At 38.8% G+C, this 288,358-nt stretch overlaps 8 protein-coding genes across 15 annotated transcripts in view; 5 read left to right on the plus strand and 3 right to left on the minus strand.

The window, feature by feature from the left end:
• Positions 1-19,639: 19,639 nt before the first annotated feature.
• chfr (checkpoint with forkhead and ring finger domains, E3 ubiquitin protein ligase) lies at positions 19,640-38,195 on the plus strand. The gene is made up of 18 exons (XM_088335577.1): positions 19,640-19,774; positions 20,178-20,302; positions 20,779-20,878; positions 21,743-21,852; positions 21,943-22,002; positions 22,144-22,338; positions 22,474-22,554; positions 23,762-23,903; positions 23,966-24,120; positions 25,549-25,711; positions 25,826-26,037; positions 26,120-26,224; positions 28,428-28,511; positions 28,645-28,715; positions 28,878-28,965; positions 29,038-29,145; positions 29,275-29,347; positions 35,210-38,195. Exons 2-18 carry the CDS (start codon positions 20,194-20,196, stop codon positions 35,250-35,252), a joined length of 1,899 nt encoding a protein of 632 aa, XP_088191703.1. The 5' UTR covers positions 19,640-19,774; positions 20,178-20,193; the 3' UTR covers positions 35,253-38,195.
• A 2,263-nt stretch (positions 38,196-40,458) lies between these two features.
• On the minus strand, positions 40,459-96,342 carry LOC148365139 (uncharacterized). Of its 2 annotated transcripts, none has more exons than XM_088335026.1 (7): positions 96,180-96,342; positions 68,534-69,462; positions 60,682-60,733; positions 57,047-57,167; positions 54,358-54,500; positions 43,772-44,008; positions 40,459-42,615 (listed from the first exon to the last, which is right to left on the minus strand). In XM_088335026.1, the coding sequence occupies exons 1-7, from the start codon at positions 96,210-96,212 to the stop codon at positions 41,944-41,946; spliced, it is 2,187 nt and encodes a 728-aa protein (XP_088191152.1). In that variant the 5' UTR covers positions 96,213-96,342; the 3' UTR covers positions 40,459-41,943. The 2 variants fall into 2 exon arrangements, with proteins under 2 accessions (XP_088191152.1, XP_088191151.1); XM_088335025.1 differs by having other exon boundaries at positions 96,033-96,180.
• Positions 96,343-97,375: 1,033 nt separating this feature from the next.
• On the plus strand, positions 97,376-116,862 carry golga3 (golgin A3). Of its 3 annotated transcripts, XM_088335579.1 has the most exons (25): positions 97,376-97,526; positions 99,468-99,645; positions 101,803-102,081; positions 102,364-102,476; positions 102,703-103,044; positions 103,105-103,415; positions 103,540-103,648; positions 104,696-105,002; positions 105,125-105,327; positions 105,404-105,541; positions 106,036-106,197; positions 106,367-106,735; positions 106,860-106,937; positions 107,441-107,704; positions 107,840-107,934; positions 108,232-108,448; positions 108,790-108,933; positions 109,050-109,247; positions 109,399-109,515; positions 109,618-109,757; positions 110,176-110,308; positions 110,461-110,583; positions 110,722-110,874; positions 112,955-113,121; positions 115,503-116,862. In XM_088335579.1, exons 2-25 carry the CDS (start codon positions 99,582-99,584, stop codon positions 115,693-115,695), a joined length of 4,419 nt encoding a protein of 1,472 aa, XP_088191705.1. In that variant the 5' UTR covers positions 97,376-97,526; positions 99,468-99,581; the 3' UTR covers positions 115,696-116,862. The 3 variants fall into 3 exon arrangements, with proteins under 3 accessions (XP_088191705.1, XP_088191704.1, XP_088191706.1); XM_088335578.1 differs by having other exon boundaries at positions 102,703-103,415; XM_088335580.1 differs by having other exon boundaries at positions 101,803-101,958; positions 102,703-103,415.
• A 6,116-nt stretch (positions 116,863-122,978) lies between these two features.
• Positions 122,979-151,189, plus strand: ankle2 (ankyrin repeat and LEM domain containing 2). Of its 4 annotated transcripts, none has more exons than XM_088335582.1 (13): positions 122,979-123,046; positions 124,650-125,086; positions 125,901-126,104; positions 126,237-126,421; positions 126,627-126,815; positions 126,909-127,031; positions 132,416-132,479; positions 132,606-132,781; positions 134,066-134,172; positions 134,259-134,446; positions 135,717-136,509; positions 138,466-138,597; positions 147,100-151,189. In XM_088335582.1, the coding sequence occupies exons 2-13, from the start codon at positions 124,657-124,659 to the stop codon at positions 147,296-147,298; spliced, it is 2,790 nt and encodes a 929-aa protein (XP_088191708.1). In that variant the 5' UTR covers positions 122,979-123,046; positions 124,650-124,656; the 3' UTR covers positions 147,299-151,189. The 4 variants fall into 4 exon arrangements, with proteins under 4 accessions (XP_088191708.1, XP_088191709.1, XP_088191707.1 ...); XM_088335583.1 differs by having other exon boundaries at positions 124,656-125,086; XM_088335581.1 differs by lacking the exon at positions 122,979-123,046 and adding an exon at positions 123,538-123,683.
• A 4,351-nt stretch (positions 151,190-155,540) lies between these two features.
• pgam5 (PGAM family member 5, serine/threonine protein phosphatase, mitochondrial) lies at positions 155,541-168,066 on the minus strand. 2 transcript variants are annotated; one of them, XM_088335588.1, is made up of 6 exons: positions 167,554-168,066; positions 164,436-164,605; positions 162,125-162,250; positions 161,051-161,139; positions 158,332-158,462; positions 155,541-156,215 (listed from the first exon to the last, which is right to left on the minus strand). In XM_088335588.1, the coding sequence occupies exons 1-6, from the start codon at positions 167,781-167,783 to the stop codon at positions 156,065-156,067; spliced, it is 897 nt and encodes a 298-aa protein (XP_088191714.1). In that variant the 5' UTR covers positions 167,784-168,066; the 3' UTR covers positions 155,541-156,064. The 2 variants fall into 2 exon arrangements, with proteins under 2 accessions (XP_088191714.1, XP_088191713.1); XM_088335587.1 differs by having other exon boundaries at positions 158,332-158,465.
• A 5,747-nt stretch (positions 168,067-173,813) lies between these two features.
• zdhhc8b (zDHHC palmitoyltransferase 8b) lies at positions 173,814-265,847 on the plus strand. The gene is made up of 11 exons (XM_088335586.1): positions 173,814-174,107; positions 243,162-243,283; positions 245,342-245,499; positions 247,498-247,670; positions 247,761-247,863; positions 247,936-248,027; positions 249,576-249,708; positions 251,376-251,481; positions 255,119-255,225; positions 255,289-256,319; positions 260,512-265,847. The coding sequence occupies exons 1-11, from the start codon at positions 174,004-174,006 to the stop codon at positions 260,642-260,644; spliced, it is 2,262 nt and encodes a 753-aa protein (XP_088191712.1). The 5' UTR covers positions 173,814-174,003; the 3' UTR covers positions 260,645-265,847.
• ranbp1 (RAN binding protein 1) lies at positions 264,884-273,498 on the minus strand. The gene is made up of 6 exons (XM_088335589.1): positions 273,370-273,498; positions 270,273-270,406; positions 270,040-270,197; positions 269,773-269,901; positions 269,604-269,672; positions 264,884-265,807 (listed from the first exon to the last, which is right to left on the minus strand). The coding sequence occupies exons 1-6, from the start codon at positions 273,382-273,384 to the stop codon at positions 265,674-265,676; spliced, it is 639 nt and encodes a 212-aa protein (XP_088191715.1). The 5' UTR covers positions 273,385-273,498; the 3' UTR covers positions 264,884-265,673.
• Positions 273,499-276,933: 3,435 nt separating this feature from the next.
• trmt2a (tRNA methyltransferase 2A) overlaps positions 276,934-288,358 on the plus strand; it is a 13,856-nt gene continuing 2,431 nt past the window's right edge. Inside the window, exons 1-8 of the mRNA XM_088335590.1 lie at positions 276,934-276,992; positions 279,028-279,636; positions 279,725-279,833; positions 281,756-281,937; positions 282,034-282,148; positions 285,373-285,488; positions 285,557-285,668; positions 285,755-285,877. Coding sequence (XP_088191716.1) covers positions 279,032-279,636; positions 279,725-279,833; positions 281,756-281,937; positions 282,034-282,148; positions 285,373-285,488; positions 285,557-285,668; positions 285,755-285,877 — 1,362 coding nt within the window. The 5' untranslated portion in view covers positions 276,934-276,992; positions 279,028-279,031. The remainder of the gene's footprint in view (positions 276,993-279,027; positions 279,637-279,724; positions 279,834-281,755; positions 281,938-282,033; positions 282,149-285,372; positions 285,489-285,556; positions 285,669-285,754; positions 285,878-288,358) is intronic.

Consider the following 288,358-nt stretch of genomic DNA (forward strand, 5'->3'; position numbering starts at 1 on the left):
ATTTTGTATGAAAGCGGCTTTTGAGTGTTTGTGTTTCGGGTAACCAGTATCGACTGGCAGCCCGGCCGCGTATTGACCCGCAGTCTGGGCTCATTAAAAGGAACAAAGCCTCGGAGGCGGCCCATTGGCCAACGGGAGCTTGCTAGTCCTCATTTGCCTTTCTAATGAGGCCCCGAGATGCTACCGAGGGAGCCCTCGGGCGCCCCCGTCTTTTTATTGACGAAACCTCGGCTGTTCGCCTTCTGTCCGGAGACGGCCAATTCATCCGGATAATGCCCCGACGACTCTGTGTGCCGAGAGCGCCTACCGCCCCATCCCGAGGTATCAGCGTATAATGACGGCGTGGGATCAAACTGGGGCCGGGTCATTAGGGAGTGTTATTGAAAATCTATGCCACCTCTGTGTTCCGCACACTTCAGCTGAGTTTTTTGCAACAAAGCCAGGATTGGACCGTATCGGAGACACTTAAATGGCTATTGCTTTCAATTGAAGCGCACAGAAATCGAGCCACGTATCGTTTAGACGGGGAGCATCTGTCGGCGGCCGGCTTCACTTTAGTTCTATGTGCTCCAGGTCCTAATCATCTAGTCAGCTACAGGCACTTAACCCTGCACTGGCGGCTGCTTACTGGGTTTTTTTTTAACCGTAACCGTTATTTACCACAGGCGGACAATAAAAGACACACCTTCCATTCGGGTAGACTCGATCACGATGATGCGCTCTATCCTTTTTTACAGCGCGGAACAGAACGGCCCCTCCGGAGATGAAAAGCTCCATCAATTTCATTCATCGTCTGGCAAGGTCAATTTATTTCTGCGCACAGTCCATCATCAGATGGGAATCAATTCACACGTTGCCGAAGATGTCCAGACCCGGGCGGGTTATCGCGCTGTCGCCAGCCATCAGTTCTACTATCGCTCTGTAGTTCCTTTCTCTTCATGAAGAATATTCGTAACATAAGACTGATTCCTTATTTTGAAATAGAAACCGTTACGTTTTTATGCGTTTCTCTTATTAGGATATTGATATGTGTGTCTGAAGCAAGTACTTTGGTAATACTATAATAAGAAAGATATTAATACAAAACATAAACCTTTCATTGATGGTTTGTGTATCAGACAGATCAGGTCAACTGCGGGAGAACACAGGACAGGTATGTTGTGCAAAGAAATATATTGGAGGAATAAATAAAAAGGAACAAAGATAGAAACCCCCCAAAAACAAAAATGCTTAGAAACGTACGTTGAACAAACCAAGTGCGCACAAATCTTTGTCAACAACTTTAAAAATGGCCAGTTCTCAGAGTTGTAGTTCATGAACAATCAAGTGCAATTTCCTTTGCTTTATGGGTTTTAGTGGATACTGTACGTAGCGCAATTAATCTGAGACAGAGGTTGATGGTAGCAATGCTTGATAGTTTGGGAGAATAAGACCTCTTACTTAACCAGGGATTGAAGGGCCGTTGACAGAAAGATGTTCCTAGGCTCTTTGCCTAACACAGGGGTGGCAAAGCCTCTCCTCAAGAACTGCATGCCCTGCATGTTTCTGAAGTTTCTCTGCTCCCACACAGCTTGCTAACAAGCTGAAAATTTGCGTCATAAGCAGGACATGCAGCTCTTGAGGCCACCCCTGGCCTAACTCCTCAGCTCAGCATCATGGTTAAGGATGGGCAGATGGGCCAGTCCATTCGGTCATCAGGCATTTAAAACAGGTTCCTAAGTAACACGATACCGCAGCCGACACTCCTAGCCGTTCCACACAACTAAGGATGCTATCAGAGCTTATGTAGTGCCCAGGGGACTCGTGTTTGACTGATTACTATTTGCTATTGTCATGTGGCACACTTGGTGACTATTTAGTTGTTTGGGAAAAACACTTTTGGGCTTGGAATACCCACTGTCAGGTATTTTAACCTTTGTCACATGTCAATGCGAGTGTTGGGACTGACACATTACTAAGGAACGCGTTCCTGGAACACGAATACCTTTCTCAGAACCGAGTACAGACGCTGCCTTACTCACTAACGAGATAGGTTCCGGACGATCGTCGTAAGCTGAATTTGTTCATAAGTGTCTTCAGTGCTATATTTTGTATGGAATGTATGTTTAACAACAGCATCAAGCTTCCATATTCCACTTTCATTTCAAATAAAACGGCTCACCTCTTCTTTACACTTTACACCAACCATATTGAATGGATGCATGAGATCTCATCAGCTGCACCACTTATCCTAAGTAGGGTCGCGGGGGTGCTGGAGTCCGTCCCAGCAATCATCGGGCATTGGGCTGGGGACACCCTGAACTGGTTGCCAGCCAGTCGCAGGGCACACGGGGACGGACAACTCACTCGCTCATTCACACCTAGGGACAATTCGGACCGGCCAATTCACCTGAAATGCATGTTTTTGGAATGTGGGAAGTGCCCGGAGGAAACCCACGCAAGCACGGGGAGAACATACAAACTCCGCACAGTAAGGCCGGGAGCTGGATTTGAACCCAGGCAGGAGGTTCCCACGACCTCACCACTGCGCCGCTGTGCTGCCCCTGATGCATGAGATACTAACCAATAAAAATTTCAAAGTTCTTAGCGCGCTGGAGATACATTATATTATGTTTACACACTAACTCTGAAGAGGAAGCCCTATTTCTCCTTCGGGGTGGATGCTTGGTGACTTCTCACAGTTACGGTAGCTCCATCTCAAACACAGAGTACAAGAACGCTGTTTTTATTTTCATAGAGACATTCTTGCTACCGTATATACACACACATCCAAGCACATACCATTCATGCATAAAATAAAAATAACGAAAAATGGGGCAAGTATTTTCAGACTACTAGCTACAATTTGCATTTTTGGATAAATAAACATGCAGACTACATCATTCTCTTTTTGTTGTAATTGGATGTGCATTTGGAGGGATTTAAGCATTGCCATTTACAAGAAATTCCTTAGTGTTTAATGTTTGGCCTTGTTTCAAAATGGAAAGCTTCTTTAGTTAATTTGCTAAACAAAAGTGTGTCTCTTGCCTCCAGATGGGAGTGATTAGCAGGACTCAAAGAGGTCTTCATTTACTGCAATGTTTAAATACCGGAGTTGAGAAATCAGCTGTTGTTGTTTTTTTTAAATATTTTTTTAATAAAAATGTGCACCCTGGAACAGGAGTGGTGAATGTTTCTTAATTTTCCTCATGATGAAGTTTGTTGATTTCTTCCTTGCCCTCCGGTAGGTTTCAGATCAGGGGGTGTTGTAATGGTGACCTGTGCAGCCCTTTGAGAGTTTTTGTCACTAAATAAATGAACATGAAGATCCTTAATAGTTGAGCAAAATTTGTTTGACCCAAATTATTTTGTAAAGGAACTTTCTAAATTTAAATTGGTGGTAAATTATAGATAAAAGCCCACCACTGGTAACTTCTACTCCAGTGGTAGTTAAACAAGCACAAACAAATGCCGCTGAGACAATCATTTACCTGCCACTGGAGTAAAAGCACCTGTTGATAAAAACCACCTAGCAGAAGATGACAATAGTAAAAGGCAGGGTTTTTTTTAAGACTTCTGTCCACCATTACCTCAAATATTAATATAAATGGTAAAACATTGTCCTATTGTTCCGCTAATCCTCCGTATTTATCTGTCAGAAACCTCACGGCTTTGGGTTTAGGATTGAATTTTCATGGTCTCAAATAGCTTCAAAAAGCTCTTGGCACAAAGCTCAGACTCTGACAACAGCAGAACAGGCCTAAGGAGCTTTTGTGGTGCACAATGGAAGCTAATAACACAATGCCAAGCTAATAAGATGGGCAGCAAATGAATGGTTCGCACCAAGGCTGTTTTCCCAAAAGATAAAGCTTCATCAAACTGCCGCTATTGCACATTTTTCCCATATGATGGCGGCTTTAAGAATGTGATTGATAATATTAGGTAGTATAGTGCAGTTTTAGCCAAGCTGTATTTGCATTGATATGAGTTGATGTTCAATGGTAAAAAGGTAAAGCAGACTCTTAGTACTCCAATGAACAAAATAACAAATATTTCCAGCAGAATGCTGAAATTTAGAATATGCAGTCAAAAAGGTTTTTAGATTTAGAAATGTCTTTATTGTCATTGATATCAATGTTAAAAAACATTGTATGCAACGAGTTTAGACAAGGGTAAAACATTTAATACCAAGACAAAAAAAAGATAAAAGACTATAAGGGTAAATAGGCACAAAAAAAAGAAATTACAAAGCAGTATTTTTTTTTAAAATGGCCAAAGTTATGATAATAATAATAATGATGAACAATCGTGCATTGTAACAATAGTGCAATGAAAAAGGGAATGACGATAAAATGACAATCTAGAACTATAACTTTGTTGGCAATTGTTATAACAATGATGTGTCGATTAGTTGTTGCAACTCTAGATCACATTGGGCTGAAAGTGACCGACCACTTTCTGTTATTATTTACAATAATTTTATAAAACAAACTGTACACGTGTAAGTTTATGTGTCTTGGGGAGGGTAAAAGTTTCTAGAAATGCATTACTACGAGCACTTATGTGTTAGCACATACAGTATGAGCCTCTTGGGCTAGTTCAATTGAATTTTGCTAAAAGGGTTGATTATTGAAAGGAAAAGATTATGTTACCCAAGTTAATGGTCTATCTAAAAATATCACATTATAGTGTACATTTGCACTTTTTTGCATTAGATGTAAGAATTATGTTGTCAAAAAATTATAGTATTGTTTGATTAGCGTTTTTCTTATTGTATTAGATGCTTAACTACTTATATCAGAAATTATGAGAAGTAGTCCCTAAAATGATGGGATCTATCTGCCATGGTAGGTAGCAGATGATTTTGATTGTTAAAACTATTCATTTTAAGTAAAATCAGAAAAATAGTACTTAAAATTGTTTTGTTTTGTTTGCTTTTTAAGGCTTTATTTTTTCTTATTATATTTCCAAACCAGGCAGCACGGCGGCGCAGTGGTTAGCGCATGTGCGGCACAGTTCATGTCTTGGGAACCTCCTGCGTGGGTTCAAATCCAGCTCCAGACTTCCTGTGCGGAGCTTGTATGTTCTCCCCGTGCTTGCGTGGGTTTCTTCCGGGCACTCCGGTTTCCTCCCACATTCCAAAAACATGCATTGCAGGTGAATTGGCCGTTCCAAATTGTCCCTAGGTGCGAATGAGCAAGTGAGTTGTCTGTCCCCGTGTGCCCTGCGATTGGCTGTCAACCAGTTCAGGGTGTCCCCTGCCCACTGCCCGATGATTGCTGGGATGGGCTCCAGCACCCCCGCGACCCTACAGAGGATAAGCGGTTGCAGATAATGAGATAATAAGATATTTCCAAACCAAGAAAAACAATGTCGTAAAATACTATAAAAATAGTGACATATGACAAATAATACTTTTTAAAAAATAAAAGTTTTATGCCAACATTTTATGTAAGTGTAGAAAGCAATATTAATGTGCGAAATTTACGACAATACTTAAATCTATGCATTTTTGCGGACTTTGGATGGTAAATGGTAAATGGTCTGCATTTATATAGTGCTTTTCAAGTCAATGAAGACTTCCCAAAGCGCTTTACAATGTGCTTCACACTAACCCATTCACACACACTCACACACACACTCTCACACACACTCACACACACTCACACACACCAATAGCGGCCGTGCAGCCATGCAAGGCGCCAACCTGCTTATTGGGGGCATTAGGGATTCAGTGTCTTGCCCAAGGACACTTCGACATACAGTGGGACCTCGCTACTTCGCGGTTCCACGTTCGCGGGTTCAGAGCTTCGCGGGTCTAAAAAATAATACAGGTCACACAAAACAAAGACAAACAGACTCAGAGACAGTTTATTCCCCAGAGCCATTACCACCCTAAACAGACAACGCACAAAAAACGGAAAAACTCTTGCAAAAACACTACCTCATACCAACGTAAAATGGTACTCATGTCTATGTTTCTTGCACATTAACCTGCACTATGTTTACTGCTCACCTTGCACAATTTTGACTATTTCTATTTTTTTATATATTTTTTTTGCACTATGATGACTATTTTCTGCACCAAATGCATATGTTGACAATTTTTTGCACTATGACTATTTTTGCACCAAATGCACATTGCGCAAACCCTTACGATACCAAACTGTATGTAACATCCTACATGCTGACATTTCTTGTGGAAATATTGTGTAAATTAGTACTATAACCATATCCTCCTTGTTTTATAACCTTATCTTCTCTGGTCCTTTGTCTTCTTGGCTTTTTTACCTCACTGTGAATGTGTGAAACTGGAGTGTCATGCCCAATTTTGTTGTCACAATATGTTAACCCATTTTGTTACAATGACAATAAAGGTATATTCTACTCTATTCTACTCTATTCTAAGGACAATTTGGACCAGCCAATTAATCTGACATGCATGTTTTTGGAATGTGGGAAAACTGCAAACACGGGGAGAACATGACCTCAGAACTGTGCCACTGACGCTCTAACCACTCAGCTGCCATGCCGCCTTTTGAACTATATATATATATATATATATATATATATATATATATATATATATATATCCCCGCGACCCTACTGAGGATAAGCGGTGCAGCTGATGAGATGAGATGTGTATGTATATATATATATATATATATATATGTATATATATATATATATATATATATATATATATATTCAGTGGGCCGGATCCCAAAGTCTAACGGGCTATATGCTGCCTCATGATGTAGCTCTGTTGTGGGCAAAGAGCTGGACAGCCTAACAACAGTAGCTGAGAGACGGGCACTGAAAAAGCTGCGGTCAATCATGGACAATCCATCGCATCCACTACACAGCATTATCTCCAGACAGAAGAGCAGTTTCAGCGACAGACTGCTGTCACTGTCTTGTACTACGGACAGACTGAAGAGATCTTTTCTTCCTCATGCCATGAGGCTCTTTAACTCTACCCGGCAGAGTAAAAGCCCACAGTAAACCACACCACCTACATTGCATATTACCGAATCTTATTGCAATATGTATTCTGTGTAGCACTATTTAGTTATTCTATATAACACGCTACAGTAGGCATTTGCACGTCACACTGGGTATTTGTATATTGTATTCTTTTTGCTTTATTATTGTATTGTTCTCAGCTCAGGGATGCTGCTGGAAATGTGAATTTCCCTTCAGGGATGAATAAAGTATCTATCTATCTATCTATCTATCTATCTAGTTTGATGACAATATTAAACAGTTTAGCAACCTCCTCTGGGCTGGAGGACTGCTTGAGTTGAAGTCAGTGTCAATGGCAGGGCTCCACAGTGCCTGATGAAAGCCAGTCTGAAGCACTAAACATTATCTCAACTGGGGACCAGTTTAATGAGTACAAAATCATGAGTGTTGGCAGTAGCTCCCTCACAACTCTGTGATAGGACAACCGAAAAAGGCCAGAAGTGAGTGTGCAACGATGACACCGCCTTTTTTGGGACATCACAGAAGCTAACAGAAATTAGACTGTCTGGCAGTTAAGAATTGAATTTGGGATTGTGATTTTCAAACCCTGGCAAGTGGGGACAAAGTATTGCGACTGTCTTATGTCTTTGTTGTACCTCTGGTCTAGGACTAACGGTCTACACCAAGGAACCAAGCATAAATACTAATTGTGTTAGGGGGATCTGCGCCTGCTTATTTCTGATTTTGAACACTCATCTATTGTTTGTTTTTTAGAGGAACTTATCAGGCAATCAAACTGGCAACTCTAACTCAATGCCAAAATGTCCATTTGTCACATTATCCTATCAGTTAAAAAAATGTACAGGATGGCAAGCCTTGAGAAAATCACAGAAAACTGTCCCAAATTCCTATTTTGTAAAAACCATTCAAAGAGTATCTCAAAAGTCAATTTGTTTATTGCCAGGTTAAAAAAACGTGATATTTGTTGTTGTTGTTGTTGTACTGGGAAAATGTGCAAATTATTTGTAAGGGCTTTGTTTTTCTTGACTTTTTTGATTTATTCTAATAACAAAAAATATCGTACAAATGAGCAAAATTTTCTTATATAACAAATGGCATATCTGCATCCAATATGTGTCCATATTGAATTTGGTCATCTATATATTAAATTTATATTTTTACAAGAATATGCTCTTGTGTCTTCTTTAATTTTTGTCCCCCCAAATGTCTGTGCACGACACTGAAAGCTCATCACAATTCTGTTTTTTTGCATATTCATCACTCACAAAGGTTTCAGGTTAGCTAACCAATTTTAATATCACACAGAGATAACTCAAGGAAATACAAAATGCTGTTTTGAAATGTTGATTCCATTTATTAAGAATCAAAAAAAGATTTAGGCCTATGTGAAAAGTAAAGCAGTTAAGCATGGTGGTGTTAGTATGATGGTCTGGGGCTGCTTTGATGCCTCAAGACTAGGACAACTTGCTGTGTTTGACGGAATGATGAATTCTGGCTTTTACCAGAAGATCCTAAAGAAGAACGTCCTGCCATCAGTTCGTGCCCTTAAACTCAAGCGCTCTTGGATCATGCAGCAGGACAACAATCTGAAACACACCAGGAAGTCTACCTCTGGATGGCTAAAAAAAAAAATGAAGGTTCTGGGGTAGCCAAGTCAAAGTCCAGATTTAAATCCAATTGAGCTGCTGTAGTGTGTGTCCATAAACAGGCAGTCCGTGATAGATAACCCACAAATATGTCAAATTTGAAACAATTTAGCAAAAAAAGAGTGGGCCAAAAAATCTTACACCGCATTTTAAGGGACTCGTTACCAATTATTTTGAACGTTTGATTTCTGTTCTCTCTACCAAAGGTGGCCCAACTCGCTAGAAGGTTCAGGGTGCAATAACTTTTTCACATAGGTCCAGATATGTTTTGAGTTTTGTGTGACTTGATGAATAGAATCAACATTTCAAAATTGCATTTTGTATTTCTTTGGGTTGTCACTGTGTGATATTAAAAAGGGTATAAAGATCTCAAAACTTTGTGAGTAATAGATATGCAAAAAACAAAGAAATAAGGAAGGGGCAAATACTTTTTCACGGCACTATATAATCTATATCGTTACTTCGCTATCGGGATGGGTATTGTATTTATATGATAAGAAGTCGTGCATGCTGCAGGTCAGTAGGATCATATCCACATTCCATTCCAGGCTCGGACTAGCTCGCAAGCTTCTTTGGAAACTCTGTGTGACAGCAAACATGCTTTGAAAGGCTTATCTCCTATCGCATGCTCGAAGATAACAATCCCCGTCTTATCTTGTTGTGTTTGTTAATGTCACAGCTTTAGGGGGCTTGTTCTACCACTTGCCGTGGGAGCTCACCGAGCGCATTGTTTGCAGATTAGTCGACACCCGCCTCGGGAGAATCTGAGTTTGTTCAAAATTCTCGTCTCGGAGCCGGGTTGCATGCGTTGGTGAATTGTTAGCTTGAAGTTGGTATGCAACGTTGAACACGAGAAGGTTTTCTGTAATTCATTTCTGATGATCCTTTTCCAGAATTTAAAAACAAAAACATAACCTGAGGCAAATTATGTTTTGCTGCGGGTTTGTTTGTTGCGCTCTTTAGCGCAGAACTTTAATCAGTTTTTCAAATCCTGTTCAATAATCATCTGGTTGAGTCACCTGAAACCAGACAGGGTTCCGCAGACTTTAGCCATCTGGCTGTCTAACGCAACCCTTTGCCCTGCTATTGATTGAGGGTGTTGAAGGTTAGCTATTTAACACATCAGAACAACAAGCACGGTTATCAAGTCCTTCTCGGGGTTGGCTGGAGAATGTCTCTTATCGCGTCCCCCTGCCTGTCAGTTGAAGCCGTAGGGCACATGTGCAATTTCCCTATTGTGCTTTTTGTTTTCACCCTTACTAGGATAGAAGATCTTGGCCAAGGGCTGTTTATCTAATGGTATTTTCAACTAAAATACATAAAAACTGTGGCTATTCAGAGGGCAGTTTTCTTCCACTGCGTGTTCTCATCGGCTATAAAAACACTGGAATGAAACAGTTCCTTCGAGGTGTTTAATACAAAAAAAAAACAAATAAAAGCAATTAAAACAAACTATTCTGCCGTGCAACGATTTCACAAATGCACTTTCAAAATGGCTGACAATCATTTATACTGTTTACCAGGGGGGGCGGATCAGGTAGGCTATGACAAAAACGAAACAGAAGCCTGTGGAAAATTCCTAAAATCCCAGCTCCACACGTGCACATGGTGAATATGGACAGTTCTCGCCTGAATTTTATTTTTCACTCAAAGGCCTGGAGCTGAGTGTAGCAGTGGCATCTGACCTGAAAAGCAGGTGAGACAATAGTTTGAAGCCTTACCTGGTACCTTGTCAAATTTGATCACAATCTGCAAAACTAAAAATGGTATTTTACACATTTTTTCTAAATGTAGGTCTGGGCGTTTCCAAAAGTGGCCATTTGGAGACAAAAAGTTAACATCCCTCAAAACTTTGCAAACGTGTATTTTACATTGTGAAACAGTTGTAAATGTTATCTTTCCAGAAGTCAATCCATGATTGTGAGCATGATTATCACCTGTAAAAATAGATGACGCACACTCGTTTTTGGCTCTGATTTCAATACAGGCCGTAAAATTGCGGTGGAAATCTCGTGGGCTTACTAATGTGCCAATCCACATTTAAATCTGTCACTTTTGACTAAAGATTTTGAGACCGAAGTAGATAGATAGATAGATAGATAGATACTTTGTTCATCCCCGAAGGGAAATTCACATTTCCAGCAGCATCCCTGAGCTGAGAACAATCGAGAACAAAACAATGCTAGGTCATGACGATGTTTTTTATACAGGTTTTCATAGTGTCACAGGCTAAAGACCGTGAAAAAAAGATTGCAATTGGCCAAGATATTATGAATCAAATTATGACTCACAACACGTGGTAAGCTTTCTCTCCTGGCTTTGATGTCTTTGATCTTCGGCAAAACCAACATAAAATGCGACAGAAACAAAATGAAAATAGATCCAAACAGCTTGCCACCATCATTTTTGCCGTTCCATGTATTCCGTTACTCCCCAAGCCTGCACAAAATTGTGTAATTTTATTCATATTTAGTTTATTTTGTCTTCTATTAGCATATTTGGTATTGGAGTAATCCAAAAGTAATTGAAAGTAATCCAGTTAAAGTAACCCTACCCAACCCTGCCAATCTGTTTATATTTAAAGGGTAGTTATAGAGTAAAACAAACGGATAACAACAAGGATCGTCAAACGATGCACGAAAGCTTTTAGGCGGATTTCTTTTTACCTGTGGCATTATTGTGTGCTTTTGCGTGAGCTATCCCGTCTTTAGTGTTTAGGCATCTTGTTTCAGACTGACTGTGATGTTTTTGTGATGATTATATTTTGAAATTCTTTAATGAATCCCAAGAGTTTAAGCTTTCCAATGATATATGGCATGATGTATTCCAGTGACTGGTGACGTCGTCAAGACATGACTTTGTTTATCAACAGTTTGATAAACAAAATAAAATAACAAGTCCAAGAACAAAAACAATGTCAAGATAACATGTCCGAAAAGGAATAGGAAAAAGCAAATGCTCATTTAATCCTACCGATTTGACTTCCTTAATAATTGTGTCTTACAGCTAGATCTCCAGTGTATTTACATATACACCTCAGGAATATACATATCAACATCGGTTGTAACTCCATCATTATCATCATCTTTATTATTACCATCACCAGGACTACTTTTCACCATTGCCATGGGCAGGGGACACCCTGAACTGGTTGCCAGTCAGTTGCAGGGCACACAGGGACAGACAATTCGCTCGCTCATTCACACCTGGGGACAATATGGACCTGCCAATTGACCTGACATGTATGTTTTTGGAATGTGGGAGGAAGCCGAAGCTGTTTCAAAAATGTTGAAAATGGAAAGATGGAGGGGATAACATGAACATTTTTGGTCATCTTCTGATTTGCTGTGAGACAGATAGGACACAAACATTCTTCACATTTTCCAAAGTTTCAAACACATTTAGAATTAATATTAAATGACTAAATTTTATAATGGAAACCTATTTTCGTCTTGAATTTGGACAAGATGGGTGGCTAGAATGAGATGGCAAGTTAAAAAAACGCAACAACAATCAAAAATCTGGATAATCAGAAGGTGCATCGAATAATGATGTGATATAATTGAAATGAGAAAAAGGACATAATGAATGAGCTTACACATTTCAATATTAGACGATCAGTACTACAGACCAGTGTTTCAGAGGTAATCTTATTCAACATATTGATAATTGAGCAGCAGAAGATAGCTAAAAGTTTTGCATACTTAGAGCAGTGATTAACAGCAATGCTTTTGAGAAGGAAATATTTTGATTTGGGACAAAATTTGTACCCAGTAGAGGTCAAAGAAAGCAACGGTGACAAACAGCACTAGTAAAAGTGCTGGAATGAGACCATTCATTGAACGACATTGCGCGATTTTGGGAATTGGATTTACTTTTAACCAAAGATGCAATGAAACCAAATAAGTTGTGTATGTAAAAAGCTACACCATGGGCCTATAGCCCAAAATACCCCCAAAAAGGGCCAGTTATAAAGAAGTAACGTAAAAAGACAAAAAAAAAAGGTTGTTGTTTTTTCTTTAAATTAGCAAAACAGTTTTCCATCTGCTCTTTTTAAATATTAATTGTTGTCATTTACTGGAACAAGTTTAAAATTATAGTAATATCAGAAAATGAGTAAAATTATCTGTAAATAATCTGGGTAAATAGTAGTGCGTAAACATGATGCTTAATGCATTGATATTTATTGTATTGCTCTGTTGCTGTGCCGCTTTGTAGATTATTTTCCTTACTTTAAGTATCATTCATTTTTTTTCACTAAAAGAAAACATATAATACTGTATAGTACACCTGTTTTGTTCCAATAGCAGATAAAATATTATTTTTCTTATTTTACTAGAAAAGCAAGTTATACAACAGTTGAAGAGTAAAAAACACTTGAACTAATATAAAAATAATACCTAATGAGCAAAATGGTCTGCTGAAGAAACAGGATTCTTCTTTTATTTTATTGTAAGCTCAAACAGTATCTTTAAACAAAAGAAGTTACCAAAACTATTTACCTGTATTAAACCTTGAGCCAAATCCCTCACAAAGCACGATTCCTGTTAAAGACATTTTGATGAAAATAACGTTATATTTTCAACTTGGGCAACTTCATAGCGTGGCAACTTTAAAAGCTTTAAGGGACATTGTGTATTGTAGTAGTTTGTATTTGTCCTTGTGCTTTGTAGGACATGTTTTTAGTTGCACGACACAATGCTGAGACATCTGGGGGTTAACTAGTACTTGTCCATTTAACCCTGGAAAACCCACGGCTCATCATTTTCCAAAGAATAATAAGGTTGTTGGGTTCTCTAGATTTAAAGAAAAAAAATGTATTATTAACAAGCAAAATAGCCCAGGGTTGCGACGACGATTGAAAATTAAATTCGGCTGCTTAGATTGGTCGGTGGTCGAGAGCTGCAGTATCCAATCTGCCCACCAGATGGTGTTAGAGAACCCAATGAAATCAGACGACACGAAAAAATGTTTATCCGTTCTGTTGGTATTGATTGGGGGTGCCTTGACACAAAACCTAGCAAAAGACACTCGCAGAGGCCTAAATTACAACTTTTGCGAAAATCGGTTTAGCCATTTTGGTGTCTATAAGTCACATTCAAACGCACACACCTACAAATTGAGATTTGGTAGTTTAGATAGACTCCTACTTTCTGCAGATGGCTCTAAACTCGAAATAAGTTGAGCTTGAAAATGAAAACACTTGAAAAAGCAGTTATGGTTGAACCTCTTTTTCACTAAAACATTTACGCCAAGATGGAAAACCTTTCCTTTGTTTTTCTAGCATTACCTTCAAAAGACAATGGTATCAAAAACAACCGTGTTCCCATTGACCGAAAATGTAATAAAATATAACGTGCAAAACGCCGAAAGGACTTGGTAAAATGTGACCCCCATATACACCACTTATTGTAGCAATAAATTTATCCTGCCGCCATAAAAAAGCAATCTCTCCACTCCTCTGTCCTCTCTGTTATATGAAACGTCTTACGGACAAAAATAAAGCCTCTGCACTCAATATCATTAAATCCTACACTCTCACCTGATTACATTCCTATTCATACCTCTATTATTCCCTCGTTATTGTTACTTCTGGTGAAACGGGGCAGATAATGTGCATTCAATCAGTGGCTTCGTAACCTGCTCCTTCCCATCTCTGACTCTTTGTTGCCATGCGATGTTTTTAAATGAAAAGTATGAGTGCGCTATAATTATAATTCCGGGGGTATTATGAAATCAAATATCACAATGGATGTCATTTGATTTGCTTGTAATCTCTTTCGCCCAAGCTAATAGGCATTTTCAAAGGGCAAGCTCAGGGGGGTTTCAACGGCCCTTGTAGAAATTGAATAGCTGCTCTGCTCTCTTGCACTGCGTGTTCTTTTGTCTTTGAAAATGCAGGCAAAAAGCTTGACAGACTGGGAGACATGTGAGATTTGTCAGCCTCTGATCTCCATACCTCTGACAAATGAACGCCTTTGGCAGGAATGCGAGTGGAACCGCATATCTGCCTTGCAATGGAATTCTCATGAGACGATTCCAGTGTTGGGAATAACGCGGTTATAAATTCTCCTCAGTAACGGGGTGATCTAACTAATTATTTTTTCCACTGTCACAATGCTTTTATTATTACTGACGGTCAAAAGCGGTGCATTCCATACGTTTTTGTGCATGTTTACATACATTTTCGGGAGTGCGCTTATATTTTTTGTGTGTATTTAGAATTAGAATTGTATTCATTGTCATAGATATCAACGTTCAGAAATATTGTATGCCATAGGATTAGACATGGCACTCCAGGGTAAAACATGGAATATAGATACTTTGAAGAAAAAAGATATAAAAGACCATCAGAGTGCATCGTAACAATAGTGCATATATATATATATATATATATATATATATATATATATATATATATATACTGGACTGTCTCAGAAAATTAGAATATTGTGATAAAGTTCTTTATTTTCTGTAATGCAATTAAAAAAACAAAAATGTCATACATTCTGGATTCATTACACATCAACTGAACTATTTCAAGCCTTTTATTATTTGAATATTGCTGATTTTGGCTTACAGCTGAAAAAAACTCAAAAATCCTATCTCAAAATATTAGAATATCATGAAAAAGTATACAAGTAGGCTATTCAACTAATCACCTGAATCATCTAATTAACTCGAAACACCTTGCGAGGGTTTCCTGAGCCTTAAAAACACTCAGCTTGGTTCAGTAAACTAAATCACAAGTATGGGGAAGACTGCTGATCTGTCTGCTGTCCAGAGGACCATCATTGATACCCTCCATCAGGAGGGTAAGACACAAAAATAAATTTCTCAAAGAGCAGGCTGTTCACAGAGTGCAGTTTCAAAGCACATCCACAAAAAGTCTGTTGGAAGGGAAAAATGTGGCCGGAAACGCTGCACAACCAAGAGAGATGACCGCAGCCTTAACAAAATTGTGAAGAAGAGCCGCTTCCAGAATTTGGGGGAGCTTCAAAGACAGTGGGCTGAAGCTGGAGTCCAGGTATCAAAAGCCACAGTTCACAGACGTGTCCGGGAAATGGGCTACAATAGCCGTATTCCCATGGTCAAGCCACTTCTGAACTCAAGACAACGGAAGAAGCGTCTGACTTGGGCTATGGAGAAGAAGCACTAGACAGTTGCAGAGTGGTCCAAAGTCCTCTTTTCAGACGAAAGCAAGTTTTGCATTTAATTGGAAGTCAAGGCGCCAGAGTCTGGAGAAAGGCTGGAGAGGAGCAAAATCCAAGTTGCTTGAAATCCAGTGTGAATTTCCCACAGTCAGCAATGGTTTGGGGAGCCATGTCAGCTGCTGGTGTTGGTCCACTGTGTTTCATCAAGTCCAGAGTAAATGCAACTGTGTACCAAGAGATTTTAGAGCACGACATGCTTCCATCTGCTGAAAAGCTCTATGGAGATGAGAATTTCATTTTCCAGCATGATCTGGCACCTGCCCACAGTGCCAAAACCACCAGTAACTGGTGCACTGACCATGGCATCACTGTCCTTGATTGGCCTGCTAATTCCCCTGACCTGAACCCCATTGAGAATGTGTGGGGTATAGTTAAGAAGAAGATGAAAGACACCAGACCTACAAATGCAAATGAGCTGAAGGCCGCTATCGAAGCATCCTGGGCATCAATAACACCTCAGCAATGCCACAGGCTGATTGCCTCCATGCCACGCTGGATTAATGCAGTAATCCGTGCAAAAGGATTCCCAACCAAGTACTGAGTGCATCAATGGACATTTTCAAATGTTTGATTTAGTTTTGCTGTTATAAAATTATTTTTTTACTTGGTCTGAGGAAGTATTCTAATATTTTGAGATAGGATTTTTGAGTTTTTTTCAGCTGTAAGCCAAAATCAGCAATATTCAAATAATAAAAGGCTTGAAATAGTTCAGTTGATGTGTAATGAATCCAGAATGTATGACATTTTTGTTTTTTTAATTGCATTACAGAAAATAAAGAACTTTATCACAATATTCTAATTTTCTGAGACAGTCCAGTATATATATATATATATATATATATATATATATATATATATATATACATATATCATCTCATCTCATCTCATTAGCTGCACCGCTTATCCTCAGTAGGGTCGCGGGGGTGCTGGAGCCCATCCCAGCTATCATCGGGCAGTGGGCAGGGGACACCTGAACTGGTTGCCAGCCAATCGCAGGGCACACAGGGACAGACAACTCACTCGCTCATTCACACCTAGGGACAATTTGGACCGGCCAATTCACCTAAAATGCATGTCTTTGGAGTGTGAGAGTAATCCCACACAAACACAGGGAGAAAATGCAAACTTCGCACAGGAGGGCTGGTAGCTGGATTTGAACCCATAGATAGATAGATAGATAGATAGATAGATAGATAGATAGATAGATAGATAGATAGATAGATAGATAGATAGATAGATAGATAGATAGATAGATAGATAGATAGATAGATAGATAGATAGATAGATAGATAGATAGATAGATAGATAGATAGATAGATAGATAGATAGATAGATAGATAGATAGATAGATAGATAGATAGATAGATAGATAGATACTTTATCCATCCCCGTCGGAAATTGTTCCACGGACAGACTGAGATCACTTCTTCATGCCACGAGGCTCTTTAACTTCATCCGGGGGAGTAAAAGACCACATTAAACCCCACCCCCATATTCCACATTTGCATATTACCCTACTTTTATTACAGCAGGTATTTCATGCAGCACCATTTAAATACTCTATATCAACACGGTATATTGGGTATTTATGTATTCAAGTCAGTTAAGTCAAGTCATGCTTATTTGTATAGCCCTCAATAACAAGAGTCTCAAAGGGCTCAAAGACTATTGGAAACTATTATTACAGACTATTATGACACATTCTATTTCTTTTATTTTATTTTCAACACAAGGATACTGTTGAAAGTGTGAATTTCCCTACGGGGTTGAATCAAGTATCTATCTATCTATATATCTATCTGTCTATCCATCTATCTATCTATCTATCTATCTATCTCATGTCATGTTTCTCAGGATAGCCTTTTAATCATTATATCCGTCCGTCCGTCCGTCCGTCCGTCCGTCCGTCCGTCCGTCCGTCCGTCCGTCCGTCCGTCCGTCCGTCCGTCCGTCCGTCCGTCCGTCCGTCCGTCCGTCCGTCCGTCCGTCCGTCCGTCCGTCCGTCCGTCCGTCCGTCCGTCCGTCCGTCCGTCCGTCCGTCTGCCTTTCCGCTCGCCCGCCTGCCTGTCTGTCTTTCTGTCTTTCTGTCGTACACTTCTCAATTTATTCAATAAATTGATGTTCTTTGGTTTAAACAGGGTTAAGAAACACTAATGTAGGCTTCCCACTAAGCAGGAAATGTATGTATTGATTACAATCTCATTCGTAATTCCAATCTTTTAGGGGAAAAAAGCACACAAAGAGCCAGATTGCCGTCCTTCGTAAAATCAGGATTAATAGACAGAACAAGTGCGTCTCCTTGTGGATTATTTGGCCCAGTGCATCATGTTGAAAACGCTACTCCATCTGCTTGCGAGCCCCTCCTGATACGTTAACCTTGTGATAACAAGCTAATGCCTGATTAATGTTGCAGTAATTAGACACAGCTTTTCACACTCATTTAAGAAGACATCCTCCAGCAATTAGGACGAACTAGAGAAAGATCATTTCGGAGCAAGCAGCCCAATGATCTTCCATTCCCACTCGGCGCCAATAAGGTTTATTTTCTCATTATTCCTTCTAACGACCTGTTTGATGTTCCGTTGCCCGCCATCTTTGATCCAATTAGGAATTGTGATTGGCGGCAGCTCGGTTGGGGGATTTAAGAAGCTGCATTCAATTTGCGGAGGTGACCTTATCAGAGGATGGATAATGGTTTCAATGTGCAACTCTGAATGCCAAGCACTAAAGAAAAGAATTTCCCTTAAGAGTACATTCTGCGTGAATGGCATATCCAAGTGTGGGAGAGTTTATCGAGAGCATGTGCATGCCTATTAGACAAATGATGAGTGAAACCTGTTCGCTGACCTCTTACCGCAAGGATCAGTACAAAAATAGTGCAAACAGTCTGGGGGATTCTGACTTGGCTCTGCTTTAAAGGGACAGTGTGTATTATGTTGCACTTCCTATCAGTAAAATAAAAAAAGGATTCCTTATCAAAGCTATTAATTAAAATAATTTAGGGGTGGACGAACCACGGCCCGTGGGCCACATGCGGCCTGTCAGGCTTTTTGATTTAGCCCGCCGAACGAAAAATGTCAAAGTGTATTGACGGTATACAATAGGATATGAAGGACTACTAATTTTTAAAATCTCGTGTTTATCAGGTGCCAGCTTTGTCCCCATCGTCGTGTTGTGTGTCTGTCTACTACTAAAATACTTCTACAGAAATACTTCATAAATTCTATCGAATTACTACAATCCTAAAATCAAATACCTACCTCTGTCCACTCCACGCCCGGTATTGCAGTACCTCCGGGAACGGTGCATTTGCACTGATCGCTGCTTGGCTCTGTGGCTAGGACCTTGACTCAGCCTCTTGGCTGAGAGCAAGTGTCTCGGCCCCTTGGCTTTGTAGCGTATTATGATATGACCGATAATTGATAAAGAATATAGAACAATAAACCTTACAAAATTCCCTCCCCCCACCTACCTACCTACCTACCTGCCTACCTACCTACCTACTTGTTGATTTACTTAGTTACTTACTCACTTGTTTTTTTACTTATTTTCTCACTTGTTTATTTACTCACTCACTCACTCACCTACTTACTTCTTACTTACTTACTTACTTACTTACTTACTTACTTACTTACTTACTTACTTACTTACTTACTTACTTACTTACTTACTTACTTACTTACTTGTTTATCCACGTACTTACTCACTTGTTTACTTACTCATTTATTTAGCTTGTTTGTCTCGAGGCAACTTCGTGTTGTTGTTTACATATTGTAGGACTTAACTACAACTACAACTCCCAAGATGCACTCCCTTGTCTTTGGCTGAGCCTCATAGCGGCAACTAATGTCAACACTGCTCGGTAGAAAGCGGCGCTTGTTCCTCGTTGGAATATGACAAGTTAAAATAGTCAACAGGACTCTCGGACTACAAAATCATCTTCTGATGGTAAAGTAACTGTTTATGGAAATGTATCGTTTTTCCTTTATAGTACGTTATAAACGCGATTGTTTGAGACGTTGCGAGTAGCTGCTAACGTTAGCAGAGCCCATACTTTCATCGGGTGAACGGAAATTATGTGATCTAGCTGTTTCTTTTTTACTTGTTTTTGTTACGTATACAAACAGATTCTTTCGTTAAGGGATCACTTTCTGTTAAGAATGTCACGCAACAAGTTTTTGGGGTGGGGGTTACAGTGACGTCAGAAAAAACTTTGCTTGGTTTTAATACTGTAGAGTTGCGATCAAAGTTCTTCAATTTGGCGATCACGTTGAAATATTTTTAGGAGTATTTCATGTCCGATCATTGAATTTGTCTGCACTGGACATAATCTATCCAATCCCTTCTATAGTTCCAAATATCGGGAGATGGACAGTCATAGAAGGGGCACACCATGGGGGAAGCTGGTCAAAGTGGATTCCAGTCAAACTGAAGTCCTCCTTTTCAACAGGATTTGCACAATTGGCCGGAAAAAGGGTAAGCACATTCGGGTATAAACATTCTGATGCAACTAACAACAGTATTTTGAGTGTTTTCCTTTTATCTGGCATTTTTAATACTGCACATAAAACAACAGTTGTCTGCAAAGCAGACATCGCTGTCAGTGTCTGGGGCCTTAAAATTCTCCCCCCTGCAAAGCACAAAGCTTTCAGTCCTGTAATAGACAGCCTCTTGTGATCATAACAAAAGGCCTCCATTGAGAACATGTGTGCAGAATTTTAAGTAGGTATTTTTTGTATGGGCTTGTATTTCATTGCTTTGTTGTTAAAGTGCATGTGGGGGTCTGCACAATTTTCTTTAGAAAACTGTCTAGCCGTAATTAGTCCGCATTAGTTTGAAAACTAACTTTTTTTTTTTTGCGGTTGTAGTCTTCTGTATGACATCCAGACTGTTACGGGTGCCCATTTGTAGTTTATATTTATTCAAATAATATTTTGGTGTCATTCTGCCAGGTTGTGATTTGGCCTTTCCAGCCAATAAACTGGTTTCAGGGGAGCACTGCAAGATTGTGCAAGATGAAAACTCAGGACAGGTGTGGCTTGAAGACATGAGGTATATTGACTACTCAACCATTAATTCTAATGTACAATTTTAAAAATCATCTTCTCATGCCTGTGCATTATTTCCACTGGTTTCCTCCCATGTTTTCAGAACAAATATTTCAAATGAACTGAAAAATCTTTTTTTTTTCCTCAAGGTAAAATGGTTGCTTGTCCATTAATAGCAATAATAAATATGAGTGATAAGGAAATTCCATTGACAGTGTCTCTAAAATCTTAGCATTGTCATTTGGGAATATGAAAATACAGAGCTGAATTTGATCATATTATGCCTGAATAATTTGGCGATCCATACATTGAAAACACAAGTAGTGTTTAAATCATTGGTCACAGTCAAAATGTTGAAAACAAGCAAGAATTCCTAGTAGATCATTGGGTGATATCCGGCTCACTATGAAGGCAAACCAGACTCTAGAATAGTAAAACACAAATCCAAGAGTCAGCTGTAAACTAACAACTTTACTCAACCACAATACATTCTTGTATTAATGGAAAATCTTTCAGCAACATTAAAAAAGGACAACCTTACAATTTGAAGCTTCTGGAAAGTTATTGTGGCTAGTCACACACAAGCAATAGTCACAATGGATCACTTGGTGAATCTTAGATTATCGTAAATGCCATTTTTATCAAATATTTCCTCCTTAAAAGTGTATATTTATATGGAAACAAATATTTAGGAAGTAGTGTGTTTGTGAATTGCAAATTAAATTTAAATGCTCTTTATAACAGGATAAAACTATGAGGATTAAATTATCATTATCATCAAAATTCTATGTAAAAGATTAGCTAAACTAACTTAACGGTCTATTTTCTAACAAAACATAATACATATTCTTGCTTGGCATCCTTTTAGCACTAATGGGACAGTGATCAACATGGCCAAACTGGTCAGAAAACAAACCCACATGCTCCAAAACGGTGATGTCATCTACTTTGTGTACAGAAAAAATGAGCCTGAACAAAGTAAGCTCATGTTCCCCTTTTTCTTTTTGCACTCCTTTTTTGTTTTTTGTTTTTTTTAAATAATCCCAAATTGAAAATGTGTTCCCACAGATATTGCTTATGTCTACCACGCAATGGATACCAAGCAAGATGTTCTGCAAGCACTCGACTGTAAGAAGTCAAACATTCTGCATCATATTTCCTTTTTGACAAGACTTGAAGTATTACGTGATATAAGTCATATGAATAGTGACAACATACTCAGTGAAACATGTTAAGAATCTAACATTACCTTACAATCCAATGGGACAGCCCACAGTCTTTCTGCTGTGATGCCCTCTGAGATGTTGCTGTCTGTGGAGCCCGTCATACTCAGAAAAACACCACGGGATTTCCATCAAGAAGAACCACAGCCATCCACCTCTGCTTCCCACCTTTGTTTCCAGCAAACTTTTCCTGATCCAACTTCACCCAGGCCTCCATCAAGCAGAGCATGCCATAAATACTGTGGGTTATTATGAAAATGTAGAAATAAAACCTTTGGCATTATCACTTCATTTTCAAAACAATGCAGGTTCATCTTAACTCGAAAGGCCAATGCATAGCTGAAGAGTTTTTTTGTGTGTGTTTCTTCTTTAACAGGCGGCCAATCCAGTGATGGGCTTTGTGCACCTGAAAACACACTCAACACATTGGAGCCAGAATGCAAGAAAAGAAAAACTGGTGAGTTAGTTGATGGCCTTTGCGCTCACACATACACTCACACATACTGTGTATATTTATACATGTACTATGATCTAAACGTTTCAGAAAGCGGGCCAAATTTGGTAAGCTGAAAATATGTTTTGGCCGACTATTTTGCCACAGAATGCGCAGGGCAAGGTGGCCAAAGGGCTAGTGCCGTCTTCTGGTGAAAGTGTGATTATTTTTATTTATTATCTTTGCAAAAATTCCTTTTATACTGCGCTCAACACTACTGACAGGCCGCCTATTATTGATTTTATGACAGAGGCTGCGGGCCAGTAAAAATTTGGTCACGAACCATTAATTGCCCCCTGGCCGGACTTCGGACATGCCTGCTATAATCCCTTGTTTATCGCAGGTAATGGGGATCGGAATCCCCCGCTATATGGAAAAAAAATGCCAAGTAGTCCCCCCTCTCCTTTTTAACATGCATTCTGCCAGCCCCCGCTCGCAGCAGTAGTCGACCCAGGATAATGGATGGCAGCCGCACAGGTGCTCTTCATTTTAGGTAGAAAGAATGGGGAAAAAGAATCATACACATGACATAAATTTGCCCAGCGACCCTACTGAGGATAAGCGTTGCAGCTAATGAGATGAGATGAGACACAAATTTGCCCTCTCAGCTCCCACTCTTAACTTGTACAACTGGAGATAATGGATCACGGCCAAAACTGTGCAGTTCATTGTAGACAGGCCACACTGACACGCTTAGGCTTGCCGAACCGAAAAGAAGAATGCTCACTACTGGCCCCTACACTCAACAATAGTTGACCTGGGATTATTGATCATGGCCACAACCATGCATATTATTTTAGGCGGGCCAGAACGGCATTTTCCCCGATAAAAGTGCCTAGTACAAGCTGGCAGTAATATGGGATTGGGCATAATGGTTTGCTATTTCATGAGTGCAGTTTATTTTAGGTGTAAATACATTAACTGGTGGACAGAACAGCAAAAAACGATGCCAGGCCTGAAAAATGTGTGCTCTGCCAGTCCTAGCATGCAATAATATGCAATCAAGGATAATGGATCACGGAATATTTTTCATCCTGCAAATCACTGAGGCTAAAAATTAGAAAGCGTAGTGGCAAGGGTTATATATTACAGTAATATATATATATATATATATAAATTGTCAACCTTATAATTGTGGCCATGACAAAAATGTTCACTTTTTTGTTTAAAGAAAAGGCAACAGAGACAGCCCTACCAACCTCAACTGGAAATCTTGTGGGCCAATCAGTAGCTACAGAAGAGACTAAGACCGATAAAATGGAGGAATCCCTGACGTGTATTATTTGCCAGGAGCTTCTTTATGACTGTGTCAGGTATGTAGCCCAACTAAGTTGAGGTTAACTGCTGCAAATGTACAAATGCGTTCCTATGTTAGCCTGCAGCCCTGCATGCACACGTTCTGTGCTGCTTGCTATTCGGGGTGGATGGAGCGCTCTTCTCTCTGCCCAACATGCCGCTGCCCTGTGGAAAGGATCCGAAAGAATCACATCATCAACAATCTGGTGGAAGCCTACCTCATGCAAAACCCAGGTTAGCTGAAAGACTCCTCGGGTTTTAAACCTTGTTATTTTTGAATAGGGGTGAAAAAATATATAACAGAATTAGTCAGATGATTGAGTTTCCAAATAACAATCCCAAATATAAATACGTATCTTATGGTAAAAGAATGTAGCTCATTACTATATTTTGAACACCCTTTAAAACCCAGTGTGTAATATTTAACGACAAGATGGAACTTCTCTAATGTGAACGAAAACCAGTGCCACAGCAAGCAACTAGGCGCCAGACAAACCTTGAGGCAACCTAAGTAGTGATTCCACTATGTAAAAAAAATACAGCAACAAAGATTTTTAAGAAAAAAAAATGATCAAAACTGCCAAACCTGCTCTTCAGACAAAAGCCAATCCTTCAGCTCATTTTATTTCACTGTGTGATTTCTGATGTCTTGATAAAATCTATCAAATATAATGATGACAGAGCCTGTGTCCCATATCTATAGAAATGTAAAGAAATGGGTTGAGGCTCATTTTGACCTTCATTTTTGTCCTAAATATTGTTTTCAAAACAAGGTGCTAGCAAAGGTCTTTTGTAAAAATGCCACAAAATACTACAAACAAGGATTCCAACATATTTACCTTCTGTGTAGACGGCGCTGGCGAAGGTGGAGAAGGATTGTGGGCACTTAGTTTATAGATCCGCCCATTCCCACCACCCAATCAAATTTCTCTGGGTAGTCTGCTAGTTTTTAAGAGTTTTTAGAGTTGGTTTTGTGAGTTTTCATCATAAAGTGTTTCAACACTGAACACATATTGTTTGATGAGCTTCCATGTATAGGATTTTCCTTAATGATGTACAGCCAAAACTACGTCTGTAGGTGTGACACCTTGACTGTAAACTGTAGTTGAGAGTGTGCTCTATCTATACTGAACCAAACCATAAGTTCAGTCAGTGATGTCTCACATGTGCTTCATAGGGTCGGCTGTTGATTTGGACTGTGTACTTCATATTACTCTTAGGGATCATTTCTATAGTAAAAGCCGTACCGCAGAACGGTGCATTCGCAATGATCGCAGCAAGGCTTTAGGGCTAGGACCTTAGCTTGTCCTTTTGGCTGAGAGTAAGTGTACCGGCTCCTAGGCTTTGTAGCGTATTATGAACTGACCGATAACGGATAATGGATAATGAGTAACGAAGATAGAACAATAACCCTTAAAACCCCCCCCGCATGCAAAAATACAGTAAATAATTGTGCAAGTTCTATTTTATAACCGAGCCAGATGAACTCATGAAAAGAGCCATTTTTTGATGTAACTTGTATGTTTTTTCCTTCTTAAGTATGCATTTTTGGGCTGGTGCGACTTGTACTCCGGAGCGCCTTATAGTCCAGAAAATACGGGTACCTACAGTTTTGATTTAAGAGCTCCCTTTGATTAAACTTTGATGTCATCTGTTTGGCAGAAAAGTGCCGCAGTGCAGAGGACCTGAAAAGCATGGACAGCCGCAACAAGATTACTCAGGACATTTTGCAGCCCAAAGTTGAGCGCTGTTATTCTGATGAGGAGGGCAGCTCAGATTACTTGTTTGAATTCTCTGATAATGACAGTGACGCCTCTGACGTAAGGTACAACTTTTTGGAATTGACCCCATTTTTTATTTTTTATTTGTGAATTAACTATTTTGTAGATAAAATTACAATGTCTTCATTAAATACAATCATTTTGTGTTTGTTTTCCAGTCAGCCTCTAGTGATGTGCAGACAGTGCCCCGGCTACAGGAAAGAGGTCGCCCAGATGATGTTTGCTCCAAGCTCCAACTATTGGTTTCCAAGGCTGCCAGTCCCACCTCACATGTCGCCACCTCTTTCACCGTCAATCATGAATGCTGCAGAAGAAACCTCTCCAAAATTGTTCGGGGAAGAGCCCTCAACATCATCAGACAACACATCAGGTTTGTTAGTGGGTCATAAAACTATTATGATGAAGCTGATTTGCCTTTCATATAACCCTTTTTTTCCTGTGCCCGCTTTCAGCTTCTCAGGAGTACAGATGTCAACCTCTCGGTTGTCATTTGATTTGTACCTGCTGCCTTAAGCCGATGCCAGACAGACGCGCCGAGCTGAACAGCCACCAGCAGTGTATGTAGAATTTAGTGTGTAAGCACATAGTCAAGTCAAGTCATGTTTATTTGTATAGCCCTTAATCACAAAGAGTCTCAAAGGGCTGCACAGACCACAGATTATTGCAAACCACAGATTATTATTACACCATCCCCTGATCTAAAACCTACTTGAGGGCAAGGAAAAACTCAAAAACCTCAACATGAGGAAAATGAAGAAACCTTGAAGGGACCGCACAGAACCTAATGAATAATGTTCTATTAACATTAATTGATTGAGATTTTATAAGGTTACAATAAATTTTAAATAAACAACTTTATGAAACAATTGAGAAAACAAAAAGAAAATAAGGGCTGACGGGAAAAAGTCTGAGCTTTTCTGGGTACCGTCTCCTTGACCGTGTAACCATAATGATTCATTCAGGAAACAACTTTTTTTTTAAACGGAGCATTACGTGGAAAAAAATGGATCACATCTTATCATTATTGTTAAATATATTCATATCAGATTCAACTTAACACAGGTACATGATGTATTTTTTAAATTGATTTGTCTTTATTGTCATTGATAACATTGTCGTGAAATTGTTTACAATGCAATTAAATATGGCACTCCAGGGTAAACATATAATAAAGACGTAAAAGAGAAAATCAAGATAAACTAATGTCAGGATAAATCAGGTTGTGGGATTAATACTAAAACAAATTCATCTTTAAAGTTGGTGTCCATAACTTGAACTTATTCTCCTTGCCGACACCATCTTGTATGGCGCGTGCACGTATGTGTCTCTCTTAGAAACGCTCGAATAAACTCATCCTTTTTCATCTTTTTGGAGGTTTTGGTTGGAATTTGGATCGTATATTAAACTGTCTTTTTTTACTTTCACCATTTCCATTTCCATCAGAGGTCTAAATATAATGGAAGCTAGAGCTAGACCTCTTGTTGGTGATAGAAAGGAGTGGAGAGGTGTTGTGAAAGGATAGTGGGATTGTGGACGCGTTCTTAAGGATGGGCTGGGCACCCGTATGATGCGGCAGGGGTAAACCAGTGAAAGCTGTCGGGCCCTGCTGTTGAACAAAAGAGTGTGTTGTGTCACCCTGACCCGAGTGACATGGCCGCTTTCTGGTGTCCCATTTCATCTGGAGGGACGAAAGCATGACCAACTTGGGTGCCGAGGTGCCTAACTTGTTTGGGTGTTTGGGCAATGGGTAGGCCATGGTCCAAACATTTTTGTGTGTTTTTTTTTTTTTTGCTATTTATTTCCCTTTTATTTTCTTTGTTATTGTATGTGTGTGTCTTGCTGTCGGTCACCCTTCTTGAGGGATATGACCAAGGTATATAGATAGATAGATAGATTTCCATCCATCTGAATAAAGAAAATCTCAAGCATGCTCGTCAAATGACTTTTTGAGCTATAATCTTGCCCGATATGGAAGAGAAAATCCAAGTCACAGGAATTTCCTGACGCTAACACTAGAGGTCCGACTGCTCGCCAGCATCAACTCGTCTCAGTTAGCATGTGTGTTTCCCTCCATACAGACCTGCTCCCGCTCCTTTGTGTTGTTATTTTATCATGCTCTCTCTGCTCTCTAACTTCTCCCTCACCTCACTCATCCGCCACCATGCATACACCTCCATTAGCAACTGACAATTTCCTTATAATAAACTCAAATTTCATTTATTTAATACTAGATTTATCTTGTTACTGTATTTGTTTAGGTTCAATTATTATTTGAATGTGTGATCAGCACTATGTGTTAGCTATTTAGGGTTATTATCAGAGATTTTTGGAGGCCAGTAACAAATTAATTTGTCTTAAGTTATTTCTTATGGAGAAAATTTGTTGGAGATGGGAGAAAGTCCAAATACAAGCTTGACCCGGAAACAAACGAATCTCATATGCAGAAGGGGCCATTGTAACCTGGAAAAAGTGAAAACTTTTTGTTTCAATGAAGCCAATCGACCTACTACAGAACTGCATGCATTACATTCCTTTAATTCAAAAACAGTTACCGGTAATTGTTGCGTTTTTAAATGACAAGAAAATGTTCCTAAATGCAGTCAATATTTTTTTCACAATTTTTTTTTTTTTACATTCATGGGTGGGGTATGTTTTTTCCCACAAATCCCACACTGCTTTTTATTCTGCAATCCAGTACAGTTTTGTATTAGATGCCTTGTTTTGCAAAGCTTACAAGTGTAATATGTTGTGTGTCTGCAGGTTTGCGGTGCCAGCTTCCTTTTTGTCACATTTATTGGGGTTGCCAGAAGATCGGATGTCAAGGCTGCCTGGCTCGATTCACTGGTACCGATCTGTATTGTACATAATGTGTTCATTTCAATGAGATAGAGGTGTATTGTAAATGCAAGTGGGTAGAAAGCGGGCAGAATCAATGCGAAGTTAAAATTTTGTGTGAGGTATTAAATTATTTTTACAGATCTCAATCTGTCTGACAAATGTCTGGACGGGGCACTGAACAACAACAACTATGAATCCGAAATCTTAAAGGTGACATGTGTAGTTTTCATGATCCTTGGACTTTACTGTTTTATTAAAAATATATTTCAGTGTTTCTCCACGTTTGAGAGTTGAATTAAATATTGTGGAAAGGAACCTTTTCACGCCCCTCTATGGATAGATCTTTATACTTGCACTTTTATTCTTGCACAGAACTATTTGTCATCCAGAGGCAAAACATGGCAGGATCTGTTGAAGGAGGCTATGCACGACTTGCAGCAAGGGAAATATTGCCTGCCAGGTCAGACCTCAATCACAGCCTGTGAGTGAGTAATTGTCAATGAAGGTGACCCACAAACTACTTTCCCCTTAGATCATAATATCTCAACAAATGCAATCCTGTGCATGTGCTGCGGCCTGATGCTCTTCAAGGAGTTGGCGTACAAGTACAGAGAGAATATCCCGGCATCCGAACTACCAGGTCAGATGAGCTCCAGGCCCTGTTGGCTTTATTTTTCTGAAAATGCTCACATACTTTTAGAGGAAACTTGACTGATATTTTCACAATGCAAGACGAGTCATACTTGAAACTGGGTGTCGCCCCTTCCAGCTGCTGTGTCGGCTCGGCCCGATTGCTACTGGGGACGGAACTGTCGTACGCAAGTGAAAGCACATCACGCCATGTAAGTCATTTGCCTCAAACTGGTTCTGTGACATTTTTGTTTACCACTTAATGAGTCCAAAAATTGATCCCTGAGGCAGAACACAGGAAAAGGATACAAAAGTCCATTTGTTCCCCCCCCCCCCCCCCCAGCAAATCGCAACTAAAAATACTGCTTTTGATTTTGTTTTGAAAACCTCAAAGTTTTCTATAAACTTTTTTTTAAATTAGTATTGCAGCAATAATGTGTTTTATTAAAACAAAAACAAAAATCTGCTTTCAATAATTGAAAGTTTCTTGTTCATCTTTGGGTATTTGAAAACACTTTGTAAAGGGAAATTGTGTATTGTATAGCACCTCTTAGTGGTCAAAAACTTCATTTATTTTTTTATCATCTATCTCCTTATCGCGCAATCTTTAGTCACAGTACCAGAGACAAATGTAAATTTCAGTTTGCGTTTCACAATGCTAAGAATAGAATTTATTGTCATTGAAGTATGTGAAACACTCCAAAAAAATGAAAAAGCGTCTCTTGTACTGTGACTGAAGATAGTGAAGTCAAGTAACATTTATTTATATAGGCCTTAATCACAAAAATGTCTCAAAGGACTGCACAGGATTACAATTACACAATTACCTGATCTCAAACCAACATGCGGGCAAGGAACAACTCAAAAACTCAGCGTGAGGAAAAAGAGAAACCTTGAGAAAGGACCTCACAAGTGGTAATCCCCTTCCAGGATGACCAGGGTGAATCACAATTAGCATTACTATACACAAGCATAGTAAACACTAGGTAACATGTTGAAAATTTGTCCGGAAAGTGCATGACATCAGCGACGCCCCCAGCCTGTAAACTAGTCTAGAAAGTCTATGACGGCCACGACGCAGTTTCCCATCTCTGCTATGAGGTGGGCATCAATCATAAGCTTTGGAATAGAAGTGTGTCTTAAGCCTCGGTTTAAAAACTATAGCGATATATTAGTAATATTTAAAACTGATGGTCCTAAGATCCCAAACAGATCCTTCACCTGTGAAGCTGGAAACGGATCAAGCAGGCAAGTAGTTTGTTTGGCCCTACTGACCATCTGCGTTAGACTATCAAGGGACAAATCATTGAAACTGGAGAATGTTTCTGAACAACCGCCGACACGGTCCTTACCTAACACCTCCACATCTTTGAGATAGGAGGAGGTTACAGAGCGTTCTTTTAAAATTTCATTCCTGATTAGCTGAATCTTTTTATTTAAAAATTCCATAATGTCGTTAGCAGAATAAGTACAACTATTTGGGTTAAGTTGTTGTCTGGTAAGTTTCGCTACTGTGTCAAACAAAAATTTCGGATTATTCTTATGTTTAACAATAATCTTGGAGAAAAACGATGCTTTAGCTGAGGCAAGAGCTACTTTATATTTCAGCAAGCTGTCACACCAGGCCAGTCAGAAGACCTCCAGCTTAGTAGTGCGCCATTTTCGTTCAAGTTTTCTGCAACCTTGTTTGAGTGACCTGGTTTCTTCAGTAAAGCAAGGTGTATGCTTCTTAGGTCAAAATTTATGCCTTAGGGGCGCCACAGAAACAAGAACATTAACCAAAGCAGTATTGAAGTTGTTTGTAAGTGAGTCAACAGACCCAGTGTACGAAGGGAAGGCTGCAGTTACCGTAGGTAATAGTTCTTTTAAAGCTAATACCGTTGTAGGGCGGATATTGCGACTGCTAAAGCCTAAATTTTCCTTATCACAGTAAACATTAAACAGCACCTCACACTTAACAAGATAATGATCAGAGATGGCATTAGGATACGGTAACACTGTAACATTTGAGGCTACTACGCCACGGGTCAGAACGAGATCTAGAGTGTTCCCATCTTTATGAGTGGGCACAACTATTTGATTGAAACCAAATGTATCAATCAGTGACTTAAAAGCATTTGCAAGTGAATTTGATGGGGAGTTAATGTGAACATTGAAATCACCAATAATTACAACATTGTCCGCATAAGTTACTAAGTCTGTTAACAGTTCTGAAAATTCATCCAAAAAATTTGAGTATGGTCCAGGTGGGCAACTACATAAATTGGTGTTGATATTAAGGACCTCATAACAAGTGCTTCAAACGTTTTAAAAACAGTAGGGGTACCAGGAGTAAATTTCAACTTGCCTTCCGATATAAGAGCAACTCCTCCACCTTTTTTTCATGGTCGTGCCAAGTGCGAACTCACAAAGTAAGTGGGAACAAAGTTAGGGGGAGAAGCCTCATTTAACACTACAAACTCATTTAGTTTTAACCAGGTCTCTCAAAGGCCAATAAGGTTAAGATTGTGTTCATTAATAAGGTCATTGACAATTAAAGCTTTGGAGGCTAGTGATCTAATATTCAGAAGGCCAAACTTCAGCACTGTGGACTGAGCTGAAACCTTTCCAGAGTTTTGAACCTTAATGGCAACCTTAGTGGTAACCTCCACAGGATTATACTGCCGGTCCCGGGTCTTGTGCCTTGCATGACGGCGGATGCGGTCCGAATTCCATACCACAGGAATATTGTTGACAGGTGGAGTCGCAGGATGACTATTCGTAGAAAATAATGTTGTTTCTCCCTCCTCACCTATCAAGGGAGAAACAGAGGTAAGAAGCACAGAAGAAAATGCTATAGAAGAGTACAGATCAGGGTGTGTGGTGCAGTCAATGGAACGCTCTAAACTACATAAACTATGTGAATTGCATGAATCTAGCATAGCGCTAGTCAGCTCTAGCGTCACAGACTCTACACCCGTGGTTACAGGTTTACTAATCACCTGTGACCCGGCCTGCACTAGTGTACCCTGTCTTGGAAGGCTTTAACAGTAATCTATATTTTTAGAAAGAGTGAGACCACCTTCCCAGTTAGGGTGAAGGCCGTCTCTCCTCGGCAGGTCAGGTCGGCCCCAGAAAGAAGGCCAGTTATCCACAAACCTAAATCCCTGCTGACTACAAAAACTTGCCAGCCACCGTTTTAGCGAGACTAGTCTGCTAAACTTCTCATCATTGCCTCTCGCAGGCAAGGGGCCAGAGACAATTACTCGATGCCGACACATCTTGCTGGCGAGATTACAGGTCCTAGCAATATTTTTCTTTGTAATCTCAGATTGCCCCATTTAAGTATCATTAGAGCCGACGTGAATGACTATATCGGTGTAGCTAGCCCTGTCCTGGTTTCTAGATTTGCATGTCAGCTCCCTCTAATTAGCCTCAATGTCGGGTGCTCTGGCCCCAGAAATACACATAACCGTGGCTGGGGTGCTAAGCTTTATGTTACGGGTGATAGAGTCACCTATAACTAGGGTGCGGGAGCCAGTAGACCGGGGTGGAGTGGGACTAGCTAGGGGGCTGAACTTGTTATGTGTCTGAATTGGCTCACCGCGATTAGCATGCCGTTTAGGGCTAGTGTTAACTGGACTAGCAGGTTCGCTACAACCAGCTAGCAGTGGTGTCCACGGCACCTAACATTTTCCTTTTAAACTGCACTAGCTGACAGACACGTCCCTCTAGAAGGGCTACTTGCCTACGGAAGCGGGAGCAACCTTTACAACAACCCATACTCACTTGTGAGCAGTCGGATGCCGAAACAGCGTCTTAGCAGCCGTGGGAGGGATTGCCTTTCACCAGCGATCTGCACTTACCTTGCGCCAATCGTCTGAGATACTTACCTGAAACTTTTCAACTGTTCGAGATAAAAAATCTCAGTCCAGAATTCTGCTATAGTAGGAATCGGAATCAATCTCGTAGTCATTACGACGTGACCAACACAAAAATTCCCGCCACTCGATAACCTGGAACCGGAAAGAGCCAGTGTGATTATAGAGACAAGTGTTAATTTCGTTGTGCATATCACATGTTACAATGTCAATAAATTGTATTATATTATTTATTTTAATAAAATACTCTCACACATGTACAACTTTACTCTCACACAGACAGTTATAACCATGCAAAAACCCGACTACGCTCTCACAGGTACAATTATATGCTTATACACACTACTCTGTCCTCTCACTCATACCACTATACTCTTGTACAGACATTACTATACAATTACAATTTATTGCTATTGTAACATGTGAAACGCACAAAAAAATAACATTAGTCTCTGGCACCATGACAAATAAGAGTGTGATAATGAGATAAAATTTACAGTAAATTTGCAAGTCATCTTTTCTATAGACTGGTGGTCCAGTGCTCTAACAACTACTGTATTTTCTCGACTATAAGGCGCACGTAAAAGTCTCTGATTTTCTTAGCTGAGGACACGATGAGGCTGTAAAGAGTGAAGTGTGCGCGTCACAACTAGAGGGTGGGCATATAAGCCTATTATTCACACTGCAGAGATTAATGCTCGATTCCAATTTTCGCGTAGAATACGGTGTTTTTGTGAGATCGTTCACATATGTCCCTTGTGTGAATGCAACAGGAGGACATGTGACGTCACACGCAATGCGTCCATTGTTTGCGGAAGAACTCCCGGATACTTAAGCTGTAGCGCACTGTGCTACTGAAGGCTGAATGGAGTTGTCCCCCCAGATATTAGTTAAATCCAAAACCTCACTTTCCCTCCATTGAATGCTTTCCGTGTTTTTGGCCGCCATGGAGTGTTGATTTCTATGCTATGTGAAAGAACATTGAAATAGAGCAGCCCTCAGAGAATTGAAGGTTAATGAATCAAACTTCGACAAGTTTTTTTAGCGTGATTAACTTTGTAATCAATACTTAAATAAACCATAACCAAACTCAGTTTTGCTACCGCGCTGTATTTCTAGATACACACACTGATGCTTGTCTGAGTTGTTGTAAGGTGGCGTCAGGATGAGGCACCCGAGGCACCTATCGGGCCGTGCACCCTATCTTGCGGTGTGCCCTGTGTAGTTTTAAATACAGAATAGATGTAGCTACCGAGACTATGCTTTTTAACACAGTGCGCCCTATGATCGTGAAAATACCGTAAGCTGATCTTGGACTTGTTAAGACTTTGGACGGCAAAAAAGAAAGTTTAGATTCCATGGACTTTTTTTGCTGTGAAGAACCCACCGAATGTTATTTGGTTGTCATTTAGTTCATAAATAGTGTTGTTAGGTATGTATGACTTTTGTTTTGTGTTGAATCCAGAAGGGTTATTTGATTGTGGCTTTCTGGAAAACAATACTTTTGGGCAATCCTCCAATCGTCACACTTTTTACTGTTGCAAACAGACCCTGGCCCCTCAATAAAGAATGGAAAAGTCGCATGACCTTCACAGCATTTACGTTACCAGCCTCAAGCACCCTCAAATTCAACCCAAGTACCTCCAGAAATTATAGCGGATTTTTAAAATTATATTTTCCTTAATAAAGGACAGGATAAGCTTAAATATGATGAAAAAAACACAACATAAAAATCAAACAGGTAAAAAAACAAAATAATAACAATGCAGCGTCGGAAATACTCCAATGCCTTGAAATGGTTCAGTCCCTTTGATTCCTAGCACCGCTTTTGCCCCCTCCCTGCTCTTTTTTCGCCCGGCTAGTGTCAGCTTGTGGCATAGCGGCAGTTTACGGGGGCTTGGTGTATTTCGGTGAGATTGTTTTATTGCTTTAAATAAAATGAAAAAAAAAACAGCCAGGCACTCTGGGCACCCTAAATATCTGAACCTAAAATCATCCCTGCTTCACAGGAATGGTTTTGGAGACCCCTGCTTTTGGCTAAGGAAAACGTCAATTGATTCTCCTGCCCTACTGCTTATTATTAATCTGGTTTACCGCTAGAGGTCGCACTTGTATTAAACTGTGTCTTTTAGTCCCGTAGCCCGAACAATGACCTTGCTGTGCTCACTTTTGTCCAACATATCGTGTGACGTCCACTTTTTATTTCGACTGCAGGAAATTCAACCACATCTGCGAGCAGACCCGCTTCAAGAGCTAAGCAAGTAAACAACGCCTGTCTCACCTGAGACTTACTCCCATTATGCACACACAGAATAATCATGTTAAATGAATGCCACAAGTATCAATCTGAAATGCGCTCTTACCAGACAGTAGAGGTAGTCACTTTGGTGTGGGAAAAAACGGGTTTATTTGAAATGTGTCAGTTTGTGGCTGGTACTTTTTCGAGTCAATTAGGTCCCAAACTACCAGCTTTGCTTATATTAAGTGTGTGATGTCTTGATATCAACCTGGATAGTTTATTATACTACTTAGTGTCTTAGGAAGTGCTCGACTTAGAAATGAAGTGCTTCCCTTGTGCACAGGGATGTTCAATATGCTTAGTTAGATTATTCAAGTAAATTTGATTTCTCTGCTTCCGTGTTTAGCTGCTTCCCCCGCACTCGGGGATGCCGTGTAATAAAATGGCAAAGCTGCAAGCGGCCACAAGCTGTGCGGCCTCTAAGGCCCACCTTAGGCTGCACTTGATTACTTTTACTGGGCTTTTTTTGCTCAGCGTGCAGTTTTTTTTCTCTGCTTTGTCTATTATGCAAGTTATTTCTTTTAGGTGTTATGCATTGTTTTTCCAATGTTTTACAGAAAAAAAATGGTTTAGTCTAGAATTATATTTGTTTCTCAGGTTCTTGACACTGCTGTAAAAGAATATTTCTTGTTTAGTACATTTGTGGCAAATTATGCAAAAATGCAGGATCTTGTAGCAGTTTGCTAGTTATTGCCTTGTTAGTTTTTGGCTTAAGATTTTCAAAAAAGTGTCAATCATGTTTGGCACAAAATTTGTTAGTGTGAACTCCAAGCTGAATTATGAAGAAAGGGTAAATAGTTATATAATTCTAGCATTTGTGTTAACAATTAATTTAGTTCAGTTCATATGATGTTACTGAAATACAGTTGGACATGACAGGCCATTTGAGAAGTAAATCATACTAGCTCTATCCTATAGCACCATACTGTCACACATGAACCACTAAACTCTCATACGACAGTCATACCCATGCAAAAAATCACTTTACTCTCTCATTCTTATTGTTATACTATCATACATACTACTGTCCTCTGTCATACACTACACTCTCATACACACGCAATCTTACTCACATTACTATACTCTCATACACACACTGATCTTTCACTCATAATACTATACTTTCATACACACACTACTCTCTTTCCCATAATACTATACTTTCATATCCAAACTATTTACTCTCACTATTCACTATATACACATACATACATTACTATATTCCCACATACTACTATACCGGGAGCAATTCCAGTTTAGTCGAAGTGTCCAACATATACACACAGATCAGTGTGTATTACCTTGGTTACCAAAACCAACCAAAGTGAAAGAACACTTAGGTGAGATGATCATTACTCTAGAAGTGAAAAAATGCTTAAGCAGTAGCAATTTGTATGGTTTGTGAAAAATTACTGTCTGCGTATGGGAGAGGGTAAAATAGTGTGTGAGAGACTATAGTAGCATTTGTTGGTGTATTGTAGTATGTGTGTGACTCTATAGTAGTATGTGTGTGAAAGTAGTATGTGGGAGAGTGTATAGTAGTGATTGTTCACTGGTATGACTTTCTTTATGAGAGTATAGTCGTGCAGGTGTGAGATTTCGATGTTAGATGTGAGAGCAAGTATGAGTTACTTCTCAAATGGCCTCTTAGAGTTTGATGTGTAAATGATGACAACCGTTTGACATCTGCACTTTTGATTTTCATTCACAAATCTATTTTGAATTGTATCTCGTGTTGAAGACATGCTTGGTGCTTAAAACTGTGAGCTAAACCAGTGGTCGGCAACTACTGGGCCATGGACTGGAAACGGGCCGTGGGTCGTTTGGTGCCAGGCCGCACAGAAATTGCCTTCTTCTTAAACCATATTTGTAAATAAACACGACCTAACAAAGCTCAAAGTTTGGGTGGGCATTATACCGTGGGTTCATGATAATAAATCACTTATATAAACCAGTCAACGCTGACCTCAAACCCGGATCGTGGTGGTGAGGGTGCCAAGTCCTAACCACTACGCTTCTAGGATGACAAACGAAAAGGCAATAGATTTTACCTCATCCCACTGTTTCTACTCATGGTGCCATGTTGTGCAATCTTGTAATAAAGCATTAAGGGAAAGAATTCAGCCAAAACAGTGTATAACGTGTTAGGCTATCGTGAGTAAAAATAGAGTGATGATGTAATAAAATGCAATGCCTTTTCGTCCGTCACATATACCCCTAGTGGTCCGGTACTTTGACGGTGGATTTGGTCCTATTATAATTATTATTATTATCATCAATACTACTGGTACTATTAGTAAGGGCGGGTCCACAAGAATATAGAAAGTCCATGGTACAGAAAAGGTTCTCAACCACTGAGCCAAATAATACGTATAGAGCGTAGCTTCTAGTTTTCCAATTACTGTAGTTGAGCCTAAAGTGCTAGTACTTTCCCATTTTCTTTACTCAGACACAGGATTTAAATGAGTCAAAGCGTTAAGATTTGTTTGTTTTACAACCTCGGTCATGGAGCATTCCGTTGCAGATCAGAACAGTCCAGTCGATCCCCTGACAGAGGGACTGAGTTTTAATTATTTCCCAGCGGAGATCTGGCCACTCTAAGCCAACCACAGTACCAAGCCGCACCAATCAGGAAATGGTTTTAAAGAGGCTTTGAGTCGTACTTTGCATTCTCCCTCTCCAAGATGGGGGTTATATTGAAAATAAACGTAAATGTTTACTCACTGGGCAGAAAGTTTTTGAGCAAGCTGGAAAATTGTGCACTGTTCCTCTTAGGATCCCCCAGGTGTGTCTCAAGGCACATTCATATTTAGCACCATTCCCTTATGTCGTACTGTATCGGGAAGGTTCGATTTTGTTTGTCCTTTTAAAGTACTATTAAAACATCATCAAGGAAACTGACCTGCTTTTGTCATTTTTGTTACCATATTATGGAGCTTATACAATACACGAGTGGAAATTGCCTGATTTTGTTTTTGCAAATAAAGCATGCCAATGTTGCATTTTTCTTCTTCTTCTTTGACTTTTTTTCTTTTTTATCAGTAGTAAGTACGTAAATTTCTCATGTAGTAGCACAAGAATATTTATTCATTCATTATCTGCACCGCTTATCTTCTGTAGGGTCGCGGGGGTGCTGGAGCCCATCGCAGCTGTCTTAGGGCAGTGGGCAGGGGACACCCTGAACTGGTTGCCAGCCAGTCGCAGGGCACACAGAGGCAGACAAACATTCACTTGCTCATTCACACCCAGGGACAATTTTGACCGGCAAATATACCTGAAATGGCTGTTTTTGGAATGTGGGAAGAAACCGGAGTGCCCGGAGGAAACCCACGCAAGCATGGGGAGAACATGCAAACTCCACACAGAAAGGTTTGCTCTCATGACCTCAGAACTGTGCAGCGCACGCGCTAACCACTGTGACGCCGTGCTGCCCGCACAAGGATTTATATTTAATTATTTTGTCTGAGGAAGCTTTTAAAGCAGGGTTGTCAAACTTAGTTTGGCTCAAAGGCCAGATACAGTCTTTTTGTTCTCAGGCAGGCCTGATCAATAAAAGGATGCCAACTTCAAATTTTTGGCATTGTTTTTTTAATACGCTTTATCATTTGGCCTACTTTAGTAGCCCACCCTCCATATCATAATCACGAATGACAAGGGATCTTTTCTAAGCATAGTACATTTATTCCTAAACAATGGGAAACTGATTTTAATGGTTGGCATTGAATGCGTTAACTGCTTCATTTTAACAGTAGAGTGAATGCAATTTTACACAAACTCCACACTGCTCTCTAGAGGTCAGAGAGCATTTGGCTTGCATTTAATTTAGTCATAACTTGGTTGGAGCCAGGGTTAGGGTTTTAGTCAGAATCTAGAGAAATAGTGGTAGCTCAACTGGTAAGATTCCTGATTATTAGCCATAGGGTTGTGGGTTCTACTTCCTGGCAAGCCAGTATTAATTTTGGGTTTAGCGTTTTAGTTGGAACTAGGGTTTGGATTTCAGTTGGAGTTCATGTTTTTGCTGGTACGAGGTTTGGAGCCATTGGTTTGTCTGTTATTATTTGCTCCCCAGTCAAGGTAACAGATAGAGGTTTGGGCTTAGTTTTGGAGCTATGGTAGGTGGGTTAGTGTTGTGGTTAGGGCTTTGGTTGGACTTAGGGTCTTGGCTGAAGCTACGTTTTGGCTTGAGCTATGTTTAGGGTTTTTGTTGGAGCAGTGGTTAGGGTCTTGGTGTGAGCTTGGATTTGGGTTTTAAGCATTTCAGCACAAAATGGTTATTGTTCAAACCCCAGTCAAACCAATATACATTCTAAGGAATCGAGGCCTAATATTTGAGCCATGATTAGTGGCATTAGGGTTGGAGTTTTGGCTGGAACTGAGTGTTACGCACTGGTAGCTCAATTGGAAAGACTCTTGTATTTATCCGAGGGTCGTAGATTGTTCCCCAGTCAAAGCAGCTCAAATTATAGAGTTTTGGTTGGAGACCAGTTCAAGCATTGAGCACAAGTACTGTAGCTGACTTAGGAAGAGTTGTGAATTAAATCCCAAATTAAGGCAGTACAAATTCTAGGATTGGGGCTTTAGTTGGACCTTGGGTTAAAGTTTTGCTTTGGGGTAAGGGTTTTGTTTGGAGCTCAGGTTATTCTTTTATATAGTCACCGCCACTGGTAGCTCAACTGGAATGTTTTGCCTGATTTCTGCACACAGGGTGGTGGGTTTAATCCCCAGTCAAGCAGGACAAATCTAGGTTTACTGGGTTCGTGTTTGGACCTAGGGTTTTGTTTGGAATTAGGGCTGGCGTTTTAGTTGGAAGTAGAAACAGCACAGGTATTTTAACTGCTAAAATTTGTTTTTTCTTGGAGCTACTTAAGTCATAATTGTAGCTCCAACCAAAACCCGAAACACTAACCCACTAACAAAGGGGCTCCAACCCTAGTTACAGCAAAAACCCTAACCCTAACTCCAACTATTTTCTAGAAAAACAAGTTAAAATTTAGTAAAACTCGAAAAACAAAAATATAGTAACATTAAAAACATTTTATCAAAATTATGAACCAAAATGGATAATCTGCATTACTTCTTGAGTCATAATGATTACAAATGATAAAAACATACTCTCAATTTAGGCAACACGAAAAGAGTTTAAAAAATAAAACAGTTTTGAAAGTTTGTGTGCCAGGAGTATTTTTAATGAGAGAAAAAAAGCGTTTGCTCAAGAGTTCAAAACACACTATTGTAAGGTGTTATGTCTACCCAAGAAACTCATGCTATTTCAACACATATCACAAAACGCCACATTTGAATGACAGCCTTTATTAAAACTTCACAATAATTGGTGTCTACTCTTTATACTGTGGGTTCTAAATTCCTCTACTGTTGCACATTATATATTGAACAGTATTTAGATTTCCCTTTTATAATCCAGCAAAAGTATACACTAGGTTTTCAAGCAATATACGTAAAACCTTTGTTGTCCAAAGATCTTTCTGTTTCACAAAGTAAAAAAACACACTCAATAAGTGACTGGCAGCTATTGGAAAAGAAGTAAAAAGATGCCTTATTTTTTGCTTATACAGTATTTATGCGCGTATATACGCATTTTTCACCCCACCCCCCCCAAAAAGAACCCATCAAAATTTTAGATGCGCGCTACACCTAGGTTTCACTGTTGTATATCAACTATAATTGAGCAATGATTGATTAGTTGACAAATATCACTCATTTCACTTGGATCCAACGGCAATCAAACCCAAAGCGTGGCGTTGAAAGCGCTGAATCCTAACCACTAGTCCACTAGGATTGTACAGTGCCGTGTAAAAGTATTTACGGATTTCAACATTTTCAGATTATCAAACCAATTTTAATATCACAATGAGACAACTCGAGGCATTACACAATGCAGTTTTGAAATGTTGATTCCATTTATTAAAGCATACAAAAAATATAGGCCTATCTCTCCCTATTTGAAAAAGTAATTGGATTGATCATCTGAAACTTTTGTGAGTGATAAATATGCAAAAATAGCAGAAATCATGAAGGGGGAAAAAACTTTTTCACGGCACTATATAGATGACAAAGGAAATGCATTACATCTTATGTCATCATCATACTATTTTTACTTGCAGTGCTATGTTGTACAACATTGTAATAAATCATTATGTTCAGCAAAAACAATGTAGTACAAACGTGGTACCGAGAGTAAAAGTAGTGTAATAATGAGATAAAATCAAATGCCATATCCCATGTCTTCTAGATCCGTAGTGGTCTTGTGATTAAACGGTGGATTGGGGCTTATTACTATTGTTATTACCAATATTTTTTAAAAAAAAGTTACTAGCCTGGGTCGTGAGAATATAATTAGACATTAAACTAGTCCGTGTTACAGAATAGTTTGTGGACCACTGCCTTATACAACAATCCTCTGGATTGACCTTTACTTTTAAAAGTGCTCCTTAAAGTTGATTTATGAGAAATACATTGCTTTTTTTTTTAATTACATTTTTTTAAATTCATCATGTATAGAGCAGCATTGAGAAAACAATAATATATTCCAGAATGTAGAAATTAGTTAGCAAAAAATGATTCCAGGCACATACTGTATACATCAAAAGGATGCTGTTAAGAGTTCAGCAGTCTTATCAGCATTTCCTGGTCACACGTGATTGATCACACTGCACAATACAGCAGGCTGACTCTGTGGCAGCTGGCAGTCATTGATGCAGTTGGACTTAGGCGGACTGGCGGGTGTGCTTGGAGGGAACAGGCAACCCCCCCCTGATCCCTGATTCCCCCGCCACTCCAATCTGACCTTCTGATTTTGAGGGTTCAGGCTGGAGCAAACCACTGCAGGACTTTTGCTGATGTACGTTCCCCGGACTAGACCGTTCTGGATCAGAGCGCCGGCAGTTTGGTCCAGGTGCTCAGCTGAGACCAAAGGCTGCCTGTCTTCTTCCTCGGAGATGGCGAAAACGGGTGCGTTCATGTGATCGTCTTCAATTGGGAAGTCCTGTCTCTTTGTGAGTGGGTTGCTCTCAAAATTGCCCTGGATGGATGGAGAGGAGACAGAGGTGGACTCGGTAGGGGGTCTCTGGATGGTCTTGGAAGCGTCCGGCGTCCTAGAGAGAAGACCGAAGCAAGGTCCTGTGAAGCGGGAGCGCCGCAGGTTTGTGGCTGAGTTGAGACGGCGCTGCCTGTGGGCGGCCTGGGCAAGCGGGTAGGAAGCATTGCTGATGGAAGTGTCGGAGGCTGCATTCGTGTCCGGCTTGGCCGCCAGGTCCATATCGGAGAAATCGTTTGTCTTGTCGGAACACAATCTGGGAGGTGCCTGCAATGATAAGCAGCAATTGATGCGAGCACCCCTCACACGAAAGTTTTGGTATAAGAGTTTTATTTGCAACAAAAATCTAGCTAGCTATACAAGGCAAATCCAGTTCACGACCAGTCATAGGCTACCACAAAAGATTACTCGAGACTGCTCACTGCCAGCTCGTCCAGTTTGTGCAAGCGAACTACTGCAGGCAGAAAATATTTTTCACGTGTATGTTCCTTTAAGGTTACAGTAACTTCGATTTTAGGTGTACGTATCATCAACAGTCTTTCGGTACGATATTTGTCGACTTCTGCCAATTACTCCCATTATTCATGGTTGCAAAACGTCCTTATTAAGCAACAATAAACCTTACAAACACAATGTGACACCTATTTGCTTACATCAAGACAGACTAGCTACAGCACAGCGACAATATTAGTAGGAATCTACTATGACAGGGGTAGGGAACCTATGGCTCGGGAGCCATATACGGCTCTTTTCATGAGTACATATGTCTCCGAAATAAAATGTAACTATTGCACATCTCTCTGTGGCGTTCCAAAGTCAAGTGATTTCATCCCGATTTTGGTCCATATAAAGCCGAAGCAACTTAATGCAGAAGTTTGATAAGAAACCATTTGAACTGATAAATAAAAACGCTGGCAAGCGACTTGGGTGAGCAGATCCCTGCACACAGCACAGGGCACTTCCTTCTCTCTCTCTCTCGCTCAGTGCAGTCTACACCGAAATTGAATATGACGATATGCTTATCGTTTGCAGTAATTTGTGACATTTTTACAATAGAACTTTGCATGCACATTGTTTTGAAACAGTTATTAAGGACAAAATTCATGGAAAAAAATTGCCTCAACACTCCAAGACAAATTGTAAATGGCATATTTACATTAAACGTATAAAATACGGGGAATATGTTGACAGTTATTGGATCTCTTCTTTTTTCTTTACAGTTTTGTCGATTTTCTTTGCAGTCTATTGTTGAATACGTTTTTTTTCCTTACCTCAAAAGATGTTGCCTCTTGTCTGGCCACAGTTATAATCACTAATTTGTTTTTTTAGTCCTTCTTACCCTGGCTAAATAAATGTTGAATAAATACTTCAAAACAAATAAACGTGTCAGAGCATTGTGTGAAAAAACGGTTTTGGCACTGACGCTGTCTACGAGCTTGGTGAAGGGACTGTTGGAGTTCCAGCTGCACCACTTCTTATGCAGTTGCGGAAGCGGGGAAAGGAATTCCTGGAAGGTGCGCACACTCCACGCTCTGGAGCGGGTGCAGGCCCCTCTTGCATCACTGCTGGGGCCGCCGAGTGAGGGGCCACATTCGGTTGCTGGCCAGTCGCCAACAGAAGTTGGGCCCGTGTCACTGTGCCTCAGGAATCGCTCCCTCTGCTAAGACAACAAAATGTACTGTCATCTACATAAACACATGTTGATTCTGTTTTTTTTCATTTTGTAAAAGTCACAATGAAAGTCTGAAAAAAATCTAAAGTTGACCAATTTTTTTAGATTATTACCAGTTTTATGTAACTTATTTATGTTACTTAGTATTAACCTTTGCCTGAAAATGTACCAGATATTTGGGAAACTCCTAACATTCCTGATGGCAGCCCAATCATTGAAATGTCTCAGTTTGATCATGTTGTTGTCATCTTATTTTGTTTGTTGAATTTTATCATAGTTTGACTTGGTTTAATTTCATTGTCATTATTTGATGATAATGTGGTGGTTGTTTGATTTTGTCGTTTTGTTTCATTGTTGTAGTTGTTTCATTTAATTAATCAATTGTGTTGTTATTTGACTGCTTTGTTATTGTTCGATTTTGTTGTTAGATTCATAGTTTGTTTTTGTTAGATTTCGTTGTTTGATTTATATTTTGTGAATTGATTTCATCGTTGGCAGCACGGCAGCGCAGTGGTTAGAGCTGGTCTCCAGTTCTGAGGTCATGAGATCAAACCTCATGTGTGGAGTTTGCATGTTCTCCCTGTGCTTGCATGGGTTTCCTCCGGACACTCTGTTTTCCTCCCATATTCCAAAAACATGCATGTTAGGTTAATTGGCTGGTCCAAATTGTCCCTAGGTGTGAATAAGCGAGTTTGTTGTCTATGTGTGCCCTGCGACGGGCTGGCAACCAGTTCAGGGTGCCCCCTGCCCACTGCCCGAAGATAGCTGGTATGGGCTCCAGCACCCACGCGACCCTACTGAGGATAAGGTGCAGATAATGGATGGATGGATGGATTTCATCGTTAGAATTTTTGTTGTCGTTTGATTTATTAATTTATTTCATCTGGTTCGATTTAATTCTTTGGTTTGATTTTGTTGTCATTTTTTAAATTTTGTTGTTGTTTGATTTTGTTGTTTTATGGTTGCTTTTTATTTCTTCCATTTTCATTGTTGTTTGATTTGTTTTTGTTTGATTTCATTGTTGTTTGATTTTGTTTTCCAATTTCATTGTTGTTTTATTTAATCGTTTGATTTGCTAATAATAGTTCTTTGGTTGCTGTTGTTTAGTTTTATCATTGATGTGGTTCTATATAGCAAAGATTTACAACATTAATAATAAAGTAACATGGAGTATACATTTCCATAGACTGCAGTAACTCATGGTGAACATTTGAGGACAAATGATATTCAAATTTTAAGATAATGTAAGACCATATAGTATTAATATAGCATACCTATCTGTGAGACCTGAACAAAGGTTTTACATTTCAATAGCTGTTTTTGTGAACAAATGTCAATAATGAGTACAACAACAGACTTTGATTATAAGATGCAATTTGAATAGAGGTATTTTAAAATGTATATTTAAAGATGATCTCTTAAGAGCCAGCGGAATATTTGCTACATATCAGCAGTTGCGTGGGCAGCATAGCACCCGAGGGGCGACAGAGCAATTCCGACGGCAATAACCGCTGAACACAAATAGCGCAAAAACCGGAGGTGGCATTATGCTAAAGCACTCAACTGCAGATACAATGGTCAATGAGCTACACTGTCCAAAGGCCTGTTATTGAAACAAGCACGCATCTCCGCCACCGAGGTGGAACGCGAGAGATCAGAGAGTAGTGACTGCATTGATCTTATTTGAAAGCGTGGAGCAATTGCCAGTTCAGGCATCACCGAGCTGACCCACTTGCTCCTCGTCGCACCTACACTTCTTACCACGGGCTGTTTTGTGAGTTTTGAATGAACGGATTATTGAGGAGAAAGTGTACTGGCTCGGGCTTGCTTGGCGTGCTTTGTCAACAAGCCAGCCAACACTGTGTGTTTGGCTCTGGGGCTCATTCAGTATTTATTAAGACTACTAAAACAATCAAAAGAAAAGAGGTTGTTTGGATTAGGTTTTTAGGGGTAATACACTTTTTTTGCAATTACTGTAAGGTATGTTCTGCAGTTACAGCTCACAAAAACTGTTCATGGGGGTATTATAGTAAAAATTTGACTGTTGAATTATCTCGAATTCCCGACTACAGAATGCACCTGATTAAAAGGCAATATATTCGTCAGTTTTCCAAATGTGCTCAACATACCATATTAAGCAATTAAAATTTTGTTTCACACTCTCCCATGCACAAACAATGACAAAAATAAAGTCCAGGTGAAACGGGACACAAGAAAGCTTTCACTGGTTTACACCTGCCGCGTCATACAGGTGCCCTGTCCATCCCTTAGAACGCGTCCAAACACCCCACTATCCTTTTACAACACCTCTCCACTCATTCCTATCACCAACAAGAGCTTTACCTTCCACTACATTTAGACCTCTTTCCTGCAGTGCACTTATAACACCATCCATCCACGTCAATCGCGGCCTTCTTCTTGGTCTCCTTCCATTTTATTCTGCTTTGAAGATCCTCTTTAACATTCGCTCCTCATCCATCCTCTCCATGTGTACAAACCAACCGAGTACTCTCTTATCCACACGCTTGCTCAGTTCCACTACTTCTCACAATTTCATTTCTCAATCTATCCAATCGTGTCACCCACCCTAACATACTCCTCAAACACTTCATCTCAAAAACATTTAATTTCCTTCTCAAATCTGTGTTCAGGCTCTAAGTCTGCCCCATACAACACAGTCGGCACAATCACACTCTCATACAGGTCTCCTCTTAACATCCAACAGACTAATTACTCCTCTAAAAAGGCTTCAAATGTATCAAGGCGTCACCACTGTGTTTTGCATTTAGAGTGCATGTGTTGTAGAAAAGAGAAGCTTGCCCATTTCATCTTTGCCACCCAAAAAAAAAAAAAAAAGAATACGCCGCACTGTATTTAAAGTAGCAGTGTTTAAAATATATCGAAAAAAAGAAGCGGCTTGTGATCAGGAATTTATAGTAGTTTTTAAAAAATACACTCATCAGAAACATGTCAAGTCAAGTCACATTTATTTATATAGCCTTTAATCACAAAAATGTCTCAAAGGATTGCACGGGATTACAATTACACACTTACCTGATTTTAAACCAACAAGCGGGCAAGGAACAACTCAAAACCTCAGCGTGAGGAAAAAGAGAAACCTTGAGAAGGGACCTCACTAGTGGTAATCCCCCTTTCAGGATGACCAGGGTGAATTACATTTAGCATTACAGTACACAAACATAGTAAACACTAGGTAACATGTAGAAAATTTGTCCGGAAAGCGCATGACAGAAACATTGTGAGCATTGTTTTGCGACAGGCTGAAAAATGATCACTGTAGACCAGGGGTCAGCAACCTTTTGGGTGTGGAGTGCCACTTTCAAATTTCCTTGTACATCAGTGTGCCACACCAAGATTAATGACTCGCGCAATATTTTTTTTTTATATCCAACAGAGCTGTCATTTTACCTGGCAAAATCTGACTCCCCTGCTAAAATGGACCCTGTTTGAGATACAGACTTGTGACTTCTAGAGTAACCTTCTATGACATAAATATGTCAGCACAGTGATTTTGAAGAGTTTCAGACGTTTCTCATAATATTACTATTATTATTTCAGGTAAAAATGCTCATTTAAAAAAAAAAAAATCATTATTACTTTGCCGTGCGATCGCATGCCACTGGTTAACCCCTCGCGTGCCAGCACTGGCACGCGTGTCATAGGTTGCCGACACTTGCTGTAGACTATTGTTTTTTTTTTACACATAACACGAATGGAACATTAGAAATGATTCATCAGTCATTAAAATCCCTATTCTGTGATTAAATGACGAGTGATGGCCTGTCAGACAGTAGTCACCAAATGGGATGGAGTGATTACAGAGGAGTTAAATCAAATTTAAATTACAATGGTCTTTTTTGTCATTGATAACAATGTAGTGAACATTGTTTCCAACCTCCAGGATAAAAACATAGAAAAGACTCGAAAGATTAAAAGGATAAATAAGCAAACATATTTACAAGGTAGTGTTTAGAGACTGGCTTAAGTTGTAAGTGCCTCGTAACAATAGTGCGATTAATATTAGTGCAGTAACATTTAGCAGCGACATTTCAAAACAAATCAATAAATATAGAAAATACCCCTTTTCTATTTATAGATAAGACATATTTTTCACAGTTTTGTGTTCTTGTTTAGGGTGGTGATTGCTGTTGGAAAGAAATGATGGACCTGTGGACTAACACCACAAATTTGTCTCGTATGCACGCTGAAACTATACTTAAAAAAAAAAAACTTTCTTTTAATAAATTAAGCAGCATTTTTCTTCTTATCCCCTGGATTGAACTTGTTTATAATAGTTTTTTTGTAGTTAGATTGTAGGTATTGCTTCCTTAAGATATTTTCACTTGTTTTTTGGTAAAATAAAGTTTCTTAAAATGTGCAAAATATATTTCCAACTGATTCAGCCAGTTTTATGGATTATTGTTTTTGTTTTATTAGTTATCATGAGAAGTATTCTTTTGTAAAATTTGAAAAATGACATAAATGATCAACATTTCTGAATTATTTCCCAACAGCATCTTTTGTCTATCGATCATGATTATTTATCATTTGTTTTTTTAGTTCTTGTTAACAGGACTTTTTATAATGTACAGGGTTTTTATGAACTCCAAGAGAACCTCAGAACTGGTAAAGACGTTAGTTTTTTCTTCTTCCTCTTTTTACCTGTGACTAGGAAATTCATTAGTAATGTTTGGTTAAAACAAAAGTTTGATGTTACCACATGACCCAATCAGCTTTAACTATTGAAAAATACTAAAATGTTTTATTGTGCGGTAATTTTAGTATTATTATTCTTATTTTGCATAAAAATAGTTTAAAATAGTAATAAAAATGAGCAAAATATCTCAGTTTTGCATAAGCAAGATACATTTATTTCAAAATATTGGAAATGTAGACAGTCCTAAAAAATTATCTACCAAAAGAACCTTGCGGTGTAATAGTCTAAATCGGCGTTCACCAACATGGTGCCCGCAAGACAGCTGAGGTACCCGCAAACATGTTCTAAAAAAGCTCACCAGTGCTTGGTTATTGTGATTTTCTAGTAAAATGATATTTTTAGCAGGCAACTGAGTCTATTTAACCCTACTTCTAACAATGAACCTGGTAACAACATAGTAATAACATGGTAGGTTTTTTTTTTTAGAAATGCCTATCAAACAGGGTGCCCTTTGCACTAATTAGTAACAAAAAACAGCTTTCAATTTGAGAAAGGTTGGAGACTCGAGGTCTAAACATTAAGATATATGGGCTGCGTCTGCATATAATGCATTTCCACCTTGTAAATATTTTTGTCTATCAATCTAATTATTTTTTTTCCCCCTTTTAAGTCCTTATTACCTTAATTCACTGACTACAAGCCGCAACTTTTTTCACGCAATTTCAACCCTGCTGTTTATGCATAGATGCGGCTAATGTATGCATTATTTTAAACAGCCGCCCTGCGTCAAGCAGAAAGGTTAAGAATGACCCAGTTGGTGTCGAGGAAGACGCAAGTCACAACCGCCAATAAACAACTCTATGGAGAAGACGTTTAACGTACTTTGTACATGAATGAATTTAGCATAAACCGACCCTTATTATGGAAAATGAAAATGTGTTTTTTGGTATTACTTGTGTTGCAGTTAGTAACTTACCATTGTGTGTTTTATAACCTTGCTGCGTGATATATATATATATTCCCCCCCCCCCCCCCCAAAAAAAATCTATTGCTGTTGCTTATAGTCAAGTGCAGCTTATAGTCCGGAAATTATGGTAAGCATTTATCTGAGAGTGCCACGTCTAATCTTCTTTTTAATAACAATAGAGACAATTCTAATACAAATACATTTTGACGCAAAACTGTGATAATACAACAAACCCCTTTAATGCTAAAATACTTTTGGAAGAAATTCATCGTTACGGAGATGCCCATTCAATGACTTGAGCTCCAGTTTCCCAGGCTAATTACAATTGACAGGCTGGACGTGCGCATGCAACATTATCCTTCTTGATCGGTCAGCTGCCATTATTCCGGGGAGGGCCAAGGTTTTAGGGGTTGCAGCCATCAGAGGGGAGAACAAGTCCAGAATAATCCTTCCCACAGAGTCACTAACAGCTAGCTTTGTCTAGACAAGAATTAGCCAGGGTTTAAATAAAGTGTTCCTCTGGTCACCAAAGCGCCTCGAATACAATGAGGACTTTTTGGTTCGATGTGCGAGGAGAAAAATTTGCGTCAGGCAAGCGCTGGGAGAAAAATCCAACTGCCGTATTTTCTGGACTTTTGGGTGCACCTGAAAACCCCAAATTGGCCAGAAACTTGAAAGAGAGGCATTGAACTCTGTGAATTTATAGGTGTGCGTTACTACAAAGGTTCACGGTATAATACCGTTTTTGATCATTATTGCTGGCCCAGGTTACAATGAATTGCGTGCACCGGGATTCGAACCCGGGTCGTGGCGGTGAGGGTGCTGACACTTTACTCTTTGAACACCAGTTGTACAGATTACCTATGAAAAGGTATTGGAGCTTATCTTATCAAATTTTTATTTGCGGTACCAGAAACACTGATTTGCATAGTGCATTTTGTTATGCATTTTGATTGGGTAAACAGTATCCCTGCTTCTTCACCTGTGCAGCAATAAAGTTGTGGAAGACAGAAACAGAAAACAAAGTCTTTCAACAAAATACTACACAAGCCGTTTTACCTATGTATACATATTAAACGGCAACAATATAGATGCAGAATGAATGCAGAGCAAAATGCGCGACAAAAATTTAGTCTTTCTAGCACTATGAGTAAAAATAGTGTGATAATGCCTTGCTCTCATGCCTTTTCATATGTCATCTTTACCAATGGTGGTCTGGTAGGGTAACGTGTCATGGCCCTCACTGTTGTGACCCTTGTTCGATTTCTGTTGCAAAATACGTTTTGAGATTTAAATTAACTATACTTATCGACTAATCAATAATTGTACTATTATTTGTTGTAAGTGTATAAAGAGCTCAGCAAACATGGTAACACTTATTGTAGTCTCAAATTATTGCGCCTGATTGTCCGGTGTCTCTTAAATATGATAAATATATGACAAAAGATTATTTTTTGGGAGTGCACCTCATAATCTGGTGCACCTTATAGTGCAGAAAAGACAGTAAACCTATATGGATTGGAAAAGCCAAATATATGTAAGATATTTATCAAATAATAGTTGAAGGGCGTTAAGAAAGGAATTTATTCCCGCCATCCACAAGCAGTGCAACATTATCATATGTACAGGGGAGTCCGCATCAAGGACTTACACAGCCAGACCACACACTGTGTGCCAAAGATGCGAGCAATACACACAAACACACACCCACTCACACAATTGGCACTGGGAATTGGGCTTGTAGATAATACTCCATTAGCCCAGGATGAAGAAAAGCTAGCCAGTCTTTCAATAAAAACATTTTAGGCCAACACTTATTCAAGGAGAATATAAAAGCTATTAAAAAAACAATACAGCACTTTTTCTCCATCACTTTATGACAATGTCTTCATATTGACGCGTGTTTTGGTGTCTACTAGCATATGTCGGCACATCTAAGATGGTAAGAACTGGGTCAATACAGAGCAATGAAGACAAAGACACCACTAATGTTTGCCTCATATAGTTGGTTTGCAATTAGGGAAGGGAGAGCTACTTTGAGCTACACGTTGAAGACCCTTTCACTACAACATACAGCAATATCTTGTGATCAAATAATAAACGTCTTTTCAAGTGTAGTTTTTGTAGTTTTTTTGCCTTTGTGTAATCGTATAGTGGCGCCTCTAAACGAGAACCTCTAAACATGCAAATAAAACTTGTTTACTAAAATTTTCAACAAAAATCTTGCTCGCTATACCAAGGAAAATCCAGTACATAAGCAGTCCCGGAGGCTACCACAAGAAACCGCACAAGAACGCTCACCGCTCGTGACTGCTTATAACAAGCATAAGCTCATCCAGTTTGCGCATGCAAACTACTACAGGCAAAAAAATGTGCTGTGAAAATGCTTTGAGTGTATGTTAATTTAAGGTTAGAGTAACTTTAATTTTAAGAGTGCATTAGGTGCTTATGTATCATCAACCGTCTCTCGATCTCATACCCGTCAACCCCTGCCAATTGCGGCCATATGAACGATAGCAAATCCTCCTGATCAAGCAATAATAAACCTTACAAAAAACCTGGCAACTATTTACTCACAGCAAGACTGACGGTGTAGAATACCGCGACAATATTAGCAATCTACGATCTGACTTAGTCGTCTGCTACGAGTGACTAGAGCGATTAGAGCCAAAATGGCAAGACAAGGGAAGACAATGATACCACTAATGTGTTCCTCTTATAGGTGGTTTGCATAAGGAGTGCCAAAAACGTATTTTTATGTCATTTCATTTTGGGGTGGGCCTTGGAAATTGAGTCTACTAGAAATGGCTGGCAGGGAATGAGTTAAATAACCCAATAGCATTTTTGTCATTCGACACATTTGCCTCACAGTCCAACAGTGAAGTGCATGGTAAGCAGGTGAGGTGCGTAGGCTCAACTGTCGTTATGGAAAATGTCTTCAATTGTTAAGGGTCTTTTTCACATTACATCACAGTTTGGGGATTTTCGCAGCATATTCTCATTACTAATGTCATGAATACGATTACTGTATTTTCCAGACTATACGTTTTTTCTTAGTTCAACTTTTACTCGGGTGAAACTTACATGTGAAATTATTAACACCACATTATATCTTTGAGTTTTAAATTTCTATTACCGGTACATGCGGAAGGTTTCTGGTTCGAGACCGGGTGGAAGAATTTGTGGGCCTGGAAAGATATTATTATTAAGATAAATTATCTTACTAGAATGGTTGGAAAAATGGATTGGTCTCTCAGGAACCGTCCCTTATGGTTCAGATCCTACCTCTCAGATAGGACGCACTGTGTTAAATATGGTGAAATGACATCTGAGCCCTTTAGTGTTACCTGTGGTGTTCCGCAGTGTCCAGTACTTGGCTCCCTTCTTTTTAGCATTTACATGCTTCCGTTAGGTGATATTATTTGCAAGTATAATATCAGTATCCATTGCTATGCAGATGACACTAGACTATATCTTCTGATGGAGGAATCTGCCACACTAAACTGTGTATATTTGGAGGCCTGCCTCACTGAGATAAAAGAATGGATGTCACTGAACTTCTTGCGCTTTAACTCTGAAAAGATCGAAATGTTAAGTTATTGGTCCATCTAAATGCCGTGACTTGTTCTCAAAACTGCTCTGAACATTGACAAATGTAATATCACCCAGAGTAACTAAGTAAAAAGTTTAAGTGTCATATTTGACCCCAATCTGTCCTTTCAAACACACGTTAAGAATATTACTAGAACAGCTTTTTTCCAACTTCGCAACATTGCTAAAATTTGCTCTACGCTGTCTCAGTCCGATGCGGGGATTATAATTCATGCGTTTGTTACCTCCAGTCTCGATTACTGTAATGCACTACTCTCCAATCTCCTGAAGTCCAAAATCAAGAGCCTTCAGCAAGGAAAAAATGCTGCAGCGAGGCTTTTAACTAAGACAAGAAAGTTTGATCACATTACCCCGATTTTAGCATTGGCTCCCTGTTAGCCTAAGATGTGATTTTGTTGGTTCTGTTGGTAGTATACAAAATCATGCATGGACTTGCTCCCTCATATCTTTCAGATTTAATTTCCCCCTATCTTCCGGTCCGGAGCCTTCGCTCTGAAAATGCTGGTATGCTAGTGATCCCAAGAGCCAAGAAGAGATCCCCAGAGCGTTTTCCATTCGGGCCCTGGTGCTGTGGAATGCTCTTCCCCCTGAGATTCGATCTGCAACCTCAGTGGAAAAGTTTAAATCTAAGCTGAAAGCACACTTCTATTCTATAGCATATAAATAACTTATATTTTTTGTTGACAATATCTGTGTATTATTTGTTAATGCAACATCCATTGCAGCCTGGTCACCCTGGAAGGGGGGTTACCTCATGTGCGGTCCCTTCTCAAGATTTCTTCATTTTCCTCATGTTGAGGTTTATGAGTTTTTCCTTGCCCTCATGTAGTTTTTAGATCAGGGGATGGTGTAATAATAGTCTGTGGTTTGCAATAATCTGTGGTCTGTGCAGCCCTTTGAGACTCTTTGTGATTAAGGGCTATACAAATAAACATGACTTGACTTGAAAAGGATGGGCACCACCAGGCTGTACTTGCCAAAGTTAAACCACAAAAACTGGTGCCCCTAAGACCCTAGTGGTTAAAGGATCCAAACGCATGTTATTTTCACACAAAACTTTGCTACAAAAGCTGGTCTTACTGTGTGCGGTGAGAAGGCTGGCCCATTTGGGCTTGGGGCTGACGATATGATGAATACTTCATCCGGACCAAAATCAAACTCTGCCAATCCGCAGGAGGAAATGTCCAATGCTGCATTCTGGGAAGCATCACTACTAGCACTCACTGTGGAAAGAGTGCAAACAAATATGGTAAACCTTGATGCAGCATCTATGAGGGATATGCATTCTCAACATGGTTCAGTACACTACAGACTGTGTATTCAGTGTTCCAAAAGATAAACATGTCTTCCCACAAATATTCACCAATTACCATTGCTATCATTATTTATACCATAACCCTAAGTAAATGATGCCCCCTTTAAATGCAAAAAATACTATAGACCACTGATGGACCCTAAATAATTGCATCTTCTTTCATTTAATGTTCATGTTGAAGATTTTATTTCAAGGGAATTGGTCTTTTGTACCTATTGAAAACGGAAGATTACTGTTAGAGCCAGAAGAAAAACATAGAAATATTATCTGATCAAAGTGGTTCGCAACCTGTTCGGTACCATGGACCGGTTTTAAATGTCCGACAATATTCTCTCGGCCTGGCCCGTTAGCAACATTAGTACTAAAAACATTAGTAATAATAAGTCAAAATCAACTGCCTATTCACTGGACCACTAGGGATCTAGATGACGAAGGAAAATGCCTTAAAATTGATAGCATCATCAATTCTATTTAATCTATTTTTACTGGACTGAACTCTTCCCATAATGCTTCATTACGGCATTGTACAACATGGCACAGTTAGGAAAAATAAGTGTGATGATGAGATAAAATTGAATGCCTTTTCCTATGTCATCTACAATCATAAGGGTCTAGTGCAGTACTTCTCAACTGTCCCCACCATTGCACCCTAATTACAAGCTGTGACCCAAATCAAGATAAAAAACTCCACTTCTCAAATGTATTGAATGAAAGGCAGTTTAAACCAGATATAGGAGAATAACTTCCCTTTTTTTTTTTTAAACATAATGAAAAGCGAATCCAAAGCAATGCTCAATTAGCTGCATTTGAATGAAATCCAAAATGCTTGAAGCGTAATAAGAAAGCATGAAATTAAAAAATGCAACACTTTTGTCGGGGCAATTTGCTGTCCACGTAAAAGTGAACTGCACTTGTCTAGCCGCAATCCATTATCCCGAATCGCATATTGCTGAGAGTGAGGCCTAAAAGAGAAAATTTGTGTTATGTGTGGCAGCTTATTTTTCCAATCTCCCGCCTAAAATGTACAGCACACGTGCTGCCGTGGTCCATTATCTCCAGTTGACTATTGCTGCAAGTGGAGGCATGCTAAAATGGGGGTAGGGAAGGCTACTCGGTGGATTTTCTGATATTACAGGGGGTTCTGGTCTCCATTAACCACGATAAACTGATTGGGTTTCAGAGTTTCGCAATGCTCAAAATGTGTAAACCAACTTTACCGGTCTTTATCTGTTGTGTAAGTAGCGCATGTCCACATGAATTTGCGGGGCATTATCACCATCTCCTGTTAAGGAATATATTTGACCCATAGTTATTTTTGTTTTCCCAACATTTTTTTTTGCCAAGGAAAAAGCCTGCAACCCACTTCAAACAGGCTGGTGACCTATTTCTGGCTCCAGACCCAACAGTTGAGAGACTGCCCAAGACTATATCCGGATTTTGAAGAATTTTCAACATTAGCTCAGTCGGGCCCTCGACTTGTAGCGAAAAAGTGTTATTTGGCCCTCCGTCCATTTGACTTTGACACCTCTGCTCTTGAAGTACCTTTAAAAAAGCAGTTTGTGGCAGTGTCTTTCAACCAGTGTGCCGGGGCACATTAGACTTTGTCTAGTGTGCCGCAGAAAATTTCCCGATATCATTACGTAAAAAAAGCATGGCATTGTTTAGTATATTTCCTTTTATTCCAGTGGTCAGCCAAAAACCTTTAACATTCATCCACCCAGCAGCAGTTTCCTATTGTTTTACCTTTCATATATTAATTATGAGGTAGACAGGGAAATGCTGTTAATAACTTACTTTGTTGTCTGTTCAAGATTGTCCTCCGATGGAAATAATACAATTAATCAGTGTAAAAATATTGCTTTTAATTGTACTCATTTGGATTGATAATTTCTTGTTTAAAAAAAAACAAAGTTAATGTAGTAAAATTAAAATCATTTTACTGGCAGACCTTTTTGCTCATTTTAAGTATTATTTTTATCTTATTTTTTAGAAAAAAAAAATATGGGGTAAAACTTATAAAATTGATAAATATAGTAAAATCCAAAATTACTCTAAAATTATTAACCGAAATAAATTACCTGGATTACCTCCAGATCCTCGGTGAGCAGAAACAATGATAAAAATGTTACACTGTCAATTTAGGCGATATGATCATTTAAGCTTACAAAATAAAATAAAAATGAATTAATATCCTAACATTTTCGACAGAGAGTGTGCCTCAAGATTTTTTTTGATTAAAAAAAGTGTGCCTCGGCTCAAAAAAGGTTGAGAAACACTGCTTTATGGTATTAGTACCCCTATTTGAGCAAAGTGCAATGAATCCAGAACCATTCCACTGATGCAGCCATATATGCAATAAAGTATTCTAAAGGGTTTCAAGAGTCTGGAATCCATTTTAATGTGTTTTTTTTTGGGATGTAATTTAAATTTGTCAAGTATGCCTGGTCTTCTCACCTTTACGCGGTGGGCTGTATTTGTCATCGTGATCCCCAATGACCTCTCGAATGGCTTGACTCTCATCCATTGGTTGCAGCTCACTTACCTCAGCCATAGGGTTTTGTACTGCCTCTGCGACCTACGGCGCCACATGACATGGTTAAAATCGCTCGGATTATGATAGCGTGTTAGTTTATAATGCGAAATATTCATGAGGAAAAAATTGAAACTTCATAAGTAGCCATTTAGATTTTACATAGCTTGTTTGAGTAGGGATGAGGGAGGCAACTTTTCCCCCATTTAAAGAAGAAGTCAGCATAAATACATTTTCCTCACAATCACATTTATTCTATGGCTACTTGAAATACATGTTTTGGTTATTATTGGGTGATTCAATGTTTGCAGCAACATTTTTGTCTCAGGTTTTTTTTTTATTACACTAAACACACTAATAACACTAATACGTTTAACACTAAGAAATACATAGTGGTCAAGCTCAGAGATAGATAGATAGATACAATTATAGCTTGTTTTCAGTGTCTGAATGTTTTTCTTCCTGCCATTTCCTAACAAACATGGAATCATTTTACCAGCAAAGCTTATTTTTTAAAATGTTTTGTTTATAAATGCATACATCTATACTACAGTGGTTTGCCAACCTATTTGCCCCCCTTGAACTGTGTGACCTTTTGCCACATTTCAGACTTCAAACTTAAAGATATAAAACTGTAATTTCTTGTGAAGCATCAAAAATAAGTGGGACACAATCATGAAGTGGAAAACACTTTCTTGGATATTTGAAACTTTTCTAACAAATAAAAAAAAGTGGGTGTGCAAAATTATTCAGCCCCATTGAGTTAATACTTTGTAACGCCACCTTTTGCTGCAATTACAGCTGCAAGTCGCATGGGGTATGTCTATCAGTTTTGCACATCGAGAAACTGATATTTATGCCCATTCTTCCTTGCAAAACAGCTCGAGCTGTGAGTTTGTATGTGAACAGTAGTTTTCAGTTCTTTCCACAGATTCTCAAATGGATTGAGGTCTGGACTTTGACTTGGCCATTCTAACACCTTGATATATATTTGTTGAACCATTGTAGCTTTTACTCTATGTTTTGTTTGAAGACAAATCTCCGTCCCAGTCTCAGGTCTTTTGCGGACTCAATCAGGTTTTCTTCCAGAATGGTCCTGTATTTGGCCCCATCCATCTTCCCATCAATTTTAACCATCTTCCCTGTCACTGCTGAAGAAAAGCAGGCCCAAACCATGATACTGCCACCACCATGTTTGACTGTGGGGATGGTGTGTTGAGGGTGATGAGCTGTGCTGCTTTTACGTCAAACATAACGTCTTGCATTTTGCCAAAAAGTTCGATTTTGGTCTCATCTGACCAAAGCACCTTCTTCCACATGTTTGGTGTGTCTCCCAGGTGGCTTGTGGCAAACTTTAAACGACACGTTTTATGGATATCTTTAAAAAATGGCTTCCTTCTTGCCACTCTTCCATAAAGGCCAGATTTGTGCAGCATATGACTGATTGTTGTCCTATGGACAGATTCTCCCACCTCAGCTGTAGATCTCTGCAGTTCAGCCAGAGTGATCATGGGCCTCTTGGCTGCACCTGTTCAGTTTTCTCATTGTATGAGCTGAAGGTTTAGGGGGAGGGCCCGATCTTGGTAGATTTGCAGTGGTCTGATACTCCTTCCATTTCAATATTATTGCTTGCACAGTGCTCCTTGTGATGTTTAAAGCTTGAGAAATCTTTTTGTATCCAAATCCATCTTTAAACTTCTCCACAACGATATCTCGGACCTGCCTGGTGTGTTCCTCGTTCTTCTCGATGCTTTTTGCGCTTTAAACAGACCTCTGAGACTATCACAGTGCAGGTGCATTTATACAGAGACTTGATTACACACAGGTGGATTTCATTTATCATCGTTAGTCATTTAGATCAACATTGAATCATTCAGAGATTCTCACTGAACTTCTGGAGTTTGCAGGGGCTGAATAATTGTGCACACCCACTTTTTTGTTTTTTGTTAAAAAAGTTTAAAATATCCAATAAAGTGTGTTCCACTTCATGATTGTGTCCCACTTATTGTTGATGGTTCACAAGAAAGTACAGTTTTATATCTTTATGTTTTAAGTCTGAAATGTGGCAAAAGGTCACAAAGTTCAAGAGGGCCAAATAGTTTCGCAAGCCACTATTAGAAATAACAATCAGAATATCGATTATTATTATTATTAGCAATCCCCCATAAGCATCCTCAATAAACATTTTCCATTATTCACCATGACTGGGTAGAACTTTAAAAGTTTCTCATACAAGTACAAAACATTTGAAATTAAAGAAAAATTAAGGAGAATAAAAGTGGAAGTTTGCCTCTTTTTCCACAGTTGAAGTCTTGCCAAATCAAATGATGTCATTTCCTGTAAATGGCTTTCATGGAATTGAGCCCATTCTACCAGGCTGAAAAATCACTACTGGGACATGCAGAATTTGATCAAAATACCACGTAAAAATATGAATTCATTTCATTTATTTGCATCATGAAATTAAGACTAGTGTAGTTTATCAAATCATTAGAGAAAAAAATAATGGTTTTATAGCCTACACCTCTGGAGGTAGTTGATTACAATGCACCTTGCAGACAATAAAATTGAGCACGTGTGTCACCAAAAATGTATCTAAAATACAAAATAATATTGCAAATGAATTTTATCAAAGGTAAAACACTTAAAGCGAATAATCTAAATACCGTTTAAATACGTTTAGCAGATTTTAGAAAAGAAATCAAGGTAAGAGAAAGATGAAGTCATGAAATGTTGCTACTAACAGATAATCACCCAATTGCATCAGTGGAATATGAATTAAGCAGCAAAATTGACCACATAAATTTACATTTTAACCTCTCTCGGGGGAAGGGTTCGGTCAGGTTACTTTAACTTGATTACTTTCAATTACTTTAGGATTACTCCAATACCAAATATGCTAATAAAAGACAAAAGAAACTAAATATGAATAACATGATGACTTACAACACGTGGTAAGCTTTCTCTCCTGGCTTTGATCTCTTTGATCTCTGACAAAACTAACATAAAATGCGACAGAAACAAAATGAAAATAAATCCAAACAGCTTGCCGACATCATTTTTGCCGTTCGATGTATTCCGTTACTCCCCAAGCCTGCACAAAATGTAGTAATTTTATTCATATTTAGTTTTTTTGTCTTTTATTAGCATATTTGGTATTGGAGTAATCCAAAAGTAATTGAAAGTAATCAAGTTAAAGTAATCCTACCCAGCCCTGCGGTGGCCATTGTGACACTTGATTTTGAGAAGGAATGTAAGTATGACATCACATATTTAAGAATCCAAGCGATTCTTCCACAGTTCAAGTACAGATTGGTCTTGAACTGTGGGCGATTGAGATTTTGTTTTTTTTTAGTCTCAAAATGGCCGCCAATGATGAATAAAAGGTGGGAATTGCTTCTTTAATCATATTTTACAAACACAATCTTAGTTTGAATGCTGTGTTTAGGCTTAAGATTTTTAGGATATAACTTAGGTTGACTTCTGCTTGGTGATGACCATATATGGCTTTGTTTTGGTTGAGCACAACAAAAGTGTGAAAGTGTAGTCCTGTTTTCACCTCTGTGCTGGTAGATGCAGAGGAGCGCTGTCTTTTTTGGCACATTTTTGGTCTGTAAATACAAATATTTTCAGTCATTATTAAGTGTCTCAAAAGGACTATGTGTACTATTTGGCAACTGTTATTTGGTAACAAGGATTTAATTTCATTGATAAAATAACAACAACATTGTAATTCAAATCATAAAAACAAATAGATGAACTATCGAATAAAAACACATATTTTTTTAAATTACGGTAGGTCGAGAAAGTTGTAATTGTTTTACATAACACACACACACAGCCATATGGAGCTAACATAATCCTTTCCATCTTGCTACTACCGGTACCTAAAAACCTCAAAAAGGCTTGGCATAAAAGTAACAAATAAAATTGCGCGCTCTGGTCACTTTGAGTTTCGGCAGTTAGTGCTTTTTCACACTTGTTTTTAGGTGCACTACACCAGGGGCAGAGGTGGGTAGAGTAGACAAACAACAAACAAGTAAAAGTACTGTCACTTCAGAATAATAGGACCACAGGCAGAAGTAAAAAGTAGTTATCCAAATAATTACTTGTGTAATTGTAAAAAAGTACTTGGTGAAAAAAAATCTACTCATGTACTGAATTATTGGAGCAACATCTTTTTTATTGATATTTTTAAAAACAACCAGCCTATCAGATTATCAAATCATCGAAGTCCTTTCACAATAAATTACAAGTGTGTAATTGTAAGTCTGTGTGGCCTACTCAGACAGTTTGCTTGTATGTCTGTCTGTCTTTCAGGCTACAGCTATATACACTGCACATACAGTACAGTAAAAATAAAATGTTCCTAACCCTGCTCGTAAGTGTCACCTTGAGGTTTCCGACAAAATAAATGTGCCTTAGCAGAGCCAGACAGACTGACAGACGCTTACTTATGTGGATAGGTTTTAAGTAACAGATTTAATGTAGCCTAATGAAGCAGTGTGAGAGTGCAGTTTATTTTCACAAATCTAAGTAAAAGAAAAAAAGGATAGTGATATAAAAAAATACTCCTAGAAGGACAAAATGTCCCAACACTTTCTCAAGTAAATGTAACTCGTTACTACCCACCTCTGACCAGGGGTCACCAACCTCTTTGAAGGTGAGAGCTACTTTTCACTACACATTACATTGGAGATTCTTGTGCTACACCATACAGCGATATCTAGATGTCAAATAATATGTACCGACCCCTAATGTCTCGTTTTTGTACTTTCTTTTTCTTCATTAGTTACTACAGGGGTACCTTTCTCTAGGAGCGCCTTTAATCATGTTAATTTCAGTATATGAGTTTTATTTGTGACAATACTCTTGCTTGCTATACGAAGGAAAATCCAATTAAATGAAATGATCTGCATTTATATAGCGCTTTTCAAGTCAATGACTTCCCAAAGCGCTTTACATTGTGCTTCACATTTCCCAATAGCAGCCATGATCTGTGCAGCCATGTAAGGCGCTAACCTGCTTATTGGGGGTATTGGGGTTTCAGTGTCTTACCCAAGGACACTTCAGCATGTAACACGGACAAGCCGGGATTCGAACTGGGATCCATTAATCCTAAAACGATCGCTCTACCTCCTGAGCTACTGCCCCCCAATTCCCCAAAGGCTACCACTAGAGACCACACAGCGTCCGTGATTGCTAGCCACCAGCATCAGCTCATCCAGTTTGCCCATGCAAACTACTACAGGCAAAACTATTGTGCTGTAGACAAAATTTGTGTATATGTTCATTTATGTCTCTCGATTTCATACCTGTCAACCTCTGCCAATTGTGCACCATATTGATTGACAATTCTCCTTATAAATAATAAACCTTACAAACATCTCACAGCAAGTTATATAGAACACTGTGACAATATTAGCAATCTACGGTGACAGGTACGCGATCTGCGTGACTCTTCCTTGCATCCCCCTTTTCCTCCGCAACATGTGCACACATTTGTTACAGCGCTCATAATAAAATCACACTTTATTTAGTTAATATAATCTTATTTGATTGGTAAGTTTCATTACTATTTGATCATGTTTCTAGTGATTAGGAAGATGTGTTTTATAGGTATTTGAGGTTTACTTGGATGTTTTTCGGAGTATGGGAGCGGACCGATTACCGTAAATTCCGGACTATAAGCCGCTACTTTTTCCCTAAACTTTCAACCCTGCGGCTTATTCAGTGATGCGGCCAATTTATGTAATTTTTCTAACGGCTGCCAGCGGCCCTCGAGTACAAAAGGTAAGATTTAGAACGGTGGAATATATGCGCCGAGAAAGACTTCTTAGTTTGTGCACAATTTTAATTAGCGCAGACATATCCTCATCATGCAAATTGCAAAAAGAAAGGCACATGACGCAACTTTCAAGCTAAACGCAATCGAGCAGTCCGATAAAGAAGGAAACAGAGCTACTGTACGTCTTGAGAGCGTTTTACCTTACAAGGGAGCGTGGGACGACGTCTTTATGACAACGTCTCTTTCCCATACTGAAGGAAGACGACACTTATGAGGAGGAAGATGAGGACGGATTACCGTGGTCTCTACATGTAAGGTATGTTTTTTTTAACAGACACGTTTACTGTGTCGCGAGCGTGTTGCTAGTAGCGTTTTGCTACCCTTCACAGGCACGGTTTGGGATAAAAGTTATAATATTATTATTAAAGCTTTGAAAACTCTCTCAGTGTACCGTCTTTCTTTATAAATATGTGTAACCATGTATAATATGTATTTGCAACTGTATATTATTGTAATGTATTTATTTTAGAAACTTATTCTGATGTTTTGCACGAGCAAATGAGAAAGAAGGGGCAGGGCAAACGTGGGCTGACGGGAAGTGGAGTAAAGGTGAGACGTGTTTGTGGACGCGGCCGACATTAGTGGATATATATTTTTCCCACCCTTACCTTTGGAAATATACACTTTTTTCCTTGGATTACTTTCAGCGGGCACCCGGACTCTGCAGATCTGCATCAAACCTTAAGTACCGGTATCATTTTCCGTTCATTTTGCCGGCTGAGATTTTTGGACTGTGTCGGGTATGGGTTAATTTTGTGTCTGTGTTGAAATTTTTCAATGTGGGCGCATGCGGCTAATACACAGGTGCGGCTTGTGTATGTACAAAATCAGTTTTCCTCCCGAAATGTGGTGGGTGCGGCTTATGATCAGGTGCGCTCTATAGTCTGGAATTTACGGTAGTTTTCTAGTATTTCATATCGGGAAAATTTGAGCAACAAGCAAGATCCCTAAACGAATTAAGTTCGTATAAAGACGTACCGCTGTATGACCAAGGTTTCTGTCAGAGTGTCTAACATCGCCTGACATTTTAATAAGCCATGCTGTTTACCTATTTTATTACACTAACACATTCTTATTGTTGTATTATTTGATGACATTTTCAACAGAATGCTCATCTATTCAACCCATTTTCAGTTGTGTTTCTCTCGCTTCCACAGCTCAAAATGAGCCAATGAAGCATGCTGAAATATTTGAACAAGTACCCACTTATTAAAAATTGCTCCTTACAGCTGAATGAGTCCATTAGCAAACAGCGGCCAAGTGAGAGGAACGCCTGCTGCGACTCTCTCCCACCTTTGGCTGTTTTTTTTTCCAGAAGGGACTTTGGGAGTTCATCTCAGATCCTTTCAAACATATGCTGCGTTCCGCCCATGTGTGCGAAATCGTTTCACATAATAAAAATCACCTCGGCAGGAAAAAGCCACCACTGAGGCTGCAAATGGGGTTATCGTCTCCTAATTATGCATTTCCTGACTTTCAAGTAACTGAGTAATTACACTTTCGTGTTGTTCAACATGTGCTTTAGATTTAATGAATACTTTAAACCTGAATAGATCAAAAACTAATGCCTTAATTTACTAAAGGTACATGAGTTCAAAACAACAAATATGAAACAAAGGTGTAGAAGTGCTAGCATCGCTTAACTAATGAAATCTACCAAACTTTAAAAGAATTGCAAACAACATTTTGTGTCACCAAAGTGAAGGTCAGGATATTCTATTACCATATTTATTCAAGTATAAGGTGGACATTTATAAACGAGGTCTGGGGTGACACGCTTGGATGTATTACTATAGAATATTATGGTATTTGCACAATGATTTATTTAGTCAAAGATATTTTGACCACAATCGCATAAACATCGAATGCAACCACATTTCTCAACCCACAAGACATCTATGGTTGGGATAAGATTTTAAGTCCGAGCCAGATCTCACCATTATCCTACGGTCTATATTTAGTAACAACAATCTGCGCGGTCAATGTAGAGTAAAACTGCACGGGTGGCGCGACGATTAAATGGTACCACGGTGATCCAGTTACGCAGGTCTGAGTTTCACTGCCACCGCTATTCACCGCACCGCCGTTGCACCCCACATTTTTGTGTATACGAGCTGTAATAATAAAAATGAAGCAGAGAACCATTGCGTACAGCGTATGGTCTAGTGAACTGTATTGAACTCCCGCATGTGCGATAGGATGTTACAGACCACAACACTGTCACTGGGGGATACAAGTGCCCAAACACCTAGCTGCCTCGCCTCAACGTTTGGGATTCGCATTATACACGTGCTTTTCTTGAGGAAATATGGTATGTTGTATGTGAGGCAACTTGTCGAAACATATTTTGTGTTTATAAATAATGAGCTAAGCAGCATCTGAGAACCGCCAATTGAAACTTACTGTTAAGTGAAGAAGACATCAGTTGTCAGCTGAGACCAATAAAAGTTCTGCTTCAGAAAGCAGGTAAGCAGTGATTGGTTGTTACCTGAGCCCTAGCTTCCCCAAGAGAAGGATAAAGAAATGATTTGTTTTTAATTCATATTCTGCAACCTTAATATTGGTTTAGAATAGTGTGGGCCCTTATCACACTATTTGAGAGATATCTTTCAGGTAGACATTAAAAAGACTCTTTTTCTAATTCTGATTCTGATTTGAGCAGTTTTAAAAAGGAGGCTTGCCATTTTACCTTACTTTCGAGTTTGCAGTTTGGTGCATTACAACAATTTCTGCTGGCTTATCCCTGAGCAGTTTGTCAAACTGTCCCAGGTTTATACAGTGGTACCTCTTCATACAAGCTTAATTAGTTCCAGGACCGTGCTCGTAGCCCAAATTGCTCGAGTAACGAGCACATTTTCCCAAAATGAAATCGTTAAAGGCTAATGAGTTGGTTCCCGTTTGCACAAAAGCATCCAAGTTAGCCCTAAATAACTATAAAAATGGAGACTGTTGATGATACCTAAGCCTCCTAAAATAATTGTTACTCTAACTTTACACAAAACATTTTTAAAGCACTTATTTTTTGCATGCGCAAACTCGAATGAGCTGAGGCTGGCAGTGAGTGGTTATGAGCAGTCTCTAGTGGTAGCCTATGGGAATACTCTGCACTGGGATTTTTCGTTGTATGATTTTTGTTGCAAATAAAACTCGTAGATCAAAATTCTTGTGTTTAGAGGTATTTTTGGATGCAATTTTATGTTCAATGGCAAATATGGCCAATTGCTGGGAACTGTATTTAATCGTGTAAATAAGGCTTACTCATGCTGCCTTCTTTAATCTGTGAAAATTAAGCAATTTATATTCTGTACTCTTTATTTGTTTCCCATTTCAAATTTGATCAATTCTATTAAATTCTAGAAATAAAACCATCAGGGGTGCCAAAAGCACACAAAAAAATCTTCAAATCCTCAATTTAGTAAAGGAAACACAGTTTATCTTCCACTTTTGGGGTCTCAAGATGCACACGGGAAGTTTAAGTTATTTTTTCAAAATGCTGAGTCTGAACCATGCTGGTCCTAGCAAAGGAGGGCAAAACATCTATCTTGTTTGAGGAGGTAGAATTACAAATCACCCAACTCTCTAGCAATGTACAAGCTAGGAAATTATACCCTTTTGACTGTTTGACAATGCTACGTACACCAAACTGAGCGTTTTCATCATTGTTACGTTTTTACTCACTTCCCCAGCCATTCATTTTCAAGCAGCCTCTGTTTTGTGTGCAAAAAACGAGGCCAGGTGCATGTCTTCAAAGACTCAAGAAATGTAAATAAATGTTATGGATTCAACCATTTTTAAATAACAATGTTGGAATGCAGCTTTAGCTAGGGAGGTTTAATTCCACATTTTTTGGAAACCGTTACCCATACCGATACCCAAATATTGATATTTTAAATAGTAGCACATTGAATTACTTTCCCTCTAAAAAAATCAAATAATTTTGAAGGGACAGTGTGTATTTTTGTTTAAACAATATTGATTTAAATAATAATATGTCCACTTTCATATAAGCGTGCATTTTTTTTAAAGTACTCATGGTTTGAAAAATTTGCATTTATTTTATATCACTTAGAAGAAGCTGACATCTTGCAACTGCAAAACCCCAAAATCCTCACAGGAGAACAAAAATAGGGCAATTTGGTCTCTCTGAGTCTCCGTAGTTTCCTTTTCCGTTTTGCACTCATTTTGAGCTGCACTACACAATACATTGACATCTAGTGGTAAAATCATCTAAACTGTCCCTGTTCTGCCTTTGAGAAACATGAAGTGGTCTGGAGCGGCCTTTTTTAGTTAACATGTTAATCGTTTGTTGCTATAAGAAAGAAAAAGAAAAATGCAGAACTTCTACAGAAGACAGACGCCAACTTACAAATGCTCTTTTATGTTGTTGTTGTTGCGCTTTGGGCGAGAACTGTCCGTAAGTATGAAACTCGATTACTTGATAGAAGAGAATTGTTTATGCTTACAATTAGTACGAAATTACGTACACTTGTTTAAATTATTGTAGGCATGTCTAAGCTTACAATATTTTTGTGTTGTTAGAAACTGATTCTTGTTGTACTTTGTTGTCAGTTTTACAGCGATTTTAGAAAGGTAATGGTTGAGCCCATTGTCTGAATGAACAGGAGCTTTAGAAAAAGAAAAAAAAAAGTTTGAGACATTGTTCACTAGCCGTCTAGCTGGCAAAAAAGGTGAAACTTTGAAGAGAGGAGGGTACAGTCCCTCTAAGGAAATATCTTTAAATCATTTTCTTCCATAATCAATTTGTTTATTGGCAATCTACAGATATTTGAGATTACTGAATGCCTGCTTGGAAGCCAGCTGATACTTGTATTGGCTACCATCGCGAGTGCCAAAACCCTGAAAGTCAAGTAACGTTACTCGCCCATCCGCAGTTTGTGGCTTCATTTTTCCTAATGGTGGTATCACACTATCACTAGCGATACCATAGTATCAATACTCAAGATGGTGGCCAATACTAGCATCTGCTGCCCGTTACAGTAATCACTGGATCGCAATTTACTTATCGCTGTTTTGCTCCTTAGCAAATTTTCATTATGCATTGTTGTGCAGCAGACAACACACAGCGAATTGCATCATGGGAGTTGAGGGCTGTGCGTGTGGGTGTGTGTGTGATCATGACAGTGATTGGCTGGTGCATGCTGTCACTCCAAAAGCCAGTAGGCACACATTAAATGTGTCCACCCACGCAAAACAAATTTGTTGTACCATTGTATAATGACAATAAAGACCATTCGTTCATCTGCAATTCTGTGTTCCATGTTTTTATTTTTAGATCTTTAGTTATTATTTTGTAACGGTCATATTATATGTTACTGATATCTAAAAAAATTAAATGTTTTTACTATCATGGCCGTTGTATGGAATTACTGAAGCTGTGCAGTCATTTGAGACTCAGTGATTTATAAATGTTGGTCAGAGATGTTCGGGACCAAGGCAAGTTAACTGTCACTAATGCAAAACTATACAAACCGGCATCTCTGGACAGAATAAAGTCAACAAAAATTGAAAGATGTTTTCTAAATGTGCATCAAACATATATTACCTGAATATGATGCAGACAACACCGGTAAGTATCAAAGCGAAGAAGGCAGCTCCACTCACAGCAGCTAGTAGTGAATCTACCTTGGAAGATGAAGAAACAAAGCTCCTCCTTTCTCCGCCTGGCTTTGTCAGATTGTTATAATGGAAAAGAAGTGCAAAACCACGTCCCCAGTGAGTGGTCGTGATGAGCTCCATGATGACCTCGACCATTTCCTGACTCGAACCAAACACCAACTGGCTGCTTGGGGGTCGGTTCGACCCGCAGAACCTCGAAGAAAATGTGATGAGGTCCGAGATGTAGAGTACATCATGGGGACAGGCGTCGAGGCCCGACTGGAGTGTTTCAGGGCTCACTGGTGTGATATCAGTAGATTTTTCAGTTGTGGCAGTCATCATGCTTGGGTTAAAGTTAGGGTCAAAGTCAACACTAAGGCGAGATAGGGAGGCCTTGTTGCTACCTTTATCCGCATTTAAAACAGCTCCAGGAAGGCCAACAGAAGCCGTAGGTAACAACACAAAGCCAGAAGGGTGATCTAAAGATCTTTTGGCAGAGTTTGACGCTCTTGATGATGTTCCATGGATCACCAATGGCTCCACCTCACTGTCTGGAGAAGATATCTGGACTTTTGGGGCAATTAATTGATTTAAGTAAGAAGAAGGCTCATCGATTGCCAAACCGTTGGCACCATAAGTCAACTCATCTTCTCTATCATCCTCCTCATAACTAGAAATGGCTTGGTGCTGCTCAGAGGACTCGTGGCTTTCAAACACGTCAAAGTCAAATATTTCAAGGATAATCTGATAATCCACTGGTACAAAGAACTGCCAAACACAGTGGGTCCCCGAAGAGTAATTGTAAGGGAAGCCAGGGGAGAGTATAAGTCCTTGTACATCCACCACATCCACCTTGGCACCGCAGTCGTAGTAAACCTGCAAAATTATTGAAAAAAGTAAACACACATTTTAATGTTAGCCAGCTCTATTTTTGATAAAGGTACGTTGGCTTATCAGCAAATATTGCACTAAAGATAACCGTTTGGATTAAAAAGAAATATTTATCGATTCCAAAAGTTTGACCTAGAAGGTCCTGCTTATCTTCCACATGCATAAGAAGATTCAGATTCAGATCTACTTTATTGTCATTCTAGTACACGTGTATACAGAACGAAATGTCGATACATCTGACCCGCACAGTTTCCTTGAATGTACAGATATAAATAAAATGTTGTATTGAGTTGTAGTATTGAGTGCTAATAATATACTTAATAATTATGGCTATGTATAGTATTTTACAGTAGCGCAAATAGTGCAAGAGGAGTAGCCAACCAGATGTGCAAGATGGGCAATCAGGTAAACAAGTCAGGTAAACAGAACAATAACACTGTAACAATAACACTGTAAGTACGATAGTGCAGAGAAACAGATGTGCAAGGAGTGGCTAGCTATACAGAACTGCCAGTAGTGCAAAAAGTCAAACAGAACCCACAGATGTACAGAAAGACTGACATAGCCTTAAAAACTACCATGCATTTGAAATGGATCGGAATCGACACTTTAAATTCCCAGTATTGCCCACCCTTAGTCTGTTAGTGTGTTAGCTTCAGTATTTTCCTACACATAGCAGTATCTGATTGGCTCTGGGTCTTGCATGGCTAACCAATCCGTAGCAATCCAATCTGGGCCTTTTAGTACATTTTGGTCAATTTTAGACATCCTTAATTGAAGCTAAAAAAATGTTTGTAGATTTGAAAGAAGGTGCAGTTTTGCCATTTCAGTGGAAAAAAAAGTGTTGGTTTTCCGTTTTTCAAAAATTCAACGTCAACCTTGTGAATTAACTGTAACTGAATATTGGCTTCCTAAACCACCAATAATATATAGTCGACCTTGTAAAAATGATATAGTTGAGCAATAACTAAAACCTGCCACTATTCCTTTTTAAGCTACCTTCCTATATCTAACTAGCATTTCTGATAAAAATGTCTATGGAAGTTTGGATGATTGACAAGGAAACTGTATTGAGTTTGCTTTAACTATTATCTTGTTTCGTAATGACGTCCACCTAAAACCTTTTCTTCCTCACAGTGTATTTAATGTTGTAAGATATGAAAATTTTCTAAACAGTCTGTATGGTTGGATGATTTTCCCTAAAAGTAGTGAACTTACACACTTAAAGCTTAATAATGTAAACCATTTTTTTCCCGATGGTATTTTTGAAAAAACGGTACTCAAACGACTATGTCCGGACAAACCAGTGTTCGACCCAAAAATGTGAGAACATTTTAATCGGGTATTCGAACGAAAATCAGAACTCAAGAACAACCAAACACAGCTGAACACGTAGCCAAGTGGGATGAGCTACTATTGCCCCATTGGGTAGCATGATTTCCAGAGATGGTGTAAGAAAATTTTCGAGATTATTTATCATTTTTTTTTTTTGCCAATAATAATGAGTCCCTAGAAAGTTGGTGTTAAGGGAAAGGAAAAAAATGAAAACTACGATTGAGTTGAAGGAGAAAAATGAGAATTACAAGAACAGTGTCATAGTGTCTGTCATTGGACCGCAATTCAAAATTTCTGTGAATGGTTTAATATGTTCATGTTTAATCTTCACTATATGTACACGTTTAAATATATTATTATTTTTTGGTATACGTTAATCAATATTTTGGGTATTTATGGTTATAAGTTAAAAATAGAAGATAATTGTCTTTATGTCATTGACAAGAACATAGTGAACAATTTTGGAACAAGATTAGGCTTGGCACTCAAAAATAAACTAGATAAACATAACACATAATAAATACTTTAAAGAGACAAATGAGAGAGTCAGGGGGATAGGCAATAATATTTGGAGGGTGGTGCTTAAGACTGGCCCAAAGTGCAATTTTATTTTGTAGTAACAATGCAATGAAAAATAGTGTATTGTAGCAACAATGTAATGAAAAGTAGTGCAATGACTTAAGTCAACGATACGTTATGAATACCCATTTTTCTATAGAATACCAATTTCACAATACAACTGGCAATATATACGGTTTTCACAGTTGTTTTGTTGTATAGTTTTTGCTTGTTTAGGACGGTGGGGATGACCCTGGGTATAAACCAACCCTGAGCCAATTGGTATTTTGAAATGCATAGAAACGTATAAAAATAAGATTCGGACAAGAAAAAAAAAATATCTTAAACAATTTGGTGGTCGTACACGGATCCCCAACAGATTTTGGTCGAGTACAGAGTGTCAGAACCACAACAGATGGTAGACCCAAACGTGTAACGTTTCACACAGAGGTTTATTGGACAATCGGGGAAGTCAGGTGCGGGAAAACAAACGCCAGCGATCCGGTGCTTGCTGGGCAGGAGGAGCAAGGAGCTCACGGGATTGGAGCGTGGTCGGAATGCAGAAACAAGTAGAGTTCCCAGGGTGGGTCAAGTAGCCGGGGCGGGAATCGGAGCGTGGTCAGTGGACAAAAACGGGACATTAACCGGAGCGGGAGATCAGAGCGTTGTCGAAGGAAGGGAAAAGTCAGGGAGCCGGAGACAAACGGAAAATCAGGGACAGACGAGCAGGATACGGATGGGGACGGGACAGATGGGAGCCGGAGTCAAAGTGCTTGCCTTGCGTATGCGGAGGTTCGCTGACGGACTGACAAGAAGTGACTGGAGTACTGAGTTTAAATAGGAGGGGAATCAATCAGGCAACGAGCAGCAGCTGGCACCAAACGAGCGGGGATGGGCAATGAGTAATCAGTACACAAAAGGTATCACGGCATGTACGTAAATACAACAAAGATAAAATCTCAAAACACTTTTGTGGGTCTTGGAAATTTAAATAAACGGGCACATTCAATTTAATTATTTTGTCTTCATAGGTACATTATGATACCATAATGTACCAATGCAAACATAATAATTTGGTGAAATTTTAACGTTTTTCCGCAAAAATGCTACCTCTGGTCATTGTTTGGCAAGCTCTCGTGTGACACCACATGACCGCATTCACTGGAAAGATGAAATCATCTAACTTGAAGCGGTGATACAAGATTCCAGGTAAAAAAATCAGGACTTTTTGTACCAATTCTGGGCACTTGTGGAGCACACAGAAAATCTTAACATTTAAAAATGCCAAATGTGATGAAATAAAGATGAACAAATAAAAGACTAGCATGGCTGTGCACCACCATTAGAGCATCAACCCGCGTTAGAGGTAAAATCTTAGGCCCGGACCCGGACCAGACACGAAATTCGGGCTGGGTTTCAGGCATAAAAAGTCAATCAATCAATCAGTCGGGGCGGGATTCTCCTTTGCTGTTCTTTTATTTTTGTCCGTTGAGGATCAGGACAGCATGCACTTACTTTTATTCAAGTAATTATTTGGATGACTACTTTTTACGTCTGAAGTAGCTGTACTTTTACTTGAGTAACACACTTCGGCACTGCACCTCAGCGCCACGCATACTTCTGCGCCAAAGTGCACACTTGATTTGAGGGAACGGGCCTGAGGTGAACCAGAAGCTGCACCTCGGTGCTGCATTTCGGCGCCGTACGTACTTTAGCAGAAGAAGGCACTCCGGTGCAGAAGTACCTACAGTACAGTTATGCAGCTTCGGGTTTACTCCAGGCCCAGTCCCTCAAATCAATTTAAGGAGTTGGGTTCGGGCTTTTATGCCTCCAGACTAGCCAAGGTCGAGCCAGACTTTTTAGGCCAGATCAATAAACAATTTTTGGGTGGCATTTCCCTTTTTTGGCACGGTCAATGGCAGATGGGAATGGAAAACCAAAGAGTAAGACTGTGTAGATGGAGACTAAAACCATGAAGTTCGGGTACATACAGTTGAAATATGTAATTGTCTAAATTTAAGTGTGAAGCACATTGTAAAGCACTTTGGGAGGTCTTCATTGACTTGAAAAGTGCTGTATAAATGCAGACCATTTACCATCCTTGCTTTGCTCACAGGTGATAATCAGAAATGAGTAGTAATGAGATACATTTACTCCGTTACATTTACTTGAGTCCGTTTTTGGACATTTTGTACTTCTGGGAGTATTTTAAATCACTGTACTTTTCACTTTTACTTGGGTAGATTCGTGGAAAAAGAAATGGTACTCTTACTCTGCTACATTAGCCTACAGTGAACCAGTCACAAAGCAACTTAAATCCCCTTTACGTAACTACAGACATTTCTCAGAGTCCTTTGCATCCTTTCAAGTAGCAAAATCCCCGCCCCTTTTAAAGGGGCAGCGTCACCTACCAAGCAGGTGGCTGTATTAAAGCAAACCGACGGGTGTGATCGACAATGGTGACCAAAGATAAAAAGAAAAAAAATAACTGCAAATCAAATTTAAACTGTATAAATGTGAATCTATTTTTAAATCAAATGTAATGTATTGTTGATTGGATGGATTTTGATGATCTGATTCAATAAAATTTGGAAAAAAAATAAAAATAAATAAGAGTAGTATTATAGTAGTATTTTCACTCAATTATTATATTATGGCTACTTTTTACTTCTACTTGAGTCACATTATTCAGAAGTAACAGTACTTTTACTTGAGTACATTTTGCATGCACCCTGGACATTTTAAAATCTGCAATTCACCTTTGAGTTATGTTGTCTACATCCTCCTCTTAAGTTAAGGCATGTTTCTCCAAAATTGGCCACATTTTTTTACTTGTCAATGTTGGCAATTGAAACAAGCATGGCATATGTCAAATAATACCCTTGATTGTTGGCTAATAGTTTCCTAATATAAAGCAGCTTGCAACTGAACTATTCAACTCTGCTGTGCTGCCTTTATATCAAGGCCCGTGTTTTTGCTCTAAGGGTTCCTTGGGTGACCAGAGGGAGGGTACTTTTTCGAACACGCTGGCTGTAATTCTTTACAGGTGGTTGGGAATCGAGGGGGACCTGGGGCCTAAGCACGGGCAGATGTGTGGCTGGGCCCCGGGGGAAAAAAACTATCAGACCTTTGTAGGAGATCTTGTGTTTATGAGTTTTTGTGGTGGCCTCGCTTTAGGTCCGTGGGAATGACCCAGATTGGTAAACTCTATGCCAGTCAGGTAACAAGTAATTTAGGCTGGATTCAAAGCATGAAAGACCAATTTGAGAAGATAAAGTGTGTTGGGGATGTGAAAAGAGAAGCATGTAAACACAATACTAACGTAATAACGTTATGATTCTAAAAATGCAAATAAAAGAGTCATTCATCCATCTATTCATTTTCTCAACTGTGTATCCTCACTAGGGGTGACAGTGGGGGGCGGAGTACAATCCAAATTGGTTGCCAGCCAATAGTAGACCACACACAGATGATTTTAATTCATTCCAAATTAATTACATAAATTACTATGGCAAAAGACCCGGTATATGAACATCTTTCACATTGACATATCCACTTCACTAGAGTGAATACACATACGTACAGTGCATCCGTAAAGTATTCACAGCGCTTCACTTTTTCCACATTTTGTTATGTTACAGCCTCATTCCAAATTGTATTAATTTAATCTCTTATCTCAAAATTCTACACAAAATACTCCATTATGACAATGTGAAAAAGTTTTTTTTTTCCTTTTTTTGAATTTATTAAAAATAAAAAACTAAGAAATCACATTTACATAAGTATTTACAGCCTTTGCTTAATACTTTGTTGATCCACCTTTGACAGCAAATACAGCCTCAATTATTTTTGAATATGATCCCACAAGTTTAGCACACCTATCTTTCGGCAGTTTTGCCCATTCTTCTTTGCAATAAGTCTCAAGCTCAATCAGGTTGGATGAGAGACGTTTGTGCACAGCCATTTTCAGATCCCTCCAGAGATGTTCGATCGGATTCAAGTCTGGACTCTGGCTGGACCACTCCAGGACATTCACGGAGTGGTTCTGAAGCCAATCTTTTGAGATCTTGGCTGTGTGCTTTGGGATTTTGTCCTGCTGAAAAATGAACCTTCGCCCCAGCCTGAGGTCAAGAGCGCTCTGGAGCAGGTTTTCATCCAGGATATCTCTATATATTGTTGCATTCATTTTTCCTTCTATCCTGACTAGTCTGCCAGTTCCTGCTGCTGAAAAACATCCCCACAGCATGATGCTGCCACCACCATGCTTCACTGTAGGGATGGTATTGGCCTGGTGATGAGCGGTGCCTGGTTTCCTCCAAACATGGCGCCTGGCATTCACACCAAAGAGTTCAATATTTGTCACATCAGACCAGAGAATTTTGTTTCCCATGGTCTGAGAGTCATTCAGGTGCTTTTTGGCAAATTCCAGACGGGCTTTCATGTTCCTTTTACTAAGGAGTGGCTTTCGTCTGGCCACTCTACCATACAGGCCTGATTGGTGGATTGCTGCAGAGATGGTTGTCCTTCTGGAAGGCTCTCCTCTCTCCACAGAGGAACGCTGGAGCTCTGACAGAGTGACCATCGGGTTCTTGGTCCCTCCCTGACTAAGGCCCTTCTTCCCCAATCGCTCAGTTTAGAAGGCCGGCCAGCTCTAGGAAGAGTCCTGATGGTTCCAAATGTCTTCCATTAATAAATAATGGAGGCCACTGTGTTCATTGGGACCTTCAAAGCAGCAGAAATTTTTCTGTATCCTTCCCCAGATTTGTGCCTCAAGACAATCCTGTCTCGCAGGTCTACAGACAGTTCTTTTGACTTCATGCTTGGTGTTTGTGCTCTGACATGCACACTCAACTGTGGGACCTTATATAGACAGGTGTGTGCCTTTCCAAATCATGCCCAATCAACTGAATTTACTGCAGGTGGACTCCAATTAAGCTGTAGAAAGATCTTAAGGATGATCATTGGAAAAAAGATGCACCTGAGCTCAATTTTGAGCTTCATGGCAAAGGCTGTGAATACTTATGTAAATGTGATTTCTTAGATTTCTATTTTTAATAAATTCAAAAAAAGTAAAAAAAAAAAACGTTTTCACATTGTCATAATGGAGTATTTTGTGTAGAATTTTGAGATAAGAGATTAAATTAATACAATTTGGAATGAGGCTGTAACATAACAAAATGTGGAAAAAGTGAAGCGCTGTGAATACTTTCCGGATGCACTGTAGATGCATCAAACAACCCTTAATGTATACATTTGTATGTCCAGTCAATTAATTCTACTGTGGAAAGTTTATGTCAACCTTGGCCAATGTTCGGTAAACACGATTACTATCGAGGACACTACTGAAAGTTTGGTAAAAAGTGAGAAGCAACTTGAATGAATTCAAAACACGAAATGTATTTCTTTATAATTGTACATTCGTCTTCCACTAGAAGAGGGGTGAGCAAACCTAAATGTAGAAAGAATCATATTGGACGAAGAAAAAAAAATGTGTGGGGCCACAAAAAAATAAAAGCCTTATTTAGCCTTTTAATGAATGCAACACATCCTGTATGTATCTATATTATGACTCAGTTGGATGCAGCACATCCCGTAGAGAATGATGCACCACGTGACTACTCTGTAGTAAGATACCACCTCATGTTTAACTTCTTTACATTATTAAAGTATATTTCATTAATTTAAGAAAAATAAAGCAATGCAATAACAATATTCAATTTTTGACGTCATTTTTGAAAATTCAAGAAAAAAAATGGAACGTGCACAAAAAGTGTGCTATAGAATGCATTCATAAAAATAAGCAGCAACCCTTTGAAAAGCTAAATAAAATAAAATTGATATAATTTAAGATTGATTTCTGTGCAAATGTCACAAGTCTGCATGGGTAAAAAGCACCAGCATTCTCTTCTCTCTTTTGATACCAAATCAACACACCCATGATTGGGCCTGAGCAACAAAACACAGATAATACCCATAAATGTCATTCAAATCAAATTGTGATGCTGTCCCCTTAAAAAGGGAGGAGTTTGCGCTACACTTTGCTCTAAATTGGAGCAGGTCACACAAGAGAGAGTAAAAAGGAGCGAAGGAGATAGCCGCTAAAGTAGTGGAAATGTAATATTTATTCTGCACATTTTTGAAGCATTGGAAAACGTTAGGTTTTTGTGTCATATTTGTCCTCTTACAGAAACCATATTGAAAGAAAAATGTATTTCTTTCCCGATCTATTTCAATTTGTCAACATTTTTTGAAAAGCACCAGGGAGCAACTCAGCAGCGCTAAAGGGCTGCATACGGCTCCTGAGCCGCCAGTTGCCGAACTGGGCACAAGCAGATCCATCCATCCATTATCTGCACCGCTTATCCTAAGTAGGGTCACGGGGGTGCTGGAGCCCATCCCAGCCATCCTCGGGCAGTGGGCAGGGGACACCCTGAACTGGTTGCCAGCCAGTCGCAGGGCACACAGGGACTTACAATTCACCCGCTCATTCACACCTAGGGACAATTTGGACCAGCCAATTCACCTAACATGCATGTTTTTTGGAATGTGGGAGGAAACCGGAGTGCCCGGAGGAAACCAATGCAAGCACGGGAAGAACAAGCAAACTCCACACAGGAAGGTTTGATCCCATGAACTCAGAACTGTGCAGTGGACGTGCTAACCACTCTGCTGCCGTGCTGCACCGCCAGATAATTTTTGCCAATGATTATTTTTGCCAATGATTATTTTACTAAATTTGAACTTGTTATCCTTGTAAAAGAAAGAAAATACACATGTAAACCACATTTTTCAGGCTAAAAGGCCCACCTAAAACCACAAAACTAAGATCAAATTAAAAAATGCACTCTATAGCCTGGTGCACCTTATAGACCAGAAAATAGGAAACAAAAAATTTGAAAATGCATATTTACAACGAATTGCTCATACATACAGTTACCATTTATTTTAGAATTAAATCTTTTTTTTAAATTTAAAATACAAATTTTGGCATTTCTTTTGAAACAACCCTGGCTCTTACAGTAGTTTTAATTGCATAAGCCTCACTGTCCGGTGCGCCTTAAATAAGACAAAACATCTCAAAAATTAAATAATATATATTTTATTGTATATTATATAAAAATATGAAATTTTGGTTGGTGCACTTTACAATCTAATGCGCCTTACGGTCTGGAAAATACACTACAGTACTTAGATAATTTTGCCTACTTTCGGCATATTCGTGACATTTTACAGAGAATCATTTTTTAAATGTACCGTATTTTCCGCACTATAAGGCGCACCTAAAAGCCTTTCTTTTTTTCAAAAGCTGACCATGCGCCTTATAATACAGTGCGCCTTATTTATGGAACAAAATTAATTCGCAAAGTCTTGCAACTAACTTGCCGCCGCCGACTCGATTTTCCCCCGAACGCCAAGTAGTCCGAGGTGTATGCTGGGATTTATTTACCGGCGTTTCATTAGCTAACCAATGTGTCAATCATCATTTGAATGGATCACTATTGGCTAAAGTTATTCGGAGGTCAAGGGGAGGATCCTTTTTAGCATTTAAAGGCTGGCATTGGCTTGAACGTCAAAACAAAGCCTGCAATTGGCCCAAAAAGACGTGTCAATCATCAGTTGAATCGATCACTATTGGCTAAAGTTATTCGGAGGTCAAGGGGCGAATCCTTTTTAGCATTTAAAGGCTTGCATTGGCTTGAACGGCAAAACAAAGCCTGCAATTGGCCGAAAAAGATGAATGCGTATAGCACGAGGCTGACGGCATACAGAAAGCATTTTTTTCTATTCTGTATTTGTAAGTATTTTATTCTCTTGGATTTACTACCCTCACATATAAGAGGACATTGGCTGCACATTATTATGAACACAACGACTTCGGTGAGCTACTCCGGGTTTTATATTGTCCCTGTATCTTGTTTCAGACTGAACTCGATGTTTCTGTGATATGCGGTGCAGATAATGGATGGAATGGAGTGTCTATTTTTAAATTAAACTTAATTCCAAGTGTTTATTGTCATATGCACAGTAAAGTTGCGAGCAAAAAAGAAAATAGAAACTGAGGACTAGTTGGCATTTCTTGAATCCCAAGACTTTAACCTTCCGAATGATGGAACGATGCATTTGAGTGACATCGTACGGACACCGCATCCGCACGTGTTCTCGACACGTATTTGCGTCTTTGCAAGCTTTGGGAATGTTAAGGGGGTAATAAGTTGGACCGAACTATCTGACTGTTTTGTCCACGTTCCCATTGTAGCGCCTTATAATCGGTGCGTCTTATGTATGTCAAAAATAGGACCAAAAACTATTTTTTCGGGGTGCGCCCTATAACCCGGTGCGCCTTATAGTGCGGAAAATACGGTAAATCAAAATAAGAAAAAAATATGCAAAATTTCTACAAGTGGAACACTTAGATTTACTTAAATATCTTTTATTTTAGCAGTTTTACTCTTATTTATTTTCTTATAAAATGTTCTAACCTTCTCTAAAGTTTAGTTTGTAATTTTTGTTTACCCTAACATCATTCACCCTAATGTTCATTTGATTTATACTGTACTTCCAAATATTTGAATTTTCAAAAATCTCAGAATATTGTGAACCTTTTAAATACAATTAGATGCAGAGTGAGGCATGCAATTCTCTTGCCTCATGGCAGAGGGCAAGAGTGAGACCAAGGATTCTGAGTTGGAGCACAGCTCAGACCCAAACAATATAGTTAGTGATAGTGTCATTTATAAGTTAAGGTAAGACAAAAAACCCTTTTTTTCTATGCTCAATTCATAATTAGCTCTCTTGCTCTGCCAATCAAATAATGAATAAGATGTAGGTACATTCATTTGTAAATCCGATTGCGAACCTTAACGCACGTCACTGATATAATCCATCGAAGGGATGCACAAAAAATAAACCACACATCTTTCAAGTAAACCTAACAATTCTACAGAAAATAAAGTTTCACAACAACACTGCAGGTTCAAGTGGGGAAAATGTGTCATATCTGCTTGGTCCCTTAATTGAAGATTTTTTCAAGTTGATAACTTTTGTAATTGACATTTGGAGGAAATTGCATTAGAGCATGACATGCTGCACTTGTACTGCCCACTCGCTGGCACTCCAGCATGGAGTTTGGTAACTGACCGTAGGCTGAGTTGAACTCGAAAAGAAGAGGGCATTTGCTGATCAAATGAACAAATCTTGCTTACCACGCTTAATTACTTAGCTTTAAGACACATGAAACGATAATTGACATTTATATATTTACTGTATTTGAACTCAAAGTTTGGGTGAGCATTGTGGGTGGGCGAAACAATTCAAATATCGATATTATAGATACTAAGCAACTACTTGAATCGGACGGATTATTATTGCCCGAGGATCAATTCTTCACTTCTCCACAAATTTCTTTTAAGATCAGATTCTCCGCGCAGATATTACAATGTGGTGACAACAAAATCTCATTGTGTTTATTTTTTCCGAGCTGTTCCTCTTTTCTTTTTGTTCTCTATTTACTTTTTTCCTACATTTCTTTCTTTTCTTTTTTTCTGGCTCTTTTCGAAATGTTTCCTTCTTTTTTTCTCTTCCTTTTGTTTCTTTTTTTTCTCAGCTTTTCACTACTTTTTCATTTTGGTATTTTTTTCTTTTTTGTTCTATTCCCCCCTTCCTTCAAGTCATTTTGTGCATAATTTTACATCATATTTGGTCATGATTGGGATTAATGAAGCAAAAACAACCTGGAGAGCTGTTTAGGACCCGAAAGAGCCGGTTCCTTTTAGTGATCCGAGCCGAAGAAGCCGGTTCTTGACAAACTCTACTAACTTTACTCAACTTTGTTCTACTGTGACTCGACTTCAAAATACCGCATTTAGGACACAACGTATTTTTACCTTCATGCACTGTGGCTTTGACTTGATTCGCTTCTTAATTAGCAATTTTGAGCCCTCATTTTTGTGCGCTGGCTAGATTTTCTTGTGCGCTGAGAATGTGCGAGTAGTGCGCAATTGCGCACGCGGCAGCTTAGAGGAAACACTGCTGGGGTGCCATATCAGATGTCATTGGAAACAATCTTTCCTGAGTTGCTTGAAATGACAATAATGACAATTCCAATTCTACTGAATTTATTTTCCAATATTGTACAATAGGAGGTATTTTAGTCGTTTTATTGACATTGTTAAACAGTATTTGTGTTTTCATTTATTGCTTTTTTTCAGTTTGACTCAGCTTTTGTTCTGCAACAAGTGTGAATAGAGATATTTAAATAGATTTTTATATCGTGAAAATTTGCATTGTTGTTATTTGATAATACAATTTTAGTTTTTAAACGTTTTGCTGTGTTTAGTTATAATTATAAACCAACTTGGATCGGTAAACTCGATCCGTATCGATCAATACTACCCTGTATTTACTTGGATTGGATGGATACCAAAAATTGCCAGGAATGCCCATTTCTTAAAATTTCATTTCAGCAAAAGACACCATTTTGTTTGTGAGATGAACCAATGCATCATAAAAATATATGCTGTCCTTACCGTTTATAGAATACTGTGATCAACCATGTGTATGCACTTTTAAATCCAAGACAGAGTCTTTTATGCTTGGGAATTTGCATTGTTATTGAATCAGTAGCAAATTTATGCAGTCATGCCAAAAAAAAGTCAGTTGGTTGCATTGAACTATAAGCCGATTGGGGGCTCGGAGTCTTGCTGCGAGATTGCACAATGCAATGAACCAATGAGCAATATTCCAGGAAGACCACGGTATAGTAATTCTATTCCAAAGCAACACTAAACAATGACTAAAATTCTCTATTCCCACCTCTAGCACATGCTGCTTCACTAAATATAACTTTTAAAAAATGTTGAAGTGAAAAAAGAGAATGCATTGTCTCTCATCACTGTGATCATGCTGTTGGCAGGTCCCTCTGTACTGGGATGTGCTTGGTAGACTACACAGGAAGGGGCCCCAGAGTTCCAGTGTCCAATAGAAATGGGACATTCTTATAATGCCAAACATCTTAGTTGTGTTACATCACAGGTCACTCCACTGGTGGGCCGCTAATTATTCAAAGATGCCTTTTTCACATGGCACAACAATTGGCCGCGGCACCGGTTTTGGTTAGCGGTCATTTTTTAATGAAGTCATGCTAATCAGCCCAGAGCAAGCGGAAAGTTTACATGAGAAAACGACAGGTCATTGTGCCCCAGTTGTGCCACTGAGAGGCTCCCCTGGACAGAAGCAGAGGAAATGAATACAATTATCATAGATGATTTGTTTTGCTGGGTAAACGATGAGACGGAAATGGAAGACGGCTGAACTTCACTGATAGAATTGCATTTACCTTATTTTCCAGACTATAATGTGCACCTAAAAACCCAAATTGGACAGAAATTTAACCCAAAAAAAAGGGAAGCGAGGAACTTCGACACAAACTCTTTGCAAATTCCCTTTTGTTGCTTTGGACAATAACTGTACCTAAGTATGAAGCATATTGTGATCACTTGAATGAAGATATTTGTTTATAGTAGCATTTTGTACAAAATTACATACTCTTGTTTGAATTGTGGTTGAATGATCCTGCATACGGTACTGTTCTGCAATTGAGAAACATAGAGTGGTCTTTAAATGCTCTCTTGTGGTTAAGATATTGTTTGTTGCTGAAACTGCTGTTCTGTTGAAGTGTCCTACCATTGACAGATTTATTATCTAATGTATTACTGTGCGCTAGAGGTAAGATCGGGCCTAAAAAAATCCAGCCCTATTCGACCCAGCCTGCGGGTATAAAAGCCCGAACCCAACCGATTAACTTGATTTGAGAAATTAAGCCCGAATGTTACCCAATGCTGCACTTGGGCGCTTGCATATTTCGGCACCAAAGTGCACACTTTGGCCAAAATGCACAGTTCGGCGCCAAAGTGCGCCAAACAGCATGCATGCTGTGCAGATCCTCTTCCAAGAAAAACAAAACAAAACAAAAAACAATCAGCGAGTGTGAAGCCAGGCCCGATCTATTGCGTGACATTTTATACCTGATTCCGAATCGAAGCCTGGTTCAGCCCCAAGCCAAATATATAACCTCTACTGTGTGCTTCTAGCATGTTTTGTCATAAAGGTAAAACGTTATTAATAGTTCATTGACAGAATGTATTTACACATAGATATAAGCATGTAAGACATTCTGAGTACCGTATTTTCCGCACTATAGGGCGCACCGGGTTATAGGGCGCACCCCCAAAAAATAGTTTTTGGTCCTATATCTTCCATAGATAAGGCGCACTGGATTATAAGGCGCTACAATGGGAACGTCGACAAAACAGTCAGATGATTCAGTCAAACGTATTACCCCCTTAACATTCCCAAAGCTTGCAAAGAAGCAAATACGTGTCGTAGACACGTATGGATGCGGTGTCCGTACAATGTCACTCAAATGCATCATTTCAAATATCATTCAGAAGGTTAAAGTGTTGGGATTCAAGAAACATTTCTTAGTTTCTATTTTCTTTTTCGCTCGCAACTTTACTGTGCATATGACAAACACTTGGAATTGAGTTTAATTCACTCAACTCATCACAGCAACATCAAGATCAATCTAAAACAAGATACCGGGAAAATATAATGCCGCATAGCTCACCTAAGTTCTCACGTTCAATAATGATACGCAATCATGGTCTTCTTACAACCGCGAGTGAAGTAAATCCAGACTAATAAAACATGTTTCTTTATGGCGTACTTTAGTAAGCTTGCTAAGCTTGCTACGCCATTGCTAAACTCGGCCAATTGCAGGGTTTGTTTTGGCCATCTAGCCAATCCAAGGCTCCGAATAACTTCAGCCAATAGCGATCGATTTAATGGATGATTGACACATCTTTTTCGGCCATTTGCAGGGTTTGTTTTGGCCCTCTAGCCAATCCGAGGCTCCGAATAACTTCACCCAATAGCGATCGATTTAATGGATGATTGACACATCTTTTTCGGCCAATTGCAGGGTTTGTTTTGGCGCACTAGCCAATCCGAGGCTCCGAATAACTTCAGCCAATAGTGATCGATTTAACGGATGATTGACACATCTTTTTCGGCCAATTGCAGGGTTTGTTTCGGCCCTCTAGCCTATCCGAGGCTCCGAATAACTTTAGCCAATAGTGATCGATTCAAATGATGATTGACACATTGGTTAGCCAATGAAACGTCGGTATATAAATCCCAGCATACACCGCGGACTACTCCACGTTCAGGGGAAAATCGAGTCGGCGGCTGTTGTGTAAGTTGCGAGACCTTGTGAATTTAATGTTGATCCATATATAAGGCGCACTGTATTATAAGGCGCATGGTCAGCTTTTGAAAAAAATTAAGACTTTTAGGTGCGCCTTATAGTGCGGAAAATACGGTATTCAAATAACCGAAGAGCATACGTAGGAATAGGCAGGTAGGATGTACTGATGACTGAATTAACCTTACACGCATGCACACTGGGCATTGGTAGGACGTCTCGATGAGTATAAAGGAATTTCAGAATTTGTGTTCTGTAATATAATTTATTCAAATTTAAATACATTTATTTTTTTATGCAACCCTTGCTTTTACTGTATTTTTAAATTTATGCATCTTATGCTCAAGAGTACCTTATACATGAAAAACATATATTTAAGTATTAAGTATTTTTAAGGGGGTTTGCGTTACAGTGCAAAAAATACTCTACAATTTTATTTTGCATCAGTGGAAATTGCCCAGAGTATATTATTATTGGTATTATTAAAACAAGTTATGAAGATTTGTATTAAAGCTTAAAATTATAAAATACTGTTAGTAAAATCTTACAGATCCCCCATTAAAAACACTATAGCTATACAGTAAAGGACTTGTGACATAATAGGATTAAGGCACACGTCTGCAATTGGACAGTCTACTGTTTGGCTGCAAAAAGGATTTTTTTTTTTTTTTTTTTTTCATAAAACCACCCAGGCTGACGACACCGCTGTGAAAACTTTGCAACATGAGCCGGTTTCTGATGAAGCACACACACTCATCTAGTTCATAAACAAGCTGGCGGGCCTCTCAAAAGGGGGCAAAAATCCTCACCAGGCCTGTTTAGCCGAGGAGAAAAGTGGCAGCGCTTCACGGGCTAGCGCTTCTGCAGCCTGTCATCACACATAAACCAATTTCAATATTCTTTAGTCATGAACAAGTTCACTTCAAAATAAATGAAATGAAATGAACTGCATTTATATAGCGCTTTTCAAGTCAATGACTTCCCAAAGCGCTTTACAATGTGCTCCACATTTAACAATAGCGGCCTTGCAGCCATGTAAGGCGCTAACCTGCTTATTGGGGGCATTAGGGGTTCAGTGTCTTACCCAAGGACACTTCGACAGGTAACACGGACGAGCCGGGATACCTTGATCCCAAGACGAGCACTCTACCTCCTGAGCCACTGCCGCTTGCTAAGCAAGCAAGAGAATTGGGGAGAACTCTCATGTTGAAAATAAACACAAAAAAAAAACATTTGAGGTGTCATTAAATAGTGATTTTTCTCTATAAAGTATGTGTTAAAAATGCCTAACTGAGTTCAAAGAGCCCTAGTGCAGTGTTTTTCAACCTTTTTTGCGCCATGGCATGTTTTTAACTAAAATGTTGTAAAATGACAACAAACAGTATGTTTAATTACAATATAATTTATAATACCCCCAGTTTTTACAGCACAGACACTTGACAATGACATAATATTTGCAGAGTATGATTTATAAATGTTTTATAGGATTTTAAATTTTAAAAAGTGACATTGGATAATTTCTCACGGCACACCGTCACTCCCCTAATGCTTTATTTTCCACTGTGCCTATCTGCTTTTATCTTTTAGCAGAGCTTTTCCGGGCTGAACACATTAGGTAGGAGAAATGGGGCAGGGGGAGTGCTGGAGAGTGATGTAATGCTCTCCTCCACAGGTTTTTATTTTAAATTCTACTTTTTATGGTGGCATGAAACTGGTGAAAGGAAGAAAAGGCCTGCTTCAAGTAAAGCCCAAACACTAACCCAACCCCCAAAAAAAGATTTAAAAATACTTTTTTGGAGTGCATCTATGAAATGCACGTACTTGCATGCACATCATGAACGAGCTGACAGAGGCTGCAATAATGACAAAATCCACGAGATGGCGACAAAGATTAACAAATTTAGAAATCCAGTACAGCCCCTTTAAGTATTATTTTTCTCATTTCTCTATATAGTTTTTTATTTTATACATTCCACTCACTGTTTAGCTCCATACTGCAAAAATCTTATTTCGAAAATTCAAAAAAGAATACAAAGAAATTACGATAAAAGTATAAAAAAAAACATTATCAAACTTACCTGCTAACTTAATAGTTTGTACAGTGCATATCAGAGGGGTCATTTTGAACCTTGCCTACCTTCCAGTTTTATCATAATACCGCCAAAATCATATTACTGATGACAAAAATATTAGAAATAATAATGAGTGATATAATAAGTAACATAATGAATTTAGCAATAATAAAAGCAACAATAACTCGGTTTGTGTATTTTAACAGGAATACAACATTATTTAATGGGTAGATAATTTGATTGATTTTATGAATTACCGTATTTACCGCACTATAAGGCGCACCTAAAAGCCTTTATTTTTTTCAAAAGCTGACCATGCGCCTTATAATACAGTGCGCCTTATTTATGGATCAATATTAATTCGCAAAGTCTTGCAACTAACTTGCAGCCGCCAACTAGATTTTCCCCCGAACGCCAAGTAGTCCGCGGTGTATGCTGGGATTTATTTACCAGCGTTTCATTGGCTAACCAATGTGTCAATCATCATTTGAATCGATCACTATTGGCTAAAGTTATTCGGAAGTCAAGGGGCGGATCCTTTTTATCATTTACAGGCTGGCATTGGCTTAAACGGCAAAACAAAGCCTGCAATTGGCCAAAAAAGATGTGTCAATCATCAGTTGAATCGATCACTATTGGCTAAAGTTATTCGGAGGTCAAGAGGCGGATCCTTTTTATCATTTACAGGCTGGCATTGGCTTAAACGGCAAAACAAAGCCTGCAGTTGGCCGAAAAAGATGAATGTGTATAGGACGTGGTTTGACGGCATACAGAAAGCATTTTTTACTATACTGTATTTGTAAATATTTTATTCTCCTGGATTTACTACACTCACGGATATAAGAGGACCACGTCTGCACATTATTATGAACACAACGACTTCGGTGAGCTACTCCGGCTATATATCTTGTTTCAGACTGAACTCGATGTTTCTGTGATAAGCGGTGCAGATAATGGATGGAATGGAGTGTCTATTTTTGAATTAAACTCAATTCCAAGTGTTTATTGTCATACGCACAGTAAAGTTGCGAGCGAAAAAGAAAATAGAAACTAAGGAATAGTTGGCATTTCTTGAATCCCTAGACTTTAACCTTTAATTTGAAACGATGCATTTGAGTGACATCGTACGGACATCGCATCCGCACGTGCTCTCGACACGTATTTGCAAGCTTTGGGAATATTAAGGGGGTAATAAGTTTGACTGAATTATCTGACTGTTTTGTCCACGTTCCAATTATAGCGCCTTATAATCCGGTGCGTCTTATGTATGTCAAAAATAGGACCAAAAACTATTTTTTCGGTTTCTACATATACATACATACATATATATACACATACATACATACATATACACACACACACACACACACACACACACACACACACATACATACATATATATATATATATACATTATCTGTACCGCTTATCCTCAGTAGGGTCGCGGGGGTGCTGGAGCCCATTATATAAATTTTTTTTTTTTTTTCAATTATTTGCATTATTTTATTCTATGCATTTTGTGTGCGTAAATGCATTTGGTGTTTCAGATTGTTGGGTGGGTAAAAGGGGGGTTGGGGTACTTATTTCCATACTGTACATTGAATGTTTTTCTGATGCACTTTGGAGTTGCAATTCGTCTGAAACGAAATATACAACAACAAAAGATTTATTGTATTTCACATTAAACAATTCCGCTTACTTTTTTAAAAAACATTTTTTTGAAAGGAAAATAAGGGAAGTGGAATTTCTTTATTGCAATGTATTCTTATGAGACGGCATTTAGAAATACTAGCCTATACGCATTTTACAGTAATTTGAGCAGATATTAAAGATTGTGAATCCATCCATCCATTATCTGCACCGCTTATCCTCAGTAGGGCCGCGGGGGTGCTAGAGCCCATCCCAGCTATCTTCTGGCAGTGGGCCGTGAACTGGTTTCCAGTCAGTCGCAGGGCACACAGAGACAGACGACTCACTCGCTCATTCGCACCTAGGGACAATTTAGACCGGCCAACCTAACATGCATGTTTTTGGAATGTGGGAGGAAACCGGAGTGCCCGGAGTAAACCCACGCAATCACGGGGAGAACATGAAAACTCCACACAGGAGGTTCGATCTAATGACCTTAGAACGGTGCCGCACACGTGCTAACCACTGCTCCACCGTGCTGCCATAAAGATTGTGAAAAGACCAATAATTGTTGCATGAAGCGTTTTTATGACATGAATCTCAACTACAAGACTGTCAAAGCTTCGCATGGTGGGCACCTGTCAATTGGTACACTTCAAGTTCAGAGCATACAAAAAATTGAAGCTGTAGCTTCGCAAGGGTTGCACTTGTTGGTGCCAACTTAGCACCGTGGGCCATTGGGAACCATGATGGACTCGCAGTATGAAAGTAAGTATTCATGCTTGATCAGCATTTTGTTTACAACTGTAATGGATTTTAATCTTTTAAATTGTGGATTGGAAATGATTACAATTGTGGTTCTTCCACACATGTGTGTATGAGCCAATGGGCTAGACCAGGGGCCTCAAAGTCAATTGAGTTGGGGGCCGCTGAAGCTTCGATCTGGGTGAGGTTGGGCCAAATGCAGTTTTCCACAAAAACAGCGCTGATCAAAACATTACGCTGTTCTTAAAGGGACAGTGTCTTATATTTTTCCACCATGTGTCGCTGTAATATGTAGTGCAGCCAAAAATCCAAGGAAGACAATAAACTACAGAGACTGAAAGTGAGCAAAAAGCAACCTTTTTCTTCCAATGTTTACCCGAAAAAAGACAAAAAGTATGGTAAAATATTTTTTAAAGGAATAAAAAATAGGGAGGAAGAAATAATAAAAGGCAAAAAATGAAAACGGGAATAAAAACAAAAATGGGAAAAATGTCTTTTCATTAATATTTTGTTTTTTTCTGTAGTTTTACTTTTTGTCTTATTTCATTTTTCTCTTTTTTGTTTGTTTCATTTCTTTTTTCTTTTCTATTTTTTCTTATTTCTCTTCTTTTCAACAGTAATAGGGTGGGTTTTGGTCACTTTGAATACCGTATTTTGTCCTCTTCCGTTGTGCTTTTAGTACTCAATTTCAGAGCCACAACGGCATACAGCAACATCTAGTGGAAGAATAATACACACTGTCCCTTTACCTTTCATATTAAGGCTAGGGCTTCAAATCATCTTCCTGGGGGCCACAGTTGGCCCCCAGGCAGCGAAGTTTGAGAAGCCTGGGCTAGACTCTCCCCTCAATCTATTGGGGTAAACTCATTATCGTATTTTCTGTAGACTACAAGGATTTCCTATTGCTTTGGTGACTGTTAAAACAAGCCCTGCAAGTAAGTATAGTTATCAAGACACTCACTAAGCAGTTTTAGGAAATTATTTCCAGATGTCTGACCTAATGTATCTACAGAATGATAATCACTCTTCCAATAACAGCTCCAATAAAAAGCTTTACTCAAAAGGAAAGGGTCATACTGTTATTATAGGCTCCCTATAAGTCGTTTGAAGACAATGGGCCTCATTTACTCTAGCTGCGGAGAACCAATGATTAATAGATATTACTTCAAGTTTTCCTTACTCGGAAAACACATTTTTAAATGAGTTAAATTTTTGTTTTGTTGCATTTCCTTTGTTTCTCATAAAACACGAAGAATGAAACTAAAAACGATTTTAATACACGACTAGTCACCGACTATTGGAACGATTAGTTGAATGATCTGATAACTTCAAATTTTCTTAAATTTAGCATGAAATTCATTTAGTCATGAGAAAATGTAAAAATGAATACTTTATTGAACATACTCCAGATTAAGACAAAAATGGAATAAGCCTGTCTGATCTAAAACCAATTAAGCACAGTGCTCGGTCAGTAGAGACATAAACCCATCAATAAATCTCAGTCCATTTTTTTAGAGACAGGCGAATAAAAAACATTTAAATCAAGTAAACAGTTTCTTATCCTGGGAAACCAAGAAGAGTCATATTAGCAACAGTAGAGCAACAAATAAAACAATTTGGACGTCCATTTTGTGAAGAGCATTCAGTGGTCAACCGCAAAGTGTGTCACAAAAGTACTTAAAGGGACAGTGTGCAATATTAAATGCTTTCTAGTGGTACAAAATAATTCAGTTAAAAAAAAAAAGATTTTAAAACTAAGCAAAAATACACAAACTGTCATGCCAATGTTATATTGTGACACTACTGATGATGCGTCCATACTCCAACTAAGCCATCCACCATTCCACCAATAACCACCAATACAACACTTTCAATATCTGCCAGCACAAGGAATCTACATCCATCCTGTTTTCAGTAAATTGACTGATTTTTTTTTTTTTTTTTAATTATAGGTCAAGAAATGTTTATTTCTTTTACACAGTGAAATCCACACTTAGGTCGCCACCATAATTCTCCAGCAGGATGATGCGACGCTGTGCTCTGCAGCACTGGCCATTGTTCGCACCAAGACAACACAGTGGCATCTATGGGTCAAATATTACACATTGGGGCTTTAACGATTCTCAAAAGTTTGAAATCATACGGTTTTAACAAGTGACAGTTCAGACTGCACGCATATAATCTCAAATACATTAGTCCAGCATAAAGCTCAATCTTTCTTTTATGGCAAAATATACGCATATAAAATGTACAATGCATGTCGTCATAACCGTCTTAGCTTAAACGTTCCTCAATTTTGCCGCGAGAAGTCAGACTCCATATTCTATCGCTATGATACGCAAGGTTTGCGTTGCAAACTTTGTAAACGGTCTTTTTATTGACCGTATCCAGGCTAAGATCCCCCCCAAATTTTTTGTTTCGGTTCACATAGTTAATGTTGCCACCGCCATTTCGGTATGTTTATGTTAGGCTCCAGACATAGACGCTATTGGTTACTGTGCATGTGTGACTCTTAGCAGCAATTATATTATTGTAGAGATTCCTCAGAATGTTGCAAAAACATGTTTAGTGACAATAGTCGACAATATCTGTTCTTAATTTTTATCGAGAACGTTGACGTTTTATTGCACCCATATAAAACACTCTAAATAGCCCAGACTTTTGTGATTTAGGGCTATACAAATACATGTTACTTAACTAGAGGGGGTCAAATTATAGAAGAAAAATCCTTCAAATATTTATGAAACTTGTCATCCACATTTCACTCCATCTCTTATTTACTTGCAATGGTTGTCACGGCTTTCTTTTGAACAATTGTGTTTGTTTAAAATGTCCATGCCTTCGACGCTATTTTTAATAATCAGATTGTTTTTTATTACTTAATGAATATTACATTATGTGGTGTTCAGTGAAAGAAATCCAGGGAAGGTGTGTTCATGGTAATGAAGAAAAATGCCACCGGTTACAAAGCTCTGGCTCATTGATGCGTCTTTGATCGTTTTTAAACAATAGCGCACTGTGGCAAAGAGGAATCAATCAGGACCTGAATACACTTGGTAGTAGCATCCACTCAAGATGGCTTTGGCCTTGTCAGTAGATTTGCTGACAAGAGAAACACTAAATAACATTGAACTTGTTTTATTCAAACAGATTTATATGATGCACTCACAATGACCTGGTAGAAAAAAAGGCTGCCACGAAATTCCGACTATTGTCTACATGACACAAGCTATCAACTCAGTGTCCTATAGCCCTTGCAAGACCACTTCATCATGTACTACAACTATAAATCAGATTCATGTTTAACTGGAAGAGTGTCAGTTAATGCAGGGATAAATATCTTGGTCAAATCAAGCATCCTGAACGGGAAAACGATTCAATCACTGTATACGTTCCAATAAAATAATAATAATAATAATAATAATAATTTCCTTGTATTGTCATTCTGTGTAACAATGTACACAGAACGAAATGTCGATTGCACCTGACCCATGACAATAGCTACTGTTTCTTTCCAGTGGGGATAGAATAAATCCAGAGCTTGTTTACGCTGTTCCAAAAATCAACTTAATACAAAAGGGGGGCAGAGGACAAAGCCATCATTTAGCATGTCCCCTCAGGCAGATAATTACAAAGATAGTGAGCACCCTATGCATACAGGAACTAAAAGTGCTGCTGAGCCACCATTGTCCATCAGCGGAAAGGACGACTCTTGACAGATGGAAGCCCACCGAGAACCTCTGCCAAGGCTTATCCTTTGCCATGTTGGCAGTGGTAAACATGGAAACATTCAAATCTCAAACAATGAAAACAAAATGGAATAAATGATGGCCTCCCGTTTAATCCAAACATGAGATGATCTAAAAACACAAAAACCCATTTGATTTAATCGCATCACCAATTAGGGAATATGCTTTTAGAAAAAAAGTGCAATCTCACAGTAAAAACAAGAGTGAATGCTAGCTTTTTTGGCCAAATACAGTTAATCTATAGCTTTAAATGTAATTCCAAATTCTTAAATATGCAAAATGTGAGGAAACAGCACATAGTTTTAGCATGAAATCTATACCCATTTCATCAGTATACTCCAATAATTCTCTGAGATAATGTATTTTGAAGGCATCCTGTCCCGCCTTATACAAAGCTGTAGTGTCATCAAAGGAACACGTGTATGCTTGAAAGATAGCAGCCATATTGTTTTACGTGTTAATTAGTCAAACTGGTTACAAATTTTCACAAAAAGTCTCAGAGTGCAGCACGGCGCACCATTACACCATCACCGGATCTGAAACCTCCATGAGGGCAAGGAAAAACTCAAAAACCTCAGTACGATGAAAATGAAGAAACCTTGAACACAGAGGTAATCTCCCTTCCAGATGTCCAGGGGAAATAACAGACAATACACAGATACATCAACAACATAAAATATATGTAAGAATCAATATTGTGAAAAGTCTGAGCCACTTCAAAATCAATGTGTTGACATAGGGATAGTAATCCCTTTTTGGTAAAGTTTTGGTAGTTTTTGTGGAGAAGGCCTAGCGTTGATACGCAGGTGGATGCAATAATGGTATGGCTCATGGTGTCAAGTCTTTTTGAAACAAATTTAACAAAATTCATGAAGAACAGGCAAGTGTGGAAAGGCCTTTTAAAAGTGGTCGTATTCTGCTCTGCTCATTTGTTTATATCCTTATAAACCGTATTCATTAAATTCTTGTCCGATTCCTAGAACAGCACAGAAAATCGAATCTCTCGCGACAATAATGGGTGTTTATCGCGAGCAGTTTGTGGAAACTTGATGCCTACACTGTCACAAAAAAAAAATGTTGTGAATTGCAAGAATGCAGTACAATAAGGTATAAACAATACAACTAGACAAGGTTTATTTTCAAATAATCGCACTAAAACGCTACACAAAAGGATACGTAGTTATTTACAATCCAAAAATCATTTCATGTCCATTCTTTCCACAGACTTAAATTAGGAGAACAAAAGTAAGTATTAGCTTTTACGAGACTGACATACTGTAGTTATAAGCATCCTTGAAATATGTCATTATAGTGAAGGCCCGCAGGCAACTTCGGGCCCGGAGAAGGTTTTGTTCGGCCCCTGAGATTATCTTGATTCATTATTCTGTCATACACCAAGAATCAACGTGTATTTGTTTTTACTTTAAGTTACTTGTACTTGCACTTTAATTTTATTGTAGATTAGTTAATGATGGAAAATTGCTATAATTTTTCTTTGAAGCGATTTAGCCCACTTTTGTTAGAATAAAAAATATTGGCTACTGAAAGTGCCTGAAAAATATCGTTTTTATTATATTTTTATTGAATGTTCATGTAATGGGGATTTTTATATCAAGGAAATGTGTCTTTGTGCCTGTTTGAAATTAAAGATTACTGACAGGGCCATCAGAAAATATTGCTCTATTTATCGGATCATATCGGAACACATTTGTTAGCTTTTAGGAAGCTGCTTTTAGATTCACTAAACTATGTGAGTAATTTTAAAAATGATCTTATCAAATGTTGACCAGTCTGATCCGGATTTTTTTATTTAGCTCCTTCCACCCATTTGAATTTGACGCCCCTGCTGTAACTAGTAGTACTAAAAACCTTACGCTAGGCTAGAAAAATATGCGACAAAATCTGAGACAAAAGACTCAAAGTGTTGAAGGACTTTAGCGAATCATCTAAATGTTTTAGGTGAATCATTCCCAGCAAGTACAAGCACGCCAGGCTTTCAAGGTTCAATATTGAAGCTAATTGTCTCCAAAAATGTGCAAAATTACAAATATGATAAAGAATGAGCTGTAGTAATGAATAGCCTACCAACAGCACTTAATACAGAAATAAAAGAGAATGTGTGTTTCAGTACTGTACGCCGTTTTGTAAAGCGAAGGTTATTTTGCTCGTAGATTATTTCAATTTACGCATGAAGTCAAGTCATGTTTATTTGTATAGCCCTTAATCTACGCATGAAAAAAACAAATGTTACAAAATTGGAGCTGGAGTTTTTAGTGGGCTGCCATTGGCAACTACTACATATATATATATATATATATATATAACATATTTTGTCAAAGCCCGTTTTTTTTTCACAAAATAGTCACCCAAAAACAACAAACTTGACTTTGGTAGCTGATAATAATTAGCACTAAACAAAATACATTATCAATTTGTACCATTGGTGTCATTTTGATCACTTTAGACATATAAATGGCGTCAATCTGGAGCATGGCGTTTATCTTTCCTGTCTTGATCGAATAACAACAAAGGACGCATGTGAGACATATTTCTAAGGCTCAGATAGGAGAAAATTCGAACTTGCGCAAGCAGAAAATTTGACATGACTGAAATTAACTTGCACTTTACTGACAACTGTATAAGTGACGTGACCGTGCCTTTTTGTTTGTTTGTTTGTTTGTTTGTAATTGCAAAACTGCACACTGGTAATCATCTCACTCTGTTGTTTTCATTTTAGCTAAATGAATTCCATTAGAGAAAAGATTTAAGAATAACCACATGCCACTGAGTGGATACACCACATACTTATTGAAAGGGTGACATTCTACCACATTTTTGCAAGATGTACTTGTATGACACGGTGATTACAAGCCAAACTTTTAAATAATCAAACAATATACTCGTACCTTCTGAAGAGTTAACACTTAAGTTAATTCAAGAGCACAACACACCTCAAACACACACACGAGTGAGCCACATTGTCTCAGTTCAACGTGAACTTCATGACCGCTTGCACGCAGCACAATGCTGCACATTTGAAATGCGCTCGCAGGGCTACTAGTCTTGTGTTAATTGTTACTACTAGTTACTTGTCAATTAGCAGGAAAATGTATTATAATTAATTTAACATTTAAATACCACTTAGACAAAAAGAGCTGAAACTTCACAACGCTGTACTGTACTTACTTTTTGTGCAGCGCATCCCATAAGGAAGAGGAGATAAGCCATCATTAAAACATGCACCCCAAGCGACGAAAGAGTCATTTTTATACTGCAAATTGTTTCTAATTAAGGCGAGTGAACCGTGTCCTATTTCTCCTTACTCTCATTCACCTGAAGTGTCGGGGGTGCGTTTCCATCGTCCATGACGTAACAGGGCCAGACCCCCCCTTCTCTTAGTAACTATAATATGGCTGTCCACGAAATCGCTGATACAAAAAAAGTTCAAATGTATTGTTCTTTACGCATCTTACAAACAATTTGTTTCCCTTTTCTTTTTAAAGCAAATTAACACATCAGGTATTTCTCCACCTGTAGCCAATTGACTTATGAGCTGCATTACTTTCTTCTTAAATTGTATTGAACGTGATGCAAAAACAATAAAATGATTCATTACCTAACAAAAAATGTTAACCAAAAATAATAGATGTATTGTAGTCACGGCGTGTTCTTTTGCACGAGCATGAAAAAAGAAACCAGGAGTGACTCTCTTTGCAAAACACGTAAAAAAATAGCTTAAGGATTATGGAAATATAATCAGATAATGATAAAGAATCATATTCATGTATTGTTTTATTGTTTTATTACTTGCATGTTGTTTTGAGACACTCTCGCTAGGCGGTGCTACCGTACTCAAACTGTACTGGGATTGTTTCAAACGCACTCAAAGATCATTGCGGTATTCTTGGCAGTCTGTCTTGCTCTCAATAAATAGGTGCTGGGTTGTGTTTAAAAAGTGTATAAACGCTTAATAAGGGGAATTGCAAGTGGAGTAATTGGCTTAGGTTAAAGGGTATGGGATATAGGTTACGTTCACCTAAAAAAGCACTACGGTTGTTTTAAAACGTATTTGCCATTTCATGTGAATCAAAGCCATTTCTCATTTTTCTTGTTTCCACGCAATTGATTTATAATTCTTTTAATTTGTCATTATTTTTTTCCCATTGACTTATGTGTCTGTTAGTTAGTTAGTTAGTTAGTTAGTTAGTTAGTTAGTTAGTTAGTTAGTTAGTTAGTTAGTTAGTTAGTTAGTTAGTTAGTTAGTTCCCCTAGCTAACCAACTAACTTTTTTAATGCATTGCATAACACATTGGTCAATCAGGCTTGGGTTACCTGCTATAAGTTGATTGTTTGGAATGTTTTAACGTATTAGTTTTAAGAATACTATTTACTTTATTTTTAAAAACCGTTTGGGGAGCCTCTTTATTATGAAAATGAATTTTGCCTGTAATTGACTTCCCAACAGACATCAGGTGGCAGAGAGAGAGCGTTACCACGACTATTACTTATTTTATTTATCATTTATGGAAGATATATTCAAATGTATTTATTTTCTGTTGATCATTTTTAGAACGCATTTATGCCAATGAGTGTTTTTGTTGCACGTGTTTGAGTTTCCAGTCGGGTGTATTTATGGGACGGTAAGCAAACAGCCACGTAGTAAAAGGAAAAGCTGGTTTGGTGAGCGTTCATTATTATTTTCAACCATTTATTGGAATTGTCATTTAATAGTTAGCCTGTCGACGTTTACTCCATACTTTAGGAGACGCGTTTGATGCTACATATAGGTGAAGATTTAAAAATCTAAGCTAAACACGGCCTCTGACTATTTTAGCATCCGAGTTAGCAACTAGGATGTTAGCTTGACAGGTCTCTCGTCGCAAACATTAGCTAGTTTTTGTGTATTGTCAAGCAACATAAAGTAATAAGGTTTCCAATTTCGCCCTGCGTCTTTATTTGTATTCTGCATAATCACATGCAGTTCACTTCCACGTGTCTTTTGTTTACAGCTTCAGATGTATAGCGTGAAACGCCCAAGTCTTTCAAAATGATGCAGTTTGAAAGTCTTCGATATGACTAGAATTTCTCATTTACAGAGTGTTGACAGTTTGTTTAACATTGATAAAAACAAAAACATACAAAAAAACTCTCAATTACATCAACTCCAAAGCAAGCGTTGAACATTGTGCTTTACTGCTGTCAAAATTCCTGACAGTCGAATGAATCGCTGGTTGGGCAATCAGTGGCAATGCCACAATTACATTTCAATTGCTTTAATCCATTACACAATGTATATAACTTTGAACTTCTTTTAAAACGTTTGTTGGCTTTGTTCTATGTAAAATAAAAGACGATAAAGCATTTCGCTGGTCCTTCACACTTGCGTTTTGAAGATTTAACCTTATGTTTTTAGCATTATTACTATTATTATATTATTATATTTACAACGTTTTAGGGTCGTAGTTTTTAGGAGTCATAATAGACAATAATTTAAGCTGGCAAACACACATCAGACACATACAAACTAAGGTATCTAAAAGCTTTTCAATAATTGACAAAGCCAAATTCCTTTTAAACTATAATGCATTGTATTTATTATATTGTTTTCGAGTTCTGCCGTACTTAACATATTGTGCAGAAGTCTGGGGCAATAATTACAAAAGTTCACTACTGCCCCTTTTTATCCTCCAAAAACGTGCAATTAGAACCATACACAAGGTAGGATATCGGGATCATACTCATATTTTATTCCTGCAGTCCAAATTATTAAAATCGGATGATTTAGTAAAATTTTTCACTTCACAACTGCTATTTAAGGTCAACAAAAACATAGTGCCAAAAAACATCCAACAATTGTTCGCTCGGAATGAGGGAAATTATAACTTAAGGGGCTGTAGTAAATTCAAAATCCCAAAGGTGAGAACTACCAGGAAACGTATGTGTGTGTCTGTGCGTGGAGTCAAACTTTGGAACAATTTACAAGATGAGCTCAAACATTGCCCAACAAAATAAACATTCACGTACCAAAAAAACATTACTGGCAGAATAGAGATGAAGAAAATGGCGTACGAGTGATACTAGGGATTGGAAATACTGCGTTTACAACTATAATTAACCTTGTTGTTATTGTTACTATTATTATTTCATAACTGTTATTATTGCTATTGTTGTTAATATTGGTGTCACAATGATATTTCATGACTAGTAGCATTATAACGTTAATAGAGGGGTACTATGATGATTATTCTATAAAATGTGACTATTGTTATTATTATAATTATGGATATCTGACCTATGTATTATGTATATATGTGAGATAGTGTTATATTTAGACACAAGAGAGGAGCTATCTATAAAATGTAATAAATAGGGAAGATGAAGGGGTAGGGAAAATAAGGTCTGCTTCTTACTACCCTTTTCGAACATGCTATGTTAACATTATTTTAGTTGTTGAGTCATTGTTTTTGTCCTGTTTTTATTTTAAAATGTTCAAAAATATAGTTTTCATTCATTCATTCATTCAACTCAATTCACTTATTGGCACTTGTGAAAAAGCAATCTGTGGTATTCAAAAATATTTGTTTTCCAACTGTTGTTAATTGTCATAATTTTTCTTTTCAGAACTGCTTATTCCGGAAATTTTTGGAAAGCACTTGCTTTGAGGCAATGTCTTCCCAATGAGGACGCAGATAGATTGTCAATACGAGATTGTCAACAAAATGTAATACTGTTCAAATGGAGGTCCATGCCAATCAAGATCACAGCAGCAATCGAAACGCAACAAAGGTTTATCACAATGGTCAGTGGTTTTGTGAAAGACTACAATTTGTTTTGTTTTTTTGGTTTGAACAAATTTATTGACACTAAAAACAGAAAACAATCATGACAATCTCAACAGCAATTAAGCACATTCACAATATTATATTCCAATATTACGCTTTAAACACCAAACACAAAGTGAGGTTTGAACAAACCTTCTCGAAAATCAAACATATTCACAATTTCATTATATAACATCTTTGTTAGTGTCAATAGATCCGTCCAGGCCAAAGTCGATTGTCCTCGGTCTGAACAAATCCACTGACACCAACAGCAGCAAAACACAGCCATCAAGCATATTCACATTTTTTTTATATTTGACAATATGACGTGACGATATGACGTTTTAACATTTTTTCCTGACATTTTCAACATCAATGAAACAATTTCAGAGTTATTTTCTTTTAACAGTAGTTAACCAGCGTGTAAAAGGCAATACTATTGTGCAAGGGCATAGCTCTGCCATCCCACCCTCCCAAGCAGCATTCTTCCAGTCCTCTGTGTGGGTCCTTTCCATTCTGCGTGGGTCCTCTCCCTTCTGGGTTCCACTTTGTGCTTTTATATTACATGACATAGACAGAAGAACAATGGTAGAGTCGACATCTGGATACTTGGACATTTGCTGTGGAGTACCACAGGGTTCAGTCCTGGGTCCAAAGCTTTTCAATTTACAGTATATATTTAGGATATATTTAATGTCTCCAAATAATTAAAATTGGTCATATTTTCAGATAACACTAACAATTTCTATTCCAACGATAATTATATGAATCTATTAACAAATATTAATAGTGAATTAATTACCCTAAAAACATGGTTTGATATAAATACATTATCTTTAAATTTGTATAAAACTAAAGTGATAGTCTTTGGAAATCACAAGGCAAATCTAGACCTGGTGATGAAAATGGATGGAGTTGCCATATCCATTGTATCCGAAATTAAAAATTTAGGAATTACAATGGACTGTCAATTAAATTGGAAAACACACATCAGACACATACAAACGAAGGTATCTAAAAGTATTTCAGTTACTAATAAAGCCAAATTCTTTCTGAACTGTAATGCACTGTATTTATTATATTGTTCTTTAGTCTTGCCATACTTAACGTACTGTGCAGAAATATCTATTTTCTCTCAGATACTTGTATGCTGGACAACACACACCACATAGCAGTCAGTTTCACCATGAGCACCCAAGAGAGCTATGTTATCATAATAGATACTCTAAGTATACATATGCTGAAAATTTATGGAAATAGCAATGATGCTAATGATGATGGTAAATAAAGTGATGGAAGTAGTGATGATGATGATAATGAGGAGACTGTGTCTCCACAGAGCCAATGTAAATATGTATATCCATGAGTTATTTTTTACATATAAATACACAATAAAGCTAATTTTTAGTGAAGTAAAAGGGGTAGGATTTAATAAGCATATGCTTCTTCCTACTCTTTCCAACATGTACAATAACATTGTGTGTTTCATTTGATTTTTTTTTATTTTTTTGATTTGTTGTTTTGTTTTTGCTTTTGCTATGTTGTTTGAAATAACTGTCATTCATTCAAGAAAAATTAAACAACTTAAGTTTCTGTCATCATTGTCAGGAACTAAATACATTGGAGACAATAATGCTACTGAGAAAAAAATATGTTGTGTCATACGTATTATTATTTATTTGTTTCTTATGTTGGGCTAGTTTCTTATTATTTCCCCATTATGCAGCTTATTAAGTGTTGATTTGCATACCTTGGAGTTTAGAATACTAATAGCCAACTTGTAAATGTTTTTGACAACTAATCAGATGGCTTTACTTTTACATTTAAAACGTAAGCATCCATCCTAAGATAGCCAGTTGCATGACACATATTCATCTTTCATAGTCGGAATTTGGCACACGTACTGTATTGTGGGCTTAAATTACAAGGTTCTGTTGTCAGCTACAACACGTCTGTCAATAAAATGAGTACTGCTGCAGAGGTTTAAGACTTCCTGACAGAAGGGGGACCTGGCTGCACAGTGCTGTCATAGTTGCTCATCCTGTTTCCCAACAAACATACATTCTATTAGCATTTTAAACCACAACACAAACTATGACTCACAGTTTAAATTCTTTGTTACTCGTTCATTTCAGGTGCCATCAGCTCCGATGTGATGCCAAATGGATATGAAATGTCAGGGGGGAATGCTGCCCCTGCGATCCCTAATATGAATGGGTCCCCATCTTCAACAGTCCCACCACAGAGCAACAGCTCACCAGCCAACCCCCAATTTCAAGAGGCTTCCCCAGGTGTGACTGCTTATACACCCATGGTGCTTGAGCCTGAGCAGGCTGCTGCTGAGGTCACTGGTCACACTGGTGATACATTGCAGTCACTCAGACTGAGTATGCCTATGCAGGAAACAGATCTGTGTAAGCATACAAGTTGTATGAATGTCATTTTTGTTTTTAAACTGGCTGTTATTCAATTAAGTCAAATCCTTGATTCTGTTGTTGTTAACTAGGTAGATGGACTCGGACGTTCATCTTCGGTTTAAATACAAAGCTGTGATACAAATCTATGATAGTACATAATTAATTTTATAAGGATTTAAAATAGTTTGCTTCTTTTCATGATTCAATTTGATTGATTCATGAATGTTATATTAGATGGCTGTAAATGTTTCTTTTTGGTTGAATACCCTTGCTCTTTAGCCAACCAGAATCCGTCATTGGAGATGGAAAACGAGGAGAAGATTCGTCTTGAGGCTCGCCGGCGCCTGGAAGAGCAGCTGAAACAGTATAGAGTACAAAGACAAAAGGAAAGGGTTAGTGAAAAGTCACAAAACATTTTACATAGTTTAAACATGGTCACAGTTATCACTTTATTTTGTCGTGTGTTGGTTTATTTAGGAAAAAAACTTTTACGATTGCATTTATAATTTCAAACTGAGGGTCAATTTCTGAAGTATTGCCCTTTATGCTTTGACTAGATTTACTTCATGGTGTGAGTTGTAATATTTGTGGAGTAACCACCTCATTTCTTCGTTATAGTCTCAGCGGAGCACCCCGAAAAACAGACCATTTAGTACCCTGGATCCGGAGTTAATGTTGCACCCTGAAGCTCTTCCCAGGGCCAATACAGAGGCTATGACCAAGGAGTATTCCTTCATGAGGACAAGCGTACCCCGAGGTCCTAAATTGGGGAGCTTAGGAATCCCCCCTACAAAGGAGAAAAAATCCAGATCCTCACGCTCAAGCAAGATTCACTCCTTGGCTGACTACAAATCTTCAGAGAATGATGGTGGAGGCGAGGCAGGAAGTGGAATAAATACGGCGTACAACACCATGGGCTCCATCCAGTCCACAGTCAGCTCAGTATCTACTGTATCCCAGGTCAGTATGATGTTACAATCGGCCATTGGGCAAGAAATACAATCTGATGTGTTACTCCAGGTTGGGGAAAATGTCCCAGATGGCGATAGAGATGAACCAAGTGCAAAGCCTGGAAATGATGGCAATGACAGTGACAGCTCATCCTACAGCAATGTATCTACCAAGGGGGCCTACACTATGCTCTCTGCTGTCATGGGAAGGCAGCAGGGTACCTACACTGTTGAGGGACGGGAGATAGCATCTGAGGCCATGGGTCAATATCCGTCATTGCATGAAGTCTTGCAGGCTGCCAGCGATGAGCAGCAACTTCTAGAGTTGGAGCAAGAAGGTTCTATTGAAACACGCAGCCGGAGGGACAGTTTCTCCAGCAGGTATTTTTCATGTCAGCGGTTTTGCATGGTTTAATTTTACTATGTATGTAGAAATGGTCAAATTCACAAACGTCTGTCTACATTTTGGGCTGTCTGATAATTATGTTCATTTTTGCATTTTCAGTGTCTCTTTAGAGAGTTCAGTGATGGGCCATGATGACATGCTGCAGGTTATGAAAGAAAAAATGAGACTTGAAGGCCAACTGGAATCTTTGTCATCTGAAGCCAACCAGGTCAGTGTGAAACATTAACAGTGTGAGCACTGACCAATGTGTCACGAGAAACTTGTCTGTAGTACTCCATTCCAACTCGTGCACCAGGTTTCTAGAAAATATCACCAGTTTTGTGCAGACATTATCGAAAAATTCAGATCATAAGCTGCAACATTTTTCCCAAACTTACAACCCTATGGTTTATGCAATGATGCAGCTAATTTATGCACTTTTATGTAATGGGCACCGGGGGCGCCCGAGCAAAATAAATGTGTTGTGGAAGACGGAATTTTTATGTAACTTTGTGATTTGTGTATGAATAAAACTAGCACGAAAAGACCCTCATCATGAAAAAGGTGTCAATCAAAAGGGCAGGGCTAACCACCATAACGGGAATAATATACGAGTCTGTTTATTTGTAAAAGGAAATAATGTGACAAAACAAACGAATTACCAGAAGCAACGTCCAACAAAGCAGAATAGTTTGAGGCGGATTTCAATTTATGTGTTGGCATTATCCTGTGTTTTGGGGTAAATATTTTACATTATTGGATTCCATGGATTGTCCTTGATATAAAAAAAGCAATTCTTGCGGACATTAAAAGACGACGAAGACGGCCATGGGGAGTTATGCCAGCTTTATAGTTTTTGGGTATCATGTTTCGGACTGATCATGATGTTTCTCTGAAGGGTATATTTCAAAATGGTTCTCATATATTGAATCCCAAGAGTTTAAGCTTTCCAATAATATGTCGCTGGACATATTTCAGTGGCAGGTGACGTTGTACAGACACGTATGTTTATCAAAACTCTGGCAAGCTGGTGGAACGTTTAGGGGTTAAGGTACCGTGTATTATTAAAACTTTTTCTGTGTACCGTCTTTCTTTGTAAATGTTTCAATGTGGGGACATGCGGCTTAGTCAGGTGTGGCTTATGTATGTACAAAATGTTTTTTCCTTTAAAAATTTACTGTGTGCGCCTCATATTCAGGTGGGCTATATAGTCCGAATTTTTAATTACCTGGATAAAATTCAATGCAAATTCCTATAATCCTGTATTGTCCGATAGGCTCTAAAGGACAAGACGGAGCTTCAAGCTCAGCTTGCAACCGTCAATGCTCAGATGCAAGCTCAAAAGGCAGAGGTTCAGTTTAGCCAGGAAAAGCAAAATGTGCTAACAACAGAAGTCAGTACCTTGCGGCAGAGTTGTAGCCAACTGGAAAAAGCAATGGTGGAGCTCCAGGGTAACCTGGAAAGCAAAAATGCCAATCTGGCATCTCTATGCAATGACCTGAATGTGGCTGAAGACCAATACAACAGGCTGATGGGCAAGGTAAAAGAAATGCAAAAGACTCTTACATCAAGGGACAATACCGGTAAGACTTCATTATCTTAAAATCCATCCTGATTTTTAATTTCCAATTAAAATTGCTCCTTTTTAGATTAATTTTGTCACTTTATATCCTGTGTTACCAACAAAAAAACATTTATTTTGCAGTCCAAGAAATGCGACAACAAATGGGTGGCCTTCAGGGTCAGTTACGTCAAGTGCAGCTGGAGCGCAACACCCTCCAGAGTCGACTAAAAACCTCCCAGGCAGAGATTGACTCACTCCAGCAGGTCAGGCAGTGGTACCAGGAACAGCTAGGCCTGGCTCAGGAGGCCCGCTTGAGACTGCAAAGTGAAATGGCTAACATGCAGGTAAAATGCTTTTGTCCAAATGAACCGTGTACCAAGATGTCAGAGAGCAGGATGTAAAATGTTTTTTCTTTTCTAGGCTGGAAGAATGACACAGACTGGTGTTCTTGAACATCTAAAGTTGGAGAATGTGACCCTGTCCCACCAACTCACTGAGACCCAACATCGCTCGATAAAGGAAAAAGAGCGTATTGCTGTTCAGCTGCAGAACATTGAGGTACATTGGATTTTGTTTGAATGTCAGAACATGGCAAATCTGAAAAGAACAGGATGTAGTAATGAAAATTAAAAAATGACAACATATATACATTTAATGACAGGTTTTAGTGCTATTGGAAAATTTCTAATTACAGCAAATTTTCCACCATGATTGTGGCCATGATTTTTTATGATCTAAGAATTCAACATGGAGCACATGAGTATAAGTTGCAAGTCCATGCAAACTATGAGAAAAAGAGTCTAACCTACAAGCCGAAAAAAATACATATAAACATACTTTGGTGAGTTTGACATTGTTAGACCTTTCTTTGGTTAAATGTATGATTATATGTACCTGCCCAGCAATTAGCTGGTTACCAGATGAATCTGTTAGCCCCCTACTGCCTGAAAACTGTCGGGTTAGGCTCAAGCACCCTAACATCCTTCATAAGTATAAGCGTTTAAGTAAATGGATTGATGGGTGATATAAAGCTTATGTTCTCTTTATTGTAGGTGGACATGATGACTCAAGATGCTGCTTATAAGCAGATCCAGGATGCAAAGACTATGGTGGAAGATGACCTGCAGCACAAGCTGGAAGAGTTTGAGGAAGAACGCGAGCACTTAATAAAATTGGCCAATACTGCCACAAACTTGGAAATGGAGTTGGAAAAGGTAGTGCTTTCGTATATCAATTTTATGTATTTTCGATATTTCAAGAGTTTTTGTTTTATTCTTCCATTTGCTAGTCTGATAGTATAAATATAGATTTTAACTTATTCATACTTATGCAAAAACTGCTTCCGCATTGCCGCCTTGTTTTTTTTTTTTGTGTGTTGTACAGGTAAAGTTGAACCTGTCTCAGAAGGATATCCAGCTGCAGTCTTTTCAGAAAGAACATCTGGAGCTAATGCACCAGCTGACCACCACTCAGGAGAACTTGCATACCAAAGAACAGTCAATCAACCAGCTCGAGGCTCAGTACCAAGAGTTAGAAGCCCAACTAGCCGAGCTGCAGGCAGAGAATAAAAGCAAAGATGACAACCTCCAGTACCTTCAGAATGAGAAAATTGTTTTGGAGGTAGCATTGCAGACGGCCCGAGCTGACAAGAGCCAACTTGATGAAAACGCTGAACGGCTCGGAGAGGATGTCTTGTTGGCCTCAGATGTTTTGGATAATCTCCAACAAGAAGTTCAGGTCAAAACTAATCAGGTGTGAAACAAATGACAACTGTAACCGCAGTTGAATTTAGTATGCACTTAATTATGTTCTTAAATGATTGATTTAAAGTCAAATTTCAGCAAGTCATTTTAAGGGCTGCTGTTTTTCATTGTAGATTGAAAAGTTACAGCAAGAAAATGGTTCTTTCAAAAAGCAAGTTCAGAAACTGAAGGAACAGTACCAACAACAAAAGGTAATACACATGATCATAACCACAATGCTACATTAATTAAATTAATGCTACATAAATTAAGTTATTTTCCCAAGTGAATTGTGGGAAAAATGTTATTACAAGGACAAAAAGTAACTTTGTCAAGAGTGTGTACTCTGTTGTAATGTTCATCTTTCAATTTTTTTATCGCTGGCCAAATTGAACCTTGCACTTGATTCCTTGCGAGTTTGGAGTATTTTCCCTGAAGTTTATTGAAACTGTTGCGGAAAGCTTTTTTAGGGTGTGTGGGAGGATGTCTTAATTGTGAAGCTGGGTGACTGTCACAGCAAGAAGGATGGAAGTGCCTCGCTCAGTTAAGAAAAAAAAATGTTCAGTTTTGCAATTAAAAGGGAGTGTTTAAGGGACAGTAATTCAAAGGATACTTTTTGTCCAGACTTGTCCCCTAATAGATGACTTTTTGTAGCAATCACTATTATTTGTTAAGGTAAGTAGGACTTGTAAACAAAATAAAATTTCCTGCACAGGTGATGGTGGAAGCCTACCGTCGGGATGCTCTCTCCAAAGATCAGTTGATCAGTGAGCTCAAGTCAACTAAAAAGCGTCTTTTGGAAGAGGTGAAGGATCTTAAACAAGAGCTTCTGGACATTCATGGGGAGAAGCAAAAGGCTGATTTGGAGCAGGCTCGACTGCAAAAAGAAGTAATAAGAGTCCAAGAACAAATGACTAACATGGAAAGTCATCTGCAAGATATCCAGAGAGAACGAGACCAGCTCGAAACACAGGTCCAGGTAATTAGGAGTTACTACCCTGTTAATTTAAATTCATTTGAGTGGGTGCTCCCCGCGACCCTACTGAGTATAAGCGGTGCAGATAATGAATGAATGAATGAGTTAGTGCTGTATTTACGTTTTTTTTCTTGAAAGTCTTTGCAGCTTGATCAGAATCAGCTTGTGACTGTGACACAAGAGAATGAAAGTCTAAGGGGACAAGTGGAGAAAATGGAAAAAGAAGCTAAAAAGTGAGTCATGAGGCTTCATCGGTCAAATAATAAATAAATAATTTTTGCCACATTAATTTAGACAATGCTTGGTTTTAGTTGATAGTTTTATTTTAATTTTTGGACTGCAAGAGAAAAACACCACTATGATGCAAGACATGTAATACTTTGTTTACCTTACAACTGTGCTTATTATAACTCTTAACCAGAGACCTGACTTGCGACATCACAAAGACCTTTAGATACATTACTGAGCACTGTCTTTAGTTGCATACACTTGACTTTCTCCTTTTCATGCATTTTCTTTATTTGTAATAGAGCAATTTCAGAGCAGAAGGTGCGCATGAAGCGTCTTGGGACAGATTTGACCAGTGCTCAGAAGGAGATGAAGGCGAAACACAAGGCATATGAGAATGCAGTGGGTATCTTAAGCAGGAGGCTACAAGAAGCCCTGACTGACAAGGAAACAGCTGAGGCAGAGCTGATCAAGCTTAAAGCTCAGGTGTCAGAGGGAGGAAACAACCACATCCTGCAAGTATGAACCTGCCAGATATTACTGCCAGATATTACTGCAATATTTATTAGTTTATGTATATGACCACGGACCTGCTCTGTAGCCCAGTGCTATTGATTACAGTGATAAAATACATAAAGCCTTTACAGTTATCAGCAAATTAACCATTACCACTAATGGGATAATCCAATTTATGTGCTATACACTCATGCCATCTCTCCTACTTTTATCATTTGTCGAGATATTTTGCTTGGACTGGCTATTAGGGATGAAAAATTAAACTTAAGAACCAGCAGTTCTTGTAAAAACCAGCATTCTCTATTCAATATCATTAACAGTTTATTTTCTTTTTTGTCACCAAGGAGAAGATTGAATCCCTTCAGACTGCTTTGCAGGTTGTGACAAAAAGCAAGGCAATGCTCGAGAAAGAGCTTGAGGAAGTCATTACCCTTACTTCTAACGAGTTAGAGGAGTACCAGGAGAAGGTCATGGAGTTAGAAGATGAGGTGTGTCCAAATTTTGGGATTTGTAATACTTATTTTGAAGAGTGCTTTATAATTTCTGTGCTATTCCGATTTGTCCTTTTTTATTGGCCTAATGAAAACTTTTTTTTTTTTCAAAGCTTCAAGAGTCACGATGCTTCAAGAAACGAATCCGAAAACTAGAAGATGCGAATAAGAAGCTAGCGCTCGAATTGGAACACGAAAAGGGAAAATTGACAGGACTAACCCAGTCCCATAGTACGCTACGGGAGCATGCTAATATCCTGGAGTGTGCATTAGCTAAGCGAGAGGCTGATCTCGTACAGCTCAATTTACAGGTAAGGCATGCCTTTTCAACCAATTAGTGTTGTGAAGTTGGAGCGTTTTATTGGCATTGTTAAGAATATAGTCACCTGATAGAGGTTAGACAGATGTGAGGGATCATCTATTTAATAGTTAACTTGCTCCTATGTGTTTCTACCTATTCAGGTTCAAGCAGTTCTCAAACGCAAAGAAGAAGAGGACCAACAAATGAAGCAGGTCGTACAGACTCTTCAGTTAGCTCTAGAAAAAGAGAAAAGTCAAGTCAAAGAACTTCAAGAACAGGTACAATAATCTCCACTCACTGTTCCTTTGTGAGTTTGTAGTTTGGCCTTCATTTCCCTTTCGGTATCTTTTTGGGTCTAATTATTGAATTTGCCTTTTAAGATGGCAACAGTAAAAGCTGAAGCCGCACACAATAGGAGACACTACAGGGCTGCCATGTTGGAACTGACAGAGATCAAGAAAGATCTGCAGGCAAAAGAAGACTTGGTCAAAACCCTGCAACGTGAAGCCCACAAGTTACAGTATGCATAGCACTTTGTTTTGCAAATTTCAACTGATATTACTTATTTTGTTTATCCTGAAAAACACCATATAAAGTAGTGACCAAAACTGAATGTATTAGTAGCCCATTGAAAACAAGGAAAATCATTCTGTTTACTTAAATTTATGAGCAGCTAATATATTGTTCCCAATTTTGGTGGCTTTATTAGCAGGAATTGAACAATTCGCTTAAAACTATGCTAAACTGTCAAACAAGTTATTAGTCTACAAATTTGCTAATCTTTGTAAGGCTAATGGGCTTAGAAAATACCTTTATATATCCTTTTAATTAGCATTAAGTGTTGCAAGTAGAAATTTGCTTTTCTAAATTTCCAAAGGGAACAGAAACTTTCAAGTGTTTGAGACCTTTTGCAACATTCCTTTTTACATTGCCCACAGATCTCAGGATGAGAAACATGCTCAGGAGATCTCCAGTTTCCAACAGGAGCTTTCTGAAGCCCATTCCCAACTCCAGGTCCTCCAAAAACAATTAGATGAAGAGCTTTCGAAGAAACCTCTCACAAACCAAGAGGTAAAACATTTTTTTTTAATTTACCTTCATACCGTTGAAAATTTTCAAAACGATGTAAACATTTATTTGGATTTGATTTTTTTAAAAATGCCGCATTGTTTTTTTGTTTTTGTTTTTTAAATCATGCTCCAAAAAATATATAATCTTCTCAGGTTGAGGACCTGAAGTGGGAGGTGGAACAAAGGCAGAGGGAGATAGAAACTCAGAAGCAACAGTTGGAAATGATGGAGGAGTGCCAGCGCAGGGAGTTGGACAACCTGGAGATAGCTTTGCAGGCAAGTTTTTATTTCAGTGATATTGTCATTTGAGGAACACTAAAACAATGGCACCAGAATGTGTTTGGAAAGAACACAAGGATCATCAACACTATATATTTTTCAAATGGCATTTATTTTAAGCCTGTCTTGTCACAGAACATAAAAATTGAGTTGGAGACGGTCCAAGAGGAGCTCAGCAGTACAAGGAAGGACAAATTTATGCTACAGGTGAAAGTGGGTGAGCTAAAGAACAGTATGAAGACCCTCTTGCTACAGAACCAACAACTCAAACAGAACCGTCTAAGGAAGGTAATGCAGCCTTTATGTTGAACGGGTGTTATTGTGATCAAAGCTTTTATTAGAACAGAAATTTAAGTCCTAATGGATTAACTTCTAAGTATTTTTTGTGATTCTGATATAGATACAGTGCCCCCTCAACATACGAGATTAATTCATTTTTTGTATTGAGCTTGTACTTAAAATTTCTCGAATCTAGAAAAATATTACACATAAGAATTGACTGAAAACCAAATACCGTATTTTAGAATAGAATAGAATCCAGCTCAGTAGCCTAGATGGTAAGGCGCCCGCTTTGAGACTGGGAGGTCGGTGGTTCGCGCCCCGGCCGAGTCATTCCTAAGACTTAAAAAGTGGTCGGCGGCGCCCTCTGTTGGCTGCGGCTGCATCGGCTCGCTACAACGGGTCAGGTGCAATCGACATTTCGTTCTGTGTACATTGTTACACAGAATGACAATACAAGGAAATTATTATTATTATTATTATATTGGCTGCGGCTGCATCGGCTCGCTACAACGGGTCAGGTGTATCGACATTTCGTTCTGTGTACATTGTTACAATGAATGACTATACAAAGGAAATTATAATAATTATTATTATTAATATACCTTTATTGTCATTGTTAGAAAATGGGTTGAACTTATTGTGACAACGAAATTGGGCGTGGCACTCCAGTCTCACATTTAACAGTGAGGATAAAAGAAAACAAAGAAGATAAAGGAACAAAGAAGATAAGGTTATAATTTACACAATATTTACACAAGAAATGTGGGCATTTAGGATGTTACATTTGGTTTTAGGATCGTATTAGTGCAATATGCGTTAAGTGCAAAAATTAGTCAACATTGTGCATTCTGGGTTTTTTTTTCGAATTATATTTTTGTTTGCCCATCTGGCGCTCTGGTTTATTAGACGCGAGTCTCATGCGACCGTCTTTAATACAGCAACAAGTGTGCTTATCAACAAGAAAAAAGCACCAGAAAAGAAACTGAGTTTGGTTGCGGTTTATCAAGTATTTATCACAAAGTAAAACCACATAATACAATAAAATTGTAAAAGAAATTCTCGACACAACACCGGTGTACACCGATCCCTAGCCGTTAAAGCTCCTTTGTTAGCTCCCTTGGGATGATAGCAAAAACAGAGTTCATTTGCTTCACTATATTTTTGACATCAGCTGTCAGATTGGCACGCATAGTCACAAATAAAGAGCATAGGTGCGGCATGACAATAAAAACCACCTAGTCTTCTGACATAAACATCCCTCGGCCATTCTATCATCATGCTTTTGTCCATCCAGCCTTTTTCGTTTGCTTGTTTGTCCATAATTCAAACGTTTTAGCCACGGCGCCCACGGTTCAAAGTTTTTAGCGGCGATGCTCACACTGCTGTGCCCGGTCACGTCCGGCACGAGGTGTGATAGGGCGCAACTCACATTTAGAATGAAATTAGACTTTTGTGTGTGCCTTATGGGCGTGTAAATACGATAATCTGTTCCCTGGCCTCCCAAAATCATTTAAGTTAACCCTGAATAGCTACAAAACACATCATCCTGATCACACTCATCCAAATATTAATTGAACATAAAAATACAGTAATAACATAAATACGTTTATGTTAAAAAAAATAAGTATATAATGAGGAATTACCATGGAGGATGTTGCAGTTGTTAACTGAGGTTTATGCATAGTGTGGAAGAAATGAGTGAGTACGAGAGACCTTTGATGATACATGAGCACTTTCTGTATACGCAGACAAAAGAGCACGGGATCAGGTCTGTATGGTGGAAAACCAACATGCTAACTGGGACGAGCTGATGCGGTCTCGAGTAGTCTCTATTATATATATATATATATATATATATATATATAATTTATGGAAATTCTCGTAACTTGGATTTTCCCCTGTATGTCAGAAAAGATTATTACTCAAAAGACTCGTGTCTCAGATTTCTCATAACTAGAGTAGCTCGTATATAGAGGGGCCACTGTAGTACTATTCAAAACCAGTAAAATCAATACACGCGACAATCAACGCATTCTGTTTTTAGCATTTCACACGATTAACCAAGTCTCTGCTCATTTGGCAACAGCAAAGAATGGAATTGAAGAGTGAAGGTACTTCATCCAATCCAGTAACTCCAGTAAAGATTCCTGACTGCCCGGTGCCCGCCTCACTTCTCGATGAGTTACTCAAACCTTCAAGTTCGGTCAACAAGGAGCCGCTCAACAACTTGCACAACTGTTTGAGACAACTCAAGTAAGATGCTATGGTCTGCTCTAAAATATTTGGTGACTGGGCCAGGTTATGTGGCCAGGATTGCTTCAACCTAGTGAAACCTAACATCCTCGAATGTGAGCTTCTGGAACCTATGGCTAGCGAGAGAGTGATTGTTCTTATTATGAGTACATATAATAATAATAATAATCATACTAAAAATTTTACTTCGACACCCAAAGTTGCCGTTCACAGAATACCAAACAAAAATAAAACAAGCAAGTAATAAATGGCAAATAAAAACAGTAGAGTTAATAAGGAGGCGGTATGTGAGGCTGATGATCATGAAAAGGCGAGTCTGAAAAGGTGGGTTTTGAGTCCGGATATGGAGATAAAATTATACTCGTACAAATCTCATCTATAGCATTTCAATTGCGGAGTCAAGTCAAGTGCGTGCATAGCCGACGTAGCGCTAATGGAACGAGTGGTCCAGTATATAAAGACCATACTCCCCACTACAGTTTACAGTCAAGGTGTCACATCTACAGACCCTGTTTTGGCTGTATGTCTCTAAGGAATCTTTTTATATGGAAGCTCACCTTATGATGAAAATTCACCAAACAAACAAACACTCAGAAACGCCAGCCAAGCTCACAGAGCAATGGGGTGGCCGCAGCTACGCACAAGGCACACTTCTCTGCCCAGCGCCATCTGCACCGTATGTAAATATGTCGATATCCTCATTTGCTGTATTTTGGTTCATTTTTACTTAATAACTCTGCTTGCACCTTGTTTTAAAATCATTATTTATGAAAAAAATATGGTCAGAATTAGCCTAAAGAATCTCAAGTATTTGCATGAGGAAGACTAAGTTTAAAGAAGTCTACGTATTTGTTGATATGAACACAGGCCCTTTTCATTTTTATTATTCCATAAATTTGATCAAATCATCTAACATCACAGAGTGGAATAAAATCCGCAGAAAATTTTTTGATTTTGATTGGTAAGTAATTTTGGGCAGTTTTGTTGTAATTTGTCTTAAAATATTTTTTTATGGCTCTCTCAGAAAAAAGATCAAAAGATTTTGCAATTATGGGTTTAGGGTCAAAGATGTTCCCAACCCCTTATCTACAATAAATAAATCAATAATCCTTGCCTTTTTTTTTTTTTTTTTTAATATTCGCATCAAAACAAAGCTCTTGGCGAAGATGAGTTGGTAAATAAACACTGATTTTATTGATTCACTTTTTCAATTTTTGTTGTAATTTGTTAATTTAGTTTCTGGTTAAGGTATTGCAAAATCGGTGTCTTTAAAAGGGACACTGTGTAATATTCTTTTGTCTCCTAGTGGTACAAGAACCTTCATTCTGTTAAAACAAAAACATATTGATTTGAATAACAGCCAAAAATACATAAACTATCATACCAATGTTATTTTTTATAGATATGTATAGGTCAATAAATTTGTATTTCTTTTACAAAGTGGGATCTATACCTAGTAGTCCGTTGCTTTGTTTGTCTGGCATCTTACTGCTACGCCTTGCTCATTTTCACTGGTTTCCATTCGCATTAGACAATACGGTGCCATCCAGTAGTATTATCCGTTGTACTTTTTAAAGGTATTTCCAAACAGAAAATGTATTTTTCAATGAGGCACAGAACGTATTGTGTTCCTCCCCACAATTAATTGTCACAGTTGATCCATCTGGCTTGTTACCTGTAGAGCTTTAACGTCATTGAAGTAACACAACACTTTCAAAGTGGTGAATCCAATTCACACAACATATAAACCAGCTACGAAGAATGACCGAGATTTAGCTATACAGTTGTATCAATTGGAACCAGTTGCGTGGCTAGGGCAAACTTGACAATTTGGACCGGCCAATTAACCTGACACGCATGTTTTTGGAATGTGGGAGGAAAGCTGAGTACCCGGTGGAAACCCACGCAAGCACGGGGAGAACAGCTCGGTTACCAGCTCGGTGGCGTAGATGGTCCGAGACTGGGAGGTCGCTGGTTCAAGCCTCGGCCGAACCTAAGACTTACAACATTGGTACTCATTGCCTCCCTGCTTGGCGCTCGGCATTAAGGGTTGGAATTGGGGTGTTTGGTCACCTAATGACTCCCAACACAGCAGTTTGGTCTAAAATGGCGGCGCCCTGTTTGGCTGTGGGTGCATCGGCTCGCTACAGTTTAAACGGTTCGGGTTTTTTTTTAGGCTGGTGAAGGCATCAAGTTTCCACAAACTGCTCGCGATAACACCTACTGTTGGCCCTCACTCAAATACATTGTCAATTGCGATTTCTGAAGATGACTGAAATATATTTTGTTTGAAAGTTATTAGCTTTCTAGAGACCCAAAGTATTTGTACAAAGGCAAAGTAAAACAAACTCATCTACTCTGCTGTAATGTTTCCCTTTCAGGGAGGAGATGGACAGCCTCCAGAAGCAGATGGAGGAGCACACAGTGACTGTGCATGAATCTATGAGCTCATTGCCAAGCACAGAACAAGGACTGACTCAACTTGGACTTGAAAATAACGTCACTGATGTATCAATGCACCTGAACGACTCAGTGGTAGAAAATCATACTGAACCAGAACAGCAACATCAATGAAAGCAAACTTGACAGGTTACGATGAAAGTGGAGTTTTATCCACATCGTCATTCCGATTTTCATTTTCTGTCAACGTTGGACGTTATTCTCCTAATTTCCCGGATTGTTCTGCAGAATAACATTCATGCAATACGCAGCTTTATTTTAATATTTGACGGTTTTGTATGTGCAAAGTAATGCTATTTATTCCGAGTAAATGTGTACTATATCACCAACCATGTTAGCAAAAATCCTATTGATTGTTGTTGAAATGTCCAGGCACATTTTCAGTATCAGCTTCTCTGGTATTAATTACGCTTCTCTCTATAATTTGGAATGAGTTGCATTCACAATCAACTAAATATAGTTTTGAGTAAGCCACACTGGCCGAAACCTGTTCTTCCACTTACATTTTCTCTCATCGGCTCAAGTTTTCATTCAGAACTTATGTAACAGGGTAACTACTCGTTGGCAAAAATATTGTAACTCACGGCATTTCTTCATTATGTATGTTGCGTGTTGCCTTTGTTAAAATGCAGTAGGGCTTCATTTTTGTTGACCGCAAATCCATAACATGAGTGTCAGCGAAGGATAGAGGTGTCTTTTTATGTCTTAGTTTATTGGCGGAGGGAAAAGCCTTAAGAAGTATTTATTTTACTCTAATGGTATCTGGTTAAAGGAATATAATTTGCTGAGGGTATGTGCAAGATGTTATATTTTTAAGTGTGAAAAAAATCTGCATGTGTGCGGGATTCTGTTTACTCATACCATTGATGAAAATGTAACTGAAAGAAGATAAGTAGCATGTTGCAAAGTGGTTACCATTGAAAGGATTGACTGTATCCATGTTCTTTCATTTGTTATTGTGTACTTGGCAACGAAAGATGTATGATATCGTACACTAATCTTATTTGAAAACTTGAGTTTTCATTTTGTTTTTGCGTGAATGTAAATGAATCAGATGTGTAATAGTGTAAAGAAATTGAAATTCTTGAAAAATATATTGCAAATACTAATGAAATGTTGAGATTGTGTTCTGTCAGAAATGAGGGTGTTTGCTTTTGATTATGTTCCATGTACTGCTGTACGCTTGTATACTTCAAGGGAATGGCTTAAATTGCACAACATTCTTTGTTGTTATGCATTAAAACTTTTGTCAGGTTTTGTATTATTAAATTGATAAGATTATGTGGTTTGATGTATTACTATAAAATATCGTAATTTATTTTGCATCTCAATGGCTGTTTCGCACAAATCCCCCAATTATTGCATTTAATAACACATTTCTGTATATCTTATTTGGACTGGGTAATCAATCCAGATGTGCTCCACATCTCTAACAATGACAACACTCCTTGGCATACAGGGTTAAATTAATTGGTCCACTAAAAGACGGGAAGAAAAAGTTTTTAGAACATTGCATCATTCCAAACAAAATTGGCATGAAACATTCAAACGATACAAAACTAATATTTTCAAGGCAACAAATGCAGAAGTACGTAGAAAACTAAATAAGTAGGTCTTGTTAACTCAAAACAGCGGGGGATATTCTAAAATGCTATTTGTATATTATAATTGTTAATTTAAATTAACAGTGGGTAATCCTAAGAGCCTCCTATTGGTGAGAAAAAACTCATCCAGTAAAAAAAAAGACATTGATTCAAATACTTTGCAAAAATACAGGAACTATCACGCTAATGTTTATTTTTGTAAAAAAAAAAAGGTCGAGGAATGTTTCTTTTTGACCGTAGAATCCCTTCTTGGATTGGCGCCATGTTCTTCCTGCAGCCTGCCACCCTTGCTCGTACCAGACAACACAGCGTCATCTAAAGGTCAAATATTACACTTTGAAGCTTTAAAGATTCAGCCCAAAAAAAAAAATTGTTTACAAAATTTTTGAGCCATCAGGGCCTGCATAGCCTTTCTGCTGGCCTTAAAAAATATATGAATCCTAAAGTTGATTATGTCTGTGAATGTTTAACAATTCCAAATCGTCTGCCAGCTTCCGTACATTTGCTTTTTCCCTGGTTGCGCAGCTTCCAGATTTGTGCTTTCATATTTAAGATTTTAACCTATCACATGTCAGCCGTTGCTTGTTGCTCAGAAATCTACCCAGAGGCCTTCACGATCACTTCTTCAGGCCCTGAGGCTTAAAATGAGTGATAATAAAACATGGTTTAGCCAATCAGATTTCAAGTTGGTGGATCCAGGGCCTTCTAGAAGGCCTAAGAAATCATCAGTAGTTTCACAAACTATGAATAGCTAAGAGGCAGTTACGGAAGTACTATAATGAAAAGGAGAAGAAAAACATCCCGTGTCCACTGCTTCTGTCAAACTGACATTTTCAGCCCAAAAAAAAATTGTTAAAAAAATTAAATACGCCAGGACAGGTTCGACTTTCAGCATTAGCTTTGGAGGCGATAGAAAAGAACTTCTTAATGGAACTGACACACATGGGTAATCTGTACAACAGAGTGTTTGAAATATTTGTGAGTAAAGAAAGGATGATTGATTATCTGCACAAATAGAAATGATTTTTGGTGACTAAAATGTGGCTATATTCCGAAATAAGATTGCAATTTAAAAAGGTTATTATTGAGGTTTTTGAGGGTGGGATTGATTCAGACATAGCACTACTTAAGGCCTACGTGTGAAATGGACGGCTCGCCACACATATATTTTTGATATTTTTTTTGTGGATAAAAATCGTCTATTTATTAAATGAGATTTAGTGATCCTTCTTTCAGGCAGCACAGCGGCGCAGTGGTTAGCGCATGTGCGGCACAGTTAATGTCTTGGGAACCTCCTGCGTGGGTTCAAATCCAGCTCCAGACTTCCTGTGCGGAGTTTGTAGTTCTCCCCGTGCTTGCGTCGGTTTCCTCCGGGCACTCCGGTTTCCTCCCACATTCCAAAAACATGCTTTTCAGGTGAATTGGCCGGTCCAAATTGTCCCTAGGTGTGCGAGTGAGTTGTCTGTCCCTGTGTGCCCTGCGATTGGCTGGCAACCAGTTCAGGGTGTCCCCTGCCCACTGCCCGATGATTGCTGGGATGGGCCCCAGCACCCCCGTGACCCTAATGAGAATAAGCGGTGTAACTAATGAGATGAGATCCTTCTTTTTTTATTTTGTATGAATGTACAAAATGTAATATGATAAGGTCGAATGGATAAGATCGTAGAAAAAGGGGAGCTAACAGGAGTAATCCAAAACTGAATATAAACTTTAGTATATGTAGACATGGGAAAAACATATTGTCAGTCGTTTTAATATTATTTTTGGAAAATGAACAGATGTTATCTTCAATTTTAAAACCTCATTTTAATCATTCTTTGGATGAATAAATATTCATAAATGTAAAGTGTGTTTCTTTAAAGCAACAACGTGTAATGACTCTTAGGAGTGAAAAAAACTCATCTCATCTCATTAGCTGTACTGCTTATCCTTATTAGGGTCGCGGGGGGGCTGGAGCCCATCCCAGCCATCTCTGGGCAGTGGGCAGGGGACACCTTGAACTGGTTGCCAGCCAATCGCAGGGCACACGGGGACAGACAACTCACTCAGTCACACCTAGGGACAATTTAGACCGGCCAATTCACCTGAAATGCATGTCTTTGGAATGTGGGAGGAAACCGGAGTGCCCGGAGGAAACCCACGCAAGCACGGGGAGAACATACAAACTCCGCACAGTAAGGCCGGTAGTTGGATTTGAACCCACGCAGGTGGTTCCCATGACCTCAGAACTGTGCCGCACACGCACTAAGCACTGCGCCGCCGTGCTGCCCGCTGGAAAGAACTCATTTATTAAATAAAAATCTTTTTTAAAATTAATATGCATATCGTACACGAAGATCATATAAACATATATATTTTTTTAAAAACTCATAGGTTGAAAGATTAGCACCCATTTTGCTTTTAAGAAAAATTTTGAGGGTTGGTTTGTAAATGAAACATTTGTTTGGATTATTTTGAAGATATCATCTGTTTTTCCCGTTTTTCAAAGAAAACATGGCAATTTTGAAAATAACCGAATTTTGAATGTTCTTTAAATGGATGAGGTGTATTATTTGGCCCCTTTTATTGGTATAAAAATGTAAGTTGTTTTTAAAAAACACAAATATTGTTTAAATAATGAGCAAATATACATGTGACATTTTAAAAATACTTGTATATTTTAAATAAGATGAGACTTTCCCTCACTGGAACTCACTTAATTGTCCTCCATTTTGCTGCTACAGGTACCAAAAAAAAACTAAAAAAGGTTCGGGGAAAAAAAAAGGGAATGTATTTGTTCGTTTTTGTCTCTCCGTAATATGTATTCTTGCTTGTGCTTTGGGGGGTGGGCGATACAGGGAATTTTGGTATCAAACTGATCCAAATAATTACATTGTAGTATCGATCGATACAAATCCGATAAAAACTTTTTGCTTGAAAATATTATTATCATTGTATAATTGAACCCCACGTCCCTTGAATTAGTTTACAATTAAAACTAAAAAAGTTTATTCTTTTATTAGATAACTACAATGCAAACTTTGACTGTAATATAAAATTAATATAAATATTTTTGTTACAACTGTTTCAGAACAAAAGAGTGTCAAACCAAAAAAACTGACATGTAACAAATTCAAATACTGTATAACGATGTCAACAAAAAAAATAAAAAATACCTTTCATTGCACAGCGATTTGAAAATATAGTCATTGATGAAAATATTGTCTCTCATTGTCTCCCTTACCATAGTGACAATGGATTTACAGGTTTTTGTTCAGGAAAAGTAACGTTTTTACATTTTTGGTTGCAGCTCATTGCTCTCTGCAAAGTCAGCTTTATTCATCGGTTCATGTCAATTTGTGGTGTTGCTACACACCACTTTACCACACAGATATTGAGAATCATCTTTGGCTAAAATGTTTTAGTATGTGACATGGGTTTATGGAGCATACTTTTTCCTTTTCAAATAAACAAAATTCTAAAAATTACATCTGGCATTGTCCTTTGCTGTAAACACTTCCGGAGGTGGAAGATCCAATCTCAGAGGACAGAGCATTCTACAGCATTGGGCCCTGGATGGAGAACGCTCTCCAACCTACGTATTTTTGGCTGCGGCTGCATCGGCTCGTTACAACGGGTCAGGTGTATCGACATTTCGTTCTGTGTACATTGTTACAAAGAATGACAATACAAAGGAAATTATTATTATTATTATTATTATTTTGTCTTGTGATCACTAGTAGACCAGCTTCTTCTGAGCAAAGGCTCTGAGCAGGAACAAAAGGATGTAAGGGGCAAGTCCATTAAAATTTTGTATAAAGACGAACCTTAAAATCTCATCTTGAATTTACAGGGAGCCAGTGAACGTTAGCTAAAATCGGGGGTAATGTGATCCATATTTCTTGTCCTGGTTAATAGCTTTACTGAGCATTTTGTCCCAGCTGCAAGCTTTTGATGCTTAAGCTCAGGAGACTGGAGAGTAGTACATTACAGTAATCAAGACAGTAGAGGCAAAGGCATGAATTATAATCTCGGCATCAGCCTGGGACAGCATAGGGCAAATTTTTGCAATGTTGGAAAGATAGAAAAAGCTGGTAATACACAGACAGCATCAACATGGAATGTAGGTAAAAACAGAATGTCCGGTTGACAGCCTCCTGTTTCAAATTATTGACCGATGAAGCAACTTTTAGATGATGGCATACATCAGGTCCAAGTACGATGGCTCAAATTGCATGCACCGTGCAACAACCAGGCTCATTCTTCTCCCTCGGGACGGACAAGAGTATGAGGTTAATATGAAAGTAGGTGTGTTTTGGGACTGGATGTAAACACTTCTCAAGGTAACTTCATTTTACGCCTGCTGAAGTTTCTGAGTTTTTCACTACCCTCATGTAGGGATAGTGTAATTGTAGTCTGTCGCCTGTACAGCCCTTTGAGACTTCTTGTGATTAAGGGCTATACACATAAACATGACATGACTTGGCTTGCCGTACAGCAGTTAAAAAATAAGTCCACACAGCTCTGTGCTTACATTTTCATTTTCCTCACAAATTTAGGTGTCACATTTGACCCCGATTTGTCCTTTCAAACACACATTAAGAATATTACTAGAAAAGCTTTTTTCCATCTTCGCAATATTGATAAAATTCGCCCTATGCTATTAGATATTGCTTCCTCATATATTTCAGATTTAATTGCCCCTATCTTCGGGTCTGGAGCCTTCGCTCTGAAAATGCTGGTCTACAAGTGATCCCAAGAGCCAAGAAGAGATCCGCAGGTTCAAGAGCGTTCTCCATACATGCCCCGGTGCTGTGAAATGCTCTTACCCCTGAGATTCCATCTGCAACCTCAGTGGAAATGTTTAAATCTAAGCTTAAAACACACTTCTATTCTATAGCATATGTCTATCTATCTACCTTGGTCATATCCCTCAAGAGGGGTGACCGACAGCAAGACAAACACATACGATAACAAAGAAAATAAAAGGGAAAGGACCATGGCCAACCCAAATGCCCAAACAAGTTAGGCACCTCGCCACCTAAGTTGGTCATGCTTTCGTCCCTCCAGATGAAACGGGACACAAGAAAGCGGCCAAGTCACTCGGGTCAGGGTGACACAACACACTCTTTTGTTCAACAGCAGGGCCAAATAAACATGACTTGACTTGAGTTGACTATTTTGCTCTCTCCTCTGCCTGGCCGGAATGATGAATCAGCAGGCTAATTAGTGGCCAGGTAGGCTAAGGACTAAAGGTGTGTCTGTCAGTCACTCAACCAGGCATAAACATAGAAAGTGGTCAAGGGCCCTGGGCAAGAGAGTGAGGTGCTGCGCTATGCAACACAATAGAATTGATCTTATTCAGGTTCTTCCTTGGAATCGATGATATCAATTTTTTGATCAATTTGCCCACCCCTATCGTGCTTATTAACGCTTGTTTTTGGTTACACTACAGTTGTCAAATACTACACACTGTCCCTTTAACGTTGAGGGCTTTCAATAATTCTAAATACGTAGACCTCATGCTATTTATCACAGTGTCATTGAATTCATTATTATTATTCCATTTTCGGTTTGTCTCACAGGAAATGTGATTTTTGTTATCATTATACATTTGCTATTTGTGATTGACATCACCTAAAAAGAGGTAGAATGGAGGTATGATAGTGTTTATTAGTTGATATTTCAGAATTTCCGTGGAAATAGAGACGAATTGCATTCCACAGTTTGGAGGAAACGAAGTAGTTGAAGAAGTGGAGTTACAGTACAGTAGTACAAAGAGTACAGACACAATTGTATTCAGGCACAGCTTCGGGCACCACCAGGTCCTGTCGTTCTGTATTTTGAAACCAGGCAGACGAGGTGTGGAGAAGGAGGAGGAGGTGGGAATTGTCTTTATATTTTGTCATTTTAGTTTAATATTGCGTTGTACTTTCTTTACGGACAATTAATACGACACACTGTCAAACATTCGCTGATTCAAATAGGAATGAAACGGTTATGGTGATTCAAAGAGGCTTAACGTCAGTAGGACCGCCTCAAAATACACGTAAAACTTCTAGGTGCTTTTTCATGGGTATGTTTTTACTGTTAACTTCAGATGACTATTTCAGGTATGGAATTTTCTTACAAAAATCGACTACTCTTGTCTGTGTTATCCCGTGGGTGTTAACATTGACGGCATTTAAACAGTTTCTTTTAGAAGGACAATCTACGCTTTTGTACATACACAAAGGTAAAAACCTTTCAATCAAAACTGAAAACAATAAAAATAATAATTTGTCATTGTACTTAATGCCAGAATCAGATACGTGAACTCCAAATAAAACTTAAAAATCCCTGCAGATGGGGAACGTGACATTCCCACTCTCGTGGAACTGAGCATGCGCACAACACGTTGTAAACAATGAGACGAGACTATCAGACCGTCCTCAGCTTTGTGTCTGTCCACCACTTTATCCTTGCTAAACTATCAAGGGCCTTTTAAAGCTCATTGCAAAATACAAAACATGTTATTCTGTGAGTATGACTACTCATCTTTTTTTGTAATATATCATCAGATGTACTTTTGTTCTTTTATTGGCTTCATCACCCCGAAGGCGTATCGAATTTGTACGTTGCAGCCCGATAATGCACCTCAAATGACAGTTGGGTGTGACAGCATGCAATCGGTCGACTATTCCAGACGACTTTTTGAACTAATATGTAATCATATCCAATATTGTGCAATGCACACGTGAAGCTTTCCCCAAATGGCTTACGTTCCTCCTATTTGGGCAGGATTTTATCAGGGCTGATCCTGCCATGCTAGCCATGCACAGTGCCCGACTGTCCAACCTCATTGATATGATTGCAAACTCGCTAGCATAGGCTAGTTGTACGCGTGTGGTTATCTGATTTTCTTAAATTGAGTATTGTATGTGGTTCCAAGCGACTTGCGTCTATCAATATGTTGGTCATGGAAAAGCAGATGATTTTCACATTGTGTGACAGGTTTGACGGTGTATAGCTGACCATAGGACTGTTCAAATAGAAGAGATGGAGATAACTGCTTTTGCCTAAAATACAAGATGTATGATACAACACTGGCCAAATTATTTAATGATGCTTAAGTCAGCATACAGCATTAAAAAAAACAGTTTTAGATCGTTTGCAAGATACATTACCTGTACAAACACTCTGACGTCTGTGTTGCTAAAATGAAATGTGGACCATATTCCTTGCCTAAGTGCTGCTGTAGCCAAATGCAAACGGATTATCAATAGCCACTTCATGAATTATTTTTCATTTTATAACCTGCATGTGTTTGCAAGCTCGAGTTCCATTTTCAATCTGATTTTTCAGGATTGCTATTTTGTGATCATTGTTTGTATAGCCCCACTGTCATCTTTGTGAGATTTAGGATTTACAAATCTTTGCAATAGTAATGCAATATTCTTATCTATTTTTAAAAAAATGACTTATCAACTGGTGTTTTATGTGGAGCTGAAGAATGGAGGCGGTTTTGACCAGGCTGAAGGGCCTAACTGCTGATGAGCTACGGGAGGAATTTGCTCGGACAGACCTGAAGTGTGTCGCCATCACGCCCACCACCCGATCCATCTTTGAAAAAAAGTTGGCGCGAATGCTCGCTGCTGCAGAGAGTGATACCACTGAAACGGACAACGGTGCCTGTGCGAAGGCTGCGACTCCAGCAGCTGATCATGAAAAACCTTTTCCATGCACCAATTCAACTATTGCGGCAAGCAGCAGCCCAAGTGAGGAACTTGACTTTGGATATGGTGTGGGTCTCAACCCGCCAGAGGAAGAGGGCATCGCTAGTTCTCAATCCAACATCACAACGCCTTCAAAAGCAGCACAAGTATCCCCAGCTTTTTATTATGGAGTATGCCCGTTGCGGGAGGATGTTTTATCTCGAAATGGTAAGAAGCATTGCTTTTTGTTTTCACAAACCACAATCCTTTTATTATATTATTGGTTGCTTTTTGCTAGCCATCTTTTGGTACATTTTTTTACATATGTCATTGTATCTATTTAGGTCTGTTAAGTTTAAACTTTAGTAGTCAGTCAAAATAAGGAGAGAAGCCATTAATGGATTTTGAACTTCCAAGGAGGACCAGGAGTGGGGCCTTCAGATAAGAGAAATTCATCCTGAACTGCAGCCCTCTTTATGTTTTGTCTTTATTAAATCTTCAAGGTTACAAAAAAAATCATCCCTAAGGGGTGCAGAAATAAAAAACGGCTACATGATTGACCGATAGCGACAATGACGTAATAGTCAAAACAACATTGCGCAAAAAGGGTCAAAATAAGGAACTGGCATCCGATAAAATATTTGCATTTGTCCAATAAAAAAACCTATAAAGAACACTTCTTTATCAACCGTTGTATTTACAATATATCACTAATACTGACTATACTGTACATCTATTCCCAATTAAAGCTAAACAAGACGATTGCTGGTTTATTTATTTTTACCTTCATCATTGTCCTACTTTCTCGGTTCAACTCAAAAGCTGTTGTTTTTAAATGCTTTCAGGCATTAGTATTTAAGCTTCTAAACCTCTCTGAGATAGTGTCATTGTTCAATGTCTATCTTTAAACTCAATGATGTTTTTCGTTATCCGCCAGGACAAGTGATGTAAATGTGATTTGATAAAAGAAAATACTTTCACATGTTTCAGGATCCTTTATAAAAACAAGCATGTACTTATCCTTATCGTTGCTTGTTTACAGAAAGAGCACATGTATATACGGATAAGAAAGATGCCCTTCAAGCTGTAAAGGGGATGAAAGGAGCACGTTTTAAAGCCTTTTCCCATCGGGAGGATGCTGAGAAGTTTGCCAAGGGGATGTGTGACTATTTCCCCTCTCCCAGCAAATCTTTGGCATGTGTATCCCCTGTTAAGCCAGGACAAGTCACCGGTAAAGGTACACTAGGTAAATCTTATATTATGGAGTCCATTCTCTAAATGTACATATATCTAAGTGTGTCTCTCAAGTTCTAAACTATTCTTTCAAAAAACAGTGACATTTTCACTGTCAAGTTTGCTATTTTTCTGCTCATACTAGACATGATGGAGGTGGATACGATCAACAGGGAACGGGCCAACAGTTTTAAGAGCCCTCGCACACAGGACTTAACGGCCAAGCTCAGAAAAGCTGTGGAGAAGGGAGATGAGGCGGGTTTCTTAGAGATTGTCTGGAGCAACCCACGCTATCTCATTGGCTCAGGGGATAACCCCACTATTGTGCAGGTGAACATATCAAACATTTGATTAAATCTGTTCACTAAACTTTTCCTAAGTGTCCGTGAGATTTGGCGCTATTGTAAAATGTAGTGGCAGCTCGATTAGGGATTGTTTTTCCTTTATTCTTTTTCTTAACAACGATATGATAGTATTGCCAGTTGATCGAGCAAGTGCACTTGATTAATCGCTTTTGATTTCAATATGTGCTCAGGAGGGCTGCAGGTACAACGTGATGCACGTGGCTGCCAAGGAGAACCAAGCAGGAATCGCACAACTTCTTCTTGATACTTTGGAGAACTCAGAATTTATGCGACTCATGTACCCCGATGACCAAGAAGACATGCTTCAAAAGCGCATACGTTACATTGTCGATCTTTACCTCAACACTCCTGACAAGGCGGTAATTTAGCCATTTTTCCCATAACTAAACATATTTGACTGAAGCGTTGTTTTGTTTTTTCTTACATTTAATGTTTTTGTTTTCACCTGTCAGGGTTTTGAGACTCCACTCCACTTTGCTTGCAAGTTTGGCTGTCCAGATGTGGTCAACGTGCTCTGCTCGCATCCTGACACAGATAAGAACTGCACCAACAGTGATGGCCACAAGCCTTGTGACGTGTGTTTTTAAAAAAATTTTATTCAATCACACACTTTTCGTTTCCATATATTGGATTTTTTTTACTTGATGCAAACGGAATAAGAAAACGTGATTCTAAAAAAACGTATTGCAATTTCTAAATGAAAATACAATAGTTAACTTTTCAAGTCCAACATGAGCTAAATAATGTTCCCAAAACTTCAGAAACGCAGTGTTTTAACAGAATTAATGAAAAAAGTTCAACTTTACTGAATCCATTCAATTTAAAAACAAGGTCTTGATTGGCTTTTCTTAAAGTAAACCTTTCATATGTCCAATAATATTGAAATGCTGTAACAAGATAATTACAATTCTATGGTTCTCAGTGGTTTCAAATCTTAGTTTTAATGAGTATTCTTACTTAATAGATACATATCAATGACGTGCGGGAGTTTCATGTCTGGAGAGGCACAGTCAGATGTAAGAATAAATAAACCTACATCTTATTTTTCAGTTGATTGGCAGAACAAAATAGAAATAGATGAACTGTAGCATAGACCAAAGTGTTATATTCCCTTATATTATAATTAAAGGTTAAGTACTGCTCCTTTTGAATGAAATTAAAAATAGAAAGGTAATCCTCCATTATGAAAAAAGTCTATGCAATGAGCAAAAATAATTACTGGATGGCTTTACTTGCTGTTAGCTTGCTAATATTATAGCTACCGTATTTTCCGCACTATAAGGCGCACCTTTACCTCCGAATAACTTTAGCCAACAGTGACTGATTCAAATGATGATTGACACATTGGTTAGGAAATGAAACGCCGGTATATAAATCCCAGCATACACCGCGGACTACTTCGCCTTCGGGGGAAAATCTAGTCGGCGGCTGCTTGCCTTAGTTGCAAGACTTTGCGACTTAATATTGATCCATATATAAGGCGCACTGTATTATAAGGCGCATGGTCAGCTTTTGAAAAAAATACAGGCTTTTAGGTGCGCCTTATAGTGCGGGAAATACGGTAATTATATTGTTTTATGCAGGAGTTGTACACCCATTCAATCCTTGGTTACACTCTTGCCCTCTGCAAAGAGGCAAGAGAATTGCATGCCTCACTCTGCATCTGCAGATACTCGGCACAGTGATACGTTACGTACTAATTGTTATACTAATTTTCATATAATGTGAAAATACAGCAATTTTCAAGAAAATCCAATAATTGTAAAATGAGAAATGATTTAAACAGTGAATAAATTTAAACATTCAGTCTCAGGTCTCTTCGAGCAGTGGACACCATTAACTGGTTGCCAGCCAGTCACAGCGCACACGGATACAGACAATTCACACACAAATTCACACCTAGAGACAATTTGGAGCTGCTATGCATGTTTTTTAGGGTGGGGAAAACCCCACGCAGGGGGAGAACATGCAAACTCAGCACTGGACACACTAGTAGCTGGAATTTAACCCTGGACCTTAGCACCGTGGGGCTGTGCACTAACCACCGAGCTGCTCTTTTGCCCATAAATATAACTATCCCTTCATCTATCTATTTTTAGCACCACTTATCCTCAGTAGGGTCGCGGGGGTGCTGGAGCCCATCCCAGCTATCCTCAGGCAGTGAGCAGTGGATACCCTGAACTGGTTGCCAGCCAGTTGCAGGGCAAACAGAGGCAGACAACTCACTCGTTCAGTCACACTTAGGGACAATTTGCACCAGCCAATCAACCTGACATGCATGTCTTTGAAATGTGTGAAGAATCCGGAGTGCCCAGAGAAAACCCATGCAGGCAGGGGAAGCTGAACCCTGGACTCCCGCACCATGGGGCTACGCGTTAACCACCCGGCCGATATGCCGCCTATAACTATAACCATCCAATATATTTTTAGTTTTGCATTTCCATGTAAAGCATAACCACAACCACTTCCCCTAACAGCACGTCACTGATGCATTAACAATTCACGCAATCACAAAAGCGGACTCATAACAAATGTGCTGATAATTCTTCTTTTATTAGCAAGTTCATTTTATATATATATATATATATATATATATATATATATATATATAATTTTATTTATTTTTTCGATTATATTAGCTATTGAAAGCAATATTTGTTAAATATAATTTGAAATGGAACTCGTGGCATGAGTTCCAAGCAAGGATGCAACATTTACTGGTATTTTAAAACGGCAATATAATGCTTTTTTATCAGGCTTTCTTTTACCCTTTCCTGTATGCAAAGTTTAATAATACATTTTACTTTGATCTGGTCAACCTGCAAATGTTAGAGTAAAGAATTGTTGTTGCTCCTAAATAGCACAATATCTTAAGAAATTGTTATGCGGCGGTCCAGAGACTGCAACTTTAGAATAGATATTAAAGCTATCTTTTTCCTGACATCCTGTAAAAGAAAACTTGGTTAAGGGTGGTGTCATCTTGAGGGGTTGCACAATGGTTCATCGATCAACATGTAGTGACAATAAACACACAGCTGTGATCTCAGCTCTTTGACTTCGGGACAATTCGAGATCTGAAAATAGCTTTGCAGTGTTCACTGATGTTCAGCTACAAATAGAAAGAAAAAGAATTGGGGGAAACTTGCCATAACGTCATTAAAATTAACGGCTCTAGGCTGTAATTCCTTACAAAAGATGTTTGTGTATAAATTTGCAGCAAATTTCTCATTGTTTGTGTGACCTTATGGCTTGCTCTCTAAATGTTTTGCCTACCATCCCTTACTACACATTGTTGACTAAATTTAGAAGACCAAAAGCCCATTCCTCCCCTTGCAAATCCAGCTACAGTCAAGTCGCATTTATTTGTATAGCCCTTAATCAGAAAGAGTGTCTAAGGATAGCACTGAACACCATAACAAAATCTTTTGATCTGAAACCTACAAGGACAAGCAAAATATCCAATAAACCTCAGCATGAGGAAAATTAAGAAGCCTTAAGAAGAGATTCCATCTGAGGTAGTCCCCCTTTCAGACAAGGCTGCAGTATATGTTGCAAGGGTAACAGACATGCCGGCAACATCAACAGTAAACATAAGTAATAACTGAAATTGTTCAAAAAGTCCCATCAACGACAATTATTCTATCTCAAAGTCTTGACTGATTCAGCATGTTCTAGATCAGGCTTGGGCAAAATCTTCAAGTCAAGGCCACATTGTTTTGAAATAATTTAGCACAGGGGCCAAGAATGGGAAAAAAATTAATACTTGATTTCATATAAAGTCTAAAATTTGATGCCTTTGTAATACATGAGGAAAAAAAGACCAATCCAATTTTTCTTCAATAAATATACTTACAGAATTTTACATGTTAAATTTCATTTGATATTTGTATAAAAGTAGATACTTTCATCAAATTAATTTTGGAATGCTCAGATTTAAAGCAAATTAATATGTTTTGTAACCTTTTGTCAATAAATAAATTTGATTATATGCTTTGGAAACTCAGAATAAGGACTAGGTTTGTTGTCGGGAATTTAATATCTTAATAAATACAATTAATGATTTAAGAAAATTGCTTTTTATAGAAAAATGCTCCATGTTTTTTCAATGAGCAAGAGTGCCACCAAAACAACATTTTGATTTTTTACCTTATCACATTAATAACATAATTGCTGTTTGTTTTGTTATCTGCAATATGTTTGGTTGACCACCCTGGGCACTTGTTCGATGGGAAACCAATTTAGGCATAAATCTCAATTCGGCATAAGAAAATTGAGCTATTCACTTATTTTATTACTGTGGTGATAAATTATCATTATACTTTTGCCGTTTTGCTTTAGCTGGTTAGATTCTAGAGGCTGATGGGCCGCCTTATGAAGGCCTGCTAGGCTGTAGTAAGTCTATATTTAGATGTGTCCGCTGAGGTTGCAGATCTCATCTCAGAGATCAAAGAATACTACAGCACCATGGCCCAATTGAAGAACGCTCTCGAGCTTCAGATTTCTTTTTGAGTATTCGAATCACTTCTAGACCAACATTTTTCCAAGCTGAGGCTCTGAGCATGAACATAGGGCACAATAAAATCTGTTGCTCCATGTAAACTTATGTATGTTAGCAACAGAACCTTAGAGTCACATCTTTAAACTGACAGTGAGACGGTTTGTGTCCGCTGTTCAAAATAATAGCAGTGCAATGTGACTAACTAGAATATCTCAGGTTTTCATATATTTTTTACTGTTACGTGCCAAACAAGTTACCAGTAGGTGCAGTAGATTCTCAGAAAACACCATTCTTCAGAGCAGCGTCTTGACGACCCATTTTCCTCAAATGCATGTTCAACCTGTGCTAGCTTCATCTTTAAACAAGCGCCACTTGAATCACATTGATTGTTTTGGGGTTTTTTTTCCCCCAAAATTGATAAACTCAGAGATTGGTTGCCACACTGCTATTTTTTTAACACACCTCATTGACCTATTTGCCCAATTGGACAGCCTTCGGAGCATGCCTATTATGAATGCTGGGTCTTGACTGTTTTCTGAGAATCTACTGCACCTACTGGCAGGGTTGGGTAGGGTTACTTTAACGTGATTACTTTCAATTACTCCAATACCAAATATGCTAATAAAAGACAAAAGAAACTAAATATGAATAAAATTATGACTCACAACACGTGGTAAGCTTTCTCTCCTGGCTTTGATCTCTGGCAAAACTAACATAAAATGCGACAGAAACAAAATGAAAATAAATCCGCACAGCTTGCCAACATCATTTTTGCTGTTCCACGTGTTCCGTTACTCCCCAAGCCTGCACAAAATTTAGTAATTTTAATCACATTTAGTTTCTTTTGTCTTTTATTAGCATATTTGGTATTTGAGTAATCCAAAAGTAATTGAAAGTAATCAAGTTAAAGTAACCCTATCCAACCCTGTCTACTGGTTACTTCTCTGGGATATAACAGAAATTTCTTTACTAAAAACCAGGGATTTTCTGGTTAATCGCATTGCACTGCTATTGATTTGAACAGAACTGTATGAGCAAATGCTTGTCCTAGTCAAAAGTCGTGCTGCAGAATTTCACATTAGTTCAAAATTTTTTATGCTAAACATCGGAGAACAGAGACAAATACATTACAGTAATCGAAATAACCAAAACATGAATTATAACCTCAGCATCAGATCGTGACAGAATCAAAAGATTCTTCGCAATGTTGCAAAGATGGAAAAAAGCTGTTCTAGTAATATTTAACTGAATATTTAACTGAATTGAACAATTGGGGTCAAATATAACGCCTAAACTTTTTTTGACCGAGTCACTTTAAGTGATATTGCTGTCTTCAATGTTCAGAGTGGCGTTCAAGAAGAGGTCACAATAAATTGGACCAATAATCCACATTTTAGTTTTTTCGAGTTGTGGCAGCTGCCTCTGACATCATTTAATAACCCTTTTAATAATTTTTTTTAGATCGTTTGTGACAGAAAGAACTCGACCCAAGAAGTCAGAGAAAAAATAAGTGAATACTTGGAAGGTAAATCAAACCTTTTTCAATAATATATTTTTGAAATGAGGCTCAATTTGGTTTTAATCTTGATACGTTGAAAAAGATCTCAAAGACTATTCTTGTGCATGACGCCATCCTTGTGTTTACCCTTAGACCGCTGCTACATCCCTTTGCTCAGGCCCGCCGACAACGCCTCCCAGCCCATCATTGGTGCCCCGTGGTCGCCAGAAGCCTCGGAAAGCCTTTCATTGATCCAGCGACACGCCAAAAGCCCGCTAGATCCGCTGATGACTGTCACAGCCTTTGCTGGTCCACTTAGTCCTTCCAAAGTAAGATATTCGTTCACCTCTTATCTGCATTCAATGCTGTATCATTAAAGGTATTCCCAAACAGAATCAGTTCCTCCCCACAATCATATAAGCAGGTTGGAAAATATTGGTCGCGCCGGGGAACTCGAGAAATTAAGTCTTAAAGTTGACCCATCAGGCTCATTTGCTGTAGAGCGGCGTTGAAAGATTACAACACTTTCAAAATGGTGAATCTCATTAACACAACATGTGAGCCCAGCTCTGAAACAGATAGCGACTGTACTGAACAGAGATTGCCTGGAGAAATTAGAACTTTACTTACCCTGCCGCTAGGGGCATGTTGACTTTTTTGTCCGAGTTGCCTGCTTCGCTCTCCGAAGGCTGTGTGGGATAAGTTTACGGCATTGGCCTTTGCTTTCGTTTAGGGAGGCAATTGCGGCTTTTTGTGAGTTCAACAAGTGTTATGTGGTTTGTTTAATTTTGTCATTCGAGCTCCCCATTAGGGTCGGGGCTGCCGAGGGCTTTCCTAATTAGTTTGCTCCTCGTTGGCATTCATTGGCTGCCCACCGTGAGTTGTTTGGCCGACTAGTCTTGCATTAGAACTGGATTTGCTGTGTCTCTGGATTTATTCCTCATGGATTTCGTGATTATCACCGCTTTTCATACTTCATTCTTGGTTATCCTGGGTGATTACTGCATTTTAAAAAAAAATCTGCTAGCCTGGAGTTTGCGCCAGTTTTGCCGTGTTCTGTGGTTTTTATGTTTTCGCCGCAACCGTTGTCGCTTTTCGTTGTTTGTTCCCTCATGGCCTGGATGCTCACTTAGTGTTTTTGGGTCGGCTAGCCTTGCGTTTTTCCGTCAAGGCTGCGACCGCCTCTGTTGAACTGTCCTGGTTAGTACTCCGTTGGCGGCTCTCCGTGTTTTGTTTTGTTTTTTCTTTTACCAGTCAGCCCTCTTTGGTTGCTCACCCCCTGTTGTACCATTACTGCTTCCATCTGCCTCACAACACCTAGGTATCCCACAAAATTTACCAAAACTTTGCTTAAAACACTCATAACCTCCAATTAAGACGTAAAGCAATATGGTATAAATGGCTTGCTTGGGTGCTGGTGTTCCGCGAGGATGAAGCAGCCAAGGAAGACAAAAACAAGACAAGCTGTCTTCAAAATGCATTCTCGGAAAATATATGGAATATACCAATAAAATATGTATAGATTTTATGCCAGAAATGTGTACTATTTCCTCACATTTTGCATGTTAAAGAAATTAGGATTACCTTTAAGAACCCATCATGACTTGCTGTAGGCAGGTGATTTCCGCCGCTCCTGGAAGACACCGCCGAGGAATCGTGCGGAGCATTTCCACCACATTCTCAAGTCAGACCCTAGCCGTGGTGCAGAGCGTGTTGGCAGGTAAGTCTACGGCATAAGTGTCCACTGTGTATAATTGTGCATTATTCATCTCTAGTGGTTAATACTTATACCTGTTGTTCTGACAGAGATTTGGCTCACGAGATGGGTCATCCCTGGGCGGAATATTGGGATTTCCTTGACAGCTTTGTCGATCTGTCATCACCTAAGGGACTTAATAAGCTGGAAGAATACTTAAGCAAAAGGGATTTCTTTCCACAAACTTGCGAGGAGGGCGAAAATGAGACAAGCAACAGATTTAAAACGCCTTCCCCAGGTACTTTAAAATGTTATTGGGAATTTTTTTTTACTGATTGGTACAGGAAAAGAAACATTGTTACACAATTATTCAGCATAGACCATACTTCAAACACACATTCACAACATACTTTATACAATTAGGTCAACAGTAACTCATCAGTTGGAAAATTATTGGGCAGATTTACTACTCAAGTTAATTTAAACCATCTTCCTGTGTTGTTCAGGTAATTGTGTCATTGTAATCCTGTGCAGTCCTTTGAGACATTTTTGTGATTAAGGGCTATATAAATAAATTTGACTTGACTTGACGTGACTTTAGAATCTTAAGTGTTTTCTTTAAAGGGACTGTGTGTATTACTTGGCCACTTCGTATCGCTATAGTGTAATGCAGGCATGTCCAAAGTCCCACCTGGGGCCAGTTATGCCCCACGATAAAAATGTTGCTGGCCCGTGGCCTCTGCCATAATTTAAATGTAAATGGTCTGCATTTATAAGCGCTTTTGAAGTCAATGAAGACCTCCCAAAGCGCTTTACACCTACCCATTCACACACACTCATATATCGATAGCATATACCAGCATTAGGGATTCTGTGTCTTGCCAAAGGAAACTTCGACATATAACTCGGAGGAGCCGGGAATCCTAAGATGACGATCCCAAGATGAGTGCTTTATCTCCTGAGCTACTGTGTGGACCGCCAGTAATGCTGACCACAGTAAAATTTAAGCCCACCCCATTTGTGACATGGCAAATGTAACTAAAAAAAAAGGGATACTTTGTGGTTTTTCACCGCAAATACTGTTTTAACGAAACTGCTTTTAACAAAACAGCGCTTTTTCACAGTAAAACGAAAATGCTACGAAGTCATTACGCTGATCGCCAAGCACTGCAAACCTTTCATGGAGGGTTAATTTATTAAAGACTGTTCAAAGAGTACCAGGCTGAATATTCGGCCCTCACACATATTCAGCTTACCAAATATGGCTCGCTTTCTGAAAAGTTTGGACACCCCTGGTGTAGTGTAACAGAAAACAAGTGCTTAAAGGCACAATAAAGAATGTAAGAGTATAAGAATATATAGAATAACAAAAATCAGATCAACCCATTTAGTAACTAATCAACAATGTGTAAAAAATTTAAAACATGGAAGATGCTTCGTAATATTCTTCAAGCGCTTTGCTAAATTTAGCAGTGTGCAATCTGTAGGAAGTTTTATTCAACATTTATAAACAAACCAAAGTGGACATTGAGCGCGTTCTTTCCTCAAACGAACCTTTGTTGTTGCAGGAAAGCCCAAGAAGTTCTGCAACTCCATCTCCGTAGGTGCCTTCTTGGATGAGGGCGAGGACATCAGCCTGGAGGAGATGAAAAACAGGCAGAATGCAGCGCTTACTTGCATCACCTCCTCCGCAGCCTCCATGGAAAACCTGAAAGGCGCCGCGGGAGGTCACGACGTTCACATCATGCCCATGGGACTCAAGTACCGCGGGGGCGACCTGATCGAAACGGTCGAGCAAGACCTCTTGTCGCCTGTCGATTGCAAAAACGGTGTGTGCTTCTCCTCTACCTCCAACGGCGATAACGTGCCTCCCCGGAACTCCCCGTCAAGCTCCGGTTTGCTCTCGCCTGTTGCTAACCTCTCGGTGGAATTCGAGCGCATGTCGCTGCAAGAAGCGCCGGACAGCCCTGACATTTTCCGTGAGAGAAGGAGCAGCGGTGGGGGCCGGCACAGGAACGGCGGCCCCTCAGCTGTGGTCGACCTGAGCTGCGGCTTGAAGAGGCTGTCAGTCGGCAACGACACCCTGAAGGGAGGCGACGCTGAGGAAAGGTGCGCGGGTGGAAACGGAAGCTCCGAAGAGTTCTTCGAGGCATTCGAGGACAGTGTTGAAATGATGAGTAGGACGAGGGGGGCGCCTTTGGGAGGGCGCAACTTGTGCGCCAGGTCTAAATCGTGGGATCACGGTGGCAGAGACCTCAGCAGTTCGGGCTCCTCGGCGTCCTCCTACAAGTCTTTGGATAATTCTCATGAGTTCCTTCCAAGGACCCCACCTCACAGTAAAAGAGGACTCTTTATTGTTGGGTAAGTAACACGCTAAGAGTATCGTCAGTACCAGACTACATACCGCCACTTTTAAGCTACATTTTAAACACTGTGGCTTTAAATACAGTGCAGCTTGTTTGTTTTTTCATAGCAGCACTGGGGAAAATAGCGAGCTTCTCTTTTTCACAATAAATACACCAGGACAAAACACCACGGTGATGTCTAAAAACACTTATGACGGCCTTTGAGAGAAAATACTACCTATTTTCCCATCATTTTTAATACATAACGAAAGCAAAATTGGAGGTTTATTCATTCTTTGCTCAAAACTCGAGCTTATTTTTCACCCATAAATTGAGTCCTCAATATATTCATTCAAATTAGATAGATAGATAGATAGATAGATACTTTGTTCATCCCCGAAGGGAAATTCACATTTAAGTAATCTTATCAGAAACACTACATTTATCCTTTATTCCTTAAGGAACGAGAACAAGCGAATTCAATTTGGCGTTACGCAGAAATCACCGATGACAACAACACTAAACACTAAAGGACATTTGTTTTTTTTGTTCTATTCTCCACAGTGTGGTTGCCCCATCAAGAAATATAGGGCTCACATTTTACGTGACTCAGCCATCCTTCACGTTTTCTTTCGGCGTGGTAGAAAATAGGTGCTCTACTTCGTGATCAGCTATCTTAGAGCAGAGCAGAAAAATGATACCGTTGAGCCTTGGTTCAAACCAAGATGTATCTATCCATTCATATGGCAGGGAAGACACCCATTGAGTTCCAACTTTCTTTCTCCCTCACCTCCTTTTTGTTGCACGATCCCTTTCGCTCTCCCTCTATTTTTCACTTTCAACGTTAGTGCTCAGCTAAGTACACTAACTTTCAAATAACACATTTAAAAGATGGAATTCATGTAATTTATAGATGTACGCACTGTAAGTGTGGCAACATTTGCAGGTAAATTGTTTCCCAATTTTAAGCCCTATCTTTCGAAATACCTCTGAGGTATCAATATCAAACTTGAGCAAGCTGCATTGACATCAAAAATGTATTTCAGGGGTGTCAAAGTCAAAAGGACAGAAGGCCTATTCCTGACTGATCGAATGTTGAATATTTTTTAAATGACGCAAATGGTCGAGAGCAGGGGTCTCCAACATGGTGCCTGCGGGCACCAGCGAGCCCCCTAAGGACATCAGAGGTGCCCACACACCTGTTCTGAAAATAGCTCATCAGTGCTAGGTTATTGTGAATTCCTAGCAAAATTATGTTTTCATTGGTTGACTGAGTCTATTCAACCCTTTTTCTATAAATGAACCTGATTACATAACCGGGTGCCCTTTTTCTCTAATTAGTAGCTCTTGCCTTAAAAATGTTGAAGACCCCTGTACTAGTGAAGTTAAATAAACCCACTAAAATGCTAACAAATATCATCGTATGAATGAAGTAACATTTTTATGGCTCTGTCAGTAATCTTAAATTTTCAACCGGCACAAAAGAATAATTCCCTTGATATAAAAATGCTCATAAAGTAAACAATAAATTGAATTGAATTGGTTTTATTTTAATCGATAACCTTGTGGTAAAACATTGTATGCAACTATGTGAATTTCTTAGATGCGCTCGGAAAAGCGTCCTTTTTCATATTTTGGGGGTTTTGTGCTCTCATTTAGACTGTGTTTAAAACGGCCCTTTTCTTATTTCCATCCGTTTTTATCCTGGAATAAAAGAAAACCACGACCACGCGCGTGATATCTGGGGCCGGATTTGGTTTGCAAGCCTTGACATTGACTTTCGTGATTTATATTAATACTGAGGCCTCATACTATCATCTGCAATTGGCTGCAACTTTAAAGACCCCTTCTTAAAAAGAAAATTCAGACAAAAAAAATTCTAAGCCATTCACAACTAAGTTCTACAACAGATCTAATCGTAGTGTCTCGAATATGTATTGGTATAAGTTATTTTTCTTTGGCGTTTTCACAGGGACTCGCCTACCAAGTTGGACAGAGATGTGTTGTCAGCAATTGGTGCTGTTGAGCTGGATCTCCAAAAATATCCCAGTATTCACAAGTGGATGAGCACAATGAAGTCCTACTCTTCCTCAGACATGAAAAGGTTTGTACGTTTGCTCTACACTGGAACATTGCTGAAAAACTCTGGCTGCAACTAACGACTATTTTAAAAGTCGACTGGTCACAGACTATTGAAACACTTAGTCAAATAATCAGATAATTATTATTATTTTCTTAAATTTAGCATGTTTTCATGATGTGGCAAATCATGATAAGCACAATAAAAATGGGTACAATGAAAATGACATATTTTAATGAACATACTGCGGATTCGTAGTTAAATAAAAATAATCTGGAAAAATACAGTAAATGAAACAAATATGTGCATTTTGTGAAGACATTCAGTGGTAACAATTCCCAACAGTTTGAAATTAAACGACTTTTCCAACTATCGATCCATCCATTATTGGCACCGCTTATCCTCAGTAGGGTCGCGGGCGTGCTGGAGCCCATCCCAGCTATCTTTGTACAGTGGGCAGGGGACACCCTAAACTGGTTGCCAGCCAGTCGCAGGGCACAGGGGGACAGACAATTCGCTCACTCATTCACACCTAGGGACATTTTGGACCGGCCTATTAACCTGACATGCATGTTTTTTGGAATGTGGGAGGAAACCGGAGTACTCGGAGGAAACCCACGCAAGTACGGGGAGAACATGCAAACTCCACACAGGAGGTTCGATCTAATGACCTTAGAACTGTTGCGCACACGCGCTAACCACTGCACCACCGTGCTGCCCACGTTAACATATAAATTTGTCATTTTTAACAAATGATGTTTGTTCTTTGGGCTGCATACACTTAAGTTTCAAATATGTTTATCAGGCACAGTCTGGCATAACTCTCAAACTATTTTATAGCAAATATACACAGATGAAATGCACAATGCATGTCATCAAAACCGAACAGGTTATTCGAATCTTACCGAGGCAAGTCGGATTCTGTTTCATTTAACTGTACAACATGCTCTTTTAATGTTCACGCGTCACCGAGCTACCGCCATTATATGCAAGGTCTCTTTTGCAAACTTTGAATTTATTCTTTTTATTCTCTGTACCCAGGCTAAAATAGTCCCATACTTTAGAAGTTCTGGTACACGTATTTGATGTTGATGCCCTCATTTCTGTATGTTACCGTAAGACAAAGATGCTATTATGCATGAACGACTCTCAGCAGAGATTACTGCATTTTCCGCACTATAAGGCACACCCCAAAAAATGGTCTTTTGTGATATTTTTTTTTCAAATATATTGCGGAGCGGACTATCAGGTGCATGGAATTAATTCGATAATGGCGATGGTAGCACTAAAAAAATTGAGAAGTACCGTATTTGTGCATTGATTGATCATTTGGAATGCATCACTGATCAAAAGGCATAATATCAGGTGCACCTGAATTGAATTGTGGCTGGGTTTGAACAATTTATTGACATTTTTTTGGTTTGAACAATTTTATTGACACTATTAACAGCAAATAAACAATGTGAGGTTTGAACAATTTTTCTCTTTTTTTTTTTTTTTTTTTTTTTTTGGTTTGAACAAATTTATTGACACTAAAAACAGAAAACAATCATGACAATCTCAACAGCAATTAAGCACATTCACAATATTATATTCCAATATGACGTTTTTAACAGCAAACACAAAGTGAGGTTTGAACAAACCTTCTCGATTTTTTTTTTGGTTTGAACAAATTTATTGACACTAATAACAAAAAACAATCATGACAATCTCAACAGCAATTAAGCACATTCACAATATTATATTTCAATATGACTTTTTTAACAGCAAGCACAATGTGAGGTTTGAACAACCCTTCTCGAAAATCTTAATAGCAATCAAGCATATTCACAATTTCATTATATAACATCTTTGTTAGTGTCAATAGATCGGTCCAGGCCAAAGTCGATTATTTTTGGTCTGTGGTTTGAACAAATTTATTGACACTAAAAACAGAAAACAATCATGACAATCTCAACAGCAATTAAGCACATTCACAATATTATATTCCAATATTACGTTTTTAACAGCAAACACAAAGTGAGGTTTGAACAAACCTTCTCGAAAATCTTATTAGCAATCAAACATATTCACAATTTCATTATATAACATCTTTGTTAGTGTCAATAGATCCGTCCAGGCCGAAGTCGATTGTCCTCGGTCTGAACAAATCCACCGACACCAACAGCAGCAAAACACAGCCATCAAGCATATTCACAATTTTTTTATATCTGACAATATGACGTGACGATATGACGTTTTAACATTTTTTCCTGACATTTTCAACATCAATTAAACAATTTCAGAGTTATTTTCTTTTAACAGTAATTAACCAGCGTGTAAAAGGCAATACTATTGTGCAAGGGCATAGCTCTGCCATCCCACCCTCCCAAGCAGCATTCTTCCAGTCCTCTGTGTGGGTCCTCTCCCTTCTGCGTGGGTCCTCTCCCTTCTAGGTTCCACAACCCAGGCCGTTGCTGCCGGGACTCCCACAGTGTAGCTCCGGCTCCCCCCTCCGGGTGGGTGCAGACGAGTCTTCTTTATGGCTGCGTCCTAGGCCCGCCGCTCGCAGATTGTATGGTATCTGCAGCCATTTGGAGCACAGCCACGGGGGGGATCTGCCTGCACCTCCATACCAGCAGGTTTCTGGAGGTCCAGATGGCGTCCTTGATGGCGGCGAGAGTGAGCCAGTCCCTGGCAAAGTCGTTCCGAGGCCTCCTCGACCGACTCACCCCGTAAAGCACGTACTGTGCATCAGGGACCTCTCCTGCTGGCAAGTCCGGGAACTTTCCTAGTTGTTCGGCCATTGTCCACATGACCTGGGCAGCGCTGCACTCACAAAAAAGGTGCCTCACCGACTCCTGGGCGCCACAGCCAGGTCGAGGGCACGTCGAAGTCGCTGACATTCCTCGGTGGTGCATTACGGCTCTGACTGGGAGAACTTCATGAGCCACCATCCATGACAAGTCTCGTAGTCTGTTTGGGAGGGCAGGATGATTGACGTTGCTCCAAACCGTTGTGGATTCGCCAAACGCAAGCCCCCGCACAGGGCTTACTGTTGCTCGCCCTTGCACAATAGCAATAAGGGCCCTGTGGTTTTGTAAAGTGTGACATTCTTGTGTTTCCAAATCAAACTTCTTCAAAAAATCCCGAATAAAGAGATGTGTTGGTGGCAAGTTAAATGAAACTGGAATCAAACGATTGTTTGGTACAAGCTTTAGCTTCCGCAAATATGAGCCCATCCAAAACCGGGTCATTGCTTGACTTTTCGGGTTGTTGGGTGGGCCCACAGCGTTTTGGAAGTGGAGAGAGACATATTTGCTTCCCAGGAAAAGCTGGAGGTCAGGCACTCCTTTCCCCCCTTTTTCCTTTTTCTTTTTCATTGTATCTCTTTTTATCCTTTCCCACTTTGAGCCCCAGACAAAGCGAAAGATGGCTCGGTCCAGTTGTAACAGCACGTTTCTTTTAGGCATAAAAATTAAACTGATTGACAAAAGCATTGGGAGGATGATCGCTTTGATGATTAGGACCTTCCCCTCTATTGTCATTTTTCTTAGTGACCAAAAAACAAGTTTTTGCTTAACTTTCCTTGTCACGTCATCCCAGTTGGTCTCGCCTCCTCCATCCGCATTGAATTTTATCCCTAGGATTTTCTGGTCTGTCTTTAACACCGTCAGCGGGAGTCCTGCCTTTTCTGTCTCTTTCCACATTCCATAAAACTTCACTTGTGATTTTTCTCTATTTAGCCTTGACCCAGACGCCCTCCCAAACAGGTCAGTCAAGTCAAGGGCTCTTCCAACAGATGCGCGGTCAGTACATAAAATATTAAAATCATCCATGTACAAAACACACTTGGTAATTTGTCCCCCACTTCCTGGGATATTGATGCCTTCGACAAATCTATCTTTTCTTAACATTTTTGCCAAAGGTTCAATGCAAAGAACATAGAGAAGGGGAGACATAGGGCAACCTTGACGTACACCGCAGTTGATCTCGATTGCTTCCGATAAATTCCCGTTAATCATGAATTTGCTGTAGATGTCTCGGTATAGCAGTCCTACCCACTTGATGTATTTTTGGGGAAAACCACAATTTTGCAATACCCTGAAGAGGTATTGGTGCGAGACTCGATCAAAGGCTTTTTCAAAGTCTAGGTTTAGGACCGCTAGTCGCATGTTTCTGTCTCTTGCATAACAAATGGTGTCACGGATCAGCATGAGACTGTCGCTGATCTTCCTTCCCACAATGGCACAGGTTTGGTCTGGATCAACCAAGTCTCCCAAGACAACAGACATTCGTGTTGCTAGAAGCTTGCTGAAAATTTTACAGTCCACGTTTAAAAGCGTTATGGGTCGCCAGTTTTTTAAGTCAATTTTGTCTCCTTTTTTGTGCAATAGAGTAACTATCCCTATTCTGAAACTGTCTGGCATATGGTCTCGACTGGAAAATTCGTTAAAAACAGTTAACAGATCTGGTGCTAAAATATCCCAAAAAGTCCGGTAAAATTCGAGGTTGAGTCCGTCCTCCCCGGGTGATTTGCCTTTTTTCATAGTCTTTATGCAATCATTCAGTTGGTCTTGGGTAAAGTTCGATGTTAAAAACGGGTCTTGACGCACTGATCTTGAAATATGATCTAATACATGCCCCATTTCATTCTCATATGTTTCTTTCTTTTCAAATAATTTTTTGTAGTAGTCTTCGACCAATCTGGTTATTTCACTACTTTCCTTTGTTATTTGCCCGTTTTCGTTTTGAAGTTTAAAAAGCCCCTCATTTTTTCCCATAATTTTTTTAAAAAAATAGCGTGTACATTTTTCCCCTTCTTCTATTTCTCTTTCTCTGCTTCTTATTATGATGCCTTTGCTCTTTATTTCCACCAAAGCGTTTAGTTCTTGTTTGGTCTCTTTGATTTCATCATTAAAGTCCATCCCCTTTTCTGTTAGGATGAAATAGCGTTGGAGTCTTCTTTGTAGTCCCGACATGCGTTTCATCTCTTTAAGTTTCTTGTTTTTCCCTGCATTTTTAAAAAAGGTCTGTGTTCGTTTCTTTGTCATTTCCCACCATTGTGCTCGTGAATCATACGAGTCTTGAAGGGTCTGCCAGTCTTTGTACAGCTCCCTGTATTGTGCGGCTAGAGCCTCATCCTCCAGCAGGGAGCAGTTTAACTTCCACAAACCCTTCCCAACAGTCATACCTGAAGGAAATGAGAAAGAGCAGGACAGTAGCAAGTGATCCGAAAAAAAAACTGGAATTAATCTTGCATCACTCTGTGCTAAACCCCTCGTAAATATGTAGTCTATTCGAGAGGCTCTGGCATTGTCACTACTGAACCAGGTGAAGCCCTCCTCTCCTGGATGTATGGATTTGAAACAGTCCACCAGTTTAAATGTCCGGCACATGTCTTGTAATAAAGTTGATGTTTTATCTACTTTAAACTCCTCATCGTTCCTCTTTCTATCCTTCCTACTTAGGATGCAATTAAAATCTCCTCCCACGATTAGTGGTTGATGGCCTAGCATATGCGACTGGATGTCCTCTAAAAGTTCGTACCTGAGTTGTCTGTCGGCATGGCCGTATATGTTAATGAGGTTAAAATCATTCCCTATATAAGAAAGTCTTGCTAAGATTGCGCGTCCGTCTCTCATCACAGTACTCCCCTTTATGATGAGTTGAGGGTTGTTTATTAAAATGGCTACCCCATCGTTACGGTTTTCATTCGAGCCACTCCATAATGACGGATATGGCCAAATCTCTTCCCACTGTTTATAATTTTTTAGAAAGGGGATGCAGCATTCCTGTAGTAAAAATACATCTGTTCTGATAGTTTTTAAGAACGATAAAACACTGTGAGCCTTAACCTTTGATCTCACACTTCTCACATTGATAGTAGAGAATGTAATGTTCATAATTGTTGTTAAAGTATTTAAACTAGTTAGACAAAACCGGGGGATCTGAGTCCATTCTTTGGTGATCATCGAGATCATCGAGAGTGTCACCTGTGTCAGACACATCACTTAAGAGTAGTACCTCATTTTGAGACTCACCGGGGAAAACTCTGGGACCCTCTGACTCTCTGTCTGTGGTTCCAGGTCTTCCCCTTTTTTCTGGGTTAGGGGGTGAGCCAGAGGACCTATCAAGGGGTCTCTTACTTCCCTGCCCACAAAGGGTCAGATTTTTTCCCTCCCCGACTTCCTCCGTCTCAACTTCATACAGTTCCCTTGTGGGCTTATTCACCGGCAATCGGCTTTCTTCTAAATCTCTTATCTTTGTTTCTGTTTTTTTCACCACTCCCAATTTTGTCTTACTTTTACCCCTCTTTCCAGTGCCCGTATGGGTTTTTGGAGAGTCGTTCGCCTTTTCGATTTGTTTGTCTTCTCCAAATCCCGGCAGTGGCATAGCAAACAAATTTGCTAATTTGGACTCTCTTCCAGGCCCTTCCTGATTAATATGTGTTTTCGGAGTGGCAGTTGCTTTTTCTATTCGTTTGTCATGTCCAAATTCAGGTATTTTATGAGAAATCGAATTAGAATTTCCAGGTTCTTCCTGTTTCAATTTTGATTCTCTGGTCTCTCCTCGAGGAGTTTTGGTAGGTACATCTGTTTTTTCAATTTGTTTATCTTGTCCAATTTCTTTGTGCATTTCTTGATCAAATTCATTGGGTATTTCCATAACTTTATTCATTTCCTGTTCATCTTCATTGGGTATTTCTATAACTTCATTCATTTCTTGTTCATTTTCATTTTGTATTTCCATGACTTTATTAATTTCATTGTCTTTGTGACATTTATTCATTTCATTGTCTTTGTGACATTTATTCATTTCATTATCTATGTTGTCTGACATCATTTCATTGTCTTTGTTGTCTTTGTTAACTGCCTTCCTAGCTTTCAATTTGTTAGCAAACGAATTCGGGCAGTTTCTAAAGAGGTGATTCGTTTCTCCACAGAGATTGCATTTTCTGCTATTGATACATAATAATAATAATAATAATTTCCTTTGTATTGTCATTCTTTGTAACAATGTACACAGAACGAAATGTCGATACACCTGACCCGTTGTAGCGAGTCGATGCAGCCGCAGCCAACAGAGGGCGCCGCCATTTTACCAATTAGGTATGTCTCGGCCGAGGCGCGAACCAGCGACCTCCCAGTCTCAAAGCGGGCACACTACCATTCCTCAACGGAATGTCCAATTGTTCTGCACTTTCCACAAAAAATTCAATCACATACCTCAGCCAGATGCCCATGCTCACCACATTTGCGACAGAGTTTCGGTTGCCCTTGATAGTGGATAAAGCCGGCTTTTTGGTTTGAACAAATTTATTGACACTAAAAACAGAAAACAATCATGACAATCTCAACAGCAATTAAGCACATTCACAATATTATATTCCAATATTACGTTTTGAACAGCAAACACAAAGTGAGGTTTGAACAAACCTTCTCGAAAATCAAACATATTCACAATTTCATTATATAACATCTTTTTTGGTTCTTATCCATCAGACCGTAAGGGATACAGGCAAAATATGATGAGGCATTAGCTTTTATCTCATCATCACACTATTTTTAGTCAAGGTAACAAATTGCTAATGTGTTTTTTTTTTTTGAGCCGCCACAATATTGTCAAACATTAAACCAGTACGTGGTGCAGAAAACGTTGGGGGACCACTGAAACAGTATTGCATCGCCGACTCTTACAGTACATGAAATTCCAAACAGAATAAAGTGAACGGCATTGTGGGTCATTTGGTTGTTTTAAAATGAATGAAGAGAAAGGAATTGTGGGAAGTAATTTGGTCGTCCTGAAAAATATAAACACATGGCTGGACGTATTCAAAACTTTACTTAAAATGCTTAGTTTGAGCTGAGAAAAAGTAAAACCCAATTTAATACCAGGTTTTAATCACTTTCTGTTTTCAAATTTCTCCAACATATCTGGCATCATGATTAAAAATTGTGTGATAATGAGATAAGACCTAATACCTTTTCATGTGTCGCCTGTATCCGTAGAGGCTGTGTTTTTTTTTTCTTTTTTAAACCTTTTGGGGGAAAAAAAGCCCTGCGGAGCACCACCAGTCAGTGACGTTGCATTTGCGATAAAAGTAGATCACAGGCACACATGGTACAGTATGTCAATGGGTCCGGTGTTCTCGCTGGTGTGATCTGGGTTTGATTCCTGTTGCATCCAATGCTATGCCATTGTGAACGGCCATTTATGCCCCCGGCGGCCCGAGTGTTGATCTTGTCATTGCTCCCGGGTTGGATAAATATCGACTTGCCTGCATATAAGGAACACCGAATAATAAGGTGTATGTTCAAATTTGTGGCCAATGTAGGGTATTTGCGTGCGCCTTATGGTCTGTAAAATACAGTGTATTCATGTAGAGATGTATATTCACGTTTTTTTCCCTCACACTTTAGGGAAAATGTGTCAGACGACAATAGTCTACCATGGTATTCATTTTCAATTATCTGTTTTGTTGACAATGTCGACTAATTGTCGCAACCTTACACGATTAACCTTGCTCTCGTCTAATGTGTTCAGTTGGCCGAGCCCCGCTGTGGTAAAACCTCAACTGCAGATTCCTGGCTCACAGTCGTCCGTCTTCACCTCTCCGTCCGGCCGCTTTAGTCCGGCTCGTCCGACCGCCTCGCCCGATTTCAGCCCCAGCCGCTACAGCCCCGCCAATATGAGCTACATCCAACGCATCCGACTCAAGCGCTTAAACGAATCGTCCATTTAAAGACCCGACGGAAAATGGCAACAAAAAAACGGAATAGCATAGAAGAGATCTATTATTGAATAGCGGTACGGATGATTTTAAAAAGGATTTCAAATGAGAAAAAAATTCTATGTGGGAGTGTCATTTGATGGTGATGTTATCGGTGGCACACTTGTATCATAGCCCAAGTCAGTGTTTTTAAAGGGTGTGAATTCAAGCCACACTTCCTAAAGTCAAAAGATTTTAAGTGGGGTCTTGTCTCCACTCACCATCTTCTTAAATGGTAACAAAAAAACCTTTGTACGTTGGTCAGTAGCACAAGTTGTTTTTATGTGTCAAAAGATGCAACTGCCATTTCTTGCATTTTCATCAGGTTAGTAACTGCCTTAATTTTCTGAAATAACAATTGGTTTCGAATAAACTAGCTCACAAGCGGAGAAGCGTAATGGTAAACCCAGGAAAACATAATGACTCTTCCATGCTTTTATTTTCTTGAATAAATTGGTACGTTTTTATTGGTTCACAGTGAGTCCGGGATGTCTATTGACTTTTTCCTTTCCGTTACTTCCTGTTATTCAAATCATAAGCCAGCTACCTTGTAAAGGACTAACAAACAGGAGTTCACTTTGTTTTATTTATTAAGAAGGAAAACGATGACAAAAAGAGAGCTAGTAACTCGTTTACTGCCAGTTCGGTTCAAATGAATAGTTGACGTCACTCGACATCAATTATGAAGGACGAATCCTAGGCGTAAGATCTTAATTCCGAGCCTAAACCGCACTTAAAATGTCAATCATTACGTTCGGGTTTGGGCCAGGATTCTCTCGCTACCTTATTTTTCTTAATTTCAAAATTGTTATTAGTCGCTTGTCATTTTTCTTTTCATTGTTTCTTCGTGTTGCGTGCTGAATCCATTGCGCATACCCCCCACCGCGCGACACAATGATAAACAAAGAACAATGACTGGTGAATAATTACAAAAAAACAAAGTCACCAAGAGAGAAGCGCGTCTTAGCCCTCACAAACAAAATATGAACTTTCAGGTTTTCTTGGGCTCTGTACCCCAAATCAAGTTCATTGGTCTGGCTCGGGCTGGATTTTTCAGGCCTGATCTTACCTCGAACAAATCCTGACATGTTGAGATAAATGTATAAATGACAGAGTTCGTATAGGTGCTTGAAATCTTTAAAAAGGTTGAATTTATTGTTTCCGAGGTTTGAGAAATGCTTGAAAATGCTTTACCTGTTTATGGCTATACCACCCTGAGAACCCTTGATCTGTGGAAGCGGGGTCAGGCCTGGTTAGTACTTGGATGGGAGACCACCAGATGCTGTAAATGGGTCATTTGGCCCACACTCTGCTGCGACAGCACTGACTGTACCCCCGCCCTTGGTACAGTCAGTGAAAATGAATTTCCCTAAGGAGACCAGATAAAATAAATTATTAATTTTTGTTTGTTGAAATTGTTAAATGAAGAAAGTCTGCCTGCGCGCCTTAGTTCGCACATAATTTATACTTTAAAGGAATCGACTTTCCCTTCTCTACAGTTTGACAACATCGGGTGCCGTCAGTAAGAAAAAGATCAAGAAAATTTGAGACTGCAGCAAACACTAACAAATTGGGCTACGGGAACTCATTTTTTATGCCTCATTCAGTGAATGATGGTGTCTAGTTTTATATTTGGCTTAGGATCTATTCCATTTTTTCCCATAGGCAGCACTTTGTGACCTCAAACAAAAGAGCTACGGATTGGTTCACACTGAATTCCTTCTTTAAATGGTACTGGAGAAATTGGAAAAATAGGCCTAGGCCATGAAAAGGTGTACGAACCCTGCATACAAAAATAAATGAACACATTTGATTACGTAATAATTATATTATATAAATGCAATTCATATATGTAAGCATTTTGTCATTTGTTTCGGTACTTATTTTGTCGATTTTTGTTGCGTATATTGTCGTGAAAATTCCCGTTTTTGTTCTCAACTAAAAGTTATTCAAGTGAGGGGGTCGGTCCAACAAGCTGAGCTTTTCATCTAGAGCAGGCATGAAAATCTTTTGGAGAAATTCACGGTTTTTAAGTCAAATGGCGGACCTATGTGAATTGTGTAGATCCAAGGGGAAAATGTTTTGAGTGGAGGGGGCGGCGGGGTTTATTTTTGTTTGCAGAGAATTAACTGGGCAATTGAGGCGGTGCAACTGTTACATGTTAAAGCCCCAGTGTGTAATATTTGACCACTAGATGGCACTGTTGTCTAATGCAAACGAAATCGAGTGCCTCAGCAGGCAACAACATGGCACCGATTTAAGTACGGATTCTGCTTTGTAAAAGAACTAAAAATGTCTCTATCATTTTTTTATAAAACAAACCAACATCAGTATGACAGTTCATGTATTTTTTGCCTCGTATTCAAATGTTTTTTTGTTACTATATCAGTTTTTTTGTACCAGTAGGAGGTACTAAATATTACACACTGTCCCTTTAAAAGCGAGGATAACCACCAGTAGAAGATAAAGCAACATATGGATCGAACCATATTTCTGCGTTTCTAGCCAATTATAGTGGAGAATATAAAACCCATGTTTTACACGCGGCACGATAGAATTGCCAAATGTATCTCTAGAAATGACCAGCTCGGTGCCCTTGGGGGTATGGCGCCCGCCCCGAGACTGGGAGGTTGTGGTTCAAGCCTCGGCCGGGCCATACCTGAGACTTAAACATTGGTACCCGTTGCCTCCCTGCTTGGCGTTCAGCATTAAGGGTTGGAATTGGGGGGTTTGGTCACCTAATGACATTTCATTTCCAACACCTCAATTGGGTTGAGCGAGGGGGGAATCACCTCCTCTGAATCAATCTCCCAAAAAAGAGTCAGAAATGACTCTAGCCACGACCCACTAGGGGGATATGGCTGTGGTATATATATATATATATATATATATATATATATTCTTAATCTATTTCTTAGCCTGGTTAGGAGGAAGCTAGCTGTAGAGAATACATCTCCACTCTAACAGCCAATTTAACCTGCTTTCATGCAACCGACCTTAATTCAGCCAAGATAAAAAACATATCAATATTTTGTTGGGTTGTACAGTGTCCTAAACATATCTCCTCCACGCCCCTCTCTCTTATTAAAGCACCGACCCATTTTCATGCCTGCCTGTGATAAGGATTTCAAACTTGAGTTTGAAATGGGTAAGCCATTTCGACCCAACTCCTTAAATTTAAAAACATTCAACTTTAACAAAATAGATGATTAAGAATGACAAAATGCTGAAATAAATGACAAATTGCATTTATTACATATATATATATATATATATATATATATACATATATATGTGTGTGTGTGTGTGTGTGTGTGTGTGTGTGTGTGTGTGTGCGTGTGTGTGCGTGCGTATTACGTAATTTTATCATGTCCTTGTTTCGCAGGGCGCTTTCTGGCAGCATGCTTTAGCGATTCAAGATTACCCCTTCATAATTAATGGCATTGAACATGTTATCACTTTTTGGGTTTCAACTGCCTGATTAAACCTTCCAATCTATGTTCATGGAGGCATGTGTACAGAGTGGCGGACAAACGGATACAAGAAAGAAAAAACAATTTTTACACCAATTTCCACGTACACTTGATTTGTTGTGAATGTAAATTTTGGGTGAACTCAACCTTTCTCAGAGAGCACAAACAACTTTGCTGAGGAGATTGTCATCACACTTGTGCTCTCAGGATAAAAGAGGACAAATTTTTGCTCTTTGAATGTTTATGAATGTGTGGCTCTTTGCAAAGGGGCCCCTAAAAAACCCGTCATGCTTCTTGTGCTTTTTTGCATTAACTCTTGACAAATTCTCTTCCTGTATGTCCAGGATGTGTTTGCTTTCAAGTAGTCAATAAAAAGTCACTCCCATTTGAATGCTATTTGGTACTGTACTTTCATTGTCACCCTTCAGGTAAACCACAAATGTCCTTGGCTATTGTTTTTCCACTCCGTTTTTTGACATAGGGGCATCACGGCGATGCAGTGGTTAGCGCGTGCGCAGCACAGTTCTGAGGTCATGAGATCGAACCTCCTGTGTGGAGTTTGGATGTTCTCCCCGTGCTCGCGTGGGTTTCCTCCCACATTCCAAAAACATGGATCTTAGGTTAATTGGCTGGTCCAAATTGTCCCTAGGTGTGAACGAGCGACCGAATTGTCTGTCCCTGTGTGACCTACGACTGGCTGGCAACCAGTCCAGGTTGTCCCCTGCTTACTGCCCGAAGATAGCTGGGATGGGCTCCAGTACCCCCGCGACCCTACTGAAGATAAGCGGTGCAGATAATGGATGGGTAGATGTTTGACATTGAGTTTTTTTTTTAAAGGGAGAGTATAAATTATTTATCACACCCTAATGATTGAGGAAAATAATAATAAATTATCCATCCATGCAGCGCTTATCCTCAGTAGGGTCGGGGGGGGTGCAGGAGCTCATCCAGGCTATCTTCGAGCAGTGGGCAAGGGACACCCTGAACCGGTTGCCAGCCAGTCGCAGGGCACACAAAGACGGAAAACTCACCCGCCCATTCACACCTAGGGACAATTTGGACCAGCCAACTAAACTAACATGCATGTTTTTGGATTGTGGGAGAAAACCGAAGTGCCCGGAGGAAACTCACGCAAGCACGGGCAGAACATGCAAACTCCTTGCAGGGAGGCTGCGGCAGTAGGACTTGAACCTCCACACCCTGGGTCTGTGCGCTAACCACACAGCCAGCCTTATAATTAATTATATAATCTAATAAACAAGAACTTTTAAAGACAATTCTAGGTTGAGCAATGTACTTTTTTCACGTAACCTGAGCCTCACCTGGAGGGAACTGTCATATATGTCTGGCATCTTGCTGCTTTGTGAACCCAAAAACCTTTTTAAAGGATAGGGGAATAAATGAAAGAAAAATTATGTGGTTTGGTCAATATGAGTTTCCGTTGTTTGTATTAGTCTGTGTCCTTTTTAGCACTATATTTTGGTTGCACTACACCATACAGGATCATTAAGCGCTCAAATAATACACACTGTTTCTTTAAGTTGGAGGTTTTAGCAACCAGTTAAATCTTGGCCTTCTACACCGGGGACTTGTGTAAGCTCGAGTGATAAAGGAAGTATAATTAGTCAATCAATACCCCTGTATTGGCCAACCTGCACTGGATCCCAGTCCACTGAAGATGTGACTTTAAGGTTCTCTTACTAACATACAAATGTTTGCATGGACTTGCGCCCTCTTATCTCTCTGATTTGATTCCCCCTATGTTCCTGCATGGAGCCTCCGCTCTGAAAATGCCGGTTTACTTGTGATTCAGAGAGCCAAGAAGTCTGCAGGCTCGAGAGCGTTCTCCATCCGGGCCCCGGTGCTATGGAATGCTCTGCCTCTGGAGATAAGATCTACAACCTCAGTGGAAGTTTTTAAATGTAGACTCAAGACACACGTCTATTCAAAAGCTTATGATTGATGCCCACCTCACATTTATTGTCCACTTGTGAGGCCCCTTCTCAAGGTTTCTTTTTTCCTCATGCTGAGGTTTTGAGTTTTTCCTTGCCCGCATGTTGGTTTAAGATCAGGCGATGGTGTCATTGTAATCCTGTGCGGACCTTTGAGACATTTTTGTGATTAAGGGCTACAAGGCAACAGACTATCGCAGAGTTCGACGCACTCTGCTCATGATTTAATGGTCGTCTTTACTAAGAAGATTCAATGCATACAGGAAGAAATTGCTAAAGACATTATTAATACCACTCATATTAAAGGGCTGAAATCTACAGATGCACGACAGGGTGGCTGTCCAGGGAAATTGTCCAGTTTTAGTGAACTGTCACTTGATGATTTCAAACAGGTGGTGAATGCGGCTAAACCGACAACTTGCCAGTTCGACCCGCTCCTGGGTTCGCTTGTTAAAGGTCTTTTTGGCGTCCTTGGACCTTCAGTTCTAAATATTATAAACATATCACTCTCCTCAGGTGTAGTTGCAGCAGCTTTTAAGTCCGCCGTTATTAAACCCACACTGAAACAACCCAACCTTGATCCAGAAATCTTATGTAATTATAGACCTGTGTCAAACCTACCTTTCCTTTCTAAAGTACTTGAAAAAGTAGTGGCACAGCAGCTGAATTATTTCATATCCGAAAATAACCTTTTTGAATCTATGCAATCAGGATTCAGGGCTAACCACTCTCCTGAGACAGCTCTGATCAAGGTAACAAATTATCTCCTACTGGCAATGGATTCTGGCGCTTCATCACTTTTGCTGCTGCTGGATCTTAGTGCTGCTTTTGACACAGTGCACCACAATTTCCTACTAGAACGGTTGGAAAAATAGATTGGTCTCTCAGGAACCGTCCTCTCGTGGTTCAGATCCTACCTCTCAGATAGGACGCACTGTGTTAAATATGGTGAAATGACATCTGAGCCCCTTAATGTTACCTGCGGTGTTCCGCAGGGTTCAGTGCTTAGCCCCCTTCTTTTCAGCATTTACATGCTTCCATTAGGTGATATTATTCGCAAGTACAATATCAGCTTCCACTGCTACGCAGACGACACTCAACTATATCTTCCGTTGGAGAAATCTCCCACACTAAACTGTGGAAATTTGGAGGCCTGCCTCATTGAGATAAAAGAGTGGATGTCACTCAATTTCTTGCGTCTTAACTCTGAAAAGACCGAAATGTTAGTCATTGGTCCATCTAAATGCCGTGACTTATTCTCAAAAACTGCTGTGAACATTGACAAATGTCACATCACACAGAGTGACTCAGTTAAAAATTTAGGTGTCATATTTGACCCTGATCTATCCTTTGAAATGCATGTAAAGAAAATTACTAGAACCGCTTTCTTCCATCTTCGTAACATTGCTAAAATCCGCTCAATACTGTCTCAGTCGGATGCGGAAATTATAATTCATGCGTTTGTTACCTCCCGTCTCGATTACTGTAATGCACTACTCTCTGGTCTCCCGAAGTCTAGAATCAAGTCTCTTCAGCTAGTACAAAATGCCGCAGCTAGGCTTTTAACTAGGACAAAAAAGTACGATCACATCACACCGATTTTGGCTAACCTGCATTGTTAGCCTTAGACGTGATTTCAAGGTTCTCTTAGTATTATACAAAATCATACATGGACTTGCTCCCTGTTATCTTTCAGATCTGATTTCCCCCTACGTCCCGGTCCGAAGCCTACGATCTGAGAGTTCCGGTTCTGGTGATCCCAAGAGCAAAGAAGTGTTCTGTGGACTGCTTTAAAGAAAGGATGACTGGGGCCATGTATTGTGAGATTTTGGGGAACAACCTCCTTCCCTCAGTCAGAGCATTGACGACAACAAACCGAAGCATAAAGCCAGGAAAACCAAAGAGTGGCTCTGTAAGAAGCACATCAAGGTTCTGCCACGGCCCAGCCAGTCTCCAGACCTGAACCCAAACGAAAATCTTTGGAGGGAGCTCAAATTTCATGTTTCTCAGCGACAGCCCAGAAACCTGACTGATCTAGAGAAAATCTGTGTGGAGCGGTGGGCAAAGCTCCCTCCTGCAGTGTGTGCAAACCTGGTGAAAGACTACAGGAAACGTTTGGCCTCTGTAATAGCAAACAAAGGCTATTGTGCCAAATAACAACATTCAATGTCTCAGGGGTTGAAATGCTTATTTGCAGCTGTATCACACAAACAAATCGTTAAAAAAAATCATTCAGTGATTTCTGGATTTTTCTTTTTAGTTTATCTCTTTCACAGTGGACATGCACCTAAAATGAAAATTTCAGACCCCTCCATGATTTCGAAGTGGGAGAAATAGCAAAATAGCAGGGTGTTCCAAGTACTTATTTACTACACTGTAGAGGTTTTTCGCTGTATTAATGCATTTCTGATTTTATGTACTCTCTTTCCAGTGGTTCACACATTCGCCCGAAACGCAAAGGGTTCCAGGTTTGAGACCGGTTGGAAAACATTTGTTGGCCTGGAGAGAAATGGGCACCACCAGGCTGTAACTGACCAAGACACACCAGAGGAAATGGTGCCCATACAACATTAGTCACTAAGGAAACCAACCATTTCCAGCCTATAAGGTGCACTTGATTATAAGGCGCACTTTCGAAATTCAGGCAATTTTTGTTGTTTTTAGGTGCGCCTTCTAGTCCATAAAATGTGATCAAATCGAAATTTTTAAAATTCTTTTTGTGGGACGAAGGACAGTCGTCACAGTTTAATTTGCACTAGTTCTGCCACTACACAATGGATTGGATACATGTTTGGGAACTTCCTTTTTTATTGCTCTTTATTGAAGTAAACAACGAAGATGTTTCAGCCCACAACAGTACAAATAGAAAACAAAAGCGACATCATCAGTCGCAATATGGCATCTTCTGTGATAAGCTAACACCACAAAGCAAAACGACCTCAACTTCAACGTTTGGGGTGCTAGCACTTAAATGTACAGTAGAATAATTATTTGGAATTTGTATGCCTTCAGTCTTTTTTTCAAGAAATATAACAAAGTATCCATTCTTAGTGCTCTTCCAGGAACAATAAACGATCTGATAGCTACAAAAACCCTCATTAATTAAGAACCGTTCTTCTATAAAAAAGTCAGTTCCCTCACTTTTGCCTGGCATGAACATTGCTGCAGAGCGATCACCCACTAAAGCGCCCCAACTTCACATGGTGCCAGTTTAACAACAAACATTTGAATATCAGAAGACACCTGAGAAAACCGAGCTTTAACATTTCAAACGGCGGGCCGTGCCGATCAAAACCCAGAAGTGCGTTAAGGACTCAGGTTCGTGTTAATTTGTCCGGCGGCATGAATCCGGCATCGCCGAGCGTGTGGAGCGACACTCGGCCGCTGGGGCGAATGGTAAGCCACGTGATGCTGCCGTTGTTCAGTCCCATGCGTAACCAACCCTCGGGTGGAAATTGCAGGGCCCTGAGAATAGAGGACACCATTAACAGTCAAACAATAAATAGCATATTTAAAGAACAAACACGGTATTCCCCATACCGGAGGGAAAACGTGGAGGACCGCCATGGTTTACAGCAGGCGTCTCCAACCTTTTTTGAGCATCGAGCTTCTTTTTGTTACTAATTAGCGCTGAGGGCACCCAGTTTGATATGAATTTCTAGAATAGCAACTTAGATAGATGGCTAGCTAAATAGCTAAAAGCAGCTTGATAGTTAGCTAGAAAAGTAAACGGGTAAATAAATAGAAGGGGGCTAGAGAGCTAAAAAGAGTGAAAAGCAAACTAAATAGCCAGATAAAGGGATAAAAAAGCTAGTTAGCTAGCTAGAAAGGAGGCCACAATTTAGCTTGATAACTAGAAAAAGATAGATGAAATATTAGCTAGCATACGAAAAATGTAAAAAGCTAGGTAGATCACTAGCTAAATACCTAAAAATGTAGGAAAATGTCTAGCTGCAAAGATAAAAAGGTAGTCAGATAGCTAATTGAAAGAAACTGCACATTTTTTGCTCATTCGCTTTAAAAAACATAAATTGGTATTTAGTTTGTTGTATTTCCTGTAAAATCAATACAAAAAAAAAAAAAAAATCAATAAAAAATTGTTGAATACATGAATCGATTTTCCTTCTGTTCTCTTAATTGCTTAAAATAATCATCATTAAAGGACTTTTTTGGTTTATTAAGCCGATGAACTGTAATTTATTTGAATTTCAACAATTTATTAGCTATTACTACGATTATTATCAGGTATATTATTCAAAATAGGGTAAATACTCAGTCAACCGAAAATGACAATAACGCAGCACTGGTGAGCTTAGGAGGCAACCTGGCAACCCTGTTTAGTCAAATCAAGTCAAGTCATTTTTATTTGTATAGCCCTTAATCACAGAGTCTCAAAGGGCTGCCTGGCAGGCACACTTTTAGCAAATCTCCCTACTTAGCCTGCCACAGCATTCTACCTGCTAGGCATAAGGGCCAAATCTATGTTCCCACCGCTACCAGAACCTACGAATGACAGATGTAAACCGTAAGCGCAACTACAGCAAAATCGATGCCTTGTTCCAATTGGGCAGTAAAGTGGGAACACAAAACAATTCAACACAACACATGAAAAAAAAAAAACTCAGCCTGCAGAGAGCAACTAGCGTAACAAAAAATGTAAACATGATGTTCCTGAACAAAAACCTTTAAACTCGTTGTCACCATGGCAACAGAGTCAACAAACTGACACTTTAATTGCGTTACTGACTTTGTTTTCAAAATATTTTTTCAGGGAAGCTATTTCAGTTCTCTACTAGATATTGTTTTATATAGTATTTTTTTAGTATGGCTCTTTTGACTTTCCTTCTGAAACAGTAATAGAAATATTTCCATTAGTTTTGTATACTGTAAACGTTTGCAATGTAGTCATCGTATAAAAATGAAATATTTTAGTGCCTAAAATTGTTTTAGCTGTTTTTAAAGTATCAGTATCGATCGACACTACTATATATTGACTTGCAACTGATCAATACCGATAATTCCCAGTATTGTCCACCCTTACTGCAAACCACCAAAGAAGAACTGTCAACTTGTCATAGCAGCAATCATAAAAGCAGCGCTACTGATATTCAATACTAAAAATTTACCACATAGCCGATATGCGTATACGGTTTAATTACATTTAAATGTCATATGGAGTACGGTAGAGGAACAACACTAGTTATTTTTAGTCTTATTAGATGATGAGCAGATTTTTTTTTTTTGCATCAAACTCCCGTCTCATTTACGATGCTTTATAATAACTTGTTTTTGACTTTGACCTGTTTGCTAAGTCATTGCCTTTCATAAATGGTGTATTTTTCATTCATTGGATTACAAGGGAACATATTCATCATAGACCCAGATTCTTGATTTTGCTCTAAAAATGCACCTGATCGATGCGTTTAAATCTAAAATGTATAAAATTTTCTTCCAGGAGCATGCCCCTGGATCCCTCTAAACTGTCCACCCACCAAAATCTCAAAATTCTACAGGAAACACTGACTCATTTCATTTCTAAATGTAAAAAACAGAAAAAATGTCTCAATGAAATGACACAAACCGGCAAACAAAGTAGCGGATGACGTTGGCATGACACACGATGATCTCGTAGCTGTCCTCCTTCTGTTTGGGGTCTGCCCGGTGGATGTAGCGGCGGAAGGCTGCCTCGATTCGAGCCCCGTCTTCGTGGTACTGCTAGAAGATAGCAAGGAAAGTTAAAAGCCACCATGACCAGTGTTGGGACTAACTGGATTATCTCGAAAAGAATGCCTTTTCTCAGGAACAAGTACTGTAAATTATAATTAAATATTACAAAGACGAGCACATATTTCACTACTGCGCCAAAAGAAAATTCAAATGAGGGCTTTGACACATAAAATGTGAGCCCAATATTTCTAGACAAAAGCGCAAGGCAACCATACTCTGGAGAGTAGTGCCAGATTGCAACACACATGTGTTTTGTGCCGTTGTCATTGGTGGTTTCTGCAGTGATAAACCATAATGCATTGGCTTGACATCATTCCTCGAAAATTAAAGGAAAACCCTAGCGACCTGACAATGACTCAGATTATACTAAAAGAGAACAGAATGGGTTTTGATAGATAACTTCCACTGCTGTTGGATTCGGTTGTACAAATTGAGGACTTGATTTGTGGGTGACAAAGTTTAAATATAGTGGGAACGTAGAGTACCGCAAAACGGAGTGGCCAAATAATACACACTTCATCCAGAGTGTGTTGGTTTGGCAAAATAACGCAGGAAGATGGTTCGAATGAACTTGAGTATACAATTAGGTCGACAATAACGCATCAGTTGGGAAAATAATGGGCAGATATACTAAAGTATGCTATGAACACAGTCTTTTAGAACATTAGGCAGACTCAGTCATTTCTGATTGCAGAAAAAATTACTCAAATTTCCACTTGTCCTGAAAGCGGCAACACTCACAGTCGACTTCCTTTTTTTATTTACAGTCGCCATGTCGGATATGCGGTAGGCTAAAATTCTTACAGAAAGCCAAAGGCTAAATGGCCCAAGGGGTACTGCCATCAACCGGGGATTTTTTTTAAATACAAATTTATTTTACACTGTGGTCCATTTTGCTCCTGGTTTGTATTATATAAATAATGTTGGCAAAAAAATAAAATGTATTTCTCCACTAGAAGGGTCTCTTAAACGTTTTCAGACGTAACTGCAGAGTTTCGTATTCTGAATGCATACGTTGTGGAAAAGGGCAGCTTACCGTTAACTGTTCAATATGAACATTTTTATCCGGACATTGTTGTAAGTTTTGTATTGTGTGCACCCTTTTCCGAGTATAGGACACTACCGCAGTGCTTTTTTCCGCCACTACTAGCGTGTGGCGCTGTGAGAGGTCACCCAGCATCCACTCAGAAAGAAAAAAATCCACTTCCTCTTTCTAGTTTGTGTGCAAACATTCTATCCTGTATCTCTAGCGTGCTAATAACTGACATTTTTATTGATTAATATCTCGCGCACCCATTCAATATGGTTGGTGTAAAGTGTAAAGAAGAGGCGAGCCGTTTCTTTCGAAATGAAAGTTGAATAAGAAAGCTTGATGCGGTTGAGAAAATGGTAAGGTTTCGCTCACTTTCTACCACAGATGAGGAAGTAGCTTAACTCTTGAAGCCCATCTTCCACAAGTACAGTGGAACCTCGGTTCTCGACCATAATCTGTTCCAGAGCCCTGTTCGAAAACCGATTCGTTTGATCACCGAAATCATTTTTTCCATTAAAAATAATGTAAATCGTTTTAATCCGTTCCATCACCCTGAATATTTACCTTGAATGTTTAACGTAAACATAAAGCTAACCCAGGCTAATCGTACGTTTGCGTTATCGTAATCTTCTGTACAAAAGATTACGCCAAAATGAACGTGTAAAAATAAAAAAATCAGGTCGTTTACAAGTCATTTAGCACAAGTGGTGAGAGGTTCAGTGGAAAGGGGCTACGTTCCAACACCCTGAATGTTGGGCTCCGTTCCAACACCCTGAATGTTTACCTTGAATGTTTAACGTAAACATAAAGCTTACCCAGGCTAATCTTTCGTCTGCGTTATCGTAATCTTCCGTACGAAAGATTACGCTAACATGAACGTGTAAAAATAAAAAAAGGATAAAGAATTATGAATATGATTTCTTACCTTTGTGGTGGTCAGCAGAAGGCGCTCGCACACCTTCATATTTTGCTATTATTTCTTTCTTAAATGCAATAGTTGTATGCACTACTTTTCTTTTTTCATCTGTAGCAACTTTGCTGCTTGCACTGACTTTCTTCAGAGGCATAATTAGGGGCTAAAACACTTCGTACACCTATATTAAAAGCGAAAGCAAAACAAAGCACGTCCGCACACGATAACAGTTGGTCACGAAAAGAGCGATCTACACCCGTACGCCGCTCAGCATCGCACCCTAGCGTACGCACTCACGCATTACCGGCGTTCGAACTCCGATTTTTTTGACCCAACACCGAAGCAAGAATTTCTCAAAATTTTTGGTCGGACTCTGACTTGTTCGAACTGTAAGTTAAACTTTAGAACAAAACAACACAGGTTACTTATACAAGCCTTAAACATACCTCCTTCGTAAGTAGAGCAGTCTGTACTATTTAAATGAAGTAACTCGCAACTGTAACTAATGAATGTTTTTCAGTAAAGTGCCCAACACTGGCCCTGCGATTTGGTGCTCAGAGTTCCTTATTTGATTCTCTTGGGATGCAGAAAGCTAACAAGAGATAGAAAGAAGGCTGCTTCTCTCACCACAGCTTCAGGCTTCCAATGAGAGACGGGTGGAACCGGCTGGATGGGCGCGCCTTCACGAAGCAAGTCGCAGCTCAGTAGCTCCACGCCTGAGTTCAGTACATAAATAAATTAGGGCTGCAACAACTAATCAATATCGATTAAAACCGAGGATTAAAAACGTTGGCACCTAAATAGATCATCGAGTCGTTGTGTCATGTGTTTTAAGAGCCACAGAGGACGTTAAATCAATGCAAATAGCACCATTCTGTTGTGACGCTGGGATTTGCCGTGCCGCTTTGGCCTGGCAGAGGGCGCCAAGACTGTTTTATGAAAATGTATTTTACACATATTAAATCCTAAATATTGAACATTGCGTTCAAAATCCGCACGAATGTTTCAACTTTGAAGTGTTTGTTTCATCATGAAACCAAGTTAACAATTTTCAAGGGAATAGTGTATCAGAAATACGGGAAAAAGAAATAAACAGAAAATAAGTACATAAAATACATAAAGTAAAAAGAAAAGTAATAATAAGAACATGTTTAACTATACCCAAGAAATAAATTCTATTCATAGGAATTTTTCATGGTGGAAATGTTTATCACATTCCAAAATGTAACTCCGCAAAACAAATTTATTGACCAAATTTTGAAAATGGGGTTACATTTTTGATATAATTTTGGAATTTAAAAAAATACCTACACTTAAATGGAAACATACTGCTCTCTTTTTTACTTTGTATGATAAGTGTAAATATAATATGATCTTTGGATAAGGCGCTAAGAAAAGTGTATTTTACATATTTGCAGGTGTGTAGCATTCATTTGCATGTATTTTTATTTAATGTAAAGTTAATTGACAAACACTTGTATTTTTTTATAGTTTTATATTACAGAATATTTTGTGGTTTAGTGCCCTTCTTTTCTATCCGTCCAAAACGTCAATATTTGTATAAAAAGGAGGAAATTAGAGATGTCTTTGAGGAGTAGATGAATTGAAAAAATAATCAACAGAGTAATTGATTATGAAATCAATAGTAAGTTGCAACCCTTAAAGAAATACATCGCCTTACTTCAAGGTTAGGATCCTTACCTGGAAGGTGCTTGCTTATAATGTGCGCCGTCTCAGTGGCTCGGGCCATGCTGGAATGGATCAGAACATTGTATTTCAGTCCCAAAGTAGAAAGGCGGTGACCCGTAAACTCTGCTTGTTCCCGACCTGAAGAGACGCACACGAGAGAGTTTCACAGATCATTGAGGAGACAACTGTTGCTCAGTGGGCAAAATGTAACAGCATTCCTTGAGAAGTTTTTATTCGCCGAACAAGGACCTTTGCACAGTAAATTTAGGACTACAAGTCGCTACTTTTCAATACATTTAAAACTCTGCAGCTTGCAATACACCGTAAATTCCGGCCTATAAGCCGCTACTTTTTTCTCAAACTTTCAACCCTGCGGCTTATTCAGTGATGCGGCCAATTTATGTAATTATTCTAACGGCCGCCAGTGGCGCTCGAGTACAAAGGGTAAGATTTAGACCGGTGGAATATATGCGCTGAGGAAGACTGCAACTTCTTGCTTGTGCATTAATTAAATTAGCGTGAACATACCCTCATCATGCAAAATGCAAAAGGAAAGGCACATCAAAAATCCACCATCACCAACGGGTTGCGAAAAGCCGGTCTGCTGCGTGACGGAGACAAGGGCACAGAATCAGGAGTGGATGAGAGTTCAAGCAACAATGACAGCGCGAGTGAGGCTGCGGGAGCTTGGGACAACGTCTATATGACAAAGTTTCTTTCCGACACTGAGAAATACGACTTTGATGGCTTCAGTTCTAAGGAGGAAGATGAGGACGGTTTACCGTGATTTTTCCAAGTACGGTATGTTTTTTTTAACAGACCGGTTTACAGTGTTGCGAGCGTGCTGCTACCATTAACTGCCCTGTCACAGGCACCATTTGGGATGAAAGTTATATTATTATTATTAAAGCTTTGAAAACTCTCTCGGTGTACCTTCTTTTTTTTGTAAATATGTGTAACCATGTATTATATGTATTAGCAACTGTATATTTTTGTAATGTATTTAATTGTATTTATTTTGGACCCTTTTCTGATATGTTTTGCACGAGCGAATTAAAAAAAAGGGGCGTAAAAAAGGCGGGCTGACGGGAAGTGGAGACCGGTAAAGGTGTGTATTTGTGGACACGGCGGGCAATAGTGGATATATTTTTTTCCCACCCTTACCTTTGGAAATATACACTTTTTTTCCTTGGATTACTTTAAACGGGACCCGGACTCTGCAGGTCTGCATCAAACCTTAAGTGCCGGTATCATTTTCCATTCATTTTGCCGGCTGTGATTTTTGGACTGTGTACTTTTATGAAGGACATTCAGTTTCAATTGCAGGACTTAGAGTCGGTTTGGGTTAATTTTGTGTTACATTTTTCAACGTGGGCGCATGCGGCTTATATACAGGTGCGGCTTGTGTAAGTACAAAATCGGTTTTCCTCTTAAAATGTGGTGGGTGCGGCTTATAATCAGGTGCGCTCTATAGTCCGGAATTTACGGTAGTCCTTTCCTGAACGCAAAAGAAGGAATAGGGGTAGGCATGCTCCCTTTGGGCACATGTTTATGTGTTGTATCATTCAGTGTATGTACAGCTGTTTTTGTGCAAATATTTTGTTGTTTTTCCTTTAGTTAATTAGTGGTTAACGTTTTTTTGTGCCGTGCCCAAATAAAAAGCCACAAACAAAGGCTGCTAACTAAGTTTTTTTCTTTTAGCTACTTTTTTTAACCATCTCAAGGGGCAGCCATTTTGACAATTGCTAACACCACAGCAAGGATTTTCCCCAGTGCTCCGTAGGCCTAGTGAGTTGCCGGCTCATCTTTTCATCAGTTATTACTGGATACAATTCGTCTTTTCTCAAAGGGAGCAATAAGATGTGCTTGGGGTTTCCCTTCAGGTGCCCACAAAATAATAATAAATAAAAATACTCATGAAGGTGCATCCATTTTCGCAATTGATTTGCGTATGATAGGTACAACATAAACTAACAATTAGTTTATAATGGAATTGTGTGCATTTAATTAGAATCCAGATATTCCGAGTTCTGACATGAACTAACACTTCAGCGAGCACTTTCAGGAATTTCATCGTGCTGGTCCGCAAGAGCCATAATCTTGCCTGTTATTGATGTCACCCTCTTCCAACAATGCTGATTTGTTGACTCTAATAGTTGTCAGACTTATATAAGCAATGATGTTTTGTGCCTGTACCGGAAGAGGGAGACTTTAAAAACAGTCGAGACTATTGCTCTTGAGGTTCCTACTAACGCTATACTTCAACACAGTATGCACTGATAGACAAGTGTGAATCCTAAAAAAAAAAAAAAATAAATCAGACCCAAGGGGGTGAGGATACGTTCTTTGTCGCTGCTTCCGCTCAGGTTGTACTGCGAATGTCTGATGAGGAGGATGTTGCGTGTTGCTTTTGGTTTGCAGTTGTCCTGCTCCGAGCTGGGATCTTCCGTCGCATTCTCCTTCTTGCCGTGAGAGAGCACAGAAAGTTCTCTCCTGCAAAAGACGAGCTATTTGGACTTTTTTGGTTTTGTTTGGAATGTACCACTCAAAAATAGCAAGTAAAAACAAGTTTATGTGTTTCTGATGCCTTTAAGACCAGACATCCTAAAAAAAGAACACAAAATGAGGCTCTTGAAGAGGAATGACATTTCTTCCTTCACGTGTTCTTTTTATATCCGGGTTGTTGTGGGTAAAATAAGTGCACTTCTGTTGAGTTTTTCTTTTAATTTTAATGGAGAATTTCCCGGACACAAATCAGGTACAAAACAAAGCTGTTTGATTCACAAATATGGCTGATACTAACTTTTATACCAGGGGTGTGAGCTCTGACAGTAACAAAACTTTAGAAGCAGTGGATAAAGCCGTACAATGCCCCTTGTCTAGACAAAATCATATGACCATTTTTGTTTGTAATTAGTACCAGGCCATCAGACTGTTGAGACGCAAAGATGCTCTTCAAGATGTCACCGGTCACTGAAATACACCATGCCACATATCATTGGAAAGCGTATCCAGGCATGTCCAAAGTCCTGACTGCAAGGCCAGATGTGGCCCGTGATCAAACGTTTACCGAGCTGCAGCCAATGTCATAGAATAATAATTAGTAGTGCGTCAGTAATGTTGAAAACAGTACAAAATAAATTTACAGGTAGCAGAAATAGTTATTTTCCCTGGTAAGAAATTACCAGTTCACTTAGCCATAGAGGAGGAATTTATTACTCAGTTATGCAGGCTCGAGAGCGTTCTCCATTCGGGCCCCGGTGCTGTGGAATGCTCTTCCCCCCGAGATCCGATCCGCAACCTCAGTGGAACGGTTTAAATCTAAGCTTAAAATGCACTTCTATTCTATAGCATACAGGGAGTGCAGAATTATTAGGCAAGTTGTATTTTTGAGGATTAATTTTATTATTGAACAACAACCATGTTCTTAATGAACCCAAAAGTCTCATTAATATCAAAGCTGAATATTTTGGAAGTTGGAGTGGGGCTTTTTTAGTTTTAGCTATTTTAGGAGGATATCTGTGTGTGCAGGTGACTATTACTGTGCATAATTATTAGGCAACTTAACAAAAAACAAATGTATACCCATTTCAATTATTTATTTTCATCAGGGAAACCAATATAACAGCTCAACATTCACAAATATACATTTCTGACATTCAAAAACAAAACAAAAACAAATCAGTGACCAATATAGCCACCTTTCTTTGCAAGGACACTCAAAATCCTTCCATCCATGGATTCTGTCAGTGCTTTGATCTGTTCACGATCAACATTGCGTGCAGCAGCAACCACAGCCTCCCAGACACTGTTCAGAGAGGTGTACTGTTTTCCCTCCTTGTAAATCTCACATTTGATGAGGGACCACAGGTTCTCTATGGGGTTCAGATCAGGTGAACAAGGAGGCCATGTCATTAGTTTTTCTTCTTTTAGACCCTTTCTTGCCAGCCACGCTGTGGAGTACTTGGATGCGTGTGATGGAGCGTTGTCCTGCATGAAAATCACGTTTTTCTTGAAGGATGCGGACTTCTTCCTGTACCACTGCTTGAAGAAGGTGTCTTCCAGAAACTGGCAGTAGGACTGGGAGTTGAGCTTGAGTCCATCCTCAACCCGAAAAGGCCCCACAAGCTCATCTTTGATGATACCAGCCCATACCAGTACCCCACCTCCACCTTGCTGGCGTCTGAGGCGGACTGGAGCTCTCTGCCCTTTACCGATCCAGCCACAGCCCATCCATCTGGCCCATCAAGACTCACTCTCATTTCATCAGTCCATAAAACCTTAGAAAAATCCGTCTTGAGATTTTTCTTGGCCCAGTCTTGACGTTTCAGCTTGTGTGTCTTGTTCAGTGGTGGTCGTTTTTCAGCCGTTCTTACCTTGGCCATGTCTCTGAGTATTGCACACCTTGTGCTTTTGGGCACTCCAGTGATGTTGCAGCTCTGAAATATGGCAAAACTGGTGGCAAGTGGCATCTTGGCAGTTGTACGCTTGACTTTTCTCAGTTCACGGGCAGTTATTTTGCGCCTTGGTTTTTCTACACGCTTCTTGCGACCCTGTTGACTATTTTGAATGTAACGCTTGATTGTTCGATGATCACGCTTCAGAGGCTTGGCAATTTTAAGAGTGCTGCATCCCTCTGCAAGATATCTCACTATTTTTGACTTTTCAGAGCCTGTCAAGTCCCTCTTCTGACCCATTTTGCCAAAGGAAAGGAAGTTGCCTAATAATTATGCACACCTGATATAGGGTGTTGATGTCATTAGACCACACCCCTTCTCATTACAGAGATGCACATCACCTGATATGCTTAATTGGTAGTAGGCTTTCGAGCCTATACAGCTTGGAGTAAGACAACATGCATAAAGAGGATGATGTGGTCAAAATACTCATTTGCCTAATAATTCTGCACTCCCTGTATGAATAACCTATATTTTATGTTGACAATATCTGTGTATTATTTGCACTCATGTAGGTTTTAGATCAGAGGATTGTGTCATAATATTCTGTGGTTTGCAATGATATTTGGTCTGTGCACCCCTGTGAGGGCGTCACAAATAAACATGACTTGACTAGAAGAACTAGTGAGTAACTGTAACTGATTACTTTTTTAAAGTTGCAAGCCTAACACTGGTGATGGATCATTGTAATATTTCAGGAAGTGTGATTTCTGACTGGCTTGGTGTTTTAGTGGTTGACTAATTTTATTTAACAATTAATAATTAAAAGTTTACAAACTGGTAGTTGCAGGGTAACAACATAGTAATGACATTATAAGTTGTCACTTTAGAAATGCAATCAAAATGGTAGCCCAATGGGGCCATAAAGTAACAAAAAGGAGCTTTTCTGCAACGTCGGTGACCCATGGTTTACAACGTGTTTTCAGTCTTGAATGAGACCTCGTTTAGTCAAGTAACATTTAAGAAAACGGCCAAATGACTAACTTGTCCCAGTTGCTGTCCCACACGTGTCCAGTCGGGGCTGGCGTGACGCTCGCCGCCATCCATGCCGGTTGCGCGGCTTGAATCACGGATAGTTCGGACCAGCGACCGCCCGCCTCGGTTCGCTTCCCTCCGAAAAATCCTCGAGAATCGGCGGCAGCGGCCGCCAGGGCAAGGGCGGCGGAGCCTCCGGCGACACCACAAATTAGCTTGAGGGCTTTCCTGTAAGACATGACAATGGCTTCTTCGTTGCTGCTGGATAATTAGCTAAAACAACACTGTCTTGTTAGCGGCGCTTAACTGTCTCCTAAGACAAATAAAGATTGAAAGGGGGAAATAAATTAGAATTTAGGCTCAGCTTGGTGAGCAAAACAAAAACAAAAACAGAAAAAAAAAAACACAAAATGTCGTGCTAAAGGAACTAAGGAATGGACGCGCGAGGGAAAGCTAATCGTTAGCAGGCTTTAGTTCACAGACTACGGTAGCCGATTTAGGGCACACCTGATTTTGTGAAGCGGCTTTCGCGGACGTAAAGACTCTATGAGCCGGCTCTTTGAGTTGACCAATGGGAGCCGTGTTTCCACCAATCCGGAGCTGGCTCCCCTTTTCTTTCTCTGTCAACTTTTCCCTTGAAGGAGCAAGCGATTGGTCGATATGCGTTGCGTCCTTTCTGTGTCTAGAAGAGGGGGAGTACTATAATGAGGTCAAAAGGCAAATAAGTAAAAAAGAAGTAAATCAAAGCAGGAAAATTTTTAGAATGAAAATTACACATTTTAATTCATGTCTTTTGTGTTTTTTCATGGGTTCTGTGTAGTTTGAGTCTAAATTGTTTACAAGTCGAATTGTAAATAGTCAAAAGTTATTTTCTTTTATTTCGAATAATACTGTAGATGTAGGAATTGGGATACTTTCAAAGATTCTGTGTTGACTAACGTAGTTAAGTAAAAAAAGTGAAATGTCTAAAGCAGTTAAATGTTCATGTGAAACAATAAAGTCCATTGTAATATTGGAAAATTATTCTATCCATCTATCTATCTACCTTGGTCATAACCAACTGTAAAACTGGAGTGTCATGCCCAATTTCGTTGTCACAATATGTTAACCCATTTTGTAACAATGACAATAAAGGTATATTCTATTCTATTCTATTCTATTCTATTCTATTCTATTCTATTCTATTCTAACCCTCAAGTGGGGTGACCGACAGCAAGACAAACACATACAATAACAAAGAAAATAAAAAAGGAAAATAATAGCAACAAATACATTTTTTGACCATGGCCAACCCAAAATGCCCAAACACCCAAACAAGTTAGGCACCTCGGCACCAAAGTTGGTCATGCTTTCGTCCCTCCAAATGAAACGGGACACAAGAAAGCGGCCATGTCACTCGGGTAAAGGTAACACAACAAACTCTTTTGTTCAACAGAAGGGCCCGACAGCTTTCACTGGTTTACCCCTGCCGCATCGTACGGGTGCCATGGCCATCTCTTAGATCGCGCTTCCACACATCCCACTATCCTTTTACAACAACTCTCCACTCATTCCTATCAACAAACAAAAAATTATACATTTTCAATAATTTGTTAATCATGAATTTATTCATCATTATTTTATTTTGAGCCTAATATTACATTATTTGTGGTCAAATATTGCTTAGAGTAAAGTAAAAATCTGTAGACTCGTCTCGGAACTGAAAGAGTCGGCTCTTTTTATTGAGCCGAATTGAAAGAGTCACTTCTCTAAAATGAGCCGAAATTCCCATCACTATCTAATATCTCATGACATGGGAGTAACGGGCCCGTTTTTGGGGTGCAACCCAAGCATTGATAAAATTATAGCATTTTTAAAACTCTTTTCCTCAATAAAGGAAGGGATAGGCCTGAATATGATGAAAAACGCTAGATGACAAGATAAAGAAAGTAAAACAAAACAAAATTGTGAACGTAGCGTCTGAAATACTCCACTGCCTTGCAATGGTTCAGTCCATTTGATTCCTTTTACCGCTCTCATCCTGCTTCCTGCTCCTCTTATGCTCGGCTTGTGTCAGTTGCGGCATAGCGATGGAGTATGTGGGGTCTCTGTTATATTACGGTGAACATACTATCACTGTAATGTTAAATAAAATGCATAACTCTGTAATAAATTCCATGTTTCTTCTTCTGTATTTGTATGTGTGTGTACTAAATTAGAAATGAATAAGTAACAACTGGGCATGGCGTAGTAATTGTGTTCCTGCTAGCCCCAAATTGTAATGTGATGTTCACAAACGGGAAGTGAAACTCCTGAACAGTGTTGAATGGTCTTAAATCACTTTAAGTGAAATAATTTTGGTTTCAATCCAGTCTGACACTCCAGGTGCTCAGCACTCCAAAAGCTCTGAACCTAAAATCGCTCCTATCTCGTGATAATGTCCACAAAGCGGGTTATTTGTTTCAAAACACCAGTAAATGCTTTGACACATTTCTTGTTTGAGCCATGGTGCGCTTTTTTTCCATTATATTGTTTCCATTTATTTGCAGTATGCATTTCATTACTCAAAGAATTGTGTGTGTTATTTATTTGGGAAATGAAATGAACTTGTTACCCCAATTATCTTTGTTTTTGTTGTACAAAGTCTGTCTGGCAGGCAATTAAGTTAGTTTCATCATGAGCACCCAGGAGACCTATTTTATCATAATAGATACTCTAATAATACAATATGCTGAAAATGCATGGAAAAAGCAATGATGATAATGATGATGATAATAACAGTGATGGAAGTAGTGATGATGATGGTGGTGATGATGATGATGATGATAATGATCGAGAGACTGTGTATCCCCAGAGCCAATGTAAGTATGTATGTTTTATGAGTCAAGTCAAGTGAAGTTTATTTATTATTATTATTATTTATTATTACTATTATTATTTATTTATTTACTTCATCACAAATAGTCTCAAAGGGCTGCACAGACCACGATTATTGCAAACCACAGACTATTATTACACCATCCCTTGATCTAAAACCTACATGAGGGCAAGGAAAAACTCGAAAACCTCAATATGAGGAAAATGAAGAAACCTTGAGAAGGGGGCCGCACATGTGGGAATCCCTCTTCCAGGATGACCAGGCTGCAATGGATGTTGCAATAACAAGTAATACACAGATGTTGTCAACAGGAAATATAGATCATTCTTTAGCTAGAGAATAGAAGTGTGTTTTAAGCCTAGATTTAAACAGTTCCACTGAGGTTGCGGATCGAATTTCAGCATGATTTTGTATCCTACGAAAAGAACCTTAAGATCACTTATTAAGCTAACAGGGAGCCAATGCAGGTTAGCTAAAATCGGGTTAATGTGATCAAACTTTCTTGTCTTAGTTAAAAGACTCGCTGAAGCATTTTGTACCAGCTGCAGGCTTTTGATTTTGGAAGAAAGCTTTTTCCTCCTCCCTTTCGAACATGTACGATAACATTGTTTGTGTGTTTTATTTTATTTTTTCGATTTTTTGATTTATTTTTGCTTTTGTTATGTTATGTCCAATATAAAAGTTTCATTAATTGATTGATTGATTGATTGATTGATTGATTGATTGATTCCATCATTCATTCATTCATTCATGAATTAATAGGTGCCACGTTCGTTCGGGAGAATTCTCCGTTCTGGCCCCGGTGCTTGGAATGCCCCCTGAGATTCGCTCTGTTACCTCAGTGGAAGTGTTTAAATCTAGCCTTAAAACACACTTATAATAAATTGCTTATTAATTATGTTGACCTCGGGAAGATGTCAATTGCCATTATTTCATTACTTAGATTTAATCTCGATTATGTTTGTGTACTGCAGCACGGCGGCGCAGTGGTTAGCGCTTGTGCGGCACAGTTCATGTCATGGGAACCTGTCGTGGGTTCAAATCCAGCTCCAGACTTTCTGTGCGGAGTTTGTATGTTCTCCCCGTGCTTGCGTGGGTTTCCTCCGGGCACTCCGGTTTCCTCCCACATTCCAAAAACATGCATTTCAGGTGAATTGGCCGGTCCAAATTGTCCCTAGGTGTGAATGAGCGAATGAGTTGTCTGTCCCCGTGTGCCCTGCGATTGGCTGGCAACCAGTTCAGGGTGTCCCCTGCCCACTGCCCGAAGATGGCTGGGATGGGCTCCAGCCCCCCCGCGACCCTAATGAGGATAAGCGGTACGGCTAATGAGGATGAGGATGTTTGTGTACTGTCTGTTCATTCTTCTCATTATGAGGTTTTTGAGTTTTTCCTGGCTGTCATATAGGTTCTATATCAGAGGATACTCTAAAAGTAGTCTCTAGTCTGTACAGCCCTTTGAGACTTGTTGTGATATAAGGGCTATACTGTACAAATAATCATGACTTCGTTAAAGTTGACTGGTATTAGGAGTGTGGAAAATCTGTCCCATATGTTTCGCTCAGAGTACAGACCAGTATTTCAAACGGCCACCTGATGTCGCTCTTATTAAAAAAAAAAAAAAACAACAACCAACGGCGGCTGTTTGGATCGAACTGCTTTTTGGTGGAAAACGCAGTAAACCCTTTTAAAATTATTTCAACCCATGAATATTTACATTTATATTAGTGTCCACTATTACCACCAAGATAAAAAAAACGCATTGGGCTATAAAGAAATACATCACATGGACATCTCACTATTTAAGTTAACTAAATGATGACTGTTGCAAAATTAAATTCGCTTCTAAATTGAATTTGCATACAAAATATCAGTTTTTTATTTTTCGTCTGGACCGCGGGCTGCTAGTGACAGGTTGTTCGTGAACATAACGAATTTATGAGCTGGCTCTTTGAAGTGAGCTGGGACTCTATCAATATGGAGTCGGCTCCCTTCGAAGCTCTTTTTCTCCCACGATCGTTCAATTTCTCGATTACTGTGTGATTTTCTCCTTTTTCTCTTGAAGGTACTTTTGATTGATCTTTTTCTCACTCCTTTTTTCTCTTTCTGTTTCTCTCCTTTTCCAATTCTCTTACACTCTTTCTGCCTTTCCCTCTCTTTCTCTTGAAGGTGCCTGTGCCTGGTATTTTTCTGTCTCGCACTCTTTTTTCTTTCTCTCCCTCTCTTTTTTTCCCCCCCACACATTTTCTCTCTAGGCGGCATACCAGGGAAGTGGTTAGCGCGTGTGCAGCACAGTTCTGAGGTCATGGGTTGAAATCCAGCTATCAGCCTTCCTGTACTGAGTTTGCATGTTCTCCCTGTGCTTGCGTGGGTTTCCTCTGGCCACTCCGGTTTCCTCCCACATTCCAAAAACATGCATGTCAGGTTAATTAAGCGGTCCAAATTGTCGCTAGGTGTGAATGAGTGAGTGAATGAGCGAGTGAATAGTTGTCCGTCTCTATGTGCCCTGCGACTGTCTGGTAAACAGTTCAGGGTGTCCCCTGCCGACTGGCCGAGGATGGCTGGGACCCCCGCGACCCTACTGAGGATAAGCGGTGCAGATAATGGATGGATGGATTTTCTCTCTCTCCTTTTCCCTTTTCTTTCTCTCTCGCTTTCTCTTTCTCTCTCTTTCTGTCTTTTTCTTGTTCTTTCTCCTTTTCTTTTATGCTATTTCTCTCATTCCCCTGTATCTTTAGTTTTCACTCCATCCGTCTCTTCTTCTCTTTTTTTTCTTTCTCTCTTTCTCTTAGAGGCATCTGTGCCTGGTCTTTTTTTAGTCTCGCTCTTTCTTTTTTCTTTCTTCCTTGTTCTCTTTCTCTCTTTTTTCCCCTCCCATACTTTCTCTATTTTATTTTTCTCTTTTCCTCTTTCTCTCTCTTTTGTCTTTTTTTCTCTCTCTCTCTCTCTCTCCTCTATTTTTCTCTCTCACTCCCTGTCTCTTTTGTTGTCTGTCTATCTCTTTTATTCTCCCCCCCCTCTCTCCCCTCTTCCCCTTGAAGGCACTCAATATGGCTGGTCAATATGAGTGGTGTCATCTCTATGTTGTTTGATTAGTATAAACAATTTGAAAAATGAAATCAGGTAAAGTTATTGTACATATATTGGAACAATAAAGGCTATTAAAAAAACTATCATAATACATTTTTAAAAATAATTGATTTAGTGCACAATGATGCATTTATATATGAAATATATAGTTAAAACAAAAACAAAAAACCAACAAAATGGAAACATCCGTTTGGGCACCGAACGAGCTGGCTCTTTTCAGAGAGTCGAGTCGAAAGAGCCGGTTCTCGAAAAAGAGCCGGAATTCCCATCACTATCACAGAGGTACTTGCGTGTAGGCTCCACCTTTTTCTAGCGGTCCAGTGACTTCACCAGTGGGTTGGATTGCAAGGGTGGGATTTCCAGGTTTTCACTCACTGAGCTCTCCCAGTCTCCAAGGATTTATGCACTTTCAACGCCTTCAGGGACTAAACTGATTTGCACAATACCGGACCCATTTTTTTCTATACATGCCTCTGCACCCGGGATAAAGAATTAAGGAATGTGGAAATTACAGAATGCCCGCCAGCGCTGGAAAAAGATTTAAAGCCACCAAATACATCCCGGTGTCCACAGCTGCCACTCTCCTCGTGGGATCGACTACTTTATTTTTCGTTTTCACGTAAGTTGCACGTCGCGATTTTCTTTCTGGCGAATGAATGTGTCTGCCCTGATTTGCACGCGTGGAGTTCAACGGGGCGGAAACGGATTTAGTCGAGTGTATAATTTGTCACTGTGGGTCATAGCGGCGCGCTTTCCATGTTGATATTGCAAAAGCTTCCGATGGCCGTTCAGACTTTGATATTTGTTGCAAAAGAGAAACTTATTATAGGGCCTGCAAGTTGACCAAGCGCCATTTATCACGAGTCCCGTTAGGGTTCCATACCTGTCAACCTCCACGGCTCCATGCCCTTACAAACTGTCGTATTTTCCCTTACAATATACAAAATAATCTTACACCATATTTTTTTCCAAACGTGTTTATTTATGTAGTTTAATATGTTATATTGTACATGTGTTTCGTTATATCATGTTAATGAACATTTTGTTGAGAGATCCTGAGTTGCTCGACATAAATGAGCTTTATTATAAAAAAGTTCAAAAATTAAGTAGCTTGGACGTTCACCGTAGAAGGAAAAAATCCATGCAAATATAATTAAGTAGAATAATACATTTTCTTATTCAAATTATGAATTGATTTTTTGCATTTAATTATTGTTGGTAATATACTGATTAAAGGAATAACCACAAACCTGTGTTTTTTCATTTTCTCATTTTATACTTCCTTTTTTTCTTAACTTCTTTATACAACATAATAATTCGTAATGTAATGCATTAAAGCAAGTGAGCCGTTTGAGAGCCGGCTCTCTTTAATGAGTTGAGCCGAAAAAAGCCGGTTCCCTAAAAAGAGACGGACTTCCTTTCACTACATCAAACCACTCGCTTCGTTTGCAATGGAAAAAAAACGATACAGAGATAGAGGCTACCGAGGCGAACTCGTTTGACTTGATTGATTTGCCGTTTCGTGATAGTCTGTATACCGGATGGTACCCATAATTGACAAATTTGCGTTTTTCCGTACAGATTTCCTCGTACTCTTCTTAAAATGCATAATAAACGTACTTTGTACGGCAAAACTGTACAGGTTGATAGGTATGGGGTTCATACGGTGCTCGAAATCCTTGTACATGCCTGAATTGTAATGTTGTATTGTTAGGGATCGAAAAGTGCTTAAATTTTGGGGGACGTGTTTGTAAATGCTTGAAATTGCTACCATATTTCTCAACAAGTCTGCTTAAAATGACGCAGACACCGCTCTCTGGTGGCCTTGCTCTGCCGTTGCATTTTTTGCTTCTCTTGTCATTACCAACAGCTGACATTAGTTTTTATAGCTTTGTAATATGAAGCGTCATTGCCCCCTACAGGTATCGCCCAAGAGGACAAGTGCACGCCACACCTAAACAGGGCACTATAAAATCTGTATTTGTACTATGGGCCATGCAAAAAAAATTAAGGTAGTGTTCCCATTGGTAAATTAAAATGGCTAGAACTTCCTGCAATTGAAAATGTAAGCTACATATTTTTACTCAAACAACTATATGGGGAGACATTTGTCTCAAAAACAAATATATTTGCGATTTATTTAAGATAGAAAAATCCAATGTTTTGATCAATGTAACTGTAAGATTTAAAAAAAGCATATGTAAATCGCAGATATACAGTATTTTCGGCGCTACAAAATACTTTATTCACACCGGAGATGTCACATTAAAGTCACATATTTAGAAAGGTTTGTATAGTAACAGTCATACCTATTGGATCCGTTCCGTTGATTGATCTAATCCAGCCAACCAGAACATTTTGATTATTTCAAATAAAGAAATGAGTCACTAGGTCATTTCTATCCAAAGTTATGATTTTGTTTTTTAAAGTGCAAACCAATTGCTCCCTCTGTCCACTACAGGGTAGTATTGGCAGGCCCAGCCGAGAACGTAGTTTGATGTGATGGAGTCTAATGTTAATGGCCATGCACTGCTAAAACTTTCATTTTCTATTTCTTTTGTATTTATTCCCAACCAATACGACAATTAAGGCCAAAATGGTATATTTTCTCATAACTCTCATGTGAGTTTGTATATTGTGGTGTGTTGGTTCAGGTGTAAAACTGCATTCCCTATTGTTTGTGAATGAATGTGTGGTGCTGGAAAAAAAAGCCATGGAGGATAGACTACTAAAGTAGCTGAATGATATCGCATAATACTGAAAAAATACAGTACAATAAGCTAAAAGGTTCAAGTTGATATCTTTGTTACATATCGGGTATTCTGAAATTCCTTCCTAGCCATCAAGATGTCCTACCAATGCCTACTTCACATGAGCACAACGCTCCCGGGAAATATGCAATTTCTCGTCCTACCTCTTATACATGCCTTTGAAAGCGGTGATAAAAGTACTTACGATTTTTGTTTTATATTAGCATAGTCTTATTTGACTATTTTAGTAATCCCACACACTGTTTTCTACCTCGACAGGGTGTAACGTTTCGAACAGATTTGGCTGTCGGATCAGCCTACAGCAGGACAGGGCAGGGCGTTTCGGCAGAATGCTGGCCTGCCTCAGAACCGAAAGTCTGGATGCGGCCCCAAAGCCAAACTGAGTTTGACGTCCCTGTTTTGCTAAGGTCTTGCTCATTTGGTCTTCCAAGTTTCTGAAACGGTGTACAATGAGACGAGCACCTTTTTAAAGATGAAGAGAGGTTATGAGTTGATTTCAGTGTCGGGCCCATCTGTGAAAAACAGTAATTACTTACAGTTACTAGTTACTTCACTTAAAAAAGTAATTCCCTTACCCCCCTGATTCATGGTTCACATGGACATTTTGGTGTCCTGGGTCGTCAGGGCACCACTTCCTGTGCTGTGTCTTGGGCAAGTACAGCCTCGTGGCGCCCATATTTATCTAGGCCTTTTTTGGGGATAGGGGTTTCCTTCTCCACATGAAACAAATAGTACTCGTGTCCATGGCTATTAGTAGCAGGAGAAGCTTCCTAATCTGATTCAGATAGAGCACTTTTATCATCTGGTCGCCGTTGTTTTTCTGTGTAATTCGTCATACGAATATTCAGACGAGCATGATCTTGGCATTGACGGGCAGTAAAAAAAATGATTTATATGACCAAGCCTCCTTCATAAAAACAATGTTTGCTTAAACAGGGTTCCCGCAAAACCTTGAAAAGTCTTTTAATTATTCTAAAAATAAGGCTTTAATTGGCATTAAAATGTCTTGAATCTGATACCCGAGAGTCTAAAAAATGTAAACTTGCAATAAGATTTAAATTTGTTTGAACCAAATATATTTAGTAACATTTATCAATTGTCTCTGAAATAATTCAATGATTTTACTTTTGTGGCAACAAGGCGTGACCACAAAAACGGAGCCATCAAAACTGTGATGTGGTTTCAGTCAGGCCTTTCAGAGCAGACGGATGTTTTAGGTCTACCTACGATACACATGGCAACTTTGGACAAAGACGTTTACTTTGGACCGTGGGATAGTGCCAATTTCATGAAGTGGCTGTTCGACAAACGTTTTTTGCCATGGCTAAAAGCTGTGCCAGTTAATGTTTACACGTCTCTTGTGCAAGAAATATTTGTGTTTTTCAGTTTTGTTTTTTTTTTAGTTTTTTTTTTTTTTTTTCCAACTTGGTCTTAAATTTGATATTAAGATGTAGAAACCCTGTTTTACAGCCACTACTTTACTGGCACCCGAAAGGAGCATGCTACTCTGAAAGCAACTATCTAGTTACACCATATATACTCGCATTGAAGCCGACTCCCTAAGACTGCTTTAAAATAGCCACACATTTAAAGAAGTAAAATGAAATGAAATGATCTGCATTTTTATAGTGCTTTTCAAGTCAATGACTTCCAAAAGCGCTTTACAGTGTGCTTCACATTTCTCAATAGCGGCCTTGTATTGCAGCCATGTAACCTGCTTGTCAGGGGTATTAGGGGTTCAGTGTCTTACCCAAGGACACTTCGACATGTAACATGGACAAGCCGGGATTTGAACTGGGATCCCTTGATCCCAAGACGAGCGCTCTACCTTCTGAGCTACTGCCGCCCCTAAAGAAGTCACCGTGTACACTAACCTGTGACAGGGGTGAACCCTTCATATTTCCCTGCTTGTGCAATATTGAGAGCTTACAAATGAACACATAGCCAAGAAAATTCATATACATTTTGCCTACGGGTTTCAGACCATCTGAAGATTTTCTTCTCCATTTTTGGGACTTTCCAAGACATTTTGTTTTCTTCTCCAGGCATTGTGTATTACAAAAAACAATTTAAAAATAAGAATCCTGTATATGCCACGCCCACTTCCCCGCACTGCCTACAATTCGCTACAGGTGATTTACAAACAAATATGCGCATATAGACTGACCCCCTGATTTTAGTATTTGCTTTTATAGTTGTATATACAACTTGGATACGAGTAGGGAGAATAGCTCCATGAGGAGGAATTTAGTGTTCTTGTGTTTAGGACAGTGCCACCGTAACTATGTTCAATTGTACTTGGTTGGTAAATTTAAGCATGCTCACCCTTCTTCTTCATTGCTGTCGAATTAAGGCTTGTATGTTACGTCACGAGCAAAGGAGGAAGTTAGTGTCAGAGGATGTTGTAATCCGAGATCTGCTTTCAGTAACGCACCATGATCTTACAACAAATGAGTTACAAAATTGTATTAGTAACGCATTACAGTACTCGTTATCGAGAAAAGTAATTGCGTTTCAGGAACATGTTCCTTTTGTAGCCTATTAATCCCAACATTGGTTGATTTAGAATTGGGTATGTAACAATATTTATTTTTATATAAATATCATAATATAAATCTGAAAATATCATCACAATCACATTATTATATTGACCTCACAATGCTGCATAAAAGTTTATTACGGTATATTATATTTTCCAAAAGGCTTATTTCGCATAAAGTAATTGTAGTGCGGAATATTTGGCCATATCCTGTTAAAATGTCATGTGCACAGTAAAACAGAGTGTCATGGTCTCTATGTTTGTCATTTTAAACCAAAGCTTTTTTAAATATAAAAATGTCGGAAACTATTAGTATGACTTTATCATGGCTATCATTACAGCACAGTGGCCAAAACAAAATTCCCAAGTAAAATTTAGATCAGCTGACGAACTAACCATTACACCTGCTACACAAATTTTAAAATCAGTCGTTGTAGGAACATTGTGCATGGAATGCATTTTTTGTATCAAAGTTTAAACACGTTCTTTAAAATCAATTCAAATTCCAATTTTCTAGAATGACTGGGCGGGGGGACTAGACATGCAACATCCATTGCAACCTGGTCATCCTGAAAGGGGGATTACCTCATGTGCGGCCCCTTCTCGAGGTTTTATCATTTTCCTCATGCTGAGGTTTGAGTTTTCCCTTGCTTGTTGGTTTTAGATCAGGGGATGGTGTAATAATCATCTGTAGTTTGTACTAGTCTGTGGTATGTACAGCCCTTTGAGACTTCTTGTGATTAAGTGGCTATACAAACAAAAATGACTTGACATTGTGGGCAAAATCACCTTGTTTTACCGTGTTGGATTAGTTTAAACGTTATTCAATATTATCCAAAAAGCCATTAAGTTATCATCCAATCAATTGCATGCATGACGATTATTCGTAGCGCCATTTTCACATGTGAATTTAATTAGACATTAACATTTCTACAGAATAATGTTGTTTAACAACAGCTTTTGTCATTGCAATTGTACTCGAATAACTAATCTTTCGTTGATTGCATTGTTTGTTGGACACACTTGATCGTCTCCCCTGCGGTTCTTCTGAGGTTAATTCTTGAGTGCGAGGCAAGCATATGGTGTTTGTCGCTTGTGCCGGTAGCTTTGACTGCAGCCTTAAAAGAAAATCCAAGTGGAAAGTTGCCTTTGCATATACAAACAGACTCATTTGCAAACTTATGTGAGCCAAATTTGCTGTAATAGGTATTTGAATAGAAAATCAGGGAATACTGTGTGCGCTGAACAGCAACATTATTGAAGAGTTTCAGAATTGCGGTGCTCACTTAATTGTCTGCAGAGGTTCATTCCACAGCAGATGGTTCGAGGGTGCGGATTAAGACTTTACTCGTTTACTCGGTTGTTCCTTCGTTTTGCAGTTAAAGGGCCAGAGGATTGATTTGAGCATAATGGAACACCCTGGGGAGCAGTACGCATCCAAACTAGGCCATGTCCTACTATTGTCAAACACACATAAGAGTCCATTATGTTCATCCCAGACTATTCGCGTCTTCAAAAAGGTTTGTCCTCACTGTCAAAGTGAAAGTTCAGTATTTGATTTAATATTACGCACAGTCAGTGGCAGGCTGTGTATTTCACACCTACACCTTCAATAGTGTCACGTCTGATCAGTCCAACCCAGATAACTACATTATGGCTATGAAACATTTACTGCACTTACAGCTGCAACACATAGAGACGCTGCCCGACCCACAACGAGTTAGGTTCCGGACGATTGTTTGTAAGTTGCTTCAGTGCTATATTTTGTATGTCTACGGTTTATATGTATGTTTAAGGCTTGTATAAGTAACTTGTATTGTTTTTTACAAAAAAAAAAACATAACAAATAATAATAAAATAATATGCTCTATAAAGATAAATAAAGTGAGCTTTTACTTATTTTCGGGACAAAAAAAACCGTTCTGACTATTTTCTCAAACGAATCTAGCTTTCTTATTCCACTTTGGTTTCAAAAGAAACGGCTAACCTCTTCCTTACACTTTACACCAACCATATTGAATGGATGCACGAGATATTAAACAATAGAAACGTCAAAGTTCTAGCGATACAGTAGCGATACAGTACACGTTATGATTACACACGAACCAGGAAGTAGAAGCCGGATTTATTCTTCGGTGTGGATGCTGGGTGACCTCTCACAGTGTCACACGGCGGAAAGAAGCATTACAGTACTGTCCTCTACTCGGAGAAAGGTGCACACAATACAAAATCTTGATTCACAGCAATGTCAGGATATTTTTCGACATCTCGAAAAACATGATCGTATCTGGCGAAATACTTAAGTCGAATGTTCGTAAGTCGGGGACAGCTGTACTGTATTAAAAAGCATTCATATTAACCTCATTGCAGTATTATTTAGGGAGATGCCCACATTTCATTTTTATTTGTGAACAAAATCCATCATCCTTTGTTTCCTTGAAGATTTGAATTACTCTGTTGTACAGATTTTCCGTGTGTTTTAATACCATCAAGAAGTACATTTCTATTGCCATCAAAGCCAATGCTGAAAGTCAAACTTGTCCTGTCGTATATCTGGCATAAGTTTTTATTCGATTAGGGCTGTAAAAGTCAGTTCGATGGAAGTAGTGCACATGGGTTTTTTTTCTTCACGGTTTAGTTGTGATACTCTCGTGACCGCCCCCGAGCCAATCATAGTTTATGAAACGGCTGACGTTCCCCAAGGCCCGCTAGCAGGCGGTGACTAGCAAAATCGGAATATGATTGGCTAAACTAACAGCTTCATTCGAACACTGATGTTATGCTATCAGGACGTCAGAATTGTTTTTGAAGGCCTCCAGGTAGACTTCTAAGCCTGGCAACAAGTATTGGCTGTAATGTGATTGGTTAAATGCTTAAATATGAAAGCATTATTAGAAAAAATTAATTAACATCTCATGATTCTGTTTTTTCTTGGCCAGCACAGAAGGCCTTGCAGGCCCTGACTGCCCACCATTGTCCACATTGTTACACGTGCCAACAGACTGCTTGTTGCCATGCTGTCAATGGTGTCAGTACATTTGGCTTTCTAACAGCCTGTGTTGGCAGCTGAGATTAAAATTACAACACATTAGATCAGATTAAGTTATTTTTAATGCCACAGCACGACAACCTAAAGTCTTGGAGGGCTGTCAATAAATTAAGCTTTTTGTTGTGGATTAGTTGGGATAATATTTACCAGGGTTAATATCCATTCCCTGTATAACAAGCTTGTGTTCAATAGGAAAAATTGGGCTATACTTAGCATTTATGACTATACTTGTTCAATTTAGTGTAAAACTCACTCGAATGTTTATTTGCAGGTTCAAAACACCACATTTAAGGGCACATAGGGTTAGATAAATGACAACTAGAAATTCATCATCCATAAATAACCTTTGTTCAGCACTTGTTGTAGTTGTGTTTGTGAATAATGAGAACAGTGGTGAGTGTTGTTGGCATGCGGTACTGGTCCATCTCCAGACTGAGAGCAGAGATTTGTGTGAGCAGTCCTGACAGAAATCTAATCTTCAGCTTCCACATCTGTTTCCTCCTTTTCATCGCACATCCATTCAGTCCCACTCCATTCAGATCCTACAGAAAGCATTGTTTGCCTCTGAAGCTCTTGCGGAGTTTTAATCTTTAGGTATATCCGGCAGGGTAGTTGATGGACTGCAGAGTGGCAGGAATGAGTAGACTAAACTGTGTGGTTAACTTGCTATGTAAAATGATTTTTATTGATACTGATCATTCTTTTTCGAGTGTGGGTTTTAGTCTTCTTTGCTGTTCACCACTTTGTTTTTCATTTTTAGATGAGAAATTATTTATGGGGTTCCTTATTTGAAACATATGTTTGCTGTGAAAGGTTTTAGAAACTTTTTTTTGAGTCTGTGTTTTAAAAGTCTTTTAATAGCCATAATTTATTTAAATGATCCCCATAAGTTTAAAAAATAACAGTCGTGAGGTGCACCTAAAAGTCGCAGTTTTGTGCTTTCCTTTAATGGTAATATTATTACTTTTCTCACTGCTTCCCCTGACAAGTAGTTTGATGCATAGACTTTCTGTCTGTGACCAAGGATTTAGTACTCTTTAAGCAAGCAGGACAACATACCCACAGAAGTATGCATTTGACACATAGTAACCAAATCGATGTTTTAATCAAACTTTCTACATCCTCCCAAAAACGATACATCAACATTCAAATGCTGCTCAATGTCCAACTTTAAAATGCAGAAAGAAACACCGACACTATGGAACACAAAACCATTCATTCATTCAACTTCCAGCCGTTTATCTTCACGAGGGTCACAAGGATGACTTTGGGCAGTGGGCAGACGACAACATGGACTGGTTGTCAGCCAATCGCAGGGCACAAACATAAAACCATAGTATTCGATTGAATACAGTAACAATGCAATCAAAAACAACCATCACTTGAGAGAAATTACTGCTATAGAGTGAAAATCATTCGTGGAATAAAAACCATGCTAAACGAGGAACACAATGAGTACATCAGCAAAAAATGACTAACTCATTCCATTGCATCCCTGTTAAAATGCATCATACAATCCTAGAAAATCAAGGGCAGTGACTGACTTCATGACTAGAAGTAGGGAAGTACACACAACATAATTCTCAATAAATTGATAAAGATAAATACAATTAGACAATAAAACACTACTACCTCAAAGCCTTTGCGTTATCATTAACTGAAGGTAGCTTAGGAAGCGTTTGTTTATTGTTTCTAAGGTTGAGCAAAAAGTCTGCATTAAAGTTGACATTTTAATAGATGTTTTCTTCCGGTATTATTTGTAAGTTAGTACAATTTTATCAATTGATTTTTTAAAATGTTGTTGCATGGCATTTATGGTTTTCAAAAGTGATAAAAGGTGCATTGTCAGTCTATAGTAGTATTTACCTGGAGGAATTGATCAAATAAAATATGTTTTTACTGTAAAGATCATGAACGCACATTTATGCCAGGTTTGAAAACAATACAAACTCATTGCTTTTGGATTTCACATGCACATCATTTGAATTCGCATCGCACGAACCATGGGCACATGCGCACACACATGGCTGCCATTATTATTCATGTTTTTGTGTCTCACATTCTAATACTGAACGAAGGTGGTGCTGTATTTTGGTTGGTCGATATCAGTGTTTTCTGATGTTGCAACCCTTGATGGGATGCTATTGTTGGGCTTCATCTTCTTCAGATTAGATAGCATTGTAATTTCCTCTGGACCTCAATTTTCAGCAGCTTGTGGTTCGGTCTAGTGCAGGGGTCGGGAACCTATGGCTCGCGAGCCATATATGGCTCTTTCTATGAATATCTATGGCTCAGAGACAAATTTGATTGCATGCAAAATTTCTCCATCCTGTTCGAAACTTGAGTAGTTCGTCCTATTCAGGTACACGCAAAGCCAATCCAGAACTAAGTCTTACGGCGTTACTTCGCAGTATATATAGGGCACGTTTTTCACTACAATTTACAGTCAAGGTGTCACACAAAAAAGGTGGGAAAAAAACTTGTTTTGGCTGTACAACGCTAAAGAATCCTTTATATAAAAGTTCACTATATAATCTGTGTTCAGTGTTCAGATACCTTATGATGAATCCACAGAACACACTGTAAATACGCCAAAACACCGGAAGAGAACTTAGTCTTTTGATTGGGTGAGTGGGAGGGATGGGTGGAGCCATGCAAAAAACGCAAGCACTCCCTCCCATCTCTCGCCCTACGCCATCTGCGCCAAAAGTGAGCTCATCAGGCTCCCTATTTGCAGAATGTTGTGACGTTTTTACACAATAACAGCTTGCATCTGGTTTTGAAACCAATATGTATGAAAAAAAGGGTCAAAAGGAGTTTAACCGATCTTGAATAATTGCAAGAAAGAGACAAGTTTAAAGTGGTGTGTTTGTTGATTTTGGGACAGGGGCTCTGGCATTATTCTCTTTTCATAATTTTTATCAAATCATCAAAAATAAATGTGCTGAAGACTAAGCTTTTGTCTGGAGTGCGGGTTTAGCAATTTTGTAAATTTGTCTCATAATATATGGTGTGGCTCTTTCCCAAAATAAAATTAATATTTTTTGCTTTTATGCCTCTTTGAGTCAAAAAGGTTCCCGACCCCTGGTCTAGTGTATAAAGAGCATACTCCCCACGAGAGTTTAGCCTCAATGTGTCACACCAACAGACCCCATTTTGCCTGTACTTCGCTAAGGAATCTTTTACATGGGAGCTCTTTAAACAATTTAGGTTCACTGTTGAGACACTTTATGATGAAAACCCACAGAAGCAACTATAAATACCCGTTAATGCCAGCCAAGCACACAACAATTTGATTGGGTGAGCATTAGGTGTTAACGCAATTCTCTCTTCCCAGCGCCGTCTGCACCGAAACTAAATATGTCAGTATCCTCGTTTGCAGAACTTTGTGTCATTTTTACAAAATAATTCAGCTTGCACCTTGTTTTGAAACCAATAGTTGTGAAAAAAATGAAGGTCAAAATGAGCCTCAACCTTCTAAAGTAATTGAAAGAGGGAGGCAAGATTAAAGTGGTATATTTATTGATATGGGACAAGGCTCTGGCATTATTCTTACTTCATAAATTTGATCAAATCATCTGAAGTCACACAGTAAAACAAAACACGTTGAAAATTAGATTTTGTCTGGAGAGCGGGTTTGGCAGTTTTGCTGAAACTTGTCTTAAACTATATGGTAAGGCTCTCAAAATATTTTGGTATTATGACTCTTTGGGTCAAAAATGTTCCCGACCCCTCTTTTAAGGGAAAATTTTATAACGGGGTAAAGGGTCAACTCGACTTCCTTATGTTTTCTCAAGCAACTAGGTTCTTTGTCTCAGTGGGCTCTTTCTCATTGTACAATTTATTGCTACCTTCACTAAATATTGCCTCATGAAACACAAAGTAGATCCATGTGGAGTTTGTCCATGTGGTGGTTGAAAATTGCAGGAAAGTCCGGCGAGGTGCTTTGTCCTCCCCTGCAAGTTTAAAAACATGGGCCACCTGGAAAGTGTCTTGCCGGTTTTAACATGTGGAAATCATTTAAACTCCCAACCGCTCCCTCTATATGGTTTGCCTCCACCCTGCTTCCCTTTTTGCACCAAGAGCCTGCAGTAGTGGCTCTACAGCTTAACACTCCCTGCGGGAAGCCCCCCAGAGTGGGCCGAGCAAAGAGAAATATAGTCTAGTTTAGCTTTTTTTTAACATTTTCCTTTTTTACTTGCTGAACAATTTCTCATTATTGTGTATTAGGCTAAAGACTATCAAAAAAATAGAATAAGAACATTAATAGACCAGGAAAAATCAACATTTGATTACATTTATTTAAGACCAGAGTAACTTTTGATGAGGTCAGGGATGTCTAACTTTATGTGGTCCAGGCTTTCTGTTCTCATGCGGGCCTGATCTGTAATAGAATGTTACTTAAAATGTTTACCTTGCCGTAGTTTTTCAGTATTATGCATTATTATTCAGCCTACTTTAGTAGCCTACCCTACTTGTAATAATCATAGATGACAAGGGGATTTTGTTAAGCATAACACATTTACACATTTAAGTTTGGCATTGAACTTGTGAACTGGTTTATTTTAACAGTTGCACGAAAGCAGTTTTACTCCCCAACCAACTCAAGTGGGAGCTATGAACAAAATATGTTTTTTGCCCGAATTGTCAGACGTGTTCTTAATTGATTAAAAATAAATACAAAATAAAAGTTTTATCAGTTAATGGGCAATAAAATTGGACTACATCATATTAAACTATTAGGCCAGGCCTTCTAAAGCTAAGAGTATATTTTTATTATTGCCTTTAGCAGGAGCATTTGATTTGTATTTTTCATAAAAATCTAAACTTTTGATTAAAGTTAACTAGAGACTCGCTTCTTTTTTGACATAGTTAGAAATTTATGGTGGGCCAGATCAAATCATCCAACAACGGGCTGGATGCATGGATTAGGTCAGGGGTGTCAAACTCATTTTAACTCGGGGGCCACACAATAGAACAAACATTCTGTCAGGGGCCGTACTAGTAGATTAAAGAGAAAGAAAAAGAGATAAAGAAATAAAAGAAAGAAGGAAGGGGAAAAGGAGAAAGGGCGGGACAAAGAAAGAAAGAGAGAGAGGGAGAAAGTGTGAGAAACAAAAGATAAAAAGTCGTGAGAGAGGGGGAAAAGAAAGGGAGAGGAAGAAAGAAATCCAAAGAGAAATAGAAAGACAGAAGGAGAGAAAAGAGAAAAGAAAACGCAAAGGGTATGAAGAGAGAAGGAGAAAAGAGAGAAAAGGAAAAAAGGAAGTTAGAGCAAAAGACACAGAGAGAGAAAGAGACAAAGAGCAACAAAGGAAAAGAAAAAGAGAGACACAAAAAGAGAGAGAGGAGAGAGAGAGAGAGAGAGAAATACAAGTACAGTGTCTTTGTGAGAGGCACCTGGCTTTGACAACATCAAGTTGACATATTTCTACCTGCAGCTTGTTTTTCTCTTGCGCTTCTCTGAGTGTTGTCTCGCGGGCCGGATTCAATCCCTTAGCGGGCCTGATCTGGCCCGCGGGCCGCCTGTTTTACACCTGTGGATTAGGTGGAACCTAGTAGGTATTGGGATATGACAGAGTAATATCTGTAACAGCAAGTAGCAATATACCACTTAAAATATTGTTGTTGCTGGGAACTTAATAATCATGAGCTGTAATGCCCACAACAAATTACGATGTACTAACATCGCCTCAAACTGTAACACACACTGTTTAAAAAAAGGAAATTGGGAGAAAATGAATCATCCCTATTGTGAAGCATTGTGGCATTTTGGTCCTCCCTGAAGATAGCAGCTGAAAGATGTGGTGAGCACAATACATGGGTTGGAGTCATTCTCCTGTGTATTGTTTGTGTTACGATTTAAAGAAGAAAAGGAACTCAAGAGATCTGGTCAATTGCCTGGACAAAGTATCAAGCTGGTATAGGGTGGAAATCACCACAGAAAAAAACAAAAGTAATGACCAACAAACCCATCGGTATTACCACAAACAGCGCCAACCACCACCGACAGCAAGATCTTGTCACCAAATGGAAATTTCTTTGAGCTGTCATATCAGAAGAAGGATCAGAACCAGAAATCGTGATCAGGATTACTCAAACCACAGCCGCACTTGCCAGACTTAAAGCCATCTGGAGGGACAAGAACATAGCAGCGAAATCAAAGATCAGACTCATGGAAACACTTGGGTAGTTCCATCTTCCTCTACGCCTGCGAGACATGGACTCGCACAACAAAACTGCAAACGAAAATCTTAGCCATGGAGATGCGATGCTACAGGAAACTTCAGCTACTTGGCCCATGTGACGGACGAAACGTTTGGCAACACCATCAGAGGGCATATTGGACCCGACAAAGAACTGTTGTCATCTGTGCACGGACGGAAACTACCGTCGTATGGTCACGTCACAAGATTATCAGGACTAACAAAGATCATTCTCGTGGGCACAGTGCAAGAGAGCAGGAGGAGAGGAAAACCGAAAAAAAACTGGGCTGAAAAATGAAGTAATGCACTTTGCCACGACCTAGGAACAGGCTGGGGACCGTCAACAGTGGACAAGGCTGCAAGAGTTGCATCCTCATTGCTTGTCCTGACGATACCATGTGGTCAAGGGAACCGTGAACAATGATTTCAGAAAACAATTGGAAAAATGATCCAATATCACAAATGGTGGATCTTTAAGCTCATTTTTAAGGAGCAAATGCAACAAACATAATCCCCATTTTTCATAGTGCTCCATGAGCATGAAAAGCTTTTCCCACGACTTACAGGGAAATCGTGACCATCCAGCAACCTCATGTATTGATCTTTATCACATATCTCTGCTCTCAATTTCCACTCTGAGCCTGCGTGCCTTTTTCCTTTGGTTTGATTTGTGGTCTGCCAACGTCACTTTGTGTTCTTTAGATTTGATTCAAATGCTTTGGTGCACAAAAGTATGCAAAATGAGTTTTGACATCCCTGTTCTCAGGCATTTTGGCATTCTGGTTTTGGTTTAGCTTTAAATCCTACCTGTTGCTGGCATTCCTCTCTTTCCCTCCCAAACAAACCCAAAATAAATAAATGTCATTAACATGTTCTTACTATGGCATGTTAACACTCGGCTGATACATGCCTCAGGGTTTAGCGTGCCTTGCATAATTTAGCCCACTTTATGATAAGATTCAGGGTGCTCATCTGCCAATGCTTATAAGTACATCCCTCCTCACACTAATGTGATGCACACCAGCAACCGAGATGCTCATCCTAAGAATGCGTGCAGGATGTTATTAGTGAAGCTTTGTATCCTGAGACTCAGTTGGTTCTCCATGCTTATTGCAGGACATGTATTCCATTATTAAAATAGATTTTTTTTTTTGTTTTATTTGGAATTGTGAAATTTTGAAGTTAACATCAATTAGCTGTTGGAACCATTGTCTATCTTTGGGCAAATATTATTTCCAAAGAGAATCAATATGAAACTCATTTTAAAGCATGGCAATTAGTGGAATGTATTCACCATTATAAAAAATGAAAATTTCAAAAATGTAAATCTTGAAATCGAATGAAAGAATTTGAGTTTTTGTTGGCAATAATAATATTTTTAAGCTTTTGAACAGTTTACAAAATAATGGATTGGGTGATTCACAGGACATACATAATGTATACTGTAAATATATATTTGTGATAAAATATACTGGACCTTTTGCAGGACTTTAGTCTTTACTTATGTTTATTGATGACGTTGACTATGTATTGTCTGTTGATGCTCTTGAAACATCTATCGCAGCCTTCTGATCCTGGAAGGGGCATTACCTTGTCCCTAAGGTTTGTTTATTTTTTTTTAAAGCAGATGTTTTTTTGATATTTCCTTGCCCTCTAGTAGGTTTCATATCAGGGGTTCTTGTCATGGTGGAGCCCCTTGAAACTTTTTGTGATTAAGGGCTAAACAATAAATGTGACTACCCAGAACCAATAGCACATCTTTTGTCATTACCCGCTACGGGCAGAACACGTACGTCAGTGTAGATCAGTGATTTTCAACCACTGTGCCGCGGCACACTAGTGTACCGTGAGAGCTCGTCAAGTGTGCCGTGAGAAATTATCCAATGTCAATGTGTATATTGTAATTAAACATACTGTTCAGTGTCATTTTACAACTTTTTTGGTTAGTGGTGTGCCGCGAAATTTTTCCAATGTAAGGAAAACGTGCTCTGGCTCAAAAAAGGTTGAAAAACACTGGTATAGATGACAAACACGATCTAAAATTATCAATAGCAATTGTTAACAAGACATTGCTTGGAAAACCAAATCCCTCCCTATCTTCCTTTTGACTCCACCCATTTATGGTGTGATTCTCAATGGACAATACCAAATCTAGACGAATTTTGAGGATTTTTTTTTCCGTTTCTCTTTGTAATTTTGAAAGTTTGCTTTGTTGCAGTAAAAAAATTGCTCATGGTAACAGATTATTCCATTTTAAAAATGCAATTTGAGAATTCTTGATATTGGATTTCCATGTTAATTATGTTTTATGTTGTTACTTGGCTTGCCTAATTTCTGTGTAAAATTTACGGAATGATTGCAAAAAAATACTTATTCAACTGTTTTTTCACGCATACCAGATGACTTTTAAAACATTCCGACAGTCAAAAACATCACCTGTCATTTTGAAATTCAACAAGAGCAATTGCTGAAGTCTAGGCTGTAGGGCAACCATGACGTACCAGTAGAGTCAAGGCCCAAAGGAGTGCCAACTGAAGTGTTAGCTCAAATGTCACATTGTAGCGAGCACAGGAAAATGTCAAAATGTCAGCTCACCACTGGCATTGATGGACGATGGCTCGTTGTTGTGTCTATGGATGGCGGTAAAAAAGAACAAGCAGGGATGGACAGGGGTGCCAGGAATGTGAGAACAGCTGCACAACCTTTCATGTGACGTTGTTTGAGGTATCGTGGCAGCTGGAAGACGGAGGTCATGTCGATCTAGCACCTTCTCTTTTTAAAATCGGATAAGTTTACATGCATTAGGTCTATAGTATGAAAGGCCATTTGAGAGGTAAGTCATACTTGATCTCACATATACTATCATACTCTCACACATGCACAACTATACTCTCAGGTAGACACGGTCATACCCATGCACAAACACTACTATACTCTCTCATACACACAATTATACTCTCTTGCACATACTATTATACTCCCATACACACTACTGTATTCTATCCAACATACTACGATACTCTCATACGCACACTACTATGCTTGCAAACATATATTATTATACCTTCACACACATACTACTATAGCCCTACACATAGACTACTATAGACTCTCTCTCTCTCTCTCACACACACACACTCTATTGCAATTGCTAATAATATGGGTTTTTTCACACCTTGTGTGATGATCACCTCACTTCTGTTTTGTTTTACTCTGGGTACTTTTGTTAACCAAGGCGATAAACACTGATCTGTGTGTATATGTTGTACATTTTAATGTCAAATGGAAATTGCTCCAGGTATTGTAGTATGTGCAAGAGAGTGTAGTAGTTTGTATAAGCGTGTGTATTTATAGTATATGTAACCCTAGTGTTTGTGGACAGGTATGGTTGCGTCTGTATGCGAATATAATTGTGTATGTGTTTGAGTGTATAGGGGTATGTGTGAGAGAGAACAGTAGTGTGTGTCAGAAAGTATACTACTGTGTATATGAGAGTATAGTAGTTTGTGTGAGTGTGTTACTTTAGTGTTTGAGTATGGATATGACTGTGTCTGTTTGAGGGCATAGTTGTGCATGGGTGAGAGTATGTTCTTATATGCGAGAGCACGTATGATTTACATCTCATACTATAGTGCACTGCAGAAACGAAAAACCAAAAAAGTTCATTCAAGCTAATTTGAGTCAAAGAACACCACCTTTTGCATGGTCATATATAGTTTTTATTTAAGTAAAATTGCTCAAATTTGATAAGAAACAAAAGTTAAAAAACACTATGCATGCATATGCTGCTTCTCCCTAAAGTGCTCAATATATATATATATATATTGTCAGGTTTAACCCAACAGATGTACAAAACCTATATACAAAAAAGACACAAAGAATCGTGAGTATAACTTACTTGCAAGTGAGAAATATCCATAGTCTACCCATTGGCAGTCTACTGGATACTCTGAAAATGTATATTTCTCCTTGCCCTTTTATTGAATCAACACCTGTTTAAACTTACAACAACGTTTTATTTATAGCAAACAAAAACTAGGTGGGCCTGCGGTCAGAGAGGTCCTTTATCTTGCCGCAGGTAAAGGTTCATCCTTTGTCCTCCTTCTTCAAACACAAACAAGAAAGGCACATTGTATACAAAGAAAATATTGCAACAGTAGAATAAAATATTTACAGTTTAAATCTAACATTTCCCTCCTGTTTATTCACTTTGCACTATTTCTCTTTGTCATCCATAACTTCTTCTCTCGATTTTCAGTTACAGAATCATGTTATAGTACTCATGTTACACTTAGAGGTTAAACTTTGTCGTCTGATTCACCGTAGTCAAAAACTTCTGAAAAAAGATCTGGAAAATGTAAGGAAGCATCACCGTCATCACTGTCTTTCTGAGCTTCGTGGATGAATTTGCGTAGGCACGGGGTTCTTTGGGCACGGTCGGCAATGACGGACAAGTTCAAATTCAAATTATGTCACTCTTTGCACCAGGAATGTGCTTGTCCTCCACCCTTAGGGTAATGGCCTTGACAAAAATGGCATACTGGGTCCAGGGTTTGAGGTGGTGAATGGCGACTTTGGGGTCCGTATTATTATCCTTCGGAAGATCCACGTCCACCATGTGCCAGCTGTTGGAACCGCAGCCGTCCTGGCCGTCGAATTCGGTGATGTTCTGAGAAGGGGCCTCCTTGTAGTAGACCATAAAGCTGATAAGGCCTTTGTAATCCCGTGGATGGTAGCGCTCCCACATCAGGCGGATGGCATAGCTGGACGTGCTGTTGGACAAAATCCTGAGGACGTGGCTCTCACAACTGGCTCTTTCGCCGTTATTGCGAAAGTCGCCTTCCTGGGCCTTTTCCGTGACGCTGGTTTTCTCCCACATGGTGTGGATCTCAGACATGCAGAGTTTGGTATTGAGGCGGAAGAAGAGGCGTCCCGCACGGATGGTTAGGTTGTGCTGAGTCCAGTCCCAGAGGTTGTGAAGGTGCTGGATGTTGATGTCCAGATTGCCGGCGATGACGGTGCAGTCCTTGAGGGACTGAGCGGCGTTCACCGAGTCGATGACGGAGGTGAAGCAGATTTTGTCGCATAGGCTGTTGCAGGCGCTGCACAGCATCCGATTACTCTCGTTGGTGCGGACCCGGAGGGGCAGTCGGGCATGCACTCGCCCTCGTGGATGACGAAGTGAACGTCGCTGGGCAGGTGAACTTGTGAGCAAAGGTCCATGGTGATGCAGCGCCAGCCCTCGAACTTGAAAGTGCCGGGCGGGCAGTCGGGCACACAGCGGCCTTCGTGGTAATAATGCAGGCAGGCGGCGCATGCCGTGTCGCTGTTTGCGTGCGTGCAGCTGCCCAGACATTGGCGGTGGCAGCATTCGCCTTTTTTGGTGCAGGCGTGCTTGCAACGGCTGGGACACATTAATCGTTGACCATTCGCAGCAGCTCCACCAGGATGGAAAGTTATTTTTCCTTCCACACTGCAGCACGGTTGTATGCCGCAAACTTCCAGTGAGAGGTTTTGAAGTGACCCTGCAGCACCCTCCAGAGTTGCAGGGTTGGAGCTCTCAGCAAGGAGTGTCAAATATGGCTTCACCACTGCCGGGTGCAAAAGCATCTCAGCGCCCGTGGGGCTCTTGGAGAAACCTGGGGAACGCCATCCCAGTTGTCTTCCTGAGAGTCCTTTTACTTTTTCTTCTTCTCTTTTGCATATTAAGGTTTTCTTCAAATAACAATAAAAACGTTGCTATAATTGCTACTACCAATTCGCCTACCGCTACCATTCTACCTGTTAGCATTCTACCTGCAGATCTGCAATTCCTCCTAACACTTCCAGAGTTGTGGACAATCTTCACTGGTTTGAGACGACTGCAAACTATAATTGCAGCCCCCTTTGTAGCCAGACTTCCTCTGAAAGTTTTGTTGAGGAATAACAGCTCTCCAGTAGTTACCACAGTGCTATTACAATGACGCAACTAAGAACAATCAAAGCGTATGCTAAAATAGAAGCATTGAAACAGTTATTTTACTCATGCTTAATTATTTTCTTACAGTGTGTCAAATGAGCTCATGTGTTTTTCTGCAATATTTACTGCTTTTTATCAGAACCCAATCACCTGGTTCAACTAGTTGGCTTTCCTATGGAGACATAGAAAGTGTATCATCGTTATCATTACGATCCGCCAGTTGCTTCTGGTGCTGCAATATTTTTCTCATGTAATCAACCAGAGTACTTTCATCATCAGTTTCCCACATATTTTTAAATAATGGTAATCTGTAAGGTCTACCAAATAATACTTCATATGGTGTTAGCCCATTTGTACTGGTAATGTTAATATGCAGTTTTACTATTTCTAGACATTTAGTCCATGGTCTTTTGGTTTCTTCCATACACTTCCTAAGTCTGTTTTTTTATAGTTCCATTCTTTTTTTTTTTTTTTTCCAACCCTGCACTTTGTGGGTGATAAGCACAGTGATCTTTTAGGTCTATATGAAATGCTTATTTTAGTTAATTTTTTTTTGATTTACAAAATGTGAACCATTATCACTATAGATCTTTTCTGGAATCCCATAACATGGAATTATGTCTTGGCATAATGCTTTAGCTACTGTTAGCGCATCTGGGTGTTTTGTAGGAAAAAGCTCTATCCATTTTGAGAATGAACCTATTATCATTAAACATAACTTTTTCCCTTCACTATTGTTAAGTTCTATAAAGTCCATAAAAGGTGATTAATTACAGTTCTCTATCTTTGGAAACTGTCCTCTCTTTGGTCTTAGATTACCCTGAGCATTGTGCTTTGCACATATCAAACATGTTCTACAATTTTTTTATTTTATTATTATTATTTTTTTTAATAGGAGTTAAAACCATAGGTTTATCAATATCTGTTTTATCAATCCTACTATATCCCTCCTGTTGAGACATATCTTCCCTTGTCTCACTATTTCTGCCCATTTGTATAGATTTTTTGGTAGGATTGGTTTATCTTCTTGTCATTTACAGATTCCATCTTTTAGGTGTACTCCTTTTCTTTTCCAGAGTTCTTGCTCTGGTTTAGGCGATTGTTGTTGCATTTCTTGTAGTATTTTGTTTTTTAAGGCATTTTCTGTTAGACTTAGAACTGTTATTTCTCGTTGTGCAGCTTGTTTTGCTATTTTATCTGCAAATGCATTGCCCTTTGAAACTGGGTTTGTTTCTGGTGTGTGGGCCACACATTTACATATAGCTAACTGTTTTGGCAGCTGCACTGCTTGTAATAGTTCTGTTAGCAGTTTTGCATGTGTCACTGGTTTTCCTGTTGATGTTATCATACCTCTATTTTTCCAGTGTTGTGCAAACGTGTGAGTTGTTGCATAGGCATACTGGCTATCTGTGTATATTGTTGCTATTTTATCTTTCATAAGTTTGCAGGATTCTGAAAGGATCACTAATTCTGCAGCTTGAGCTGAACAATGTTGAGTTAATGCTTCTGCCTTTAATACTTTATCATGTGTTACTACAGCATAGCCTGTCCTCCTTTTTCTTGTTTCATCTTTCTTTCCTACGAAACAATACTTTCTCTGTTATTTTAGCCTCTTTTTCTTTTTGTTCAGGTTCTGTTTCCTTTTTTCTTTTAGTTAAATGGAAACATTATTATAATTTTTTTTTTCCCATGCAAATATACATTTTTTTTTTTAAATTTTCATGATCTGTCTCAAGATAATTAATCTGCTATTTTTAAATATCTATGATCTTACCTATTCAGGCTCAATCAGTTTCTCGTTATCTTCTGAAAACACTCCTTCCATAGAAATTGTTTCTTTTTAACTATAAGTCAGAATTTGTTACGTATTTATCAATCATTTGTTAATTGTAACATGCTTATACTTAAAAATTAAGCGTGGCTTATTTCACCTTCTCTTGAAAGACTTTTTATCAGTTGTCCTCCTAGGGGATCTTGTCCTTGGCGCTAAACTTATCAAAATTCCAAACCATCACACTGCCTAAACATCAAAAATCTCAAAAATGCCAAATGGAACTCAACGTCAAATCTTTTTTAATTGCCATTTCCTCTCTCTTCAATCATAATCAACTATCTTTTCTCATTGATTCAATATAAAACAACATATACTTGTCACTAATAAATTGCCTTATCAACTCGCATTGTATTATATTATATTATTATCATAATCTTCGGTTTGCAATAGTCTTTTCTCTTTGCAGCCCCTTAATATCCTTAGAGATTAAGAGCTATACAAATAAACATGACCTTATCTGAATTAATACTTGTGTGTCCTTTTTTTTCCTTTTAAGAACAAAGCACATTTCATTTAGAGATTAAAACAGAAAATTTAATTTCCAATCTCACGATTTCTTTTTCTGTGTTAATAAGTCGTTATTTTCAAACTCATTTCAAAATTTTGATTATTTGAAATGACTCAGATTTTCTGCTTTTAGTATGCAATATTATTTTTCTTTCCCTGGTTCTACTAATATGTCATCTACACAAGTTAATAGTTCGCTCTTATTTAGAGGCTCGAAACTTACTTGAGAGTAAATTCTTGGACTTTCACAATACCCTTGAGGTGTAGGTATATATTTTCCCTTTAAACGTAAATGCAAACCAAAATTGATTGTCTTTATGCATTGGTACTGAGAAGAATGCGTTTTTATATATACCACTGGGAAATACTTGGCCTTTGGTTTCAGTGAGTTCAATAGCGTGTGTGGATCTGCCACACACTGGGACCTCTGGATCACTGCGTTATTTACCGCTATCAAATCCTGAACCATTCTCCACCCTGAAGATGGGGGTGCCTTCTTTACAGGAAATATTGGTGTGTTTACGGGTGACTCAGCGTATTCTACTAGTACTCCCACCTTCTTTAAATCTTCTATTACTGGTTCTATTCCTTCCATTGCATCTGGTTTTAAAGGATATTGTTTTATTCTGGGCCGATGTTCTGTTTTGGGTCTTATTATTATAGGTTGTGCTACTTTTACTAGTCCTACATCTGTGGGTCCCTGGGACCATAGTTTATTAGGAATTTGTTTTAATAGTTCCTGCTGTTCCTTAGTAAAGTAAATGTGTCATTCCTTCTCTTTTTTTTTTCAGATGTACTCCTGAGTTTACTATTATAGTCCAGAATAATGACTTTCTGGATAGACCAGTATAATCGCTGAACCATGTGTTAAGGCCTGTTGCTACCCAATACCGTACATTTTCTCCTCTGTAATATTATTTGTGTATAAATATTGTGGTATTTCTTTCTTTTTCTTCTTCTAAAGCAAAACAACATATTATGTCCATGCTTATTAGCATTTAATTAGATATTCATCCCCTTGCAATATTTTTTTTTATATTTGTAGCTTTTCTATAAAAGTAATGTTATAAATGGTAAATGGTCTGCATTTATACAGCGCTTTTCAAGTCAACGAAGACCTCCAAAAGCACTCTATAATGTGCTTCACTCTCACCCATTTGCTTTTAGTCATCTAGACTCAACACAAGTCAATGTTGAAAAAGTAAAGTTATTTGTCCCAATTTATGGTATTACGGTTAGTCTCACTTAATTTTCAACCAATTATCTTTTTTGATATTTAATTAACTTTCCCATTTATGTTTCTCTTTCTTTTTTCTATGCTCATTTTCTTAATATTTATTTTCTTTTCCCTTTATAAGTTCTTTTACTTACTCTTATCTTTCTGTATTTGTAACTTCCCTACCTGTTCTGCCAACAATCCATTCTCAACATAACATTCCTTCCTTACACGCCCTCTCACAATAGCTTTTTAGCTCACCAGTTTAATGCGAAAATGACGTATAATCATCTCACTTAATTTTAATTTTTTCCTTCAAACCAATTAAATCTACTATTTTAGCTTCACTTATTTAATGTGAAAATCACATATATTGATGTGCAACAAGTTATATTACTCATTTGTATTCCACTCAATACATTTTTCCTCCATATTCATTGAAAATAAATTATTTATTAACGCTTTTTCAATACTTTTGTATAAAAATGCCTTTATCTCAAATTAATTTATTCCAATTCACTCAAATAGATTTTTTCTAGTCTTCCCAGTCCTTATTTTACCAATTTTTGTACTGAAAACAGCAATATTTTATCTTTTTCTGTATTATTCTGTCATTATCTTGAATTAACGCATCTAAAATAACTCAGTCATTTTTTTTCCTAAATTTCTCAGTTTTTAATTTATCAATTTTCAACTAAAAAATTCGGACCGCAAGAAAATCTCCAGAACCATCTGTGGCCCATGGTGCCTGTGTTAAACACCCTTATGGCGAACACCTATTCCTCAAAAAAAATTTACTTTTTCCAACTCCTTTAATCTGTTCTATCAATTCTTCTTAAATATCACTCTTTAAACAATCTCAGCTCTTTTGAAAACGTACTTTTTTTTTTAGCGTTTAGCTTTCTTTTTGACAAGTAAGACAGACAAACATATAACATAAGACATACACAGGGCCCAAACAATCAAACTTCTAATAAATTTAACAAAATTTGGTGACTTAGGTTTCTTATTTTCTCTCTATACAGTATGCTTTCTAAGTTTAAAACCTGTTCTTCAAATTTCTCATGGCGAGTTTTGAAAAGATATTCATCCTCTTCCTCATTTTTATCCTTTAGCTTTATCTCTATTTCAAATTTCATTTCAGGCTTTGGTCCTGGTTCCGGGCCTAGTCATGCACTCTGATAGTCTTGTGGGGAAGAGTTGCCTCCGCAATTTATAGCAATATGCCCTTCCTTCCCACAAGACCAACAGGTTCTAGGTTTATTGCTTGCACGTGATCCAAAACCTCTGCCTCTACCTCTAGATTGTTGAAAAAACACTGTGGTTCCTTCATCTTCTTGGTAGAAAATTGTTGATGGCTTCTTCTCCCCTTTCTTACTTTTGATCACTTTCTCAGCATGGAGGGCATGATTTATGTATTCTGCAAGTGTTCCTCCATTCATGCTTATATAGTGGCGATTTACCCATCCACTAATCTCTGGTAAGGAGCCTGAGTGCAATGCATTTTTTAATTGTTGTTTATAGGGGCCCTCGTCAGCTCCATCACCAGGTTCTAACCCACTATGTGCCCTAAACACCTTTTCCATTCTTACTCTGTATTCATCAAATGGCTCATCTGGTTTTTGTTTACATCTCCCTATTTCAGTGTAATTTGCTCTTTTCCTGTATTTAGTTCTGATTCTTTCTAGGAGAGGGGTCACCTGTTGTGTCAATTGTTTAGATTCGGGTGCAAGTATCACGGGAGGGTTAGCCTCATTAGTTGGAGAGTATGCTCCTTTTACGTGGAACCAATCTGGCCCTAATTGTGTCATCCAAACTTGCTGTACTTCCATTCCGTTTAGATGATAAGATCACCTTAGATTTTCTATCTGCGTTATGAATTCCTCTACATCCTCTCTCTCCTGTCTTGCTATTTTTATCCAGACTTGTGTCTGTTCATAACCTTCTTTTCTCATCTTATTATTTTTCTGTTTGCATTTGTTTCTTATTTTTTGTTGCAGTTCTCTAATGCCTGCTGTGGACAACTTCCCATTAAAATTATATTGTTTTATCCAGTAACATAGGGGTTCTATTGCTGAGGAATCTTCCTTTTCAATAACTTTCCAGTCTTTGCACGAAAAATCTTCTAAAAGCTTCTATTTTGCTTTACTTTGCCCCTTTCCCATTTTTAGAACTAAATTTGGACTCAGTGGTTTTTAATACCTAGTGTATTCTAACACTGAGTTTCTCTTTCAACAGGATGGTGATAAATAACCTTTTGTGGTAAAATTCACTTCTACCTTTTTCTTGCCTACATGCATCCACAAAGGCTCACCATTTATTCCCTGTTGCTTTGGTATAAAATACAATTACCTAGTGGTAATAGTATTTTCTTTCACACTCACTTTCACTCTTTTTGAAGAACAAAGAACTTCCCTTGAGTTCTTTTTAAACAGAGAGGAACCCTTGCCCTTTTACTTAGAGGAACCCTTGCCCTCTTAAAGAACTTCCCTTGAGTTCTTTTTGAAACGGAGAGGAACCCCTTTCCCTCTTACTTAAGACTGTGTCTTAAGTCTTACTGGCCACGTTTCTCTTTTACCTAATAGTGCCTAGGATTGTTAGGATTTATTTTCTTAACTCTGTTTTGAATTCTTCACACTCATACCCTTTTACTTTAGTCACATGCATTCCTTTTTAAAATAAAAGTTTTACTCACAATTCTCTGAGTCCTTGGACTTTCCGTCAACCTTCGGATCCCAACTTGTAAGGAAAAGGACCAGTCCCGAAAAGGGTCTTAATGCTGTGGCCACAGACTTGCCTGGATCTTTACTCACACGCTGGGATCGTCAGGTATCTTGGAATCCGGCTCGAAGGACCAAATAAATGTCAGGTTTAACCCAACAGATGTACAAAACCTATATACAAAAAAGACACAAAGAATCGTGAGTATAACTTACTTGCAAGTGAGAAATATCCATAGTCTACCCATTGGCAGTCTACTGGATACTCTGAAAATGTATATTTCTCCTTGCCCTTTTATTGAATCAACACCTGTTTAAACTTACAACAACGTTTTATTTATAGCAAACAAAAACTAGGTGGGCCTGCGGTCAGAGAGGTCCTTTATCTTGCCGCAGGTAAAGGTTCATCCTTTGTCCTCCTTCTTCAAACACAAACAAGAAAGGCACATTGTATACAAAGAAAATATTGCAACAGTAGAATAAAATATTTACAGTTTAAATCTAACATATATATATATATATATATATATATATTTAGCCCAACTCATACATAAATCGAAGCGTCTGCTTACATTCTCAGGGCTTCTTGTCATGTTATGTCAAGTTGTCAACCTTAACAAATGTGTCTGTCACAGGAGTGTGAGGTGTGTAAAATCTTTGTGATGCATAATTTATCATGGTCGCAGGTAAGATGAGACATGCTAGTGGAACATAATATCCTTACTGCTAATAATAAATGTACATATTCAAGTATAGTAACAAGCAATAGAATTGACAAAACAATTAGCACTAGTTTTAATTTATTTGAATGCATACAAACAAACACAGATTTAACCACAGTCACATTATGTGTTTCATTCACTGGAGGTTCTTGCATAATTAAATATGTTGCTGGAAACAAACATAATTTGCATTTCCCCACATCAGTTTACTGCTATTAGAGATAAGAATAGAACTGAGAAACATATGCAGAATTATTCAGACCACGCCAGAGTAAATGGCGCCTTCAAGTGAATACAAATCCAATATTATAGGGTAAAATATGAATTTACTAACACAACTGTAAGGGAATGGAGCAAATGTCCTTGTTTAAATACATTTTTTTGGGTCCGGTTTAACATTGTGTTGAGAAATGTGATACATATTTTTTAAAGGGACAGTGTTTATTGTTTACCGCCTCCTGGTGGTAAAAAAAACTTAATTCAATGAAATAGCTAATATCAATTTACAAAACAAGCAAAAATAAATAAACTATAATATAACTGTGCATTTTTTAAGCGGCAGTGTTTAATATTTGACCTCTAGAAGGTACTGTTGTCTAAAACAAACAAAACCCAGTGCCTCCGAGCGCAGCATAGCAGCAAGATCCTAGACAAACATCGCGGCAACTTCTAGGTAGGGATTCCACTATGTCAAAGAAAAAAACATAAAAAAAACAAACTTATCCCAATTTCCAAAACAAAGTTAACCGGAATAGCCATTTTTGGGTGGCTTTTCCATTGGCAGGGTCCTTCACCAAAGTGATTGAACTTTATCAATCCAGAAAAGGTCACAAAGCAATTTCCAAGGCTGTAGAGGTCCAGCAAACCACTGTCAAAGCCATCATACACAAATGGAGAAAACTTTGAACAGTGGCAAACCTCCCGAGGAGTGGTTGACCAACTAAGATTACTCCAAAAGTGTAACGACGGCTCACCCAGAAGGTTGCAAAAGAAGTTTGAAATACATCCAAAGAACGGCGCCGAAATGCAGACTTTGGCGCAGGAGTAAAGCTTCAGATTACTTCTGGCTGGGTCGCTCAAATCAAGTTAATCGGGCGGGTTCGGGATTATCTACCCGCGAGCTGGTTCGGGTCGGGCAGGATTTTTTAGGCCTGATCTTACCTCTAACGTGACATGTATTTTTTGACAAATTCAAAGCTCTAATTAGGCCTTATGAAATATTTGCGTGCAAATCTTTATACAGGTATAAATATAACAAAACAGTTCAGTTCCTTTTCTTTACATGCACTTGTAGGACTTATGCTGTCATAAGGAGCGGGGGGAATAAATGAATGAAAATCTACAGGTATATGCGTATCGATAGGTCTGATGCCTCTGAACAATATGAATGATTGGAGGTTAAAAATATTCACAAATAGCTGAGTTATTACACTTTTAAGTTCTTTCGAATAATTTACACGGACATTCTTTGTCACAAAAGAAAACACATGCAACACATTGGCGACATCCATCCGTCCATTATCCGCCCTGCTTATCCTTAGTAGGGTCCAGGGACATTGGCAACATAATGGAACATTTTGGTTAGTGTAATGCAAATCTAAAATGTTTATTTCATTTTTACTCTTCACAAGACTACATAAAAATTTGCTTTCCACAGCCTTTCTGAGATCGCTGCTAGCTGTTTGCCATCCCTGTGTCATCTGACAAACATCATTACAGAGACTGACAGGTCCTCCTCTCTTCGACTTCAGGCCAGTCAAGAGCAAAAGTATCTAAATTCACTGTTTTCTCTAAAAACCTTGAGCTGTTTACTAAATCAGAATAGTTCCCAGTGCTGGCCTTATCTGCACTATGTGTAGGCCGCTTAAAGCACGATGCAACTCTTCGGAGCGTGTTACTGCTTTACATTCAGCGCGTGTGAACCGACGACAAGGGCCACTATTCAAGCACTTCAGTGCGTTCATTTACAATCTGCTCTCCGCATTGCCTAACTAAGTGGTGACTGATAATCACCGAGCTCTATTTTTAACCCGCCAGCACTCCCCTCCACCCTAAGTAGAGCGCAGCGGGGCTCGGGTCTCTTTGAAATAAGTTACAAAGCTTTTCTTTAAGGTTGGTGTCCATATGTAACTGCACACATGGTTTTAGCATAGCTGACTTCATGCAAGATTTCCAAAACAGTCCTTTATTTATATTTTGATGTCATTCCTGAAATCCATTCAAAGTTTATCTTGGCATTCACATTTCTGACTCGCCATCTGTCTGTCTGGCATGAAACCGTACGTTTCATCTTCTACTAATCTATTGTTACAGGATTTGCATGTGTACAGGTGCTTGACATACTTGAAAATGATAGGATTTTAATGTTGTGCTTACAAAGATTGAATGTGCTTGAATTTTGGGTGAGGTACTTGGAAATGCTTGACATTGTTGCCATGTTTCTCAACAAGTCTGATAAGAATTGCTCTGGTGGCTTTGCTTTGCCATTGCATTTTTACTTCCCTCATGATTAACGGCAGCTGGCATTCGTTTGTATGGCATTTTCCTTTGAAGTGTCATCGCCCCCTTTGGGACGGGTGCTGCTACACCTTAACAGGGCACTATGAAATGTGTGTTAATGCAAGGATACTTATCATTCATGGACATTTATGATGGGCCATGCAAAAAAATCAAGGTAGCGTTTTCCAGTGGTTAATTAGAAAGAAAATTGACTTTCATCAAGTGAAGGTTGTTGAAAAAACATAATTGAGAATATTGAGAATCTTCAGAATACGGGTCTGAGCTTTGAACACACCACAAATTCAGGGAATAACATGACATGATGCTCTGCTTGGGAAAGGCTTGTTTTTTGTCAACAGAGTGTCTTTCTTTTGTGTGAGAATTGGTCCACCAAAATACCTTGTGTTTTAGGAGAGAAGGCATTGTAATCATGCCAAAGGTATAATCGTGTTCATGCCTATTGTTTAGTGGAGGGGTGTCCAAACTTTCCAGAAACCGGGCTAGATTTGTAAAGTTTAAAATGTGTTAGAGCCGATCAAATTTTCACAAACATTTTTATGGCACAGTGTTTAATAAATTCATCCTACATGAAAGGTTTGCAGTGCTTGGCGATCAGTGTTGCGACCTCATAGCTCGCCTTTGTTGCATTTTCATTTGACCCACTGTGTTCGTTATCTTGTTTTCTCCCCACCAAAAGGGGTGCCAAGGAAGTAGAATCAGTGTTACAACTCTTGCTGTAGATTTAATTTCTGTTATTGAATCCACCAACAGCATTCAGTCATTCAGACAGTCTGGTAGGTTATAAACCTACAATACAAAAAAAATGATTAACTTTAATTTTATTTCAAGTACTGAATAAGCAATAAAGCAATTAAATGATACATATTTTAAAACAACATTCACTATCCTAACTCCCCACAAACGTTTGAAGAGAACAACTACAATACCCACAAATCACCATACTGCGGAAGTGTGGTCTTTTGACCAAGTAGTCTAAATATTGGCGAACAGCGATCACAAAGACAGCCATATGAAACTGCTTAAAGTGACAAAAACCAACACGTGCTCACAGCAATAATAACAACAACAGTCAAACTGGAGAAAAATGAAGGATAACTTACTGGCAGCGTTTCGCTTAGCTTGATGCACGCTAACGTTTTGAGTTTTCTTGACTCGAGCTCCAATGCACATTAACGTTAAATTGTGGAAGCGGAGTTGTTTTGGATTTCAGTGAAAAAAAACTTCAATTTCCATTTGTCCTGGAAGTGGCGCCCATTTTGTATCTACAGGCGCCATGAAATGGGGACAGTGGCCAAAGGGCTACCGCCACCATCTGGTGAAATGGGAATTTTTTTTCTTTACACTTTTATTTTATACTGCGGTCAACATCACTGGTGCGGGCCACATATGATTAATTTTATGAGAGAGGCTGTGGACCAGTAAAAATTTGATCACCAACCATATATGGCCCACGGTTGAACTTTGGACATGCCTGTTTAGTGTGAAAGGGCTTAAAATCAAACGGTAGATATATTTTTTAGTTTATATTTTCGTTTTTAAAGAGTCAAGTTTGAAAGAGATTTTTCACATTAGAGGCAATTTAGATTAAGTCTATATCTGACATGTGGAACCTGATAGTGAACCAGAATTCCAGAATCTTAAAGGCAAAAAATACATCATTTTTTCACTCAGCAACTTTTTTTTTAGCTACAAACTGTCACATAGGATGTCTTGGTGCCAAGTTTTTGTGTGTAAGGTATCACCCATATGGCAAATTTGGAATGAATGACAGACCTACGTGTTGAGGAGACTGCTTATAGTGACACCCTGGCTTCAACAAGGCTTTGTACTCCTGACACTGAGTGCACGCATATGCCTGCTGATCCCCAAATGTAGGCTGAGAACAGATCAGCATCAGTCCGGTGGGCTAAATTAGGGACTGTTAGACGATTCAAGCTGTCAACATGTCCTTTGAATGCTACTTCTAATATATGACCACATCGATGTGTGGAATAGTAATCTGTACAATGTTTACTACGGAAGGTTGCCCATCTGCTGTTTGTCCGGCGTGTTTTTAAATTATGCAACAGAAACGGCACCACAAACAGTGTTCCTGATTGTTGGGTAAAAAGTATCATATTTCACTGATAACTAAAACATGATGTCATAATAATAAGAGGATTAATATGACCTTGTGTATTTGCACAGCTCCAAGGTATTGAGTCAGTTGAATAGAGAAGACCAGACAAGAAGTTGTGTTATACAACCTTGTAATATTGATTGCTCCTCACCAGCAACAGATTTATCATACACTTGAAGTGCAACAAAAATGAAAAACTGTAAACAATATCATAAAATAACAATCAGCAGTAGACAATGTAAATTGAGTTAAAAAAATTTAATCTAACTCTCACAACCTGAGACAACTAGTCAGGTATAGTCATAGCCTACTGTACTTCAAGTATTTTGCTCACAAATAAGGTCAATTGTAAAACAACATAGATTGAGTTTCACTCCATAGAATGAATCACAATCACAATAACTGCTCAGGTAGTCAGTCGTATGCTACTGTAATTCAAGTATTTTCACAAAACAAAAGTAAACATCCATCCATCCAACCATCCATTATCTGCACCACTTATCCTCAGTAGAGTCGCATGGGTGCTGGAGCCTATCCCAGCTACCTTTGGGCAGTGGTCAGGGGACACCCTGAACTGGTTGCCAGCCAGTTGCAGGGTAGGGCACTCTCTCCTCTCTCTCTCTCTCTCTCTCTCTCTCTCTCTCTCTTTCTCTCTGTCTATCTGTCTCTCTGTCTCAGTCTCTGCCTATAATAAAAATACTTCTCTTAGTGTTGAGAGGGCATCAGTTTTGGAACAAGTAGTGCTTAATGACAGAGGAACCGCAGAGAAAGAATCTTACACTAGTTTCCCCCAAATGAGATGTTAAGTATTGGGGATGTAATTGCGCTCTTACTCGTGTTATTACGGCAGAATGTTCTCCATTGACGTAACCGCGCACGAACGCACCGCATTGTTTTGTGTTATTTTAGATGGCTGCTATTTGATTGAATGAGAGCCTTTTTCACGTTTGACTGTTAGTGAGTGAATGTTAGTAACTGATTTCTTCTCGACAAAGTAACTCACCGCTTTTGACCATCAGTAGCGGTTATGGTGTTGTAATGGCGGATGTAATAATTAGTTACATTATCCCGTTACTGAAAATATAATGCCGTTACGTAAAAATAACGACGCTATTCCCAACACTGCTGTCAATGCAACAAGGTTGGAATGCCTCTAGTGCCAAACTTCACACATCTCCAATAGAGTAAGAAATTGATGTATGTGCCAAAGTTTAAAACAGTGACAGAAAACAGAAAACCTTTGGAAAAATGCTGACTTTTTCGGATCTATGACGTTGCTGTTTTTGCTTTGCCTTTTACTTATGCTGCATTTGCAGAGCATTAGGGTTAATGAAACAAAGCCTGTGGGCAGTCTCTATCAAAGATCAATGACTGCAGTAGATTGACTGAGACAAACGGGAACCTTTAAAATGTTCCTAGTTTATGTAGCTTGTTATCTTAAATGTATACATTCATTGTTTTTTACTCACAATGAACACAGAAGCAATAATAATCCTATACTTGCCAACTAATATCTTGTTGTCCTATTTCATACAATTTTTTGCTGAAATATTTAAAAACAACATCATAACATCTTTATTTAACATTACATTTTAGCATGCTGTGCATATTTCCCAGCTGTTAAACATGCTGTGCTTTTAAGACAACTTCATTATAACATGTGCGTTGTTTCTTTACTTGTTCACTTTTGCGCATATTGTGATACGAGTGACCCAGCTTGTCTCCGACTCTCTGCTTTGAATTTATAAGTACAGTAGTTCTCTATCAAGTAGTTATGTGCGAAATATTTGAAAAAAAAAATAATTTCTGCCTTTAAATTGGTTATATTTAGCTTGTTCTTTTGGATATTCCGTGTAAAATGCAGATATAGGTTCTCCTTTTTTTCCAGTTTTTAGAATATCTGGTATACATATTTAGATTTGTTTTCATTTACTCATTGTCAGGAATTTAAACATTTCTGTCTTGCTTTTTAGAAAACCAGACACATACAAATTCAAACAACAAAATATTTCACAATACAACAACAAAACCAACATTTTCGGTATTCGCCTTGTGGACCGGATTAAAGGTGTTAGAGTAAATCTGAATTCCAGTGCTAGCTCAACACAGATTTCTGCTGCCAAATTGAAACAACTGAGAGTCACTTGCAGTTAGCTTAGTAAGCCTCAGTTCAGTTCAGTACTGAACATAGATTTGTGAGAATGAACTTAATTGTGTATTTAATATCTAGTCTACAGTTTTTTTTTCAGATGGGAATTCCAAGAATCTGACCTGCGCTGGTTAAAACCTTAATTATCATACTTATTTATCAATTATATTTTCCTGATTTGAGACAAAACTAAAATCTCGAAATCTTAGAATATCAGGAAAAAGCATACCAGTAGGCTGTAAGCCATAATCAGCATTCTAAACATATTAGAATGCAGTCCTGTAAATGTCAACTCGAAACATTAATAGTTCTTGTGAGTGTTTTTGTCAGTCTGAGCAAAGGTGAGCTTTGAGCCTAAAACAGAAGTAGTCCATATCGGGTCATTTCCTTTTGTCTGTCTCCTAAATGTAGATTTTAAACCCAAAAAACAAAACATAATTGTGTGCGAATCACGGGTTCTGCAAAATTCTACACTCAATACAAGTCAGCCAGCTTTGGCTTGCTTTATTTGAGACTGTTCATTTAGCTATGTGTGTTCATGTAAAAACTAGTATTGGCTCATACCTAAAACTGGCAAGTAAAACAAGGTTGAAACCAGCTGTGAAATTGTGCAGTTGTGAATAGTCGTGTTTTTTAACTTTTTTTTGAGCAAAGGCACACTTTAAAAAAAAAATCTCAAAGCACACCGTCCGTCTCAAATACTTAAAAATCAATTCCCGGAACTTGCTTCAGGTATTTTTTGTTGTTCTTTTTTAGGCTTTAATCATATTGCCTAAATTGACAGTATTACATTTCTTTCTGATCATATGTGGGTCAGGAGGTATAGAAAACATAATCCTTAAAACGAGCAAAACAATAGTTTTTTTTTTTACTTCGTTCTAACTTTTTTCAGTTTTTAAAAAAATGTATTATTCTAAAAATAAGAAGATGTTAATTGAAATGATCAAAATGATGGAAGAGTTTTACCCTGATTTGTTTGATTATTTTTGCAGTGTAATCTGATACAGCTTCATCAACCAAAGTCATTTCCCCGCACTACTTCATGAGCAATTTTTTTGTTTATATGCTGTCACCTACTGGTATGGATGAATGTTAGTTAATCGGCTAATTGGTTGGCTGGATTTCTTAACCACTAGGGTCGTGGGGGCACTATTTCCTGTAGTGTGTCTTGGGCAAGTACAGCCTGGTGTGCTCATCCCTCTCCAAGCCAACAGATGTTTCCACCCGATCTTGAACCGGCGATTTTACTAGAAGAAAAATAAGACACTTGATAAAGTCATGCTTTTTTGCAACGATACTGTGGCCCTGTAAACAAGGTCTTATGACACAGTAGGGTGCCCTGGCACACTGGTGTATAGTATGTGACTTTAAAATTGCACATAAAAAATATTTAATTTTAAAAAGCATGCTTTAAAATATGTGTTTTCCATTTTATTTATAGTGTTTCAATGTGGGGTTTTTTTTTGATGACTTTGCATTAAAATGTCCTTCACATTTAGAATTGACATTTCTTGTTGTATAAAGTCTATTTGCAGAAAATAACGCCCACCACCCTAAGGTTTGCCCGGAATCGTTTTGCATTGTCGGTGTTGTAGTGAAATGCGTCCATTATTATTGCAATACCACTGTTTTGAAATTAAACTATAAATACCGGTGACCAATCCGGACTGTAATCCTCCCAAGACTCCCGCTCAACAATACCCTTGAACAGGATAAGCATTAGAATACGTGTGTGAGTGTGCGTTGAGCTACTGAGCTATAAAACCTGGATTTTCTATGAATTCTGTCTCCACTTGCTTTATTCAATCCACCCCGGATATGAACGTGTACCTACTTATATTGTATAACACTCAATACTTTTCAAGCACTTAAGCTACTGATTGCTCACCAGAGGCATTGCATTTTGCATCATCTACACGTAATAATATTAACAGTACACTATTGAGCTCTTCCATTGTGTCACAGGCCCAGCATAAATCAATGTGTGCAGTGCAGCTGCTATTGAAGTCTGAATGCTTTGCGAACAGGTCTGCTCCCTCATTTGGATTGGGATCGAAAGAGGTCTTAAACTAGCTAGGCAACATCTCTAAAAGTGCCTCGAGTATTCGAGTGCCTGAATGTGTGTCAGTTAAATATTGCCGAATGACAGTTTAACCGCCCCACTGAAATAGAACAAGGTCCTCTTACGTTTAGCAGATATAAATATTTCACTTTCTTCAGTGAACACTTCGTCTTTGTTCATTGTAGCTGCAGCGAGATGGAGCTGTAATGAAGTAACTGCTGTAGATGTTATGTTTTAGACCAGTGGTCACAGTGGAATTCCACTGTTTGCAAATATCATTCTTTTAATTACCTACGCAAAACAAGATCTAACAACAAAAAATAAACATTAGGAATTCATATGAAAATAAAATAATCAATCACTAATAAATTAATCGATGATTAGCTATAGATGCCCTTAACTTATTCAGTGCCAGATGTTTCTCTTAGACAGGAAGGGCCAGCCAATATTTGCCATTTTTATTCGTTTTGAAGGCCTACAGAAAATTGAGCGCCGTAGCTGTTTAGGCATAGGACACATGAAAAGGAAGCTTGAACCCTCATCTTTCATTAGTATATAAATTAAACTTCAAGCTTTTACCATTGTTGAGTAAACAACCGTTGAACATTGCAGAACATACTCGTTTCCAGAAAAACGTCTTTTAGTGAAAGGAAGGATTTCAAGCAGAACTTAAATGCTTTTTTTAATTTATATTTGTGATACCTCCAAGATCTAAACAATGCTTTCCATAAACACAAAATTGCATGCAAAATTACATTTTATTGCAAAAACACTGAACTTATACATGAACGATGCATGATCTTTGCAAGAACTTTTCAGTGCCCGATGCTTTAGTTGACGTGATCACATGATTTTTGGTCACCATGGGGACGTGCACTAAACGTCTTCACTCTCTGCCCCACAGCTCAAGAAAGGGACTTTGTCGTCTTTTTAGAAAGAATACATCTTTGAATTGTTAAACTCTACTCATATTTTCGTATTCGGTGGACACAGGAAACAAACAAGGGACAATATGTGTGGACAAAGTTCTGACCAAAGCTACTCCTGCTATTTAGTAGTAATTTGTCATACTGAAAGAATTTTCAGAGGCTTGATACTTACTGATCAGCAGCATCAATGCCTTAAAATTGTTTTTTTTTTTAAATCGGATTTTTAGGTTGGGAAATGCTTCTGAAAACGTATTTACACGTCATGGCACTGAATGAGTTAAAGGGACAGTGTGCATTATTCAGTGCATCGTAGTGGTAAAAAATGTCATTCAGTAAAATATGTATTTAAATAATAGGCAAAAGTTCATGAAATATAATATAAATCTGGATTTCAATAATACTCATGCATTGAGAATTTTCTATTTATTTAACATAACATGAGTCTCACTTAAAGGGAGATGACATAATGTTTGGCCACCTTGCTGCTACAGGTTTACAGAAAACCAAAAACCTAGCCAGAGGCTGGGCAAAAAATGGGAAGAAAAATGTTCTGGTTTGGTCTCTTTGAATCTCCGTAGTTTGTAATCTACCTTGTAATATTTAGAACTCGTTTTTGCTGCACGGCAGAGTAGAGCAGTGTTTTTCAACCTTTTTTGAGCCAGGGAATGTTTTTTTACATTGGAAAAATTTTTGGCACACAACTAACCAAAAGTGATATAAAATGACACCGAACAGTATGTTTAATTACAATATAATTTATAAAACCTCCAGTTTTTACAGCACAGACACTTGACGATGACATAATATTTGTAGAAAATTATTCATAAATGTTTTATAAAAGTTAAAATTTTAAAAAGTGACATTTGGATAATTTCTCACAGCACACCTGACAATCTCCCACGGCTCACTAGTGTGCCGCGGCACACAGTTTTAAAGTCACTGGAGTAGAGTGACATCTAGTAGTCAAAACATACTCACTGTCCCATAATAGTAAAAAAATATATATTGTCACCTGGTAAAAAAACAGAGTAAAAAATAGAATAATAATGGTGGTGTATGTTTACTTCAAGTGTCTGTATGCGATATTCTTCCTTGTGCTTTGTAGCATTTGTTTTGGGTTGCACGAAAAAATACAGTGACATCTAGTGGTCAAATCATACACACTTTTCCTTCGTAGACATTTTTTACCATGACCTGGCAAAACACCGAGCAAAAAATAGAAGAAAATTGGTGCTTTATAGTTAGTATTCTAACTTGTAAATTTTAGCACTAGTTTTAATTGCACAGAATAATACAGTGATATTTAGTGCTCAAATTAAACACACTGTCCCTTTAAGAAAATAAAAAAATCATAACCTGGCAAAAGGCTGAGCAAATAATAGAAGAAAAATGGGGGTTTATTCTCATTTTATGTCTCCATAGTTTGGACAGGCAACAAAAGAAGAAAAAATGTTCTTTATGGTCACTTTAAGTCTTTGTAGTTGATATCCTTCATTGTCCATTATAGCACCCATTGTTGGTTGCACGACAGAACACAGTGAGATCTAGTGGTCAAATCATACTCACTTTCCCTTTAAAGCCATTTTTATCATAACCTGGCAAATCGCTGAGCAAAAACAAAAATAGAAGAAAAATGTTGCCTTATGGTCACTTTAAGTCTCAGTAGTTTGTGTTTTTACTTGTAACGTTTATCACTCATTTTTGATCGCATGATAGAATATAGTGACATCTATTGGTCAAATTATACACACTGTCCCTTTAAAAAAAAAAAAAAAAAAAAAACGAAAAATGGTGCTTAATGGTCACATCAAGCCTCTGTAGTTAATTTTCTTCCTTGTGACTTAGCACTCAATTTAGGTTGCATGACAGAACACAGTGACAGCTTTGGGCCAATAATAGTCAAGGCGAGTCACATTTATTTATTTAATCACAAAATGTCTCAAAGGACTACACAGGTTATAATGACACCATCCCCAGATTTCAAACCAACATACGGGCAAGGAAAAACTCAAAACCTTAGCACGAGGAAAATAAGAAACATTTTAATCATAACTTTGTGAAACGCAGAGGGAAAAAATTAGAATGAAATCGGTGCTTTATAGTCACTTTAATTCTCCGCAGTTTTTATTGTGTGAAGCACCTAGGCACCCAAGTTGGTAATGATTTTGTCCCTCCAGACTTTAAATCTCCGCAGTTCTTATTCTCCCTTGTGCTTTGTAGCACTTGTTTTCAGTTGCACAACAGAATACAGTGACATCTATCCAGGTATCTACCCTGGTCATATCCCTCGAGAGGGGTGACCGACAGCAAGACAAACACATACAAAAGAAAATAAAAAAGGAAAAAAAGTAGCAAAAAACACACACAAAAATTTTTGGACCTCGGTCAACCCAAATGCCCAAACACCCAAACAAGTGAAGCACTTCGGCACCCAAGTTGGGCATGCTTTTGTCCCTCCAGACTTTAAGTCTCCGCAGTTCTTATTCTCCCTTGTGCTTTGTAGCACTTGATTTCAGTTGCACAACAGAATACAGTGATATCTACAGTAGTGGTCAAATAATACACACAGTCCCTTTTCACTTTGGGAGTGGGGGCTCAAACTGTCATCCAGAGGGCCGCAATCAGACCCCTCGACCGCCAGTTGAAGACCCCTGGACTCTTCTGTGCAATGACGCTAAGTGGTTAATAAAAAGCAACCTTCCTATAAAAAATATACCTAAATGGCTCTTGGGTTATATTACATGATAAAATTTCCATTAGGGCTTAACACCAAATTCATTTCTCGATTTAATGTCAGATTTATTTCTTGTTATCGTGAACTTGGTCAGTTTTAGGACCAGCTATAACTTTTGAAGGTGAAAAATGCAGCAATATACCCGTTTGACATTTCCAAGGACATCCGTCCCTTGAAGTCTGTCCTCTCCCAGAAGACTTTTTCTCTTACCTGCTGCGGGCTCCTCATATTTTCCACTGTGGGCTGACCGACCGGCCTAAATAGTACCTCCATTCATTCCTGTCAGCGAGGGAGGGGGCCACTTAAAGTGTACTTTTCTCCACCGCCGGCCGATATGTGTGCACATAAGAGGTTCTGATTCATGAACTGTTCAATTTCTTCCTGGAGCAAGCTCAACTGGGCTGATAGGATAATTCAAACTCCTGCAGAATGAAAAAGCGACTTGTTGCCTGATGTAAGACAGAAAGCCTTTCAGTTTCTGCAGTCCACCTGTATTAAAGCCGTCATTCACATAAAGACACTTACAGTAAAGTACCGTATTTCCCGGTCTATAAGGCGCACCTAAAATCTCCAATATGGCCAAAAATTTAAACGTGCACTTTATTACCCGGCCGAAAAAAAAGATTGAACGAGATTGGAAATGCATACTCTATTTATATGTGTGTGTGTTACTACACAATGTGTTACAGTATGCTACCATATTTGTGCAAATATTGATCAATCACAAATCATTGATATTCAAGATTGTCTTTATTGTCATTGACATGAAATGCTTATGAAATGTATGAATGTAATATAATCACACACACGCACACACGTATATATATATATATATATATATATATATGTATATATATATATGTGTGTGTATTCATCCATCCATTATTTGCACGCTTATCCTCAGTAGGGTTGCGGGGCTGCTGGAGCCCATCCCAGCTATCTTCGGGCAGTAGGCAGGAAACATCCTGAACTGGTTGCCAGCCAGTCGCAGGTCACATAGAGGCAGACAAACATTCACTTGCTCATTCGCACCTAGTTACAATTTGGACTGGCAAATTTACCTGAAATGCATGTTTTTGAAATGTGGGAAGAAACCGGAGTGCCCGGAGGAAACCCATGCAAGCACGGGGAGAATATGCAAACTCCGCGCAGGAAGCCTGGTAGCTGGGTTTGATCTCATGACCTCAGAACTGTGCCTCGGACGTGCTAAGCACTCATCCGCTGTGCTGCATATATATATATATATATATATATATATATATATATATATATATATATATATATATATATATAAAGTCACAAAATGGAAAAACAACGTACATTTGTTTTGTTTTTCTCTTCAAGATGATTCTGTGTTGTATATGTAGATCAGGGTGTGGCAGAGTAGTAAAGTTCGTTGTGCTGTGGCTCATAGCCTTTAAGTCAGGGGTGGCCAAACTTTTCAGAAAGCGGGTTCAGCCTAGTATTCTTTGAACAGTCTTTAATAAATTCCCCCTCAGTAAGAGGTTTGCAGTGCTTGGCGATCAGCGTCGCGACCTCTCAGCTCGCCTAAGTAGCATTTTTATTTGACTCGCAGGTTCTGGTGGAAAAGCGCTGCTTTGCCGTTAAAACAGCTTTCAGTTGCTTCTCCTTTTCACAGCATTCGTTTCCAGTTAGCTTTTCGTAGTCGGCATGTTTCGTCTGGTAGTGCCTCTCGGTATAATACTCTTTGAAAACAGCCTCAGTCTCTTGGCAAAATAGGCAGACACAGTTGTTTTAGATTTCAGTGAAAAAAAAATCCTCAAATTTCCACTGCTGGAAGTGACAGCCCTCACATTCAACATTCATTATTTTATTTACAGTCACCATGTTGAAAATGGGGTGGGCTAAAATTTCAAGGGCAAGGTTGCCAAAGGGCTACTGTCATTATTTGGTGAAACGGTTATTTATTTATTTTTGAATACATGTATTTTATACTGCGATCAACCTTACTGTCTGGCTATGTATTATTAATTAATTGACAGAGCCCTTGGGCCAGTAAATATTTTATCTCAGGCTGTAACTGACTCCCGAGCCAGACTTTGAACATGGCTCTAGTTAGGGCGTTGGTGGGGGATGGCTGATGGCCTTGACAGCTCTGGGGGGGGAAAAATGGTATCTCAGTCTGTTTGTGGTGGCGCGAATGATTCTGTACTGCTTTCATGATGAGCGTGTTACAAACATTTTGTGGCCTGAGTGTCTGGGATCCACGGCGATGGCTTTTGCTCTCCTTTTGACCCGGCCCGTGTATATGGATTCCGAGTCAGGGAAAGGGCAGCCCGCGATGCCCCTTGCAGTCCTAAGACCCCCGTGCCAGTTTTTTCCTCTCCTGTGCCGTGCAGCTGCCATACCACTTGGTCGCGTCAAGGCAAAAGATGCTCCCGATTTGTTGCTCTGTCAAGGTTTAGGAGCAGCCGAGGGAAGAGACCAGACCGTTTAAAGTTTTCAGAAGGAGAGCTGGGACTTTTTTTTTTTACCAGGCGGCAAGTTTTGGTAGACCAGAAAAGGTTTGATGTGATGTGGTTATCGCAAAACATTGTTTGCAACGGGAATCTAACCCAGGTCGTGGCGGTAAGGGCACTGAAACCAAACCATTAGAGCACCAGTGATGCAGATGACGTTCAAAAAGGCATTTGTTTTTATCTCATCATCACACTACTATCACGGTGCCAGAAATGAAAGGTTAGAGAATGGAGGAATACTGAACGTTTCCCTGAACTATATAAATGAACACAACGCAAAAATTATCATCAGATACACCAGAGTTGTTAACTTCAATGTGCTTTTTTTTGTTTATTTATATCTTTTTGGACAACTTTGTTTTCTCCATTCTCTAAAATTCATTCCTGACACCGTGAGATAAAATCCAATACGTTTTTGCAGTGTCTGAAATAATGTCTGCCCGGACTCCCGGGGCGTGCATCTTTTACGTCGGGCATACAACTCACAAAACGTCTCCGCCCGGGTGGCTGGCAACTTTTTCAAGGGGAAAAAAAAAAACGAAAGATTTTTTTTCAAATCAAACGTTTGCTTTATTCTGATTTCGAAATCTTCGTTAGGAATTTCTATTTGTTTAGCAATTTGCATACTCGACAGCCGATCAGAAGCCCGCGTCGAATAACTTTGTGCTTCCGGACCTTCCAGAGCATTATAAGGTCGTCCATTTGCATATCATTTTCCAAAGTAGACGCACAGAGAACACAAGAAAAATGGATAAGTGGTTAGGAATCAAGCCAAAACCTCAGCCCCAGAAGAAAGATTCAAAGCAACATTTATGACGCTACAACTGAAACGTACATTAAAAGCATCGTGGAAAGAGGAGTTCACGTGGCTTGTAGCAGACAATGCAACCCAAACTTTGCATGAATGAAGATGAGTAAATACAGGTACAAACTGATGGCAGATGGAAAACAGCGATGTCATATACTTGCAATGAGTGTTATAAGTTGATTTCTAATAAACTTAATTTTAAATTGTTGTTCTGTTATATAGTCTGATTATCAATCCTTAATACTTTGCAACAATGTTGTTGTTTTTTTGCGATGAGTCGTCTTATAGTGTTTCAAGTTGTGAAAAATGAGTCAGGCAACTTTATGGCTGGGCAGGCAACTTTTCAGAGTTGTTTGCCCTGGTGTCCGGTAAGTTTTTGTCGTGAGTTTGGTTTTTGTATATCATCTGTACCTGGTTTAGCACTTTGTTTCCTGCGCTAACACTGCCGCAACCCGGCCCTGATTTTCGTTGCCGACAATGTTTTGTGATTTTGGTCAGCGACCACTGATGAATGAATCATTGTACTAATATATCGCATAACTGTGTATCACTATGCACTTGTAAATTTAGCAGCTCTTATTTAGCTTTAATTCTATGCACCTTATGGCTGAAAATCCTATAACATAGGGATCAGAATTTTACGCGGATCCGCGGATTTCCGCTGTTTTTGAACCCCAAAGGTCATTCCCGTAAATCGTCTAAATTCGATGAGAAAATATTTTGGGGGGTGAGGTATGATACGTGACTGTTTCATCACCCCAAGTTAGCAGTTAGAGATCGCGAGAAAAATCGGCAAAAAGAAGCGCAGCGCATTAGATCTATAACACACAACAAATAGATCGACTCCTACCATTGGTCGATAGGTTCGCTAATAACCAATCAGCGGAGCTTTTGTTCAGAGCATTGGCTTTCTCAAACATGGCGCTCCTTCCGGTCTTTTCAAACGGTCAAATGAGTGTTTGAAAAAGTAAATATGAAAATACTAAGAAAAGAAGACGAGGCTTTTGTCTCCGAGATTGATAAAGGAATCAAGAATAAATTTAAGTGGTCATGGCTGGAGAAGACTGTCACAGACTGACATGTATTTTCTTTAAGCATGTTCAGTTTGTGCATTCTATTTTCAAAATAATGATGAATGGTTATTAATGTATATATTTTCATATATATTGTTGATTAGTAGCTAAATACAAGGTCCATCTTCATCATCAAAACACAACAACAATGGTGATGGTTGTAACATTGTAATCCCCCAATTGTTTTAAACATCTTAAAACTGAAAAAAATACATGGTTTCTGTTTTGTTGGATTTAATTCATTCTAGTGCAATTTTCACATAGCAAATAAGATGAATGCCGTTGGCTTCGGGTGGGTTTGCCCCCCTGAGCCCCCCACCGGGCTCCGCCCTGGACCTGGCCGGGGCCTGCGGCCCCTGGACCCTGGCTATTTCAGCTGAAAATGAAAATCTCCATTCTGATCCCTGTATAACAAAAGGCTTTGTTTAGGGTGCGCCTTATATTGCGGAAAATACGGTATTCATGCTTGTTTAGTGAGCAAATAGCCACATTTGGTGCAGTGAGCTTTTGTCTGATGCAAATGTATTAAGCTGCAATTCATTCATCCATCCATCCATCCATCATCTGCACCGCTTATCCTCAGTAGGGTTGCGGGAGTGCTGGAGCCCATCCCAGTTGTCTTCCGGCAGTGGGCAGGGGACACCCTGAACCGGTTGCCAGCCAGTCACAGGGCACACAGAGACAGACAACTCACTCCCTCATTCACACCTAGGGACAATTTGGACCGGCCAATTAACTTGACATGCATGTTTTTGGAATGTGGGAGGAAAGCGGAGTGACCGCAGGAAACCCATGCAAGCACGGGGAGAACATGCAAACTCCACACAGGAAGGTTCGATCTCATGACCTCAGAACTGTGCTGCACACGCGCTAACCACTGTACCGCCATGCTGCCCGTGCAATTCATTCATTTAAAGGTAATTTTTTTTAAAGACTTTCCACGTTTTTTTATGATTAATAGCTCAGAGATGAAACAAGAGCCCGAAACCGAAAGAGGAGCAATTAGCACCACAGATGGAATGAGCTTCTCGCACTCACAGCCGGCAACTGTTAAAAAAAGTAGCAGTAACCAAAATAAATTGTGATGCCTCTTTTTGGGGGCTACATTGTGCTATTTATAGTTTAGCCAGGTGGATGCAAAATGGTCAAAAATAGTTTCTCTTCAGAGGTATCACGTGAATTTTTTTCTCTCGAACACGGAGCCACTTGTGAAGAGCCACGCATAAAGTAACACACATATACTTTAGAAGTCTTAACGGGACAGTGTGTATTTTTATAGTCGCTTGGTGGTAAGAAACAAACTATGGTCGTTTTAAAAAAAACAGTATGAGTGTTTGAAAAATGCACATTTATATGATGGTTCGAGTATTATTTTCAAATCAAAAAGATATTTTTTAATGAAACGTGTTTTTTTTACTATTTCACGGTTCACTGATTCCTAAACCACCTGGGTTATAGGGGGCCATCCCTTTCCAGACCGTTTTTTATGGTAAGGGTTCTTTCCCCCCAGCTGAAATTGATAGTACTGGTTTCCATGGTTACCAGTAGCAGGAAAAACTTCCTGAACTGACTCAGATACAGCGCCTTCATCCTCTATTCGCTGTTAATTTTCAACTTAAAGCGTCATCCTGCTCTTGAAGGGCAGCGGCATATGACAATACTAATAGCAGATCCTAAATCACTGGTGGAAACTTTAAGTATCACATTGAATGACTTTTGACTTTCATATTTTTGTTGGGGGAAAAAAAATTGTGACAATGACTATTGTTCTTTGGCTTTTATGACATGTTCAAGGCTCTTTGGCTTTTTGTATTTCATATTAAATTACTAGTGAAGGGAGCTAAATAATACACACTGTCATTAAAAAGTTGTTTTGTTTTTATGTGTTTTGTATTTTTTTATTCAGTTTCGCTTTTGGACAAATTAAAAGTATATCAGATCTTAAAAAAAGTACGAGCATGCTACATTTTTTTGTGTGTTGAGGGTATCCCATCTGTAAAATCGTGTTGCAATGTCATACCTGTCAACCTCAGTCAATTGCTCTCCAAATTAATGGTTGCAATTCCCCTTTTTGAGTGATAATAAACCTTACAAAAAAGCGTGGCACCTATTTACTCACAGCAAGACAGAGTTTGTCAATATCTGCAATCTACGATAATGTTGTCGCCTGCTACTAGTGACTGAGGCAATATGGATTACAGCCAAAATGGGAAGGACAAAATCTGTCTTTTTTTTATCCCCAGAAATAAATTCTCATTGCATGTACACAATTTAAAAGGATTTTTTTTTAAATGTATAAAACACAGTTAAAATGTGTAAGTTGACAGGTATGCACTGTTTTATGAATACATTACTCATAGCCCGAGTATCCTAACCCTTGTCTAGAACATTTAAGTTATATCTAGGTTGTGACTAAAGGTCGAGCAATCATCGCGGAAGGCCGATTATAATCACCAATATTTAGGGATTTCTCGGATATTGGTAGCAGCATTTTCTTTTTATCCGACGGGCCGATTATTAAATCTCAGATGCAGCCGAGACTCTCTCTCCTGCTCCTCACCTCATTCCTACTCACTCCACACCTTTTGATTGGATAAGCGACCGGGGGTGAAGCCACTGACACAGGAACACTAATGTTAGCAAGACAGCTCAGCTGACTTGTCCCGACATACCTGTGTCCGTGATAGAAAAGCGTGTTTGTGATTAAGAGAAAAAGTGTAATTTGTTTCAGAGACGCATGTTCAGGTGGAGACTGATATTTTAGCTCTTACCAGAACATTAGTTCATCAATCAAGCTTGTGTGTTAGTAATTGACAGAGCGCATAAAAAGCACATTAAAGTAGAAATGATTAGCTGTTACCATAACATTATTTTGTAAATCTGGCTCAAACTTTTAGTTCCCCAGCTCTGTTGGAATTTCAATGCACTTTTTCTTTTAAGTTGATTTAATTATTGTTTGTTGTGTTAACATTTTTATTTATTTATTGTAAAATCAGGCAGCTATTTAAGTTTTTATGTACCCTTTATACAAGTTGCTGCTAAGCCTAATTTTATTTCCTGCACCTGTTAGTTTTTGGTTTAGGTGAAAGATTATTCATGTCAGTTGTTTTGAAATTCTAATCTATTTACTGTAATGGGTTTAAAAGAGCTGTTTTTTTTATATAATTGATATTTTCGGTTTATTTTTGCGTTATTAAAAGTTCTTAACGCCATTTTTTCAAGCTTTTACAGCAAATGAATATCGGCTCCCAAGTATTGGTTATATACTGATAATCGGTATGAGTATCGGCCCTTAAAAACCCATATTGGTCAATCCCTAGTTGTGACTGCTTTATTTCAGATTTATCATCAAACTCACACACAGAGGCCTATCAGTGCATTTCTCGTGGGTTTAGAACAGCACTCAATATCAAAACACTTGTTTTGAAGGCTGCCGGGTCCTTGTAGCCAACCCATTGTGACTGCAACAAAAGCCGCAGCACAAAATTCATATTCAGAAACGGTTGGGATAGTACTTGCTTGAATGGCTGCTCTAACAAGCCTCAGGGTTCCGTCAACCTTATTCCCATTTCAACAACATTTCTACGGCAAAAATCGAATTCACAGTGTTTGTATTTCCTCCTTGACACATCCACACATTTATAGCACGATACACAAAGTGGGATTATCATTTCCACATCCAAGATAAATGCTGACCACACTGGTTCTTGGGAGACTATTCATACAACGCCCTGGGCTGTTCAGTCATGGTGCGTGGAGAAACTCGGGGTACTGGAAATGAGACAAATTGGTTTATGGCTCTAGGGGCGAAGTTATATTGAGCAGGGTTTAAATTTGGCTGCTTCTCCCCAAAAAAACTGTGTTTCTGGGAACTAGTCACCAGAGCTGGCAACCAAACTCTTCAAATGATTTAAGATGGCAAGTTTGGGTGGTGCTTATTCTATGTTTTGACAGATATACTGTCAGTGAGGCATGTAAGAGTATGTGTCTATGATTTCCCACGTAGTGTTGTAAAGTTTTGTCCTAAGGGCCCGGTCACACACCCGTTTGCGTCTGTATCGAGGCTGAATCACGGCCAGAAATTTCTGCCTGTGAAGCGGACGCTATTGGACGCTTTGAGATCGCCATACAGACGAGATCCAGCAGTGCTATACACGCGGTTGGAAATTCACACGCGGTTGGCAGCGCGAAAACGTTTTGCGCTGCTCAAAACTTTAGGGCCCGGTCACACAGCCTTTCACGGGCATATCGAGGCTGAATCACGGCCAGAAATTTCTGCCCGTGAAGCAGACGCTGTTGGACGCTTTGAGATCGCCAAACAGACGAGATACAGCAGTGCTTTACTCGCGGTTGGAAATTCACACGCGGTTGGCCGCGCGAAAAAGTTTTGCGCTGCTCAAAACTTTAGACCACGTGTTAACCGCGGGCGGCATACGTGTTTACACACGAGGTAATGACGCGGAACGACGTGCTATGGCCGCGGCCAGGGCGTGGTTACACGTGGGTAGGACGCGAAATTTCAGCGGGTAATCGTGGGTGGAGCACGGTCATAGCATGCTCTGCGCCTGTATCGCGGTGTTATTACGTGAAATTAGCGTGTTACGGTCAAACGCCTTTCTCCGCGTATATACAGCGCGATTTGCCGAGCACACGTCAGTTGTGCTCGAGACGTTAAGGGGTGAACATGGATCCCCGTCACCGTAGTGACCTCGTCTTAATCCATTTTTATTTCTTGACATTTATTTTCATTTCATAACAAGATAATAAAATAAAAATGAAAAACTATTACAATAATAACATATTGGCTTCTTCGGTGCCATAGCTTGAAATCTTGATCTTCACGGGATTGTGTCTTGAGGGGTTATGATTTCTACAGCCCGGTGTTATGCCGAGAAATGCACCCCTGCCGAGATTTGCATCCCCTCGCTACTACAACCACTTTTACCTCGTTTTATCCTACTTTTATATCACTTTTAGGGAATGTAATGGCGAACATATAACCAAATCCACTTCGTCTTGCATTTGTTGGGAATGTAATACAACTTAAACCATTCCGTCTTTGTTTTTGTTGTGAACGTAATCGAACGGTAATGCACACGTATATAAATCACTTTTGAGAACTGTTATGCACTCTACCGTAAAGCTTATTATGCAGAAATAAGCTTTACGGTAGAGTGCATAACAGTTTCAATACGAGCGATTTGAATAGAAAAAGGCAAAATAAACATGTTACCTGCTCAAAAGTGATTTGTATACGGCGTGCATTACCGTTCGATTACATTCACAACAAATACAAAGACGGAATGGTTTAAGTTGTATTACATTCCCAACAAATGCAAGACGAAGTGGTTTTGGTTATATGTTCGCCATTAAATTCCCTAAAAGTGATATAAAAGTTAGGTAAAACGAGGTAAAAGTGGTTGTAGTAGCGAGGGGATGCAAATCTCGGCAAGGATGCATTTCTCGGCATAACGCCGGCTCGGCAGCCTTTATACCCGTGGTCCACACGAGAAAATGACGCGGAAATGACGCGATGAGGAAGCGGAACAGTCGCCGGCGTCTGTTTTGCGGGCATACCATCGATGAACAGCGGGTTGGCCAATTTTGCGCATTTTCCATCGCGGGCAACCACGGGCAAAAAAACCCCGCAAAATTTTACCCGCGATACAGACGCAAACGGCTGTGTGACCGGGCCCTTACGAAAAACGGGCCACTGTTGAAAAGGAACATTTTTCAGTTCATAGTGATAAAAGTATAGGCTTATATTAACTGTGAAGAAAACATATTTTTCCTTGAAGGCAAAGGTCAACCAGCATTATCATTATAAATAGAGATCATGTAAAGCGCTATGGTTTATATGCTTATGTTTAACACCATTGAGCTGTGATTAACGTTTGGAAATATAAGGCTGTTTGTTTCACAAAATGCTGTACTAAATGGCATTTCTTGGAAGGAAATAACTTTTTCAAATTTGACCAACACACTTAATGCTAACAACTTGAGCTTGCTACACTAAAAATCCGTTCCTGTTCTTGTTTTGGTTTGTATTTGCTGTATTTTATGTTAGTCTAGCAAAATTGGAAAACCTTTACTAAAAGGAATACCTGTCTACCAGCCTTTTTCCAATGACTGTGCCCGAAGACTGAGCTTTTTGCTTAGCTGGAGCTGTATTACATTTGAGTCTTTTAGATAGTACTTTCAAATTGTGAATTGGTAACGTAGATACATCTAATTACCATTTAACTTAATGTTTAAGTTTAAAATCGCAAACTTCGTTTATGGCATATATATTTATGGCATATATATAATATATATATATATATATGTATGTATATATATATATATATATATATATATATATATATGTATATATATATAAACACACAAACACACACATGATAATTTTAAGTATCATTTTCAATTTAATTTATACGACATTTTCTAATGATCATAAGGAAAAAATTACTTGCAGTAAATGTATCCGTCCGTCTACAGAACTTAATTGTTCCCTTTTAATTTTATAACTCACTTGTGTTTCCGCCACCACTTGACCTTTATTATTCATTCTTTTAAATTTTTGCATAGGAAAATATGGTTGGCGGAGGCAATATACACCCGTAAAGCATCATGGTGTAAATATAGTGTTGTTCAGGACTGGGTTACATGCCCAAAATTGAATTATTAAACTTTTATCAATCATCCTTGAATAATGGAATTTTAAAATAGCAAGTTTGAGTCAAGTCACATCACATTTATTTGTATAGCCCATAATCACAAAAAGTTTACACAAACATTCATATAAAGTTTCTATACAAAAAACATCCTGTGAAAATAATTGCAGAAAGCGATGGCTCATTTTTAATCAGTTAAAAAGCTGTTTTGTTTAAGCACTAAATGAGATCTCAGCTTCCCAAGGACAAGCTTCTGTAATGATGACATTGTAGAATGGGCGATACCGCTGATTTAAAAGATGAAACTGTGCTACTTCATTATTCTTGGTCTGACTACATTATTGCCATCCTTAATTGGCTCCCAGGATACTACAAACACCTCCATCAATCACATCTTTTGAAAACAAGTTCATCCTGCACCTGTCAGGTTCTGGATAACTTGAAAAAAATTCCTTTTTTTTCTCAGGCACTGGATACATGCCTTTTATTCTGTTGCCAGATCGTTTTTTGTATCTCTGGTTTGGATGGCATCCATTGCAATATCGCACATCTTACTGCCAGTTTGCGTCTTTTGTAGTTTTCTTTGGCGACTATTTGCGTCTCAAGACTTGGAGCAAAGGTTTGCCGGGTGTTTAAAAAGCACAAATTATCTAACTATCTTTTGGATTGTTGAGTAGTTTATTCTTTTTTTTAATTTTGGAAACTTGCAGAGGAAATTTCATTGGATGCCAGTTCGTTATTTTGACCATTATTGCACACTGCTTTTCATTGTTTTGACTACTACATCATTGCCGCTATCAGCCAATAAAGTTGTTCTTTGAAACTCACACCCTTTAGGGCGGAGTTGCTTTTGTAACCTTGGAGATGCAATAAAAAGAAAGCAGTCAGCGAAGGGCCTTTAGAACAGGTTGGACTTTCTCATCCGAAGTTTTCTCTCCCTGTCCTCCCTGTAAGTTCAAAATCCATTGATGTCTTCTCTCCTCGTTTTGAGTGTCTACAAACTCTAAACTTATCATTCTTGAAGACTTGATTCAACCCGAACTGAAAGCTAAAAACAATCTAATTCAAACTTATTTTAAAATTTACCAATTCCTCAATATGAGTCATTCGATCGTCATGCATCCTTGAATGATTTTGTTTTTCTGTAACTGACAAACAGTACTGACGTCACGCAACTCATCAGAGGCTTTCGCACGGCCACAAAGGATGTCAATTGAACGCACAAATTCGGTGGGAAATCGGCCACTCAATGAACTGAGCCGTCCACTTATTGCAACAGACTGCAATTGCTTGGCCTGAATCATTTCCCCATTGTCAAACATTGATGCAACTGGTGGTGTTTCTAGGGATACGGTGTCATCTGAATGTGAATGTCGGTTCTCACACGGCTGCATGCATCATAATTGCTAGGGAATGATGACCATGGCAACCTTGCAAAAGTGCGTTAGGTAACCTGAAGATCGAAATGTATTTAGTGATTCTGCTTTTTTTTCTAGCTTTGAGGCGAGAAGGGCAGTGAAAGAGTTTTTTTTCTTTTCAGTTGAATTTCCTCTCTGATTTTGCACAATGCAGCACATTTATCCTTTCGTCGTTGGATAAATACACAATTATGTTGGAAGAAGAGAGAAAGCACTGGCATTCTAGTGGGTGGATTGAACAGGATTTGGTCCTTGAAATAGAAGCACCTGTTCATCTGGGATTAGTCAAGAGCAGGGCTCTATTTCGGTTCAGCTGGGATGTACTCCCACCACACCCTATACCCTAATGACTGCCACAGGACATATGAACTGTATACAGTGAAGTTAAGTGGTTCTCTGATGTGGGACTGTGGGTTGTAGAAATAATTATCCTTCCCAGTGGATGAAACAGTCACTTGCTATTGGCCATCTCATCCATGCAAATGCTTACATAATTGTGTTAATTACTAGAATAGCTGGGCTGCATCCACACACTGGATAAAACCAGGTTACACTGAGTTGGATAGCCGTAAAGGGACTGTGCCTAAGGCAGAGAAATGATAATGAGTTAGTACTGATTTTAGCTGGTGATGAAGGTGGCAAAACGTCTGTAAACTTGATTGTATTACATTTGAAGTCAAAATTGTGCAGTTTAATGTCATTATCCGTATTACGTCTGTGTCTTCACAAGATAACTTTAGTTTAGGACCGTGTTTTTCAACCCTTTTTGAACCAAGGTACACTTTTATTTATAAAAAAGCTCTAAAGCACACCGTCGGTCGAAAATGTTTGAAATTGAAATAATGTCAAATATTTTGCTGTACTACCTCATAAGCACATAATTAGAATATAAAAAGAAGAAAATAATACTTAAAATTAAAAAGAATGAGGTGCTTTATTTGTGATTTTATTTTTTACAGTGCAATCTTAAACCACTTTGTTAAACAAATTAAGTTATTAAATGTACTGTGCTACCTCATGAGCAGATAAGTAGTATATAAAAAGTATTTTAAAATCTCCTGCCATCTCCTGATATGGATGACTATTACAGTTCCTCGTCTGAAAATGGCAAAAATACAAAATAATGGCCTGATTTTTTGAAAGATAAAATTGGGCAAATTCCAAAGGCACACTAGACATGGTCTCACGGCACACTGGTTGAAAAACACTGGTTTAGGAATGTGCTCTTATGGTGTATGAAAATTCTATGTTTATTTCAAAGGACTTGTTTAAAAGAGGCATGTTCAAGTGGAGACTGATATATTAGTTCTTATCATAACAGTAGTCTGTCAATCAAGATTGTGTATTTGTGAGCATAGAAAGTCCCCTAAAGTGCAAGTGATTAGCTGTTGCCATAACATTAGTTTGTCATTCTGGCTCTAAAAGAGGAATGCCCACACTTTTAAATTCGACAGCTCTGTTGAAACAAAAGAAAAAAAAAAAAATTAAAACATCATTGCAGTGTTGGGGAATATCTTACATGATCAAGTAATTCTTCAAAGTCCAGTCTTCATTGTTCAGAAGTGGTGTCCTTGTTTTTCCTAAAGTCTATCCATTTTCCCCCATTTGTCCATGAATTGGGTCTCCTGTATTCTTATTTGAAATGTGGTCCTCTCCATTACCAATATTTCCAATCTTGGGGCAATCTTTTTTGTACCACAATCTTGTTATAATTTTATGGTGGCTGTCAGTAAAACTTTAACCAGGTACTCATTCTTTCTCTGTAATATTTTTTCTGTTAGATGGCCCAAATAGAGCACCTTGAATGTTTCCCATATCCAAATAGTTTCTTTAAGACAACAATAATTTTTCCCAGTAATCTTGTCTTTTTGGGCAAAGCCAAAACATATGCGGTTAACGTCTACCTTTCCACATGTTCTCCAGGATGGCTGATGAACTTTGGAAAAACCTCTCCTAATTTTGGGGGAAGTACATTTTTATTTGAATTTATAAGAAATATTTCTTATTACTTTTTGCGTTATTAAATCTGTTTTAGGGCAGCACGGCGGCACAGTGGTTAGCGCGTGTGCAGGCACAGTTCTAAGGTCTTGGGAACCTCCTGTGTGGGTTCAAATCCTGCTACCAGACTTCCTGTGCGGAGTTTGTATATTCTCACCGTGCTTGCGTGGGTTTCCTCCGGGCACTCCGGTTTCCTCCCACATTCCAAAGATATGCATTTCAGGTAGATTGGCCAGTCCAAATTGTCCCTAGGTGTGAAAGAGCGAGCGAGTTGTCTGTCCCTGTGTGCCCTGCGATTGGCTGGCAACCAGTTCAGGGTGTCCCCTGCCCACTGCCCGATGATTGCTGGGATGGGCTCCAGCACCCCCGCGACCCTACTGAGGATAAGGGGTGCAGCTAATGAGATGAGATGAGATGAGAAATTTGTTTTACAGAAAATGAATATCTGCTCCATATACTGGTTATCAACCTCCTCTTGATACTAATAATCGGTACTGGTGTCGGCCCTGGAAAACAAATATTGGTCATTCCCTAGTTATGACTGCTTTATTTCAAGTTGTTACAGTTACTGCCCAAATGCGTCTTTTGTATTTTTGTATGGTGAAGACTTGGAGCAAATAATTGATTGTATTACATTTGAAGTCAAAATTGTGCAATTTAATATATTTAGCTGTTTTAAGTCTGTGTCTTTTGAAGATAACAGTAGTTTAGGAAAGTGCTCTTATGATGTATAAAGATGTAGGTTTATTTGAAACCAATTTAAAAATAATTTAAACTGCCGTTTAAACTAAAAGTATATGGTTCATGGTTCAATTGGTATAAAACTAATTTCCTTGCCCGTTAAAGGGCTGTAAGGAATTTGAACCTTTGTTACTCTCTACTGCCATCTCCTGGCATAAAGTCATAATCACAGCCTCAGTCTGCTCATTCATGATGCGTGTGTTTCTTAGACTTGAATAAACTCTTTTTATTATCTTTTTGGGGGTCTGGGTTGGCATTTGGACTCTTTTAGAAGCAGGCCTTTTTCTACTTTCACTATTTTCGTGCCATATTGATGAATACATTTTTTTTTTAAACTGCGGGCACAAGCATGACGTCACTCTCCCCCAAAACCCATTTGTCGAACCTAATGTGTTTCGCCCCGAACAGCATTGATAAAATTAAGATAAAAGCAGATAGGCACAGTGGAATATAAAACCCAAGAATTCTTTAAACTCAGTTGTGCATTGTTAACACATAATTAATATGCATGTTATTTAGGAGGGAGAAGTGAAACACTTGTACCTCAGTTAGAGCTTTTCTGAATGTTGACCAATTGGAACGGGGAGCACGACTCTCTTATAGAGAAAATATTTAACTTTTAAACCTTTTGAGGACACCTTAAACAATGCACCCTACCTTTAAGTATACGGTTGTTATTATTTCAGTATACTTTTTGGCTCCACCCAGCCTCGAGGAGTATTTTGGGCTGGTTCTAGCTTCAAAAAGATTAAATTGCATGTGACTATACTCTGCATGAGTATTTTAAGACATTTATTCAAATCAAGTGCAAAATTATTCTAAAATAGAGGTCACCATACAAAATACAATGGAAAATTATGATGTTAAGCAGTCGGTCACATAAAGAACATTTTATCAGTATTAGCAGAACATTTGACATTGTAATGTTTTAAAAATTTAAGGTGTATGATTATGGTCATGTTTCCATCCCAAACCCTGGACAAAACCCCTCTATACCTTGATAAGCGGATCAGACCTTACATATCATGAGGCAATTTCATTAGAGCACACGATTTGCAGAACTGTCAGCACCTTATTGCCATGGAGCAGATGGCAAGACCCAGTTTCAGGGGCAACGAGGGGAATCCTCGTAATAAGCAGAAAAGCACGCCTGTGGCTTGCTAGTCTGCACCTTTTCATAAATAGTTTACCGAATCCTGATATGCCTAACAGCATTTAACGGTCTGGAAAAGTCTACTTTATAAATAAATTTTCAACAAATCAAATTAAACACATACTTTTATTTATTCAATGTGTCGGATTAATTTAATGAATTATTTAAATACGAATGTTTAGTTTTTTTGTTTTGCATCATCATGGTCCAACTGCAAATATTGAGCTAAGTGAAGTGCAACATTTTATACCGATTTATGCTGGTTTTTTATTAGGGGTGCACGTTATACACGAGTCTACGTTATTCATGAATAGTGTAATATCGTCTGCATGCAAACACACTTATGTTTTATCTAGCGGAAATGGTTGGTTTACCGACAGAATTGCCATACATCCCCTGGCAACAGTTCTGAATCGGCTGCATGATCGGCAGTGGCGTGTGAATAAGCTCAAATTTTGAGAAAACATACTGATGGTTTCCGTTCAAACACTAAAACTAGCGCAATATCAACTATGTAAACATAGTAGCTATGAATGCCGCCACTCATGTATGTTCACTCCTGCTTCCCATTGCAGGGGCGACAGAGCTCCATTGACATCAGGTCAACCAAATTTATTAACCGCACCCCCACTCTTAGTCTGCACCCCTCTTTGTTCCTATGTTCCCATAGAACACTTAGGAGACCCTCCCCAGTGCTGCCAGCCTCTGTGGCTTAAAAAGAATCATTGTTTTGTCAGGTCACTGCTCACTACATCAATGGCTCTTTGTTTCCTTCACCAGCTCGTAGGACGTAGAACCTCATACTGGCGTGTCGTGATCGAAGACACAGAAGACTACATTAGTTTCGTTTGTGGCTATTGAAAGCCAAAAGCAATAGTCACTTATTTCACGTTAGAGGTAAAATTTTAAGCCCGAGTGCGACCCCGTATTTCATCACAAGTCGGGCCTAAAAAGTCAATCATTATTAAGTTGTGTTCGGGCCTGACTTCTCTCATTCTGATTTTTTTATCACATTCCTGTAATTGTTCTTCATTGTCTCTCTGCCTCTCTCTCTTAAAGTACTGTGATAGATTCTTAAGGACGTACTGGTGCTGTGGTTTATGGCCCAATTTTCAACCTGCAAAACGGCCTTAGGGGGGAAAAAACGCAGTGTCTTACGATTACATAATCGCACTACGTCACATCGTGATATCAATTACATTTCGGTTAATCGTTGAGCCCTATTATACATACAGTACATTACTTTACAAAAGACAGGATTTCATTTGTCATTAATCACCTCACAAATAAAATATAAAATGTCCGGTTTACTTCAGGCGCCGTCCTGCAAATCAAGTTAATTAATCTGGCTGGGTCGGCTGGATCTTGCCTCTATTTCATCGTAGCTGGAATCATGACTAAACCACCCTAGTCTATCTCTTCAGACACTTTGTACCCTGCTTTTCTTCTCCCCAGCTCTGTTAAGGCGTGTGAGTAAGATCTATGATACTGCGGCGTGCTAATGCATGTTACCGCTTACAAATGTTTGCATATTATGCTCATTGCAGTGTGTGTGTACATGTGAGATACGTAAACATCTTCCTGCACCTTAGACAATGCGCAATTAAAAACCCTGAACATGTGAAGAGGCTTAGTGATGAGGTATGGGAAGGAATAAACTGAAAGCACCTGCTTCCACTTCAGGAATCAAGATGGATTAGGGCAGGGGTTTCCAACCTTTCTCTAGCCGAGAGCACTCAGTTTGATAAGTTCTTTTATAAATCCATATCATGTTATTACTATGTTATTACCAGGTTAATTATTTTAATTATGGTTAAATAGAATTCGTAAACCACAAAAAAAAAATCATTTTATTAGAAAATTACAACGACCTAGCCCTGGTAAGCTATTTTCAGAGCAGGTCTGCGGGCACTTCAGCTGTACTAAGGGGTCACCCTGGTTCCCACGGGCAGCACGTTGGAGAACCCTGGATTAAGGGGGACACCTGAGGGGAAGAAAATCTGTAAGGGTATAGTAGTGCTTTTGAGCTTCAAGTGAAAGACATTTTATCGTTCTGAAGGGGTGTTGCTTCAGCTTGATGGATTACACATGAATGTAGCTTATGGACTGCAGGTCAATTTGTGTTAAATCCGTGGACTTGAATATTTTCCGTGCCAAAAGGCTGAAGATTAATTTTAATGAATACAATTCTTCTTTTTAATCTTCTAATACTGCCTTCATGGATCATTATATTATGTAACTTTGAAGTTGGTTCTGTAAATTGAATTTAATAAATGATCACATTCAATGAATTGTGGAGATCGAACCCAAATTGACAGTTCAAAAGATTGTCAACTGGGATTTACATTGCTTGCTAAATAGTTGTTTTGGCTAGCACAATTTTATTTAAGGGATCACAATGTTTTCAAATAATCTACTTGAAAAAATCAGTATGGCTCATAGTAATGTAAAAGCATACGAATATTATTTCTTTCACACTCAGATGACAAAGGCCTTTTTTTTTAACTTTCCTATCTGATCTCAATATTTCTTGTTCTCTGGATATCTGTTTCTATTTTCAAAAGCTGATAGTGTTTTTCCAAGAAAATGACAACACACAGCATTTTGCCAGACATTACCAACTTCTTAAAAGACAATTACTAATTGATAAAATCCATTTCAATTTCAATACTGCGTAGTAGAACAAATCAAAGCCACATGTTTGTCATTAAACCACTGAACTGTTATAGTTTAATGCAGTATTTTGTCCTTAATCTATAATCAATCTGACTGTGGCCTCAATCTTTTCATCTTTTAGTGTATCCGCTGAGCCTATATTTGATTGCTTAGGGTTAAGTATTTTAGATTATAGTTCGGAATATCCAATAATATTTTCTTTGAGACAAGTCCATCAGTCACAGAGGGTAGTTTGATGTCCATATGGCAGAATTATGGATGACAGTTTGTCAATGCAGCTCAGCATAGAATTTAATTGAAAGCATTTTGCATGTCAAAGAAAGATTGATTGCCACAGTATTACCTGAGTGCACGTTGCCAAGATACTCGTGATTGTCATCTGAGGAGCTCTTTTCTTCCTTTCAGAGTTAATGATTGCAAAATGCTTAGATGCAATGTCTCAATAAATTAAAGGGTGAGTTTTTGGATTTATTATTCTCGATATTATGTTAAGACATGCTTGGCAGAGTTGCTTCAATATGCTGGCTTCAGTCATTCTGTCGCTTAATCTCAGTGTCCGGCTCTGGGTGATGTCCTGCACTGAGACGGAACCTCTCTGGGGAAGTATGACTCACTCAGTCAATCGTAGCGGACTATGATGTCACCCACCAAACAACTTGAGACACTCGCGGCTGGACTATGAACATAAATGACTTGCAGACTTAACCTACACTGTTGTCTGTACTCAAGCCATGACTACTGCCAAAAGCACAGATCACTTGATTTCTGTGCTTCTTATCAGTTTAGGGCACATATGTCAGAGTCAAGGCCCGCGGGCCACATTAGGCCCGCGAGAGGGTTTTACCTGGCCCGCTTGACGATATCAATATATTATTAGATCCGGCCCGCAGGCCGCTGCAAGCCAGCAGCCCGCAGTACGCATGAATACTACATTTCCCACAATGCAACGGGGACGCGCCGAGCGGGAGCAAAGCGGGAGGCGGTTTGATTTATTCAGCAGTCGATCAGCAGCAGTCATTAGCATAACAGCAAAAATTAGCCCACAGATACCCATCAACAATGGCTAAACGGAAGGTGGACACTGAAAACCGGGGCTTTCAAACAAGGTGGGAGTTGGAGTACATGTTCACGGAGGTAGCTGGAAAACCTGTGTGTCTGCTATGTGGAGAAAGTGTGGCGGTGATGAAAGAGTATAATATTAGACGGCATCATGAAACAAAACACACGCCTCAAACAAGTAATGTAGAGTTGTAGTAATACAGTACTGTATATAAATGTATGTAAATACAGTAATAATACAGTAATGTTTCCTGTGCAGTTACACATTTGAAGTTTTTACTCTGTTCAAGTTTAAAAGTTAAATATGCACATAAAGAAGGTCTTGTTTTTTGTTGTTCCCCTCGGGAATTTTAAAGCTTTATTGTCTATGTTGACTATGTTGTTTTTGTTTGCCGACTCTGTCCTGGGAGTGTTTCTTGTTTTTCGGCTTTTCATGGAAAATAGATCTTGATGTGGACAGCAGTCTTTTGATAAAATTGTCTCCTATTTAGCAGAGAAAATGACTTTTGATTGTTATTATTTGTTAATCAGTAATTCCTTTTTTTCACACTAACCCAGAGAAAGCACAGAAAGGAAAGTCAATGTACATTTGAGCAGGACAGATGAGGTCCAGTGTGTTGATTGCTATTGGTTTTAAGTAACAAGAGATTTTTGCACTTTATTTTATTGTATTTCGAGGCAATATTTTTTTTGAATAATTTCAGATGATTGAATTATAGAAAATGGTTATGAGTTGTTGTTATGAGATATGTTATGAGTTTTTTATATAAAGGACATTTGTATTTTGTGCCTGCTGAAATTAAAAATGACTGACAGGGTCATAAGAAAATATTGCTTTATTTATCCAATCATATTGTAATATATTTGTTGTGTTTTCAGTAGGTTAAATCTTGGTTTCAGTAAAGATTGGACAGTCCGGCCCTCGGCTTGTAGCCAAATGTTTTATTTGGCCCTCCGTCCATTTGACTTTGACACCCCTGGTTTAGGGTATATATATATATATATATATATATTTTTTTTTTTTAATCTAAACGATTCTCACTTTGATTCAGTTGTTAAGCTTGTGATATACATTCATGTAGATTGTGAAAAGGTATGAGTGTTTGTCTAACATTCAGGTTGTGACGGGTAAAACAAGCAATGCAGATGAACAGTTCCGCTGAGACTTTTATCCAACAGAAACGGAATACTCTAAGGCATGTGAGGTACAGAACAAAGCTGTATGGTTTTACAAATGTGCTATCAAAATGTCCTTTTACACACTAACCGAGAGCAGCGTCAGCCGTAGTAAACAATGATTGCATAGCACTCATTTCTGCTTGGAGAAATTGGAACTTTGCTTACCGTGTCGCTGGGGACTCCTGACTGTTTTGTCTGAGTTGCATGCTTTGATCATTAAAAGCTGCGTTAGATGCGTTTCTTTTTTGCTTCTGCCTCCTTTAGGTAGGTGATTGTGACTTTTCCTTGGTGTTTTTTGCCGTGTGTCTTGCAGTTGGTATAAGATTGTCCAGATAGCTCCAGGTTAGCCCTGTGCCCACTGTTTTTTTCCGGACTGGGTTTGTGTTAGTTGCCGTTGTAGATTCCCGGGTAACCGGGCTTCTAACTGCTTGTTTTTGGTCAGCCAGCCTCATGTTTTTCCACCGATCAGTCCCAGTTAGCCCTTTTTATAGCAGCCGGCTAGCCTGCCATATCCCAGCTGGTTTAGCCTCTGTTAGCTCTTTGTGTATTATTTTTGCCAGTTCACTCCATTTTGCTGCTCTCCATTTGTTTTACCATTGTGGCACTCACCTTTCTGTATTTAACACAACACAGGTCGCACTGCACGAGAGGGCGCGGGTGCCCTCTGCAGCGGCTACATTACATCAACAGACAAGCATACAAGTGTGCATATTTAAAAGTACAACAGAACTACTTGTTGTGGTTTATTCAAATATTGATTACAAAGTACAATACATGAACAAAACAAAATTTAGATAATGGTACAAAACTCACATTTTTGACCAGTAATCCATATCTAACAAAACCGCCGAAATCCTCGTCTTCTGTTTCTGACCAGAACAGCTTAGCTAAATCTCCATTAAAAGGGTTCGTTGTCTTCACTTTCAGAGTCATTTTAACAGTCACTTCCAGAGTGACCTTCAGAGTCACTTTCCGTGCCGTGCAGCTCCTCTGAAATGATGGGAAAGCTCGAACAACAGTCCCGGCAGACACGTTAGCCCAAGCACCGACGATCCATTCATTTCATTATAATCTGCTGTAAGTTTCTGCGCTACCGCAGTCCTGGTTTGGATGGAAAAATGGGACAGTTTCATGAAATGAAAGCACCAAGACAATAACACTAACTTACAAGTTGCTAGATATGCTACAGCGTTCGCATCCATGAGTACTTCGGCAAACAACAGACGCATGCGTGTGACGTCACGTGTCCTCTTCTGCAAAATATGAATTATTATGAAGTGCATATGGAGTAAAAAAAATGAGTGAGTTATATAAGATTTAAATATTAAAGAGGTTATTAATGAAGAACTCGTACAATTACGACTATATATGCAGTGACACATTTTAATATTACATTTATTTGATTTGATTTTTTTGTAAATGTCACCACAATTATATCGCTTAGTCTTACTTTACATATGACCAATACAATTTAACAAGATCTACTTCAATATCTTAATGAACAATATCAATCAAGTACAATATAGAAGTGAACTGCTAAATAATTAGAATAAACTAAAATTAAATTGGATTTTTGTTAAAAACATTAATACCTGCACATTTTGGCCCTTTTGGGGCAGCATGGTGCCACGGGTGCATGTGACCACAGTACGCACACTTAAACTAAACAAAATAATTAAGCGATTGAATTTGAACAAAATAGCTTGTTTTCAAAGATTAGGAACAATTTAATCTGTATTATTTTACTCCAGAGTTTCTCTTCCCACAGCTTTAGAGTGTAAATTGTCCGTAAATAGATTATTTTGCGATGGTTAGCACATTAGCCTAACACGCGAAAGGTCCACGGTTCAAGACCGTGTGGAAACCTATGTTGGCCTGTAGATGGATTGGCGCCACCAGGCTGTACTTGCCCAAGGCACACCACAGGAAATGGGGCCCCTACGACCCTAGTGGTTAAGGGATCCAACCAACCAACCAGATTAATTTATGATTCCCGCCCAATGTACCTACTGATAAGAATTAGTACTAGGCCTGCAATGTTTTTTAAAATAAGAATGTTTCTTCCGATTGAATACCATTTAAAAAAAATTTGAGTCATTTTAGTAACTCGAAAAAGAAAAAAACAATACCACTGCAAGGCTCATTAATCATGCTGAAAAAATCAAAAGAAGATGATGCTGTTACATGCTGTTTTTTGTGAAGTTATATGCTTTCCATTTGATAAAAAGTAAATAATGGGATCTGAATGACAGACATATATCCATTGGCAAGTGATCTTCCCTCTCACTTGAGTATTTATTAAGGTGCATGCTCCCTTTTCAATACTTCAAAACAAAACATAATTGAGGCATTTAAAGTTTTTAATTACATTAATTTCATGTCGTCAATGCTGAATATTTTTAAGATGTTTTGAAAACTTGCAGCATTTACTGACCTCCAGGTTTTTATGTGCCTTAAACTGATGAATGGATCATTAAGCTGATGAGGCATGCAGCAGCAAAAGGAAACGTCCATATGTATCGAGATTGATAGCAGCGGCATGAAAAGAAGCCGTGCAATTAAAAGGATTGTGCTTAATTGCACGGAACGCTCAATAAATACCACTCTGAACGGAAGACACTCAGCTGACCTGCTTGGAAGTGCCCACAAAGCAGCATGATTGTACACAGTGTCATTTGTAATGCAGCGTAATATTATATTAGTATGACAAGGGAGAACACGTTTCTTTTAGAGCTCCTCTTGGTTCTATTCATATTTTAGCACAAGTCACTTCAGCGATCATCAGCTTTTAGAATCAACATGTTCCGCCTCATTAAAACCCGACAACATCCCACATGGTGTCAGCTGAAGGCTGAAAGGATTGCTATGTTCTCTGGAGAGTTGCGTATGCCATGCTTGTGTTTTTTCACTCCAAGCTCGATCACAGTTTCCCGTAGGAGGTGCAAAGAGAACCGGACTGACCTCTCTGGTTGGGATTGAAGCGTGTACAGATGGTCCAAGGAGATAGCCGCCAAAACAGTTTTGGATTGAGCCAGAGAGGATTGCCTTGATAGACTACATGGTAGTGGGTCATTGTGTATTTAGGCTTGTGTGGGGTCAATGGTCTGCGTCAGTTTGTTTTTGAGAGTACTTAATTTTGGTTGGAATGTGTGTGAGTTTCACCTTTATAGCCTTCGGAGTGAATTATCATCCCTCATATTTTTATATATTTTTGCTATCACACTACCATTCAAAAGTTGGGGGTATCTTGGAAATGTCCTTATTCATGAAGAAAAAGCACAGTTATAACATGGTCGTTGACTATTGTTACCTGTAATGCCTGTTTTTAATGCAATATAGGGTGTATGGAGGCCAATTTTCAGTAACCAGCACTCCAGTGAGACTTCATTTTGGAACAGGTGTTTGAACAGATAGAAGCTCAAATTTTATATGTGAATTGAATGAAACCCATTTTTACACAATACTAATTTGCATTAGGCTTATGAAGAATTAGAAAATCCTTGAAAACAGCCAGTCAGACACGCTATAAATTCTTCTGAGACAGTCGAGTATCGAGAACATCATATTTGTGTGTGTGATTTAACTTTAAGAATGTCCAGAAAAAAATAACTTTCATGTGAAACTAAACCGTCTATGGCCCTCAAAACAGGGTGGCAAAGAAAAAGCCATATCTGAAACTAGCCAACAAAAGCAAAGAGATTTATATGGGATAAAGAACCCAAACATTGGACAAGTAATTTGATAAATAAAAGTATGACTTTTTAATGACCAAAACAAAATTCTCCGGGTGACCCCAAACTCTGAACGGTGGTGTATGTTGATAAGTGTGACAATAAACTTAACATTTTTACTAATTATCTTCTAGGAAGTAGCTTGTTTTATTCTCACCATTTAATTTCAGTTGCTGTTTTGTCTGTTTAAATAGATTTTCATGAAAAAAAAATGATGAGTGCTGGTGCTAGTGTATAAATGTACCCTAGAGATTATCCTTGGTCGTCACAACTAACTGAGAAAAAGAGCAGACTTTGTTGTCCAGCAAGCTCATAGATTTGTACAGTTCTGGGTTCCTTTGTTCACAAAAGTTACTGAATACAACTCTTTATGTTTGCGGAAAAACATTGCTTTGGGGCTTCCCCTTCCTGACTTTTTGGCAGTGACCACATGCAGGTTGCAGCCCTTTAGAGAAGCAGAGTCTAGGAATGTGACACAAGGCAACTTCTGTCAGATTTACTTGCCTTAGTAGCCTTGTCTTAAGTGCCGCCCGGGAAAATAGTCACAACCCACTGTCTCATCCCAATCTAATACCCAACTTGGGTTTCACACTGTTACATATTTCTGAGTAGGAAAGCTTTGGATTCATAGATTTTGAATCACTTGGGGAAAATATACTGCCTTGCGGTCCAGATACCAAGATATAGTCGCTGTAGTCCCTCAGGAAAAGCCCTCTAATCTTTGTTTTTAAGCCTCAGTTATCCCTGTTGGCCAATAGATATGCTTTGGTCTGAGTTGGGTGGCAATAAATGCATGCAACAGGTGTCTTCCACTTCTTTGTAGACACACAACACACTCAACTGTGGGTAAGTTTACAAGCAGGGAATAGTCAAACTGAGAATGGGATTTGGGTTTTCCAATAAACTCATTTCTCCGGGTTCACAAACATGCAAGATAAAAGCGAGGAATTGTTGACCTTTCAATATTGAAGTTCTTGCTCTTCTCACCAAGTGTTTAAAAAATCCCAATAATGAGGGCCTTCTAGAGAGCAACAGTGCAGAGCATCCTGACATATAGTGTCACAGTGTGGTATGCTGGGATCACTGCATCGGACGGGAAAAATACACAGCCCAGAAAGTCATTGGCTGCTCTCTGCCCAGTGTGAAAGACATTGCTGGCTTGCGATACAGCAGCAGAACCGTCAGCATATTCTCACCCTGGCCACCATATCTTTGATTTGTTGCTATCAATTAAAAAAAGATCATTCTAATATGTTCTATTCAAAGGTCCCATCAACTCCTTTAGTAGGAATTCAAACTTCACACAAAGACATCAGGGATTTCTTCCCATGTTTTGTTCTAGAGGTTTAATGAAAGTCAGATGATATTTGTATTTACTTCCATCTATCCTTGAGAAACAAGTTTCACAATACACATTTCCTTGTTTGTCACATACTCGAGGCTTCAAATTAAAAGGGCAATTTATTAAAAAAAAAAAAAATTACTGCGGGCTAGTGTTGTATTAAAAAAATTGCTTTCAAAGATGTGATGTTGCAGTTTGCAGTCCTCTTCGCAATACAGTACAAATAGTGATACTGATGTGTCATAACCAATAATGCATATTAATTAGGTTTCCCAGTTCATTCTAAAAGAACTGTCTGCTAATCCATCAATCTATCCATCCTACATTAGAATATTCTTGTTTTTCATTTTTGTAGCTAGTTTTAAACGGAACGGACAAAAATATTTGGGAGTTAAGTTTGTTTGGACTACAAAAAAATAATGATGATGTGGTTTGGCATGTTGGATTTCGGTTTGACACTTAACTATAACGTCAGCTCAGGATTGCGGTGAAAAATCTATTTCTCTACCTACCAATTTAAGCCCTATGCCCACCCACTTTGTTGCAGACTGTTTGCCATCGTTGTCATCTTGCTTCTGCCAATCTGTCACCGCCAGCATTTTACCAGCCATTCTTAAAATATCCGGAAAAACTTCTGCCTTCCAAAAACCTGGCACTTTCGTTTTCTAACCTTGAGCCCAATCTCAAATGTAGAATTAATCTCCAAAAACTCCGACATCAAAATCCAATCTTTTTTTTTTCTACCACTCAGCACCAAGCAGATGCCAAAAAGAAACCTGTCAAATGTCTCAAATTATGGACTTGTTATTCTCCTTGACCTCAGTGTTGAATCGTAGACCATTTGTAGACCAAGCCACAAAGTCGTTCTCAAATCCGTCTTCTTCCAATTCAAAACCTTCAAATCTTACTACTGACCATTGTCCCCAGTCAAATTGTGTCTTCCGTTGTGTTATCGCTCCCGTCCACCTGTAAAGGATATTCCGCTCTCGCAGTTATCCTCAAAGAAATCTGGATCGATTGAAAGTAATATTTTGAGTTAAATTTCATGATATTAATGACATTATAATATTCACATAATTTGAAATTGTAGTTGACGTCGTACAAATGGGGAAAAATACTATAACTCATCTGCTTTGTTGCATTCACAGTTGGTCCATCATGTTTTTTTTAAATTTGTGTTATTGATTGTACTGACTCAATGATTTATATTTTGTCTGAAATTGCACACTTTTGCTCCCTTTTTAGCCACTATTTTAGCGTAAACCAAAACACTAAAAGCAAAGCATTTGCCTGATGTTGTTGAGTACAAAGCTTGTGTTTTTAAGAACAAAAACATTCGTAAGTACTGCATATTAATTATCGATTGAAAATATTTTTGGGGCATAATCTTTCAGCACTACCCCCTACCTTCCGTCTTTTTATGTCAGCCTTGCATTGCAGATATCAAAATCTGCTCACTTCTTCATGTTAAACAGCTCAAATGTCCAGTGCTTGATTATAGGGTATCATCGTCATGAGCAGAATAAATCAAACTCCCTCACTGTCAATACTTTTCAATAGAAGTAACATCTTCTTCTTTTTCCTCTGGTCTTGCACACTTTTGTGAGGTGAATACAAAACAATAAAATAAAAACATTGCTTTTAAAAGTGTTACAATTATAGTTCTTTGGATATCTGGTCTTTATTAGAGTATTACAGTGTTTTTCATCCAACACGTCTTACATAAATTGATCAATTAAGAACCAAATTGTGATTTGCTTAGATTGAAATTTCCTACATCGTTTGGCTCATTTGTGAGTGTGTTTCTCATGAAGTTTGTGCATCATATCCAAGGGTGAAGCTGTAGATCAGGGGTGTCAAACTCATTTTAACCCGGGGGCCACACGATAGAACAAACATTCGGTCGGGGGCCAGACTAGTAGATTAAAGAGAAAGAAAAAGAAAAAGAGAGATAAAGATAGAGGGAAAAGGAGAGAGGGCGGGACGAAGAAAGAAAAAGAGAGAGGGAGAAAGCGTGATAAACAAAAGATAAAAAGTCGTGAGAGAGGGGGAAAAGAAAGGGAGAGGAAGAAAGAAATAGAGAAAATAGATAAAATAGAGAAATAGAAAGACAGAAAGACAGAAGGAAAGAAAAGAGAAAAGAAAGGGTGAAGGGTAGGGAGAAAGACAAAAGAGAGAAAAGGAAAAAAGGAATTTAGAGCAAAAGAGATCAAAACACACAGAGAGAAAAAGAGACAAAGAGCAACAAAGAAAGAGAAAAAGAGACACAGACAGAGTGGGAGAAAAGGGGTTGAAAAGAGAGAGAAAGAGAGAATGAGAGAGAGAGAGAGAGAAAGAGAGAAAGAGAGAGATAAATAACTACAAGTACAGTGTCTTTGCGAGAGGCACCTGGCTTTGGCAACATCAAGTTGACATATTTCAACCTGTAACCTTTTTTTCCCTTGCGCTTCTCTGATTGTTGTCTCGCGGGCCTGATCCGGCCCGCAGGCCGCCTGATTGACACCTGTGCTGTAAATTCTTCTTCTTTAATCCTTCCTTTCCTCTACCACTCCCCATTTCCCTTCTTCACAAGCCGAAAATAAAATATGATTTTTTTTTAATTTCTTTTTTTTCTGCCCTTGTGGAGGCCTCTTTTTGTCAAAGCTGTTTCACTTTTTAAAAACGTATTGAATGGCAATCATTTTTCAGAAGACAGGCATAAAAGGGAAAGCTATTCAAGAGAGGTTTTTGGCATTTTCCCAGACCCTTAAATGGTTCTACAATCATCAATACGCAAAAAACAAAAAATACACAATCAAATAATTATTGCTTCACCGAGAAAAAAAATGAAAACCTATGATCAAGAATAAAATTCAAACAAAAAATGCACTTCACTTAAAAGTACGTCTTGACTGAGTTAACTTTTAAATATCGTGCATTACCCCTCCATGTATGGTTATTTATCACTGCAACACAATTTGTCAATGATCTGCACAAAATTTAGTAATTTTATTCATATTTAGTTTCTTTTCTCTTTTATTAGCATATTTGGTATTGGAGTAATCCAAAAGTAATCCAGTTAAAGTAACCTTACCCAACCCTGCTTATTTATTTTCACTGCTTAGTGTATTTGTTTTTCTGAAATCTAACCACTTTATCCTGAGCTGTCTCACTCCCTGGAATCATGTTACCTAAGATGTTTATTGATCTTTTATAAACAAGAACAAATGCTTACCTTAAGTGCTTCTGTTTGCAAGACCCATTGGATGGAAACAAGAAGAATCTAGCAAATAACTCATTAAGCTGTATTTCTGCACATGTTTTTTCAGGTGCCCCTGGTTGACCAAGGTGATCTCACCTATCGTGCCTCTCTACAATGGCTTCGTCTTCCTCTTCGTCTTGGCCAACTTCAGCATGGCGACCTTCATGGACCCTGGTGTCTACCCCAGAGGTTTGTGTGAAACTGATTGCAACATTGTTTTAGTTTTAGTTGTATTTTGCAAAATGTTACACTGTTGAGTCTAAATGTAATGTCATTATATCACAGACAAGCTCAAAGCCTTTTATGTGCTTGTCATGTGGAGAAAAGCACTTGTCTAATTTAAGTAGCAAATATTTTTAGGTTGTAACAATCTTGATTTAACTTTCCCCAGCGGGGGTGGTTGTAATGTAAATGATAAGCACCTGTCTTGAGTAACAATTACCTCTTTCCTCAAAGAGGTAATTATTAAAAGCCTGTACTATTCACGTTGTCCTCGGAGGCGGTGGTGAGCATGTGCTGTTATTGTCTGCAGAATTGCATGTGCTACACTGATTGTAATTACCATGCAAGAACTACAGTACATAGTTAATGTCATTGAACAAACTTTATCCTAAAACAGAGCACAGAATGTCAAATCGTTTTTACAAGTTTGCAGCATCTTCTTTATGTGCACTAAATGGTTTCATTTTTGACCACCCTTCATTTATTGAGCAAAGTAGCATCACTCAATTTTACTCCTTGCTCTATTACACACAGACTCACCCTCGCAAACTAAAGATAATGCTGTGTTGGATAAAACACCTTTTAAATAGTAAAATTTAGATTAGGCTTGGATTATATTTGACCATAAAATACAATACAGGGTTGGAATAGAGAATTTTTCCTTTTTTCAAAGGTTGAAACATTGAATTTTCACCATATAATATTAAAAAAATGTCGGAAAAATGTTCTTTTGGCAGATAATTATGCTCATATTAATTATTTTTTTATTTTTTGTAATACAGTGGTACCTCTATTTACGATCGATCCATGTTACGAATGTTTCGGCATCCGAAGTTCGCGTCCGACTAAAATCTTCCTTGTTATACGATCAGTTTTCAAGTATCTGAAGTCAATGATGCTACAACTAAAGCAGTGCTTCACAATTATTTTCTGTCACGCGCTCCATCGGAAGAAGAAATCCTCTCCCCCAAGATTGATCTTTTTTTTAGTGATAACATAATATGTGGACAAAACAACTGTTGCTTGATATTGGTGGTAAGATGACAATTTCTGCCCATGCCAAATCTACCACTTCCAGTGTAATTAGATCGTAATGTCTTGAAGTGTGACAGCTTAATTTATTTGGCTTTGTGCTGTCTGCTGCCAACATTTTTAACATAGCAAGAACATTACTCTTTGCTTTTCTACTTTCGTGGTCCCAGTGAAGTGCTACATATGCTTCGTCAAACTTTGTCTTTGCTTTTCCGAAGAGACTTTTCTATACCCCATCTCTCTTCGCTCATCCGGGTTAAATATTTTTTCATGGGGTCTTTTGAGGGTCCGCTCCACTTCACTGGATTACATTTACACTGGCCTTTTGCATTTTATTATTTTCTTCCGGTTGTTTTTACCGCTCTTGGTTAATAAAGCTTTGTACTGTACAGTAACTTCATCTTTTGCATTTCTTTAGCCTTATTTCTTGTTTTATTTATACTATTTGGTATATTTTGAACATTACCTGAACATTATTGTACCTCTAGGGCTGTTACAGTCGATTTAATGGGGGCTTGGTTGCATTTGATGACCTTGGAACGAATTAATCCTGTTCCATTCATTTCAATGAGAAAACGTGTTTCGATTTTCAATTTGTTTTATACAACATCACTGGTGGAAAATATTAAATTCTTAAGTAGAAGTAACATTGTATATATAAAAATGATTATTGTAAATCAAGAACTATATCAAATTACATTGCAGCTCTTTTTGTTACGTGTGCAAGTATGTAAAAGTCTTAGATGCGCTCGAATAAACGCTTCTTTTTCATCTTTTTAGGGGATTGGGTTGGCACATGGACTGTATTTGAAACAGTCCTTTTCTTATTTTTATCATTTTCATCTTGGAATAAAATAAAACCACAACCACGCACGTGATATCACTCTGCCCCCACCAACTACCCCCCGCCCAATGTGAACTCTCTGGTTAACACTGACAATAATGACTTGTTTTTCTCCCACATAAATAAAAGGGTTACTTTTGTTTGAACAGCGGACGAAGATGAAGACAAAGATGATGACTTTCGAGCTCCTCTCTATAAGAACGTGGAGATCAAAGGCATTCAGGTTCGGATGAAATGGTGCGCTACCTGCCACTTCTACCGGCCGCCTCGCTGCTCGCACTGCAGTGTCTGTGACAATTGTGTGGAGGTGAGTATAGATTATTTCTATTCACGTGCATCAATATTGTGGCCAACACTTTACAGAGACCACTCGCTACTTCACGCTGTAGTTATCGCTGGTTCACTCCTTCACCGATTTTGAATTAAATTGATTTTGTTTTTATTGTCATTGATATTATTGTATCGTGCATTGTGGTCTGTTAGACAGCACACTGCGGGGACAGATTAGGGAGAGCGCTCTGTATTGGGTGGGTGTGACTGTTAGTGTGCCAGGATGTGATAGGCTGGGGTATGATGTCAGTCAAAGAGCTGGGCTGGGCATGCACAGTCAACGTCTCTGAATCAAAACAAACTGGGAAGCACCCCAACCGCTAGATTTTAGCGGCTCGTTACATTGAAAAGAAAATCATCAATTAAATCGGACTCTGGGGAAAGTGAGAAGAGCGCAACAAAATTGTGATCACCAGCGGGTGCTTTGTGGATTATGATTGGGTTTTAGCGTCTGGGAGAAGGTAGGAGCGGTGCTGCTGGTCCGCCCTATTGTTAACGGCTAGGCTGACAACTCTTCAAAGCCACCGCTGCAGACCCTCTAGTTCGCCAACGCCAGGTCCAATAGCCCTGAAACTGGATCAACAACTCATGGGAAACTGCCACATTTAGGAGGGTTTTATTTTACTCATCGTGTAGATCTGTCTCTGTTCCAGGACACCGGATGTTTTCTTTCTTTCTACACTGAAAGAAGCCCGCCAATTTCGTTTTACCTTTGTGAAATGACAATTTAATTATTCATTCAACATCAATCATGTGCTGTGTGTTATAATTTGTAGATCTATAATTGTTATTTTGTTACAGTCGTATACTCTCAGTCAGACCCAAAAACGGGTCTGTACATGTGACACCTTGACTGTAAACTTTAATTGGAACTGTACCCTATATAAACCCTTAAGAGTTTCATGTCTTTTGGCAGAAAGGTACAAAATTTGTCCTGCACATACATACTTAAAATGGAACAAAGCTGAGAAGATTTACATGGGGCAAATTTTACAGCATCTCCGCGCCAGATGTCATCATGAAAAGAGCCATATATGGCTTGCGAGTAATAGGTTCCTGACCCCTGGTCTATTAGCTGCTACAGTTTTCCTAGGTTTTTAACGTGCACCATATGCAGTAGCCCTACTTTGTGAAAAGTCCAAAAAGCCCCCGAATCACTAACAAAACAAAATGTGTCATTTACTATTTCTAATAGTACATTAAGGTAAGCACATACCAGCTACTACACGCAGAAAGAAATATAATTTGGTAGGGAAATTGTAGCATGTCTCGAACAACTTTTTCTGCTCGTTCACTCAAACTTATCTTGAGAACAATTTATTGGTGGCTGAAACAAGCCCGTTAGAAATTGAGCTACACAAAGAAATCAACCACCTGAGGGTGTTCTCATTTCTCAAACAAACGTCAACCTGGTTTTTAACAACACAGCTTTTAGTGCTCTCTCCTGCCATGTTGCTGCTGTGCTTGTGCCACGTTCATTTCTTTTTTTAGTTTTATGTTTCACAAGAAAATTAACAAAAGAGGGGTAGAATGAAGACTTACCGCTGATTCAAATCAATGAATGACAACAGTCAAGACATAAAAATATATGCAGTATATATTTGTAATCACAAAAAAAGCATGGCTTTGTCCTACACACAGACTTCATGGTTTTTATACAAAAAATAAGTTTAGTAAGAAAAGTTCAGTTGTTTTTAAAACCTTGATGGCTTTTTTAGTACCATCTTTATTTATGGATATAAGTTATATTGTGGACAGCCGTGGCTTATAGATGTAATTGATTCTTTCCTTTTACAAAAGTGTGCGCCTTATAATCCAGTTTTAATTGCTGTTATAGTTACAATGTAAATTCGACTTTAATGGTCTTCATTTGAAGTGATTGCAATTAGGAATACTCTCTGTCTGTATAACAAATGTTAGTTTTATGAACATGTGTGAAATGATGAAATCTGGTCATTTCCGCTTCTTCTTTTAGGACTTTGACCATCACTGCCCATGGGTCAACAACTGCATTGGAAGGAGAAACTACCGCTACTTCTTTCTCTTCCTGCTCTCTTTGAGCATCCACATGATGGGAGTTTTCACCTTTGGCCTCATTTTCGTGCTCCATCACAGAGAGCGACTTGGAGCGCTGCACACCACCGTCACGTATCCTTTAGCTATGTGCTTCCCTCCGTTGTCAACATCTCTTAAATACTTTATGAGTTGATTTTATTTCCCTCAACCGTAAAAATTTAGATTGGTGGTAATGTGTATCGCGGGACTTTTCTTTATTCCAGTCATGGGTCTGACTGGGTTCCATATGGTGCTTGTGGCGCGAGGTCGAACTACAAATGAACAAGTGAGGGGGAATAATAGAAAAAGGATACTTAATATGACACTTTTGACACAAAAAATGTCTTGTTTTCTTTAGGTAACGGGCAAGTTTCGAGGAGGAGTAAATCCATTCACTAAAGGTTGCTCTGGCAACGTGGAGTATGTCTTATGTAGTCCTCTGGGGCCAAGGTAAAATAATCTGTGTGACCAGCATCGACGTTTTTCTGTGTTAGGAATCATCAAAAATGCTTTGTAAATTTTGGACTACAAGACACTACTTTTTCGCTACATTTTAAACACTGCGTCTTTAAAGGTTGTGTATGTTCTTTTTTTACACATCGTATTAATTGTAGTAAATGGTCATAAAATAACGAGGGAAAAAAAGGGTAAATATTTTCTTATTTTCCCGACCAATTATTAAACGTTGTGTATGTAACTTCAAAATATCCTACTTGCTAAACTCATCTTCTGGCTGAAATCATCCTTTTGTTGCGCGTTGAACTATGTGAAATACTTAGATGCGCTTGAATAAACACTTCTTTTTTCATCTTTTCGGGGGTTAGGGTCAGCATTTGGACTGTATTTAAAACAATCTTACTTTCACCATTTTCATCCTGGAATAAAAGAAAATCATGACCATGCGCCTGATATCACTCTGGGCTCGGTCCTTCAAATCAAGTTAATTGGTCGGGCTCGGGCTGGGTCATGCTATTATATCCGTGGGTCTGGGTTGGGCTGCATTTTTAATGCCCGAGCTTACCTCTGGTTTGACGGTACTTTATTTAATATTCACCACATACTCACAATATTTCAATTTTTTTCACCCACAAATCAAGTCCTCCATTATACATACAAATTGGACAGCAGTGGAAGTTATCCATTAAAAATGCTTATGTTTCCTTTATTGTCACGTCGCTCGAGTTTCCTTTAATCCTCGAGGAACGATGACAAGCAAATGCACTTTGGTCCATTACCGCTCAGCCACCATTGACAACAGCACAAAAATCCGTGTTGCAATCTGGCACTACCCTCCACAGTACGGTTGGCCTTACCCTTGTCGTATAGAAATATATGGCTCGAATTTTACGCGACGCAGCCCTCATTCACATTTTCTTTTGGCGTAGTAGTAAATATGTGCTTTTTTCAGAATTGCTCTGGTATTCTCAATCTCGAATGGTCACATGATCAAAAACACTTGAAATAAACAACTAGCGGTAGCTTTAAAAACTCTCTCTGCTCTGTTGTCCAGAATTTACTTTATTTAATATTATTCACAGGATGTGTAGTGCTCCCCTTTTCCTCCTACAGGCGATGTAAGTTTAACTATTAGATACGATCAATTTTGATTTATTTTCTGTTCCCTTTAGGGAAATTCACTTCCACCGACTGACAGTTGAATGAGGGACCTGTTATTTAAGTCTGAGAGGTTGGGTGTGGGTAGGCCGATGATTTTAGCTGATGTGTACGTGATACGTGTGAGATTGGTCCAGTTCTTAACAGAGAGCATAGTAAAAAAACATGTGGAGTAGTACAGGAGGATGAATTGAACAATAATACAATAGTAACAGGAGGTGAGGTGCATTACATAGTCCTTTAAGTTTACTCTGAATTTGAATGTGTCTGCTTTTTGACAAACTCGGCTTTGTTAGGCTCTTGTTTACCAGATACTGCATATTTCTCCTTTGATAAGTTAAACCTAGACAATGTGAATTGTGCATGTCATTTCTTTCCACACAGGTACATGCTGGACCCGCGAAAAAAGTCTCCAATCAAAATTCAACCTCCGTTTATCAGACCCGACCTCCCAGACAAGCAAATCACCGTTAAGATCAACGACAACGGTATCCATGGCACCATCATCAGCTCCCAGGTGAGCTTTTTGTATTCGAGTGTGCAATTTTTCATTATTTCCACAAGTTATGTGTGGTTATGTTCATGTCTAGTGTGTAGTGCTGGAAAAACCGCCGTTATGAATAATGCACTTAGATAACGGCGTTATTTTTTCAGTAAAGGGGTCATCTAATTATTTTTTCCGCCTTTACAATGCCATTACCGACGGTCGAAATCTATGCGTTACTTTAAATAAATTAAGGAAACTACCAGCCGTAGTGAATCTACTCTGCTCGGTCACGTTTTGTACATCTGAGAATAGCGCCCGACCAATAGAAGCCAAAATTTATGTGTATCATTCATTGTTATTCTTGTTTTGGTCATGGGGTGGCCTACATTAACTTGGTGGTGTATAAAGGTAGCAATGCTTGTAATGTCAGCCCCGGAAGGGCAAAAAGGTTTTTTGACTGGTAAGCTAAGCTGCGCTACGCTTAAGCTGGTTTGTTGTTAACCCTTGGTTCGAGTAGCTTTTGTGTTGAGGAACAAGCTATCTTTTTGACATCTGGCATCTGCTCCTCAATTACAATCACTGATTTCAGAAGGGGTAGGATAGTCTGGTTGGCTGGATACATGTTGGAAGGAGTACAGAATGTCTCATTTATCTCTGGTTGTTAGATTTACACTACAGTGTTGAACACACTCTCTTGTGTATTTTATTGTTGAACTGTTTACCTTTGTAGTGATGTGAAAAAGTATTTGAAATACAGAAGCACAAAACTGTGATTTATGCTAGAGAGTGAAACTCACTTCATATTGTTTTACTATCGGAGTTATGTTTTGAAGAACACATTCTGAATTCAGTTGCCAATGTCTACTTGACCAATTGTCTCAGGGTGTGATAGTTGGGTTAAATTTATTAAACTCACTGAATGTCGTTTACTGCTAATTATTACTTTACTAGATTGTTTATTTTTGTTACACTTCAAGTGTAGGATAAATCTGTGGCTGGTTTATTAAACCAACTATCTGTCCGTTCTTCTCTATTTAACCGACTCAAATACTGCTTAAGAAAGTTTCAAATTCTTTGACTTACAACAACTTATTTTTTTAGTAAAGGAAGTAAAGGAAATGGTACTTTTACTATGGAGTATTACTTAGTTTTTTTAGTTTTAGTTTGAACAATTTTCTTGACACTTTTAACAGCAAATAAACAATGTGAGGTTTGAACAATTTTTATTTTTAAATGTAACGTGCCGAACACTGCTGGTGAAGCAAAGTCAGATCTCCAAATAGAAAAATTATATTCATAGAGCAGGTTTAACTATCGAAATATTAACCAGCTCAGTAGCCTAGATGGTAGGGCGCCTGCTTTGAGACTGGGAGGTCGCTGGTTCGCGCCTCAGCCGAGTCATACCTAAGACTTATAACATTGGTAAAATGGCGGCGCCCTCTGTTGGCTGCGGCTGCATCGGCTCGCTACAACGGGTCAGGTGTATCGACATTTCGTTCTTACAAAAGAATGACAATACAAAGGAAATTATTATTATTATTGATTATTATTAGGACTGCGTCAAGTATATTGTAGGATTTCCTTCAAATTATCCGCCAACTTGAAGAATGACAGTGCACCTACGCACACGGTTCTCCATCTCACCTTCTGTTCAGCCACCTGGTAGAATCTTTTTGACATTCTGCTCTCATTCGTAGTCCAAAAGCAGCCTAGACGGCTTGGATGAGAAAGAAATGCAGCCGCCACTGCCGCCTAAAGCCGACAGGTACAACCAGCTGAAAAACCATCTGACTTCCAGTGAGGGTAAGAAGCAATGTGTTACACTTACCACTCAGATTGTTATCACCCTAAAAACTGAAATCTGCACCAAAATGAAATTAGAAGGTTATCCGTTCAATTTTGGTGGAGACCTGTTTTCGAGTGCAGCTTTTAGTATACGTGGTTGCTTGGTTGTGCTCGTTCCATGCATTCATCCGTGCAAAATCGTGATGTGTTGATGTGAAATTTTGTGAAACATCAATCGTTATTAATCTCATCTTAACAAGCACACACAGAAGATTCCCTCAAGAGAGTCTGTGTCTTGGTGCATTATGTCAGGGAGGGACCAGTTCGCCTATCCTCAAAGAGCTATATTACAGCCTGCTGGATGTTTAGAGTATTGCAACAGGACGCTCAAAACGCTGATCAGTCAACTGGATAACAATGACCAGAATCCCTCATGGCATGCAATACAGTGGCGCCTCCAGAATATAGGGGTGGCTAGGTGGGACATCTTAAAATCTTGGGGCGGTACACCAAATATAAAAGCCACAATTTCAGGTTTTTGAAGTAAGAAGGTCAGGGGAAAACTATCCGAAAGACTTATGGACATGGCTACTGATATAATATGGTGTATTGTGAATATTTGATAATGATTTAATGTGGATGATCCATAATTGTCCAGTCAATATTTTGAGTTCCTCAACAATTCTGTTGTATTGTGTTATGATTATACGAGGCATAAGGTGTACATTTAACAAAACAAAACAATTACTGGGTAGTGGCAGAAACAAGTAAAAACAAGTACAGAGACGATCATATCATAACTGGATATTTCCCAACAAAATATTAATGTGACACAAAAACAGTTATTACTGAATAAACAAAATATAACAAAAATAACTTTCCAACAGGGATCAACAGATTACCATGGCCACAGCCGGATGTGTAACATACACTCACATCATTACTTAATGTAACCCCAATATATCGATTGCTGAATGAACAAAACATAAAAAAACTTTCCAACAGGGATCAACAGATTACCGGGCTTAACCAAATGTGCAATATACACTCATATTGTTACTTAATATAACACAAAGATTATCATTTCTGAAAGAACAAATTACTTCCTAACAGAGATCAACAGATTACCTGACTATGTGCAAAATACATTCATATTGTTGCTTAATCCATCCATCTTTGCAACCGCTTATCCTCAGTAGGGTTGCGGGGTTGCTGGGGCCCACCCCAGCTATCTTAAGGCAGTGGGCAGGGGGCACCCTAAACCGGTTGCCAGCCAGTCGCAGGGCACACAGAGACAGACAACTCACTCGCTCATTCACACCTACGGACAATTTGGACTGGACAATTAGGACTGGACAATTAACCTGACATGCATGGGGGGGGGGGGGTTTGGAATGTGGGAGGAAACCGGGGTGCCCTTAAGAAAGCCACACAAGCCCGGGGAGAACATGCAAACTCCGCACATGAAGGCTGGTAGCTGGATTTGATCCCATGTCATCAGAACTGTGCCACAAACGCCCTAACCACTCATAGTTGCCCAATGTAATGCAAAAATAATTAAAACAATTAGCCAGCTTACTTTTAATATGATGACATTCTTAAACATGGCATTTGACCACATCCTGCCACACGGCTAAGCATGAATTTGCTCAAGTGCAAGAAGGTTCGTTCGGGCTCAGATAGAGAGCAGACAAGGCAAAACACTGAAGCAAGGCAAGCTGATAGCTGTCAGACAATCACAGCGATGGTGGCGTGGTCACAGCTGAACTTAGCTGGGGGGAAAATGACGCTGGCGGAGCAGAGGGACTACTGTAAAGGTAAAGCGCAACGGCTTGTCTGTCTGCATTTGGGATAAAAGGCATCAGTGATGCTACAACAATCTAACAATATACTGGGAAGTGGGGTGGCCAACAAATATATAGGGGGGGCTGTGGCCACTGATTAAATATAATGTTTGAGATGCAAAAAGTTATTTTCTATATGGGCTTAAGTTTTTAGTGTTTTTAAGATTCAAGTGAAACAAAATAACCTCAGGTTGTCCCTCAAATGAAAGATGAGTGTTTTCAATGAGCATATGCTCATAACTATCACAGTCCCATTTTTGAGACCCTGAAGCTCCAAGCTTGACTCTAAATCACATTGTGTCACTGTAAGTCACCCTGAATGTTTTAACACTTGATCACATGAAAACAATTATAGCTAACTATTTTTACCTTCTAAATATCAGAACATGAAAACTGCCTCAAAATGTACCACAAAATATATCTTAGGAGGGGCTGCCAATAAATTCGCAAAGCACTAACTGCAGCTTTATTTGCTGACTACCATTAATCAACCAGAGAACATTGAGAAAACCCATCCTGGTAATATATTACTTAAAATAAAAGTCACAAACGCGCTATTTAAGACAATACTTGTGTCTTTGCAGAAGTTCAAAGAAGATTTAGCTCCCTTCTGTAATCTACATAAAATCCAACAGCTAACTAACAGCTAAGCCAAATTCAGGCATACATTCTCATAAAAAGGTTAAAAGCAGAAAGACTTTTTAATCATTAAATCACCCATTTAAAAAAAGTTTATATGCTATTTTCGTCACTTACCAGAATGCATGGGTTTCTCCAACTTAAAAAACTGTAGTGGAAATGAATTTAATTGTTTTTTGTTGATTTTTTGCTAATGCACTGCTGATAAACACTTCAAGAAATAAAATCTTTGTGAAGGAAAAAACATGTTGAGTAAAAAAAACAACTTCTAATCATTGTTTTACAAATCTTATATCCCTGAATCATATTTTATTTGTAAGCCTCTGAAATGACCCCTAGATTTTTATGCCATTAATTTGCAAGTCCGGCCTTCGTGAGAAAGTATTTCGTACCATGTGGCCTCTGATAGATAGTCTGCATTTATATAGCACTTTTCAAGTAACTAAAGACCTCTCAAAGCGCTTTACAATGTGCTTCACACTTATCCATTCACACACCGATAGCGGCGTCAGCCATGCAAGGCGCCAACCTGCTTATTGGGGGCGTTAAGGGTTCACGTGTCTTGCACAAGGACACTAATTGTATTAGTATACTACTTATACTCGTAAAATTGTGTGAACATTCAGCAATTTTGAAAATGAAATCTAAAAATTGTTAAGTTAAATGCAAAAGAACTCTAGCACTGAATGATTCAATATGGCAGTGATCCAGCGATAACTCAAGCGTGAAGTAGCGAGGTGTCTGTGTTTCGAATGTCAAGGAAATAATAAGGAAGTAAACTTACTGACTTACACCCATCCAGCATGGCCGACACTACTTAGGTTGCCTGGATGTTGTCACGTGATTAGGAACTCCCAATACTCACAACACCGTTTGTTTCTAAATACTGATCTTAAATAAGTTTGACAGCCTGCTTTACATGAAATCCATGCTAAATCGTAAGTGGCCACAAAATAAAGGCATTAATGTCAAAATAGAAATTGGTATTTTTCATTGTAAATTACAAATCAATATAAAGTTCTGTGTTGGAAAAAAATGATGAATTCGTTTTTTTACATTTACCATACGGCGTCTTTGTAATCATCACATCAAATCATGTTTCAAGGTCAACCAAACTAAATGAAATGTCTGATCAACACTTTTCTCCTGTCTTTATTTAATTGCAACTGTAGAAAGCTCCCTGTCTGGTAAGACCCACCCCTCGACTCCAGCCATGTACAAATTCCGACCGTCTTTTGGCACCATGCCGAAAGTACACTACCACGCTGCAGGGGACAAGGTAAATCTTGTGTTTCACCTAGAAATTGCAGAAAGTAAATCACATATTTTTTTTTCTCTTCAGATTGTAATGCCTGACGAGCAAAATTCCCCACCTATTTTGGAAGAGGGGGTCTGCGGGCACGACTACCGATCAGAGCCCAATCTCGACCTGCCCGAGTACGCTAACACTTCCCTCCACCGCACTTTCAAGTCGTCCCCTTTCCAGCTGGACTCCGACTCTCGGACGTTCAGCCTGAAGCAGGCTCACCATCGACCAGAAAAAGGGCAACTGGTTGGCCTACAGCCCCAGACGGTGACCTCTGCCCACTACAAGAACGTCTTCTCACCCAACACGCTCTCCAACCGTAACGGGAGCCTTTCCTACGACAGCCTGCTTAACCCCAGCGGCGCCCCACCCACTGCCGGCGAGTGTTTGCCCCCCCGCGGTATGCCTCCGGTGGGCTTCCACTCGCCCTACCTGCCCACCAAAATGTGCCACGTGCGGGAGCCGGAGATGCAGAGACAACAGGTGACATACAGTCCGGTGATGTCTGTAAGAGGGGTAGGCCGTCACTCTCCCCACCCGCGGGATCCGTCCCCGGTGCGCTACGACAACCTCTCCCAAACCATCATGGCCTCCATCCAAGAACGGAAAGAAATGGAGGCCAGGGAGAAGCGGCACATGCTGCACGGCCATTCCCAGACGCACCTTTACGCTCAGGACTCTGTGGGGTTCGGCCTCCCGCCAAACCCTTGCTATCCGGACGGGCCTCGCTGCGCCGGTTCCAGAGGGGCCACCCCCCCGGCCTACGGGGGTTCCAGGGACAACCTGATGGGGGTAGGGCTGAGCTACGGCCAGAGAACCCCTGTACTTTGTCAGGCCGGCTCGCCTTTGGGCCGAGCGCCCAGGACTTCATCCGGTTCTTTACATACGGATCACATAAGCAACAATAACAACCACGGGAGGGGTTCTGGCCTCGAGGGTCTTTATCGCTCCCCCGGCCACCATCCCCACTCCCCTGTTGTGCCCCGTTCGCCCTCTTACTCTCACCAGAAATTTTCATATATGAGTGGCCAGGAGAGGATGGACTCACCTCGCCTTGGGGGGGCAAGGTATGCATCCTAGCCTACTGGTACTGCATACATATCTTGGAAAGGGTGGGGGCTCACAAACCCCTACTTAACATATTTATTCGTGTATAACGCACATTTTTGATGTCACACACCACAACACAGTGCAGGGGCCTACAATCACACAAGGGCGGGGGCCCGAAGGCGTTCACACTTCCTCTAACACCAGGCCGTCTCAACTCAACGTTGGTCACCTTCAATGCTTAGTTTGAGCCGAGACAAAGTGAAACAAAATTTTAAGCCAATTTTTATTCGAAATTTAGGGTTCCGCGTTATACACGAGTGCACGTTATCCTCAAAAAACTTGATAAACTCTAGTCCAGGGGTGGGCAGACTTTTTAAGGGATTAGGTAAAAGAAAATGCAGATAGGCCGGGCCAGGATAGAAAAAAATGTTCTGCATACGCCAATGTCTCAAATCCGAAACCTCGGCAATACATGAGAAAAAAAGTCGGCCTATCCAATTCTTGCCGTTTGCATTTGCAGAAGTTTTGAAACACTTGTAATCAAAGCAAAGTATTATAATACCTCCCTTTTCATAAGCACTAAATTTGATAATGTGCATTGATAGTTTCGATGGGGCTGCTTCACAAATGTGTTTGGTATAAAATTGAATTTAAAAAATGGATTAATGGATAAATGGACCAGCTATTACATTTGTTGTTAATTTTCACAACTCTGGGTTAAAACTGACGGGCCGAATGTGGTCCCCGAGCCGTAGTTTGCCCATGCCTGCTTTAGTCCGTAAACTGAAAAAAAAAACTTGGCCCAGTGCTAGAAAGCTTGGCTCATTTTGTGTTTATTTTCTTCTTATTTTAAGATATTTTGTCTATTTTACCAAATAAAACTAAAAAAAAACCTTCTTGTAATGAGAAAAATGTTCTCAAAATATTTTCTACCAATATGTGGGAAAAAAAATAGTCTACAGTACGTTTCACAACACAACATTACGGTTGCTGTTTACTGGAAAAACACTATCATACAATAACAATAATGACACTTAAAATGGGCAAGATTTTTTGCAAATGGAGTTACATGTTATTTTTTTACAATGTACTTAGCGCTAGCATGTAGCATCAAATATTTTCTGTTTGTTTATCCTTTTATTTCATTTAATTCATGTGTGTTCCATGACTTTTTTTCGGGTATAAGAGAACAAAAACTTTTGTATTCTTCTATGATTGTCAGATTAATAAAATTGTTTGACTTTCCATTTTTTCTTTTTGCATGCTTCTTCATTTCACATTTCCAGCACCCTGGCATCTTTATTTTCATTTCATCTGGACAACTGAGGCATGTCGCCACGACCCTTCATGCGTTTTTTTTCTCACTGTTGATAGTTCAGTAACCTTTAATAGTATTCTGAAATTCTTAAACATGCTAAATGTCCATCCATCCATCCATGTGAGGGTATAGTATCTGTTTTTTGCATTAATCCTACATATATTTTGTCGGTATATTCCAATTATTTGCCGAGATAATGCATTTTGAAGACAGAATGTCTCGTCTTTGTCATCCTAAGCTTTGACGTCATTGGAGGAACACCAGCCCCCTCGCAACCAGCCGCCATATTGTTTTACGTTTTAATTAGTTAAAGAACTTACGAATTTCTTAGCAAAGTTTTGGCAGTTTGTGTGGAGAATGCCTAGGCGTTGTGTCTTAGGTGGTTGCAGCAATTGTCCGTAAAATGGCTAGCAGCCAAAATGGGGCCATCTGGGAAAAATAACACACGGAAAGCTAACAGGGGCTAACCAGGATCAACGAAAGGCAATCGCAGCCTTGGGAAAAATGCGAGGCTGTCCGGACAAAAAACACACAGTGAGCGTCCAGAATAACCGGAAACCAACAACGAAAAGTGGCTTCTGCAAAAATCGGGAAGCCGGCCGGGAATAGACCAAGGGATGCGGAAAAACTGGTGTGCCGCCAAACCGCCTATCCTGTAGTGACGTCCTACCTTGCGCTGACCTGACAGCAGCAAATAATCAAGTAAAACCAGCAACGCTGAAACTCACAAACAGGACTTTTACCGATGGTATAAAATGAGGGTTGGCATAAATACATTGTTATTACCATACGGAAAAAACACCATGCTAGAAAGCTAAGTCGGAAATCAGTATTTTGAAGCAGTGAAAGAGTCAAATAAAATAAAAAAAATCATTAGTACGTATTGCTTTCAAAGGCTCAAATCGCTATGAGAGTTGTTTGTGAGCATGCGCACTAGGTTTTGTAAGACGTCTGTATGGGTAGAAGGAATTTCTGAACGCCAGCCCCAGGCTAGCCCACCAAACATAGGCATAAACAAGTCTCAAGCACCCCCAAAAATGATAGCATTTTTAAAACTCTCATTTCCTTATTAAATGGCGGGATGGCTCAAATATGATGAAAAATGCAGAATAAAAAAGTAAAACAAAACAAAAATGTGAACAACGCAGCGTCAGAAATTCTCCACTGACTCGAAATAGTTTAGTTTATTTGATTCCTAGCAACGCTCTTGTTCCTTTCACCATTCCTTTTTTTCTATGATTGGGTCACTTGCATTGCAGCGAAGTCTGGCGAGGCTCCGAAGTATTATGGTAAGAGTATGTTATAGTATATCATATTAGGTGAAATAATAAAAACAAAAACTAACTACAGTAGTCAGCCACTCTGGATGCTTTGAACTGAAAATCGCCCCTGCGAGCAAACAACACACAGTTGGCAGCCAATAAGTGCCAACCGAGAGCAAACAAAACAGGAAAGCCCTCGGAAGCCCGAATGCTAAACAAGGACCTAGCTGGACACGATACATGCGACAAAAAAAACACGAAGGAAAACCCATAATCGCCTACCTAAAAGGAGGCGAAGGCAAAACAAGAAACAGTGACAGCGGCATTGAAACTAACTCCACGCAGGTTTTAGAGGGGTAAGGCAAGTCCAATTTCCTCATGCAGAAATGAGCGGTATGCATTTGGCGTTTACTCCAATTGCTGTCTGCTACAGGGCTGCCTCATGAGGATTGACCAATATGGGTTTTCCAGGGCTGATACTTATTATTAGTATTAAGAAGAGGCTGATAACCGATATTTGGAGGCGATATTCAGTTGTTGTAAAAACCTAAAAATTGGTGTAAAAATGTTTTAATCCAAAAGGAAACAAAGACTATTTGTTATAAATTCAAATAAACTTCACTAGCTCTTTGAAACCTTTTACAATAAATCAATTACAATTTCAACACAACTAAAATGACATGTCACGAAATGCAATAACTACTAGTGCAGAAAATAAAATGAGGCTTAGCAAACTTTAAGGATACATAAAATCCTAAATAGCTCCCTGATTATTTTTTACAATAAATACATGAAAATGTCATTACAACCAACTTGCCATACAATAGCTTAAACAAAAAGTGCATCAAAATTTCAACGGAGCTGGCGAATTGAAAAGTGTGAGCACTTCTGTTTTAGAGCCACATTGACAAACTAAAGTTATGGTAACAGATAATCACTCATCCTTCCACTTAAGCGTGCTTTTTATATCTTTCTCAATCACAAACACAGCTTGACTGACGAACTAATGTTATGATAAGAGCTAATCTATCTGTCTCTACCTGAACGTGCTTCCCAAAAATAAGTCAACTGTGCTATCTCTTGATCACACAAGCGCTTTTCTACCGCGCATTTTTTAAAATCTTAATATTGTCAGCGGCCTTGATTTGCTGGCATGCCGGGACTCAGGACTTAGCAGAGCTGCGGCTGATTACTCCACTCTAACGTCATAAGTGGCTCCGCCCCTTGTTGCATTTCCTGCCAGAAGGCACAGGGTGGGTAGCGTATGAGAAAGAAGGCAGAAGAAATGGAGAGGCTCAGCTGTATTTAAGCCTAAAAAGTCGGCCCATTGAATTAATAAAAATGCCGGTACGGATATCCGTCAAATTCACTAAAATTGTTGACCTCTACTTCCTAATAGGTTGTGTTCCTTTAATGACGTCACAGCTCTACAGGGAACAATCCGGATGGGTCAACTTTGAGACTTAATTTCACGAGTCCCCCGGCGTGATGAATATATATAGTTGGGAGGAACACTACACATTTTGCAAGTTAATGAAAAAAGAAATTCTGTTTGGGAATACCTTTAACTTCTGCGTCATCCAGAACTGTGACTTGAAGTCAGTTTGACGTTTTTCTCTTTCTATTCAGAGAAGCCATCAATGTTAACGGCCAGATGGATTGCCACCCGAGCGCCAAGGGTGTCACAGCCAGTCCCAATCGTCACGGTAACCTCAAAAAGATGACTGGGGTGGGCGGAACCACCTATGAGATTTCAGTGTGAGCAGAGACGTCGAATTCACCTCAAGTGACAAGATCATCATGTTTTTGGGGTTTGTGTATGGAACTGAAGAATGCAAAAGAATGATTTGTTGAGTCTGATTATCTTCGGGAAAACGGGGATTCCATATCTTGGTTACATGGACCAAAAGATTGTATTCTCTTAGGTGTTTTCATCTAAGCTGGTCCAAATGTCCTTTACCTTAAACCTTTATTCTCTACGTATGTCGTCTTTCGGAACTAAACATAACGTGATGGTTACTGTGTATACTCAATTCATGGTGCCTGTTTATCCACTCAAAATAATTACGATATATTTATAACAACAGCTTCAAAATGCAAAACCACACACCTACAATCAACTCCAGCCATTTTCACTACCCAATTGATGACAGGTTAAGAAGGGAGGAATCCATTCATCCATTCACTACCCAATTGATGACAGGTTAAGAAGGGAGTAATCCATTCATCCATTATCTGCACCGCTTATCCTCTGTAGGGTCACGGGGTGCTGGAACCCATTCCAGCTATCTTCAGGCAGTGGGCAGGGGACATCTTGGACTGGTTGCCAGCCAGTCCCAGGGCACACAGAGATATACAACTCACTAGTTCATTCACACCTAGGGACAATTTGGACTGGCCAATTAACCTGACATGCATTTATTTTAGAATGTGGAAGAAAACTGCGCTAACCACTCAGCCGCTGTGCAGCCCACCTTCTGAATTAATTGTCAAGTTACTTTTGGTCCCTTGAAAAAAGGGCATGAGTGTTCGCGGCTACGCCATGTTCCTCGGGGCACCACTTTCTCCTGTAAAAATGTATAATTCCTAAAGCTTTTTTCACATTTTGATCTGGAAAGCCAAAAAATTGCAGCTGGGATTTTGCACTTCAAACCCACATTAATTACATCATTGTATTTCAGAATGTGATGTCCAAATAGTTTGACCTAGCTGTATACTAAATTTCCAGTGCCTGTTAAACCACCCTAAACAATTACGGTAAATTTTTGACTTGGCAGGTCTTTGAACCAGTTTAGTACATTCATTTCGGTTAAAGGGACAGATTGTATTTTCTGACCACTAGATGGAGCAGTTTTGTGTCATGCCACCGAAAATGAGTGCTACAAAGTACAAGGAAGAATACAAACTACAGAGACTCAAAGCATACCTGCTAACACTACTGCTTTACTTGTTTGACTACTGCTTTTATTCCCATAATAGCGGCTACAGATTTTTTTCTTTCCAACGTTGAACAAAAACAAAAAAATCTTTATTAGACAACTGTTTTAGTCAACGGTGGCTATATCTTGAAGCAAGACTCCAATTCTTTTTGTGTGAATAAACCGCTCCAACGATTGCATTAAAAATCCATCCATTATCTGCACCGCTTATCCTCAGTAGTGTCGCTGGGGTGCTGGAGCTCATCCTATCTTCGGGCAGTGGGCAGGGGACACCCTCAATTGGTTGCCAGCCAGTCGCAGGGCATTAAATATCCATTTTGGTAAACGTTTGCCACTTCGTGTTCTAAGAAAGCACATGTCTTTTTAAAAATATATATTCTGGAAACTAATTGTGTTTCGTGCATAAAAATAGAGTGCACGATAACATATACCGCTTTATTATGTCAAAAGGTTGCCATGTATGCAGTGCGCATTATTTGAGCAAGTGAGTTCGTGTTGTGCAACCAAAGAGGAGTGCTACAAATGCACAAAAATGATTAAACATTACGGGACACGAGATTCATAGTGACAAAACCACAACATTTTTTATATTTTGGTCCCACCATTCACAAGGTTTTTGGGTAGAAGTAGCAGCAAATGGTCCACAATTAAGTCAGCTCCCTCTAGGGTAGGCTCATGTAATGTCAAGCAAATGCAAATTGCTCAACCTACGAGTAATTATTAACAATATGCATTTACATGGTAGTTCATATGTATTTAGGTTACGATTTATATCAGAATTAATTGAGTGAAGTTTTCTTTCTACCACTAGGAGTCACTAAATAATATATACTGTCGCTTTAAACAAAGATTTGGATTACAGCAGTACCACTTTAAACAGTGAAACAGAAGGGGTTGGGGGTTGTGGTTAAAGTTTAGTCTGATACACTACACGACAAAAAAAACTGAATTATAGGGAAGCTTATAAAAAAGGTAATTGTAGTTTATCATCTAGATTTTTTCTTAAGTAACAGACACAAAAAAAAATGTGTCACCAGTTACGCCGGAAATATACTTTTTTGCCAGAAGTCCTTCCTCTTAAATGCTTTAAAACGCATTATACATAAGACACTCTTCCCTCCTTGGATAAATACTGGAGTCAAAGTCAACTAGTGGTAAAAACCGTGATTGATAAAGACCAACCCTGCCTGAGCCCGACCAATGAAATTCATTTAACGGACTGAGCCCGAAGAAACCTATTTTTTTAATATTTTAATTGTGGGGGCTCGGCTTCTCGCACTTTTTTTTAATTATCCACTAGTCGTTTTTTGTTCTTTTTCCTGGGGTGGAGGATCCACACCATACATTCAGATCCCTCTCGCATGCTGGATAGTTTATACAAAAAAAAAAAGGCGAGAGAAGCATGGCCCTGCCCAAATGCGATGATTGACATTTTAGGCCTATTCAGGCCTAAGATCTCCCCTCAAAACTTCTAAAGTGAGCCTCCCCCCCCACCCCTTTTTCCAAAATACAGGACACATCCAGAAGATTAATAACATGAAACATTTTCTGATTCAGGCAATAAATGTCCTGCCTCAGGATGGTATAGGCTTCTTTCAAACGCTAAATCACCTCATAACTTAGTTGAAAAACTTTACATTACCAGGCTTGTAAAACTTGTCTGGTACCGTGTTAATTTATATTGTACACATAGGCATGTGAAAAAAGTTTGATACAGACTGGAGGTCAACCAAATATCAGCAATTCCTTATTTTTAGTCGGTAGCTTATTAAACACAGCATTTGTAGATTTTTAATTTTTGTGTAAAAATTGATACAGCCAGAAAGGCTCAAGGAAACTTTACTCGACTAATGCCAATGTATTTTAAGCTATGTATCAATGGAAAATGGTTCAGCACAAGATTGCTAAGCAGTATATGTAACGTGGTATCAAGAAGTATTGCATATTAATGGGAAATATGAAATTTTGTCAAGCCCACGTGGAATTGACAACAGTAGTCTAAATCTAGTTACAAATGTTTGTCAAGGAGTATGACTAAATGCATTTGAATATGCTATTTTTTGAAGTGCAGTAGTAACAATCTAGCATTGTATGGTGTTGAAGTAGTTTCTTAACAATTCCAATGAATCTGGTATTTTAATGAATAGGCCATGTACAGATTCAGAGTAATGAGTGTTGACATATCCCAAAGAAAGTTTACCGACATAAATCCAGTACAATGATCCAATTAAATTTCCAAAGAGGAATTTCACTATTTTGCCAGATATCTTGGAAGATGAGAGATCTGAAATTCTTCAATAGAGTCAACTGTATAAAATTATAAACAATTCTATGGATGTTCCTATTTTTGTGAAGAAACCCGAGCGGTCAATAAAGTGTCATTCTAACAACTTTGATCACTATGTGTGAAATTCTTCCTGGTAAAAATCCAAACCCAGTCGATGCAAAGAGTGAGCGATTGTTTTAATTCATTGGAGGAAACATTTTCAGTTTTTAGGGAGAATAATGTGCCAGGATTACATTTTAGGCAATGCAAACAAAAAAAATAATTCAATAGTATAATTTTAAGGACTGTCTTAGTTTTAGAATAAAAGTATTTTTACACATAAGAACATTTACCTGCATATATTTCAAAACAAATACGGATTAATTGGTTTTAAATTTTTCATTTGGCGTTTCCATTTTTTATTTTACTTTGAGGAAAAATCATTTAATGTGACAAAAAACATTTTGTCCATTGAAAACAAACTTAAATGAATAAAAGGATAAACGGAGCAAAATCGCCCAATATAGGAAATTAATTATCCTTACAATACTTTGTAAGGACTACTTTAGTTTTGCTCAGTTAGTGTTTTCCTATTCAATAAGGAAATAATTTTGCGCCTTTTTTGTACAGGACAAGGCATCGCTTCTCCTTAGTACACTAAAAAGTGTAATTGTGCAGAATTACCCAAAATCAGAGACATTTTTCCTACTTCAGGTTTTTCCCATACCATATGTTTAGAAAAAAAAATAGTTTGAATTTCTTTCAGGTGAAAATCCAAAGCTGCTTGATGCAAAAGTGGGTGACAGTGTTTTATTTAAAGGCGGAGGAAACATTTTCAATCATTTTGAGTGCAAATGAGAAGCAACAAGTATTTACGAATGCACTGGCACTTGGATGAGTTTTCGGAAATGATTCGATGAGAAGTCGACTGATGTGAGGCAGGGTTGCTCGGGACAGAGGTCACGTGCTTGCATTCTGGGAATGTTAAAGAAACTTCCTGGCGGGGAGCACAAATTGGAGCCGTGTTGTTGCAAACGTGAAGTTTGGGCTTGCTTTTAAAAATCATCCGCTGGCCCAAACTGCTGCTAGAATTTCCGCTGACATGCACCCCACACGCCGGTGACAGGTCGGGCCCAGCAAAAACGACTTGATGTTTACTTGATGCCAAAATTTGACAATGTGATGTAACAGAAAATGTCTTTCCACGACACCTGGTCCCTGATCCGGAGCTGCTTACAAGCAGGCTACAATATCCTCTACTTAAAAAAAAAAAAAAAATTAAAACAACTAGTAAATAACCCCAATGTGGGACTCATCTTCAACACAAGTCTTTTGACAGTTCGTCACAAGTGACGTGAAAGTGTCGATGACCGTATTTGAAATGTGCGACATTCCAATGTTTTGAAGAGAAAGGGCAGCTTCGTTTTCTTCCTTTGCTATTCTGTTTGGTTTGCAACGTTGGTATCGAGGACTCGAGGAGAAAAATATTAAAAAAAAAAAAAAGGTAATCTGTCAAGTGTCCAAATTCTGTTCATTTACAGTCTATTGTAGAAAAAAAAATACATTGTAACCGGTGTAGAAAGTTCTTAATTCTTATCCTCAGCAGTCACACTCTTCTTTGTTTCCTCATCTTTCTTGTTGCTTTCCTTATCGCCTTCTTCCTTGTCCTTTACGGAGAGCTCCTCCAATTTCTCTACAACTTTGATTGCACTATCAGCGTCTGTGGCAAAGACAAATGAATAAATGGTGAATAGACTACATTTATATATACAGTCATTGAGCACCTTGCACTTCACACACGCATGCATGCACATTGGGGGCAATAAGGGTTAAATGTCTTGCCCAAGGACACTTTGGTCCTGAGACGACCACTCTACCTTCTGAGCCGCTGCCACCGGATAAGTCAAATGTAAAAACATTTGCTTGATCAAAGCTTGCTTCTCAGTCTTGCTGGAGAATAAATGAAATGGTTTTTGGTTGATTCATTTTTTTTAATTTAAAATTTGTAAAATTGACTTTAATGCTCAATTCTGAATATAAATTGTTGGGTTAGATTAACGATTATACACACAAGCTCAGCTGATTATCGGCACAGACATTTGAAAATTTGACGGGTATTAGTATTGCCTTATTTTTTAATTCAACTGGCCTAACTTATTTAGACTCAGAAGCATAATAGCCTCTTTCTCCCTCTGGCCTATTCCTCTCTGCTACTCCACCCCTCTTCTCTTTATCCACCCTTCACCTTCCGATTGGATAATTGACTGGAAGCAGAGCCACTGAAGCATGAAAAGCTATTTATAGTAAGTTTTATTGTAATTAACAAATATTCTTTCTTTTTGTGTTATTAAAAAATTCTTACGCTTTTTTTTAGGCTTCAGCAGAAAATAAATATCGTCTCCAAATATCAGTTTTTGACCACTTAATACTGAGAGACCCATATCAGTCGATCCCCATTACCGTATTTTCCGCACTATAAGGCGCACCTAAAAGTCTTAATTTTTTTCAAAAGCTGACCATGCGCCTTATAACACAGTGCGCCTTATATATGGCTCAATATTAAATTCGCAAGGTCTCGCAACTTACTCAACAGCCGCCGACTCGATTTTACCCCGAACGTGGAGTAGTCCGCGGTGTATGCTGGGATTTATATACCGGCGTTTCATTGGCTAACCAATGTGTCAATCATCATTTGAATCGATCACTATTGGCTGAAGTTATTCGGAGCCTCGGATTGGCTAGATGGCCAAAACAAACCCTGCAATCGGCCGAGTTTAGCAATGGCGTAGCAAGTCCGCGGTGTATGCTGGGATTTATGTACCGGCGTTTCATTGGCTAACCAATGTGTCAATCATCCGTTAAATCGATCGCTATTGGCTGAAGTTATTCGGAGCCTCGGATTGGCTAGATGGCCAAAACAAACCCTGCAATCGGCCGAGTTTAGCAATGGCGTAGCAAGCTTGCTTAAGTACCCCATAAAGAAACATGTTTCATTAGTCTGTATTTGTAAATATTCTACTCTCCTGGATTTACTTCACTCACGGTTGTAAGAAGACCATGATTGCGTATCATTATTGAACGTGAGAACTTAGGTGAGTTATGCGGCTTTATATTTTCCCGGTATTTTGTTTTAGAACGATCTTGATGTTGCTGTGATGAGTTGAGTGAATTAAACTCAATTCCAAGTGTTTATTGTCATATGCACAGTAAAGTTGTGAGCGAAAAAGAAAATAGAAACATAGAAATGTTTGGCATTTCTTGAATCCCAAGACTTCAACCTTCCGAATGATATTTAAAATGACTCATTTAAGCGACATCGTACGGACACCGCATCCGCACGTGTCTACGACACGTATTTGCTTCTTTGCAAGCTTTGGGAATGTTAAGGGGGTAATCAGTTTGACTGAATCATCTGACTGTTTTGTCGACGTTCCCATTGTAGCGCCTTATAATCCGGTGCGCCTTATCTATGGAAGATATAGGACCAAAAACTATTTTTTGGGGGTGCGCCCTATAACACGGTGCGCCCTATAGTGCGGAAAATACGGTACATACTCATGTATAAATAGTGATTCAAATCCTAATCGTTCAAATTAAATAAAATACAGTGGCTTGCGAAATTATTTGGCCCCATTGAACTTTTTCCACATTTCAGACTTCAAACAAAGATATAAAACTAATTTCTTGTAAAGAATCAACAATAAGAGGGACACAATCATGAACTGGAACACACTTTATTGGATATTTTAAACTTTTTTTTAATAAAAAACGAAAAAGTGGGTGTGCAAATTTATTTAGCCCCTTTACTTTCAGTGCAGCAAACTGTCCAGAAGTTAAGTGAGGATCTCTGAATGAGTCACTGTTGATCTAAATGACTAACGACGACAAATGGAATCCACCTGTGTGTAATCCAGTCTCTGTGATATGCTAATTGTGATAGTCTCAGAGGTCTGTTTAAACCGCAGAGAGAATCATGAAGAACGAGGAACACACCAGGCAGGTCCGAGATACTGTTGTGGAGAAATTTAAAGCTGGATTTCGAAATAAGATTTCCCAAGCTTTAAACATCCCAAGGAGCACTGTGCAAGCAATAATATTGAAATGGAAGGAATATCAGACCACTGCAAATCTACCAAGATCAGGCCGTCCCCCTAAACTGTCTGCTCATCCAAAGAGAAAACTGATCAGAGATGTAGCCAAGAGGCCTATGATCACTCTGGATGAACTGCAGAGGTCTACAGCTGAGGTGGGAGAATCTGTACATAGAACAACAATCAGTCGTACACTGCAAAAATCTGTCGTTTAAAGATTGTCACGAGCCACCTGGGAGACACCCCAAACATGTGGAAGAAGGTGCTCTGGTCAGATGAGACCAAAATCGAACCTTTTGGCAACAATGCAAGACGTTTGGCGCAAAAGCAGCACAGCTCATCACCCTCAACACACCAACCCCACAGTCAAACACGGTGGTGGCAGTATCATGGTTTGGGCCTGCTCTTTTTTCAGCAGGGACAGGGAAAAGAGTTAAAATTGATGGGAAGATGGATGGAGGCAAATAAAGGACCATTCTGGAAGAAAACCTGATGGAGTCCGCAAAAAAACCCGAGACTGGGATGGAGAATTGTCTTCCAACAAGACAATGAACCAAAACATAAAGCAAAAGATACAATAGAATGGTTCACCCAAAAACATAAGGTGTTAGAATGGCCAAGTCAAAGTCCAGACCTCAATCCAATTGAGTATCTGTGGAAAGAACTGAAAACTGCTGTTCACAAACGCTTTTATTCCAACCTCACTGAGCTCGAGCTGTTTTGCAAGGAGGAATGGGCAAAAATACAGTTTCTTGATGTGCAAAACAGAGACATACCCCAAGCGACTTGCAGCTGTAATCGCAGCTAAAGGGGGCGTTACAAAGTATTAACTCAATGGGGCTGAATAATTGTGCACATCCACTTTTTCGTTTTTTACTTGCTAAAAAGGTTTAAAATATCCAATAAAGTGTGTTCCACTTCATGATTATGTCCCACTTATTGATGATTCTTCCCAAGAATTTACAGTTTTATAACTATGTTTGAAGTCTGAAATGAAGCAAAAGGTCAAAGTTTAAGGGGTCCAAATAGTTTCGCCCATCGTATGCACCATAGAAAAACTCAAGTGGCATATTTGGAAACAAATGTTAGTGCCAGGGATGGGTGAGGACAGGACAGGGTTGATGTCAGTTGATATCAGGATCAGTTGCATCTCTGATAATTTTACAACACAGAAGTAGAATTTTACGCATAAATTGTTCATTAAATTCAAGGGGAAAACACCATTGCAGTGTAATATTTATTATTTAACTTTTTTGTGGAGAGTTAAGTGAAAAAGCAGATGTGCCATGAATTACCCTTAGCAGTAGCTTGATGGCCCACCAGGCTTGTAAAGCACTGTGGGAAACCTGGAGCATTGAAAACTCATGCTGTCATCTAAAATTCCATATTACACCTCAATAAAGGAAAGGAAAATGTGTCTCATACCTGATCCTTGTAGTTTGTTTCTGACAACATCTTTGCATTCATCAAACTTCACTTTGAACTTCTGAGCATCTGCAATGAAAACACATCTTACTCATATGTCCATAATGTGACCCAATTCAAATAATTTCCAAGCAATTTGTACTCTGTTCTTTGCACAATAGGGGCTTACTTTCTGCATTTAAAAAGCGTATGGCCAGGAGTTCAGGTTTGGGTTCTTCATCAGCGTAATCCGCTAGTGTGTTCCACACCCAGGCTCTGTCGCTGCCCGCATTGGGCTTCAGTTCCATCATTGGAACAACTGCAATTCACAAATTGGCGATCCGACAAAAATTCATTCATCAAAAGAAAAACAGGTAATTGTTGGAATCCATGCCAATTTTTGAGCAGACTTCACATTTTTAACTATCCATTTGGACTGAAAAGAAGCCACACTCACTCTGGTGATTGGCACAAAGCTTCAAAGTACGATCTCTCCTCATCAAGAGACGGATCGTTCCCTTGTCCTTGTGCCTAAGTAGCTTGACGTCGCCGGTGCCTCTCTCCTTCCACTCAGGCGGGTCCATTTCAGAAGCAAATCGGTACAGTTTTGCTCGCCTGAAAACAAATAAAACATAAATACCAGAAAAATAAAACCTGACCGTCAAATCCCAGCCAGTGATGGCTACTGACATTTTAAAAAGTTCTTCCTCATCTTCTTCTAACGTTTTCACTTCCTGCTCGGGAAGGCTCACAATTGGCTCAAACTGAGGGTCATGATTGGAGTCTTCTGGAGTTTCTGTGGTAGTTTCCTGCTCTTCTTGGTCCTGGTTGTAAGACAAGAAAATGAAATGTAGAGAGATAGGAAGTAGGAAATATTTTCTGGAAACTTTTCTTAAATGCTTTTCAGGTATAATGTGCCAGGATCAAATTTACATTTTACATAAAATATAGTTCTGATTTCTCATTAATTCAAAAGAAATTGGATAATAATTTCTTGTGCAGAACAATAGTCCATATGGAGTACTTTATACTGGTCATAATTTGATGTTTATGTTGCAAAACAAATACTGCAGTATTGGTTAAAAATTGTAGCCAGCTTGGGTTTCAATTATTCTGTTTTTAATACGCAAACTGGGCAAAATCATCCAATGAGTATTAAGACGTGATTTGGTCTATTTTAAGAATAAGTTTACCAAACAATACAAAATAAGTGAGACAAAAAAAAGAGGATTAGTTAACTAAGCAGAATTATCCAAAATGGGAAAAGGCATAATTTACCTATTTTAAGGCATTTCCTTACAATATTTGGTAAGGGAGGATTATTTATGACACACAAGGAAAGGTATGATGTTAAAAATAAGCATAGCTATCCGATATGGAAGAAAGAAGATCTATTAGAATTTTTTTTCCTTACTATTCTAAAATAAAAAATATAATTGTATTATGTCTATAATTCTACTCACTTTGCGTATGTTCCTTGGAGAAATCAAATATACGGAAATATGTTAATTAAAAAAATCGAGCAATATTTTCAGCTGATACACAAGGATTTTTATTTCAGAAATACACATAAAGCTATCACTTTTCAAAATGATCCTTATGGAACATGTTTTAAACATAGTAGATGGTAAAAATTAGCTGCTAACTTAATTATTACTTTAATATTATGTTCAAAAGGTCTGAAAAATTCTTTTAAGTCCAATGTGCAATATTTGACCCAGTATTGTCTGGCACAAGCGAGGGCCAATGATACACAGCATGGCTCAACTTAAGTAGGGATACTTAGTTCATGTGTTTCTGACTATTATTCAAATCAATATTTTTATTGGATGTTTTTTTTTTCCTCTAAGAGGCAGTCAATATAACGCACTGGTCCTTTGATAAAAATTATATTGAAATAATTAACAGATCCTTACTGGGGAATAATCATACATGTTTGTTTTATTTAATTAAATTGGGTTTTTACAGAGTCCAAAATGTTTATAGCTTTGTTTCCCATTTTGGTCATCCAATTTCCAAATTGTTAAAGGAAAATGCTAACACCTTTAGATAAAAGATGTTTATAAATAACGCTTGCTAAAACGTATGTATTTAATGGGGCAGTTTGTTTAATTTGACCACTACATGTCGCTACGTAGAGTAGTGCAACTGGAAGAGTGCTAAAAACTCTGACCAAAATGCACGATTTTTAGGTTTTATATAGATGCATGTTAATGAAGCTCATTTGTGTTTTGTGGTTCACGGCAATGTTCCAAATTTTTATATAAATTCCATAGTTAGTAATTGAGGCTTGCGTTTAAACGCGTGTTGAGATCTCCATATTGCTTACCTATAACTTTTAGGTTTAATAGTATGTCGTCTAATAGTTCGTGGTCTGTGCAGCCATTTGAGACTGTGATTAAGGGTTATAAAAATAAACAGACTTGACCTTTCTTCAGTATCAATAGATGGTGACCAACAATTATGTCAGCTCCCCCTAGGCGAGGCTAAATGTTATGTCAAATTAACGAAAATCTCTTAACCCACAAATATTTTTAAATGCCCACTTTTTATGATAGTGCTGCCTGTTACACTGTTCCTTCATCGCCCCAGTGTGTTATATTTGTCAACTGGGCCACCACGATCTGTTGTCTAATGCAAATGAAAACCAGTGCCACAGCAAGCAACGAAACAGAAGACAAACATGGCGGCGACTTAGAACTCTGCTATGTAGAAGAAATACGAATTCCACAGAGTTTTTATGTTTCTTAGGTAAAAGTTAATATTGGTGTAATAGTTCATATATTTTCCTTAGTAATCGATGTGATTTTATTTAAACTGAAAGTTTTATTGAACCACTAGGGGGCACTACATATTCCACATTGTCGCTTTAAGTAAAATGCTCGCTGGTTAATATTGGTTTCACTGAGGGTACGTCACAATAAAGAAGAAAAACTTGAGAAGCACAGAACTAAGGAGTGGCCGGAAACATTAAACAATTCCCAAAACACTGACCACACATTGAGAACGATATTTAGCAAGAACAAATTAGACTGTTCTTCCATTCGAGGCACTGCTTTGAACTTATTCCACTTTAAAGTAGAGAAAGAAACCCCGCTAAAAATAAATGGTATCTCGTCCAGCAAGGAGGCCTTACGCGGGTATGCTGATAAAGCGAAAATGTGGAATACAAAAGTGCCACGAATAAATCACATTTACTCCACAAATGCACGGTGATTTATGGAGTTGGTGTATCAGTTGAGTCGTTACTGCGTAATTTACCCAGCGACGCGTGAAACACGCTGACACATGCTAACGGTAGCTAAACAGCAGTTAGCATCTGTTGGACCTCGGTACATAAAAGCTAACAAAAGATGGATAACGCAAACACCTAATGTCAGCTTACGTAAAATGTTTGCAGTGTGATCGAGGAATCATTTACATTTCTATAATGTTTTAGACGAAAATGGCGAGGTAGTTTAGTGTTGATGTAGCTGTTAGCAACCATATAGGCTAGTAAATAGAAAGAGTGCTAGCGGTAAGATGCTAGACACCCTAAGGAACACGCTTATAAGTCGAACCAATATTTACTTAAGTAACACAAATTATTTACATATTTTAATGTAAAGCCAAAACGATAACGCCACAGTTACTACTTTAGCATAGTCAACTTGCTGTCGGCAGTTATAATTGAAGATCCCTTTAAAACTTTCGGCTAATGGCGAATCGCCCACTATGGGTTTATTTCGCCAATTCTTATGTTAAAACAACCAAACGACTTTCAGTGACAAACAAATTGTGGCCTCACCTTCGGATCAGCCATAATATGGTAGATGTTTGCAGATTTGGAAGTTAACTTGGTGATTCAAATCCCAAACTGGCCGCCGTTTTCCTTTAGCTCGTCTCACTTCCGGTTCCAGGTTTCGCGCGCTGTTATCTGCACTCAACAAAATCCGAAGTACCGTATGTCATTTTGTCACAAATTGATTGTTGCTAAACTTTCAATAAAAACAAACAATGAATACATACTAATTACACCATCCGTTTTCCCCTCTGAGGGGACATTTTACACTCCAATGTAATATAATGTACTTATATTAAAGGGACAGTATGTAACATCTAGAGTCTCCTAGTGGTTCAAAAAAGTTTCATTCAGTAAAAAAAAACACATTGATTTGAATACTAAGCATAAATACATGAACTATCTATCTATATCTATCTATCTATCTATCTATCTATCTATCTATCTATCTATCTATCTATCTATCTATCTATCTATCTATCTATCTATCTATATATCTATATATCTATATATCTATATATCTATATATTTATCTACCTTGGTCATATCCCTCAAGAGGGGTGACCGACAGCAAGACAAACACATACAATAACAAAGAAAATAAAAGGGAAAAATAAATAGCAAAAAAACACTCACAAAAATTTTGGGACCATGGCCAACCCAATTGCCCAAACACCCAAACAAGTTGGGCACATCGGCACCTAAGTTGGTCATGCGTTCGTCCCTCCAGATGAAATGGGACACCAGAAAGCGGCCATGTCACTCGGGTCAGGGGGACACAACACACTCTTTTGTTCAACAGCAGGGGCCGACAGCTTTCACTGGTTTACCCCTGTCGCATCATACGGCTGCCCAGCCCATCCTTAAGAACGCGTCCACAATCCACTATCCTTTCACAACACTTCTCCACTCCTTCCTATCACCAACAAGAGCTCTAGCATCCATTATAATTAGACCTCTTTCCTGCAGTGCACTCATAACACCATCCATCCATGTCAATCGAGGCCTTCCTCTTGGTCTCCTTCCATTGACTTCTGCTCTGTAGATCCTCTTCAACATTCGCTCCTCATCCATCCTCTCCATATGTGCAAACCAACCGAGTACTCTCTTATCAACACTCTTGCTCAGTTCCATGACTACCGTACTCCAGTTCTGTCTCTCACAATTTCATTTCTCAATCCATCCAATCTTGTCACTCCTAACATAGTCCTCAAACTCTTCATCTAAAAAGCATTCAATTTCCTTCTTAAATCTGCGTTCAGGGTCCAAGTCTCTGCACCATACAACACAGTCGGCACAATCACACTCTCGTACAGTCCCCACTTAACATCCATACTCATACTCTTGTTGTTCATCACTCTCCTCAGAGCACCCAAAACCTTGCTTCCTTGATTCACTCTGTGCAATACCTCACACTCCATTCTACCAACTGCAGCCACATCAAAACCCAAGTACCTAAAGCTTTCAACTTCTTCCAGCACCCGTCCATGCAACCTGATTTCTAACGTCATGCCCTCTCAATCACGTGAGGTCTTCTGGTGATCCCAAGAGCAAAGAAGTCTTCTGCTGGTTCGAGAGCGTTCTCCATCCGGGCACCGGTGCTGTGGAATGCTCTTCCCCCTGAGATCCGATCTGCAACCTCAGTGGAAATGTTTAAATCGAAGCCTAAAACTCACTTCTACTCCATAGCATATGAATAACCTACTCTTCTCGTCGGCTGAAAAATAGTCTGTGTAATATAGTGTGATAATTTGTGAAGCCCTTTGAGACTCTTCGTGATTTAGGGCTATACAAATAAAAATGACTTGACTTGATTTGACTCTTCCCAACATTGACACATAACTTACGCCTATCACAGACTCTTCTTTACCAACCTTCTCAATGTTTCCTCAGAATCAGCCACAAGCGCTGTGTCATCCGTAAAGAACAACTGCCACACTGTTCCACTGTTGTCCGTCCTTCAATGTACTGTTGAATTTTTTTCTTAGAAACATAAGAAAAACAACAAAAACAACACTTAAAAAATATCAACCAGAGGATTTTTTTTTAACTACTATTTATCTTTTTATCTCATTTTGTTTTTATAAAATAAGAAAATGACAGAATAAATCAGCAAAATCAGGTGCAAGGTTTTACATTGTTTTATGCTTATTGTTAATTTTCTGTGCAAACTTAAACATCTCATAAAAAGAATGGGCTCAACGGAAGGCCTTTTTGAGCAGTTTGGACTTCCTTATTTGAAGGCTTCTCTCCCTGTTTGCAAGCTCATAATACATTGATGTCTTCTATCCTTATTTTGAGTGTGTACTAAATTATATTTCTGCTGCCAACTACTGATATGGATGAATGTTACAGTTACTGATAACCGGCTGATTACTGGAAGAAATCAAAGATATTGAACAATGACATGTTTCTTTTCAAATATAAAATTGGTCTGTTTCTCATGGCACACTAGACAATGTCTCACGGCACACTAGTTTGCCCTGGCTTACTGGTTGAAAAACAATGGTGTAATGCAACCGAAAATGAGTGCTAAAAAACACGAGGAAGAACCAGTACGATCAAGATGGCGGACAATTAGTTTGGCTCCCTGTAGATGAGGCTCATAATATCTAAAATAAATGCAAAATTTTTAAACTACAAATATTAAAAAAAAAAAAAACACGTTTATACGCCAGTTCAGGTATTTTTTCCTTACTATTTAAATATATAAATGTTGGTGACAGGAATGAGTGGAGAGGTGTTGTAAAAGGATAGTGGGATGTTTGGGCGCGTTCTAAAGGATGGGCAGGGCACCTGTATGATGCGGCAGGGGTAAACCAGTGAAAGCCGTCGGGGCCCTGCTGTTGAACAAAAGAGTGTGTTGTGTCACCCTGACCCGAGTGACATGGCCGCTTTCTTGTGTCCTGTTTCATCTGGAGGGACGAAAGCATGACCAACTTCGGCGCCGATGTGCCCAACTTGTTTGGGTGTGTGGGTATTTGGGTTGGCCATGGTCCAAAAATGTTTGTGTGTGTTTTGTTTTTGCTATTTTTTTCTGTGTCTCACAATTTCATTTCTCAATCCATCCATGTTACTGTACGTGTTTGTCTTGCTGTCGGTCACCCCTCTTGAGGGATATTACCAAGGTAGATAGATAGATAGATAGATAGATAGATAGATAGATAGATAGATAGATAGATAGATAGATAGATAGATAGATAGATAGATAGATAGATAGATAGATAGATAGATAGATAGATAGATAGATAGATAGATAGATAGATAGATAGATAGATAGATAGATAGATAGATAGATAGATAGATAGATAGATAGATAGATAGATAGATAGATAGATAGATAGATAGATAGATCGATAGAATTTAAATAAATATTGTTTTATTAATGGGTTAAGTGTTTTTTGTACCATTGTGCTAAATAAAAAAACTGTCTCTTTAAAGGTATTGTTTTACGAGATTCAATAGAAAATACAATTACTGTGTGCATTACAGTACTGTACTTCGAAATATACTTGATTGTGTTGTACCACTTTAAGAAAGTTCAAAGGTCAAAAATGCCACGTGGTTTCTTCAACATAGCAGCTTCCGGAGTTGGTAGGTTACGTTTAGAAAAATAGCGCTAGAAGAAGGTAAGGTAACTCTCCAAATATGTTCTAATTCATGACTTGGCGATGTTTTTAACACAACAAATATACCTATATTTAGCTTTCTATTTTTGTGATTTAAACAGTCAATTGTGTTGCTTTCCAATGTTAACATTAAAAGTGTATTTTATCAAGTAAACGGTTTACCCCCTTGGTTAATTAATTCACAATCAATGCAAACATATTTATTGTTCACAGATAGAGATGCAAATGAATTCCAGCTGTCTCCATCAAAATCAACATATAAACTAAACAAAAAAAAAGAAATAATAAATAAATCTTGGTTTTCCAGCAGCCTTTTCCGAGCAAATTTCACCGTGTAATCGTAGACCAAAACATTGCAGAATGTTTTTACGTCATTGCATGGACCCGATGGATTTAACGTCTCAGAAGAAAAATGTATGCCCTTTTTTCCAAGTTATTATCAAATATGCCATCGAAGCAAAAAAAAAACAAAAAATAAAAATACGAGAAAGTGTTTTGAAGGGACGTATTGCCCTTTCAAATTGATGGACGTGAAAAAATGGCCAGCAAAATATGAAGAATAATGCTGCAAAAGTTGCAAGAATGAGATAGATAAACGAAACAAAATAATGAATGGGTGAATTTTCATTAAAATTGAACAGATTTAATTTTATGGCTTGAATTAATTGACTTGAAAAGCGCTATATAAATGCAGATAATTTAATTTCATTAAAAAAACAAGGCTTAATGCCTACATTTTCTCTGTAATCACCGTTTGAAGAACACCGCGCTGTGACACGATACACACTAGCCATTAAGGTTATCGCTAAAAGAGTATAAGAACTGTTAAAAAAAAAAAAATTGTATAGGTACAACACCCAGAAAAAAATACTGTACCATTTTATGTTTTTATTGATTATTTTTTTTAAGGTGGAGGGCTTAATCTCAAGGTGATTTATCTCCTGAAGAACAATTTTTCACATATACAGGATACATGCTGGCTAAAATAATGCTTTAGCAAAACTGATGGTTTCATGAAAGTTAAAGTACTACAATTTAAATCGTTTTGTCAATTTTCCCAACATTCTTTTTTTTTATCCTGTTTTGGTCTCCTAAATTTTTATCACGTGGTTATCCTAGAGTGCCATGTTTAATCACGTTGTTGACAATGTTCGCTATGTTATCAATGACGGTAAAGACCATTTTTATTCTTGAATACTAGTTATGTTCATGCTAAAAATAAAATAAAGTATTGAGAAACAAACAATCGTTAAACTCATGTTTGGGTTAAGGCAGGCATGTCCAAAGTCCAGCCTGGGTGAACGGTTACGGCCCGTGATAGATTTTTTACTGGCCCGCGGCCTCTGTCATAAAATTAATAATATGTGACATGCCAGTAATGTTGACCACAGTATTAAATAAATGTAAGAAAATAAATAAATCTGCATTTCACTAAATTATTGCAGTAGCCCTTTGGCCACCTCCCCCATGGAATTTTAGCCCACCCTATTTCCGACATGGCGATTGTAAATAAAAACAGGAAAGTTGACTGGCAGGACAAGTAGAAATTAGAATATTTTTTTCACCAAAATCCAATATAACTACGCCTGCTTAATTTTCCAAGAGTCTGTGGCTGTTTTTAAATAATACTGTACAATATGAAGAGGCACTACCAGATGAAACATGCCGACTACAAAAATCTAACTGGAAACGAGCGCTGTGAACCAACTGGAAGCTGTTTTAACAGTATAGCAGCGTTTTTTTTACGAGACTGCGAATCAAATGAAAATGCTACAAAGGCGATTCACGAGTTTGCGATGCTAATATCTAAGCAATGCAAACCTTTCACGGAGCGTACATTTATTAAAGACCGTTCAAAGAATGCCACGCTGGATAGTCGGGCCTTACACATTTTCAGGATACCATATCTGGTCCACTTTGGCTATCTTGTATGCAGACTGATTTAAAATAATCTTGGTATGATTAACAGCTAATTGTTTACACATCCGGGTGTGAATACTTTTGCAACTATATTAAATTATTTCATCTTCAACAGTATCATGGAAAAGTGCAGCATCTCTATAACTGAAGGAACTCCACCTAAGCAGGAGGAAGCTGCTGACATTCCTGCTGATGACACAGATGAACTCATCACTCGGGAAGAAGGTGAGACAGCGCCGGAGCCAGGTGTGTACGGCTACATCAAGCAAGATCTTTTCACGTCCGAGATCTTCAAAGTGGAGATCCGCAATCTGCCCAAGTTTATCGGCTTTAACGACCTGAAGAAGTTCCTGGCCAAGCACGGCCTCAACCCGCACAAAATCAAACTTTTCGGCAAGCAGACCTTTGCTTTTGTCACTTTTAAGAATGAGGAGGAGCGCAACAAAGCCATGAAGTATGTGCACGGCATGCAGTGGAAGGGCCAGGTGTTGAGCGTTAGACTGGCCAAGCCTAAAGCCGATCCCATTCAGAGGAAGAGGAAGCAAGACGAAGGCGAAGGTCCAGGAGGGCCGCTTCCTCCCAAACGGGCAGAAGCTGACGAGAAGGACGAGCCACTGAGCGTGCAGATCGCTAATGTGGTGACTCCCTTTTGGAATGTTCCCTATGAGGAACAGCTGAGGAGGAAAGAGCAAGATGTGGTGACGGTTCTGCAAAGGCTGGCCAAGTCAGTTTTTTTTCTATTATCCTCAGAAAAGAAGAACTCCCAAAACTATTTTCTCCACCAAGTTGAAATATCTCTGTTTTCTAATTAGAGAGATTGCAAGCACCAACAAAGCCATGCTGCCTTTGCTATTTGATGTGAAAGGAAGCAACAACAGAATGTGTTGTCCTATGGAAGCGATCCATCCATCTCCTACGCAGGTGGGTGGCCTTTTGCAGATTCCATGGACTATTAAAGAACTCTAAATCCAACATGTTTCAAGTGAAAGCTGCTAACAGTAGCAGAAAAATGTATTTTCTTTTCTGTAAGTTCTTTCTTAGCCTTTGTTGCGCAGCAAAAGAAGGTATGTAACTAAGTAAACAAATGATTTTTCTTAGAAACTGTAAAAAAAGTGTACAGATTAAGCCCTGTTAACATAACGTCAACTTGAATATGAATTTGTAACTTTAAAAGTGAAATTAAAAATATATATTTCATAGCCTTTTAGACTAAAACCTCAGTGTAATAGCACTGTGTGACAATGAAATGTTTGTAGTTGCTAGAAAATCGAAATTGAAATTTAACACAGGCAAACAAAAATATAGTTGCCTTTTAGGCTTAGCCTTAACTCTACTGTGAAATGAAAAACAAAATAATATGGGCCTTACTGGTGTAACTCAACTGTGTCTATGTCCCTGATTTTGTGAAAAATATTTGTCAATAGACAAATATGTCAGATTTGCTGCATGAAACAATTCACAGGCACATATTTAGATTTCTAATTGTTTTTAGGTCAACATATACACATATTGATGTTGTGTTTTAGCATTTTTCTGTGGATCAATAACAAATAGAAATTGTTGCATCCTTTATTTAAATTTGTTATTTTATTGATTCATCAAAATTAAGGAACCCACTTGGCACAAATAAGTAATTGTGTCTATCTTAGATATTTTATTTTGGACAAATTCTTTTAAAGATATTAATCCAGCCAGTGCCAAAGACACAATTTTTACATAATCAATTTTATTTCATTTTTGTTTGTATTAACCGAGTGTCAAAGACATGTTTTTATGTCTTTTTATTTAAATCTCTTAATTGGTCATCAAAAAACATTCAAATGTATTTAATGGGTTATTTTAAAGTTACAGTGTGTAATATTTTGTGCCTCCTAGTGGTACAAAAACTTTCATCATGTAAAGATAACCCATTGATTTGAATACTAGGCAAAAACATGAACCTTTATACCCATGTAACTGTTAAAAAGAATCACAAGTCCGAAATTTTGTATTTCTTTTACACCATGGTATCCCCACTTAGGTCGTCGCCATGTTTGTCCAGCATCCTGCCGCCATGCTGTCCTGCCTATCACTGGCCCTCGCTTGTACCAGACAACACAGTGCCATTTAGTGGTCAAATAATACATATTGTTGCTTTAATGTTTGTATTTAGGATGAAAGTAAGAGGAATTCAAATGGCAAAATTCAAATGATAGGGTTCGTGCGGGGGCTTTTAATCCTTGAAATTGCTTGAATTTTAATTTTGCGTTTTCAAAGTTTGAAGTGTTTGAATTTCGGTAGAAGTGCTTGTAATTGCTTGAAATTGTTGCCATGTTTCTCAACAGTCTGACCACTCATTAAATATTCAAAAAACGAATTTGCTTAAAAATGACGCCAAAACGCTTGTTCTGATAGCCTCACCCTGCCATTGAACTTCACCCCTTGTGATTAACGGCAACTGGCATCAGTTTTGTATTTGCCCATCACGTGAAGTCTCATTGCCCTCAAAGGGCTGTGTCCAAAAGGTGCAGGGTGCCTTGAGGCCGCAGTTTTAAATAATAATGGTTTGAAAATTGAAAATATAAACTGGCTTAAACGTAAAACAAATGCATGCATAGATTTAATAAGTTTTAATGTTTGATTAATAGTAGTCAGCAAACACACATGGATTTTTTTGCGAGTGGTGCATCCAGTGGACAAAACTGCAGGTCATTGTTTGACATGATGCGGCTCATATTTCACTTGTGCTTCTCTCGGCTTCGTCTCACGGGCAGATTAAATCTGGTGGCGGGCCTGATCCGTCTCCAAACCGTTTGTTTGACGCCCCTGAGTTCAACATTCCTACCTTTTATGTATGCCGGTAGACGGGCTACAGAAACAAGTGCGAGTTTCTCATCTCGGTGGGCGCCGACGGCGAGGACAAGACTGTTGGCTTCCGCCTGGGCAAGTATAAAGGCGGAACCTGTGCTGTGGTGGGCCCAGATGAGGCGTGTCACGTTTCGGCCGAGGTCAAGAAAGTCGTGCATGACTTTCAAAAATTCATCAGGTACGTCAAAATTAATCCAATGAAAGGATTTTTTATTTATTTATAACGTACAATTAATAAAAGGTGAAATTGATTTTATGTTTTAAAAAAAAAAAGGTCAACACCTTATTCGGTGTACAGTCCGGAAACATACGAAGGGCACTGGAAGCAGCTGACTGTTCGAACCAGCAGGACCAAGCAAACCATGGCTATCGCCTTCTTCAACCCGCAGGTAAGAAAATGAAATGTATATTTTTACTGCTCCATCTGATTCAGTCAAGGTCGTCTTGGGACCAAAGAGGTCGCATGCTCGGTTCACGGCTCTTCCGAGTTAAATGTTAAAGTGTCCTTGGGTAAGACACTGTACCCCTAATGCCCCCCAATATGCAGGTAGGGAGGCACCTTGCGTGGCTGACTCCACTATCGTTGTGTGTGTGATTAGGTAAAGTGTGAAATGAATTGTAAAGCGCTTTTGGAGGTCCTTAGTGACTGGTTAATATGCTATATAAAAGAGGTCTATTTTTATTATTTACCTTGTGGCCCTTCAGGCTTTTTAATCAGGCCCACAAATGAAAATGGTAATATGACAATATATCTAATAGCAAATTAGGTACTACTAATGAAATAAGAAAATATATATTACAACTTGGTCCCTACTGTCATTTTTTTGTGTCCACCACAAAAATATTCTAGAAATACCTGTACTACAAAAATGAACTGTTGCAGCGTTTGTTCAGGTGCATTAGATCCTTGAAAATGCTTGAATTTTAATGTTGGGTTTTCAAGGTCAGGAAAATGCTCGAATTTATGCTTGAAAATGCTTGAAATTGTTTCCATTGTCATGCTTCTTAGCAGTCTGACTCTATAAACCTCTCAATAAATGAAGATTTTAATTGAAAATACGTGCATGAAAATGACGCCGGCATGCCTGCTCTGGTGGGTTGTCATTATGGCATTCTCATGTGACACGTCACTGCCCCCTACTGGTTACACCAAACAGGACTGCTCTATTTAGAAAACTGTCTCTTTTGGTTCGGCTCACTCGCAAAAGATCAAATAAAAGATTCAATGCACCTTACTTTAGAGCAATCAATATCATTCAAATGAGTCCAAATTTGGCTGATTTTTCTGTTGTTGTATATACTTAACTTTCTTTTTTGTCTTTCGTATTGAACTCAAATATTACCCAACACCTATAGAGCCCATTCTGTTTTTGTAAACATGTGTAACATAGCTAAGCTGCATGTGAATTGTTAAAGCAGATTGGCAGAATTCATGTCAGTTTATACCATCCCATTGTCACTAAAATATTGTAGATCTTAGATAGGAAAAGCTTAAAATAGCAGAGTATGTTGCTAACAGAAACATAGTGACTTTATTTTTGTCATCAAAATCAACAACAAAAAACCTTATTTTGATCGTCGCTGGATTTCTTCCTTTGAAGGTACTGGGGAAATGTGTCCATGAATAAGCTTGCCTCCTGGAAGACGCAGAAGGTCCCATAAAACAAACGGGCTCAAAGACAGTTTCTTCTTCACCACCCTAAACAAGTGCACAAAACCGAAAATATATATCTTGCAATTCATTTGGGATTTTTGTTGCTTCCAAATGTTATTGTATTACTTTTCATTCATTTAAAACTTAGGCAGGCATTTAAGCTCTGCGTTGTAAATATATTGTATATATTCTGTCTATCCTGAGTCCTTTTCGTTTTTTATCTTTAAGGTCTTTATACATATTTACCCTGGAGTGCCATGTCTAATCTCATTGCCTACATCAGTTCACAGTGTTAATATCAATGACATTGAAGACAATTTAATCTAAGAATACTACACAGTTAATAAATAACAAATTTGTTGCTTATATATTATTTTGCTTTAATTCTGGAAAAAAAGGAAAATAAATACTTTAAAAATAGTAATACTATCATACAAAATACTGTGTCAGAAAAAACACTACTGTGACACTACAAAAATACTCCTACATATATGCTACAAAATATTACAGAAATACAACTAGAGAAATTCTACTAAAAAATTACTACTAAAGAAATCCTACAAATATACAACCACGGGATTACTACAGAAATACTACAAAAATATTACAAAATACTAAAAACCTAAACATCAAACTTAGAGCTTAAAAACGGTGACTTAATCTATTTTGCTTAAATTCTGAAAAGAATTAATAAGGTATACAACAAAAACACTACAGTAATACTTCAAAAAAATACTACTACAAATGTACAAACACTGTTACAGTTTTATACAAAAATACTACTACAGAATAACTCGTATAGTAAGACCACTAAAATATACAGAAATACAAAAAAATCACTGCTACAGATATACAACTACAGAAGTTCTCCCACAGAAATACTATAGAAGTGTGAATACAGTAATACTACTATAGAATAACTCCTAAAGTAAGATTACAAAAATACTACTTGTACTACAGAAATACTACAAAAACTGCTACGGTTTAGGTAATGCTCCATAAATATAATTGCAGTAATACTATAAAAATACTACTAAAATACAATTGCATTCGTACTGCAGAAGTATTAAACAAATACTACAAATTTACCTAAATTTTTTTAAATTTAGTGCTTGAAAACAGGGACCTAATATATTATTTTCTTTAATTCTGAAAAGAATAATTAAGAAATACTTCATTAATACACTACTACCATTATACAAAAATAGATTTACAGGAATAATTCCAAAATACTACTACAGTAATAATACAAAAATACTCCTGAAATACAACTACAGTAATACTACAAAATACTGCGACAGAAATACTACTAAAGAAATACCAAAACATAAATTAAATGATACTAATCTATTTAAAACCCAAAATAAAAGAGATACAGTGGTACCTAGACCTTCAAATGTCTCTACATTCAAAAGTTTCAGGTTATAAAGTACCTGAATGGGAAAATATTGCCTCTAGTTACAAAGGCATTTCAGGATACAAAGTCAAAAATACAATACTGTACAGTATGCGCTGCCATTCGCCGCTCAGTTTTTCCTGGCAAGCCAGTACATATGCGTGTCCCTAGTTAGTTAAAAAGTAAATAAATATTATTTTTTTTTACATTATGTGCCTTTTGTTTTATGGTTATTGTGTGGTAATTTAATATTATCATGTATTTGTTTCATGTTCTGATGCTTTTTAATGATCAATTTTAAAAATATATATACTTTTGGGGGGCTGGGAACAGATTAGTGCATTTACATTGAATAGGTGTCTCTACTTAAAAACGTGTCAGGTTACAAAGCTACTCCCACAACGATTTGTAAGTAGAGGGACCACTGTATAACATAAATGATGCATGTATATGTATTTATGAACGCAAATAAGAAAAATTCCCTGACTAAAGTTTAGAACCCAAGGCCTGACCCAAAAAACTTTCCCATTCCTGATCTAATTGCATGTTTCCCCATTCGCTAGAAACTGGAAGAAACAGAACTTGACACATTGAAGAAATCCATGAAGGCGTTCTTTTCAGAAGGAGAAGGCAAAGACAGCGGCATCACATCTCTTTACTTTGTCCGAGAGGGTCAAAGGTGAGGAGGATTGCCAGTGACTAGTAAACAGAAGGCTAACCGCACGCTTTTTTTCCTGGCGTCCGAAGGAAATCTCCCAACATCGAAGACTTGCCTTGTGAGCTGGTCGCCGGAGATTGCTGCATCCACGAAGAACTACTCGGGTTAAAATTCCGCATATCACCGCATTCTTTTTTCCAGGTAGCAAACGTTTCGGTTTACGGTTTTGAAAGCGGGTTTGACCCACACAGTTGCTTGATTGTCAAACCTCTTCCGGTGTTTTGTAGGTAAACACGGCGGCGGCAGAGGTTCTGTATTCTACAGTCGGGGAATGGGCGCAAATGCATCAGGACAGCACGCTGTTAGATGTTTGCTGTGGAACGGGAACCATTGGCATTTCCCTGGCAAAGGTGATGAAGGTGGCATACGTCGCATTTTAAAGGGATCTTGTGTATTCTTTGACCACTAGATGTCACTGTATTGTGTTGTGCAACTAAAAATGAGTGTTAAAAAGCACAAGGAAGACTAAAAACAAGGGTGACATAAAGGCTAGGTTCACACTGCAGGGAAATCTTTTTTTTTTTTTTGAATGAGAATTGTGTGAACGGTCAACGCATTCATGTGACCGGCACGTGATTGATGGGCGGCAGACGTCACTAGTCTGCCTTCAAACAGGCGGTAGGCAGAGAAATCGATAACCATGGCGGGCAAAAACTAGAGTTGGATTGATTATGGGCAGGCCGATTATCGGCACCGATATTTGGGAATTTGACAGATATCGTTATCACGGTGTTATGAAGATTATATAGCCGATATTAAATTCAACACCGAGCAAGAGCCAGCCCGAGCCTTTTTTTTCTCTCCTGCCTTCTGTCTTTGACGCCACACAGCCCGCACCTTCTGATTGGATAAAAAACTGGGAGGAGCCTCTGAAGACAGAAGTCCCTACCCTGCACCGTCTGCAGACAGAAACTGGAGCGAAAGTTAAGGCTCTCGCGAATATTTTTCATATTTGCGAATACCTTTCACATTTGCAATTTGAGTCTTCCTTCTATACACCCCTTTTTGACCACCCTTGACTTGAATGTCAAGTAAATGTTGTCAAGGTGCAGCAACGCAGACACGAAAGCAGGAAACAAGGGTGTTGTGCCTAATTCCGACTCCCCTGCAGAATCCAACCCACCTTCACATAAATGCGGACTGTTTTTCCTGTGCTCCTCAGCGCTGCGCTTCTGATAGAACGAGTGTCACAAGCGTAGTCTTTATAATGTGTTCAAGAAATAATGATTGGCGTGATTTAAAAAAAGCGATTGTTGTCTATATAATGAGTTTATTTAGACATTCATGTGAACGTCACTAACACTGGAGGCGACCCAATGTAGCTTAACACTATAATATTCACGACCAGGGGCTATTTTAGGTTTAAAGCATCGGGTGTGCTAAGCACCCAGAGTGTCATTTGACTTTACCTTTACTCAAACATCCAATAAATAATAAATAATCGACACACGCTGTTTTATTAACAAATAAGATAAGAATTCAGTATCATAAATATTGGTATCAATCTGTATTTTTTAATAGTGAATGTTTTATAGATGATCCATCAAAATGTGATGATAATGTGGTCAACTGATTAGGAGAAAATGCATAATTATCAGAATTCATCTTAACGCGGTGCAAGGAATCCAATGGACTGAACCATTTCAAAGCAGGGGGGGAGTATTTTCAACGCTGCGTTATTCACATTTTGTTTTTTTTTGTTTTTACCTTATTAGTTACTCTATATAACACGCTACAGTGGGCATTTGCACGTCACACTGGGTATTTGTATATTGCATTCTTTTGGCTTTATTATTGTACTGTTCTCAGCTCAGGGATGCTGCTGGAAATGTGAATTTCCCTTCGGGGATGAATAAAGTATCTATCTATCTATCTATTTATTTAGCGTTTTCATTATGTTTAAGCTAATCATGTCCTATATTGAGGAAGAGAGTTTTAAAAATGCTATAATTTTTAGGGGTGCTTGAGTCTCCCTAAAACGGTCTGGTTACACCAATGTTCACAACCACGACTATTAGTCCACAACTAGGCTTTATTTAGATTATGCATGTTTATTGTTTGTAGTTGTTCACTGATAGCTGTGACCAGGGCAGAATTGTGATTGAGACCTTAGTTTTATTGAATTTCCCTGTGTAAACCAACACACTTATTAGTCAGGTGAAAGCGAAAGATTAGTCACGTTAGTTGTGTTGCAATGTAATTTATTACTTGAAAAAGTTTCATTGCGCTATTAATGTTTTATTTATTTTTTTATTTATAACTATCGGCCTCCTCTTAATACTAATAATCGGTATCAATAATCGGGCCTGGAAAACCCATATTGATATTTAGCAAAAACAGAGTGTCATGAATTCACACGTTCATGGAAGATGAACACTCGTTTGCTTTATAACTGACAAAAAAGTCAACATCGCATCGCATGAAATTGAATCCACGTCGCTCAAGTTTATACTTATTGCGATAGTATCCTCCAGTGGTAGTTGACAATATTTACATTAGAATCCCACCACATTGAGAACATTTAATGGGGGAAATGTCAATCACACAAAAACATTGGATTTTATGAAAAATCTGAATTGAGCATTAAGATCTGCAGTGTGAACCTAGCCAAAGTAATCAAACTGCACCTCTTTTATTTTTTTGGCCAATGTTTTTGTTATTACACCTGTAATAGCAAGATGGCCAACAATTAGGTCAGCTCTGTCGAGGTGAGGCTCGTGTAAATAACATATGATCATTTAAAAAAATTCACAATTCCATGATAGTTGGTGAATTTTTGCTGATTATTTGACCCCCACAAACATAAAGGCCCGATGTTGCCGGGCTTGACA

The sequence above is a fragment of the Urocampus carinirostris genome, chromosome 5 (assembly GCF_059441175.1).
Source record: "Urocampus carinirostris isolate Australia breed hairy pipefish chromosome 5, RoL_Ucar_1.0, whole genome shotgun sequence".
Taxonomy (NCBI): domain Eukaryota; kingdom Metazoa; phylum Chordata; class Actinopteri; order Syngnathiformes; family Syngnathidae; genus Urocampus; species Urocampus carinirostris.

Excerpts from the sequence above, each read along its gene's own strand:
- chfr (XM_088335577.1), top strand. The coding sequence starts at position 20,194 with ATGGACAGTCATAGAAGGGGCACACCATGGGGGAAGCTGGTCAAAGTG. Across the intron at positions 24,121-25,548 it reads CTACCTCATGCAAAACCCAG|AAAAGTGCCGCAGTGCAGAG; the intron begins GTTAGCTGAAAG and ends TCTGTTTGGCAG. Across the intron at positions 29,348-35,209 it reads GTGAAAGCACATCACGCCAT|GAAATTCAACCACATCTGCG; the intron begins GTAAGTCATTTG and ends TTTCGACTGCAG.
- LOC148365139 (XM_088335025.1), bottom strand. The coding sequence starts at position 96,110 with ATGACTCTTTCGTCGCTTGGGGTGCATGTTTTAATGATGGCTTATCTC. Across the intron at positions 69,463-96,032 it reads TGGGATGCGCTGCACAAAAA|GTTTACTACGACTGCGGTGC; the intron begins GTAAGTACAGTA and ends ATAATTTTGCAG. Across the intron at positions 54,501-57,046 it reads ATACAGCCCACCGCGTAAAG|TGAGTGCTAGTAGTGATGCT; the intron begins GTGAGAAGACCA and ends CTCTTTCCACAG.
- golga3 (XM_088335578.1), top strand. The coding sequence starts at position 99,582 with ATGGAGGTCCATGCCAATCAAGATCACAGCAGCAATCGAAACGCAACA. Across the intron at positions 102,082-102,363 it reads TATGCAGGAAACAGATCTGT|CCAACCAGAATCCGTCATTG; the intron begins GTAAGCATACAA and ends CTTGCTCTTTAG. Across the intron at positions 106,938-107,440 it reads AACAGTACCAACAACAAAAG|GTGATGGTGGAAGCCTACCG; the intron begins GTAATACACATG and ends TTTCCTGCACAG.
- ankle2 (XM_088335582.1), top strand. The coding sequence starts at position 124,657 with ATGGAGGCGGTTTTGACCAGGCTGAAGGGCCTAACTGCTGATGAGCTA. Across the intron at positions 126,105-126,236 it reads CACCGGTAAAGGTACACTAG|ACATGATGGAGGTGGATACG; the intron begins GTAAATCTTATA and ends TGCTCATACTAG. Across the intron at positions 138,598-147,099 it reads TCTTCCTCAGACATGAAAAG|TTGGCCGAGCCCCGCTGTGG; the intron begins GTTTGTACGTTT and ends TAATGTGTTCAG.
- pgam5 (XM_088335587.1), bottom strand. The coding sequence starts at position 167,783 with ATGTCTTACAGGAAAGCCCTCAAGCTAATTTGTGGTGTCGCCGGAGGC. Across the intron at positions 161,140-162,124 it reads TATAAGCAAGCACCTTCCAG|GCGTGGAGCTACTGAGCTGC; the intron begins GTAAGGATCCTA and ends TACTGAACTCAG. Across the intron at positions 158,466-161,050 it reads ATTGGAAGCCTGAAGCTGTG|CAGTACCACGAAGACGGGGC; the intron begins GTGAGAGAAGCA and ends GCTATCTTCTAG.
- zdhhc8b (XM_088335586.1), top strand. The coding sequence starts at position 174,004 with ATGCCCGCCAGCGCTGGAAAAAGATTTAAAGCCACCAAATACATCCCG. Across the intron at positions 174,108-243,161 it reads ACTTTATTTTTCGTTTTCAC|GTGCCCCTGGTTGACCAAGG; the intron begins GTAAGTTGCACG and ends ATGTTTTTTCAG. Across the intron at positions 247,671-247,760 it reads GCGCTGCACACCACCGTCAC|ATTGGTGGTAATGTGTATCG; the intron begins GTATCCTTTAGC and ends GTAAAAATTTAG.
- ranbp1 (XM_088335589.1), bottom strand. Across the intron at positions 269,673-269,772 it reads ACGCTTTTTAAATGCAGAAA|ATGCTCAGAAGTTCAAAGTG; the intron begins GTAAGCCCCTAT and ends TTTTCATTGCAG. Across the intron at positions 265,808-269,603 it reads AAACAAACTACAAGGATCAG|ACGCTGATAGTGCAATCAAA; the intron begins GTATGAGACACA and ends TCTTTGCCACAG.